The sequence below is a fragment of the Nyctereutes procyonoides genome, unplaced genomic scaffold (genome assembly GCF_905146905.1).
Source record: "Nyctereutes procyonoides isolate TBG_1078 unplaced genomic scaffold, NYPRO_anot_genome, whole genome shotgun sequence".
NCBI classification, from domain to species: domain Eukaryota; kingdom Metazoa; phylum Chordata; class Mammalia; order Carnivora; family Canidae; genus Nyctereutes; species Nyctereutes procyonoides.
Window position 1 is genome coordinate 396,157 of NW_026575024.1, and position 264,926 is coordinate 661,082.

Consider the following 264,926-nt stretch of genomic DNA (forward strand, 5'->3'; position numbering starts at 1 on the left):
CAGGCGTCGTGCAGGCAGGCTCGGCCCTGTGCCCGGGAACAGCCCCGATGACCAGGTTTAACACCAACTCGCAGGGGCAGCCGCACGCCCGGTCAGGGTCCCCTCCGCCACCACAGTGACACTGCGTGCAGGGGCCGGTGTGACGAGAGCGCTCACGTCCCGGAGTTCACGACAATGACGTAGGCAGGGCTCGGCCACCCTTGAGACGGGCCCGGAAGGCTTACCCGGCCCCCTCCAAGCTCCCTGGCGGCGACGGTCCGAACCGGCCGAGACCTTGCGCACCTTCCCTCTTTGCCTACAAACGTGCACGACGTGCAGTGGGACGAGGGCTTTTAGGAAAGCCGATGCGCTGAAGGACCCCGCCGCTTGTTTGCTCAGGGGTGCTGCCGCCAGCACTGGTGAGGGCGATCGCTCCGGGGAGCAGGCCCCGGGCCCCGTACACCTCCCCTCTCGGCGGCTCAGCGTTTCCAGGCCTTTCCCCTGGGCCGCGGTGGCCGCCCTGAGCACCGGGTGCTCCCTGCCCGGAGGTCCCTACGAGGCCTGCCTGGGTGAAGGGGTGCCAGCGTGCCCAGGCGGGGGTCTGGCCAGATCACTTTTCCAAAAGCCAGTGTGGGCCTGTGAGTCTTGCTGGGGTTTCCCGTGGGGACGGGCGGCGAGCTGAGCCGGCCCCGCGCCCAGGGCACCGGAGGCCATCCCGGCAGCGCCGCAGTCCCATTGGTGTTCTGCGTCTCGCTGCCCCCAGTGACTCCTCACCTGGGGGACCCGGTGCCATGGCCTCTGCGCCCCGGACGGAAACTGCGGCCTGGAGCTACGCGGCAAGGCCTGGCTCCAGGGGAGAGAGTGGAGCGGCCGGGCTTGATGGGGGGACGGGAAGACGGGGACCCCGCGCGACGGGCGAGGCCTGGGCCTTCGGCGGCTGCCGCACGTTGCCTGGCCGTCGTGGGACCCCGAAAACCGGCAGTGGGCGGGAAGGGGCCTCGCCGGAGGGTCCGGGGTGCCACCGACCAGCTCGCAGCCAGCTGCCCGGGGCGCCCCTCCTGGGCCGAGCGTGGGGGTGGCTCTGACTCCCGAGGGCGCCGCGGGTGCCCTTCCCGGCCCTTCCGGGTCGTGGCAACGTGGATTCTTCAAGCAGCGCCCCCGAGGGCCTGGGCGGCCGGGTCCCTGCCCAAGCTCTGGCGCCCCCCACCCCCCGCCCCCGGCTTCAGGCTCCGCGCTGAGGGGCTGTCCCTGGCGTCAGGCCGCCCGCAGTGCCCCCCACGGGAGGCCGAGGGCACGGTGGGTGTGGGCGGGGGGCACGGCCTGGGGAGGTCACCAGAGGTCGGGGCCGGGCGGGGAGCCCAGGGCTGGCGGCGCCAGAGGCCCCTTGGTCGGTCAGGCTTCCTGGAGCGCAGGCAGGGGGCTGCAGCTGGCTCCTGGGGGGCCCCAGGTCAGGGGCGGCACATTCTCAGGACCCCAGATGGAGGAGAACTCCACCCGCCTCCGCCCCAGACCTCCCGGGACTTGGGCACCCCCTGGAGGAGGAATGAAGCCCCCGGAGGATGGTGAGGGGAAGCCCGCCCAGTGGGGAGCAGGACCCCGCAAGGCCGCCGCGCACTTGGCGGGGGGAAGCCCGCAGGACAGGACCCGGATGGCCAGTGTCCCCGTGGCCTGTGGTGCGGGGCTGGGGGAGGGCTGTTCTCGGCCACACTGCACACCTCCGAGCTCCGAGCCGATCTAGGTTACAGCCCTCTGGGCTCCTGCTAAGTCTCTAGCGCAGATTAAAAACGGCAACTGTCCCGGAGCTGACCCCAGGGGACCCTGAAAGTTTCCTCCCTCCCACCCCCCTTGCTCAAGGCACTCTCTGTTCTCTGCATCTGCTGAACTCCGGGCGGCTGCTCCGAGGCCCTCACTCGCCCACCCCTCTTACCCCGCTGCTCCCTGGGGAGCTGGCGAGGAGTCAAGCCCACCTCTGTGGTGGGCCGGCCCGGACAGGCAGTCCTGTCTTCCCTCTGTCCCCTCCCTCCAGGCTGTCCCCCGGGCTTCAGCAGAGAAGTGGGGAGACAAGGGAGGACGTGAAGGGGCTGTTGGCCCCTGCTTGCCCGACCAGGTGCCTCCCACCTTGGCTGCTGTGGTTTCTCTAATGGGGGCTGCACTCCAGAGTGACCCCCAGACCCCACCCACGGTGCACAGACACGAAGGCATCAGCGCCCCCAGGCAGCCCCTGCTCCAGGACAGGCCCACCCAGGAAGGCAGGGGGGTGGGGAGGACCAAGAAGCAGAGAAAGCCCCGTTATCCCCTTTCCTGGCCCCCACCCTCCCCTGGGGATCAGCACTAACCGCAGGGCTGCCCACCCCAGCTGCTTTGAAGCTGCCGGGGGCAGGACCCAGCTGCCAGGGTTCGTGTGCCGGCCCGCCCCTCCGGCTGCGTGGGAGCCAGGGAGTGACCACAGGGCCGCCAGCGGCCTTTGAAGTGCTGAGGCACGGCCCCAGGAAGTGGGCAGTAGCCCACCCAGGCCCTGGGCCAGCCCTGCCCAAGGGCTCGAGCCCCTCCGCGCTGGGCTGGGAGCCGGGCCCCAGCTGTCTCCACGGGCTAGGCACCTTGGTTGCTCAGGTGCAAACCAGGCGAGGGGCTTGGTGGGCGGCAAGGAAGGAAGAGGCTGCCTCCCTGGCCTCCGGGGCCCAACCCCAGCCCCAGCGTCACCCAGGCTCCCATGGCGGGAGCCAGTGAGGCCAGGAATCAGTCCCTCTCCCTCAGCTAAAAATAGCAGGCCTCGGGCTTTGTGGAAAGCCCCTGGGGCGGGGGAGGAAGGAGCAGGGCTGCAGGGCTGGGCCCTGGGGAGCCAGGCTAGGCAGGAAATGCCCTGGTGCACTGCCCCCCACCCCCCACGCAAAGGCTCTCGTCAGCAGGCACAGACCCCTGGAAAGTCCCAAGTGGTGTCTTCACACCTACGTGGGGCAGGGATCTTCTGGGTCCCTCAGGCTAGGCCTCAGACGTCAGGGTGGGCTCCTCTAACCTCGCTGAAGACGTCCTCCTGGGCCTGGGCTGATGTCCTGCTCTGGGCACCAGAAGGCAGATGAAGGCAGTTCCTCCTCCCGGTCGGCCTCTGCACCTGGTGGTGGCCTGAACCATCCCACCCTCCCGCCTCCCGGTCACACTCCCTCCAGAGCCGGTCATTGCACAGATAATCCTCGAGGGCCTGCTTGCTGGTGGTGGGGACAGGGCTGAGCACGGCCCCTGAGGCATCCCTGCCCCAGGGTGCCTCCTGGGCCCAGGGCTTAACCCAAAGGAGGGCCTTCCAAGGAGCAAACACCACTGTCAATCTGGAAGGGGGAGAGCGGGAGAGGGGTCAGCAGCTGAGACCAGAAAGATGGGCAGGAACTGGCTCTTGAAGTGGATTGTTCAGTGGGGCCTGGCCCTGGGAGAGCCCTGGAGAGCCCTGGAAACCTGGCCGCTCGGGGGAACAAGGCAAGGCCCCCGTGGCTTGCACCTGGGGATGGTAGGGGCCGGGGAGGAATGGGGCTAGGGCTGAGGGCAGATCAGGGATAGTTTGTAAGCGAGGGCAAGGAATTTGTTTTGTTTTTTGAAAGATTTTATTTACTCACGAGAGACACACAGAGAGAGAGAGAGAGAGAGGCAGAGGCCCAGGCAGGGGGAGAGGCAGGCGCCTGCGGGGAGCCCGACGTGGGACTCGATCCCGGGACCCCAGGGTCACGCCCTGAGCCAGCCAGATGCTCAATTGCTGGTCACCCCCCCCCGCCCCCGGTCATCCCAAGGGCAAGGAATTTGAAAGGAAACCACTTCTCAGAAGCCACTGAAAGATTCTCAGCAAGAAGGTTCCAGAAATGACCTCACTGTGCGTTTCAGAGAGGTCAGCGCTTTGTGGAGGAGGGTGGGTGGGGGCAGGTGCGGAGGGCAGCGGGGCAGCGAGGGCCGTGGTGCCCGCGGCCTCTGCGGGGTGGGAGCACGCAGTGCACGGCGGGCCCTGGAGGGACACGGTGGGCCAGGAGCACGCGTGTCCGCCGGGCCTGGCTCGGCCGTGGCGCTCGCCTTCCGGCTGGGTTGTCCGAGCCATGAGCAGCGCTGGGGTGGCAACAAGCAGAGGGTGCCTGGGGGGCTCGCGGACGATGCCGGAGAGGATAGGGCTGCCGATGCTGCCGGTGCTTCTGAGAGAGAACAGAAGCCCCACGCCTGATGAGAAGGAATGGGGGGGCGGAGTCTGCAGGGGACGGGAGGGCCGTCCTTGCGTGAGGGGCGTAGTGGGGTGTCCCAGCCGAGTGGCCACGGAGAGACGAGGCTAGACGCGGTCACTTGCGAGTGGGCGTGGGTTTCGGTGACTGCTGGCTGCAAGGTGTGCCCCTGGGGGTGGCTTAGGGCAGGTGTTGGGAGGTGAGGAGGCGGAGGAGGCGTCTGAGAAGGGCCCCGGACATCCCTGCGGGTGTTTAGGGTGTCGGCACCTGACATCTCTGAGGAGGGACAAAGGAGACATTTCCAGTCCTCACTGGTGCAGAGGGCCACTGTCCCTGCCACGCGACCCGCCTTCACCCTGTTGCCCTGGCCCCGCCCTGGCTTCCCCCGCCACCCGCCCGCCCGCTCGCGCCCGGCGTCCGTGGAGAACAGACCCTGCGTAAGGCATGGCCGGCCAATCCCGAGGCACCGTGCCCACCCCCAGGAGCCCACGGTCTGGGGGGGCGGCCTGGAAACACGCCGTAGAACCTGCAGGAGACGAGCGGGGAAGGGCCACAGCCCGGCTCTCAGCTGCGTACCCACAGGAATGCAACACGCTCCCACAGCCGTCCTCGACCGTAGCGCCCCGACTCGTGATGTCCCCGACGAGAAACGCCCAAAAGGCCACCAGCGGGCGAACGGACGCGCAGGCTGTGGTCCGTCTGTTGGACAGAGGAAGCGGAGTGAACCCCTCACTCCCACAGGATGAAGCTCAGCGCGTTGCGCTGATGGGAGGAGGCCCCACGGCCAGCCCGGGACCGCGGCGTTAGGCGACCCCCGAAGAGAAGGACGTCCAGGGCCAGGAGGCTCGCGCGTGGGCGCTGAGAGGCGCAGGGGCCCCTTCGGACAGCGGGGTGTCCCCCGGCGTGCTCTCGGGTGGTCCCGTGACTCCCCATCTGTCAAAGCGCAGCAGGTCGTTCGCTCACGCTCGGCGAGTGTCTGTGTATAAATTAGACCTCGGAAGAGCTCAGCTTTGGAAAAGATGTAAAGACCGTGCGTGTGACATGAAAACATCAGGAGGGGGTGACGGGGACGAGGCGGAGGCGCTGGAAGGGGCTGCCTTCCGGAGGTTGGCTTCTTGGAGGAGGCGTCGCTTCTCCTGGGCGGGCCCTGGGGGGCAGGGGAGCAGGATCACCTGGTAACTCTCCGCTCCCCATCCCATTCGGTGGGGCGCCCGGGGCTCAGTTGGGTAAGTCTTGGGTTTGGCTCAGGCTTCAATCCCAGGTCGCGATGCCCCACGTCAGGCTCCACGCCCAGCGCTGTGTCCCCTGGAGGTTCTCTCCCTCTCCCTCTGCCCCTCCCGTCCATGTGCAGTCTGAATTAATAAATCTTTTATTTTTATTTTTTTTAAAGATTTTATTTATTTATTCATGAGAGACAGAGAGAGGCAGAGACACAGGCAGAGGGAGAAGCAGGCACCATGCAGGGAGCCTGATGTGGGACTCGATCCCGGATCTCAAGGATCACGCCCCGGGCCAAAGGCAGGCACTAAGCTGCTGAGCCACCCAGGGATTCCCCTGAATTAATAAATCTTTTTTAAAAAAATCCCATTTGGTGATTTTAACTCTTAAGTTAAAAGAGGCAAATCCAGACTCAAGTTGTGTGTTGAGATAATTCCCATTTTTTTTTAAGATTTATTTATTTATTTATTCATGAGAGACGTAGAGAGAGACAGAGACACAGGCAGAGACACAGGCAGAGGGAGAAGCAAGCTCCATGCACCGGGAGCCCGATGTGGGACTCGATCCTGGGACTCCAGGATTGCGCCCTGGGCCAAAGGCAGGTGCCGAACTGCTGAGCCACCCAGGGATCCCCGAGATAATTCACTTTTATAGGCTGTTTTTGTTTTTTATGATTTTTAAAAGATTTTTATGTATTTATTCATGAGAGACACAGAGAGAGAGAGAGAGAGAAAGGCAGAGACCCAGGCCGAGGGAGAAGCAGGCTCCACGCAGGGCAGGGAGCCTGACACGGGACTCAATCCCGGGACCCGGGGTCACGTCCTGAGCCAAAGGCAGACGCTCAACCCCCAGGTGCCCTATAGGCTGTTTTTAGATGAGAATCGTTTCCTGCTCGGGTCACTGGAATAGTCTGGCCAAAGCTGCCTGGAATGTCCAGCAGGCACTCACGTTGGGCATGGGGGGCATGAGGCTGAAGCCAGGAGACTGGTGTGGAAGGGCCGGTGAGGCCCCCAGGGCTCCCCGCCAGGCAGGGGTGTCCTGGTCTGGATTCACCACTGGCCAGTAGGCCGGGCCCAGACTGTCCTGGCAGCCGGGACGTGTCCTCCAGCACCTCCCGGGACCCTCGTCTCCCAGACCAGTGAGCAAACCGTCAGCCGGTCTCAGCTCAGGGTGCCAGCTCAGAGAAGCCCGGGCTCGGCTGCTGCCCCCAGAGGAGCGGGTGTGTGAGAGCAAGGGGTCCCCATGGCCTTCACCCTGGCCGGACCGTCCCTGGGGCTGCTGTCCTGGCAGGGGAGGGCCTCTCCTCTAGGGCACCGGGTCCCTGGGCAGGAGGTGAAGGCAAGCCTATAAAGGCGGAGTCCCCACATGGCAAGAGGCAGTGACCACCCGGGCCTGCTGGCGTCCCCCGTCATCTGTGGGGTTCTGTGAGGATGGATCCTGGGCCGGGCGCCACCATGGGTGGGTATGTGGGCTGTTCTGCATCCTGGCCGGCCGGCGGGGTCTGGGCAAGGGGACTGGGGTGTTCAACTGGCAAAGGCCTTGCTGTTCTCCTTGGAGTCACTGCTTGAAGTAGCTGGGACTGGCTGTCAGGACACTGGCCAATCTTGGAACTGGTGAGCCCAGGACCCAGTGACCTTTTCCCCCTGTGGCCTTGACTGGGGCTGGGAACCTCCGGCCTGGCGTCCTGTGTCCTGCCAAGAGGATGTCCTGTCCTCAGGCCAACTCCCCCGCCCTCCTCCATCCCTCTGGGGCCTCCTGGGGCAGAGGTGGGAGTGTGGGGGTGGAGGGGAGTTGGAAGTCAGCTGGCTGCCCCCACTGCCCGGTCCCTCCCCACCCCCAACTGGGCTGCAGGGACAGGGGCCCCCAGTGCCGCACCTGGGGTGTTCCTAGCACTTGAGTCCTATTCCCACAGCAAGGGGGGGGGTCGCTGCTCCAGGAACAAAGGCTAGGAGAGGAGAGGGGGAGCAGGGAGCAGGGAAGAGGAAGGGGAAGGGACTGAGCTGAGACGCTGAGGCCACCTCTCCAGGAGCTGCCTCCCCCAACCCTCTCCCGGGTTTCCTGCCCTGAGCCTGTGTGTGGGCGAGGATGTGAGCGAAGGAGGGTGTGAACCAGCTCAGCTCCAGCTCCTGCCACAAGCCTGCCCTCATCACGGGGAGAGGAGGCCCGGGGCGGGGGGTGGGGGGATATCAGGTGGAAAGATGCAGGAGGCTCCAGGAGCTCAGCCCCAGTGGGCCTCAGGGAGATGGGGGGCTGCCCTGGGAGCAGGGCCGAGCGGGTCGGCCGCTGACCGCCAGGCCCTCCTGTCTGTGCACGTGTGGCTGTGCCCCGAGGGCCCTCCCTGCACCCCCGGCTGGTGGCCGCTGGGCACCTGTCCTCGGGTCCGCTGGCCTTTGTGTGCGTCCCCAGGTGGTTGGGTTTCTGGGGAGAGTTCGGGGAAATCGTGCCCACATGCGCCCTGGGTCCCTGGGCGTCTTGTCCCGTACATTTGTGAGCAGGTCCCTGAGCCCTGCATGTGTGTACACGTATGTGCTCCTGCGTGTGAAGTGGCGTCCCGGCCTGTGTCTGAAGGCGGCCCCGTGGACACCGTGTCTGTGGACCTGGGGAGGGCGGGGGGCAGGAAGGCAGCTGTTGGGCTCTCTCCTGCCCCCCCACTACCCGACGGGGGGCTCGGTCCACCCTCTCAGAGGCGGCTCAGCGAGTTAAAAATAGCCCCAGGGCCTCTGGAAGCGGAAGGGGTAGAGGCACCCCTGGCCCAGCAGGCAGCGGGCGGGCCCAGGTTGCAGCAGCATTCCAAGGCCAGCTGGTCAGGCGCCAGCAGGGTGGGCCGCACATCCGCAGGAGGACCCGCACCCCGCGGCCCCTTGGGAAGGGCAGAGCTGGCTCCCCGTCCCCTGGGGGCTGCCCTCAGCCGTCTTCTCTGCTCCCTCCGTGGAGGGTCCCTGGAGGCCCAGAGGGAACCCAGGACAGGGTCCCCCGGGGAGGGGGGCAGCAGAGAGCTTGGGGGGTTTTGTATGACCTTTTATTGAAGTGTCACATCCACACAGAAAAGTGCACATACTTCGAAGTGTGTGGCTGAATAAATTATCGTAACCCAAGCGCATCTTGTCGCCAGCTCCCAAACCAGGAAAACAGGCCATTGCCAGCCCCGGGGGGCCCAAAGGCCACCCCCCACCCCCCGTGATCGTGTTGGCTCCGTGGTCCCACCAGTGCTGTGGACACCCCTCACTCCGCTCTCGAGGACGCTGGGGTGGTGCCGCGGCCGTGCCTGGGATCCAGGGTGGCTGCTTCTTGCGGCTGGTCCGGATCCCACGCTGGGACGGGCCGTATTTTAGTCACCTACTCGATGGCTCGGGGGCGTTTGGGTTTTTCCAGTTTGGAGTGTTACCAACAGGATGGCTTTGAACATCCTGGCACATGGTTTTTGGTGAACCCAAGGTACGGATGTTCACTGGGCACCCCCGGGAGTGGACGTGTACCTTGAACTGGCCACGGGGCCCTCTGGGGACCATGGGGGCGCTGCGGACACTCCCCTAGGAATGCTAGAAAGTGCTCAGGATTTCAGGGAGGACTGCTCCCGCCTCACCCTCGGTTCCGAGCCTCGAGCGCCCGCCTCTGCAGCCTTCAGGGTCTGTGTGTCCTCGGCCAGGCCAGGTCTTGGGCGAGGGCCCCCGGGGAGAAGCTGTCCTCCCCCCGGGAGGGATGGGCAGCGCCGGTGCGCCCTCCGCAGCCAGGCACGCCCAGAGGAGGCGCTCCATCCTGGAGGCCCACCCTTCCTTCCTCAGGAAAACCTGTGGTCTGATAAGGCCTCCAGTCTCTGGTTTTCAAAACCACCCCGGCACTAGGACCCCCCAGGGGAGGGGGACAGAGCCCCAGGCAGCCCGCTGCGGCTGGGGTGGGACTGGTTCCGGGCACTGTGCAAGCACCGGGCAGGTCCTGGCTGCCGGCTCTGGGGGCTGGGAGCCCGGGAGGGACATGCGGCCACCCCCAGGGGGCCTCCCCAGGCCTCGGCCAAGGCCCCAGGCCCTCTGCGGCCCGCCCGGGAGCCCGGGCTTCCTCTGACGCTCCCTGAGCCTGTGGGGGGCAGGCCGGGCCCCAAGGGGACACCCTGCGGCAGCCCAGGCAAGCCCCTTTCTTCCGACACGACCATCCCCCAGGTCTGCGGGCCCTCGTGGTGGCGTCCCAGGACGACTCGAGGCCGAGCCCAGCGGGGAGGGGGCCGCCGGCTTTCCTGGGACTGAGCCCGCAGCCGAGAGCCCAGAGCCCGGGAGCCCGGCCCTGCCCCCTGCCCGTCCCCACTGCTCGCTGGCAGACTCCCGTGTGACGGGGCTGCCAAGCTAGACGGCGCCTCCCAGGGCTGCTTCGGGGGCCCTGCTGTGGGGGGGCCGCTCGCTGCACAGTGAGCTCAGGGAAGTAAGCCGCTTGCCCCGAGCCGCACAGCTGCGCTGGTCCCCGTTCCAGCTGCGCCGGCCCCCGAGCCGAAGGGGCCAGCACAGCCCTGCCCTCGGGAGCCCGGGCGGGGTGAAGGCCAGACACACAGCGAGGGCAGACAGCGGCCAGGGGCAGGGGCCCGCGGGCTCCTCCAGCCGAGGGAGAGGACAGGGAGCAGCCGCGCTGGGCGGGCGGGAGGACGTGGCCTGACACCCGCGGGTGGGCGGTGGGCGGTGGGAGTGCGAGCGGGGGGCGCAGAGGCAGAGAGCGGGCGTGGGCGCCGGCTCCGTTAGTGCCTCAGCCGAGCAGGGTGTGTGGGCACGGGATCCACGTGTCATGAGACCAGCTGCAGGTACAGCTTGCAGGGTGCGTGGTGAGGGGGGCGGGCTGAGGCTGGCGAGCAGGCTGGCGGGCAGGGACGGAGGCCGTGGCCCGCAGGGGGCGAGGGGGGATTCTATTTCAGGGTTCCCTCCTCCCAGGCTGTGTGGCCCTGGAGGCTGACCTGCGTGGGGCCTCGCCAGCAGCCCGCATCCCCAGCGAGGGCTGTGCCGTGGGCCCGAGACCTGGCGTCCCAACCGTCCGCGGGGAGGGGGGGCGGCGAGAGGCACCCGGGATGGGCTCGCAGGTCTGAGGGGGAGGCGGGCAGCAGAGAGGAGCCCTGGGCCAAGTGCGGTCCCCACCGGGGGCCCTGGGAGTCACCCAGGCACCGGAGGAAGGGGCTCTGCGCTGGGCCCACCCAGGTGGCACCCGAAGCCCCCCGGGAGCAAGAGGGAGGACCGCCCATGGCCCCTCCTGACCCCGGTGGCACAGGGGCGGGGGAGCTGTGCCCCGGTGACTCCCGGGAGGGGTTGCCCCTTTGTCACAGGGGCCAAGCTTGCTCCGCCGCCCTGGAGGCCGCCCTCCCCGTGTCGAACCGTGGCCGGGGGCCCGTCTGCTCAAACCCGGGCCAGGACCACCTGGATGGCGCCCACTCCCAAGCACCGCCTGGCTTCCTGTCCCCTAACCGGCAGCCACCCCCTGCTGCCAAGTGGAGAGGCATCTCCTCCATGGGCCGCGCCCAGGGTCCTCAGCTCTACGTCCTCAGAATCTCTCTGAATCGTTATTAGACCAAGGCTGTCCTGTTCAAAAGTCTTGAGTGGCACGCTGTAGCTTGTGGAAAGCCCTAGAAGCCTCAGCCCGGTGGAGCCAGGCAGGCCTCCATGGCTCCCTCCCTTGGGAGCACCTGCGGGCGCGGCACTGACGACCACGGGTCCCTGACTTCCACCCACGGCCTCTTGTCCTCATTCCGGAGGCTCAGGCCGGACCGTGTCCTGCTCAGCGTCCAGAACTGGGCCTGGCTCACAAGCGCGTCGGCTGAGTCGGGAGCCACGGGAGCGGAAACCGACCAAAGCACACAGAGCAGCCGCTCGGACGCTCTTGCACACTCTCCACTTCCCAAGGTACACAAGTCCACACGCGGGCGCACACGAGGCCGGGTCACAGGCGTATACCTGGACCCCAAGGACACACATGCATGAGCACAACCCCCGGAAGTGCACACAAATACGTGTACAAAGACAGGGGTTCATGACACTGTCACCAGGAAATTAGCCCTGGATGCTCGTGAGAGGGGGACGCTTGGAGAGGGGGATGCTCAGGACAGGGGGCAGCTCAGCTCAGAAGAGGGGGATGCTCAGCTCAGGACAGGGGGATGGACACTCAGGACAGGGGGCTGCTCGGAACAGGGGGCAGCTCAGCAGAGGTGGCAAGGTGAATCTCGTTCAGACTCCCGCGGTGGGGGAGACACAGGTGCGAGCTGCCGCAACCTCAGCTGCGACAATGATGACCGAGGTTTTCATTTTTTAATTTTATTTATTTATTTATTTATTTATTTATTTATTTATTTATTTATTTAAAATTTTTAAAATTTGAGAGAAAAGAGAGCGTGGGAGCAGAGGGAGGGGCAGAGGCAGAGAGTCCTAAGCGGAGGCCACGCACGCTGAGCCCGGAGCCCAACAGGGGCCCACCTTGTGCCCTGAGATGCTGGAGTCGTGACCAAGAGTCAGAGGCTCACCGCCCGGCTCCCTCCAGAACCCCGAGTTCATCGGCTCTCTAGACTACAGCTGCCCTGGCCCGGGGGGGCATCCATACACCCCATGGACAGGAGGAGGAGGGAGATCGAGGCAGCAGGTGTCGCTGGGCGGGGTCGGGGCCTCTCCATGCCCACCGAGGGGCTTCGGGAGGATGCTTGTCCAGCGGAGGAGAGGGGTCTGAGCCTCGTCCAGGGGGACACGGCCCTAATCCGCGGGGCTCGGGGCCACAGCACCTATTTCCTCTGCCCACTGCCTCCCAGGAGGCCCAGGCCGCCCTGGCTCTGCTGCCCTCTGGGGAGACTCCCGGCACAGGGCGGGTGCTTGGGAGGGGGGCTCTGTCTTGTCCTTTCCTCCTAGTACAGGCCAGGGCGGGCCACGGTGACGTGGCCCCCGCGTCCCTCCAGGGTGGCGGCCTGGCAGCTCCCGGAGGGGCCGCCGGGGAGAGCCTATGGTGTCCTGCACCCTCGGCGGCTATCTGCAGATCGCGGCCTCTGCAACGTGAGCCTCGGCGGCTGCAGTCCTGGGGAGCAGCTGGCTCCTCCGGCGGAGACCGAGGCCCTGGCCCCGCACCCCACTCCGGTGCAGACTGGCCGGATCCCCGAGGATGGGTTTCCAGGGCCTGCCCGAGATGGAATTACAGCCCAGGCCGCACCTGCAGCACGGAGAGCTGCCTCCTGGCCCCGCCACGCAAAGACCCGTGCAGATGGCATGGTTGCTGTGCGCCCCGCAAGGGGACGCGGGGGCTGTGGAAACCCCACGTGGGGTGCGAGGGTCAGGGGAGCATCTCCAGAGCACAGGATGCCACTGCAGGGACCGCAGCATCAGTACGGAAAAGGAAGAGGGGACAGAGGAGTGAAGGATTGGACCTGGGGGTGGGTGATAAAGGGGCCGGGGCTGGTGCAGGGTGCCCGGCGGGGGGCGGGGGGAGGGGGCGGGACGGGACACAGCGGGGAGCCCAGACCAGGAACCGGGCCCACCTGGGTCTGCAGAGGCCAGAGCCCCCCCCCCATCAGAGGCCTGGAGAGCGAGAGGGGCTACGTGCCCCTGGCCATTGCCCGGAGGGGCCAGGACAAGGTCAGAGGTCGGGCTGAGCTGCTCCGGGAGGCTCCCTGCAGCCCCTGCAGCTGCCCAGGCCGGGCCCTGCCGCAGTCCCACCCCCGAGCTGGCCTGGCCGTGCAGCTGGCAGGGCGGACGGCGCCTCTGCTCGTCTTGCCTCCGACTTCTGCGCCTTTCTCTTCCCACCCTTTCCTCTCGGCTGGGCCCGTGGCCCCCAGATGCCCCTCCAGCTTCCTGCCTCTGCCCCCTGGCACCAGCCCCTCCGGGAGCACAGCAGGTGTGGCCCAGCCCCGGTCCTGGAGGGAAGGTCTGGAATGCACAGCCCTGGTGCGGGGCCTGAGGGTGGAGGTGGGAGGGGGCTCAGGAAGGAAGGGTGCTGGCAGTTGGTAGCAGCGTTTTGGAAGGACGGTTGGGGGTGAGCACTTGGAATGGAGATGGGGCGGCAGTTGGCGGTGGCAGCTGGAGTGGCAGTTGGGGCTTGGCAGGGGCGCGGGCCCGAGGACAGTCGGGGTGGGGCAGCCGTGGGGTTGGCAGGTAGCCCCCGGCCCTGAGCGGCTCTGGAGGGTGGTCTCGGGGCGGCCCCACAGGAGAGCGGGGCCAGCTGGCCGCAGACGCGGGCTGAGCCAGGCCCGGGAGTAGGCCTGGGTGGTGCTGGCGGCAGCCTGGAGCAGCTCAGTCCACCCGCGGGACCGGCTGACGCGCGGGGGGCGGGTCCCTCCAAGCCGCCCCAGCACCACCAGGCCCGCCCTGCCCTCTGCTTGGCTCCTGCGAGCTTCCAGCGGGGGCTTGCGGAGGGCAGGGGCAGCTTCTGGGCAGTTCCCTGGGAGGGGGCAGGACTCCCAGGGCTGTTGCCATGGGGACGCTGGAGCCACATCACTGGTTGGAGAATAAACAGACAAGTTCTCGGACTAGTGACCGCTACGAAGACAGCTCAGAAAGCTCAGCTGTGGGAGGACGGGCTGGGGGGCCGCCGGGGGGTCCCCGGGGCAGGGGCTGTGGCCGTGAGGGCCCTGGGGGGGCGGGGGGAGCCTGGGAAGGAAGACGCCGAAGAATATCTGCTGCGGGTCCTCTCTTCCCCGAGCCCCTGCTGGGCTCCCCTCGGGAGCAAACCTGCGGGAGGCAGGTCCCCGCACCCTCGGGGCATCGGAGCCCCTGGCGTGGGGCTGGGGCCCTTCCCGAAGCCACAGGGCGGCGTGGGGGGCGGGCACCGGGCTGCCTGAGCACTGCGCAGGGGGCAGCACCAGGGCCTCGGGGGACCCCAGCAGCCACATGCCTCACCCAACGGAGCCTGTCCCTGGGGGTGCCCTAGCCCGCACACTTGTGCACCTGCCCACTTGCCACACGTCGGCCCCCAGGCCCTGGCTGCCCCGGCTCGCTCCTTCCAGGCCCTGGACGCCTCATGCACACGGCTGGGGTGGTGGCGGGGTGACCGGCATGTGCTGACCGGGGCAGAGCCCTGGTTGCCCCTTTCTCCCCCGGCTCCGCCATGGTACCGAGGCACCTCATGCCCTGCGCCCCCTCAGACACGCACCGGCTGGACGTGGACCCCAGATGCAGGTGCCCTGGTCCAAGGATGCTGATGAGGCTGCTGCCTCGGTCCCCTCCTGGCCCCAGAGCTACCCCCAGGGCGGAGCTGCCCTCACAGAGGCCACCTGCTCCAGACGGTGAAGGACCAGTGGACGGCCAGGTAGCCCATACCTGCGAGGGTGTGCACAGCCTCGGGGCTCAGGTGCAGGGCGCGTCGCCCGCATGGACACCAGGGACCCATGAGAGGGAGGACGCCCTGCGGCCCAGGCTGGCACCTGCCTCCTGTAGCCCTTGGATAATGCTGGTCACTGAGGAGTGTGGGGTTCCCGTGTCCCTGCAGAGCACGTGCACCGGGTGGCTCCAGGGAGTCCAGCCGCACGATCTCCCTTTCGCTCCCTGCTCTGTTGAGAGGCCGCAGTCGCCGCTGTTGGTTCTCCTTTCTTTGTTTCTTTTTTAAAAAGTAAGGAGGGGGGATCCCTGGGTGGCTCAGTGCAGCACTGCCTTAGGCCCAGGGTGTGATCCTGGAGTCCTGGGATCGAGTCCCACATGGGGCTCCCTGCACGGAGCCTGCTTCTCCCTCTGCCGGTGTCTCTGCTTCTCTCTCTCTCTGTGTCTCTCATAAGTAAATGAATACATAAAATATTTTTTAAGAAAATAAGGAGGCTTATTCGCTCGTAGAACAATAACCATCCGGCAGTACGGTGGGCTTCAGGTATGGCTTGATCAGGGGTCTTGGGACTCTACTTGGTGCTGCTTTTTTGGTGTTCTCAGCCTCAGCCTCAGGCTGCTCGCCCTTCTGTCTGTTCTTGGGGCCGAGAGGCTGAGAGTACCAGTCCTCCAGCACCCGCATGGCTGCAGGGGTCACGTAGGGGAACAGGGGAGACAGTGCCAGAGCCCCGGGGACTTACTCCAGGGCTCAGCAAGTCCTTCTATCAAGGCCAAAGGCCCTCGACTGGGATGGGCTCTGGTACTGGTGAGACAGAGGCTTGGTTCTCGTGGGCAGGTCTGCCGAGCAATGACTGAGCACCACTGTGTGCAGAGGGAGGCAGCCTCTGGGGTCCTGCATTCCTGCGAGGATGGTGGGGGTGGCACCTCCGCGAGGCTGCTCCCTGGGGCGCCTGAGGGGACGGACGGACATCAAGGGACAGACGGGCGCTCTCCTCCGCGGGAGGGGAGGGTGGGCGCTGGGGGTCTGGCCCCACGCGCTGGCCGTGTGCCCGGCTCCCTGGGCCCTTTCCCACTAGGCTCAGGGTGCTCCGGGCAGGGGGCTCCCGTGGCCTCGGAGGGGGCAGGCGACGCAGTGGGCCCTCGGGGGGCCCGGAGGCAGCCAGGTGTGGGCTTCCCGGGCCTGCGGCTCCCGGGGCTGTACGTGGCCGAGGCCGAGGCCGGCTGGGGGGGCTGGGGAGCGGCGCGGGGGACGGTGTCTGCGCGGCCATCTCCAGGCGCCGGCTGGAGGCGAGGGAGTGTCCGAGCCTTTCATCGCGGCTGCCAGACCGCGGCTCGCCCTTGTTCGCTCGCGGAGACTTCCCCCGCCGCAGCCCCGTGAATGGCTCCTCACACGGCGGCGGGCAGGCATCCGTGGGGCCGCCCCCGCCCCCGCCCCCGCCCCCGAGGAATTCCGCGGCGCTGGGCCGGGGAGGCAGGGCGCGGAGGCTCCCCATTGGACGGGGCCGGCGCTCGGCTCCCCGCGCCCTCCGGCCGGCGGGGGGGGGGGCGGCCTTTGCCCCACGGGGCGGCGGGGATGTGGCGGCCCGAGCGCGGCGAGGGGGGCGCGGGGCCGGGCGGGAGGACCCCGCGCTCCTGCGCGCCCAGGTCAGGGCCCGGGGCGGGGCGGGGCGGCCTGAGCCCGGGCGCGCCAGGGGCCCCGACGGCGCCAGCGCGCAGCCCCCGCCCCCCGCGCCCCGCGCCCCGCCGAGCAGGTGGGAGCCCGGAACTTTGGAGACGCGCGCGGCGGGACCGCGCACCGCGCCGTGGGGACGACCTGGGGCCCCGGGACCCGCGCGCCCCCGACGAGCGGGCGCGTGGGCATGGCCGGGGCGCGCGGCCCGGGAAGGGGCCGGTGCGCCCCCGCCCTCCCCGCCCTCCCGCGGCCTCCCGCGGCCTCCCGCGGCCTCCGTCGCCCTCCGTCGCCCGGGCCGGGGGAAGGGGGGCGGCCCCGTGCCCGCAGCGCCCCGCCCCGCCCGCGCCGAGCCCCGCGCCGAGCCCCGCGCCGAGCCCCCGCCGAGCCCCGCGCCGAGCCCCGCGCCGCCCCGCCGCGCCAGGGGAGGGGGCTTCCCACAATGCCCAGCGAGCCGCGCCCGCACTTGCGCCGTCCGGCCGCCCGCGGGGCAGCGACCCCCGCCCCCCCCGACGCCGCGCCGGGGCCCGCGGGGGGCGGCAGGGGCGGGGCGGGCCGGCGGCCGGCGGGGGCGGGGCCGGGGCGGCGGCCGCGGCCGGGGCGCCGCGCGGGCCAATCAGCGGCGGCCGGGCGCGCGCCGGGGGGCGGGGTCAGGGTCCGCGGGCGGGGCGCGCGCGGGCGGCGGGGGCCGCGGGGTTGGAGCGGGCGCGGGGGCGCGCGCCGGCCTGACGGACGGACGGCCGGACAGACGGCGCAGCAGCCGAGGCGAGCGCGCAGCTCGGACCCGCCCGGACGCGGCGCTCCCGGCGGCGGCGGCGGCGGCGGCGGCGGCGGCGGCGGCGATCACCCGCGCGGGTCCGGGGCCGCGGCGCCCGCCCTCGCCCGCCCGCGCCCGCCCGCGCCCGCCCGCGCCCGCGCCCCATGGGGTCACAGGTAAGCGGCGCCGGCTCATTGTCCGCGCGGCCGGGCCGGCGCATCGCGGCGGGGCCGCCCGGGCCGCTCGCTCGGGGCCGCTCGCTCGGGGCCGGGCCGCGCCCCCGCCCCCGCCCCGCGCCCCCCGCGCCCGCCGCGCCCCGCCCCGCCCCGCGGGGGCGCCCTCCCGGCGGCGGTCGGCGCGGCCCGGCGGCGGCTCGGGGGCGGCGGGGGCCCGTGCGCGGCGCCAAGCGGCTCGGAGCCGGGCGGCCCGGGGCGGGGCGGGGCGGGGCGCGGCGGGGCGGGCGGGGGCGGCGCGGGGTCCCCGCGGGGCTGCGCGCGGAGGCGGCGGGGAGCCCGGCGCCCCGCGCCCCTCGCCCCGCGCCCCGCGCCCCGCGCCCCGCGCCGCGCGCCCCTTTCCGCCGCGGCCCCCCGCCGCCACCTCCGGGGGGAATCGTCTCCGGCCGTAATTTCTGCTGCGTCAACGCCCGGCCCGGGAGGCGGCCCCGGGGCGAGCCCGCGCCCCCCGCCCGCGCGCCCCGCGCCCCCCGCCCGCGCGCCCCGCCGCGCCCGACCCGCCCGCGCCGAGTTTGCCAAGAGTCGGACCCGCGGGCGGGGGCGCGGCGGGGCGCGGCGGGGCGCGGCGGGGCGCGGGGTCATTGTCTGCGCGGACGCGGGCGCCGGCCTCGTCCCCATCGTCCCCGCGGGGGCCTCCGGGGGCCGCGGCCTCGGGGCGCGCGGGGCGGCGCGGGGCGCGCGGGGGGCGCGGGGGGGCGCGGGTCCGCCGCCAGCCGCGTCTTTGTTTCTCCGTAAATAGACATGTCAGTTCCGCAGGGGAGCGCGAGCCGCTTCTGACAACTCAATCCGGCGGCGGATGCGGAGCCCTGCGCGCGGGAGGAGCGCTGCGGCCACCCGGGCCCGGCCCCGCCGACAGATGCGCCGTTGGCGGGGCTAGGGCCGCGCCAGGCCCGGGGCCCCGACCCAGCGCGGCGACCCCCAGGTACCCCCGGCACCGAGGGCGCAGGGACAAAAGAAAGTTTCCCCGAGATTTCCCCGGCGAATCCGCTCGCGCTCTCCGCGCCGCGCTGCCGCCCCGGGTCGCCATCAGCTTTGTTTCAAGGAACGCTCCGGGGAGGGCGCAGGGCGGGGAGGGCGCTTTGCAAACTGCGAGGCGCGCCGACACCTGTGCACCGAGCCCCGCGCGCGTCGTTAAGGGTGTCGCCTGCAGAGTCTCTCTTTTTGGGCTTTATCGTCAAAGCGAACTTTCCCGAGCGGGAGACGGACTTGCGGATCCGCTCCGTGGCCGCCCCGCGCGCCGCCTGTGCGAGGCTCTTTGCACCCCCGCGGGAGCGGCTCCTGCCTCCTGCCTCGCTCCCCGAAAGGAAATGTAGAGAAGGGGTTTTCCGCGAGGAGAGTGGAGGAAACCGGAGCGTCTCGCCGTCCTCGTCCTCGAGGTGCTCCCCTCGCCGCCGCCGTGTTTCATGGTAGTTTCTAGGTATTTTGAGCTGAAAACTTTGGGGCGCCTCGGCATTCCAGCAGGGAGGAAGTGAGTGGTAGGCGAGGCGAGGCGAGGCGAGGCGCGAGGGCGTCACACCGCAGCCCTGGGTCCCCTCTGCGGCAGGCCCTGGTCTCCGTGTCCTTCACTGCAGGGCGGGGGCTGTTGTGCGTTTTCTTTAGGGGGTGATGGTGGAGCGCACTCCCTTGAGGCTGTTCAGACGCCCCCAAATGCAGCCTTTCCCGGAGGCCAGCCTGGGAACGACACTCAAATAAGCCTCTCGTTGACATCATCCTGGGTGTAAGGGTGTCGTTCTGATGAGACAATTCCTGCCCAGGGGCCGAGGGTGGGCTGTGTTCTGTTCAACAACGCGTCGCTCCTGTGCTCCGGGCACCCTCCCCCCCTTCCCCGCCACGCACCCACCTTCGGGTGCTCAGGACCGGCCGGCCGACTGTCGCCCACGGGGCAGCCACCCTGGCTGATGCAGTGTGGGCACTCGGTCACGCCGGGCCCGGGGGGCCCCCCGCCCCCGTGGCACCTGCGGCCCTCCCTCGCACCCTGGCAGAAGGGGTGAGGCGGACTCCTGGAAAGGCAAGAGCACCTCGGGATGGGCGGACACCTGCAAGCCCAAAGTCCCGCCGCCGCCAGACGGGGTGTTGTTTACCAACACGTTACCCAAAATTAAGTTTTTAGCAGGACGAACTTTCCAACACTGTCCTTATGTGGGGCTTTTCAAATTAAGAGAAATTGGGCCACTCTGTCCCTGCGGTCTGTGTTTCTGGGACAGCTGTACAGCACTCCTGCTTTGTTCTCTATCAGAGGTCTTAGACCAGCCTCTGAGCGCCAAGGAGACCCATTTAGTGCTCGGTGTTTAGGAGCGCCACAGCCCAGGAACCTGAGCTAATTCCTCACCTTCCCATATGTCATGTGCCCAGGTGCCTTCTTGGCTGCTGGGTTAAAGCGAGGAGAGAGTTCTAGAAGCCAGTGCTGCTGCCCGCCCGCCCTCACGCCTGTGTCCCGGCACGTGCCACAGCACTGCCCTGTTCTGGGGGCTTCACATTGCCCCCGACTCACGTTCTCGTAAACCTACGGGCTCCTTCTTCTGACCTAACGTATTTTACCTTCACGTCTGTTGAGTGATGGCAGATGGTCAAGAATTCCCGTGTGTCTGCCCCTCCCCTCAAGAAAGAGATCCTCCCAGTTTGTTTTAATGGCCTCCCTGCCAAGAAGTGGATGATTAAAAATCTCTACTGAGGCCACAGGCCTAAGTGTTTGAGACCCTGCCTCGTCCCGATCGTGGTTCGCACGTCCCCGGCCCGCAGCTGCGGCTGTGGCACGGCCGGCGTGGCTGGGGCCTCACGCCGTGAGCTCGGCACAGGTTTTCCACCTTTTCTGCCGTTCCAGCCTAAATACTTTGTGTAGCTTATCTGTGCACACGCAGGCTTTGTGTCCCGGCCTGCTGGTGATGGCACAACGCGACCTGGGATGTTGTTTATCAATGAAAAAGTCATGGAAAAGAGAAAAAAACCTTTCTCGACAAACTAATAAGTTGTGTGTTGAAGGATAAAAGAAGCTAGGCCGGTCAAATCTGACGGAGTTTTCTGCTCAGTTTCTTTCTTTTTTTAAAGATCTTATTTTTATTTATTCACGAGAGGCACACGGAGAGAGAGAGAGAGAGAGAGAGGCAGAGACGCGGGCAGGGGGAGAAGCAGGCTCCCTGTGGGGAGCCCGACGCGGGACTCGATCCCGGGACCCCGGGGTCACAACCTGGGCCGGAGGCAGATGCTCAACCACTGAGCCACCCAGGTGCCCCTTTTCCTCATTTTTTTTCTCAGTAATGCTATTGACTCATATTCAGGTTGAATAGTTATTAAATATTTTTAACATAATTTGGACTCAAAAACCGCCAACGTAGGTATTTTAGTATAGAAATTGAGAAATAATGTTCACGTATCTTCCAACAGCATTTATAGAGATTTTGTGTCTCGACCGGAGTTTCTGAGCCACGTTAGAGGGACGTTCCCGGGGTTCTCATTCCTGGGGACCCCGGGCATTGACGAGGACCTGGGCCAGGCTGGGGGCGGCGTTTCCGCAGGGCTTGGTGATCTGTTGGGACAAGTCGAGCATCCCTCAGACACAGGACCAGTAATGGGACCCAGTGCAGGTGACAGATGCTAGTGAAACTGCCCCAGAGCCTGGAGGGGGGACAGCGTGCAGACCACCTGGTGGGGAAGGGGGCGTCTGAATCCCAAGGGCTGCAGAGGGAGAGGGGATCCGCGCAGACTCCTTCCTACCCCGTGGGGCGCTGACCCCCGGGCCCAGTATTGTGGGGCACACTCTGTCGGGAGCTCTGCTTTGCCGGGAGGACGGCTGGCGAGAGGGCAGGACTGCAGGGCCAGGCGCTGCTGGGGGTGACGGGCAGGGAGAGCAGTCGCGGATCCCGCCTCCCACGGGGCACGCTGGCCACTCGGTCTTTTGGAAAAGGCGCGGCGAGGTGGCCCCTTGCCCCTCACAGCGTGCGCGCCCCTTCCTCGGTGCGGTCGGCAGTTGGGGTTCCCATTTGCCAAGGAGAGTACGAAGACCCACGTGTGTGGGAATAATCTCCTTTCTCAACGGCCTTGTTTATAGAGAATTTGGGCGGCACGTGCGTGGGTGAGAGCTCCTTCCTCTCCGAGCCGCGCCCCCGTCTCACCTGCCGCGGAGCCCCCCCTTCACCGGTGCAGGTGCATCCGATGTCCCGCCTCGTCCTCTTCTCTGTAGGAAGGAAGGAGGCGTTTAGGACCCTCCGCGCCGAGAGCTGCCTCCGTGGAAGGTGGGCGCCACGGCTGCGGGGCTTTGGGCACGTCGCCTTGTCCGTCCGTGTGCGGTGGCCGGGCGGCCGGGCGGTCTGCCTGAGGCCCTCTGTCCACGCTCTGAGCGCCCGCAGTGGCGGAGGTCGTGCTTTCTGGGGCGACGAGGGGCCGGTGCGGACGTGGGCTTCCAGAACCACGCTCACGTGATGCGCTGAGCGGCCCGCCTGGCAGAGGCACAGCCTGTCACGGAGCAGCTGGCGCGCCAGCCCCCGGAGCCGTCCTTCGGAGCGGGAAGGCCCCGCGGGGGCTGGGCGGTGGGGGGCGGCGAGTGGGGGCCAGAGCCGCGCCAGGACCCCACGCGGGTGGCCCTGCAGAAGCAGGAGGAAGAGGAAGGTGAGAGCCTTGGGGTGCGTGTGGTTTTAGGTGGTGCCGTGGCCGCTGGACCGTGGTCTGTGGTCTTCTCTTGGCGTGGCCTTGTTTGAATCTTAAAATGGTTTATTTTCTTTTCTTACCCGGTTGCATTTAAGGTAGCGGAGCTTCTGAGCAGCAGCACCGTCTCAGGAGGCTCAGAGTGGGCTCGGGACCCTTTCGGAGCAGAAGTGGCCGGCTCGCGTTAGCGGGGGACGCGCTCCCCGCGGAGGACAGCCGACCGCCCAGGTGCTCTGCGGACCCGCTGCAGGCGTGGCGGTGCCCGTGGGCCGGTCGGATGCTCACGTGCCAAGTGGGTCCGGTGCTGGGCCCGCCGCTGTGCCGTCACGGCCTGTGAGGCGCCCTCTCTCTTGGTTACCCGTGTGGGTGGGGGCCGTGTCCCCAACAGCAGCGGGGGCTGAATGTCAGGTGCGCCTGTGGAGCCCTGCCGGTGGGTCACGGGGCCGGCCCGGGCCTTGCGGCCTGAAGGTCTCGTGCTCCTGCTGCCAGACCCGCGAGCTCCGTGGCTGCGTGGGCGGCTGTCGGCGGGAGCCCCGGGAGCTCCCCAGCCTGGGTGCCGGGCCCCGCGGGCGGGGGGTGGGCTTGCTGCGGGGGGCACCCTCGGAACCGCTGCCTGGGGCCTGCGCTCAGCTGTGTCCCCGCCCTTCGGGCCGCCGCCGCTGCTGGAAGTGCCTCGATTTACCACGTTTCGGTGTCTGGGTCCTGCCTAGTCCTCACTTCCTCCACCCGCTTCTCAGGCGTCACAGGTGGGGGACGGGGGGGGGTCTCTCCTGCACGAAGCCCTTAGGTGAGAGCAGGTCGTGTGGACACTGTCACAGACCCGGTCCTCGCAGCCGGTGAGCGCTGGGGCCACCTGCGGGACCTCCTTACATTCTGACGTTTTTAGTGACGATGCAAAGGTGCCTGACCTGTGATTTTTTTTTTTTTTGCAAGATTTTATTTATTTACTCATGAGATAGAGGCAGAGACACAGGCAGAGGGAGAAGCGGGCTCCTGCAGGGACCCTGATGCAGGACTCGATCTGGGACCCTGGGGTCATGACCTGAGCTGAAGGCAGATGCTCAACCCCTGAGCCCCCCGGGACCCCTATCCTGTGATTTGAAGTGACTCTGACTGGCTGTGTGAGCAGCTGTAATTCCTTGTTTCTGAAGACAAACTAAAGGACGTTTGTTTTTTAAATGACATTTATTTATTTGTTTGTTTGCTTATTTATTTATTTATTTATTTGAGAGAGAGACAGAGATCGGAGCAGGGTCGGGGGCAGAGGCTGGGGGCGTCTCCAGCACAGCCTCCCCCGCCCCCCCAAGCACACAGCTGGACGGCCGCCCCGTCTCACCGCCCCGGGGTCGTGGCCTCCGCTGAAGTCCAGAGTCAGCCCCAAACCCACTGAGCTGGGACCCTGGGCGCCGGGGGGCGGGGGCACCGGGAGGCTCCGGGACGAAAGCTGACGCTGGCACCCCGAGTGAGGGGAGCATCTTCCGGCCCTTTTCCGCGGGCGCTCTTGTCAGCCGTGCGGGGGCCCCCGCTGGTCTCGGGTCGCCCTCGTCTTTGCTGTTGCTGATCCTTGCACCTGTGCACGGGGACGCGGTGGCCGCCTTCACCTGTGCTGATACACAAACAGGTTTCTTTCTCTTTTTTAAAAAGATTGTATTTATTCACTTATTTATGAAAGAGAGAGGCAGAGACACAGGCAGAGGGAGAAGCAGGCTCAACGCAGGGAGCCCGATGTGAGACTCGATCCCGGGTCCCCAGGATCACGCCCCGGGCCGAAGGCGGCGCTAAACCGCTGAGCCCCCCGGGCTGCCCAACAAACGGGTTTCTATATTTTTTTGTTGCTTTTACTTCACTTTGTGTGCAGATTTCCCCCCTTTGACCAGAGAGTATCGCGAAGGACTTTCCAGAGCTCCTAGTAGGCTGCGTCCATGCGGGCGGGACCCACTCGTCGGCCGCCGGCCCACCGGGAGGCTGAACAAAGTGGTTTTTAATATTGGGCGAGCTTGACTCTCGTTTCCTCTTACGTTGGGGGAACGAGGCCGGAACAAGGAGTGGAAAGGTGACGGTGTCTTTGGACGTCCCTTTGGGTTCAGTTGGTTTAGCGCGGGGCGCCCGGCTGGCTCAGTTTGAAGAGCGTTCCACTCTGCATCTTGGGGTTGTGAGTTCGAGCACGGCGTCGGGTGTAGGGACTACTCAAATACATAAATAAATGAACTTTAAAAAATTTGAGGAAAGAGAGAAGTTGGTTTACACTCGCCCGCTGGCCCTGATTGGACACCGCGGGACACACCCAGGTCTCTGACCCCTTGGCTCCATGAGCACTGCCGCTGCTGAGAACGCGGCCCCACCAGCCCGGGGCGGGTGATGGGCCGGGGGGAGGTCGTCGTGGGACGAAGGAGTCGTCAAGCGCAGAGCCACGTGGCCAGGCGGGCAGGGAGGCCAGCCCCGAGCAGGGGGCCTTCACGGTGTCCTGCGGGTGCTCGGCGCAGGGGCGGCTCGCTGTTTCCCGGGAGACCAGGGGCCGTGCCGCCCCGGGAGAGGGCCCGACAGGCCGAGCGCCAGCAGCCCTCGAGCGTGTGACCCCAATTTGCTTGAGGTCATTCAGGATCGTCTTACTCTTTACTTAGGATCTTGCCTCGTCTTGAGCACGAATCTCCAGAGGATCGTGGCATTGATGTCAGTGACGTGGACATGTGACTCTGGGTACGGCTAGTGGTTTGTGCAGGACCTGCCAGGACTGTCCTTGGTGTTGCTGTGCTGCCCCCCCCGCCGCCGTGTCTGTGCCCGTGAGCGGCCTGCGCTCAGGTGGGCGCTCTCCCCGTGTCCCGCGGCAGCCCGTGGGGAAGGACCGGCACCCGGCCCTCACTCGTGGCCGCGCTGCGTCTGGCTTCCCACGAGGGCGGAGCGGGCCAGCGGTGCTCACCCGGGCCCTGTGAGCTCGTCCGCACACCCCGCCGCTGAGTTGTGCGGGGCGGACGCAGGTTGCCGCGCGCTGGGTGGGTGGCTGCAGGACGGAGCTGCCCGGGGTGTCCTAACAGACACCACAAGCCCGGGTGCAAGCGGCAGGGACCCACTCCCTCAGGGTCTGGAGGCCGGAGGTCCTGGGTCCGGGTGCGGCAGGGCCGCTGTCCCTGCAGAGGCTCGGGGACGCTCCCTCTTGCCTCTTCCAGCCTGCATCTGCCCGCAGTCCTGGGGTTCTTGGCCTTGGGCTTCATCACGCCGACGTCTCGCCGACGTCTCCGGCCACGGGCTCCTGCCCCCCCACCCCCCGCTGGGCCTAGATTCCCTTCTTCGTAGGACGTCAGTCGTGTTGAATCAGGATCCGCTGTCAGGACTCACCTTGACCTGATTACGTCTGCAAAGACCTGTTTCCGGAAAAGGTCGTGCTGGCAGGTGCGGCGTCAGCACTGGAGCGGGTCTCTGGCTGCGCCGTGATGTGTCCCACGGCTCCACCGCGGGGGGCGCCTGGCACGTGGGCACCTGGGTTTCCGGGTCTTGCGTCACGGAGGCTTCCCCCAGCTGCTGCTGTCGGTTCTCACGCCGCCGCTCTTGGGATGGCGACGCAGGCGACAGGGTGTCGGCGGGTGTGTGCGGCGGGCGGGGCCCTTGGCCATCGAGGTCCTTGCTGCGGAGACGTGCTGACCCTGGGATCCCGGGAGGGTCGGAGGTCGTTCACGGGGCCCAGGTGCTCCGCGCTCCTCGCTCCTCGCAGGCCGCGTGGGGGTGGTCGCCGCCGTCACCCCGCGGGTCACAGCCCTGCCGGGCCGGTGACAGGCACCCCACAGCCCCGGAGCCGCGGCACCAAGGCCCGCAGCTCCGACGCCCGACCCGCGCCTCAGCGTCTCCGGCTCAGTCACAGATTCTCCCGAGACCGTGGAAGCGGTGGCTCTCCCGTGGCCGAGTGCTTACATACTTGCCTTGGACGTTTTCGGACACACACGGGGTTGGAGACACTTCGGGTCACCCGCTGGCCCTGTTGCCTCCCTGCCCCCGGGGTTCGGGGCGCGTTCTCCAGTGCCTGGCGGGGCCGTGCCGGGCGTGCCGACCCACTTCTCAGCCCCACACCCACCGGGTTCTGTGTTCCAGTCTTGGGGTTTGCCCTCGGCGGCGGGGGGGGGGGCTCTGAAATCATGTTTATTCTGTTTTTGTGCTACTTATTGGTGAAGAAATTGGAGGTGCGGCTGCCGGGTGTTGGCCTGGCTGGTTGTGTCCTGAGCCCTGGAGAAGACCCCCCCCTCGTCCCCACCGAGGGTCTGTAAGTCGGGGGGGCGTGACGCCCACACCTGCAGGAACGACAAGTACATCAAGACTTTCAAGTTCCCGGGCGCCTGGGGGTTAAGCGTCCGACTCCTGGTCTAGGCTGAGGTCTCGATCCCAGGTTGTGGGAGCCGAGGTCGCTCCCCCTGCCCCGAGGTCAGGACCTGCGCTGGGGTCAAGTCGACGCGTGGCCGGCGGAGCCCCGGGTGCCCCGTGTGCTTTCTCTTGACGGGACGTACGTGGAATTTTCAAAACAATGATCACCTGTGGCAGTTTTGTTTTAAGATCTATTTATTTATTTAATATTTTATCTATTCGGGATACCTGGGTGGCGCAGCGGTTTGGCGCCTGCCTTTGGCCCAGGGCGCGATCCTGGAGACCCGGGATCGAATCCCACGTCGGGCTCCCGGTGCATGGAGCCTGCTTCTCCCTCTGCCTGTGTCTCTCTCTCTCTCTCTCTCTCTCTCTCTCTCTCTGTGACTATCATAAGTTAAAAAATAAATAAATAAAAATTAAAATAAAAAAAGATTTTATCTATTCATTCACGAGAGACACAGAGAGAGGCAGAGACCCAGGCAGAGGGAGAAGCAGGCTCCCTGTGGGGACCCCGACGCGGGACTCGATCCCAGGACCCGGGGGTCACGGCCTGGGCCCGAGGCAGACGCCCCACCGCTGAGCCCCCCGAGCGTCCTAGTTTTGTTTTAAGATTTAAAGCGTGTCAGCGGTTAATGAAACACAGGAACGTCGCGTAGGTTCGTTCAGTCTGTGGGAAAGGCCTCAATTGACTTTAAGTTGATTTTCATGGAGTTTTCGCTAAAGCACGAATCAGGCTCCCCTCTGCCTCTCTGACCTGCGGAGGCGGGTGTGGTTTTGCTGGGGTTTGGAACCTTCCCGTTGGCGAGAGCTGGTTGCGGAGGGGCCGCGGCCGGGGGTCGGTGCCGGCGCCTCGGGCTCAGGGTGCGGGTCTTGTCTTCGGAGCATCTCGGTGCCCGCCTCTTGCCTCGTGTGGGCGCGTGGGCTGCTCTCTTCGCCGTCGTTTCCCCGTGGACCCGTGTAGTGGAGCCAGCCCTGGGTGGGCGCACGCTGGGGGCAGCCGCATGGGGAGCGAAGCTTCCAGAACGCTGGCGCCCGGGTAGGGCTGGGGGACTCGGGTGTCATCGCCCATCACTGGTCGCGCCGTCTCCTGCGCCCCCGGAAGGGAACGGCCGTGCCGCGTGGCCGTGGTCTGTGCTGGGCGCCAATGAGCGCAGGGTCCCACCTGGGCCCGGGACGGCGACCGCTCACAGGCCAGCACGGTGACTGGCACGCACCATCCTGCCTCGGGGTCGTGGTGACGGGAGCCACTTGGCTGCCACCCGTGAGGGGACCCGCCGCCCGAGCCCGGTGCCCGCCGAGGACTCGCCTCGTGCCCCTTTGGAGTCGCAGCCGGGTCGGGGCCCTGGTAGCCACTGTGCGCCCGGAGGCCGTGCTCCTCTCGGGGGACCCGGCGGGTGGGCCAGGACAGGCGGGCGCAGGCCCCGGGGGACCCCACGGAGTGGACAGAGGCAAGTGGACGTCTCTCGTGTTCACGGCTCTGCCGCCGCCGCACACGCTTCCCGCCAGGGTCTTGCAGGTTCATCTTTGGTCTTTGGGTTTTATAAACAAGCGACTTGCTTTGGAGGGAAGCCGGCATCCTCGGCCGTGTGCTCGGCTGTCACTTCCTTCCACTTATTTGTCACAAACGTCTCAGCATCAACGTAAACGCCACCGATTGTTCGTCTAAGGCGGTCTCCTCGGTTGTCACCCGTGTGCCTCCGGGCCGGGTCTGACGGCTGCTGTCACCGATAGTGCCGCCGCCGCCTTCCGTGAGCACCTCCGCGTCTTGGGGGAAGAATGTCCCAAAGCAGATCGCTGCTCAGCGACGCGCAGTGTGGGCTCCCCGTGCTCCAGCAGGCCCGGGCCCCGGGGCCCCTGCGGCCGCCCCACCACTGTCCCCGGGCTCTGCAACCTCGTGTTCGTTTCTCCAGCCTCATCCACGCCGCCGTCCCCTTCACGGTCTTTCCTTAGGATCCAGGGGGTCTCAGCGGGTTCTCGCAGGCCTTGCCCTGAGTCCTTCACACCTGCGGTGGGAGGTGACAGGGTTGACCTTGACCCGGCTGTGGGGCTCGCCCGGCACCCCTGGCCAGACCAGCCTCGGTGTCCTCCCCGGGGGGGCGGGTGGCCAACACAGACGGTGCCTGGCCTGTGCGGCAGCGCCCCTTATCCCCGAGCCCCCCGCAGCCGTGTCCTGGAGCCAGCTTCCTGCCCAGGGCCTGAGGGCAGCGCGGCCCACGGAGCCGGCACTCTGGGCACCCGCTTCCTTCAGCGTGCCGTGGTCACTGCCAGCGGGCCGCCCCGTCCCCCACAGCACCCAGTGGCCCCGTCCCCCACAGCACCCAGTGGCCCCCGGTGAGTCCCCTCGAAACCCAGCTCTTTCCTTTTGAATCATGAGTTTTGTTTCTTCTTTTTTTTTTTTATTAAAGATTTTATTTATTTATTCATGAGACACAGAGACAGAGAGAGAGGCAGAGACCCAGGCAGAGGGAGAAGCAGGCTCCATGCAGGGAGCCCGATGTGGGACTCGATCCCGGGACCCGGGGTCACGCCCTGGACCGAAGGCAGCGCTAACCACTGAGCCCCCCAGGCTGCCCGGAATTTCGCTTCTTACAGGGCCCTGGGGCTGGTGGCAGCAGCACGTTAGCGCGCGGGGCTTTCCCCGGGAGAGGCCCGACCTCCCTTATGTGCCAACGAGGGGACGGTACCCTGAGGGCCCCACCCCCGCCCAGGGAGGGAGACCCAGCCCCCCCCCCAGGCATCCCCCCCATGGTAGGGCCCATGGCGCCTGCCGGGCTGGCACCTGCCTGACTCCCCAGGGCTCAGCCCCAGCTTGGCCATCCCCGGCCCCCCTCTCCCTGCGGCCTGGCTGTGCCCCGGGGGGGGGGGCTGCACGTGGGCAGGGGCTCAGCTGGCCGCCGTGGGGTGCCCTGCCCATCGCTGGGGCCTGGCCCATTCCGGGACACTCGGTGTCTGTGTGCATCCGGGAAGCTGCGGGGCCGCAGTGGCCGCGGGGCTTGTCTCCGGTCCCAGCTGTGGCCACGCACCTGGTCTGCTTCCCGCCCCGGCCGTGGCGTTGGCTCACTCAGCGGCGCCGTCCGTCCGTCTGTCATTTATTCAGTGTGATGGGCACTTGCCTCGGCAAGGCCTGTGCTGTTTGCGGAAATGATGGGGGGGACTTGGACACGTGTCAGAGCAGCCAGTGGACCTTCTGTCGGACACGAGAGCAGCGCAGGGCTGGGCCCTGCGGGGAGGGGCTCGGGCGGTCTGCTGCCACCAGAACCTTCCGCTCCTGCCTGCTCCAGGCGATCCAGGCCCGGAGGGGGGGGAGGGGGTTCGGCATTGAGGCCCCTGTGCACTGGGACCTGCAGCTTCTCTTGTTTCCAAGCATTCAACTTTTTTATTTTTATTTATGAAAGATTTTATTTACTCATGAGAGACACAGAGATAGAGAGAGAGGCAGAGACACAGGCGGAGGGGCAAGCAGGCTCCATGCGGGGACCCCGATGCAGGACTCGATCCCGGGACCCCGGAGTCACGCCCTGAGCTGAAGGCAGATGCTCACCCGCTGAGCCCCCGGGTGTCCCTCAGGTGCTCACCTCTTAAGAAAAGAACGTCAGGTTAGAGGTGCGGGTTAAAGGTGCAGCGTTACTGGATGGGAACAGATGTTGCAGAACGTTCGCGCAGGTGTGTCTGCTTCCGGGGTAGGTGGGAGTTCTCGGAATTATTCTTACAACTTTTCCAATAGTTGGAAAGTTTCAGCATAAACCGCAACTGCTTGTGCTGCTGGGGGGCAGGCGCTGCCTCCGGCCTCCTGTTTGGGGTCTGTTTCTGTCTTGGTGGCGGGGAGCCCGTGGTACAGGTGACATTTCCCGTCACAGCACATCTCAGGCTTAAAATTCACAGAAATGCGTTTCCTGGCTTGTGAAGCTGGTCAGCGTTCTTTTTAAGAAAAACAAAACAAAACTAAGTTGCCCTGTAGCTTATCCTGGGGGTTTTGTAACAAAGTCTCACAAGCGGGGGCCTTGGAACAACAGAGGAGCTGCGCTGGCTGTTCTGGGGCCAGAGTTGAAATCGGGTGTCCCCGGCCTGCTGCCCCGAGTCGTCCAGCTCCGGGAGCCGGGCCTGTGGCCCCGAGGCTCTGTCTCCGCCTGGTCTTCCCCCCGCGTCTCTCTGTCCAGATCCCCCTTATGCGACGACACCAGCACCGCTGGGTTTCGACCTCGTCCTACGTCGGTTAAATCTGCCAGGACCCTGTTTTCAAATTGGGTCACGTCGGCAGGTACTGGGGGCTGGACGTCAGCACGGGATTCTGGGGACACGACTGAGCCGTGGGGTGTCTGCGTCCTCCCCGGGCTTGCAGTGGGCACCGCACAGCCCACCCCAGATCACGAGCGCTGTCCCGCCTGAGCCGCGTCTCCTGGGCACCGATGCGGGGGCACCGGGACGGCGCCGGGTGTGGTGCTTGGTGCGGCCTCACCGTCCCCCTGCATTGCACTGCCCCAGATCGGGACGCGCCGTCTGCTTCTCCAGCACTTAGGGTGGGACGTTTAAAAAACACACCTTAGGTTCAACCTGTAGGACTTCAGTTCTGCAGGGTTCACATGAAAAAGGTCCTTGACTCACCCGAGAGTGTGCCGAGCCTGCCCAGCGGGGGATGCGGCTCCAGAGGCTCCTGACCCCACGGCAGCGACAGGCTGGCAGCCGTCCTGGGAGGAGTGCCCGGAGGCTTCCTGGAGGCGGCGGCCGCTTGCCCTCCCCCTCCCACTCAGCCGGAAATCGCCTTTGTGGTTGAGACCCGTGAGGGATTCGCGCTGCCCGACGCCTCGCACAAAACCAGGATGAGCAAAAAGGAGCTTGACGGCCGTGAAGACCAGGCGGAAGGAGGCTCGGCTCTGGCAGGGGCGTCTGGGAGGACGAGCCGAAGACCTGACCTCTTCCCCTTTTTCTCCCCGAACCCACAAGACGATGAAATTCCCCCGACCAGCTCCCCAGCCGCGGGAGCCGAGAAACCAGAAGTCCGCGGTACCGGCCATCAGGTGGGCGGGCGCTGGCCCGCGTCCCGGGTGTCCCTCGAGCCCGCCCGGCCGTGCCTGTCCCCGCCGACCCCGGGGCCCACTCCCACCTGCCAGGCCCTCAGGTGGGGCCTCGCCCCCTGAAGTGCCGGCCTCTGCGTCCCCGTTGTGGTTGCCGGGGCCCCTGCCCCCCACAGGGCCCTGCCGGGCTCTCACGCGGACCCCCCGGGGCGGTGCCCTCGCCGCCTCTGTCTCCGGGTCTCACGGGCACCAGAGCCGTCCTGCAACCCGCTCTCGGCTCTGGAGCTTCTGCGGACGCCGGGTTCTTGTCTGCAGGCGGCAGCTGGGCTGGCCAGGCCGGAGGCCCAGGGCTCTGGCACCTGCAGGTGCCGGGGCGAGGCCGGGAGGCCAGGGGCCTCCGCTCCCAGAGCGGCCTCCACATGCCCGCCCGGTCAGCTCCTGCAGCGGAGTCGCTGGGCCCAGGCTGGCGGTGCAGACATGTCCAGCTGCGGAGGCGGGTGCTCCTGGACGCCCGGGCCAGGACTTCCCAATCCCGGGCACGCTCAGCGAGGGGGGCCGCCCGCCCCCGGACCTCGGGGCCGTCTTGAGAGGCCAGCGGTGCCCTCTGGACGTGTGCTGCCCCCGGCGGCCCCCCAGTGGCTCGTACCCCCCCTGGGGGCTGCCCCTGCCCAGCAGCCCCCATGGCACCTTGTGCTGACCCGCCGTCGGCTGCTGGTGCTCGGGCCTTCTGGGGGCGCCCGTGTGGGAGGTGGGGCCGTGGCCTTCGCAGGTGCTCGCACCGGGTGACGCGGCGAGACCCCGGAGTTCTGCTCCCCTGCTGCAAGTTGCCGGGTGTGCAGCGCGGGGTGGGCAGGGGTCACCTGAGCGCACAGCCCCGCGGCCGGGGGGGCAGGGGCGCCCTCGAGAGAGGAAGTGAGTGACACAGAGGCAGGTAGGGAGGCCAGGCGAGGTCGGGGCGAGGAGGGGAACCGAGAGGGGCCGGGGAGGGGCTGGAAGTCGGCGCCCCCAGACCTGAGGCCCAGCCGCAGGAGGGTGCCCAGGGCTGCAGTTTCGGATCTGAGTGGCCGCAGCGTGTACGACGGAAGTGGGGCACCTCCCCATGCCCGCTGGCTGTCGCCGGGAGGAGTCTGGGTAGCATGGCCCCCGTGTCACCCGCTGAGGGGCCGTCGGACCCGCAGTGCTCCTCGTGGCTCCCCGGGCCGCTGTCTGCGAGCCCTGAACCCTCTACGGACCCCAGAGGCCGGAGCTGCGCCCGGGGCCGGGCCTCAGGCGCCTGACGTCGGCCCGCGGGATGCCCCGCACTGGGCACAGGGTGACGCCCCGGGATGAGGCGCTTCCCCCGCGGCCCGACGACCGTGGCCCCTGTGTTCCTTGGCAGTGGGAGCGGCGTGTGAGTGCGGGGCCGTCCGAGGAGCCGCGGCTGGAAGTCCCCCCGCAGATCTCTCCCAGTCCTCCCGGGACGCCTGTCCCCGTGCCTCTGCTCTGTATGGACGCCACCGGTCCCACTGGACGAGGGCCACCGAGGGACCGCATGCGAGCGGTTGCACCTGCCACGACCCTGTGCCCAAGGAAGGCCAAGGTCTCAGGAAGTGGGGCTGGAAACGCAACTAACGGATTTTGCGGGACAGACAGACGCCACCCCACAGATGGCGAGGCTGAGTCTGACCTGTCGGGCGTCGCACGGCGGGACCCGGCAGCTCGGCCGGTGCAGACAGGTGGAGGCTGGGGAACCAAGATCCCGCGGTTGACCCGAAGCTCCTTCGGGCTTGGATCGGTCGCCTGGGCCCTGAACGTCTTCACGGCAGACTCCTTCCCGCCCTGGAAGGTGGTACAAGTGACTCTCGCGTGCAAGTCCCTTCCCCCGACGGGAATCGGTGGTTTTCCCGCTGCAGACTGCAGACTGCTCACAATGTCGACTTTGTTGCGCGGAAACCGGGCGGTGAGGCGCACGGCTTCCTGATGGGAACGCGGGTACCTGGTCCTGGACGCCCCGTCCACGGGCTGGGATCCAGGGACGGTCACGCTCCTGACGCCGCCAGCACCTCGTGGCCTTGGGCGCCTCCGGGGACGGGGCCGATCGCGGATGGGCTTCCTGGACTTGAGGCAGGTGTTGGCCCCCCTCGGTGCCCCGGAAGCTGTGTGCGAGGAGCGACCCCCGTGGTGGGGCGGCCGTTCCCGTGGAGCCTCCTTCCACCACCGACCCTGGGTGGTGACCCCTCGGGGCCCGAGGTGCCAAGGCTGACAGCCGTCAGCCTCCCTTTGGCCCCGTGGACACGCGTGCAACCTGTGGCCGGTGCTCGGGGCAGTTCAGCGGTGGGGCCCCGGGGCCTGGACTGGGGGTGGCCCTGCCCCTCACGTTCCTGCGGCGGGAGGGGGGCAAGGAGGGGGGCGGAGCACAGGACCCGGACTCCGGGGGGGGGGGGTGAGAGCCTGTCCTCGCTCAGCCCGTCCTCCCCGCCCGTGACTGTGAAGCAGAATGACAGCTTTTGTTTTGTTGTTCTATTTATTTGAACCTTATTGCCACTAAAATACAAAAGTGGCTAAAAATGAGAGCTTATCAATTTTAACAGTTCCCGTGAAAGCAGCAGCTAAATAGTGGCTTTTAGATGAATATCAAAGGTCACCTGCTCACTGCTAAGGACACACACACAAAAAAACAATTAAAAAATAAGAATTCAAAGAAGAACAGTCAGAATACATCCGAGCGCCCGACGGCCAAAATCAGCCAATATCGTTGCATTTTAACGGAAACTACAGACCTTTACTCTTTTTTTTTTTTTAAGAAATTAAAGTATCACAGATAAAGTTGCGATCCCCTGGTTGTGTGCCCCTCCCGTTCTGCTCACCTTCCCTCCCAGACACGTGCACTTCGTGGTCTCGTGTGCATCACCGCGCGTGTTGATGCTTCCTCTACGAACAATAGTAACGACGGCAAACATAGCTGCTCGGTGTGTGCAGACGTTCTTATAGGGACCGTGTGCCTAGTATCTCATTTAATCTTCACAATAACCTGAAAGGTAAGTATGATTATTATTTTCATGTTGCAGATGAAAAACTTGAGGCCCAGAGACCTTGAGTGACTCCCCGAGGCCCCGAGGCCCGCGCTCCGGGCCGTGCCTGCGGCCTCAGGACTCTCCGATAGGAAATGACCCCTGAGCCTCAGGGTGGCGGGAGGGATGGTTCTGTGCAGGTCCTTCCTGTGATTTCAATAAGTGTTACCACTCGTAGCCCCTTTGCAACAGGACGTCCTCACGCAACATCTTTGGTATTTAGTCTTTCCGACGTGTGTAGACCTCGTGTGTGTGTTTTAACTGCTACGCAGTGTTCTTTGCTGTACCCGCGGCACGGTTGTCTAGTCCCCTATGTACTTCTAGTTAACGTCTCCCACCGTGCATGGGGACAAAACAGTTTTTTGTGATGAGAGTCTTAGTAACCAAAAAAAAAAAAAGAGAGAGAGAAAGAGAAAAAAAACCAGGCACCTTGGGGGCTCAGTCAGGTGAGCATCTGCCTTCAGCTCGGGTCACGACCCCAGGGTCCTGGGCTGCAGCCCCGTGTCGGGGTCTCTGCTGGGCAGAGGGCCTGCTTCTCCCTCTCTGCCTGCTGGTGTGCTCATGCGCCCTCTCTCTCTCTCTCTCTCTCTGTCAAATAAATAAATAAAATGTTTTTTAAAATTTATTTTTAATTTATTTTTAATTTTTATTATTTTATTTTATTTTATTTTTTTTAAATTTATTTTACTTTATTTATGATAGGCACACAGTGAGAGGGAGAGAGGCAGAGACACAGGCAGAGGGAGAAACAGGCTCCAGGATCGCGCCCTGGGCCAAAGGCAGGCGCTAAACCGAGCCACCCAGGGATCCCCTCTTATTTTATTTTATTTTATTTTTTTATTTTTTTAATTTTTTTTTTAATTTTTAATTTTTTTAAAAGAGAGTTTTGGTAACTTTTTTTTTTTAACCACTAAAAGAATGGAATCGGCTGTGGTTGACCTGCAGTGTTACACTAGTTGCAGGCGTACGACGCGGAGACTGGGCAGGCGTGTACAGTGTCCGGGGCTCATGGCGGCCAGCGGCCCTACACCCCCCGACCCAACCGTGGCCTTGAGCATGTTCTCTAGAGTTAAGAGTCTTGTTTCTTGGTTTGTCCCTTTCCCCCCTTTGTTCATTACTTTTGTTTCTTAGATTCCACACACGAGCGCGATCGTACGGTGTTTGTCTTCCTCGGACTTGTCCTGCTTAGCGTTACGCCCTCGCTCCGTCCACGTCGTTGCAAATGGCAAGATTTCATCGTTTTCGTGGTCGGGTTATTCCAGTGTCTGTGTGTGTGCGTGTGTGCGTGTGCGCCGCACCTTTACCCGGTCATCTGTTGGTGGACCCAGGCTGCTGCCATAGTTTGACTCCTGTAGCTGATGCTGCTGTGAACACAGGGGTGCACGTGTCCTTTCAAATTAGTGCTTTTGTATTGTTTGGGTTAATAGCCAGGAGTGGGATTACCGCATCCTACGGTGTTTCTATTGCTGATCTTTGGAGGACCCTCCACACTGATCTCCAGAGTGTCTGCACCAGCCTGCGTCCCCACCAGCAGGGTGACAGGGCTCCCCGCTCTCCACGTCCTCGCCAACGCCCGTGGTTTCCTGTGTTGCTGCCTTCAGCCGAGCTGACAGGTGTGACACATACTGGTGTGTCTCATCGTGGTTTTGATTTGTGTTTCCCTGACGATCAGTGGTGTTGAGCATCTTTTCGCGTGTCTGTTGGCCGTGCGTAGGTCTTCTTTGGAGAAACGTCTGTTCGCGTCTTCTGCACGTTTTTAAATTGGATTATTTGGTTTTTGGGTGTTGCGTTTTATAAGTTTTTTTTTTTTTTAAGATTTTATGTATTTAGGGGATCCCTGGGTGGCGCAGCGGTTTGGCGCCTGCCTTTGGCCCAGGGCGCGATCCTGGAGACCCGGGATCGAGTCCCACGTCGGGCTCCCTGCATGGAGCCTGCTTCTCCCTCTGCCTGTGTCTCTGCCTCTCTCTCTGTGTCTCTCACGAATAAATACATAAAATCTTTTTTTTTTAATTTTTATTTATTTATTTATGATAGTCACAGAGAGAAAGAGAGAGAGGCAGAGACACAGGCAGAGGGAGAAGCAGGCTCCATGCACCAGGAGCCCGATGTGGGACTCGATCACACCCTGAGCCCAAGACAGGCGCTCAACAGCTGAGCCCCCCAGGTGCCCCGAGTTGTATAAGTTCTTTCTGTACTTTGGGTACTAATCCTTTATCAGCTGTATTATGTGCAAACATCTTCTGTTCCGTTTGCCTTTTAGTGTATTGGTTGTTTCCTTCGCTGTGCAGAAGCTTTTTATTTTGATGAAGTCCCGGTAGCGTAGTTTGCTCTTGTTTCCTTCACCTCAGGAGACATATCTAGAAAAATGTCACTTCGGCCGACGTCAGAGGTACTACGGCCTGTGCGCTCTCCTAGGATTTTTATGCTTTTAGGTCTCACATTTAGGCCCCTACTCCGTTTTGAGTCTCTTTTTGTGTATGGTGTGAGAAAGTGGTCTTGTTTCATTCTTCCGCATGTGGCTGTGCAGTTTCCCCAACACTGTTTGTGGACGAGACTGTGTTCTTCCCGTTGGACACTCTTGTTCATTTGTTGAAGATTAATTGACCATATAATTGTGGATTTATCTCTGGGCCCTCTATTCTGTTTCATTGATCTGGTGTGTCTGTTTTTGTGCCAGCACCATACTGTTTTGATTACGAGAGCTTTGGGGTTTTTTTTAGGATTTTATTTATTTATTTGACAGAGAAAGAGAGAGCGAGAGACAGCGAGAGAGTGAGCGTGAACAGGGGGAGGAGAAGAGGGGGAGGGAGAAGCAGACGCCTGCTGAGCAGGAAGCCCGAGGTGGGACTCAATCCCCGAACCCTGGGGTCATGCCCTGAGCTGAAGGCAGATGCTTGACCACTGAGCCCCCAAGTGACCTGCAATGGATTTCTTATATTGATTTTTGTATCCTGTGAACCTACTGATGTCATTTATGAATTATGGTAGTTTTTTGGTGGCGTTGTTAGGGTTTCCTATGTATAGTATCACGTCATCTGCAAATAGTGAAAACTTCTTCCTTACTGATTTGGATGCCTTTTATTCCTTTTTCTTTCTTTTTTTAAATTTTTATTTATTTATGATAGTCACAGAGAGAGAGAGAGAGAGAGAGAGAGAGAGAGAGAGGCAGAGACACAGGCAGAGGGAGAAGCAGGCTCCATGCACCGGGAGCCCGATGTGGGATTTGATCCCGGGTCTCCAGGATCGCGCCCTGGGCCAAAGGCAGGCGCCAAACCGCTGCGCCACCCAGGGATCCCCTTATTCCTTTTTCTTATCTGATTGCTGTGGCTCGGACTCCCAGCACTAAGTCGAACAGTCATGAGAGTGGGCATCCTTGTCATGTTCCCGACCGTAGTAGGAAAGCGCTTGCTTTCCCCCATTGCCTATGTTGTTGACTGTGGGTTTTTCGTGAAAGGCCTTTACCATGTTGACATATGTTCCCTCTAAACCTACTGTTGAGAGTTTTTGTCATGATTACATGTTGTACTTTGTCAAATGCTTCTTCTGTATCAGTTGAAGTGATCCAGTGGTTCTAGTCCTTTCTCTTATTGATATGATGATATTTCACGTGGATTGATTTGTGGGTATTGAACCACCTTGCTACGGAGGAGTAAATCCCACTTGACTGTGGTGAATGAGTTTTTCAATGTGCCGTTGGATTCGGTTTCCTAATATTGGCGGGGGGGGGGTGGTTTACATCTCTGTTCATCAGGGTTATTGGGCCTGTAGTTCTCCCCCCGTAGCGTCTTTACCTGGTTTTGGTATTGGGATGATGCTGGCTTCAGAATGAGTTTGGAAGCGCTGCTTTTTCCCTTTCATCTCACGGGGGGCATTTTTAAGATGATTCCAGGTGGTGTTTGGAAACGTTATAGTGACCAAAGGAAGGTGTGTGTGTTGCAACAGCTTTGAGTGAGTGAAGGGGTGTGTGAGGTGGACCCAGCCACTTTATTCATGAGAGACACAGAGAGAGGCAGAGACACAGGCAGAGGGAGAAGCAGGCTCCATGCAGGGAGCCCGATGTGGGACTCGATCCCGGGACTCCAGGATCACACCCTGAGCCGAAGGCAGGTGCTCAACTGCTGAGCCCCCCAGGAGTCCCTTAATGTATTAAAAAGATGTATTTATTTTAAAGGGAGAGTGAGGAGGGGGAGGGGCAGAGGGAGAAGGGAGAGAGAGGCAGAGAAGGGGACCCCTCCTCGGAGCAGGGAGCCCGACTGGGGCTCGATCCCAGCACCTCGGGGTCATGACCCGAGCGGGAACCGAGAGTGGGACGCTTGAGTGACTTTCATGTGTGTCCTCGAGGGTGCGGGACGAGGTCCCTTTGGGTTATTTCACCTACAGTTCACATTTGGGTAAGAAAGTCACTCCAGCAACTAGTGGGACGATCTGGTGTCTGTGCCGGGAGGTGGCCGCGGAGTGAGGGTTCTGTTCAGGGCCCGGTGTGGTGGCGGTTGTGGCCGTCAGCCTCGCGCCCCGAAACCCGCCGCAGCCCGCCGCGCCCCCGCCCTGCCTGACTCCCCCGACACGTTTGTGTCCAGCACGTGGGTAACTCGCTTGTTCTTCCCCCACAGAGTCTGTAGAAGAGCAACGCCAGGACTTCCAGATGAACAACCGAAAGGAAGACATGGAAATCGCGTCCCACTACCGGCACCTGCTCCGCGAGCTCAACGAGCAGAGGCAGCACGGCGTCCTGTGTGACGTCTGTGTCGTGGTTGAGGGCAAGGTGTTCAAGGCACATAAGAACGTCCTGCTCGGCAGCAGCCGCTACTTTAAGACGCTGTACTGCCAGGTGCAGAAGACGTCCGACCAGGCCACCGTCACACACCTGGACATCGTCACGGCCCAGGGCTTCAAGGCCATCATCGACTTCATGTACTCGGCCCACCTGGCCCTGACCAGCAGGAATGTCATCGAGGTGATGTCCGCCGCCAGCTTCCTGCAGATGACGGACATTGTGCAGGCGTGCCACGACTTCATCAAGGCCGCACTGGACATCAGCATCAAGCCCGATGCCTCGGACGAGCTCTCAGAGTTTGAGATCAGCGCCCCGCCGGGCAGCAGCACGGACGCCCTGATCTCGGCTGTGATGGCCGGAAGGAGCATCTCCCCGTGGCTGGCCCGGCGCACCAGCCCCGCCAACTCTTCGGGAGACTCGGCCATCGCCAGCTGCCACGAGGGAGGAAGCAGCTACGGCAAAGAGGACCAGGAGCCCAAGGCCGACGGCCCCGACGACATTTCCTCGCAGCCGCTGTGGCCTGGCGACGTGGGCTACGGGTCTCTGCGTGTCAAGGAAGAGCAGGTTTCACCGTCTCATTACGGGGGGAGCGAGCTGCCTTCCGCCAGGGACGGGGTGATACAGAACTCCTTCTCAGAGCAGGCCGGAGGGGACGGCTGGCAGCCCACGGGTCGAAGGAAGAATCGGAAAAACAAGGAGACCGTCCGGCATATCACGCAGCAGGTGGAGGACGACAGCCGGGCCGGGTCCCCAGTGGCCTCTTTCCTGCCGACGTCGGGGTGGCCGTTCAGCAGCCGCGACTCAAGTAAGCCTTTTGTTCTTACGGGCGGGCGCTCCCACCCTGCCAGGCCCAGCGCCCTGCGTGGCTTCCGGGGAAGCAGCACGGCCCGCCCACGCTGGTGCCGCCCCGTGGCCATCGCCTCCCGCGGTCCCCTCTGTAGGCGCAGGGAGTGCCACCTCGGGACCCGCGTCCCCGGCACAGAGGTGGGGCTCCCAGTCGCGGGAAAGTGGGGTGACACGCGGTGTGTGGGGTCAGCTTGACGGGTCTGCTTCCCTTTTGTAGGAAACACTATGAGGGTAGCTTAATCTTAAAAAAATTTATTTAAAAAAATTTTTATTTGTTTATTTGAGAGTGAGCACGAGCAGGGGTGGGGGCGGCAGAGGGAAGAGCAGCCTCCCCACCGAGCAGGGAGCCCATGGACGCTGAGATCATGACCTGACGCTCAACCCACTGGGCCCCCCAGGCGCCCCTTTTTAAAAGACTTAAATGGGGGATCCCTGGGTGGCGCAGCGGTTTGGCGCTTGCCTTTGGCCCAGGGCGCGATCCTGGAGACCCGGGATCGAATCCCACGTCAGGCTCCCAGTGCATGGAGCCTGCTTCTCCCTCTGCCTGTGTCTCTGCCTCTCTCTCTCTCTCACTGTGTGACTATCATAAATAAATAAAAATTAAAAAAAAAATAAAAGACTTAAATGTTAAAATGTTAAAAGGTGGAAAGTGCGTCAGATGAGGTGAGATGAAGGTGGGACGGGAGCAGACCTCACACCTCGGGGCCTCGGTTCTGGGTGCTCTGCAGCCGGCGCGTGTTCTTGTCATCGGCGTGGCTGTTGGACAGCCGGGCGCGTGCGCGTGCTCCGTCCGCGGCAGAGCGCTCCCCCGACGGGCACGCGAGGGTCTGCTGCAGGGCAGCCTCGCAGCGCGGGGAGTCTCCTCGTGCCCCACACGCTCGGCTCCGGGGGGCAAACGACGGGCCGCACAGAGGCTCTCCGTGACCCCGCGTGTGGCCCCCGGGGCCCGGCGTGGCTCTGAGCCCGGTCCTCACGCTCTGGAGGGCAGCGTCGCGGGTGTCCCAGGCCAGCGGGTGGCAAACCTGACACTTCCCGAAGCAGCAGGTGCCCCTCCCGGTGCTGAGCGCGGAACAGGCACTGCCCACGGCCCCCATGCGCCGCAGCCCGGCTCCGGACGGGGCGAGATGGTCCAGGGCAGGCCGGAGGCTCTTGGCCAGTTCTTGTCCTGGGGCGGCCCCCCGGCAGGGTCCTAGATCCCTTGGAACACGGGAACGGGCAGAGGGGAGGCAGCAGACCGGCGTAACGGGCCTGAGAAGTGTCACAGATGCTGAGCGTCCCGTGCTCGCGGGGGCAGCTGCCCACTCCCCGCCCGGCCCTGCTCCCCACTCACGAGCTTTTATTGTCGTGCGAGGGTGCAGATGCCCTCGCTGGGTACGCGGCTCAGGGGCGGCAATTCCTCACGCTGTCACACGACCGGCGTTGCTGCTCATCTCGAGCTTCCGTCGTCCCGAACTGAGACCGTATCCAGTAAGTGGGGCCCCCGAGGTGCTCCGGGGCCTTGTCACTCTCTCCATCCTTCTGCGTCCCCAGCCCTGAGCACGACGCCAGATCCCGGCGTGCCCAGGATGCGATGGTTAATCGTGGTCTTTCAGCCTGGGGCTGGACGGCTCTGCCATGGGGACGGTCCCGGGTGCGCGTGTGGCACCATCCCCGGCCTCGGCCACTGGGTGCCAACAGCAGCCCATCCCCTCGCTTGGTGACAAGCAGGAGCGTGTCCAGGCACTTAAACGTCCCCGACGGGCAGACCGCGGAACTGTAGGACATTAGCTGAGCCAAGAGGACTGTGAGGTCTCTGAGCTGATGGGGAGCCACCTGTCCCCGCCAGCTGTGCTCGGCAGAGGTCCCCCGCGTGCCCCAGGCTCCCTTTATAGTCCGTCACCGGCCCTGAGCAGAATCTGAGAAGCCGCGGTCCCGGCGGACGCCCTGAGGGCGACGCTTCGTGTGGAACCTTCTGGGTGGTCAGTGCCGCAGCCCCGGACGCCGGCTTGAGGTCCTGAGCCCCCGGCGGCCGCGATGCTGGCGGCGTGAGGGCCCGTCAGCCTAGTAAGGAACGGACGCTCCTCCGGCCTGTGGGTTTGAGGTTTCAAATGCAGTCGTGAAGCAGAAGGTGTTTTTAGAATCCAACAAGTGATCTCGGCTGCGTACTTTTGTTAATGTCTTAAATCCCCCGGGTTACCAAGGCAACCGCGAGCCGCTTCTGTTAGATTATTCTGAGTCGCAGAGACAAGGGGGGGGGGCTGTCGGCTTGCACGCACGGTGCCTGCCCGCTGTGCTGGTCACTCCCTCCCCAGTGTGCGGGGCTGGCCGTGGAGGCTCGAGTTGCGGTTCCGCGGGGACGTCAGGTTGCGTCCATTGAGTATTCGTTACCCGTAGACAAGAGTATTTTTTTTTACCTTTTTTTTTTTAGCATTTTTTTTAAATAATAAATTAGACAAGAGTATTTTATTTTTTTATTTTATTTTATTATTTTATTTTATTTTATTTTACTTTATTTTATTTTATTTTTTTAGACAAGAGTATTTTAACGTCTCATCCTATTCGTGGGAGAAGGGGCCCTCTCCCAGGGGAACGTGTCGGGCGGAGGTTGCAGGTCACCTGGGGGCTCCGCACAGATGCTCAGAGGCGGCTCCGCAGCCAGGGCCGCCTGCCCGGCCCCGTCCCTGTGTCCCCCGCCCCACGACCGGTGCTGATGCTGAGCCCGCGAGCATTCAAGAGCCATTCTCCCGAGCAAAAGGCCAAGAGCATGTTTCCCTAGTGGCTTCCAAGGAAGTGACCGTTGACGTCTACTTCTGGGTGACAGCCGGTGCCTGCGCGGCAGCTGGCGGGGGCAGGTCGGCTGCGCGTCGGGCAGGGCCGCCCCACGTTGCTCCCACGCATCCTCCTGGGGCTCCGGCCCGTGTGACCCCGAGATGGCCCCGGACGCCGGATGAGGTCGGCTCAGAAGCCGCTGAGGGAGGGGCCCGGGTGCTTATCCTGACGTCCACACGTGTCCTTGAAAGGTTTTGCCAAAAGGGGCTTCCGTGGCTCGAATGAGGTGCGTGGCTTTTGCAAAGTAAATGTTCATACCTGAGCCCTTGTGACGTGGGCCTTGATGCAGTGGAAGCGTCGGAACCTCCGGGCGGTGGCAAAGGTGCTCTCTGTGCGCCCCCCGCCCCCGCTGGCTACTCCCACCCTCCGGCCTCTTCCCCCAGCGGGAGGGAGCACAGGCGCCACGCCTGGGGGTGCCCCACGCCGGCCCCCCGAGGGGTCACGTAGGAGCCGCCACGCAGGTCTGCGGAGGTGAGCAGGGCCGTGTGGAAGCCGCGGAGGGCACGGAGGATACGTCCGAGAGGTGGTGACCCTGGGCTTCTGGTTCACCGACACGTCGGGTCCTGATCCTCCTGGAGACCTGAAGGGTGGAGCGTGTGCCCGGCGCCCGGGCGTCATCGGCTGGGCGCCTCGAGGAGGCCGCCTTCCACGGCCCACGGTTGTCGTCTTGCTCCGTGTGGCACTTGTGCTTTGGGGTAAAAGAGCCTGAATGAGATGCGACACCTGCGTCCCGAGGGGCGGGGACGGGCCGCAGCCTCCACCCCGTCAGTCATGCCCTCGGCCCTAAGGCCTGTGCTCCGAGGCCCTCCCGGCGTTCCCCCCACGTGAGCAGAGCCCGTGCTGGACGCCCACGGTGCCGCCAGGTGGCAGCTGGGGACCCGCCGCAGGAGCGGCCCCTTTGTCAGCTTACGGGTTGACAGCAGGGGGACCGGGCCACCCTGGAGCACCCGCTGCCGGGATGAGGGCCGGCGAGGTCCTTGCCGCGTTCGGGAGGGCGGGCACCGGGTGCCGAGGAGCACACGAGCGTGGCCGCAGCCAGAGGCCGGCGTGGGCGCAGGAGTCCCACCTGTGCCCAAGGCCGTACTTTGGAATCACTGTCGCGCGTGACGGGCCCATGACCTGGGCTTTGCTGTGTCGCAGCAGCCGCTCCTCCCGCTGCAACAGAAGCGAAACCTTTGCGTCTGGATTTTCTGGAACATCGAATTCATGAAGGATGCGCCTTGGGGGGGCTCTCGCGGACGCAGGGTGCTGCTGGGTGCTTGTGGGGGGCAGGGGCTTCGCCGACTGGAGTGTCCGGCCCGCGCGAGGGCGTCCGCTGCGTGGGTGCCCCTCAGCCGGAGGCGCCGTCTCGCTGGATCCTGGTCTGACTTGAACTTGGGGGCTTCTGCTTCCTTCGCCCCCGGGCTTAGTTCCGTTGGGAGTGTGGGGGCAGGCGCGACGCCCCCGCGGGCTGTGACGAGGACCCCGGTGAGGACGGCCTGGGCCGTGCGGGGACCTTGAGGCTGAGGCTCTGCGAACGTGTGAACGCGCGGCTTGGGGACTTGCGCCGAAGTGGACGTGTTACGAGGAGTCGGGCGCGGTAAGGTCTTTGCAAACTTGGACGCCACCGCCTTTTGCGGACTTTAAGAAGCCTGAGGCGTGGGTGTAGCGAACGCGGCAGAGAGGTGCGCGGCGTCTCGCTCGTGCACACCTGCCTGGCCTGGGCCCCGGACACAGCGCCGTCCGTCTGTCCACGCTCTGTCGGCGCCGCTTGTGCGGGGCTCAGGCTTCTGTGAATGCGCGTGGGGTGGGCACAGGGCCGCGGTGGCCTGAGTGTAAGGAACCCGCCGGTCTCCCCGTGTCGCCCGCGTCGTCCACAGCTCGCAGGGGCGTTGCTGGCCTCGAGGCCCTGGAGGGTGAGCTGAGTCCGGCAGGTGCCTCTGTGGTCGGGAGCCGCCCGCACCGCCCGCCCGCCTGGTGCTGCTTGACCGCCGCGCTGCCAGCCAGAGACGCTTGTGCGCGAGGACGAGTCCCAAGGACTGCAGGGCCCGCGTCCCTTGAGGCCGTTGCCCCCAGGCCCACACCTTGCAGCCCCGCCGCCGCCAGCGTCCACTCATGGACATGGTCCTCGGACCTCAGCCCCTGCAGCTGCCCCCGAGGCGCCGAGGCCCCCCTCGCCCGAGTGTCTGGGGGTCCGACGGTGCTTCTGAGGCTCGTCTGCAAGCCCGTGCGCATCCCTCAGTCACGCCGTAGCACCGGCTCGGGCCGTGACACTCCTGCTGGTGGACGCCGGGCTTCCTGGGGGGTTCGGGGGCCAGCACCAGGCCGCGGGGACCACAGGGCGACGTCGTGCACCTGCGTGTTTACTCTCGCATGAGCTTCCTGCCGGGACTTGAGGCTCTTGCTGGCTTCGCGTGGCCTGTCCCCTGGGCTCCACATCCTCTGTGTTCACCGTTGCTCATCTTGGGATTTGTACGCGTCCCGGAGGCGCCGGCGTTTCTCTGCTGGGCCGTGTTGTTGGTCTTCTCCGTGTCTGCCTTCACACGCTCCCTTCGTGAGGTCCGGCCAGGGTGGCTTGTGCCGTGGGGTGAGCGGTGGGCCGCGTGCAGGCCTCGCCACGTGCCCCCCACGTGCCCCCCACGTGCCCCCATGCCCCCCCACCCCCCCGTGCTCTGCTTTGCAGAAGCGTCTGTTGCAGTCTTGAGCCCACTTCCGGCGCGGGGCCGAGGGTACATTCTGGTTCCGACCCTCACCAGGTGTGTGTTGTGGAGACATTTTCTGTCTGTGCCTCGTGCTTTCATGGGCCGTGGTTTGCGGAGAAGCACACGCTTTAAACTGGGATGAAGCCTGATTTGCAGACATTTTTCTTTCGTGGCCCCGTACGTCGCGAGTCCTATCACAGAAGTCTTTCCCGAAGGTCACAAACGTTCCCCACGTGTTTTTTCTTGGAAGTTTAACAGATTTAGGTGTGACGTGTAGGCCTGTGGCTCCCGACGATCTCCCTGGGCACGTCTAGTTGTTCAGCTCTGTTCGCCGGAACTCTGGCTTTTACTCACTGAATTGCTGTACAGTCAGGAAGGTGATTGATTCAGTCATGAATTCATTCAGTCGTATGTATTTCAACCAAGGAGGGTTCATCGAATGACGTGGAAACCTGATGATAGTTAAGAAAGTGAGGAAACTGGATTTGAACTTGGATAAAGACACGTGACGCGCTGGAAACCGCGTTCTGGACGCGGAGGTGAGAAGGACGCCAGATGACGAGGCAACTGATCCTCCCAACCGTGCTGTGCCCCCTGTGAGCCTGACCTGGGCTGTGACCCCCGGGCGGGGCAGGGCGGGGGCGGGCGCGGGCCTGCACCTGCCGCTGGGTCTCCCCACCCCCGACCTGCACACACTCTCCGGAAGCTTCCGTGTGCCGTGGGCAAGGCGCACCCTGGGTGCCCGGCTGGTGGACGGGGCGTCGGGCAGAGCGGGGCGGGGCCTTCCGTGCAGACGTCCTCCAAGGCTCCTTGTGAGCATTTTACAGAATGGTCGAGAGTGGAGATGTGGGGAGTCCTGAGCCGCGGGTGTGGACTGTCCAGCAGGCCGTGCCCCCCGACACCCTGCTGGTGAGGCCAGCGCCCTGCCCTGCCCCTTCCCCCTGCCGGCCACGACCCCCAGGCCCTGGAGCTCACCTGGCTGGAACCCTCTTTTCTGTTCCGACTCGGCTCATACCCCACTTTGCGACTGACCCCACCTGATGCAGTCTGATCTGATCAAAAATTCTGCTCATTTTAATTATAATCTTTTTTCTGCTTTTCAGCTAAAGAGTGTGAGCTAAATTCTCAAAGTGTCATGATGTATCGTTCATGGGAAGAAGGAGAAAGCACTGTGCTCCCCTCCACAATGAGACCTTGGCTCTTTTTTTTTTTTTTAAGATTTTATTTATTTATTTCTGACGGGGTTGGGGGGAGACAGAGAGAGAGAGAGGCAGAGACGCAGGCGGAGGGAGCAGCAGGCTCCACGCAGGGAGCCCGACCTGGGATTCGATCCCGGGTCTCCAGGAACAGGCCCTGGCTGAAGGCGGCGCTAACCGCTGCGCCACTGGGGCTGCCCCTGATGTTGGTATTTTTAATCCTGTTTGCGGGATTGAAAAGAGGTCAGCACCAGGAAATGGGCCTGGGTCTTTCCCGTCGCTCGTGCAGCTGCCTGCGGTCACCTCGCTGCCTCACGCGTGTGATGCGCCTGCAGAGGAGCCACGCTCGCGCCGTCCCTCCGTCTGGGGGCAGGGCCTTCCTGTCGGCCTGGGAGCCGTGCCAGACCCTCCAGAGGAAGCGGCGCTTGTGTGCAGGTGCACATGCGTGTGCACGTGAGCAAGCATGTGGGCACCTGTACACGCGTGTCCGTGGGTCCGGATGAAGGGAACACCCCACAAATGAGTGTTTGGAACTCAGCCCGTTTTCCAGATGTGAGATTGGACGCTTTTGGTAAACGAGGCAGCTTGAATCCCGGCAAGTCCGCGGGGCAGCGGCGTCCGGGCGAGGTCTCGACCCCAGAACCTCCCGCGCACACGAGGCTCGGCTGCGGTCACCGGGCTGCCCGACCGGCCCTCCAAGGCGTCCCCGGGGAGTTCCTCGGGACTCGGGGGTGTCAGCTGCCCGTGCATGAGCGGCTGTGGCCGCAGGCTCCGTCCCTGCTGGCACGTCCTGCCTCGTCACAGCCGAGCGCACGTCCCCTGCGAGGACGGACCCCTCCTGCTTGCCCGTCATCCGCTGATGGACGTGTTGCTGTGAGCTTGCACACGTGTGTGCCTTCACCTCCCCTGGGTACGAGCCTGCATGGCAACCGTGTGCCCTCCGAGGAGTTGTTACGCCGCCCGCGGCAGCGGCACCGGACGTTCTGACGGGTGGGGGGGGGGTTTCCAGTGTCCTTACGCCATCGGCCCTGGTGACCGTCGGACGGATTCGGGCCACGCTGCAGGCGTGAAGTGGCCTCCAGGGTTTCCAGGCGTGTCCCTGCCGACTGGTGGCCTCGGACTGTGCTCGCCGTCGCTTACGTGTCATCTCGGATGAGTATCTGCTCAGGTCCTTGGCCCATTTAAAACTTGGATTATTAAATTGAATTTGAACTTAAAAAATGTAAAAAACCACGACTGGGGTTATTTTTGTTTTGACTGAGTTGTGAGCCTTCTCTGCACTCGGAGTGGGCTCTCCTGTCCGGCGGCTGCTCTGTGGATGTTCCGCGTTCCCGCCTCCCTCCTCCTGGTTTCACGGAGGCGCCGCACCCGGCCGGGGGCTCGAGCGAGGCCGGTGTCCCATGCTCCAGGGACGGGCCCGCGGGCCTTCTCGCTTGCTGGATGGTGTCCTCTGCCCCTTTGGCCAAGCCCGGCCGTTCGTTGGCGGCGCCCTGGTGTCCGCCCCGCGAGCCCCGCGGCAAAGCGGAGGTCGCGGAGCTTCCCCAAGAGTTTCCACTCTCCCGCGCCGCCCTTCGTCCGTGTTGAGCGTCGCCTCCTCTGCGCGAGGTGGAAGTGCTGCGGCCACACGACAGCCAGGCTCCGGGCCGGGCAGAGTCTGGAGCGGGTCCCCGTGCTCTTGTCGTCCCCCCCCCCCCCCGCCGTGTTCTGAGCGCAGCGCCCACCCGAGGCCTCGGCCGCCCTCCTGGGGCAGAAGCGGGTCGGACTTGAGGACGAGCAGCTGGGCGCGGGGAGGCTCCTCCGTGTGCGCGGGTCCCCTGGGAGAGCCGAAGATGACCTGCGTGTCCTTGTGTTTCCTCTGCCAGGTGCGGACTTGACTGTCACCGAGGCCAGCAGCTCTGACGGCCGAGGGGAGAGGGCTGAGCTCTACGGCCACGTGGACGAGGGTCTCCTGGGAGGAGAAGGCAGCTACCTGGGCCCGCCCCTCACCCCCGAGAAGGACGAGGCTCTGCACCAGGCCACGGCCGTGGCCAACCTGCGGGCGGCACTCATGAGTAAGAACAGCCTGCTGTCTCTCAAGGCCGACGTGCTGGGGGACGACAGCTCCCTGCTGCTGGAGTACCTGCCCAAAGGCACCCACTCCCTGTCCCGTAAGTGCCGCCCCGTCGCGCCGCCTAGGAAGGAGCAGCGAGGTCGGTGGAGTCGTGTGGGCGCGGGGGCGCGGGAGGCTGTGCGGAGGCCCGTGGCCGTGGGGCGGGGGAGGCGCTCGCCGCGAGCTCTCGGGGCGACGGCGGTGCTTGCTCAGTGTCTGAGACGGAGATGGAGGCATCTGAGCCCAGAACCTCGTCCAGGTTGGCCGCGCGGCCGGAAGCGGAGCCCGGGGCTGGGGGTGGAGGCGCCGCGCGGAGGCACGGGCTCGGGCTCCCCCTGCCGGCCGCCGCCTTCCCGCCCGCGCGGGTGGGGAGGCAGCGCGGACCCTTTGTCTCCGCTGCTCACGCCGCTTACCCGCGCCGGCGGCACGCGCGTCTGCAGAGTCGGAGTCGTTGCCGCTGCAGTGTCCCCGGCGGCATTCCAGGCCCCGGGAGCACATGACACACCAACATGGGAAGCAGCCCAGGGGGCCCGAGCCGCGGGCGCCCCGGGACTTCTCGGGAGAGCCACGGTGCCCTGAAGATCCGGCCTGGGGACGCTGCGCGCCGGCGTCCCTGCCGTCCCGGGGAAGGGTGCTGGGCCTGGGTGGCGCACACCGTGCGTGCCCGATGGAGCGATGGAGCGGGCTGCGGGGCCACGGGGGGGAGGGGCCGCGGCCGGGGGTGGGGGAGGGGGGTGCGAGCGGGCGTGCGGGCCCTGAGTCGCCGCCACCCCCTCCCCATGTGGATGCTGTAGTTTCCCGAGCGCCACCGGAGGAAGTGAGGCCGTTTCACGTGTCGGGGGTTTGCAAACTGCTTGTTTCCATTTTTGCTCTAATTTAAAGAAAAACAACAGCGTCGTCGTACAAGTTCGGGTTCGTGAGCGCTGAGGTGCCCGAGCCCCGGTGCTACGCGACGGAAGCTGCGGCCAGTGAAGACTGCGGGGGAGCGAGGCTCTGTCGCCGCATTGCCCTGCGCTTCTCGATAGCCGGGCCAGTGTCCCCGCAGTGTGGGCGCCGTGGCCAGCTCACGGGACTTGGCCGGGAGGCCAGAGCCTAAGCTGAGCGCCCCGCGGCCGGGCTGGGTGACTCCAGGCGTGCTCTCCCGGCCTCGGGCCCTGTGGGAAGGTGCGTCACAGCCGTTGTGTGCGCGCCTGGGGCCTTGAGCGTCTGCAGAGCGAGCGCCATGTGCTCCCGCGTGTTGGTGCCGCCGGCAGAGGCTGCGGGGCCCTGTGACCAGGACGCCTGCAGGGCCCTGGGGGGCGGACGGGCAGGAGCACTGGAGGATGCCGGGAATTTGTGGCCGTGTGCACAGGTGGGGGCACACCCGTCCACCCCTGTAACCCCTAAGGCGCGTGTGAATGCCACGTGCAGCTGGAGCAGTGCCTCTGCCCCTTGGGAATCGGGGTGGGGTGGGGCGTTCAGTGCTTTTCTCTGTGTCCTGTGTGTCAGCCTCTGCCCGCAGCCTGGGCCTGACCCAAAGGCCATGGGCCCCGCGCGGGGGTCTGGATCCCACTCCTGGTGCGGCATCCGCGGCCTCCCCCCACCCTGGGACCCCAGGGGAAGTGGCTTATTTTAAAATCTCACCTTCTGACGTCCTCTAAAAACGAGGAATGAAAATACCCAGATGAAAACCTTGTTTCCCAAAACGTTGTGCTCGGCCGCGGCGGTAGCCTGCCCTCCGTCCCTGGTTGGGCGGCCCGAGCTGCCGCCCGGTGGCTGAGACGTGGTTGTGGCCACCTGTCCGGGCACCTGCTCTGGAGACATTTGTCACCATGGAGGGCGTCAGTGTCAGCCGCGCCCTGAGCCCCGGATCCCAGGGAGCCGAGGCCACTCCGCGTGCGGCCCGCCGGCCGGCTGCCCAGGGGCGGGCGTGGTTTCTCTCTGTGCTCGGGGCGCGGCATCGGGGCCGGGGGAAGCCACGGCGGTCACCTGTCCCCCACCACCGCTAGAGTCTGGACGTGCCCTCGTTGGCGGGAGCGAGTTTTCTGTTGAGTGGGACACGGGGCAGCGGGGCCTGGCTCCGGCGTGTTCCCGACCGAGGGCTCTCCTGCGTCGTCGGGACGGGGACCCCCTCCTGCAGCCCCCGCTGGCTCACCGGAGCCCCAGGCCCCCGAGCCTGGTGACTAGGGATGGTGTGTGTGTGTCAGGGACCCGCCAGCTCATCGCACACGGGTAGCGAAGCCGGGCAGGGGTGCGGTGCGTGTCCCAGGGCTGAGGCCCCCCAGGCTCCTGGGGCTCCGATAGCAAAGGGCCCTCAGCTCAGGCCGGTGGCTCGGGGTGGGGGGGCTGTGCGACCTGCTGGGCGTCCCCAGACCTTGGTGCAGTGAGGGCGGGGAGCACCTGGCGGCTGGACGTTGCGGAGGGACCGAGGCTGCTGTGATTTCTGGGGTGGCCCCGATTGGCTCCACGCCGCATCCCGGCACACGTGGGCTCGTGGCTGGAGAAAGGCGGCGAAGCTGTGACGTTTCCCGGGTAGCATGTCGGCGCTCGCTGCGCTGCCCGGGGGACTCGAGGCCCATCCCCGGTGTGTCCGGTCCTGATCAGGTCCAGAGGACCCTGGACGTGCAGGCGGCACCGAGCTGCCCGCGGTCGCCGGCCGGACGGTGTGGACCCTTCCGCGGGAGGTCTGACGGGTCCAAGCACATTGGCTCGGCCCTTAGATTCGTGGTCTCTCTGCAGATCCCTGGTCTTTAACTGGCTAAAGAACCTTCTGTACTTTTTGTGTGGACTCAGCTTTAATGTGACTTTTCACTTCTGTGTTCTCAGTGCTAGGCCAGCATCCGGCCCGTTCGTAGTCGCTGCTCCGCGAGTAGGAACGGTGAAGAGCACTGGCTGTGGCTTCACGCGTGGCTCTGGTGTACAGGTTGTTTGTGAGCGTGCACTGATCTGGGTGGGCCCTGGACCCGGCGTCACCTCCTCGGACCCTCACGAACACCGGCTGCCTGGAGTCACGGGAGGACACGGGAGGGAGAGCCGCCGCGCTGGTGGGGAGGACGGGGGAGGACGGGCGTGACACTGCCTCGTCCCTCCGGCGTCCAGGCTGGCTCCGGCCCGCAGGCCGTCGCCCCGAGCGCTGTCCGCGTTTGACCCGTAGATACTGCTTTGGAAAAGGGGCTGGGGCTGGGAAAAGGAACAGCTACCGGTGCTCGGTCCTGTCTGGGTAGGACGACGTGCCAGGTGCCCCCCTGCTCGTCGCAGGGAGACCTCAGGAGGCCCCGGGGAGCCGCGGCGGGGGCTGTGCGCTCGGGACCGGGGAGCCACCGGCTGTGCCCACCCGTCCTGGCCCCTGTGTTCGCGGGAGACTTTGCAGGAAACAGCTGAGCTGGCTTCTGTTCTGATTGTGGGTTACAGATTATTTCTTATTATGTGTGAAGAACGAATCAAGGACCTTTTCTTGATTCTGGATCGACACTGGAATTTTAAACAACTTCTGCAAAAGGGCACTGGGCGGTGTCACTACGCTCTTAGATCCGTAGCCAGCTCGACATCGCGAAGCGTTTCCCGGAAGAGCCTTTCTCCAGGCCACAGGTGCGTGGGCTCCGTGTTTGCACCACGGGCCCTGACGTTCTGTGCTGGAACTTTCCATCGTAATCACTTTGCTTCTGGGCGAGACACCCCGCCCCAGACAAGTCACGTGCGGAGACCCCTGCTGTTTGGGGGTGGCGAGCTGCCACAAATACCCGAACACCCACCTCCAGGAAGACCCAGGCTCCGTCACGCAGCAGAGCTCCGCTCACAGCAGCAAGACCACGCACGGCGCTCCTGGAACTCTCCGAAACAAGCCCACCAGCTGGTGTTCGTTCACGTGGGTGAGACTCGTTTCCTGTGTTCCTAGGCCCTGGCACCAGCCCGACTCACTCTTGGGGGGATGCTGATCGCAGAGCAGAAGCCCCTCCCTCTGGCCCCTGCACCTGCACCCAGAGCCCGGGATGCCCGCTCTGGGGAATGGCCAGACCAAGCCCAGGACGGCCCTGCCCCCCCGGCCCAGGTAAGACGCGAGGGGGGCCGCCTGGACCAGCTGCCCGCCCGGCACGCACGCGCCCCGAACTCCGCGTGCACTCAGGCGTGTCCCTGGCGGGTCCTCGGACGTGCCCCGGGGCTCAGAGGGAGCGTCCACGCCAGCAGCTGTGCGCGAACCACCTCCTGCAGGCTCAGCTCGGTCAGGGGAGGGGAGACCCCGCCCCCGCGGCAGCCACCGTCACACACTGGGTCCTGCAGAGTTAAGCTGCCGCTTGTATTACGTGGGTCCTACGCGGGGGCTCTTGAAGCAACACGGACGCGCAGGGTTAGGCCACTTCAGGCGCACAGCGTCGCGGTGGCAGCTCGCTCAGCACAGCGCACCTGCCGGCTGCCCCCGCTGGCGTCCCGCCCGCGCTGCTCCTTTCCGTGTTTATGTGACACAGACGTACGTTTAAGTAATTTTGAACCCGAGTACACTGTCCTGTAGAAGTTTAGAGATTCCCACGGGGAACGTCTCCCCCTGACGTGAGGACATCTCGTTCGTACACCAGCGCGGGCTGGTCCCGAGGCGGCTCCGCAGGCCGTGCTGGGCGGTGGCGTGAGCATCGCGGACCAGGGACCTCGGGAAGGTCACGGACGCAGCTCTCCTTCCTGTTCTCGGGGCAGGGGGCTTGTTGGTAGCAGAGAGGTCTGTTAGGTTGGCTGCCTCCCGGGAGACGAAGAAATCTTCAAGAAGAGCTTAACCACACGTTTTGGATTTTGAGATTAACGAACGGATTCCTGTGCGGGCTTTTCCAGCAGGATGGCTCTGGTGGGAGATGCGTTCTGTTAGCGTGGGGCCGTTCATCGAGAACTGATCGTAGCCTCGCCCTCCCAGATGTGGGGCACTTGTCCTCATGGTGGCCAGGCAGGGACCTGCTAAGAGGTGGTGTCACCACGTCCTCACCACCTGTAACTTGTCTGTCTCTTGTTCTAGATCGATGCCCCTTGACACCTGGAGCCCTGGGCTCGGCAGCGAGGCCCACTCTGGAGTCGGCCCCAGCCGGCCCCAGGGTGTGCCCGTGTGGGGGCCGCGGGCCTGCCCAGGGGGCCTGGGGCCAGCTGCCAGCACGCTGCGTGGCCAGCGCACCCCCCGGGCCTGGTGGGCTCACCCGTGAAGTCGGCAGAGGAGCCACGAGGGAGGCGCCCTATGGAATCCGATGCCTGTGCCGCGTATGACAGCTCCGAGGCTGGAGAGGCCTGCCCGGGCGCCGGTGTCTGCGCCCCAGCAGACGTGCCCGCGCGCCTCTGCCGCAGCCAGGCCTGCTGTTCAGGTTCGGCGGCCACCGGGTGACGGCAGACCCACGTCAGGACGGGGCCAGCTGCGGAGCCGGACTAGGCGTCGGTGTGAGACTTGAAAGCTTAGCTACGGGCTGCGTCCTCTGCCGGCAGCCGGTGGAGGCCTCTCAGGGCCCCGATGGGCAGGCGGGACGGGTGCGCTCCAGCCTCCTGGCGACGGGGCCTGCGTCCACCGGGATCCCGTAGGATCGCCGCCTGTGGGCGCAGAAGAGCACGCCGCCGTCCCCGGAGAAGGGAACCGAGTCGCTCCGACCCGTGTGATCCCCCGAAATCCAAGGACAGAGCCGGGCCACGATGTTCTTGGAACGACGTCGCCCGCGTTCCCCTCCGAGTGAGAGGGAGACGGCCCGTCCGCTCACTATGCGCAGCGGGTGGCCGTGGCCGTGGGGCGCTGTCCAGGCCACAGAGGCTCCCGTCGGCCCAGCCGCTCGTCGCTCCCGAGGACGGAAGCAGGCACCCCGGGGGCTCGGGAGTGGCCGGAGGCAGATGTGGGCCAGAGGTCTTCCCCTCCCATGCCCCGTGGTGGTCGGGGATCGTTCCCACTGCCCCTGCGCAGGCCTGGCGCTTGCTGAGCGAGCTCTGAAGACCCAGCAGGGCCAGGTGCCCCGAGAGGCTTAGGGGGTCGTGAAGAGGCCCCCTGACGCAGGTCACCCTCCAAGAGGTCCAGTCCTCGTGGCTTCATCTGGGTCCCGGTTTGCTTCTGAAGGGTCTGCGGGGTCTTTGAGCTGTGAGGTCTCGGATTTCTTGTCTACGTGTGGACGCACTGTGGCAGAAGCAGCCTGAGTGCCCGGGTGGGGACACGGAGGCCCAGTGGGTGCTGCTCCTTGACTTCTCCCGGGGTGGGTGGAGTGGGGGCCGGGGGCTCACAGGGACGCCTCACAGGCTGGGGCGAGTCTGTGCTATTAACTGAAAGGTTTTCGTTAAAACTTTAAAACAACTGCGGCACCTGGTTGGCTCAGTGGGAGGAGCGTGCGAGTCTTGATGTCGGGGTTGTAAGCTTGGGCCCCACCTTGGGTCGGGAGAGCTCAAAAATAAACAAAAAAATCTTTAAAATTTTAAAACAGTTGAAACGTCTCGGGCAGATTCCATAGCATCTGAAAGAACTAGGTTGTGGTAGGTGGTCCTACGGCAGGGGCGCAGGAGACAGTTTTAGAATAGACGCTGTTTGATTTTGTTCTTACGTCCAACGTAATTTCCCTTAAAACTGTACGGGCGTGTAACGTTGACATTTTCAGCACGTGGGTTCAGAAATTCCACATCTTCCATTTTGTGGAATTTCTCGTTGAAATGTCATAGCTCATGATGAATTCCAGAGGGTTTTTTTTTTTAATTTATTTATTTATGATAGTCACAGAGAGAGAGAGAGGCAGAGCCACAGGCAGAGGGAGAAGCAGGCTCCATGCACCGGGAGCCCGACGTGGGATTCGATCCCGGGTCTCCAGGATCGCGCCCCGGGCCAAAGGCAGGCGCCAAACCGCTGCGCCACCCAGGGATCCCCCAGAGGGTTTTTTTTAAAGAAACTTCTCATTGGATCACTAATCTCTCTCGAACACAGAGAATCTCAGTAATAAAAGGTTCTTACTTAGGTGTGTTTACTGGCACGTAACATGCTCCACATCTGTGTTCACGTCGGGCCTTTCAGTGTTTTTTACCGTGTTCGTATGGCAGGAAGTGAGAGACGCCACAGACTCGGCGTCACGTTGTGGATGCGTGTGCGTCTGCACGGACGTGCGCAGAAGTGAAGGCTGCTGCTCACTTAGGGATATTGATTTGCCATTTTAGATCGCATTTATTTTTTTTTTATTTTTATTTTTTTAGATCACATTTAGAATAAACGATCTAGGGGCCCGTGGCTGGCTCATTGATCTTGGGGTCGTGAGTTCAAGCCCTCACGTCAGGTGTAGTGTTTACCAAAAAAAAAAAAAAAAAAAGCAACCAAAAAACAAAACCCCAAACTTAAAAATGTATAATCTCGTCTTAAGTATCATTGGCTTTGCACTTGCACATAGCTCGGGTGTTGGGGAAAAGGCGTGGATTTTATTTAAAGAAAACACTTGAAAACTCTTTGAACTTCTACTTTCAGCCACAACTAGCACGTATTGGGCTCGCTCTCGAGGAAAAAGGTATTTGAAAATCTGGCAAACACACATGGAACCTGGGGACGGGCCAGCAAAGGGCTGGAGAGAAAAGGGGGAACACAGGGGAAGCTGTGCTTTCACCCCAGGTTTCGTTCCTGGCGTGTTTGCGGCACATCGGAGCAGGAAACAGGCTAAGTGCAGGGCGGCAGCGCTCCCGGCCTGGAGACGGGGGTGTCCTTCGGGCGGCCGAGGCAGCTGGGGCCGGGGGCAGATCTCTGAGGACAAGGAGCCCCAGGGCCCCCTCACCTCCCGAGCTGGCGCCGAGCGACACTCACTCCCGGGATCCCTGCGGAAGCCGCCCGGCCAGGTGGGGAAGGCGAGCAGAGGTGCCCGTGGAGGCGCGCTGCTGGGGCGGAGGGACGGGCGCTCAGGCCCGAGGGGCAGCGAGGCCAGGCAGGCAGCCCGGGCCGCCGCCGTCCCCGCGGTCTGAGGCGCGTGCGACGAGTCCCAGCCCCGGCCGCGCCCAGGCGAAGCTCCAGGGGCCGAAGGTGGTGCTCCCCTGTCCGCTCGGAAGTAACGGCCACGATGAAACAGCCGCCCTGAAAGCCCGGCGGCCTGGGAAGTGCCACCGCTGCCCTCGCCCTGCCCGGCGTCTCGGAAAGCAGCTGGACAGCCGAGCGCCGGGACAATCCCAGCCAGGGAGGCGGGCGGGGGACACCGGTGCTGACACAGTCAGGGAACCTTCTGGAAATGGAAATAGCACATCTGAAGGTAGGGATTCACTGCGTAGCTGAACAGCAGCCTGGATACGACCTCAGGGTGGCGAACTGGAGAATGTCCGTGCGGAAGCTCACGGGGAGAGCACACGAGAGTGCAGGAGAAGCAGACACGCGGACAGCCGAAGTGTGTGATGCGCGGGCGACTGGATCTCCAGAGAGGCAGAAACGGGGCGGAAGCGGCTCCCGGGGACAGCGGTTTAGTCTCCCGAAGCCAATGAGACACGTCAAGATTCCAGAAGCTCCGTGACCCCGAGCAGGACGCATTCCACACGCACGGGGGCCCGTGACGGTCCAAGCCCGGGAGGCCGGCGACAGAGGGGAGTCTTCGAGCAGCTGGCGAAGGAGGCCTGTGTTCCGCAGGGTCCCGGCGAAGGAGGGGCGCCCCGGACTCGCCGAGTGTCCTCGCACGCGTGGCCGTCCACACAGACGCGCGTGGCGCTGCCCTGGCCACGGGCTGGAGCCAGCCCTCGGGCCACCAGCCGAGCGGCCCCCGAGGAACAGGAGCCGTCCCCATCGCTGGAGGCACCACGGATAGGTTCTCATGGGGTTTCTGACAAATGGGAGTGTAACGTAGACGCTAACGGCGCCGGGGGTCCAGGCCGGGCTGGCGTTCGCGCAGCCCCTCTGGGCTCAGCTTCTGAGGAGAGGAGCCGCGGTGGCACTTGGCTCATTGGAAATAGGCACAAGGGACCGAGAGGAGACGGATGGCACATCTCACCTGGCTGTGCCATCGTCACACGTGCACCAAACGCTCCAACCCCAAGATGAAAAGGTCTGCTTTGGAGAAGCTCTACTCTTCGCAGGTGACATAGCTCATAGGTAAGGACAGTGTTAAAGCAAAAAGACGAATAAACCAACTCGGGGCGCCTGCGGGGTCCTGTCGGTGAAGCCTCGGTCCTCAGCTCAGGTCGTGGTCCCAAGGCCCTGGGGTCGGGTCCCAAGTCCAGCTGCCCCCTCAGCTCTGCTCCTCCGCCCCCCACCCCTCGCTCATGTTTGCTCTCTCAACTGAATACATTTTAAAGTCCTTAAAAAAGGAAAAAAAAAAAGATAAACCAAGGAAACACCTTTAATCGTAAAATCAAAGAAAACTGAATAAAAAAAAAAGGCACCGAGTTCCTATCCGAAGTGACGGACTCGCAGAGGACAGTGGTGGTTACAATAAAAGGTATGAAAAGGAGCGCTAAGCTCCTGTGGGTATCAGGACCGTAACACGGAGATCCCGTGAGCAACTGACGCCGCCGTGTTTGCCAGGTGTAGACACGAGCGGTTCCTTCCTGCGGGGCCAGGGCGGGGGCCGCGGGGTGCAGGGGCTCGGCCCCACGGCGGCTGCGAGGAGCAGGGCTCGGTAAGGCCGCGGGACCGTTGGCCGCGTGCGAAAGGCACAGTTGGGGGAAAGTTACTTCGGCCTGGAATCGGCCAACCCGGGAGGGGCTGAGGCTCGGGAACGGGCGAGCGGGTGCGGCCCGGGGGAGGCGGTGGACGGGCCAGCCCGGGCCCTGACAGGGCTGGGTGGTGGCGGCCGTGGGGGCTTCTGAGCCACGTGGGCGTCGAGGAGGAGAAGGGGCTTGTAAGCCACGCCAGGCACAAACACCGCTGTGGGCTGGAGCAAACGCCTAATCCTAGAAAGTAACAGGTTTTATAGAAGGAGGCCTGGGACGGCGGCTTCGCCATCAGGGCGGTCGTTTCCTCAGCAGCTCGTAAGAAGCACTTGATAAAATGGACATCATTAAAAATCACTGATTCCGGGGACCCTGGGTGGCTCAGGGATTGAGCGCCGCCTTCTGCCCAGGGCGTGACCCCGGGGGGGGTCCCGGGATCGAGTCCCCCGTCGGGCTCCCTGCATGGAGCCTGCTTCTCCCTCTGCCTGGGTCTCTGCCTCTCTCTGGGTCTCTCATGAATCAGTGAATAAAATCTTTTTTTAAAATTACTAACTTCTCCACTAAAGATATTTTTAAGGGAGCAAAAGGGCCCATCACAGGCTAGAGAAGACGTTTGCCATAAATCAGTGGCAGGTTTGTACCGAGATACGGGACCTATAAAAACCTCAAATGGGCAATGCAGTGAACCGGTGAGGAGCCCGGGCAGCCAGTCGACCTGTGGCTCCGCGTGTAGGGCGCGGCCGCCAGCAGGGCCGGGTGCGGGGGCTCCGACGGCGCGCGGGCTCGCGGGTGTCCACAAAGATGCAGCCGCTGGGACCCACGCGTGGCTGGTCGGCCGCGTGGAAAGCCGCTCCGCTCGGCCATAGCTCCCCGAGTGGAACCGGTACCCGCCGTCAGGCTGTGTCCAGTAGGAGGGAAAGGATGCACCCGGGAGCCGCGTGGGCACCACCACCCGTGGGGTCGTGGGGTCGTGCCGTGGGATCCAGCACACGGTGAAGGGGAACAGGCGCCGCGTGGGCAGCTGGGGGGGGGGACCTCTGCAGACTGCGTGGCCAGAGAAGCCAAAGCCCCTGCGTGTGCTCCAGAGTACAGAGCCCTGCAGCAGACGCGCGGGGTCGGAGGTGGGGGGGGGTGGGCAGCGACGTGGCCGGGCCTCGGGAGTATGCGGACACCCGCGCCCACCGGGCTCTGGGCCTGTGAGCCGCTCCGCGTCGGGTCAGGAAGCCCCCCGGAAACAGCTTGGGCTCCTCGGAGCGTCGCTCAATCCCAGCACAGAGCGGTCGGCAGCCTCGTGGGGCTGAGGAGCAGAACGTGGGGTCCGTGTTTGCATCCGTTTCTGAAACGTCCTCGAAGTAGTCTTCTGGAAATTACCATCAGAGGAAGAAGGGCGAGATCCGGCCAGTTCCATGAGGGAAGGCGCAAGTGCTCTTGGGCAGAGGGCCGCCCCCCCCGCCCCCCCCCCCCCCCCGGCACGTCTGGCCCCTGGGAGTCTGACGTGGTCGCGCCGCGCGGCGCATCTCCCCCCAGGGCCTGACCCCTGCACGCCGCGAGGCCGGGGCTCCAGGGCAGGCGGCCGTGCGTGCCAGTTCCTGCCAAACCAGAGGCGGGTGGGGACAACCCGGTGGCGGCCCCCGAGGCCCCGCTCTTCTCGGTCCCGTCCCAAGCCTCCCCTTGGCGCCGGGGCGCGACCCGGGTGTGGGCATGGGCTGGGACAGAGGCCCGAGCCTGGGTTCCAGTGGGTGCCTTCCCAGCGGCTCGAGCTCCGCCTCACACGGGCTCCCGGGGCTTCCCGTGGCCCCGAGGAGGAGCCGCCCGGCGTGGGGAGTCTTCCGAAGGCCCCAGGCTGCGAATCACAGGTTGTACGAGCCTTAGGTTCCCTCCAAGAGGAAGCTCTTTCAGTCACGACAGCCGCTGAAGTCCTCCTCCGTGCTCACGATGCCGTTCACGAAGTGAGGGGTCGACTGCTGCCCCCCACGCAAGAGCCGACCGGGTCCTAATCCCTGGAACCTGCGAGTGGGACCCTAAGTGGGAAAGAAGGGTCTTTGCAGGTGCAGCCAAGTCCGATCACCTTGGAAAACCCAAGCTGGACCTCAATCCAAGGACGTGTGTCCTTATAAGGGACGGCGAGGGGCCACACGAAGGAGGCACAGATGGGAGGGCGCCCGGCCCCCAGCGAGGACCCCCGCCCGCACCTCGCGGGGAGCACGGCCCTGCCACCCGCACCCCGACCCTGGCCTCCGGCTGCGCGGGGAACGTGTCCGGCCGTGAAGCCGCCCTCGCTGCTCTGGCAGAGGCAGCGAAGGAGCACAGGAAACGCCAGAACGTGTCCTCACGGCGTGGGCCCTGCTCCCGGTCGCCGCCCAGCCACCCCGGCCTGTGTGTTCTAGATTGTTTTTCTAGGGAAAAGAAAAAAAAACGCAGCACTTCACCACGGACACGGTTTTTTTTTTTTTCCACGTGGAAGTCTGCGTTGTTAAATACAGACGGCCAGAATGCATAATTCAGCACTTTAACTTTCGTGTTTATGGAAGCAGAATAGAAGCCATGAATAAATACGTTCTCAAAAAAAAAAGGTTGTTTTAAATAAAATAACATAAAAGTTCATTTCCTCTCTTCCCCCTCTCCATCCCGGAGTGGGTGGCGCCTTTGCTTTATTCGGTGATAGTGGAAAAGCGGGATCGCCGTGCCTCGGAAAGCTGCCACGGCGGCAAGTGTGTCGGGGCCGAGGGACGGCGGAGGGCGCGGGCCAGGTGTGCGGCTTTCCCTGTCCCCTGTCCTGCCGTAGGGACGCCGGACCCCCCCCCCCCCGCCCCGGGGACCACAGGCTGAGCTGCTCCCTCGGGAAGGGTGGCCACTCCCTGGCTCTGCACGCACAGCCCAGAGTCTCCCTCTTGTCCCCAGCCGTGGGCCGTGCGTGCCGGCGAGGACCGGCGTCGGTGTCCCGTCACACCCAGCGTGGCTCCGCAGGAAGCGTGGCAGCTGGGACAGCCACGCAGTGTTCGCTCCGGAGGCGATCGGACGCGTGCACACTCCTGTAGGGACCCCACCGAGTCGTGGTCCATAGGCCCGGCCCACGGAAGCCGCGTGGGTGTTCGACAGCAGCGTCTCCACGTGGCAGGAAGGGGTTGCACGGACAGATGGCCGCGTGCATCCACGTGTTAAGTGGAAGCTGTCCTCTGAAACTGTACGTTGTAGTCCCAATCCTGTGGTCTTTTATAAGGATTTTATTCATTCATTCCTGAGAGACGCAGGCCGAGGGAGAAGCAGGCTCCCTGTGGGGAGCCCGATGTGGGACCCGATCCCGGGACCCGGGGTCACGCCCGAGCTGAAGGCAGACCCTTGACCGCTGAGCCCCCAGGGGGTCCCGCCAATTCATGTTTTTAAAACGTGTTTGTGGAAAAGATTCTCCGCAGACGTTAGGCTGCTGACCAGGTCATGTTCGTGGGCGTGGGGGGCGTGCGGGGGTGTGCGTGGCTCCCACCTGCTGTCCTGGGCCTCCCGGGTGGTCCCGCCGAGCTCGGGTTTTACCATCTCCCCCAGGGCTGCACCCCCTCCCGCCCCCAGTCCCCGAACCGCACGCCCCGCACACACGCGACCAAACGTGTGAGAAGCTCCTAAGTGTAAGAAGATGCTTGACTTCTGTGGACAGGACGGGGACTTCTGTGCGATGCTGGCGGGGATGTGGCATCGGGTGGGCATCCACGGGGCGAGCAGGTGGCCGGGCTCCAGGCCGTGGCGTCGCTGGGAGCTGTGGCAAAGTGCACACGGCCGGCTGCTGGCGCCGTGATGGCCTGAGTAGGGGTGCACGTCCTGCGAGTGTCCCCGTAGGGACCGGGCCTTGGGGCCCAGAGCTCTCGGTGCGCACGGTGGGAGGACGGCGCTCGCAGCACGTCTTGTGGGTGGTCTTGCTGGAAAATAAATACGGGTCGCTTAAGTATGTAGATGCTCTTTAAGGGGTCTTGGGAGAAACGCTTAAAAAACCCCAAAAAAGAACAGAAACCCAGCAGAGATGGATTGAGGGCACCGGGCTGGCTCAGTCAGTGGAGTGTAGGACCTTGGGGCTCTTGGGGTGGTGAGTTCGAGCCCCATGATGGGCGAGGAGCCTACCTAAAGAAAAAGAGGGAAACACTTGCTGTTCCGCACGTTTACGGGGGTGTGAGGACCAGCTCCACCCAGGGGAGCCCGGGGGCTGCTGTGCTTGGGGTCATTTCCGTGGTGAGTTGTCCGTGGCTGGGGTCTGACCAGCAGAGTGGACTTGGGGGCCGTGGGGCACGGCTTGGGGCGACGGCGGTGAGGGTCCCTGCTTCTGGGTGGCTCAGTGGGCGGCGCAGAGCTGTGGGGACAGAGGTGGCCACCCCTCCCGCCCCGGGGCCCTGGGTGACCTCAGCTTTCCGGGGTCCTGCTCTTGTGGGCCGTGTCGCTCTGGGGCATTGGTTTTCCTCTCTGCGTCCTCTGGGCACCTGCAGGGGCGGGGCGAGGGTGTGCACCCCTCCTGGGCCTCGGCCTGGCCAGCGCTCTCGACGGCGGGGAGCCGCGGTCTGTGTTTGGGGCGCTGGTGCGGTGCGGCCGTGGTTGCAGGGCGGGCGGCCCGCAGCAGGCCCCTGGCCCGGCCCCCCAGGACCTGGGTGCGCCCCCCGGCCCCGGGGCGGTGACGGCTCAGGGCGTCCTCGGGCTAACGTGCTGCTGGCTGGGTGCTCGCTCGCGGGGCCAGCGCCGGGGGGGGGGGGGCGCCCTGCACGGTGGGGCTGCGCGGGGACCCCGACCCCGGACCCCGGACCGCGAAGTGCCAGCCCCGCGCCCCCCGCGCCCCGCGCCCCGGAGCCAGGACGGCCTGACGCCAGGCCCTGAGATGTGGGAGGGCGGGGCGGGGCGGGCCAACCCCAGGCGGAGGCCGCGCCCGCCCCGCCCCTCCCCCTCCCCCCTCCCCGCCCCTCCCCCCCCCCCCCCCGCGGTCCACCAGCCGCGCCAGCACCTCTGCGCCCGAGCTAAGCAGCGAGGCCGCGGCCGAGGCTTGGGGGCCTCCCTGGGCTGTCGGGCGGGTGTCCCGTCCCGGTCGTGCGCGGAGGCCCCGCGTTTGCTCCCGGCTGCGGCGGCGCCTCTCCTCCTGGGCAGGTGGAAGCGCCGGCGGGTGGGCGCGAGGCCGGGGCTCCGGCGGCTGCGGGGGGGCTGCGGGGGGACCGAGTGCGCGGCTGCGGGGGCGGGGCCCGGGGCGGAGCCTGCGTGGGGGCGGGGCCTGCGAGGGGGACGGTGTGCGGGGCGGGGCCTGCGGGGGCGGGGCCTGCGGGGCGGTGGGGGCGGGGCCTGCGGGGGGACGGTGTACGGGCCGCGGGGCGGGGCCGGCAGGGGGCGGGGCCTGCGTGGGGCGGACGGGGCGGGGCCTGCGGGCCGGTGGGGGCGGGGTGCGAGGGGGACGGTGTGCGGGGGCGGGGCCTGCGGGGGCGGGGCCTGCGGGGCGGTGGGGGGGGCCTGCGGGGGGACGGTGTACGGGCCGCGGGGCGGGGCCGGCAGGGGGCGGGGCCTGCGAGGGGGACAGTGTGCGGGGCGGGGCCGGCAGGGGGCGGGGCCTGCGAGGGGGACGGTGTGCGGGGCGGGGCCGGCAGGGGGCGGGGCCTGCGTGGGGCGGTGGGGGCGGGGCCTGCGGGGGGACGGTGTACGGGCCGCGGGGCGGGGCCGGCAGGGGGCGGGGCCGGCAGGGGGCGGGGCCTGCGGGGGCGGGGCCGCGGCTGACGCCCGTGCTCGTTGCAGTGAACGAGTTCACCGTGATTCGGAAGAAGTTCAAGTGCCCGTACTGCAGCTTCTCCGCCATGCACCAGTGCATCCTCAAGCGGCACATGCGCTCCCACACGGGCGAGCGGCCCTACCCCTGCGACATCTGCGGCAAGAAGTTCACGCGGCGGGAGCACATGAAGCGGCACACGCTGGTGAGCGCGGGGGCACGCGGGGGCACGCGGGGGCACGCGGGCCGCGGGGACCGGCCAGGCTCCCCCGCGCTGGGCCGACGGTCGGGGGGCGGCTGCCGCGCGGGGCCGAGAACGCGCGGGACCCCCGAGCGCCGCCGCCCGACGAGCTCCTGCCCTGGACCCGGGTGCGCCAGCGGGTGGGTGGCCCCCGCCCTGCCCAACCCCAGCCCGGCGCGGCCTTGGCAAGCGCTTCCCCCCCGCCCCCGCCCGGCCCCCGCCCTCGGCCCGGCCCGTGTCCCGCCGTGGGGTCACCCCTGCCCCGGCCCGAGCCGAGCCCCTCCCCCCCCCTGCAACCCCCTACGGCGAGGATTCCGTGTGCCGGGCACCGCGCAGGCCAAGCTGGACGGATCTGCTTGGCCAGGTGGCGACAGGGGAAGGTCGTCCGTCAAGTAGGCAGATTCGCCAAAATCCATGGGGCAGGGGCCCCCGGGGCGGGCGAGGTGAGCCACGGGCCGGGGCACAGCCTACACCGCGTCGTCTTCCCGAGACGCAGGCTCAAGGCGGGCCTGGGGCTGAGGTGCTGGAGGTGGTCCCAGGCGGGCAGCGGCCCGGAGCCCCCGGGGTGTGCCATGCGGCGGCCGTGATAGGGCACTGGGGCTCGTCGTGCGTCAGGAGCCGCCTGTGGGATACAGAGGCTTGGCGGGACCCCCACCACGTGCTGACCCGCTGCCCGTCAGGAGCAGAACCCCCAGGACGTGTGGGGGGCTGCGTCAGTGGTGACGAGGTGACCCGGGTGCCCCAGCTCAAGGGGGGTGGGCACTGGGGGAGGGCAGCTGGCTGCCGGCAGGGTGAGCCGTGGAGGAGGGGGGTCTGCTGTGCGCCCGTCTGTGGGGTGGGGGGGCTGTGGCTCCCAGATTCACTCCACATGGATCCTGCCGTTGGCCCTCAGCTCCGGGCAGGCTTACTAGCCTGTTGTTGTATCTTCCAAGGAGGACACTGAGGACGAGGACCAGGGAGGCTCCCTGGGGTCAGGCAGCAGAGCTGGGGGGCAGCCCCAGGACTGGGGGGAGCGCAGCCCCACTGACTGAGGGACATCCCGTGGCCCCAGCCTGCAGTGTCACCCCCGGCGGGGTCGAGCAGGGCAGCGGCAGCCCGGCCCCAGACAGCAGGTCTGTGGGGCCAGTGGCTGCGGTGCCTTGAGGCCTCCACCCACAGCTGCCCTGGGCCTAGCATCCCCATCTGCAGAACCCCGGGAGCCGCAGAGGTTAGAGGGATGTGTCCACCGGTGCCCACGTTGTTCCCACTCGGGAGAGGAGTGGCAGCTTGCTTGGTACACCCCGGGGCCGGACAGCCGTGTCTGGGGGTGATGACATCATTTCTTTAGCAAAACCGCATCACCGCTTCGGGAAACGTGGATCCCAACGATCCGCTCAGTGTGCTCATGGCCCGGTGCCGTGGACGGGGCCAGATTCCCATCCTGGGCTCCTGCGCGGGCCGCGGGGAGGATCACACATCCCCGAAAATGTACTTCAAATGTGTGCAGGTTCGCCTTTTTCTGAGAAGCGGCTCTGTATCTTCCCCTTTAATTAGTCGGGGGCCCCCGACTGCAAGGGACGCAGCTGAACCCCACGGGCAGCAGGTGGCAGTGGGGGCTCTCCATGTTAGCTCGTCCTGCAGGAGCCCTTCTGTGTGGACGTGGCGCTTGCGTGTGCTGCGCAGGGGCCGGGAGTCGTGTGGACAGCGGGGTCTCGGGAGCCGCGTCCCACCCAGGATGAGCCACAGGTTGCCATGGCGCCCGCATCCTCCCGCTCTCTTCCTCCCATTTGTTTGTTAGGACAGGTGCCCAGCCATCTGGTGCTGGCCGAGTGGCTCCCTGGGACACCTCTGTCGCTCCCGGGCGTCCTGGCACGGCCCCCAGCCCTCTGCAGGGGAGCCCAGGCCCGGAAGCACCCCAGGGGGCGCCGCCTGCTGCTGCCCAGCCAGGCCTGCTCTCAGATCAGTGCTCGGAAGGGGCCGAGGAAGCCCTGAGGAGGGAGGGTCCCGGGGCCACGTGGTCCGAGGCTCCGTTTCTAGAATCAGAACGTGTGGGGGCCCGGCCTGTCGGCGCTGCTCAGCAGTGAAGGTTCAAGCCGTGGTCTTGCCGTCGGGGCCTGTGGAAGGCGCGACCGGGAGGGCGGGCTGTGCCTGAGGGTCTGTGGAGACACCGGGCTGGAGGCAACGGGGTCCCTCCGACGGTGCAGCACCCAGGACAGGGACCCATCGGTCAGGGGCCGTTCCAGGTGCGGAGCAAGGACTCCGCTCAGCAGACCTTGTCCACTGTGACGCCACTGGCCCTGTTCCTCCCACTGTGATGGGGTTTCCCACGTTGCTCCAGGACTCTGGGGAATTCAGGGGGGGCCAGGAGCTGAGATCAACTCTGCTGCTCCCTCCTGCACCGACCGCCCCTGCCCTCCTCGGCCGCCCCCATCTACCGCCCCGTGTTCCCCCACCCCTCCACCCTGCACCGACTGCCCATCCCCCACACCGACTGCCCGTCCACCCCCTGCACACCGACTGCCTGTCCCTCTGCACCGACCACCCCGTCCCTGTCCCCGTCCCCCCACACTGACCGCCCCCGCCCCGCACTGACCTCCGGTCCCCCTGCACTAACCGCCCCGTCCCCCCGCAGGTCCACAGCAAGGACAAGAAGTACGTGTGCAAGTTGTGCAGTCGTGTGTTCATGTCGGCTGCCAGCGTGGGCATCAAGCACGGCTCGCGGCGCCACGGCGTGTGTGCCGACTGCGCGGGCCGAGGCGTGGCCGGACCCCTGGACGGCGGGGGCGCCGAGGGCTCTCCTGAGCTGTTCCCCGGTGACGGGCCTTACCTGGAGGACCCCGACGACCCGCGGGGGGACGGTGAGGAGGAGCTGTGCGAGGACGAGGATGAGGTGGGCCTGGCCCACGAGGACGCGCTGCTGGCGGCCGAGAAGGACGAGGACTCACCGCGGGGACCCGGCAGCCCCCCGGGGGCACCCGACAAGGACTTCTGGATCTCCTAGGCCCCGGGCTGGGCGTGCGCGTCTATGAGGATCAGCTCCCGCCCGGGCCCCGGCCCCCAGAGCCGAGCAGGGGACCCGGGGGGGCGGCAGACCAAGCGCCCGTTCCCACATGTCTGCGGGTCGTGGAGGGTCCCCAGCAGGTACGTGTGCGCAGGCACCCTGGGAGCCTTGAGGGCGGCCCGGCGGGCGCTGTGGTGGCGTCGCGGATGTCGAGGCAGGTTTTGCGTAGTCCGAGGTCCGGTGCTGGAGCCCCCGCCACCGCTCTGCGCCCCCTTCCTCGGCAGCCTGGTCGCGGCCCGTGTCGCGGTGGCCGCCGGGCTTTGGTGCTTCACTTCCAACAGCTGCAGACGCCCCGCGGCCGAGGACCCCCAGGTGCTATGTTCCCGCGGCGGCGGGAGCGCGCTGCTCTGCTGCGGGTCGGTGCTCCCACCCGGCCGCTCCGTCCCTCGGGGCCTGGGCGCCACGTCCTGCGTGCACTTCCTCGGGGCCCGGGGTCACGGCCCCAGCTCTGCCACCCTCCGTGCCCAGCCCCGCGGACCCTCCTGGGTGGCCTTGCCTTGTTGCTGCTAACCCCGGGCGGTGCCGCCCCGTGTGCTGCCCACACCTCCCCGCGTGGTGGCCGGCCTCGGGGGACGGGGGCCTCGGGGTGGCCACACACGCTCCCCGGCCGTCCTGCTGTCCCTCGGGGGCGCCTCTTGGCCAGACTCTCCAGGCGCACAGGCGCCCCCGCCCTCCCCGCCGCCCCCGCTGCACTTTGCCCACATTCCGGGCCGGCCGCGTGGGCGGCACCTGCGGGCCTGGTAGCGACCCGGGCCCGGCCAGGGCCTGCGGGCCCCTCCCCCTCTGCCCCCCCAGGCTGCGGCCGCGCCCCTCTCTTCCTTCCTGGTGGATAGGGGAGACATGCACGGCGGTAGGGGGAGGTGGCCTGCAGCCTCGTGGGGGTCGTGGGGGTCGGGACCAGGGGCAGGGCCGCCCCCCCCAGCCCTCCCTGGGGTCCTGCCCGCCCCACCCCTGCCCCCCTCCACGGGGCACCCTGCCCGCCCCCCTCCCCCCCTACACCCCCCCTCCCCCGGGGCGCCGGGAGCTCCCCTCGCTGCCTTTCTCAGAGCCGGCGCTACGCTCACGGGGCCTCAGAGCTGCGTCCCCCCCCACCCCCCCCGACCTTCGGACCCTTTTCTAAGCCGCCCCACTTTCTTACAAATGTATTTGGAAACCAGACCTTTGCTACCACCAGTGTCTCTGGGTTTTGTACCGGTCCCACCGCCCAGGCCGCGCCGGCCTCCGCCTCCGCTCTCAGGACACCTGCTCTCTGACCCGCTCCCCGCCGGGCGCTGCCGGTGCCACCGGGCGCCTCTTTCCTTCAAAGCAACACTGTCCCGGCCCGGGGCCCAGGCCCGCCCGCGCCCCACCGACCGCACCACCTTCCAGGAGGCGCCGAGGGAGAAGAGTGTAATGAAGGGGTTTTTTTTACGTGACTGGTTTTTTTTTTTTTTTTAAATCAATGTTTAAACGAATAAATATTTTTTTATGAAGAGGAAAAAATGTGTAGATTACATTTCACGTTTTGTACTTTTCTGTTCGTGTCTGTATTTTGGTGTTTGCAACACCAAAGTGGGAGATGCAGTCCGTGGAGTGGCGCGCTCTTTGGGGCTGGGGGGGGCACGGGGCCCTAGGACTTTTGTATCAAGCTCTGGATCCTGACCAGGTTGTACATTTGGACTCTGGGTTTTGGGAAACAGTCATAACACTGCCAGGACCGCACAGGGACCTCGACGCGAGAGACACAGCTACTGCTTCCAACTTTGCACATCTTCCTTTTTAAAAAAGAAACTCTGAGAAAATGCAAAAACTGGAACTTTTTGCAATATTATGAAAGATGATCTTATTTTCGCTCATTCTGTGACATGTGCAACGCTTAAGAAAGCCATACTTAATGGTTGTTTTTATTTTTTAGATTCTATATTGTGTTTTGTATGTGGCCCTTTCAGAACTACTTGTAGTGAGGGTGCTGTGTGTGTGCTTTTCTTAAATATTTATTTTTTCAACATGCTTTCAACCTGTCAACAAAAACAAAACAGACAAAAAAGGGCAGTGTTTGAAAATTGTTTTCTTTTCTTCCTTGGGGATAATCTATATTATATCAACTTTATATTAACGATCATAAACCTGTGTTTGTATTGGAGATGTGCGGAATATTTGGGAGAAGACTTTGGTGAGCGGTTGGCAGGAAATCACAGCTGTCGCCGTCTGTAGCCACAGGGCAGGTGGACGATATCCTCTGCTGGTCTCGCACCTGCCGCCTGCGGGGTGAGCTCTGGGCCTGCCTGGGGGTCTCCTCCCTGTGACGGGTTAGCCTAGACATTCTTGCAAAGCTTCCACTTTCAATAAACTGGGAAATTGCTGCTCAAGCCGACGCCTCGTGTTTCACAGCGTCCCCTCCCGCGGCGTCAGGGACGGAGCTCTGCGGCCCGCGGCCCGGCCTCCCCAGCACGCCCGCCTGTGCCAGGGTCTCAGTCCCGCGTCCTTCCCCCCAAGGAGGCAGACACGGCTTCTGGAAAAACCCCACATCTTTAATTTTTCTCCTTGCCTGGCGCGGCCCAGACCCGAGACACCTGAGCTTCGCGATACAAACGTCAGCCCCTGGAGCCCTGGAACCGGCAGGTTAAGTGCGGGCAGGGGAGGCCCCTCCCTGACGCCCCTCAAAGTGCATCACACACTGGCCCCGTGCGGCCCATCCCGTCCGCACCCTGACAGGGCCACCCTGGGGGCCTCGGGCCAAGGGGACAGCCCTGAGGTTTGGCTTTAGTGCAAAAGGCTGGTTTCTTCAGAGGCACTTTGAGTGGTGGGACGCCCCCGCCCTCTGGGGGGGCCAGCGGCTTCGGGAGACCCTGCCGCGGGGGAGGCCCGGGGGGGGGGGTAGCTTATGCCTCCCAGTCCTGGCGGCCGGCGGCCGGGGCGGCGCTCAGTCCAGGAAGCGCTGGCACGCCTTTTTCCAGCGGCAGGCCGTACACCACAGGTCCCGGTGCTCCATGCCGTACACCTTGCGGCACTTCTTGGCATCACCTCGGGGCTTCCTGCGGGCACACGGAGACGGCGGGGGCTGAGGCTGGCCCGGGCCCTTCCCCGCCTGATGCCTGCCCGGGCCCCTCAACGCATCACACACCTCGGGCTGGCGCCAAGCTTGGAGGGCAGGGTCGGCACGCAGGTCCTGAGGGCGGCGGGCTGCGGCTCCAGGCGGAGGGGGGCCAGGCAGCCCTGAGAGGAGACACAGCTGCGTCCTCTCCTGGGCCCGAGCACCCCGACCCTCCCCCAGCCGCTGCCCGGGGCTCGCCCCCCCGGAAGGTGGCGTCCCCGCGGCACACCTCTCGGGGTGCCGCCGAGCTCAGCAGCGGGACCCGGGGCAGGGCCAGCGGGCGCAGCAGGCTGGACAGGCTGGGTGGCTCGGGCAGCTCCAGGCGGGGGAAGGCGGGCGGCGCGGGGGCCGTGGGGCACACGGGGGACAGGCCGGACAGCCCGTCTGCCAGCACGTCCACGCCAACGTCCAGCTCTGTGTAGTAGAAGTCCTCCTCACCGTCGCTCTGCTCCGGCTCTGCCTGCCGCCTGCTGGGGACACCGCGGGCGGGAGCTGAGGCCCTGGTCCACCCGGCTTGCCCCCCCACCCCCACCTGCCGGCCCCACCGCACCCCAGGTGCACCAGGCGGATGTGTCTCTGCATCCCGGAGGCCGTGCTCAACACCTTCCCACACCGCTTCCATAGACACTGGAACAGGACCTGCACTGAGCTCTGGGTGACAAGGGCTGGTGGTCAGGCTTGGCCACCGCGTCCACCCCGCCCTGAGGGCTGCCTCAGGCTCACCTTCCTCTTCCTTGGGGCAGGTTCCCCAAACAGGAAATGGGCTGCCTCGGAGGGCAGTGGGGGTGACGGGGTGGATGGAGAGGACTGGTCACTGGCCAGGTCCCAGCCCCAGTCTCCGCTGCTGCTGCTGCTGCAGCTGCCCAGTGGCCGCGCCAGGGTTTCCTTCCAGGGCTCCAGGCCAGGCTCTGTGGGGACGCGCCGGCACCTGTGTCAGGGCTCCTGGCGGGCCCAGGCTGCCCAGCAGAAACTGCCGCCGCAAGCCCCTGCCCGCTGGGCCTGTTTGCAGGTGAGTGTGGGGGGCGCAGCGTTCTGGAGGAAGCAGCGGCCGGGAGCAACTGGGCCCCACTGCCTGAGATCCGGGCTCCCCAACACAGGGAACGACACACAGGGACACCCTGTGGGGGGCACGCCTGGCCAGCCAGGTGCAAGTGGGGGGGCACAGGCTCGCAGACCCTGGGCGCTGCGGCGCTGGCCTCGGAGGGGCACGGGGGCCCTCGTGTCTGTTTCCGGCCTCACGAGATATTCAGGTGGTGGCGTCCCAGGCAAAGGGCTTCCCCTTGCCCCAAGGGGTGGGCAAGTGCACGGCGAGCGAGCGACGGGTCCTGCCCTCTGTACCCAGGCCAGGTGTGTGTCTCACCTGGGCTGCGGGCTGCGGCTGGGGCTGGGGCCCCCAGCAGGAGGGGACTGGTTGACAGACTCGTGAGGGCGGCCGCAGCCATGACCTCATCCAGCCGGGACTTCCCTGGGGGGGCTCTGGAAGAGACGTGGGTGGCGTCCAGCAAGCACTTGAAGCCCCTCCCCTGGCCCAGCACACGTGCAGGCCCGGGCACTCGCGTGTGTGTGTGTGTGCGCGCGCGCGTGTGAGCGAGCCAGCTCCCTCGGTCCAGGCACAGGGCTGGAGGCCCGGCTCCTCGCCCGGCTCCTCCCCCGCCCCGCCCCGCCCCGCCCCGGCTCGGCTCGGCTCGGCTCGGCTCGGGTTACAGACCAAGTCCGCAGGAACCGCCAGGAAGCTCGCAGCGGGGTCTCCCCGCGGCCCGCGCCCCTGCAGCCCGCCCGGGCTCGCTCCGGTGGTTCCCTCAGGCCCGGGCGGGACCCGGCTGGGCCGGGGTCTCAGGCCCCAGCTCCGGGCCGGGCGCAGCCGCCCCGGGGCCACACGGTGACCAGGTTGTGCAACAGCAGCCGTGGGCCGCGGCCAGCCCGGGAGGGAGGGGCAGCGGCCGGCGGCGGCCGGGGCTCCGGTGCGAGCAGGGGGCCCGGCCCGCCTCCACCCGCGGACCCAGCGCGGGTGGGCGCCCGGGAGGGCTCGGGCAGGGCTGGGAGCCGCGGCCGAGGCCGGGCCTCCCGAGCGTCCTCCCCCGCCCGCAGGCCCGGGCCACGGGGGCCGCGCGCCCCGCGCTGCCCTCCGCTCCTCCGGGGCTGCAGGGCCGGGGCCGGACCCGCGCGTGGGGTCGGGAGGCACGTGCCCGCACCCCCCCGCCGCCCGCGCACCTGCGCACCTGCCGCGCGGGGCCCCGCTCACCTCTGCGCGGGCACCGGGACGTGCGCCGACGGCGTCCGGGGCCCCCCCGCCGCCCCCGCCCGCGCCCCCGGGGCCCCGAGGTGGGCGGCCCGCGGCTCCGGCTCCCGCGGCGGCGCGAACTCCGGGCCCGCGAAGCCGCCGCCCACGGCAGCGCCCTGCGGAAGGGGCAGGCTCAGCGGGCTCCCAGCCCCGCCCGCCCGCCCGCCCGCCCCGCCCGCCCCGCCCCGGGGCCCGCAGTCCGCGCAGCGCCGACGCCATCTTCGCGGCGCCCGAGTGCGGCCGGCGCCCCGCCCCCCGGTACCTGCGGCGGCGCGAGCACCGAGACGGGCGCGGCCGCGGGGTCCCGGCCGGCGGCGCGGGACGGGGGGCAGCAGCCCGGGGCGGGCGGCGGAGGGCGCTCGGCCTCCATGGCCGGCCGGGCCGAGGCTGCAGCGGCGAGGGCGGGCGCTCGGGACGCGGCCCCCAGGCCGGGCGGGGCTGCCCGGGCCCCGACCCCCGCCCGCGATCGGCCGCCGCCCGCGCCGCGCGGCCCGAAGCTGCCGGCCGGCCCCGCCCCCGCCCCTGCCGCGCGAGGCTCCGCCCCTGCCGCGCGAGGCTCCGCCCCCGCCGCGCGAGGCCCCGCCCCCGCCGCGCGCCCATTGGCTGGCGCGCCGTGTCCACATTCCGGGCCGGGCGGTGCCGGGGTCGGCCGCGCCCCCATTGGCTGGCGCCGCGAGGCCCGGCCCGCCCCCTGCCGGCCCTCGGCCCTGCGGAGCCCCGGCGCCCGCCGCCCCCGCCGCCCCCCCGCGGGGAGCCCGGGGCCCGGTGACTGGCGGGTGCCTGCGCGCAGGCTGCGGGCTCGGGGAGGGGCCGCGGCCGCTGGCGGGCGTCCCGGGGGCAGGTTGTCCTTTAACGCGCCGCTGCCCACCTGCCCCCAGAGCTTACGTAACGCCAGGGGCCGGGCGGCGGCGCGCTCCTCGGTGCCAGGGTGCAGGCCCCACCCCGGGCGGTCAGCTCGCGGGCGCCGCCCCGGAGCTGCCCCCCTGCGCAGGGTCCCGCGAGGCCTGAGCGGCGGCGCGGCTCCCGCGGCTCCCGCGGCTCCCGCGGCCCAGACGCCCGAGGCGGAGGGGCCCCACCGGACGGTCCCGGCCGGGCCCCCCGGGCGGCAAGGAAAGCAGGCTGCGAGGCAGGGCTGCGGGGGCCGCCCGCAAGGGATTTATTAAGGCCTCGGGAGAGGGCGGCGGCCAGGACCCCAGGGGCCTCGCAGGCGGGGAGCCTGGGGAGCCTGGGGATGGGGCGCGGGCGGCGCAGGGCGGCGCAGGGCGGCGCAGGAACGGGAGCTGGGCTCCACCCCGCCTACACGTGGCCGTTCAACAGGTGGGGACGTGGAGACTCCTCCGAGGCTGAGGCTGGGGAAGCCGGGAGCCCCCAAGCCCCGCGCAGGTGCCCTCGTGCCGGAGCAGCGGGTTCCAGGCGCCCTGGGCCCCCATGTCCTGGATGCTCTCGTACACGTTTTCCAGGAGGCCGTCATCCTTGCCCAGGCCCCCGAGTGGGAGGGTCTCGTGGGACTGGTCACTTCCCACAGCCAGAACCGCTTCGCTGCCCTTGGGGTCCAGCTGGTCTGCGGCAGTCCCTGGGTCCCTCTTTTTAGGTTTCCTGACCTTGGAGTACAGGATGTCCACCTGGGAGAGAGGAAGCCCAGGGCACGGTCGGCACCATCCTGCTCCTTCAGGGCACGCACAGCCCCACCCCGGCCCAGCCTCAGTTTACCTCAACAGATGGGGTCAGCTCGGCCGTTCCCCGCCCCAGGCCCTGGGGGCCCTGAGCTGCTCCCTTGAGCCTCCGGATACAAGCGTACTCAGCCACTTCGGGTCTGGGCTCAGGCCCAGGGCTGGCACAGCTGCTGGTGAGCCGTGCCCCTGCCCACACCACGGGGCTGGCTGCCAGGCTGGCCCTGGGGACTGCGGCCAGCCCCACGTTGGAATAGGTGGCCTCGGGGCCGATGGAAGGTGAGGCGGCAGCCGGCGAGAAGGGCGGTTCTCGGGGCGAGAAGGCCCCCAGAGGTCGGCTGGTGCCTCTGGACACCTCCAGCCACTGTGGGCGCTGGACATCCATGCTGACAGGCCTCGGGACTAGGGGTGGGGTCAAGACAGAGGTCACTGGGGGGACAGTGTGCTCGCTGGGGGTGCAAGCCCCGCCCCCCGCCCCGCCTCTCCCGCCTGGGCTCACCCCTGCAGCCGCCGGGGCCGCGGTGCAGCTCATGCAGTCTGGTGTCGGACTTGCTGAGGGTGCAGAGCGGGTGTCGTCTCAGCAGCGACTGGGGGCAAGGAAGGCTGGTGGGTCCTGTGCCGGCCCCGCCCTGGCCCCGGGGACAGCCTGGCACTCACCGCTTCCGCCTGCATCACCCGGCCTGGGGGCTGCTGCCTCTGCGCGCGCTTCCTGGGGGCGAGGGGGGTGTTAATGGGGGCCGAGGTGCCAGCCTCTGACCCGCGGCCCAGCGACCCCTCGGAGCCCCGCCCCCCACCGAACCCCCCACCCACCCTCCCCGCCCCCGGCCAGACATACCTGTGGCAGGCCGTGCACAGTGCCCACAGCCAGAGGAGCAGGGCAAGGCCCCCTAGGGCCCAGAGGACAGGCGGGGCTGGGGGCGCCTGTAGCCCCATCCTGCGAAGCCAAGGTAGGCCTGGGGGCAAGAAGACGGGGGTGCTGGGGGCGGCCCCCTCCCCTGGGCGGGCTGACTCCCACACAGGAAACCCCAAGGCTCAGGCCCCTCCTTCCTCCAGAAGCGCGGAGGAGCCCGGAGCCCTGGCACTCCCTTCCCGCCGCCGCCTCTGGAGGGGAGCTCTGCTTGGAGCAGGACCCGGAGGGTGACTGAGCACAGCCGGCGGGGCCGGGGGGGGGGGGGGGGGAAGAGCTGCGACCAGGCCCAGGGGCGCCGTGCCCACCGGAGCCTAAACCTGGGACCGAAGGACCCCGAGCCCCCGCCTTGGCCCTCTGAGGCCCAGGCCGCGGTCTCAGGTGATGCCCTCGGCCGCCCCGAGGGGCTGGGAAGGCAAGGAAAGGGGGGGGTCGCCTTGGCCCAGAGCGAGCACCCCCACCCCTTCCCCCAGGCTCTCACGCCGCTCCCCTCCCACTGCCCCTGCCATAGGCAGTCTTCCTGGGGCGTCACCCGACCTCCCGACCTGGGAGATGCCAGTCCACCCAGCCCCAGGGGGTGGGCTCACCTGGAAGGGGGCCCAGCGCTCAGCTGCTCCCAGGGGCCTGCGGACCCGGCCCCTCCTCAGCCCCGTGTGGGGCAGGCCCCGCGGCTCGGGCCCCCGAGAGGTGCCTGTGTGCAGCCCTCAGCCGAGCTCCCCACCTCACTTCCTGCTGTGCATCTATCTCCTGCATCTCCCGCAGCCACTCAGCCGTCGCCATCACAGCCTCACCCACTGGCTGCAGCCCGCGCGGGGTGCAGAACGCTGCCTGGTGGGGGTGTGCGGCGAGCCAGCGCTGCTCAGAGCCTACCTCCAGGCGTCTCCACCCACCATGAGCTGGGCTGGAGCGGGTCACGGCCTGGGGCGGCCTCAAGGCCACTAGAACCTGGGGCTTCCTCCAGCCTCAGCAGCAGGGCTTCCCACGGGCTCTTCACCGGCCACGACCCCTTCAGTCCCACACATTTGCGGGTCCGGGCAACATGGGTGCCCCCCGAAGCTCGACCCAGCTTGGAGCTGCTGGCAGAGCCCCATCAAGACAGCAGAGGACGCCTGCCTCCGGACAGGGGCCAACGGCCTCTCGCAGGGCCCTCCCGCCGGCGCCCACGGGCCTGCGCAGGGACCCCTCTCCCCGAGGTCCCACAAGCCAGCTAAGCCTCCAATGAAAGACACCACAACACAATCACTTTAATGTCCTCGCTGAGGAGACCCCCCGAGACACTGGCGGGTGGGCTCAGTGGGCAAGGAAGTGTCCAGAAGGGAGCCCTGCAGCCCCATGTCCACTCAGCAGTGTCCACTGGCCGTGGGGTATAGCCTGGGAGCAGGCCGCCCCCTCTTCCAGGGGCATCTAGTCGGGTGACAGCTGGTCTCCCCAAGGGTACCCGGGAGCTGGGGTCCCTGAGCCCCGTCCACGGCACACAGGGCTCTAGAACTCGGTCATCTTCTTGTGGGTGTCTGCTTTCCTCTGTTCCCGCTGCAGACCCGCCTCCTGGGCCTGGAGCTGCCCCAGCTCCCGCTGGGCTCCCGCCAGCCTCTCCTGCAGCTGGGCCGCCGTCACACTGTGCCTGAGGAGGAGCCTGCTGTTCAGCACGAGCTGCTGGGCCACTGGCACGAGGCCCCCACACCCGTGGCCACGGCCCTCCTCCTCCAAGCACCAGACCCTCCTCGGACAGCCACCACCCTGGGGTCAGCGCGTGCTCCAGCTTACGTAGAGGGGGGGAAGGCACAGCATGGAAAGTGGGCAGGAGGCCCACAGCAGGGCTGAGGCATTGACACCCAGGGGGCCGCCCCCTGCCCCGAGTCTCGCCCCACACGTACCGGCCGGTGTTTCGGGCGAGAGCCTTCTGGATGCCCCGGATGTCCCGCTGGGTCTGCTCGATCTTCTTCTCCGTCTGGAAGAGTCGCAGGCCCAGGGCCCGCTTGGCACTCCTGCTGGCATGGTACATCTCCTTCCCGCTCCTCCTCCCTGCGGGGGCCGCCGCACCCTCCAGCGCCGCCGGGGTCCGGCACTGCAGCTTTTCGTTCAGAAAGTCAAACACGCTACGAGGGGGAGGGCGTCCACCCCCACTGCCCTGGCCTTTCGGGGGCCTCCGGGCGCCAGCCTTGCCGCCCTTGGTCCTCTTCTGCAGGATCTCCGCGCACTGGTCTAGTGACTTCCCTCGAGGCAGCACCACAGCGTGGATGGGCTCCACCCGGCCCTCGGCATGCCGGCCCAGACCTGGGGGCACACGGGGCTGGCGCTACCGCTGCTGGACCCAAGCCCCGTTGTGTGGCCCCCTCCCCTCCCCAGGGCGGCACACACTCACCCTTGCCAAACTCGTAGCCCATCTTGGCAAGGAGTCTGGAGCCGATGCCCCGTGTGTGCACCTCCCAGCCAGCGAAAGCGGAGCTGCAGGTCCCGGGCTCGGCAGCACTGGGTTCCACCACTGTAGGAAACAGGGCAGTGGCTCCTCTCCGCTGGACGGGGAGCACCCTGGGCTGCGGCCAGTGTCAGCCCAAGAGCTCAGCTCCGGGCCAGGGTCGTGGTGCCCTGAGCCTCAGGCTCTCCGGTGATTGCCCAGACCTGTCACCGGCACGTGACTAAGGCGGGACTCACGGCAGAGTCTGGCGCAGTCTGCTCCAGCCCCCCCACCGCAGGGCCAACCTCCCCACCCGAGCCCTCCCCTGACCCACCTTCTCAGGTGGTGAGCTCCCCTCTCCTCCCCCCATAGAAAGTCCACAACTTCGCGGCTCCGTCCTCCCCTCCACCACTGTGGACATGGGGGTTCAGGAATTACCACCTCACCGGACAGATTCCACAGGAATGCCTCCCCTCTCCATCCTACCTGACCCCTTGGGAGGGCTGGACGCCCTCAGCCAGTTACCCTTCTTTTTTTTTTTTAATTTTTATTTATTTATGATAGTCACAGAGAGAGAGAGAGAGGTGGAGAAGCAGGCTCCACGCACCGGGAGCCCGACGTGGGACTCGATTCCGGGTCTCCAGGACCGCGCCCTGGGCCAAAGGCAGGCGCCAAACCACTGCGCCACCCAGGGATCCCCCAGTTACCCTTCCTGAACCGCTCCTGCCCCGGCTCTCTCGACACAGCCTCCCCTCTAGCTACTAGGTGTCCCCACGTGGAGACCACTGGAAGGAGCCGCTCCTTCCTGCCCCCCACGCCCCACCGGTCCCTCGCACGCTGACCGGCCAGCCCTGCCTCAGCGGACACGGCTTCGGCCTGCAGGGTGTCGAGCTGCGATCATCCCGTGTGCTCCCTGAAGACTAGGGCCGGGTCATTCCATCTGCAGGCCTCAGGGCCTGCCCCAGACTCCACACGCTTGCTCTCGTTTGCCCCCAACGCCTGTGGTGGGCTTCCACGTGTCCTCAGTCATGCGTGCCCCTTCTGAACACAGTCTGCCTCACTGCCCCCATACTCTCCAAGGATGTGGTGAGAGGGTCACAGGCCGTGCCAGCCGGAAGCCTCTCAGGGTGACTGCTACCGACGCTTCCCCTTACCCCACTTTCCTGGCTTCTGGGATCCTGAACTGCCGCCATACCTCTGGCATAGCTGGGGTCATCCGGGTCGCCACTGTCTGAGTCTGAGGATCCCGTGGGGTCTGTGCGCAGCGGGGGCAGGATGCTGTCCCCCTCTACCACGGCCTCTTTCAGCAGCAGTGAGTCAAACTTGACGGTGTAGTAGCCATTATCTACATCTAGAGGCAGGGAACAAAGACAGGCCAGCTCAGTGGCCTCAACAGGTGGTAGGAACCACACTGGGAGTTAGAAGGAAGGTAGGGCCCAGGTCAAGGGTGGTCTCGCTCCTCTTGGGCATGGAACAGGGCTCTCCAGGAGGGGCCCCGGCTGAGAGGCCCGTGGGCAGCCTCACCAGTTATCCGAGCGGGGTACCAGAGGCCATCCTGCTGCTTGGCCAGACATGCAGAGCCAGCCTGTAGGGAGCTCAGGTCCGGGTCCTGGAAGGGGCGCAGCTCATCCACAGAGACCACCTGCCCATGGGAGAACCTGCCAAGACAGCCGCAGGGAGCAGGGGCTCAGACACAGCGCACTGCGGCAAGTGAACCCAGAAGAACCCAGTCCACCTGCCTGGGCATCGGACCAAAGGGAGGGAGACACGGCAGACAAACGGACACATGCACATACATACCCACCCACGTATACACATACATGGGCATGCACACGTATACCCCTGCACACAAACAGGCACGTATATCCACGTGCGCACACTCTCTCATTCTTGGGATGGGCCTGGCTACCCTGGGGACGAGATGCCTCGCCATTACCCTCCAGCTCTCCGGGCTAGAGTAACAATGTGGTGGGCAGACAACCATGTGACGAAAGCTCCCCATCGCCTCTCCACCAGAAGGGAGCCCCCCGGCACAAACAGATCGTCGAGGCGGGTGTGTTTGTGCGTGTGCGCTTATGGGACCGAGTCCTTCCCAAATCAAGTAGGAGAACACAGCTGTAACAGTGATGTCTTGATCTTTAGATGTAGTGAACCAGTGAGATTAAAACCAAAACCGAGAGAGGAGGGGAGGGGAGAGGAGGAGGCAAAGAAAGAGGAAGAAATGTGGGGACAAAGGATGACGAGCTCAACTCTGCCAAATAAAGGCATAAAAGACTAACCACATATCCCCTCTACCGTGCCAGCCTTTCAAAGAGGAAACCGTTTTAACCCTACGAGAGCAACGAGGGACTGGCATTTCCTGGGTGACGCAGAGCCGATGCTGGCCCTGGCAAGCCCTTCCAGGTGGGAAGTGGTGGTGATAATGGGAACGCCAAGGAAGGGCTTCGGTCCTCTCCTATGGGTGGACAAAGATGGCCTCAGACACCTCCCCTGGCAAGATTCTGGGCAGTTCGTTCTCACACCTGATGGTCCTCAGGCCCTCAGGACACTGCCAACGACCAAGTAGCATCAGCAACTTCAAGACTGGGCTCCAAATGTGGTGGTGACTCTGGTTGAAAATCCTCGTTCAGCCAAGGAGGAAGACAATGGGTCCCAAAGGGGGGCGGGGGGCTACACCCAGGACTGAGTTCAACCAAATACCCACTTCAGCACATGCCCCCAGACACATGCCTCCAGAACCACCAACTAACATTTCTCTGCAGGAATATCATCCAGTGATAATAGAAGCCTGAAAATCTGGTATCCTTCTGAACCCAGGAAAACACATCTAAGAACTGATTCTAGAAAAATAATAATGAAAGTATGCAAAGATTTGCCTCAAAGGATGGTAACTAAATTCAAAAGACTTGGAAATAACCTAAGTTTCCAACCATGGGGAGTAGTTAAAGGCATATCCATAAAATGAACTTAAAACTAAGACGAACAGGCAAAGCGATCAATAGAATGAGCACGACCACCTGGGAAGAGTAACAAACACATGAAAAACCTCACATGTGATGGAGGAAATTCTACACACCGGTCAGGAAAGGATGGACTGCTGGTTCCATAAGGAAAAGATTAGAAACTGGTTTCCCGTATTGAAAAACCAACTCAGGGACGCCTGGGTGGCTCAGCGGTTGAGCATCTGCCTTCAGCCGGGGGCGTGATCCTGGAGTCCCAGGATCGAGTCCCACAGTGGGCTTCCTGCATGGAGCCTGTTTCTCCCTCTGCCTCTCTCTCTCTGTGTGTCTTTCATGAATAAATAACATCTTAAAAAAAAGAAAAAGAAAAAGGAAAACCAACTCACTGGATGCCTGGGTGGCTCAGGGGTTGAGCATCTGCCTTCAGCTCAGGGCATGACCCCGGGGTCCCAGGATCGAGTCCCACATCAGGCTCCCTGTAGGATCCTGCTTCTCCCTCTGCCTATGTCTCTGTGTCTCTCATGAATAAATAAATAAAATCTTCAAAAAAAAAAAAAAAAGGACAAAACCAACTCAGTCACCTACCTCACAACAGTCATGGATGGAAATACACTCTAGAATAAAACTAGAATGTGAAAACAAGCACTTAGAACTATGAAGAAGGTTCTGAGTTCCAGCTGTGGCCAAGTAGAGAAAAACAGAGAAAATACGCAAAATGGTCCAAACTCACAGCGTCAGAACTCTGGAAATGGAATGAAACAGACAACACACTGGTTAGTCATTATTTGTGAAAAACTAACTGTCCAACTTCAGCCCCAGTGGCCCAGCGGTTTAGCGCCACCTGCAGCCCAGGGCGTGATCCTGGAGACCCTAGATCAAGTCCCATGTCGGGCTCCTTGCATGGAGCCTGCTTCTCCCTCTGCCTGTGTCACTGCCTTGCTCTGTCTCTCATGAATAAATAAAATTTAAAAAAAAAAAAAAACTGCCCAACTTTGGGACAGAATGGAAGGTGGGAATGTCTGCGGCTTCACAGTGGGGGACATGCCCTGCGTGCCCACAAGGAGCAGTATGGCAGGGGTGAGATCAGGGATGACCCTGGGAAAACCATCAGCCCTGAGGCCGTGAGCCCAGCTCAGTGGACACTGACGATTCAAAGGGAGACCCAGAAAATGGAACGACCATAGAAGGGCTCCACCCCCCCAAACACCCTCGTTCTCCAGGAAACAAGGTGCACCAGTCAGGACTCCGGCCAGCGTCACGTGAACAGAGATGGGGGCTGCTGAACGTGGAATGTGTCCCCTGGCCCACACACACTGACTGATGGGGAGAAGCCTTGAGGGCAAGAGTGGCTGCAAATAACCTCTGCCTACATCACTGCCTGGCCACGAAGCCGCACGGACACAGAAGGGACCCCTAAAAAGCCAGGTCAAAAAGTAAATATAAATTTAAGGATCTAAGCAGATATATCAGAAGCTGCGCACTATGAGGGGGGACAGACTTTGTAATCCAGGTCCAGAAAACATATTAAAAGCAAACAAAATACTAAAGAAAGTGATTCAAAGCCCAGAGCTGCTACAAGACATTACCTGAAGGCAGCCCCGGTGGTGCAGCGGTTTGGTGCCGCCTGCGGCCTGGGGTGTGATTCTAGAGACCCGGGATCGAGTCCTGCATCGGGCTCCCTGCATGGAGCCTGCTTCTCCCTCTGCCTCTCTCTTTCTCTCTCTCTGTCTCTATGAATAAATAAATAAAATCTTTAAAAAAAAAAAAAAAGACATTACCTGAAATGTACCGTTTTCAATAAAAACTTACCAGGCACACAAACAGTAAAGTGGGACCCATATTTAGGGGAAAAAAGCAGTGGATGGAATCTGACTCAGTGGGTCCAAGTGCCAAAATCTGCCATGACCTCAAAGCAGACTGTGGTAAGTTCGAAGAACTAAATGAAAATGTGACAATGATTCAAGAAATAATAAATCTTAAAACATAAATAGAAAATATGTAAAAAGAAAAAAAAAAGAAAATACGTAAAAACAAGACGGCAGACTTGAAAAGTCAATAACTGAAATGAGAAACTCACTAGCTGGGACACTGCTGGTCTCCAGCCTGCTGTGTAGGAAGCTGGGAAGTTACCCCTTTGCTGTAACCAAAGGTAAAAAACGGAACAAAATGAAAAAAATCACTAACTCTTCTTAGATCCATGAGAGAAGAAAGGTCACAGGGCAAACTGCTATGCCAAACTTGGAGACACCAATAGGCAGATACCAAGAATCAGCACGGTAACCCGCCACCGCCTGGCAGGAACCACCGTAGGAGCCTGTGCTAGAAAGGCTCGGTGTGGACAAGTCTGAGAGTTCAAACCCCTGGGGCTCCACAGGGGCTCTCACACTTTTTTTTTTAAAGTTTCATTTATTTATTTGAGAGAGAGTGAGAGCACAGGTGGGGGCGGGGAGAGCTGGAAGCCCCACAAGGGACTCGATCCCAGGACCCCGGGGCCATGACCTGAGCCGCAGGCAGTGGCTCCAAGCACCCTGGGGCTCTCACACTTTCGTGAGTTGTACTCCAGCTCTACCAGCTTTTCACAGTGAGCACTGGAGAAAGATCCGCTCGTGCCCTGGCAGAGGGAGGGGAAAGGAAGCACCAGAGGGGCGCCTGGGGGGCTCCTTCGGAGGACTAGAGTGCCTCCCTCTCTCACATCTTACCACCACACCACTGAAGACTCGTTACGGGGACACTTCCTTAATCCAAAGACAAAGAGAAAATTCTGAATCATGTACAAGGATCCTCGGTAAGGTTACCTGCCAGTTTCTCGCTGGAAGCTATGGAGGCCAGGAGGCAGGCAGATGACATATTTAAAGGCTTAAAGAGAAAACAAAACCCTGCCAACTGAGAATTCTGTATCTGGCAAAACTATCCTTAGAATGACAAATGAAGACATTCTCATATAAATAAAAGCGGAGGGAGTTCATTTCTAGTAGACCTGCCCTACAAGCAATGCGAAAAGGCCAAAGGACATTAGACCATAAGTCATACTGACACTGATAAAGGCAACTACGCAAGTAAATATAAAACTGTTACTACCTTTTTTTTTTTTTTTTTTGGTTTGCAACTCATCTGTTTTTCCTCTATATGATTTAAGACAAATGCAGGGCAGCCCGGGTGGCGCAGCGGTTTAGCGCCACCTTCAGTCCACGGCCTGATCCTGGAGACCGGGGATGGAGTCCCACATCGGGCTCCTTGCATGGAGCCTGCTTCTCCCTCTGCCTCTCTCTCTCTCTCTTTCTCTTTCTGTGTCTCTTATGAATAAATAAATAAAAATCTTTAAAAGAAAGACAAATGCATGAAATAACACTCCTGAATCTCTATTCCAGGCACACAAGTACAAAGATGTAATTTGTAACAGTAACAGCATAACGGGGGATGGACTGTAGGTAGTTTCCCTACACTATTAAAGCTAAACTGGCATTATTCACACTAGATTGCTATGTTAATCATAACCCAGGGAGTGTCATTAAGAAAATAACATGGGGGGTACCTGGGGGGCCCAGTGGTTGAGCATCTGCCTTCGGCTCAGGTCATGATCCTGGAGTCCTGGGATCAAGCCCCATGTTGGGCTCCCTGCTCAACGGAGTCAGCTTCTCCCTCTCTCTCTGCCCCTCCCCACTGTTCGCTCGCTCTCTCTCAAATCAATAAAATCTTTTTTAAAAAGTGTACCCCAAAAAATCAAAGAGAATCAAAATGATATAGTAAAAAAAAAAAAACAAACACCAAAGAAAGCGATAATGAAGGGAATGAGAAACAAATAACCTAAAGGCCTATAGAAAACAAAGGGACACTCAGCTGGCTCAGTCGGGTGGAGCATGGGACTCTTGATCTCGGGGTGGTGAGTTCAAGCCCTACACTGGGTGTAGAGATTTGTTAAAAATGAAACCTTGAAAAAAAAAAAAAGAAAGGAGAGAAAATAATAAGACAACTGGGTGCGTCCTTATCCATAACTATCTTAGTTGCAAGCAGAGTACGTAAACTACAATTAAAAGACAGAACTGGTAGGATGGATGAAAAGAATGATCAAATTCTGTGCTACCCATGAGACTCATTTTGGGGTCCAAAAACAGCAAAAGGCCGACAAGTTTCTAATGCAGGCCTTTCATGAAAGTGTTAAAACATGAACTTTTGAAAAGTGGGTGATACCTGTATAGAAAATCAGAATCTCAAAACATGAGAGGCACCGAACTCTGGGAAACGAACAAGGGGTAGTGGAAAGGGAGGTGGGCAGGGGGTTGGGGTGATTGGGTGACGGGCACTGAGGGGGGCATTTGGCGGGATGAGCACTGGGTGTTCTGCTATATGTTGGCAAATTGAACTCCAATAAAAAAAAATTAGAATCTCATTAGGTTGAAATTTGTCAAATATATGGAAATCCTGAGTCCATAAAAATATTAGATACGTTTTTTTTTCCCCTAAGTTTTTATCTAATTACTCATAGAGACACACAGAGAGAGACAGAGACACAGGCAGAGGGAGAAGCAGGCTCCTCGCGGGGAGCCCGATGCGTGACTCGATCCCAGGACCCCAGGGTCACGCCCTGAGCCCAAGGCAGACGCTCAACCACTGAGCCACCCGGGTGCCCCCAGAAATATTTTTTTAAAGCTAATTCGCTACCTTCTCAGGATGAAAGAGAACCATTTATTAGCTTAGAAATGAAGCAAACAAAACAGGAAAGCCCAGCATTTATCCTGTATTTTCTCTATGTACCACTGGGAGCCAAGTCAGAGGTGCAGGAGAGCATCTCTTTACGGCTAACAAACGAAAATGAACAGAGAGAAAGACCTCTACTTTGCAGTCCCTGCTGAATCTGCCATCAGGCACCGATCACCAATGGCGTCCAAGGCTGCTAACATCACAACAGAAAAGCTAGACACCAAGTACGTCCCGATGAAGGAACAGCACCTAGAGTCTTGTCAAAGAGCGTGGACCTGCATGTGGTCAGCTCCCTCAATGCAGCTGCCAGCTTGCAGAGGACTGTGTCGGACCGCACCAGGGGTGTTCGACGATGGGGCCCAGGGCTCAGTCCTCCAAAAAGCTGTGAGGCCAGGAAAGGCTGGGAGGAGGGTGTGGACAGCCAGAGACAGCAGCTGAGCGAGCAAGATGGCACTGCAGTGTTTGCACCACGGCCACACTTGAGTGTGACCATAATAAAAGTCCAGAACAGCGGTCGTTTTTGGAGGAGGGAGCAGGCTGCATTTGGTTTGAGGTGCACGGAGGGGCTTGGGGGTGGCTGGCACATTTGCAGTTGTGAGCTGAGTGGTGACTGCTCGGGGTTACAGTAATCCCCACACTGTGTACTTACTTCCCACGCCTGATTTTACTTTACAGCAGCGTAAAAGTTAACATCGACCGTGAGCTTACAACCTGTGAGGTACTACTCTAAATTCTCTGCACGTGGTAACGCATTCCATTGTCCCAACAACTATGAAAGACAACTCTCGTTTGTTTTACGGATAAAGAAATTGAAATACAAACGTTAAGCTATAAAAAATGAGTGAAAAGATACCGTCTCTCACTAGGAACCAAGGAAACACAAATTCAACCATGATCCCATTTTCCCAGCGCTCAGCAGGCAGGAATCGGCAGTGATAGGATGAGGGACGAGGCACCGGCCTTCAAACGGAAGCGGGAACTCTGCACCCTCTCGCCACACCGGTCCCATACTAGGGAAATTCTCGGCAGGTACGGAAGACTACACTACTAAGATGTTCACAGCAAGCTGTTTGTAATAGACAAAAACTGGAAAACATCAGAAAGGAACATAATAAAATGTGGCACGTTTGTAAGAGAAAAGACCATAGCAGTTAAAGCCAATTAAACAGCTCTGGAGATACCAGCACAGATGCCCTCTCACATCCCTGCTTAGTGAAAAAAGCAAGTTGCAAAATAAACCATCCTGTGTGATACCATTTGTTTCAAAGTCGCACAAAAAGTTACTCTTCGCATATACGCTCACGTCTGGGAAGAGCTAACATCTGCTAGAGGTAAACACAAGGGAGTTGTGATCACAGCCTTGGAGGAGGAGAAGGGGCTGTGACACAGCGGGGACTCAAGGGCTGTTTCAGCGTCAGCTACTTTGTTTTTATTTTAAAAAATACAAAGCAGGGGCGCCTGGGTAGCTCAGTGGGTTAACTGAGCTAAGAGCGTCTGACTCTTGGTTTCAGCTCAGGTCCTGATCTCAGGGTCGGGCTCCGGGCTGAGCAGGGAGTTTCCTTGACGTTCTCTCCCTCTCTCCTTCTGGCTCTCCCTGCACGGAGGGTGCATACTCCCTCCCTCTCTCTCTCACACAAATAAATCTTTAAAAAATAAATAAAATAAAAATGCAAAGCAGCGCAAGAAAAGAGTTTATCTGTCCGGCAGTGGCAAGTGGCTGTCGTAGGCTGCGCCAGTCGGGCCTACAGCTAACACAGCAGAGCAAGGCACGGCAGTTGGGGGCCGAGGCAAAGCTGGCCTGTGCCTGCTGCAGGCTCGCACGCGCCGCGGTCTGTGCCAGGCGACCTTAGCCGTGGTGGGGCCCACCCCTGGGGCTTGCTGCACGGAGGGGTCAACACACGTGGAACTCCTGGCCCGGAGCCTGGCCTAGAGGAACAGCACACGGACATGTCAGCTCTCATCGTCACAAGGGGCATCACCCGGGCCTGTGGAGGCACCCAGAGGGTAACGGCAGAGAGGACGAGAGGGCTTGCTGCTCTGTTCTCTGACCTGTTTGTTCAGCAGCACACGGATGGGTCTGCTTTGTGAAAACTCGAGTACGTTTTATGATTCACGCGCCTTCCCGTACGTGTGCCACGCTGCAATCAGACTTACAAGGAAAGAAAGGGTTATGGAAAATTGTGTTAAATGACGCTCTGGACCTAGCAACGGTCCGTAAGCAAAGACGGAGACCAAAGGACTAGAGAGAGTTTCCCTGGATTATGGACTCAAAAAGAAAATCATCTGCGAGAGTTGTCGGCAAACATTCCTTCCAAAGATGGAAGCGATAAGGAGCAAAAGCTGAGTCGGGCATTTTAAGCGAAGAGTGACATCGTTGCCACAGTTGCGTGAACCTCATTATGAACAAGATCCCACTTAAGAATTTGTTAGGGATGCGACCTTGAGCGTCCATTGATGGGAAAAAGAAAAGCAAAACAAAAAACAGTGACTTCTACGATTTCCTTTACCCGGCGCAGGCAAACGAGAGGAAGACAAAGGAGAGGGCTAACACGAGCCTGGCAAGGAGGGGCTGATCCGCGGCGAAGGGGGCGAAGGGGGCAGCGGCCGGGCTGCGACACTGTATTTTGCAAGTTTCACCCGAAAGGGCCAGAGCGGCGATGGGCGGGGCACGGTGCCTCCAGGACGGGCCCTGCCGACCTGCCGGACCTGCCGACCTGCGCCCCTGCTCCGGACGACCCAGGGGGGCGCAGGCGCGCGCCGCCCGGACTCACCTGCAGCTGTCCTGGAAGCGGCACTTGCCCTCCAGGAAGAACGGGCAGGGCTTCAGGGACTTGTGCGTGGGGTAGAGGTAGAGCACCCGCACGCCCGCAGAGCCGTCGCGCGCCGCCTCGGTGCCCACGATCATGGCGTTGTGGTACTCCAGCGTGCCCCAGGGGCTGTGGTAGGGCGCGTTCACCTTGCGGCCGCTCAGCGCCTCCTCCTCGTCGCCGTCGCCGTCCCCGTCGCCGTCCCCGTCCTCGTCGCCGGCCCGCGCCTCCTCGCCCTGCCCGGGCCCGGGCCCGCTGGGTGCCGGCTCGCGCTCGGGAGCCGTGTCCGGCGCGGCCCCGGGGGCTGCGGGCGCTGCGGGCCCCGCCTGCTGGGAGCCGCGGCCGTCGGCGTCGCCCTGGGCCGCGCGCTCCCCGTCCAGCGCGGCCAGCAGCTTGCTCTTCCGGACGGACACCAGGCTGGCCTCGGTGAGCTCGATGAGCTCCTGGAGGTCGCCGCGCAGCTGCCGCAGGTCGGCCAGCTCCGAGGGCTCCAGGCCGGCGCCCAGCGCCAGCTCCACCTGCTGCAGCTGCGCGTCATAGGTGTGCAGCGCGGCCTGCAGGCTCTCCTCGTCCATCCTGCGGCCCGGCGGGCGGCGCGGCTGCAACGACCGGGAGCCCCTGAGCGCCGCGCCGCCCCCCGCCTCGCCTCGCCTCGCCCCGCCCCCGCCCCCGCCCCCGCCCCCGCCCCCGCCGCGGCCCGGCCCGGCCCGCTCCGCCCGCCCCGTCGCCTCGGGCCCCGGCCCCGTCGCCCCAGACCGCGCCCCCTCGCCCGGGCCGGGCCCCTCCTCCGCGCGGGCTCCCGGCCGCCGCCATAGAGCCCCGCCGGCCTCACCGGCTAGAGCGGCCGGCGCCCCCGCCTCCGCCCTCGCAGCCCACCGGCACTTCCTCCCGGGCGCCGCCGCCACCGGAAGTGCCTCGCGCGGGGGACGCCGGGACGCGGCGCGCGGGGAGCGTCGGGACGGCCCCGCCCCCCCGCGGCCTGCGTCCCGTCGGGCGCCGCGCGAGGTCAGCGCGGGGTCGGCGCGGGTCGGCGAGGTCAGGCGCGGGCGGCCCGCGGCCCCGCGGCCCCGACGGGCGCCAGGTAGCGCGGGCCGGTCGCCCCGGGGGCGGGGGCGGGGGCGGGGCGGGGCCTCGGGGGGCCTCGGGGCCTGCACCCGCCGTCGGGCCGCGACACCCGCCGGCCGCCGCCTCGCAGCCCGGCTCGGGGGGGGGGGGGGGGGCGCGGACGCCGCCAGGGGCCCCCGCTGCGCGGCCGCCGGGCACCTGCGGGGGCGGGGGCGGGGGCGGGGGCGTCGCGGCCCCGGGAGCCTGACGTCACGGCGGGCCTTCGGGGGCGGGCGGCGGGGGGGAGGGGACGGGAGGGGGCGGGGGAGGGGAGCGCCCCGGCTGCGCCCGCCCGCCGCGACCGCCGCCTCCGCCGCGCAGGCAGGATGTACACGCTGCTGTCCGGCCTCTACAAGTACATGTTCCAGAAGGACGAGTACTGCGTCCTGATCCTGGGGCTGGACAATGCGGGCAAGACGGTTGGTGCCCGCCCCCGGCCCTCCCCCTCCGGGCGGCCCCGCCCGCCCCCGCGTGCCCCCCGCGTGCCCCCCGCGTGCCCCCGCCCGCCCCCGCCCCGAGCCACCCCCAGCCCCCCGGGAACGGACACCGGGGAAGCCGCCCTCACCTCCCGCGCGCGCGCGCGTCCTCTTCGCAGACGTTCCTGGAACAGTCGAAAACCCGCTTTAACAAGAACTACAAGGGGATGAGTCTGTCCAAGATCACGACCACCGTGGGCCTCAACAGTAAGGGCGCCCCGGGCCGCGTCAGGGAGCCCGGAGCAGAGCGGCCCTGCCCTGGCCTGGCCGGGAGGTGGCGCGCGGGGCAGCGGGTCCCCGGCCTGAGCGTGTCCTCTCCCCTCTCCCCGCAGTCGGCACTGTGGACGTGGGAAAGGCTCGCCTCATGTTTTGGGACCTGGGGGGCCAGGAAGAGCTGCAGTCGCTGTGGGACAAGGTAAGCCGCTGTCCGCTGTGCCACGTAGGGCCCCGGCCATGCCCAGGCCGCCCCTCGCACCACTGCCTCCAGGGACAGCCCCGGCCGAGCCTCCCGTCAGCTCCCACCCCGCTGTGTCCCTGAGGCTTCCCCCAGCCCTGTCCCAGCCCCCCGGTGCCCCCACCCTCCAGAGTGAGGACCTGCCGGTTTCCTTTTGATTCAGAGATTTGCTTCCGATGGGTACAGGCCGGGACGAGAGGTGGCCCGGAAGCAGGTGCGGGCAGGCAGGAGGCCTGGGGTGCTGGGCTTCAGCGCCGGGGCCTCCTCCCGGGTTCTCCCGCAGGACCTGTCCTCTGCGGCGTCCTCCTCCCCGCCTGGCGACGGTGCCCCTGGAGGCCTAGAGCGGCTGCCTCCCTGACATCCGGGGTGTGTCTGGGACACCTGTGCGCTGTCCTTCCTCCCTCACGCCCCCAGCCCTGGCCGCCTTGCGCTGGGCGCGTGTAAGCAGAACACACCTAGCCCTGCCCTCGGCCGCCCCTCAGGAGGATCGCTGTGGCTCCGGTGCAGCCCCGCTTCTGGGAGCACAGGCGTGTGCCCTGACCCGTACCAGTCGTCCCTGTGTTTAGAACCGGGTGTCCAGGTCGGGGTTTCTGGTCTGACTGCGGCAGCAGGGACCTCGGTCATCCTCTAAAGTGTTTTTTTTTGTCCTGACTTGTATTGACGAGGCCATCTGTCCTGTGGCCAGACGGTCACCAGCAGATTCTCCAGCCAGTCAAGTTGGACCGAGGCGCAGGAGGCCAGGGCCTGCTCTTCTAAACCAAGACCCCCGGGGGCGTGAAACGGGTCCTCACGTCCCATCTCAGGCCAGGGTCTGAGGAGCAGACTGTGAGGCGGAGGCCGGGGCAGGATGTGTTAGACGACTAGCACCGGGCGGGGACCTGGGGGGATGTGGGGCTGGGCGGTGAGGAGGGTCAGCCCGGGTCCCGGCGGGCAGGGGGCCATGGGGGCGCTTGCTCCTCAGACCAGTCCCACACCAGGCCGAGCTGACCAGGACTCAGCTGCCGGCTGGGTCACCACCGTGGGCTACCTGGGGCGGCTGTGATTCGGGGAGGACGCATTTGGGTTAAAATAGGTGCTGCAGGACCAACGGGTTCATCCCCCGGGTGCACCGCCTGCCATGGGGTTCTGCACCGGTCACGCAGCCCATCGCACGTCTGACTGGGGCACGGCTCCTCCAGGACTGGCTCTCGGTCGGGCAGAGCTGTGGGGGCTTTGAAGCTGGCAGCGCCCCCCCCCCCCCCCGCCACCACTCCTGTCAGCGGTGTGGCTTGTCACGAGGGTCAGAGCCTAGGTCCCTCAGCCCCGCTTCTGCGGTTGACCTCTTGGTTCCTCGTGAGCTCCCGCCAAGGGGGCAGGTATCCCTGCCGGGCCGGGGTCTCTGCTGGCCTCTGAACCCACCTCGTGCACGTGCCGAGCAGGCCGTCGGGGGCTGTGACTCAGCAGGTCTCTTGCTGAGCCTTTGGTAAAGGGCTGCCCGGGAGGTGGCCACATGGGCCACCCCCTGGCCAGAGCTGTGAGGAGGGCAGTGGAGGCCTTGTGGGTCCCCAGGACGGTGGGAGTAGAGCTCCACGTGCCGCGCCCCGCAGCCTGGCCCCCGCGTGCTCGGTCTGGCGCTGGGACATGGTTGGGCTTGCTGGCCTTTTGTCCCTGGCAGGTGACCAGTAGCCCTTCCCCACGGTCCCTGCCTCCATCCAGGCTGAGCGCTGCTGCCTGCGGTGTGTCCACGTACCAGCCTAGGCCGCAGCTTCCCAGCAGATGAGACGTGGACTCCCTGCGCCTGCCCCGGGGGCACTTCTGGCCTCTGCCCCTCCAGGCCACACCAGCAAGACCGTCGTGTGGCCGTGGGGAATCAGCGGTGCCGTGGGGTCGAGGCAGCTTGCCATGTCCCTGGCCCTGGTCATGCTCAGCCCCAGATGTCCCAACTCCCGTCCGTCACGCGCTTCTGGGCCATCACCTGCCCGGGCCAGGCCGCACATTGCGGGGGGCTGCGGGGTGAGCCCCTTCCTGCCACAGACACCTGCTGTCGGGCCGGCCGGCCCCCAGTTGTCAACAGCAAGACAGCGTGCTGCTTAGAGCCCCTGCGGCCCTCTGCGCACCCAGGGCGTGGGCTGCAGGAGTGCTGGTGCGCCAGTGACTGACTCCGCCCCTCCACGAGCCCTGGCTGCACCCTGAGGGTTTCCCGGTTGTCAGGGTCTCGGCTCATTGGCCACTCACGCATCCCACCGGTGTCGTGTGTTGTGTGTGGATGTCCCAGGTTTCTGGGCTCTTGTGGCAGCTGTGGCAAAGTGGCAAAGATGCTGGTGCTTGCCGGATACGGAGACTTTCAGGCTCTCTTCTGATTGGGGTAGAAAGGGGGCTCCCCCAGTCTAGCCGTGTGCCTCGTGCCCCACATTCCAGGGGCCCGCTCCTCGCGTGCCCTACTTCATGCATCTGTCTTTCCGGCTTTGTCTGCAACAGAACTCTTCCCGGGCCCTGGGCCCTGGCGCTACTGCCGTGTGTGTGCCCGGGGCTGACCGCTCTGTCCTTAGTCCCGCCTGTCCGCTTGGTGGCTTTTCTGCGGCTCGTCAGTGGTATGGCCATCAGGCCTGCCGTCCGTGCGGGCACGTGACCTGACTGGTGCCCCTCCCTCCACTGCCCTAACTGCACGGGGACCCGCTTAGCTCGGGCTCCTCCAGCCGCTGTCAGGCCAGCAGTCATGGGCAGTTCCCAGGAACAGGTGCTAAAGTGGGATTTGGGGGTGTAGCACCCAGGAAGTGGACAGAGGGTGGTGGCCACGCCCTGCCCAAGGTCAGCAAGCCCTCCCTGAAGGAATCGAGGGCTGCATCGTCCTTTTGCCCCACCTTCCCACTCCCTAAAGGCGCCCCAGGAGGGTCTTCCAGTTGGGGGCTGGCCTTGGGGTGGCCAGGTGCCTGTGGCCCAGCACCCCACTTTCTGCCCTCCCCAGTACTATGCGGAGTGCCATGGTGTCATCTACGTCATCGACTCCACAGATGAGGAGAGGCTGTCGGAGTCCAAGCGGGCATTCGGTGGGTACGGGGGTTAGGGCTGGAAGGAGGCTGGGGACTGGTCAGGTCCAGCGCGCCCGCCTGTGCCCCTGGGGCTGCCCTTGGCCGGAGGCGGGGCCGCACCAGGCAGGTGGGGCTGTGGCCGCGTGCGTGAACGCGCTTGCGCAGAAGCCCTCACTGCCCACGTCTGCACCCGCTCCAGAGAAGATGGTGACGAGTGAGGCGCTGGATGGTGTCCCCATCCTCGTGCTGGCCAACAAGCAGGACGTGGAGGTGAGCTTCCCCGCGGGGCGGTCCCCCGCCGCCAGGGCAACGGGGGGCCTGCCCTGGACACCCCCGTAGCCACGTTTGTCCCGGTGCACATGACCTTCCCCAGGTGCGGGTGCCTTCTCCGCACAGGGGGGCAGGGGCGGCTGGAGGCGTGGCGGGGAGACCCTGTGCGCAGGGGGGTCCCGGGGCGGGGGTCTACTCCGGCCTTGCCCTGCCGCCCCGGGGACTTCCCCCGCTGGCCCGGCTGCGTCTGCCCCTGGCGTCCTGCGGCCCGCATGCCCCCGCTCCTCCCCTCCGGAGCCCAGCCCCTGCCAGCGGGACGGCGTCCTGCCCTCAAGGCTTCCCCCCCCAGACCTGCCTGTCGATCCCCGACATCAAGACGGCCTTCAGCGACTGCACCTCCAAGATCGGCAGGCGAGACTGTCTGACCCAGGCCTGCTCGGCCCTCACGGGGTGAGTGGGGCCCTCCTCCCCGGGCGGGGGCCCAGCCGGCCCCGCCTCACGCCCGCTGTCTCCACAGCAAAGGGGTGCGCGAGGGCATCGAGTGGATGGTCAAGTGCGTCGTGCGGAACGTGCACCGGCCGCCGCGGCAGAGGGACATCACGTAGGCGTGGCTGGTGTCGCGGGTGCCCACAGCTCGTCCTGAGTGCCAGAGGAGCGCTCCTGCCGGCTCCGTGCCTCGGTCCTGGGGCGCGGGCTTGCTTTGCTCTGGGGTTTTTTTCATTTGCTTTGTTTTTTCTTTAAGACAAATTTTTCTGTGTCCATAAAAGCGTAGGTATCGGGGGGCTTCTGCCGAGGGGAGTCGGGGCCCCCACACGACCCCTGCCGAGCTTCCCCGGGGCAGGGGTCCTCCGGGCAGCAGGGGAGGCTGCTGGGCTCCTGACCGTCCCATCTCCGTCCCTGCTGGGCCTGGAGGAGGCTGGTGTCCTCAGGCAGGGGGACTGCCGGTCGCGGCTGTAGGCCCCTGGGGGTTCTGAGGCCCCAGGAGTCGGCCTGGGAGGCTGTGTCCTCCCCACCCTGGCCTGACGTCACCTCCTTTTGCTCCCCAGCAGGAGGGGAAGGAGGAGTGTCCCCTTTGTGTCTGCTGCTGACCTGGGACCAGTGTGAGGCAGGGGCAGGCTGCGTTCCTGTGGGGCCAGGTGGCTGCTTGGCCTTTGTTCCCAGCGGGGGGAGGGGGCGTCCCTGTCCTGTCTGGGAATAAGCTGTCTCGAGACCCATGTCTGGGCCTGTGCCTGCTAACAGGCCCCCAGGTGAGGCTGGTTCGCGGGACGCACCCCCCCTTGTTCGAGACACCCCCCCCCCCGCCCCGGGACCTGCAGTGGCCTGGAGTCCTGGGGTCCTGGCTGCAGTCAGGAGTCCAATGGGCCGGCACTGGCTGGAGTGTGTCCAGAGCCACAGCAGTCTGGGCTACGCTCCGTCGCCCTCCTAACCCCACCCTGGGTTGTGGGCCCTGGCCGTCGGCATGGTGACCACAGCACAGGGGCCCCTGGGCTAGAGCTGAGACCCACCTGGGCACCGCCTTTCCGCTTCTGTGGGCGCGCCTGAGCCAGAGCCGGCGACCCAGGTTTGGGGGTGAGGTCCGACCCGCTAGCCTGGCAGCCCCTCCCGACCCCCCCGTGGGGACATGGGAGGGTTGCTGGGAGAGAGGAGTCAGGACTGGGGGTGGGGAGGCAGCTGCAGGTGAGGTGACTCAGGGGGAGTCATGGGCCACAGGGTGGTTCCCCCCCTCCCCCGGGGCCCCTCCTGGGATCGGTGCTGGGAGTCCCCCGGCTGCTCTGGAACCGTCCAGCCCTCTTCTGAGACCGTCTTGAGGGGAAAAGCTGTGTTTTCCAGAAAGTGCCCAGGAAGCACCGGGGGAGGTGCTTGGCTGCGCCTCTCCTGGGAAATCCCCAGCGGGCGCCGGGAGCGCCATCCAGCCGGCCCGCTCCCCCAAGAGCCCCTGCGCTTGGCGCCACCGCCCTCCACCGTCCTGGCCACAGCTGGAAGGGACATACCTGCTGCCCACTGGGCCTCTCCAGCCGCCCCAACTGTGGAGGGTCTGTCCGCCGGGGGCGGGCATGGGGAGCTTGAGCCCGCCCACCCGATGTGCCCGCCGCGCCCCCCGCAGACACGGTTTCACACGACCCCTTTCACAAAACAGCTTTATAAAAATAAACTTTGTTAGCGCAACAGGAGCCCGGTGGGTCAGCCAAGGTTCCTTCAGTGCCGGGGTGAGGCCCGCGTGGGGCGGGGTGCTCAGTGCGCCCAGAAGCGCGCGCGGACGCTGCGCTCCAGCCCCGGCAGCCGGGCCTCCCGCAGCGCCCGCAGCAGCCGCCCCGCCAGCGCCCCGGCCCGGGCCTCGCGGAGCTCCAAGAGCTGCCACCGCAGCTTCAGCTGCAGCTCCGCGCGGCCCTCCCTCGGTGGTACCGGCCCTGGGGCCTCGGGGCCCGCCAGCGCGTGCCACAGTCGCAGGAACTTCTTGAAGGACAAGTCCTGGAACGCCACGAAGTCGATGAGGGCGCGCTCACACTCCTCGGCCCCTGCAGGAGGTCGGGACCCAGTAGGAGGGGCCCCGGGGGGCAGGGCTGGGGCCCACTTGGCCGGCGTGTGGCCTCTGGGGAGCAGTGGGATCCCAGATGGGGCGTAGGGCGTTCACCAGCCCCTCCCCCCCCAGGCTGCTCACCTGGCGCCCCTGGCTCCGCGGTGCTGAGCGGGAAGCCCACGCAGGTGGTGCACAGGGCGTCGTGGGAGGGGGAGCCGGGCACGTTGAGGGTGAGGCCCAGGGCCGAGCAGTTGCGGTGCGGCTGGCAGCGCTCCGAGCTGGAGCTGCGGGCCGAGAACGTGCCAGGGCCGCAAGGCTGGCACTGCGTGTTCTGGCTCGGGGTGCCTGGGGCGAGATGCGGGCCGGGGTCAGGGGGACCGCTCCCTCGCTGCAGCCGCCGCTGTCCCCCAGGGCCCCGCCGCCCGCCCGCCCGCCCACCCACCGGGGACAGCGACGCCACTGCCAGGCGGGCAGGGCTCGTGCTCCAGGCAGAAGCCGGCGTGCGCGAAGAAGCCGGGGCGGCAGCGGCAGGCCCGGTTGTGGGTGGGCTCGCAGGGCCGCGCCTCCTCCTCGCGCTCCCCGCAGATGACGTTGCAGTAGCGGCAGCGCTCCAGGTAGTTCCAGAACTGCGTGTAGTGGCGCGGGGGGCACGCGCCGCACGTCGTGGGGCTGTCCCGGCGGCACGGCTGCTGCACGAAGGTGCCGGGGGGACACTGGCTGCACACCAGCCACTCCCGCGTCTCCACGTCCCGCCACGGGTAGGTGAGCGCGCCTGTGCCCGCCGCCCAGGGCGCCGCCAGAGCCAGCAGCAGGGCGGACAGTGCCCACGGCGGGGTCAGGGGCGGCGGGGCCCGCCTCTCCCGTGCACACATGGCTGTGACTGGCGGCGGGGACACCAGGACACGCACCGGCCCCAGCCGCCCCGGCAGCCCCTCCCCGGGCCACCCGCTCCCACAAGCGCCAGGCCGGTGGCCTTTATGGGGTGGCCGGGCCACGCCCCCCGGGGGAGGGCTCGCGACGTCCAGGCCCTGCTGGCGGGTTGTCGGCAGCGTCACCACGGCCCCTCCCCCACCAGGAAGCCCCTCGCCCCGCCTGGCGCCAGGCTGCCTGGGGGTGGAGGCAGGGCCCCAGGGGTGAGCACGCCCACCACCAGCCCGGGCAGCGGGGGGGGGGGGGGGGGGACGGGACACGACAACGGCTGGACGTGGGGCTGTCCCCGTCCCTCTCCGGCCGGCCCTGAGGACGCAGGCTGAGCCCCGCAGGACGTGTGTGCATCTGGCAGGAGGGCCCCCCTCCCAGCACCTCACAGCCCTCCGCAAGCCGCAAGCCGCGACAGTGTCAGCAACTTTATTACGCGGCCGGTCACCTGATTAAAAGCAGGTCCAGGGCCCACACAGGGTCCAGAGGGCAGGGCACAGGGGTGCCCCACCTTCCAGTCCTGGTCTCGGGGCTCCACCCACAGTCAGCAGCCAAGAGGACTTCCCAACCTGCACCTCTCTGCTGACAGCCACCCCGACCTCGAGGTGGCTTGGGCCTTCCGGGCAGGCCCACACCCCGTGAAGAGCACGTGTCCGGCTGCGTGTCCTGGGAGCGTCCGCCTGCCCCGGGGTCTGCGCGCTCACCGGGGCTCCGGCCAGAACACCTGCGCGATGCTCTGCTTCCTGGCGGGGGCGCGGCAGGCCGGGCAGGTCCTAGAGGCCTGTGGACACAGGACAGTGCTGCCCGGCGCCGCCGGCCGCCCCCCAGCCCACCGGGTGCCGCAGGGCCCCCGCTGCCAACCTGGAGGAGCCGGCGCCAGCAGGCCCAGCAGCGGTGGAAGTCGCAGGCAGGGCACTGGAAAGGGACCGTGTCCTCCAGCCCGCAGCCCGGGCACGCCAAGCCTGCTGCAAGGGGCGTCCGTGAACGGGCACCGTGGCGGCTGGTCCCCCCACCGCCAGCACGCCCTGCACCCCCAACACCTACCCCACTCGGGCTGTGCATGCCTGCGGGGGGCGCTGGGGGGCTGCCTGGGAGCCCCCGCATCCCCGACGGGCCTCGGTGGGAAGAAGGCAGAGATCTTGCTCTGGGTGGTCCCCGGCTTCTCTTGCTGGGGGGCGCCTGGAGACAGCGGCCAGTGAGCGCGGGGCGGGGCGGGGCGGGGCTGCTCTGCGGTCCACCCTGCGGGCGGGCCCCAGCCTACCTGGAGGGGCGAGGTCCGGCGGCGCGGTGGGGGCCCCCTCCTGGGGGCCTGGCCCGGGCCCCGTGCTTGGGGCAGCCTCCGTGCTTGGGGCAGCCGGGCCCATCAGGTCCGCGCACGTCTGCCGGAAACGCCGCTTGTGGTGAGGTCTCAAGAACATGCTGAACCCTGCGGGGAGCGGGTGGGGCTCAGCCCTGCCTGCCCCCCCACCCCCCCACCCCCGCCACGGCTCCTGCCCCGCGGGCCCCTCGGCGCCACACACTCTGCAGCAGCGGGAAGTCCTCAGGCCTCGACGTGGTGAGCGCGGCCACCACAGGCACCACCTTCTCCAAGTCATCGTCCCGCTTGTAGGCGGTGAGCGCGGCCAGGAGCTGGCTGCAGCCCGTGGACCCCAGGGCCCTGCGGACGTCGGCCAAGTAGGCCCTGGCGGCAGGCGGGCCTTGCCTCTGTGCAGCGGCGGCGGCTCTGGGCTCCTCCCCGGGCCGGCTGCTGGGGTCTCCTGGAGGGGAGGGACATCCCAGGGCCTCCGTCACCTGGCGCCTCCCTCACCTTGGGATGCAGAACTGGAGCAGCCCCCACCCGCGAGATCCTCCCCGCCAGGCGCCGTGGGCTGTTCCCGGCCTGGCCTGAAGCTCCAGGGGCTGCTACCTGCAGGTGCCCGCCCGGAGAGCAGGTGCGGTCCGCCCTGGTTCAGGTGCTGCCCGGGGTCCAGCTGCCTGGCCACCCCCTGGGACAGGGTCAGCTTTAGGTCACACTCCCCGCTTCCTGGAGGGACATGGACACATGTGGAGCCACCCAGCTGGTCCCGAGGCCTGGCATGCTCCCCGGGGAGGAGGCAGGTCCAGGGGACACGGACGGACCCACAAGGCCCATGAGACCACAGCAGGGGCACCCAGACCCGCAGGGGCCAGTTCAGAGAGGCCCCAGTGGACCTCAAGCCCAGAGAGGACAGGGGCGACTCAGGCTGGAGGGTCCCCGCCTGGGAGGTCGAGCATCCTCCTAAGCCAGGTCCCCGTGACACCAGGCCGCGGAGTCCGTGCTCAGGGCCGGCTGTCTGCTAACCACGGGGACAGGGGCTCCGAAGTGTGGAGGCGCAGGGCGCACTCTGGGTGGATGCAGGAGGGGCCTCCTGGACCCCTGCACGTGGGCCACCCCAGGGGCCCCGGGGGCACGCGCCTCCCCCCCCCAGCGGAGCTCCACCCAGCTGCCCTGCAGGGCCGACCCCGCACCCCCGCACCCAGGGCCCAGCGCTGGCCTGCTCACCCCTGGGGGCCGGGGCCGCCGCCCGCTGCCGCGGAAGGCTGTGCTCGGGCTGGTAGCCGCAGCCGCGGCCTGTCCGCTGCACGCAGGCCTCCTCGAACCGCTGCTTGTGGTGCGGCCGCACAAACTGGTAGAAGCCTGTTGGGAGGGCGTCTGGCCTGCAGGTGTGCCCTGTGCCGAGCACCCCACCTCCCCAGGGGCCGGGACAGGCGTGGAGCCTGGTGCCCCCCGGGATGGGCGACCCCCCGGGCCAGCGCACCTTGGAGCAGGCCGTGCTTCTTGGGGTCCTCGGCAAAGAGAGGGCCGAGGCGGGCCAGCAGCGCCTCGAAGTCGTCGGAGCTCTTGTAGTCCTGCAGGGCCCTGGTGAAGGTGTCAAAGCTGGCCTGGCTCAGCGCCTGCTTCACGGCCACCATGTACAGCTTGGCCCTGCCCGCCTGCGTCTCGGCTGCCGGCCCCTCCTGCCGGGCACAGGGCCAGGCCGTTCAGGTGGGGCTGCTGCTGCTACCGCGGGCCCGGGGCCGGGGGTGGCTCCAGCTGGGGACGGCCATGCCCCTCGGGAACAGCAGAGGCGGCCCGGGCTCAGAGGACAGGCGGCCCAGAAGGGGGACGTCTGGATGGAGGGGGACGTCAAGCCCGCAGGCCTCCCCCTGGACTGCCGGCCAGGAAGCCCGGGAAGCACACAGGACGGCTGCAGCCTCCCACGTCCCCGTCCAGTGCGGCCCGATGCCAAGGCCCCTGGCACCCTGCCCACCTCCAGACGGCACCAGCCCCCCTGCCCTGGGCACCGCCTGCTTCTTCCCAGAAGCCCAGGATGATGGACAAAGGCAAGTGGTACATGGGGCTTTCCAGGGCTTTCCTGGCCCGGGCCCTCCGTGCCCTTAAACGCTTTCATCTGAGGGAAGGCAGACCCTCCCCACGCTTGGCACGTCCCCACGCGGCAGCGGGAGCCCAGCGCAGCCCGATGCAGGCCCCACATCCAAGCAGCCTCCGGCCGGGGCCTGCCTTCAGTCGGCTGGACCGTCGTGCCATCTGCGAAGCGCGGTCCCATTAAAGCACGACAAAGTGGAAGGCCCAGGGCTGGGCCCACGCGTGCGGGACTGCAAGCACGGGGCACGCAGGTGGGAGGCGCCGTGGGGCCGGGTCAGGCACGCACGCTGCAGGGGCGCCGAGCTGCTGAAATGCCCTCCAGGTCGTCGGGCCCTGTGTGGCCCGGGCCCGGACAGAAGCGGTGGGCGCTCGGCGGCAGCCCGAGCCCCGGTCGGAGGGGCCTGGAGCTCACGACAGCCTGAAACGACGCTCCTTTAAACACTGAGGCCCACGCAGGTGGGGGGGCGCAGGCGTCGGACAGCCCAGGGCGTGGGGCCACACTGTGCCCCTGGGAGGGCAGCGAGGAGGCCCTGCCACACACCCCGCGCACTGGGGGCCGCACGCCTGTACCTCCTGCCCCCGCCGGGCGTGCGTGCGGGCGGTTCACGTACCTGACGGTCACCCAGCACCCTGATCTTCCTCCGCCCCGCTCTCTGCTCCTGGGCCGCCCTCTTCTCACGCAGGACGGACGAGGTGGGGAGGTCTAGTGCCTGAGGGGGACACGCTGTGGTCCGGCCAGGCCCTCAGCGCCCCCAGAGCCCGTGATGCACCACTGGGCCCACAGGCAGGGGGGAGCTCCCTCGTGGCTCGCAGGCTCGGGGACCCTGTGTTCATGGCCAGGGTGGGGGTCGCTGTGGCAGCGGGGCTCCCCAGGGCCCAGGGAGCGGGACAGGCAGGGGTGGGCATGTGCCCAGGGCTGTGCAGGGTATGGGGTGCGGGGTGCAGGGCCCGGGGCGCAGGGAGCCCTCCCGCCGCACAGCTTGGGCTCCCACAGGCCTGGCCTCTGGCGCCGCGGCAGCTCCCAAAGGGCGCCAAGGGGTGCGCGGGGGCAGCGGCCGCCTGGGGGTTTCCAGGAGGGAGCACGGATGGGTCCCAGGCCACGTGCCAGAGTCTGGGGGTGTGTGTCTGGGCCCCGCACCTGCTCCTCCTCGGGGGGCGCCTTGTCCCCAGGCCCCCCGGCCTGCTGCTCACTGTGTTCTAGGGCGGCCAGCAGTCCCACAGGCCTCCGCGGGGCGAGGCCCAGCTCCTGCTCATACTCCACACACAGGCTGCTCTCGGCGTCCCTGGCGGCCGGCGACCCTGCAGGAGCACGGGCATCACCCGCAGAGCCCATGGGGGCGCAGGAGGCGGGAGGCAGGAGGGGAAGGGGCGGGCCAGGCCCCCAGCAGCACGCAGCCCCGCCCAGCTGTGTCACCCGGGGAACACGTACCCGGGGGTGTCCGCCTCAGGCTGGGGACGTGCACATCCAGACTCTTGGCCTTCCTGGTGGAGAGGGGCCCAGGCGACGCGGCCACCACGGCAGCACCAGCTCCCTCACCCAAACTTGGGGCAGCAAGCAGGGGGGCGGGCACAGGCATCTGGACAGTCACAGGGAGGTTGGGTCCTGCACAGACCCTTCCCCGGCAGGGCGGCGGGCACAGGGCACAGCCAGCTGGGCTCGAAGGACTCACAGTTTTCTGAGCCACGCGGAAGAACTGGGCCACGTCGCGGATGACAGGCCCGAAGCTGTCGTACACCCTGACGTGGGGGCGCACCCAGGAGGGCAGCTGGGCCCTGGCGTCCATGTGGGCAAACCTGGAGGGTGCCAGCTGTCAGCTCGGGGCCCGACACCCCCCAGCTCCGGCTCCCACTCGCTGAGTGAAGGACCAGCGCCCGGCTGGCGCCCGCCAGGCTAAGCACAAGGGTCTCAGGTGAGCAGAGGGGAGCCGCACCTGTGGTCACAGAGGAAGATGGCCCCGTAGTCATGGCGATGACGGATCACCCGCCCGATGGCCTGGTTCACAGCTCTGGACGCCTGCTGCCGGTACCACTCGTGCCCGGAGAGGAGCTACGGGAGGCTCGGTCACGGGGGGCTCCAGCGCTTCCTACCCTCCACACACAAGCCTGTGCCCCCGCCTGGCCCCCCACCCAGCCCCCCACCTGGCGCCCTGGCCCCCACCCGATCCCCAGCCCCACCCTGGCCCTCACCTGGCCCCCTGGGCCCCTGTGGCTCTTTATCTCGTCTAGGAACTGCATCTTGAGGACAACCCGGGGGTCCATGCGTGGGGGGTACGGCAGGCCCGTGATGATCACACCTCGGCCGTTCATGTCTGCGAAGTCCAGCCCCTCGCTGGCCTGGGGGACAGTGGGCACCCTTGTCCCCGTCCGCCCATGCCGAGACCCTCCCGGGCACGGGTGTCCATGTGCAGGCGGGGAGGGCTGCCTCCCACCCGGGAGCTCTGGTTCCCAGGAGCCCAGAGCAGCGCCCACTCCCAGGGCCCAGAGCCAGCGCCTCCGGGAGGGCTGCCAGGGAAGGCCGTGGATCAGGGGCCTGGGGGCCGCACCGCCCCTCCCACCACGTCGCAGCCCCCAAGTCAGAGCTGCGAGCTTCCTCCCACAAAGGTCCAGCCGGGGAAGATGGGAGCGTGGGCCCCCGCGGGGCAGCCTCACCTTCCCCCTGCACACGGCCAGGAAAGTGGCCCCACTGGAGCCGGGACAGGCGACTCGTGCGTAGTAGGCGTCCACCACCTGGCGGGAGACGGCGCTCAGCCCCTCCGGCTGGGGGAGCGACACCCCGGGTCTCGTCCCGAGTGAGGGGCCGTCCGGCTGGGGGAGCCAGCAGGCCGAGCCTCCTCACGGCGCGGGTGCCCAGGCCGACCCAGGGCCTGCTCAGAAAGCTCCGGGGCTCTGCCCGCCCACCCCCGAGGGACGGCTCAGCACCCTCCCGGGGCCGGCTGGCGCCCCACGCAGCCCCAAGCCAGACCTCGGAGAAAGCCGCCCTTGTTCCGTGGCTCCACAAACACGGGCTTCAGCGCCTCCAGCTTCCCGGCCGAGTCGTGGGCCTGTGACGAGACACCGGCAAGGGGGCGCCCGGCCCGCGGTCAGGCCTGTGCGTGTGGCCCCGCCGGCCCTACTGCGCGCCCCGGCCCAGGACGCACCCGCCAGAACTGCAGGCTCCTCTCCAGGACGGGGTAGGACGGGAAGAAGACCAGGAGCCCGTGGGGCACCACGCGGGCGATGTTGCCTGCAGGCCGCGGCTTCGTCAGCAAGAGGGCCTCACGGGGGCTGCAGGCAGGGGCCCGCCCCGGGGATGGGGCGCCCGCCGGGAGGAGCCAGGGCCCCCCCGCGCACTCACCTAGCGCCTTACCCAGGGAGGACAGGCAGGCCTCGGAAAACCTGCGCGAAGCCGGACCCCGCGTCACCAGGGTCCTCACCAGGGTCCCGGCAGAGGCAGAGGCACGCCGCCCGCCCCCCGCCCGCCCCCCGCCCCCCCAGGCCCCTACCGCTTGTCAAAGGCAGAGCTCAGCTGGGCTCCGTCGGGGCCTCTGGAGACGATGCCCACCCAGATCTGCTGCTGGTGGATGACGTGTGGGTTCTCCAGGCAGACTGGGAAAGGGCTGGGGGCAGGGCGGCCCCGTGAGGTCCTGAGCCCAGCACCCTCAAGCCAGGGCTGGCCTGGGCCCCGCACCCGCAGCCGCCCGGGGCCGCCCTTACATCTGCATCTCCAGGGCAAAGGAGGACACGGGGGCCAGCGTGCCGCTGGTGAGGATGACGGTGCGGACGCCCTGCTGCACCAGCTGCCGCATGCTGTGGCCGGGGCTGAAGCACCAGTAGCTCAGCACCTTCCCTAGGGGAGGAGGGGGAGGCCGGGGCTCGGGGTCTGGGGGGCCCTGCTCCCTCCCTCCCTCCCTCCCTCCCTCCCTCCCTCCCTCCCTCGGGCGTGCTGGGAGTGCAGGGGGACCCAGAGTGGGGGGGCCAGGGGCAGAGAGCACCGCCGACCCCAACCCAGACTTGGGCTGAGGCGGACACGTGGCCCGGGGCACCACGGCTGCGTCACAGGCCCTGGCCCCCGCTCGCAAACCACCCAGCAGGAGCCCACGCGCCCGGCAGGCAGGACCGGTGGCGGCGTCACCGGCAATGAGGCTGGGGGGGCCTCCTGCTGAGGACGCTCCCACAGCACGGGAGTCACGGGCCAGACGTGTTTCCCGTAAAGAACAAACCACTTTCTGGGGCCAGAGAAGCCTTTTCCACCCACGCGTCGGGATCGGCCCTGTGACAGGCGGGGGCGTAGGGGCCGGGAGCTGCCCCCCTCCGTGCGGAGGCCCGGGGCCAGGGCCGGCCCTCCCGTCGCTCACGCACATCCTAGCTTCTCGGTAAGCTCAGCCACGAACCAACTTCCTACAAACGCCCAACCCCGGCAGTGGTGATTTCTGAGAACTCACGCTGTGGGCATGGGAACTCGGGACGCTGCGTCCCTGGCGCCCTGGCTGTGTCCGTGTCCCCCGGGGACAGCACCGCAGTGGGGCGAGGCCTCGGGCACTGGCGCAAATTGCTTCCCGCGACCTCACAAACACCACGGAGGGGTGCGTGGGTCTCCCCGCCTCCCCCAGAAGCTGCTTCCTGCTGACAGGCCAGGTGACCTGCCCTAGCCCCGTTCCCGGCCCTGCTTTTCCTGGGGAAGCGTGTGGTCCCAAGTGACCTGCAGCCAGCAGCTGTGGAAGGGCCGGGCCCGGAACACAGGAGGCGGGGGCAGGCCATGGGGCCGCCTGAGGAGTGGCCCCCTGGCCTCACACCCAGCGCCCCGGGGGCGTCCTACAAACCCCACTCTAAAGGCCAGGCTGCAAGGGGTGCTCAACCCTGTGTGCGGTGGCCAGGACACTCGCCAGGGCTGGATGCCACGGACACACAGCTCGGCCAGGGCAGGCCAGCTTCACACCAAAAGCCACAGGGGGCCCGGCACAGACCCGTCCTCGTGTCACGAGCAGCCTCAGCTCTAGGACACAGGGAAGCAGGTGAGCCCAGGGACGAAGGGCTAGGCCTGACCCCACAGGGGGGTCGGGGCAACAGAGCCAGCACCTGAGGAACCGGGTGGGCCCGGACAGTGGCCTCGCTGAAGCCCGCCCCGCCCGTGTCCACCCGGTGGGATGGCGGGAAAGCAGCACCCCTGCGCTGACGAGCATGCACCCCAGCCTTCCTGTGGGCTGACCACTCATGGATCGGTCCCCGGAGGCGTGAGGAGCTGGGCTGTACCCGGGCTCAGTGGACGCCCAGCAGGTGCTCGGAGGTCTGTCTCCAACGGCCGCGTGGGGGGTGAGCTGTGAGGTTCCCCGAGCAGGCCGCGCTCAGAAACCCACCACTGGACACGGCGCCGTGCGGGGGCGAGCAGGGCTGTGTTCCAGGCCCCGACCCCCGGCCCCCTGGCCCCCGGGCCCCCCGCATGCCTGGCTTTCTGGCAGCCGTGCTGCTCCAGGCATCTGACCGGGGACCCTTCCTCTGGTGACCAGCATCAGAGTGGATGTGAACCTGGATGGACAGAATGGACAGTGTCCAGACCCAGCCCAGGAGTCCCTCGCCCTGGAGAGAGCCCCCACCTCGTAGGACGGGAGGCCCCCACCCACACCCCCACCTCGTAGGACAGGAGGCCCCCACCCACACCCCCACCTCGTAGGACGGGAGGCCCCCACCCACACCCCCACCTCGTAGGACAGGAGGCCCCCACCCACACCCCCACCTTGTAGGACTGACAGGCCCCAGGCCCCCCCAAGGAGCCGGGCGTGCCCTCGGCAGGGTCTGCACTGAACACGATCTGGAGAGCAGACATGAAGACATGGTGAGCAGGACACAGCCCCCCAGGACACATGCCCATCCCCTTGCCCAGTGCTGAGCGGTCGGCATCCCGGGTGGGGACCTCCATGCTGAGGGTGGGGGCGCACGCCACCTGGCCTCCCGGCAGTCCCCCCTGCCGCCATCCTGCAGGCCCCTCCTGGTCCGCACGCTTCCCCCAGGGGCAAGCCCGCGGCAGGCGGGGACCCGGGAAGGACCTGGTTCAGCCCCCAAGTAAAAGGACAAAAATCATCCCTGATCCAAGTACAGGGAACTACACTCTAGCCAAGGCGACCAGCCGAGGAGAAGCAGCAAGCGGGTAAATCGTGGACGGAGCACGAAGGCAGAGACGCCAGACACCAGACTGCCCGACTCCGGAGCCAGCAAAGCCAGGTGACAGGCGGTTAGGGCCGAGGAGGAGACGGCACCGAAGCAGACGCATCAACAAGTGAAGAGGGGGCGCCCGTGCTGCCTGGTGCCTGGGCCTGCGGTGCCCGGGGATCAGGGGCCAGCCCAGTGGCTGAGCCCGTCTCACGCCCCCTCGGCGCCCCCCGTCCCTCCAAGGCCCGCCTCCTGCGGTCCCCGGGCTGGGTCAGCAGCAGACCCCTGCTCACATGACCTCGCGGGGATCTGGATTTGGGGAGGTGCAAGGCTCTCCCACTGGCGGGGGACCCCCGGGCAGCCCTTCGGGTATTCACCACAGGCTGCCCCGCTGAGGTCCCAGGGCTGGCCCAGCGCGACCCCTGCCCACGGGAGCCAGCTGTGGGATGAGGGATGAGCCACCGCCCAGTCCCACTCCATCCAGCTGGAACGGACACAGCAGAGCGAGCAGCAGGCCCGCAGGCAGCACCGGACAGGCGGGGACACGGAGTCATCTGCTAGGCCCTCTTAGGGCAGCTGCCACAGGAATCCCCAAACCCTCGGGGTGACGGGTGCTTGGGCTCAGTGAGGCTGTGGGGGAGAATCCTGTGCCATGGACAGGTCCCCTGGGGAGGAGGGGGCGCTGCCCGGGACGGGGGTGAGGGCCGGGGCCGCAGGGCTGGCCTGGAGCAGGGCATGGCAGGAGGGGGCAGCAGAGCACAGGGCCCGCTCCTCTGCAGGGGCCGAGAACAGGCGCTGGGAACGGGAAGCACAAACGCAGGGCCCGGCGGGGGCCGTGGCTGCAGCGCGGTGGCAGTCTGGGCGCCTGCTGTCCCCTGGCAGAAGTGCTGGGATGACGCCTGCCCACACCTCACACTCGAGGACACGCCCCCGCCTCTGCCCCCACCCCCGGCCGGCAGGGTGCCTCGGGGAAGAGGAAGTGCACTCCAGGGGCCGCTGGCTCGAAGCACCTTGGTGATGCCCCAAGTCTGGAGCCGGTAGAAGCTCCAGGCCCCCCTCCGCGGCCCTCGGGAAGGGAGACGCCGCACCTTCGCCGCAGGCCCGTCCCTACCTGGATGATGTCCGACAGCTTCTGCAAGCCTGCTGTGTTGCTGAACAGCCCCGTGCCTGTGGGAGCAGCAGACGCTGGCCGTCCACGCCCCACCACGGGAGGCTCCGAACCCCCGCCCCTGGGAGCCACGAGCAAGCTCAGCCTCAACCTGGCGTTGCTGTGGGGCGTGCCCCCGGGGTGCAGCTCCCACGCTGCCCCCAGAACATCTCCGGAGTCAGCGGGAGGAGAAAAGAGGCCCTGTGCTCCAGTACGGCTGGGCCTGCCTGCCCACCCCCAGGGCCCGGGAGCCCAGGAACGCCGGTCACCCAAGAGAACGAGACCCCACCCAGAAGAGGTGGGCCCGCAGGGCAGCCTCGGGGTGCAAACAGGATGTGGGGGCTCAGCACCAAGGCTCACTGACCCACCAGGTCCCTCAGCACTCTTCCTTTAAAGGCCCGACCAAGAAACGGAAAGCTGGGCTGTGCTTTACAAAACAGACGCCCGTCCAACAGCGCTGATGCCCCAATGTCACCGCCAGAGAGGGAGGTCTGGGGGGGACGCTCCTCTCGGGGATGCAGGAGGCTCTGGCCCTGAGTCAAGGCCTAGCGCCCCGCAGGCTGCAGGGCAGGCTGGGGACTCACGTCCTGCCAGGTGCTGGATGATCTGGTCCAGGGAGTCGAGGATGCAGCCTTTGGTCTGAAACGTTATCTGGGCCTCGGCGAACAGCTCGAAGATGTAGCTGTGGGAGAATGAGCCTCATGCGGGGCGCCAGGCAGCGGCCTTATATTCCCCGCAGTCGGACACGAGCGCCAAGGGCTCCAGAGTTGGCCGAACCCAGAGGTGAGAGAGACATGAGCACTGAGGAGAAGGCCAGGCCCCCAGGGGCAGCGTGGGAGGCAGTGAAGCCTGCCGTCTGGGCCGTGGAGGGGTGGGTGGGGCGGGCCAAGCAGCGTGGCTCCTCTGGGAAGCAAGTGGAGCCCTGCGAGGCTCCGGGCACAGCAGCCGGGCTCGGGGAGGAGGCAGGCAGCGGTGCTCCAGCACATTATAGAATTCCCCAGACCCCCAGAACCGGAGCCTGGATCCCAGCACGGCTGCCAGCTGCACCCGGAGGAGGGCCACAACCAGCCCCAGACCATGACCTTTGGGAAAGAACCCCAGCTGCCCCGGGCTGCTGAGACCGCAGCCCCGCGCCCTGGTCAGAGCCACCGGGGCTCCCGAGGCCAGCAGGGGCAGCTGGGGGGAAGAGGCGTCTCACCGTAAAGGGCCGGCCCAGAGGGGGCGGCGGGGGCAGGGGCCCTGCCTGCACGCGCACTGGCCCTAGGCCCCAACACCCTAGTACAAAGCCTCTCATGGGCCACTGAAACCAAATCAGACCTCACAGGTGTGCGGGCGGGGCCGGGGGCAGGGGGCCCACCGCAGGGAGCGCCGCGCACGCCCTGCCCCTTACCTCCCTGGCTTGGTGACGCCGCTGTGGTCCCCAGGCAGCTCGACAGCATCGATGGCCGCCTCTAGGCGCAGCAGGATCACTGTGGGGAGGGGGTCATGAGGGGCGGCCCGCCCAGCCACGGGCACTGGGGGAGGCCAGCACTCACTCTTGAGCTTTGCGAGGTCTTCCAGCTCCATGTGCAGCCCTGGGAAAGCAGCAAATGCGTCGTCACGTCCCACTTCTGCCAACCGCGTCCCCAAGAGCCAGGACTCTAGCTGGATTCCCGCCTGTGTCCCCAAGTAGGCGAGACACAGAGATAACCACGGACATGAGGCTCTGACATCCCCGCAGCCCGACTGTGGACCGGAGGCAGCAGGGTGAGCTCAGGGGCTGTCTCAGCGCGAGGCACACGCGGTGGCACGCTCACGCACGTGGGTGCGCTCCCCAGCCCTGCTCACCGGAGACCCAGGACGACCGACCCGGCCACAAGGGGCCCCCCCCTGCCCTGTGGGTCCTGAGAGACCATCTCCTGTGACAAGGAACCAGGGCTCCTGGGAAACACGGCTGATGGCGGGTCTGGGGCAGGACGTGCAAGCGAGTGAGCCACGTCCCGATTCCCCGTCAGCCTGGCAGGGCCCTGGAACATCTGCAGAGGGGCCCGAGCTCAGCAACGGGACCGAGGCTGTCGTCTGTGTTTAGACACAAGTACCACCGATGACATTAAACGCTCTCCTCCTCAGGGGACAAGGGACCAATCACACAAGTCAGGGAAAAATTCAAACTCCCAAATCCGAAAACAGGCAAAATGTCAAGCATCTATCCGGCTTTTCCTGTGAGAACGGTGTCACCGAGTAACAGCCGAGGTGAGAGCACCTCCACGAGGTCACCCCCCCAATAAACCGAGCGGCGCAGGGGGCACACGACCCTCCGTCAATGCCCCGGTGACCAACGGGTCTCGGCACCGAGCGCAACAGTGTTCCCGTCGCCACGGCAAGAACCTGCCGCCCGGAGACGCCTCCGGAGACAAGTGCGGTGACTGAAGCCACCCCGTCTGCGGCTCCACCAGGTCGGAGGCTGGAGCAAAGCAGGGTGCATGGTCGCGGCAGGTCTCTCCTTCCTGGGACCCGCCTGCCGCCTGCAGCAGCTAAGGGACGGTGGCCACACCCTTGCCGACACTGGTCACTGCCCATCAGCCTGGCAGCAGCCGTGCCGCTGGGCCTGCAGGGCGTCGCTCGGCGCTCAGACCTGCGCCTCCACGTGCGCGCTGACCCCTCGCGTCTACTCTGAAGCGTCTGTTCCTACTTTCTGTCCATTTTTAACGGGACTGTCTTTTCTTTGAGTCGTAAGAGTTTCCTGTGTGTTTGGATAAAAATTCCTTATCAGATACGTGATCCACAAAAAAGCCCTGCCGTCCTCTGGCCGGTCCTTCCGCTGTCCTGGCGGGATCTCCGAAGCCGAACAGTTGGACTGTGATGACGTCGGCGTCTCTCTTTCCTTTGTGCTTCTCAGCCAGCAGCACTTGTTCCTTCCTTAAAGGTGTTTCCGTATTTATTTGTCACCTCCACCCCCACCTGGGGGTCACCCCAGAGAGCACGCGTCACACGCTCCGCTGACCGAGCTGGCCAGGCGTCCCCACAGCATCACTTCTGAGGCCACAGCCTGGAGAGCGACACTGGGGTAAGCGAGCCCCAGGCGGGGGGTGCCGAGTGCAAGCCGCCGGGGCCATGCTGAGCAGCCCCTTCCGGGGGACGGGGTGGGAAGGAGGCGAACCGTGACCGGGGAAGAACCCGACACAAACAGCCCCCGTGCAGGGCCCACGCCGACAGCGACAGTCCTCAGCCACACACGGGGAGCGTAGGGCGCGACAAGAACCGTGCTGGACACGTGCTTCTCCCAAATCCCAGAGCCCGGGCAACCCACGAGGAAACAGTTGCCTCCCAACGAAGGCACATGCCACCAAAGGCCCTGGCGACCCTCCAACTGTGGCCTTTAGCAAGAGCTCACGGACCAGAGCAGGCCGAGGGGACGTGCCTGGTGCGGGCTCTCCTGGCGCAGAACAAGGACGTCACTGGAAAACCAAGCACCGGCAGCCACTGTGCGCCCGCCAGGACGGCCATTTCCGACACAAAATGCGTGAAAGCAGTGCTCACGCCACTTCGGAGAGGAGCAAGTCGAAAGCATCCCGGGACCGTGTCACTCTAGGGCCTGGCGCATCCAAGAGCCCGGCTGCTCCCGCCGGCAGGCGCCACGCGGGGCCCAGGCTTTGGGAACCCGCCCCCCGCCCCCCACCGGCCCGGACTCCGGACTCCGGAGCCGACCCCGAGATGCAGCTGGGACCAGCCGACGGGGCGGGCGCCCGGGCCCCGGCCGAGCTGCCGGCATCGCCAGCCAAATGCTGCGGCAGCGGACCCAGACGCAGGCCGTCGCCTGGAGGGAGGCAGGCGACCCTGGGGGGCGCTCTCCGGGGGGCAGGCCCGTGTGCAGCGCAGAAGCAAGAGTGAACAAAATATGCGCGTGTCTGCTCCTGCGTGGGACAAACGCAGCCAAGCAAGAATAAGCTGGAAACCAGGAAGATACTTCGCAGCCTCCAGAACCACACGGAGGTTTCCAGCGCCCAAGAAAACCAAAGCAACAGAATCAATGAGGACAAACACCGAATAAGAAATGACCCTAAAAGGACAGCGCAGCCACGGGGCGGGGGGGCAACGGGGACTTGTGAGCCTGGTCTCCCGACCAGCACTCGGACGCATGCGCTCTGGGGAGCAGCTTGCCTGGTCACGGCCGGGGAGTTGCTGTCACACAGCTGCCTGCATGTCCCAGGGCGGACGGAGCACGAGAGACGCCGAGGAAAGCGGGGACCATGGTTCTCCCAGCAGGGGAAGCACGGAATCGCCACCATGAGGGAGCGAGCGCGGCGCTGGACGGGACGGCAGGGTGTGCAGGGCACCCCGTGCTGCGCGGGAGAGCTAGCCGCTCCCACAGGCCCAGAGGCGAGGGGCGTGGGGGGTGAGACTCAGCACTTCATAAACATCACAGCAGTCCTTAATTCCGGGGGGAGGGGTCGCCCACAGATGCCACAGATTGCTTAGGACTTACTGATGGAGGAACAGTAACCTCACAGCGGACAATGGTGGCAGTTGTCACCTAAGGGAATAATCCAAGTCGGCATCCCCAACCATGCGGCAGACGGGCTGCGCCTCCGGGGACACCTGCCAAAGGTGCACAACCTGAACAGAATTGTACAACACCTCACACACGCCCACAGCGCAGGACACTCAGCACAGTAACTAAGCTTCATCCTCAAAAGCACATCCCAGAGCACATCCTCTGCGGGTGCCTCCGGCTATGACGAGGACAGCCAGAGACACTCTAGGGTGCCCGGCCAGTCACGCAGGGGCTTCCCATCAGACCAGGGCACTGTGGCCACACAGCACGTCCTTGCTCTTGGGACACACACGCCAGGACACAGTCAAAGGAAGGGTGCAGGGCAGCCCTGGTGGCGCAGAGGTTTAGCGCCGCCTGCAGCCCGGGGTGTGATCCTGGAGACCCGGGATCGAGTCCTGTATCAGGCTCCCTGCATGGAGCCTGCTTCTCCCACTGCCTGTGTCTCTGCCTCTAAATAAATAAATAAATAAATAAATAAATAAATAAATAGATAGATAATAATAAATAAATAAATAAATAAATAAATAAATGAATGAATAATTAAAAAAAAAAACAAAGGAAGGGTACAGAGAAAGAGATTATCTGTCCATGGAGAAAGGAGACTACCAAGTGAGAGTCTGGGTGGACAAGTCACACCTTCAAGTTAGCTGTAAGCTGGAAATTATTTTATTCTACTTATTTTTAAAATGTTTGTTTATTTACTTATTTATGTATGTCAGAGAAAAAGCCAGATGCACATGCTCACGCACAAGAGCTCACTGTGGGCTCCATCCCACAACCAGGAGGTCACGACTCGAGCAGGAATCAAGAGCTGGATGCCTCACCGACTGAGCCACCCAGATTGTAGTTTTAAAATAAAAGTCATTTAAAAAAAACTTCAGAATAAGATACAAGACATGAAACAACATAAATGAGATTTTCAAAAACTCAGAAATGAAGTGACAACTCAAACAGAATTAGGAGAAAATTGAAAACTTATTTTACAAACGAAGGTCAAATTAGGGGGAAGAGAAAAGCCAGAGCAGCGGGAGGGGAAGGAGGACCTCTGTCAGAAGTCGGGGAAGAGTAGAAAAAGGACTTGGAACGGTCAAGTTCTGCAGCCAGGGGCGGAGACCGCGCGTGCGGCCCCGCGAGGGTCACCGCAGCCTGGAGCCGGCGCTGTGCCCGCGGCCTGGATCGCCCCAGACTGAAGGCACACTGGAGACCACATGGTCAAAGAGCGCGCCATGGGCTGGACATAGGCCCGGAAACGTCAACTCTGAAACATTCTACGCAATGACTGGGCTTCAGAGAAAAGAAAATTCCTAAAAGAACATATGGCTTTTATGAGGAGTTTTTCAAGACACAGGGTTTAAGAAAAGCGTCCCACCGCGCATCCAGATGACCCGCTCCGGGATGACCGCACAGGCCCTCGGCGATTTACCCAAGAGGCTCCCACTCGGAGATCCTGCCCCAGGGGGACAGCGGCACACGCAGGGCCCCACGGGCGACGGGCGAGCTCGAGGCCGGGGCCTGCGTCAGTTCAGGGCGGAGCGAGGCCAGAGCGGCCCCCACGGTACGACCACTGGAAACCACACCCGGTTCGCCTCTTCCCTCCGGTGCTCTCAGGAACACGCTGCAGTTCCCCAGGGGGCTACACGGCGGAGGCCGCCGACAGCCCCCAAACACGTCCGCGTCCTGATCCCCGGACGCGGTGACATCACTCTTCTCGGCCCAAGGAGCTCTGCAGACGGGACTACGGAGAGGCCGTGGGACGGGGCGAGGAGCCTGGGTACCAGCGGCCCGTACCGGAGGGGAGGCAGGAGGCCAAGGCAGAGGAGGCGGAGGCCCGAGCGGCGGGCCCGGGAGCCACGGCCGGCAGCGCCTCCGGAAGGGGAGTGCGGCTCGTCCACCGCACCCTGAGACCTGGAGACAACAAACCCGAGTAGCTTCAAGCTACCAAGTCCGCGGCGACTCTCAGAGCGGCCCCAGCAAAGGTGTACGGCACGCGCCGAGCGGTACCACGTTAGACCGAGAGCAGAAAGCTGTGAGGCCCAACCACCTCCGACGGAGCCAGATTACTACGCATGCTTTGAGACTGTTAGACGGGGGCACCGGGGGGCTCGGTGGTTGAGGGTCTGCCTTCAGCTCAGGGCGTGATCCTGGGGTCCCGGGATCGAGTCCCACGTCGGGCTCCTTGCATGGAGCCAGCTTCTCCCTCTGCCCGTGTCTCTGCCTCTCTCTCTGTGTCTCTCGGGAATAAATAAATAAAATCTTTCAAAATAAATAAATAAATAATAAAATAAATAAAAGGACCTATTCGGGTTCTGGTTCCTGTGACCATGACCTTGGAGATACGGTCTCTACAGACACGACTAAGTTAGGACGGGATCGCTACGGATGGGGTAGGCCCTACTGCGGTAACTAGTGTCCTTACGAGAGAGGAAATTTGGACACAGACGCACAGGGAGTCAGCCAGGTGCAGGCGGAGCAGCGTGCCCGCAGGAGCCTGGGAGCAGGGAGCCGGGTGTGGGGTGGAGCCGACGCGAGGACCTCAGTCCTGCCCACCAGTGCCGTAGGGGGACTGCTCTGTTGTTCCAAGCCTCCCGGCTCCGGCGCTGAGTGACAGCAGCCCCAGGAACCTCACGTAACATGTGATGGCTTGTGACAAGCGAATAAACAAATCTTTGTAACTTCTTTAGTTGTTTCCGATATAGAAGTTACCAGGAGACATAATTCACAAGAAGCCAGTTCAGTGAGTTTTAAGAACATAAAGGGTAGGGGTGCCTGGGTGCATCAGTGCGTGCGCATCTGCCTGCGGCTCAGGTCGTGATCCCAGGGTCCTGGGATCGAGTCTCGCATCAGGCTCCCTGCTCAGCGGGGAGTCTGCATCTCCCTGTCTCTCCCCAGCTCATTCTCTCTCTCTCCCTCCCTCCCAAATAAATAAACTCTTAAAAAACTAAAAAAAAAAGAACATAAAGGGTCTTAAAACCCAAACTTTTGAGAACTGTGCTGACCAGACAAAGGCCGCTTACAAGCCCCCCACCAGCACAGGCACCGAGCAAGTCAGACGAGTCCTGGAAAAGACCCAGGCCGGAAGGGCAAGAAGGGTGTGGACGGAGCCTCTGCCCCCCTGGGGTCCATCCGTGTGTGTGTGTGTGTGTGTGTGTGTGTGTGTGTGTGTCTGTGTGGTCATGCAGGGAAGGAGGAAGCTCCAGCTGCTCACGCCGGGGCCCACGCCCAAGCGCAGGGCACAGCAAGCGTCTGGAGACGCCAACAGCGCGACGCCCAAACCCATGACCTCCGGCAAGTAAGTAGCGGAGACGCCTACTGCAGAGCGGCCTGCTCAAACCCATCCAGGGTCCCCATCAGCCCCTCACGGACTGGGGAGGACACCTGGGCAAACCGTGTCCATCAAAGACGTCCACGCACACCCTGCTCACCCTCGCATTAGGGAAGACACCGGAGGGGAACCTGTGAGAAGAGGAGGTCATACCCGAATAATGCTCACAGGCCACTCAAAAGCAGCACACTTCACGGTTAGTACGTTTGGTTTTCTTTTCTTTTAAAGATTTGTATTTATTTGAGAAAGAAAGAGGGAGAGAAAGAGAGCATGAGCCAGGGGGTGTGGGTGGGGGGCACAGGGAGAGGGACAAGCAGACCCCCCACCCCCGAGCAGGGAGCCCGCCGCGGGACTCGGTCCCAGGGCATCATGGGATCCTGCCCCAAGCAGACGCTCCGCCGACCGAGCCACCCAGGTGGCCCTGGTTTTCAATTTTATCCAGTGCAGTAAAGTCTATACTGGCTGTGAAAGTACAGAGAGGTCCTTAGAAAATGCTGGAATGGTTGGGTGGTACCTACTTCCTGGCCTGTGAGGTCCTTAGAAACCTCTTACAGAAGTTTGCACTGTGCCCGGACAAGGACTGGACTGAAAGGAGGGCCTGGGAAGGCTCTGGCCTCCGACCTGAGACCACCTCGCAGCCGCTCTTTCATTTCCCACCTGTGAGCTCACCTGAGTTGACAGAGTCAGCACTGAACTCCAAGCGGAGCTCGTCCTGCTGTGCCGCCTTGGTCTGCTCCTCCAAAACCTGGTCTAGGACGTCCAGCCCAGACGCCACGTCATGCGGGGTCAGGTCGAAGGATGCCGTCTCCTCGCACATCTTCTCCTGAGGGCCCAAGCACACCATGCTACAGCCGGTGCGGGCGGGGACTCGGGGATCCAGGAGGGTGGGTGGGGTAGGGGTGCGGGGCTACAGGAAGCAGAGGGCCCCCAAGCCCCACCCCGGTCTCTAAGGCCACGTTGGCCACATCACAAACTGGTCCAACGTCAGCCATACGACCACGCCAACATTTGAAATTTCGTTATGGGAAAATTTCCCATTAGAATATAGATTTCTGGGGCGCCTGGCTGGCTCAGTCTAAGAGCGTGCAACTCTCGACCTCAAGGTCATGAGTTCGAGCCCCAAGCTGGGTGTAGAAGTTACTTCAAAAAAAAAAAAAAAACAAAAACAAAACTTAAAAAGTATATGTAGATTTCCGGCTTTTCTCAAAAGCCAGACCCGGCCTACTGGGCCTATGGTCCTCCAGGACAACCACCTGGAACCAAGTGGGAGCTTGAGGGTGGCCGCTGCTGACCTAGGGCACTAGGCTCTGGAGCACCCAAGTGGCCTTCCTTCCGTGCCCTGGTCAAGGCCAGTCATTCCTGGAAAAACAGGGCCCTGAGCAGATGCCCCAGGAGTGGGTGGAGCAGGCTAGAGGTGACAGCGAGGGGCTGGGAGGTGGCCTCTTTGAACCAAGGCGGTGGTGTCAAGGGGCAAGCAGCAGGCCAGGCGGCCACCAGGAAGGCCCGTGGGGGTTTTGCGTGGACAGGGCCACGGGCCGGCCAGCGTGTCTTACTCAGGGCTGGGGCAGAAAGGTCTGCGTGCTCCCTGCAGGGAAGTGGGGGAGGGCAGGGCAGGTGTGGCGGAGAGACCACCTGGACACTCACCACATTGTGAGCTTCGTCGAAAATCACAACCGTCCCCTTCAGGTCGATGCTGTGTGCCCGGCGACTCTGCAGCAAGAGGGGAAGGAAGCAGGGCTGGAGCCAAGAGGCACGAGGCAGGCAGGGGAAGGCCCTCGCGCCACGGCCACCTGGCTCTACCCGCCACCACGCAGCTGGACGTCAGGGCCCGACCCACACCATGCCTGCCACACAGCCACGGGGTGGAGGACGCCCAAAGCAGGGGCGAGGCGAGCGGGCTGGGGGCCAGCACTAGTACTTCTGGGCTTCGACTGCACACGACGTTCAATTTTCATAAAATAAAGTGCCTGTTCTCAGTACGCAGCAGGGTGTCGAGGTGAGCACTGAGCCGGGCCAGGAGACCCACTCCCTCCCCACCCGACCTCTGGCCCGCTCCGCGCCAGCAGGCGTGCACGGCCTTTCCCGCTGTCCTGGAAGCAGCACAGCCCTTCGAGACCCAGACAGACCAGGCGTACGCTCTCCCTTTACGACTTGCTGTAATTTTCTGAATTTTCCGCTCTTTTTAAGAGTCAAGGCTTTAAATTACGGTGAAGTCGAACGTACGGGTTTGTCTGTGGCCAGGACGCTGTGCGTCTGAGCTCAGAAAGCTCGGCCTGCCCTCCCTGCTCTGTCCTAGAGGAGCGTCACGTTTCTGGCTTTTATGTTTGAGGCTGTACCGTGTGAAGTAACGGCTGAGGTTCACTCTTCTCCAAACGGGGATCCAACTACTGCAACACCAATTTTTAGGGGGAAAAAGTGCCAACCTTACCTTTTCCTGCTGAAATACCTACGCAAGCTTGCTGAAAACCAAGGGCCACACACATGGGTGTGCCCTAGCGGCGCCACCGTGCAAGCGGCCAGCAGCCTGGAGCCCCGACCTCCTGTCAGACCGCCCCGCTCCTCCCATCTCTCCACTTCCCGAGGGTCAGAAAGAACCACCTTTTCAGGGGTGACAGCTGTTCTGGGGCAGGCCCGGTCTTCGAGACCACACACAAGCCCTGCACAAACCCCCAGCTCTGCGCCACGGCGGCCTGCTCCCGCCCCCCCCCCTGGCACCCCTGCGGCTGCTGGCTCCGTGGCCCCCAAGGCTGCGCTCCTGACACCTCCCGGCCCTGCGGCACCCGCTCCACCCACCGACGCCCACAACTGCCCTCTGACGGTCTCCCCTGCAGCGGTGCTGAGGGGATGAAGGAACAGGGGCCCTGGGCCACTCCAGGGAGGACAAGCCGCTGCACACGTGGAGAGTGAGCCCCGCGTTAGAACAAGAGGGGTGTGCAGAGATGGGTGGACACGTGCATCCCGAGAGTGACTGAGGGAGGGCAAGAGCATGCAAGAGCACACTCGGCCTGCCTCACGGAGCCCAACTGGAAAGAGAAAAGCTGAGCCACCAGGGACTGGCCCTGGGGGCAGCCACGGCTCTCCCCAGTCCACCAGCCTGCCCACACCCAGAGAGCCCAGAATGACAGACCCACAGCCCCCGCCGGCACCACTGACCAGGCAGACCAGGTAGCGGGCCGCGTCCTCCCACACGCCCACCACTCTGACGGTCTCATCTCAGAAACGGAACCAACAAAGACTCTGACGGCCCCTCACAAGCCCAGGGACACCCCGACATCAGGAATCACCCGCCACGTGGGCGGAGACCTCACCTTGGTGTCCAACAAGTAGTTGTAAGGCATGAAGATGATGTCAGCCTGCTGCTTCAGGTTCCGAGAAAGGTAGTAGGGGCACAGCCTGGAGAAAGAGGGGACGCTGTGAGCACCACGCACCGGAGCCGGGAGGGAGGCCCAGGCCACGGAGCACTCCCGCCGGCCGAGGTGCCCCCTGATGGGCAAGCAGGCGGAAGGAGCCTCGTGCTGCATGGGGGGCTCAGACCGGAGCCGGGCCTGCGGACCCTGGGAGGGCTCACCGCACCGCGCTTCACGCCATCTGCTGTTAACGTGAGCGGATCAGCCGTCTAAAAATCTACATAAGCAAGAAACCCCAGTCCCGTTCCTGGGTAGAGGAACGAGGCAATCGGAAAGCAGATGCTGTCCTGTCTCAGCACCACTCGAAGCCCTAAAGCAAACGTCAGAAAGGCAAACATGTTCAGTGGAACCAGCCGAGGAGAGAAGCGTAAATGCTCAACCCACGGGCTGCTGGGAACCGGGGCTGCCCATCAGCACGGGGGCCACCGGGAGGCAGGGGGAGCTTCCCTGCTGACCCCGTCATGCTCAAAACCATTTATGTTTCTCCCACCTGACAACGGTTAGTTTTACGCTCGGTCAAGGCAGCAGAGGGCAGGAAGCAGCGTGCCCGCGTTCACCGCGGCAGAGCCTGTCCTAAAGGGACGCAGCCGCCACTGCCTGGCCGGGGCTCTTACTTGTGCTTGTTCCCGCTTTTGACCAGGTCCTCGATGTCCAGGATGGGGGTAGCCAGCTCCTGCTCCAGGCTCTTCTCTGGAGACACAGGTAACAGTGAAGACGTGTCCTCAGCCCCCGTGAGTCACCACAGACCCCAGAGGGAAGCCCAGGCAGCGGCAGCGCCCCCCCAGGACTCTCCCTCAGGGCAGCCCAGGCACCCAACCACCTGGGGACTCACGAGAGGCCACTCCTGCCTGTGAGTCTCAGAGCGACCTTGGAGGGACCCCAAACCTGCAGTAATCCTCAGGAAGCTCTGCTCTATACCTCAGACGCTAGCTGCCAGCCTGAGATTGAGCGTAAACAGGGCAGGGGACCCGTGGGGACCGGAGGGGGAGCACAGCCCCCTGCCTAACTCCGCCATCCCAGAGGCCCTCAGGCCGTGCCCTGGAAGCATCCGTCAGACAACCAGGCTTCAGTCTGGCAGCAAGTCACTTCCTCTCTCTGCTCCCCCCTCCCCCGACGTCAACAGGGCAGGAGCACGGATCTGAGGCAGGGCAGATGGGGGGCCCTGAGGCAAAACCCATCTGACGCCTGACACTCAGGGCCCCTGCCCAGGATGGCAGCCCAGGATAAGCACCGTTCCCTGCTAGCTGCCCAGGTGGCCCAAGGCAGGGAGGTGCTCAAGAAGGGGCCCCAGGAGCCTTCCGAGGACCTGCCTGAACCCAGCCACCCAGGAGCGGAGGCTGGCAGGACCAGGGATCTTCTCAAACACACACCCCAGAGCCCCGGGGCAGCCTCCTGTGAACACGCGCTCCTGGCCCCGGCTCCACTGTGCCAGGTCCCAGGCCCAGCCCTTTGCTATACAGGCCAGGACACACCTCAGCAGTGACCGAACCCCAAGGCGCCCCAGAGACAGCAGGGAGAGGAGGAGAAAGAACTGTGTGCTCAGCAGCACCACAGCAACAGAGCAGCCAAGGCACAGGCTCTGTAGCAGGACAGCCCGGAGCTCAACAACCTTCGGGGGGGGGTGGGCGGTGAAGGGACCCCAGGGCGGCCGCCGGCATGTGGATGCTGCAGGTGGTCAGCAGGGCCTGCTCCCCCAGACAGAGGCAGGCAGGACTCTGGCCCTAGCACCTCTCGCCTTCCTCCCACACATGCCTCTCCTCCTCTTGGACTCCTCCCAGAGGCTCCGCTCACTCTCCCCAAGGGCTGGGTGGCTGCCAGCGACGCCCCCACACACCCCGTGCCAGGAGGGCAGCGGAGGCTGAGGCACAGCAAGGACGTGCCATGGACATCCGACAGGACACGCGGCAAGAACCAGGGCAAAGCAGGGAGGCTGGGGGCCAGGGGAAGGCCAATGAAGCCTGGAGCCAGCAGGACAGCTGAGGCACCCTCACGTCGCCATACAGGGCCGGGGACAGTGGGGGCAGGGGGGGGTCACTTCCACTTCCATTGGCTCCCACCCCTCCGCTCACCTCCCAGCCACTTCCTGCTCTGGGACCCACCAGGTAAGGTAAAGGATGCTGCAGATGAGCGCACTGCAGCTGGTGGGCTGTGCAGGTGAGGACAGTGCTGGTGAGGGCCGGAGCAGGTGAGGGGCTACGTAGGTGAGGACAGTGCGAGTGAGGGGCACTGCAGGTGAGCGGCTACGTAGGTGAGGGGTGGAGCAGGTGAGGGGGTATGTAGGTGAGGGGTGGAGTAGGTGAGGGGCAGTGCAGGTGAGGACAGTGCAGGTGAGGAGCTACGTAGGTGAGGGGCAGAGCAGGTGAGAGGCTGTGCAGGTGAGGACAGTGCATGTGAGGACAGTGCAGGTGAGGGGCTCTGTAGGTGAGGACATGCAGGTGAGGGGCTGTGCAGGTGAGGACAGTGCAGGTGAGGAGCTACGTAGGTGAGGGGCGGAGCAGGTGAGGGGCTGTGCAGGTGAGGACAGTGCATGTGAGGACAGTGCAGGTGAGGGGCTCTGTAGGTGAGGACATGCAGGTGAGGAGCTGTGCAGGTGAGGACAGTGCAGGTGAGGAGCTACGTAGGTGAGGGGCGGAGCAGGTGAGGGGCTGTGCAGGTGAGGACAGTGCATGTGAGGACAGTGTAGGTGAGGGGCTCTGTAGATGAGGACATGCAGGTGAGGGGCTGTGCAGGTGAGGACAGTGCAGGTGAGGAGCTATGTAGGTGAGGGGCAGAGCAGGTGAGGGGCTGTGCAGGTGAGGACAGTGCACGTGACAACAGACAGTGCAGGGCGGGCGGTGCAGGCGAGGGCTGCAGAGTGGAGAGCTGAACCACAAACCGCTGTGGAAAGGTGGCTGCAGCAGGTCCCACTGGTTCTGCCCAAAGGCTCTGGTACGTGGTAAGCAGAACACCTGCAACCCCACCTTTGCCAGGAACGTGGACAAGGGAGGCGGCCACAACGGGGCACAAGAGGACTCCATGAGCGCCGTAGGGGACCCCAAGGCCCATGGGAAAGCTGCACTGAGGCGGGAGGGCTGTGAGTAGAAGGTGGACCCAGCCAAGGAGAAAAGCCACCCAGGCCCCCAGGCCACACGGGCTGCCAGCTGCCCCACCCCACCCCACCCCCGTCCAGGCCCCCTACGACCAGGCTACAGCTCAACCTCCCACACACCCTCCCCTGCTGTTCCGAGGGTCCCCGGTGCCGCCAGAGCAGACACCATAGCAAGCGCGGTGGCGAGGAGTGAGTTCCCGGGACAGCGTGCAGGGATGCCTCTCCCTGGGGGGTGAGGACCCCCCCCCCCCCCGCCAGCTCAGGCCTCCGGGAGCAAGCACTGCCCTGGATGCTGGGCACGCCAAACCCCAGCACTATCACCTGTGCGTGCCTGAGGGCCTGTCACCTCTGAGCCCGGGTCTGAGTCCCCACCTTGAAGCAGGAAACAGGGGACCCCAACCCCACTCCAATGAAACCACCCGAAGCCACCGAGTCCTGACTGCAGGCAGGAAACTACAGAGGCCACCCCCAGGGAAGCGCCTCTGCCATTGCTCGCTCCTGGACAGATGTGAGGGACACCCGCCCGGGGAAAGCAAAGACCAGGGCCAGCCGTCCACCCAGGGCCTAAGGAAAGTAGCAGCAGGCACCAAGGGCTGTGGGCACCTAAGGTCACACACGTGAAGCCACAGCAGGGCCAGCTGTTGTCACGCCCCTGTGCCGTCACCTCAGCCACCTCTGGGAGCCGCGGAGCACTCGGGGGGCCCCGGGGCAGCCACACCCACACGGGGCCCTACCGCAGCCCAGGGACACACAGCAGAATCAGTGACGGGAAACAAGCCCGCAGAGGCGTCCTGGGGACCAGGCCCGGCTTCCAGAACCCCCTCCTCAGGCCAAATGCCCCGAACGAGCCGAGGCCACGTGTGAAACGCTGTCGGCTGGGCAGCTGGCCAGAAGCCCGGGGCTCCTGCTGGGGCCGGTCACGTAGATGCCGCGGCTGCCGCGTGCCCCAGCCCCAGACTCCCGGGAGGAAGCAGCTGCTCTGCGTAGGACGCTCTAGGCCCCGGGAGCCCCTCCTCGCAGGGGGTGGCGACCCCGGACATCCAAGCTCCCAGACCCCGGTGCGAGAGGCCAGCCTTGCCAGGACGCCCTTCTGACACGACAGCCTTTCCTGCCCTGGCGTACGAGCCCTTCTGCACACAACCCAATGGGTGCACGGTCGGGACACAGTGCGCGGCACCACCTCATCCGGCGGCACCGACGTGGCCGCTCTGGAGCCCCAAACGGGACAGCCAGCAGGCCACGCGGCCTGAGGAGCACATGCTCCAAGCCCACCTGGCTGGGTGCCGCCAACCAGCAAGAGTGGCTTCCACGAATCCTCTTACCTTCTACGTTGTTGTAGAAATGACACGAACGACTTGCTACCTTCTTTCGGCACAGGTGGATCTGGGAGGAAAAGGCAGCAGGCCCGGCTAGCGTGATGGTGAAGACAGGGTGGGGCGCCGGCCGGCCAGGGGACTCGCTACCGGCGGTGCTGCCCGGCACCGTGCCAGCCCTGGCCCACCGGCTCCTCCCTGGGCCGTCCCCTGGGGGCACAGCCGAGAGCTCCAAGGGAACCACAGAGGCCGAGCGCGCACCCCAGAAACCCACCTGCATGTGGTTACTCTCCTGCTTCTTCACCTCGGGGTGGATACACAGCTGCTCCCGAGAGCCCAGCACACACACCCTTGGCCTGGCAGGAGGGAGAGCCGTGGGCCCAGGAACCAGAGCACCAGCCCTGGTGCCATCCAGCAGCACAAGCGTGAGCTGTGGAGCCACCGCGGAGCACCTCAACACGTGACCCGCGTGTGCACCTGGGAAGCCAAGGGAGCGGCCGTGGCCAGAACGTGCCCTGGGCTCGGGAGGTGCTTCCTCCGCCACACGGCCCAGAGTGAGCAAGGAGGCAGGGCAGGGGACACACGGGAGGACACCCGCCGACCAGGCCCCCGGCCCCACAAGGCTGGTGTGAGACCCTGGAACGGCCCCCGCCCTGCAGCGGAGGCGTCCTCCTTCCTTTCACACGACCGGCACGCCGCCCCCCACCACAGCTGACGGCAGCGCCCCCCGGGAGCGCAGGGTGCTAACTCCAGGGCGGCACGTACTCTGGGAGCTGCTGTCGCGTCAGCAGTGGGCGGCAGGGACAGCGTGGCCCTGGCTGCAGCCCAGTGCATGGCGGGCGCTGGAGCGCAGCGAAGCCTCAGAGCGGGGTCCAGGCACGGTGCACCGTGAGCCACCTTGCCAAGGCCACCCCCACCCCCCCATACCTCAGAGGCAGGGTGAGCGCACGACCTACCGGTAGGAGGTGTTCCGCAGCTCGCGGATGACCTGAGTGAGCTGTGAGTGGGTCCTGGAGGCATAAATGATCTTTGGGATGTCCGCGTAGCAAGCTGCCCGGGGACAAGGAAGCAGAACAGGTCACAGCTCCATGACACAAAGTTCTGGTGTGCTGTTAACCCAGGGGCACTTGGCTACCTCAGCCCTGCGCCCCTAGTCCCAGGAATGACCTAGGGGGCGGGATCCCTGGGTGGCGCAGCGGTTTGGCGCCTGCCTTTGGCCCAGGGCATGATCCTGGAGACCCGGGATCGAATCCCACGTCGGGCTCCCGGTGCATGGAGCCTGCTTCTCCCTCTGCCTGTGTCTCTGCTCTCTCTCTCTCTCTCTCTCTCTCTCTCTCTGTCTCTCTGTGACTATCGTAAATAAATAAATTAAAAAAAAAAATAAAGGAATGACCTATGACCTAGGAGGACATGTGTGGCCTTCTCATTTGGCCACACGGTCATGACCTCAGGCCTATGGTGAGAGAGGACGTAGCAGCTGCACCGGGACCTCACCAGCCCGCTCTACCCCGTGGCCACCTCTTTGCAGAGGCCCCAGAGGAGCTGAAAGGAGCCTCACCTGCGCCGTCTCCATCTGCAGCGGCATCTCCCCAGGATGACAAGGTGCGATCAAGGAAAAGCTCCCCTTGCACCCTCTCAGCAATCTTGCGGGCAGAGATGGCGTCGCGGAGGTGCTCCCGCCAGGCCAGCGTGCTGCAGAGGAGGCACAACGTCTTCCCCGTGCCGGTGGGGCTCTCCAGGATGCCATTTACTCTCTGAATGGGGCCAGGAGCAAGGTCACGGGAAGCAGGGGAGAGGCACTGCAGACCACAGCCCACCTGAGGCGGAGGCGGAGGCCACCCCGCAGGTAGCAGAAGGCCTGGCGACAGTGAGAACTTGACAGAGCTTCCGCTCAGGCCACCAGCCAAAAGCTATGAGCTAATTCGGCCCTCGTTAGCAAACAACTTGCAGAGCATCACTCAAACCTCGACGGTATTTTTCAACTTGATATAAATAGTAAAGTGACTAATCAGGTGCCAAATCTCAACACAGAACATCGCTCCGCGACTTTAGCCGCAGGTGGTCCGTGCTGAACAGAACCTGATGACCCACATACACCTCAGACGGGAGCCCGACCAGCAGGCTGGGGAGACACGGAGGCAAATGGCCACCACCGTGCTCCTCGTGCCCGGGCACGGGAGTCCGTGCCCACAACAGCGGCCAGGAGCCCGGCTGCAGAAGGCCGGGGGCTGCAGGGCCGGGGGCCCGAGCCGGGTGCACGAGAGCATGCCAAGAGTCAGCCAGCGACCTGCACCCCTCTGCCTTCCAGCACCCCCCGAGCTCAAACCCCTTCCCAAGCGAGGACGAGACGCTGAGAATCCAGCCCCGTGGGAATACTTCCTTCCCCCAGACCCTCAAACTGCTGGCTGCTCCTCCATATGTGGCCTTGGCTCAAATGCCACCTCCTCAGAAGGGCCCTCAAGGTGCTCCCAAGCCTGTGACCTCATGACCTTCCCTCTGAGCAACAACGGTCTTTCTGTCCTCGTGTCTCCCGTGTCTCCTAGAACACCAGCCCCGTTTAGGCCTGAGCCCTGCACCCGGGAGGAGGCCTGGTACCCGGCAGGGCTCAGCACCGGTGACCGGCGAGCGGAGCTACGCTGCGCTGCGTCAGGACTTGGCTGAAGCTCTGCCCGTGCCGACCCACCCGCAGCTGTACCTTCTGCAGACACTCCAGCACCTTGCTCATGTACTCCTCCTGGCATTTGTAGGGCTCGAATGGGAAATCCACGGCCACGCCGTTCAGGGTTATCTTGGGCATGCTGGCCCGTTCTCAGGACACAGGCTGGCTGGCACCCGGGCTGTGGGAGAGACACGACCCCTCTGACATGGGGTCTCAGCCACTGCAGATGAGCGACGCCAGCCCGCGGCTGGGACCCCAGGCTGTGCTCCAGGGAGGCCCGACGGCACAGAGGGGCACCAGGAGCCTGCAGCCAGCCTTCCTGGGGCGCCAGGCCACTTGGGCAACGACGCAGCCGCCCCGCGCGGTGGGACGGCCGGCCTGGGACACCGGGGAGGGGAGGCGCAGCCCCTGGGCCTGCCCTGCGCCCCGGTCCCAAACCGGTCCCTCGAGCTCGGGGAGGGGCGGCCGGGCCCACAGGACGGGCAAGAGCCAGGGCCGAGCAGGGCGGCACACGCCGCGCCTGCAGTCCCGCAGCTGCGCGGAGCTCGGAGGCCCGAGCACCGGAGCCACTTGGCGCCAACCCTGCGCGCCCGCCCCGCGCGCAGCCGCCCCGGAGGCCCCGCCCCGCCCCGGAGGCCCCGCCCCCGAGCGCAGGAAAACCACCGGCCCCAGAATGCAGCGCGGCACAGACCCGCGCGGGCCGGGCGGCGCGGGGCCTGCTGGGAGCTGCAGTTCCCGGAGGCGCGTGCGGCTCGGGGCGCCGGTGCCGGGGTCTCTGCGGCTGGCCACTCACTCGTCTCCGCGGACAGCCTTCCGCGGCCGGGGGCACCCCAGGATCGGCCCCAGGTCAGCCGGGGCCCCGCCACCGCGTCGCGGCCGCCGTCGGCCGGTCCGGACCCCGCGGGCTAAGGCGCTCGGTCGCCTCCGGACGCTCGGCACTTCCGCTCCCAGTTCCGGTCCGCAGGGCGTCGCTCCGGGCGGAAACCGTCCCGCGGTGGAGGGTCCGCGCGCTGGGTTCCGGCCCCGCCCTGAGCCTGGGGCCGCGCGCGTCCACCGGGGTGGGGCGCTTCCGGCCTCCCCCCGCCCCGCCGTCCGCCGGCGCCCGCCTTCCGGCGCCCTCCGCGGTCGCGCCCCTGCGTTGCCCGGGCTCGTGGGACTGCCCCGCCCCTATCCTGGGGCGCCTCGGGGCTCTTCCCCGCCTGCCCGGCGGTGTCCGGCACCCACGTCCGCGGGGGGTCAGGGTGGGCCCGGGGCCTCCCTGGGGGTGTCCCGCACCCACGTCCGCGGCGGGTCAGGGTGGGCCCGGGGCCTCCCTGGGGGTGTCCCGCACCCACGTCCGCGGGGCCTCCCTGGGGGTGTCCCGCACCCACGTCCGCGGGGCCTCCCTGGGGGTGTCCCGCACCCACGTCCGCGGGGCCTCCCTGGGGGTGTCCCGCACCCACGTCCGCGGGGGGTCAGGGTGGGCCCGGGGCCTCCCTGGGGGTGTCCCGCACCCACGTCCGCGGGGGGTCAGGGTGGGCCCGGGGCCTCCCTGGGGGTGTCCCGCACCCACGTCCGCGGCGGGTCAGGGTGGGCCCGGGGCCTCCCTGGGGTGTCCAGCACCCACGTCCAGGGAGGTCAGGGTGGGACCCAGGCCTGCCCACCCCTTAGGCGTAGCTGTTTGGACGCCCCAGCATGTTCCAAAGGGCGCCAGGAAGAAGCCACCTCTGGGGAGCTGCCAGCCCACAGCCCAGCCGGCTGGCAACGCCGCCCCCAAAGCTGCGAGTGGGCCCCCGTGACGTCCCTGCCTGTGAGACCTCGTGCTTGGGGAGGGCTGGGGGCCGCTGGCCACACGCGGGCAGAGGGCTCCGTCCCACCCACTCCAGTCCAGCTCAGGCATGGACAGGTTTGTCCTCCCAAGGCCTCTCAGATAAATCCTCTCCTTATGGGATCCCTGGGTGGCGCAGCGGTTTGGCGCCTGCCTTTGGCCCAGGGCCTGATCCTGGAGACCCGGGATCGAATCCCACGTCGGGCTCCCGGTGCATGGAGCCTGCTTCTCCCTCTGCCTGTGTCTCTGCCTCTCTCTCTCTCTCTCTCTCTCTCTCTCTCTCTCTCTCTCTCTCTCTCACTATCATAAATAAATAAAATAAAAAAAATCCTCTCCTTATCGGGTCCAGGGCCGGTGGGGAGCAGACCGCCTAAAGCCAGCAGCCCCGGGGCTCAGAGCCCTGAGTCCTGCTCTTCATTTCCACCCCCCGCGTCCTCTAAGAGCAGAGGCCTTGGTGCTCCCAGAGGCCCAGGGAAAGCAAGGCAGGACCCAGAGGCTCGGGGCCCCTGGGGCCCAAACCGCAGCCAGTGCACACGCTGTCCGGTCGCACGTCCTCTGTGGGACTGCCCAGCCCGCTACAAACGATAACTGGCGATGCCACATCTGAACCTAATCGCAAAAGATGAGAGGAAACGGGCCCCAAGGCGGGCGGTGACCAGCCCCGCCCAGCAGGCACAGAGATCTTGGCCAAGTCAACAAAGCTGAATGGAGAGCCTGCTCTTGCGGGCCCTGTGGGGACACTGTGGACCACAGGACACGTTAACCCGTCCCACCCTTGCCATGTGTGCACCTGGAGGTGTGCCTGTCTTCACGTCTGCCGGGCCTGCGGGCTGCCCCTGACCCTTCGGTCTGTCCCGGCCCGTCCCCTTTCTGAGCCTGCCTCACCTCTCCACAGGCTCCCGAGGCTTTCCACGGTCTGATTCCTGGCCTTAGGACCTACTTGGTCGCGGAGCAAGTGCTTCTCTTGACCTCCGTGGCTTCACCCCTAAAATGGGAGTGACACTCCATCCATATGGCTTCCCGGGCCCAAAGGGAGAGAGATGGCCCTTGCAGCAAGGGGCCCACCGCCTCTGCCAGGCTCTCCCTTTGCGGGTATCAACCAGAACCCTACGCCCAGAGAGGAGGGGAGGCGTGACCCCACACGTGACCAAGTGCACCCCTCTTCTCCATCATCTGGACACCGGCATTGTTGTCGCCTCTTACACTTGAGAAACAGACGTACGGAGAAGTCAGAAACTGGGTCCCAGCCGCACAGCAAGTGGGGTGTCAGCTGGGGTTGTCCTCCTCTCCAGCTGGCTCCCAGGGCTTTGTTCTAGGCCTCGCCACCCCTCCCGTTGACCCTCTTTTCTGCCTCGGAACCGACTTCGCCCTCCGGGATGCTCCTCGGAGGCCTTCCCGACCCACCCCGACCCCCACTGTCTGTGACGCGCTCTCAGCACGGGCCTGGGCACACGGGAGGCGCCTCCCGGCCGGGCGGGCTCCCCAGCCCCACCCTGATGTGGGGACCCCCTCCTCTCCCGCCACGCCCACCCTGCCCCCAAGCCCGCACAAAGCCCGGTTGGGGCAGCAGGGGGGTGTAAGGGGTAAGCAGTGGGTGGATGGGCCCCGGCCGCAGCACCCCGCCCCGCGGGCCCAGCTGGGCGCTCCCCTCCCACCGTCCCCTCCCTCTGACGGCTGCGCCCCTGCCACAGCCAGCCAGGCGCTCGCTCTCCTCGCTCTGCGCCCGCCTCCCGCCCTCCCTCCCCTCCCTCCCCTCCCCTCCCCTCCCCGGCACTGCAGCATTCGCCGACTGCAGCTCCAGCCGCCGCCCGCGCCTCCCGGCCTCCGCAGCCCGCGCCGCCAGCACCATGGCCAGCACCCTGTCCGGTAGGCGCGGGGCGCGACTCCCCGGGCGGCTCCCCCCGCCCCCGGCCCGCGCTCCGCCGGGGCTGCGAGCACCGGGCGCCCCAGGGCGGGGGCCGCGCCTAAGAGCCCCGGGCGAGGGGCGGGTTTGGGGGCGCGCGGCTGGGTGGGCGGTGGGGAGGCGCGGACCCCGGCGGGCCCTGGCCCCGAGGGAGGCGGCGGCAGGGGGCCCCGGCGGGAGCCCCCGCCCTGGGTGGCTGCCGGCCTCCGCGGCCCCGGGGGCGGGAGGGCGCTGCGGGCAGGCGGGGGAGGAGAGCCCAGCCGAGCCCAGCCGAGCCCAGCCGAGCCCGCCGGCGCCCTCCCCTGCCGCCGCCGCCGCCGCCGCCGCCGGGTCCAGGCAGCCGCCGCCCTTGGCGCAGCGGGGCTCGGGGGAGGAGCGGCCGCGGCCGCCTCCAAGCCTCCCCGGTCCGCCCCGCCTCCCCGCGCCGCCCCCCCTCCCGGCCTGCGCCGCCGCCACCGCGGGGCCGAGCAGTTCCTGGCGCCTGCGGGGCTGCCGCCACCCCGGCCGGAGGGCTCGCTCCCCGGGGGCACCCTGCCCCGTCTGGCCGCCCCAGGACCCACTTCATCTCTGCGCCCTCCGCCTCGGGGACGTCGGGGGAGCAGCTCCCCCAGCAACGCCCCTTCTCCCCCTGGACCCGAAGCTCCACTCCCAACCCACCCTCCCCTCCCTCTTGGGGGTCCCCTCTCCCCAGCCAGCCTGGTTCCCTCCAGGGGCGACACACGCTTTGGCCGGGCTCCACTCTCACGTGTGCCGTGTCCAGCCTCTCAGGCCCCAGGTGGCACCTGACCACGTGTGTCACTGAGCACACCCCGCCTGCACCCGGGCCTTCACCTGCCCCCTGCTCTCTCCTGTTGATCTCCTCGGAGATATTCAGCTCAGCTTTGGGCAGGGACAGGGGGTGGTCTGGCCTTCTCACGGCCAGAGTGCCACCCCAGTGCCCCCGTCAAGGCAGGGCTGGGGGCCCTGGCTCAGGATCCTGTCCCAGTGGGAGACAACGAGCACGGGTGGGAGATGCTCTCAGCCTTTTCTCTTACTTCGCCTCTTCCGTAAAAAGCCTCCTCAATAGGCTTTATTCCTGCCTGACAGACAGGCAGACGGGGTAGGTGGCGAAGGGACAGAGCCAAAGCTGCCCTGGCGATGGCCCCCGGGGTGGGCGCGCAGGCTCCGACCTCCCGGCCCCCTGGCGCCAGCCCTGTCTCCATCGCCAGGCTCTGGAGCACTGCCGACCCACGCTTCGTCCCAGGGTTTTTCTGGGTGTCCACGTTGCTGCTGGCGTGAAGAGGGAAAGCAAAGCGCCATCAGTTTTGTCCAGCACGGCCACCGCCTCATAGATGCGCGACGTGCCAGCTGGAGAAGTGCCCCTGGCCAGAGTCACAGGGCTGGGCCTCCCGTGTCGTCATCAGTGCAGCCCACACGTGTACACGGCTGTGCTCACCTCCGTCGAGGTTTGACAGGCGGGGGGGCCTGGCCCGGAACTGGCTGCGTGGGCACGTCAGTTGTGGCCAAAATCAGCTGGAGTGAATCCCAGGGGCTTGTCTGTTAAAAGGCCTCCCCGGTTGGAGCAGCCACTGACCTTCCCTGGCTCGTGGCCTGTCTGCCCCAGCTCGCTGGCGGGCTTCATTTCGTCTTGGTGACTGAGGTGAAGAGTCTTGTCTGATGACCTTGTCGTCAGCACGAGGTGGACCTCAGCGTTCTCTTCCTCTGTTGGCTGAAGAGCTGTCGCTCCACCTTTCCCTTGAGCGCCTGCTGACGGCTGCGCTGATGGGACGCCTGGGAGGTGGCCGTGTCTGGTAGCCTTCCCCCTCGGCTCTTCACACACTTTTGTAGACTCGTGCTCATGTTTCTCTCCTTCTGCGACTCTGTGGAGCTGAGAGGGCTCGCACACACACGACCTAAACCCTCAGGGCCTCATCCGGATGGGGGTGATAGTGACAGCGCCTCTCCTGGGCTTGTTCTGGGGGATGAACAGGGTATTTCAGGAAAGGTGCTTGGCCTAGTGCCTGGCAAGAGGCGGGAGCCCAGTCCATGCCAGGCCGTATGACTCTTGCAGCCTCATTTCCCAGAGTTTCCTGCCCAGAGAAAGGTGAATCTGCTGGAGAGTCCTGCTTCTGACTTTGACTGGTGAGAGGGCGGCCCGAGTAGCAATCAGCTCCATCTGTCAGGAAGCAATTAGCAGCAGCCTTCGGGACCCTTTTAGGGGTGTGGGCATCTGTGGGCACTCTGCCCTCCCAGGTCTGGATAGGCACCGCCTCCCCACCGCCGTGAGGCTCCCACCAGGAAGGTGCAGTCGGAGGCTGGGAGTCCTGACCGGGCTCCCATGCTGTCGTGCTGTGACTCTGGGTGGGCTCCTTGCTGTCTGGGACTCACTCTCCCTCCCCCTCTCTCTCTTCCCTTGGTAGAAATGAATCCGACAAGGGTTTCTGTCGGCTGGTCTTAAGGGTTACTTGGGACTCACCTCATGAGTGCTGCCATTATGGTTTCTGTGCCGCCGTAGGCTGACCTGGTGCCTTCTAACTCTTGCTCATCTAGGACCTAAACATCCAAAGGCCTTCGTGCATTTTTTTTTTTGCATACTTCACATTTACTATGAAAAGGACGAAGGAGATGAAAGCAGTGCAGCTCATGGCAGAGACTTGTTTTTAGTGACTCCCTGAAGTGAGTGATGGGAAGGAAGAGACGAGTCCTGGCTGGTGATGTGGAGAAACACATCCCAGCTGTCTATGGTGAGGTGCCTAGAAGGGTCTGGGCCTCGACCTCTCCCCTCTGCAGGGAGACATGGCCTTCAAGCCCCTCCAGCTCTGAGGACACAGGTGTCACTGCTGTTCTGAGCTGCTGGGCCCAGCCCTGCTCTCCAGCCCCAGCTCTACAAATTGGCCAGTTTCCCCACCTGCTGCCCAGTCCCTTCCAACTCGCAGCCAGACCACAGAGCAAACCTCCCTCCCAAGCCCCCTTCTGGGGGTGCCCCTTCCCACATGGCTCCTTCAGATGAGTCTTCTGGGAAGGAAGCACCTCGTGGGCCATCAGCCTGGGAGAAACAAAGCTGGAGAATCTCTGTGACCATCAGGCACTAAGCTGCATCCCTATTACCAGCCGCGGGACACAGTCCCCCCTTTCCTGGTTGGACACTGGCCCCCAGGGCTCCGAGAGCTCTGACTTCAGTCTCCAGCACACCCCCCCCATCCTTCTCCCCTCTATCCTAGCAGTGCGGTGCTCTCAGCTGCCCAGCCTCCCTTCCTGCTGAGGGGTGACAGTTATTCAGAAGGGAGCTGCCCCAATATTTGTAAACGTGTTCTTCCTCTGTAATAAATGCTCGTCTTCCTGGGAACACTTCCTCTCAAGGCCGAGAGGAGCTTGAGCAGCTGTGAGGCCCCAAGCTCCCCGCCTATGGGCTAAACTCATTTGGGGGTTCCCGCATGTGGTGAGGAGAGACTACCTGGAGGGTGGGAGAGGCAGTGCCTGTTGCCAGGAGGCGGGTGGTGGCAGGGTTAGACCAGCCCCTTCCTTCGTGGCCTCTCCCAGGATCCAAGTACGTTCCCCTCCTGACCCTCCCTCTGAGCAGGGGCCCGGCTATTTCCCCAGCCTTCCCAATGCCCAAATGTCTCCCGGTCCCCTGCTTCTGAAGAGCTGGCCTTGCCTCGTCTTATTCGCTCTAACTCCCCAGCCATGCAGTGTGACGTACTCCTCTGCCTACTTTTTAAAGTTAACTTTTAATAGCACAAGTAATGCACAAATAGATTATGCCTGTGAAAAAATAAAACTGACAAGTCAAGCCAAAATCCCCTTTGAGGCCTGTGTCCATGGCCCCCCTGCTTCCCAGCCTCCTGAAGCCAATGACCAAGACGCACGTCCTAGCCCTGCTTCCCCTCCACACCCCTTAAAGGCTCTCCTTGCTGCCTGCCCGGGATTCCTTCGTGCTCCCTGTAGAGTCTCTGGGGCTCTCTCTAGGAGGACCCGGGTCATCAGGACATTTAGATCAAATGACAAAGTTCTCTGCGGTGGTTGTGGGAAAACCCGGCTCACCACAAGCTGTTCCCTCAGACAAGAGCCTGATAATTTCTGTCCCGTGTCCTGTTTCTATACCAACACTTTTCCCGACCTCACATTAACTCAATTTTAAAACACTGTCCGGTGTGAAATTTGATCAGGAAGTTTCTTGTTGATCTAAACCCTTGTAGATCCAAATTCATCTGTGCTCCTTGGAAGATCATTTCATGGAAGCCAGACCCCGTCTCTGGAGACCTGCACCAGCTTCTCCAGCTAGGGAGGGGGGAGGATGGGTCTCTGAGCCTCCTAGTCTTTGGGACCTGCTAGAGTGGTGGAAAGGACACGGACCACCTGGGATTGCACTTGAGGAGCTCTGGGCAAGTCACCCTAGCCACCAGGGCCCACTATCATCTCAGTGGAGCAGGAGGACGGTCCTGGGCTCGAAGATTGTTAAGCACTAGTGAGACACCGGGCCAGCATGTCTACCGTGGGGCCTGGCTTGTCACGAATAGGTCACAAAGAGCTCAATTATTTCCATCTGGCACTGGGCTCCTCCCCTTCACCTGCCGGGGTGCGGGGCCTCAGTGGGCGAGCTCACCTCCTCTTCTGGGTGGGCACGGGCTCTGCAAGGCTAGAGGGCGGGCTCTGGTGCTGAGCAGACAGCTCCCTGCATCTGGCTGGAGCCCGATGGGGAGCCCCGGCCTGGTGATCTCGGGGTCTCAGCTGGGTCATGGGGTAAACGGGGGGGGGGGGCACACACAGGAGGAAGTCTGAGGGCTCCACCCACATGTACAGGCCAAGAAGGTGCTGCCTGCAGAAGCTCCACGTCTGTGCTGGCCCAGGCAGGAGTATGGTGGTTAATACCTGGGAGAGGGAAAGGGGAGGAAGGAGGGCCAGGGAGGGTGACTCCGGGAAATACACAGTGACAGAGACTCACGGAGACAGGGAAAGAGAGAGACAGAAGGAGTCAGGAAGGAGGATGAACGGAGACGGACAAAACACAGCCACAGAGAGGAAAGAGGCAGAAATGGCAAGAAAGAAAAGGAGGAAGAAGGCGGATACTAAGCGAAGAACGCAGGACAGCCCACGGGGGTGCGCCCCGGGACAGACCAGGCCCCCTTCTGGTCAGCTTTGGGCGGGAAGAGGAGAGGTGTAGGGGGCAAGAGAATAGGCTTCCAGAGAGACGCAGCGTCGGGGGTGCCGGGGAGGAAGGACGGCGGGTGCCCAGCGCCCTCACTGCTGGCCTCACGCCCACAGCCTACAAGGAGAAGATGAAGGAGCTGTCGGTGCTGTCGCTCATCTGCTCCTGCTTCTACTCACAGCCACACCCCAACACCATCTACCAGTACGGGGGTGAGTGCCCCGCTTGGTGGGCGCCCTCCTCCTCCTCCCCTTGCTCCCTGCTCCCGCGGCCTCTCCGGCCGACCTCCCCGCACCTCGGCTCAGCTGGCGTCTGGAGAGTGGCCTCGGGTGGGAGGCGGCCCTGGGGGCTCAGGCCAGGGAGTCCCACGTGAGCAGCCGCGTCCCCTCCTGCAGCCCTGGATTTGGGCAGGAGCTGGGAACGTGTCCCCTCAGAGCCTGAGCCCCCGTGTGGTCTTGCAGACATGGAGGTGAAGCAGCTGGACAAGAGGGCCTCTGGCCAGAGCTTCGAGGTCATCCTCAAGTCCCCTTCTGACCTGTCCCCCGAGAGCCCAGTGCTCTCCTCTCCCCCCAAGAGGAAGGACACCTCCCTGGAGGAGCTGCAGAAGCGGCTGGAGGCTGCTGAGGAGCGAAGGAAGGTGAGGAGCCCTCCTCTGCCCCCAGGTCCTGATGAGGGTGGACACATGGGTCCCCGAAGCACAGAGTGTTCCAAGCCGCCGCTTGGCTGTTGGCTGGGTGGGGGGGGGGGCTGCAGGGGGACGGAGAGGGTCTCGTGGTTCCCTGCTCTCCTCTTGGGAGATGAGAATGGGACAGGGAGGTGAAAGGGGTGTCCTTGGGCATGGCCAGCAGGGGGCCCTGGGATGTGAGCCTGGGCTGGCATCCCTGTCCAGGGAAGGGAAGAGGGAAGAAGGGGACTCCCCCATGTGTTGGGGACCGCAAGCCCAGGCCTGCTGGGAGCTCCGGGCCCTGGGAGAAGTGCCTCTTCCCCTCACACCAACCCCACAGAGGTGGAAACACACACACACACACACACACACACACACACAGACCAGTGCAGTCTGGCTCCAAGTCCCTTAGAGCATGTCCCCGTGACCCCTTGGGACCTGGGCCTGCGGGGGGTGGCCAGCAGTGACCTCACGTGGGTGGGCTCGGCGGCCCGCCCCCCTCAGCTCTCTGCGGGCCACCAGGCGGTCCCCGCCCCAGAAGGGCTGGACGGTGGGGACCAGCAGCCCGGGTGTCCGCAGCCAGAGCCCGGGCCTACCAAGCACCTACTTGGCGCTCGGGGCGCAGCCGTCGGAGGACACGGTGCGGGCTCCACGACAGCCCGGAGGTTTTGAATCAGTGGAGCTGCCCCCACGGCCCCTGAGGGTGCCTCGGCCTGGGAGGCGGCGGGAGCCAAGGCCCGTGTTGCTGGGGGGCCCCCGTGGCTCTGGGCCTGTCTGGGGCTGAGCTCCCAGTACCAGGTACCAGGTCACGGCGGTGCCCAAGCCCTCGGGCCCCCCGGAGCTCGGCCCGGGCGGGGGGCCGGTGGGGGGGGCGCTCACCTGCCACCCCCCCACCCCCCCACCCCCCGCCCAGACGCAGGAGGCGCAGGTGCTGAAGCAGCTGGCGGAGCGGCGCGAGCACGAGCGCGAGGTGCTGCACAAAGCCCTGGAGGACAACAACAACTTCAGCCGCCTGGCGGAGGAGAAGCTCAACCACAAGATGGAGCTCAGCAAGGAGATCCGCGAGGCGCACCTGGCGGCGCTGCGCGAGCGGCTGCGGGAGAAGGTGCGCGGGGCGGGGCGGGCGGGGGACCCCGGGAACCCCAGCAGCCGGGCGCGCGGCGGTGCGCAGGGGACTCCGCGCCCACAGCCCAGGCCCGGGCCCAGGGACCCGGCCGGGGCCATCGTTCCGTCTGAAGCCCCCAAGGACGCGCATGGGGTCGGAGCCACAGGAGGGAGGAGCTGCGTTAGGGTCGGGGCCAGGGAAGCCCCAGGAGCCCCCCCCCCCCCGCGGCCCCTTCCCAGCGCACCCGCAGCCCCGCTGCTCCCCGCCCTGCCCAGACCAGAGACAGCCCAGAGTGAGGCGGGACCCCCTAGGAGTGGCCCCTGCTTCTGCCCCCGGGGGGGGGGTTACCCTGGAGCCTGCAAACCCCAGGACGTCCCGAGTCCCAGCTCTCTCTGGTTGGGGAGCAACCCGTGTGGCAGCGAGGGCCAGCGCCACACTCAGGGCACACTTGGGGCGGGGGTGCTGCGGGCCTCGTCTTGGGCAAGGTGTCCTCCTCGGTGGCTTCTCCTGCACCTCGGAGGGTCCCTGAGGCCTGCTGTGGGGGCTCCCCCCCCCCGTGCCCGCAGGAGCTGCACGCCGCCGAAGTGCGCAGGAACAAGGGGCAGCGGGAGGAGATGTCCGGCTAAGGGGCTGCGGGCCGCAGGCGCCTGGATCCTGAGAGGAGCCGTCCACACACGCGGGCTCTGGTTTCGTCTTGTCCCACTTTGTCTAGATGCAACTCTTGTTCCTGCTCCCTCCTCCCCAGCACTCCCAGCTCCTGCTTCTCTTTCCGCTCTGAGCTGCCCAGTCCTCGTGGCATGTCGCTCTCCACAGGCGCGCCCTCCAGGAGCCACCAGGGCGTGGCACGGTCCCTCAGTTCAGGCACAGGCCAGGCACTGGCCAGGCCCCCTCTTGGGGGCCCTCTTAGCAGATGTGGTGACAGCCTCAATAAATCCAGTGGTGGTAGCAGGAACACCTGGGTCCTTATGCTGGCTTGTCCTGCGAACACCTTGTCACTTGGGGCACATCCCCTGAGCCAGCCCCCTGCCCACAGGCAGAGGCCACACCACCTGCAAGCCCTTCTGGGGGAGGGACTGAGCACACGGGTGGGGGTGGAGAAAGAAGGGTGACTGGGCGGTGTGTGGCCAGGTCAGCCTGTCACTTTGGCCAGCCATGGGAGCCACCTGTGCAGTGGAATGTTTGGAATTGGTGGGTGGGGGTCCTCTGAGACCACCGGGCTTGCAGTCGGAGGCTTGGGCTGGCCTGGGAGGCTGCAGTCATTGCCTGTGGCTGGAGTGGGCTGGGGGGGATGTGGCCTGGCCTAGTCTTCAGGGGAGTGGGCATTCCCCACCAGGGACCCATGAGCAAGCTACCCTGCTCTTATGGGTTGGGGGTGCCCTGACACTCCCAGGGGCACCCTCCTCCATCACCGCTCCTCCCCACCCACCGCCGGGGCAATACACACCCTTGGAGTACCCCACCTTCAGAGCCCTTTGGAGTCTTTGCCCTTTCCCGGGCCCTCACCCTGGTAAAAAGATGCTCCCGTGATGCTCCGGGCCACGCGGGTTTCAGGCTCACCTCTGGACAGGTGTAGCTAGGTGTGAGTGGCAGTCACCAGTGCCCCCGGGAGCAAACAGCAGGGGGAGTCAGCGACCAGCTGCCTGCAGATTCAGATGTTGGGGGGCGGGGTTCCCCGAGCACCTTCCTGCCTAGTCCATCCTTGACATTCTTGACCCATGGCCCCCTCTGGCTCCAGGCCTCTCCTGCCAAGCCTTCCTGGACTGGGTTCCATCTCCTCCCTCAGCCTAGGGGGAATCTCCAGATTCCTAGCACCAGCTTTTGAGGACTGTCGCCTGCTAGACATGGGGGGTATCCAGCCCTAGCGGAGTACTGAAGGCAGGGTCCTTGCTGACCATCCTCTGGGTAGAAAGCATGAGGGGACAGAGCCAGCACTGCAGAAACCAGGTGGCTTGCAGCCCCCCCCCCCTCCACCAGCTTCTATCCTGCAGAAACCTATAGGGACACCGCCAGTGGACTCCCAGGGCAAGCCAGAGAGCGCAGTGGATACTGATCCCCCACAATAGGGAAGTAGTGACCCATGCCACTATCCTCGTCCCCACCCACACAGCCTCCAGGGGAGTGACAAGCCAGGATTGGAACCCAGTTGTCCCACGTGTCGTGCTTGTGGGACTCAGAAATGGAAGCGGAAAGAGAACAGAGGGCTGGATTCCTTTCCGCAGCGGCAGCTCTCTCGCAGTGGAAGCCTAGTGTGATATGTACCCATCTCATCCACGTAGTGAAAGTGAACTTAAAATTAAATTGAATGATTAAAGACACAAAAACCCCAAAACCTGTGTGTTTAAGTGGCTGTACTGTCCCCATGTGCATCCTACATCTGTGGGATCAGACAGGTCACGGGGTACTCCTTGTGAGCATGTAGCCCCAGACTCAAACGGGTGGTGGTCCTGTCCTCTAGGACCCAAATAGGCTGTGGGGGTGCCCAGCAGGGACCCCTCTGCTAGGGAGGAGGCTATGCTCAGGCCCTGGGTAAGTGCCGGCTCCCCAGGATCCCGAGAGTCTGCTCCCCCCACTCCTGGGCCGCTCCTGGGGCAGTCCTGGCCACTTCCCCAGGCTCCAAGGACCTCTCACCACCTCCCCTCCTCCCCCTGCCCCAGGATAGGTGGGAAATCAGGATCTGGGACACGCAGCCCCCCAAGACACAGGCGTCAGAAACCTGCGAGAGCAAAATTTGGGAGAGCGGTAGGAGAGGACGGGAGTGGCCGAAGATACTTTTATGAGGCGTGAGCTCTGCATGCTGGGACTCTGGGCACACAGACACGTACATGCCATGTACAGGCACATCCCAAGAGGACCAGGTGACCAGGGGCCAGGGCGCCCCATCCCTCAGGGGGCCCTAGTCAGCCGTTAGGGGCAGACAGCATTTGACACACTTACCGCGTGGAGCCTCTGCATGGGGCACGGATGGGGACCCCTCCACAGACCCCCGCCTTCCCTGCAGGTGGGGTCCTACTGGGAGCCAAGCCTGCCTCGGTTACCTCCTCCCGTGTAACTAGTGACCTCAAGCACCGTGTCTCACGCGGCCGGCCGCGTCCCTAAGCCAGGAATCCGGGAGCTGGGCGGCCTGCGCAGGGACCCCCTGAGGTTGCAGTCGCAATGCCGGCTGAGGCCCCGCTCGCTGGAGGCTGGGCCGGGCAGGGGGGGTGCTCCCACAGGGCCCCAGGTGGCCTCGGGTCCTCGCCGCGTGGACGTCCTCGGCTGGGCGACCGGCCCCATGGGACTCCACCCGCGACGATGGACGGCGAGACTCCGCGCAGAGTTTAAATTTTTTTTTTTTTTAATTTATGATAGTCACACAGAGAGAGAGAGAGAGAGAGGCAGAGACACAGGCAGCGGGAGAAGCAGGCTCCATGCACCGGGAGCCCGACGTGGGATTCGATCCCGGGTCTCTAGGATCGCGCCCTGGGCCAAAGGCAGGCGCCAAACCGCTGCGCCACCCAGGGATCCCCCGCGCAGAGTTTAAAAGCAGGTCCGTGGTGCTGCCCGAGGGACCTGCGGCCTGGACACGCGCGTTCGCTCCGGCGGCCCCAGGAGACGGTGTCTGGTGGCAGGGACAGTCTCGCGGCAGGGCCGCCTGGTGCCGGGCAAGCCCAGCGGAGGCCACAGAGGCCCGAGGGTGGGAGCGTCAGCACGGCCGCCGGCCTTACTCTTGGGCCGAGGCGCCAGTGGGGTCCCAGGGCTGCCGTGACCAGCACCACGGCTGGCGACCTGACCTTCAGACACGTACTCTGTCACGGTTCTGGGGCCAGAAGCCCCACATCAAGGTGTCCCAAGGTCCTGCTTCCTCTGAAGCCTGTGCTGAGGTCCCCCCGGCCCCTCCTAAGCTCTGCTGTCGGGAAAGGTCATCTTGGGGCCGCGCACAAAGCCGCCTAAGAATGGGCTTTGGGCCTGGAAGTCTTTCCAACGGGTAGGGACCCACGGACCTGAGCGGGCCAGGCCTCCCGGTGGGAGCTCAGTGAGCCACCCGCCGCCCCGGGGCAGTGCCCTCGGCCTTGCCCTCCTGCAGACCCGGGGCTTGGCTCTTCTCACTGCGGCCCAGGAGGCCTGTGCCCGCCACCTGCCGCCCCAGCACACCTTGTGTCTCTTGCGTGAGCACAGCTGCCGTGTCAGCGCCCGACTGCTCACGTTCGCCTGGGCACCCGCAATGCCAGGGTACGGGGGGTGGCAGTGTTGGCACTCCTACCCCGGGGGCTGGTGCTGTCGTGAGCTTTGCCCTCCTCCACGTAGCCGGGGTCCTCCCCCGGGACTGGGAAGCTCAGTGGCTCTGCTGCTGGACACTCACAGTCTTTGGCTTGCACACGCATCACACCAATGTCTGTGGTCACGTGGCCACCTCCCCTACGTGCGTCTCTGTGGGACACCAGTCATTGGATTGGGGCCCATCCTAATCCAACATGACCTCCTTTTAGCTAATTACGCCTGCAATAACCCCATTGCCAAATAAGGTCACATTCTGAGTTACTGAGAATTGAGATGTCAATGTAGCTTTGGGGGACGTGATTCAGCTAAAAACAGAAGTTGTAGAAACACACACATAGTACACGTAGCTTTACTTATTTTTTTTAAAGATTTTGTTCTTTTTAAAGTAATCTCTACACCCAACGGGGGCTCGAACTTACAACTCTAAGTCCAAGAGTCACACGCTCCACCGATGGAGCCAGCCAGGCGCTCCAGGATAGTTAACTTAAAACATTCACACATTTATTCACATATTCAGCATTTTAGCCAGTGCTTGCTACTTAGTACAAGTGTGTGCCTCACTCTAGGGAATGCCCTTGAGAGCACAGCCCTTGCCCCGTGAGAACTTTAATGCTAGTCACTGAGACTTTCTGCACTCACCGTAATTTATGATTTTTCAAAGGCACTTTAACATGTTTTTAATCTCCAGAATGCCCAGAGTAGGCATTATTTTTATGACATTCACATTTTTTCTGGTTATATGAGTAATATATGTTCACTGCATCACTGCAAAGCACAAAGAAAAAAAACTTGATCCACCCAAACGTCTTTCCTGCACAGCGGATTCGCTCCATCAGGGGCATCGAGGGAAGCCAGTGCTCAAACCTCTGAGAACTACACACAGTAACGTTAGCACTTCTCTCACGTCATAACCTGCTTCAGCGGCCGCGTGGCCATCTAGTTTATGGATGTACTGGGGCGTTTGAGAAAACTTTGCCCATTTTTTGGTCTCATAAACTTTTTGTTTATCTGGATGATACAGATTGACAGTGACCACATTAGGAATTAAAACTCAGAGATTGATTGATTATTTATTATAAAGATTTTATTTATTTGTAAGAGACACAGAGAGAAAGAGAGGCAGAGACACAGGCAGAGGGAGAAGCAGGCTCCATGCGGGGAGCCTGACACGGGACTTGATCTCAGGTCCCCAGGATCACACCCTGGGCCGAAGGCAGTGCTAAGCCGCTGAGCCACCGGGGCTGCCCTCAGAAATTTTTTTTTAAAGATTTTATTTATTTATTCATGAGACACACACACACACACACAGAGTCAGACAGAGAGAGAGAGACACAGGCAGAGGGAGAGTCAGTCTCCATGCAAGGAGCCCGATGTGGGACTCCATCCCAGGACTCCAGGATCATGCCCTGGGCCAAAGGCAGGCGCTAAACTGTTGAGCCACCCAGGGATCTCCCCAGAAAATGTAAAAAAAAAAAAAAAAAAAAAAAAATCATTTAAATGATACACCCATTACATGTTAACATAACATTCTGAAATGAAAAACAGTATTGTGTCAACTATACTTACGTTAAAAAAAAAAAATCAGGGGCATCCCTGGTGGTTCAGAGGTTTAGCGCCACCTTCGGCCCAGGGTGTGACCCTGGAAGCCCAGGATCGAGTCCCATGTCAGGCTCCCTGCATGGAGCCTGCTTCTCCCTCTGCCTGTGTCTCTGCGTCTCTCATGAATAAATAAAATCTTTAAAAAAAAAAAAACAACAAAAACAAAATGAGCAACATTTTCCTAGGGAAAAAAGTTAGAATGGATGAAGCAGATGAATAAGTCTGGTATCAATCCATGATAGAAGGAACGTGTGTATTAATAGATTGTTTTTTTTTGTTTTTTTTTAAAGATTTTATTTATTCATGAGACAGAGAGAGAGAGAGAGAGAGAGAGAGAGAGAGAGAGGCAGAGACACAGGCAGAGGGAGAAGCAGGCTCCATGCAGGGAGCCCGACGTGGGACTCGATCCCAGATCTCCAGGATCACGCCCTGGGCTGAAGGTGGCGCTAAACCGCTGAGCCCCCGGGGCTGCCCAATAGATTGTTTTTTTAAATACCAAGCCAAAGCTTGCTGTGGGGCAGTTCCTTTGAAGCTGGCTGCAATGTGAGTCTGAAATCACGCCAGTGAACTTTTCATATGCTTCCATCAGTTCACTGGTCTGTGCTGAACTTATTTATGTCCACCTCATACCCACGTGTGGCCCTGCAGCTCCCAGGGCAGGTAGCTACGGCAGCAGGCAGCTGTGTAGGCACAGTCTCATGCCATGTGGGCCTGGTGTCCGTCACCACTGCCCTTCTGGGGCCTTCTCCTTTTAACTGTATCGGCATCATCTCAAGAACATGAGCACCGAGAAACTCAAGGAAATAACAGACACGGATTGTGCACAACCATTCTTATATTTACCAAATAATAAAATAACAGCATGAACACAAGCTCGATAGTTTAATCTTTTTTTTTTTTTTTTTTTTTTAAGATTTTAGAGGCGCCTGGATGGCTCAGTGGTTGGGTGCCTGCCTTCGGCTCAGGTTGTGATCCTGGGGTCCTGGGATCGAGTCCCACGTTGGGCTCCCTGCATGGAGCCTACTTCTCCCTCTGCCTCTGTGTGTGTTTCATGAATAAATAAATAAAATCTTAAAAAAAAAAAAGATTTTATTTGTTGGGATGCCTGGGTGGCTTAACGCTTGGGCATCTGCCTTTGGCTCAGGTCATGATCCTGGAGTCCCAGGAAGAGTCCCACATCGGGCTCCCTGCGGGGAGCCTGCTTCTTCCTCTGTCTGATTTTATTTATTTATTCATGAGAGACACACAGAGGGAGAGGTAGGGACACAGGCAGAGGGAGAAGCAGGCTCTATGCAGGGAGCCTGATGCAGGACTTGATCCCGGATCCTGGGATCACACCCTGAGCCACCCAGGTGTCCCAGGTTAATGTTTTTTAAAAAAATATCTTATATATTTCAAAGAGAGACAAAGTACACAAGTGGAGGAGGGCAAAAGGGCGAGAGAGAAGCAGGCTGCTCCATCCCAGGACCCCAGGATCATGACCTGAGCCACCCAGGCACCCTGATAGCTTAATCTTAAAAAAAAAAAAAAAAAAGTTTAATTTTTTTCCATCACTGGCTTAAAGACACTCTGAATTATGAAAACAGTGAATTACAACATTATTGAAATGAAGTTTGCTTGAATTTTCCCATTTGGGAAATGGTCTTCAGTGATGATCGTGCACTTGAGGGTGAACGCGGGCTCATGGCTTGGCCCTAACAAGGCATTTATTTCCTGCCTTCTCTGTGCGCTCACACTCGGGGCAGGGGTGAGCAGGGAGAGCAATCACACCCGGATCCGGAGGGCTTGGGCAAGCATGCCCGGTTCTGAGAGCCGAGCCGGAGCCGCCGTCGCTCCCGGGGCCCTCGGACCGACAGCGGGAAGCCTCACCACCGCACCTGCTGTGGACAGGGCGGAGGACTGTGGGTAAGCGGCCCCGTGGGGTCGAGAGGCACAAGGATGCTAGTGCCCAGCTTCCAGGTCAAGGTGCTCCGCGAGGTCAAGGCGCTCCACAAGATGAAGATGCTCTGCAAGGTAAAGATGCTCCGCGAGGTCAAGGTGCTCCGCGAGGTCAAGGTGCTCCGCAAAATGAAGATGCTCTGCAAGGTCAAGATGCTCCGCGAGGTCAAGGTGCTCCACAAGATGAAGATGCTCTGCGAGGTCAAGATGCTCCGCAAGATGAAGATGCTCCGCAAGATGAAGATGCTCCGCGAGGTCAAGATGCTCCGCGAGGTCAAGGTGCTCCGCAAGATGAAGATGCTCCGCAAGGTCAAGATGCTCCGCGAGGTCAAGATGCTCTGCGAGGTCAAGGTGCTCCGCAAGATGAAGATGCTCCCCGAGGTCAAGGCGCTCCGCGAGAACTGGCGAACACGTACGTCCCTTCCTGCGTTCTGGAAATGCACGGGCTTTACCTGTAATTAAGTAAAAAGAGCGCGCGGGCGACGCTCGGCGCTCCCTCCCCTGGGTGTGTCGGGCGCCTCTGCGGCGCGGGGAAGCTGCGGAGCACGCGGGCCGCCGCCACGGCGGGACAGTGCGGCCGCGGGGCAACAGACTCCGGCTCGGCCCAGCCCTCGCCAGGGACTAAACTAGGCAGGTGCTCCCGCGGAGCCGGCGTCGGGGGGCCGCGACCCGCCCGTGAGGGCGGAACCCGCAGGTGCGCCGGTGGGCGGGGCCCGGGGAAGGTGCCGCCGCTTCCGCCCCCGCCCCCGCGCACGCGCGCCGGGCCCCACCGGGCCTTATTTCTTGGCGCGGCACGCCTTCCCCTCGAGCGCCAAATAAGTCTCCGGGCCCGCCCCCGCCCTGCGTGCGCGGCCCCGCCGCCTGCGTCACTAGGAAGCGCGCGCCCGAGCTGCCGCCGCCGCCGCCGCCGCCGCCGCCGAATCCCCAACAAGGAGCGGAGCCCGCGGCCGCCGCCGCCGCCGCCGCCCGCCTGACGCCGTCGCCGCCGCCCGCCCGCCGGCGCCCGCGCAGGCCCGGCCGCGGCCCAGGTAAGAGCCCGCGGCCCCCCCGCGGCGAGGCCTCTCGCTCCGCCGCGCGCCGCCGTCCAGTCAGGGGTCCCTGCGGAGCGTCAGGACGTTACGGCGGGGGGAGGGGAGCGGGGGAGGGGCGGCGGCGCGCGGCGGGCGTCACGGGCGTCACGGGCGTCACGGGCGTCACGGGCCCGCGTCAGGCGGCGTCGGCGGCGGCGTCCGCCTCCATCTTGCCGGAAGGCGGCGGCCGGGCGGCGGGCATGGCCCTCGGGCTGGGCGCGGACCCCGGCCCCGGGGGGGCCGTGCGACCGCCCCGCTTCCGCCGGCCGGCGGGGGCCGCGTCCACGCGGGGGCCCCCCTCCCCCACGGCGGGGGCCGCGTCCACGCGGGGGCTCCCCTCCCCCACGGCGGGGGCCGCGTCCACGCGGGGGCTCCCCTCCCCCACGGCGGGACCCACACCCACGTGCCCCCTCCCCCACGGCGGCAGCCGCATCCACGCGGGCCCCCTCCCCCACGGCGCGGGCCGCGTCCGCGCGGCCCCTCCGGCGGGCCGTGGGTGGGGGTCCCCGGCAGGAACCGCGTGGCTCGGCGGGCGGGCGGCGGGCTGCTAGGTGGGTGGCCTCCCCGGGAGCCCCCTGCCCCGGGGCGGGCGCGTGTGCGAGGAGCACCGCGGGGACCCCAGCCCTGCCCTCCGCCTCGGCGCCCCGACCCTCGTCTCGTGCGAGGAGCACGCGGTGCACCTTCCAGCACCTTCTATGGGGCCGTGGCCGCGTCCTGAGGCTCCGCAGGACTCAGCTGCCCCCCACCCCCGCCCCGCTTGAGCCCGCCCTTGGGCCATCGTGCACCTGCCGCGCGCTCCCCGGCGCGGCCGCCGCCAGCCCGAGGGTGCAGGGCTCCGGTGGGACGCGGACCCCGTCTCCCTGGGTGTGCGCCCACCCTGGGCGCTGGGTCACCGGGAGCTGCGCCCGCGGTGTGCGAGGCGCGAGTCAGCCAGGCGGACGGCCCGGACGGCCCGGACGGCCCGGAGCCCAGAGCGGGCGCCCTGCCCTCGGTCCGGAGCGGGAGGACCTGCTGGGGGCGCGGGGTGCAAGCGGCGCTTCCCTGCGCGCGGGCCCTGGAGCCCTGCTCGGGTCAGGCTCGGGTCAGGCGCCCGAAGTAACTAACCGGGTTGGTGCCTGAGCTGAGAAGGGAGGCCGCTTGCCTGGGCGCCCCCACCCCCCCCCCGCCGCGGGCCGACCCCCCGGAACCGGGACTTCCTGTGCGACAAAGTCGGCAACTAGTTAAAAGCGTTTGAAACCCTGCGAGGATCTGAGAACTGGTGCCCGTGGGCGGCGGCTGCGGCCTCCGCTGTGTTCCCTGCGTTTTTACCGGGAAACACGTTCCTGATCTTGCCCCGTGGGAAGCCAGAGCCGAGCCCCCGAGCCCCCGCGCCCACCGCGCACTAGCGCTTCTGTCTAGTATTTACGCATCATCGCCCAGGAGGGCCCCCGGGAAAGTAACAGCATCGCCTTCGCGCGAACGTTACATGGAGCCTGGGTGGGCTCGCAGGACCCCGAGCTCCGGGCGGACCCCGGGGGCGGGGAGCCCGCGCGCCTCCCTGCGGGCCTCGCTCCGCCTCCGAGCATCATTGTATCATCATTGTATCACGGCCTTGAGTTCTGTGAAGTAACCTTCCTCCGGGTTGTTTCGAAAACTTAATACAGTTGCCACCGGAGAGGCAGGAGCGGCAGGAGCTCGCTTGAGTGCATTTTCGCCCCGTCTTGCTCTGGGTGGGCGCAGCTGCTGTAGGGAGGATCCCGCCTTCTGCGGCGTGGAGGGGGCGTTCGTGGCCCCACGGAGCTCACCCAGTGGAAGCAGGGCTCCCTGCTGGCGAGAGCTAAACCGGTTCAATGTTATTTTGAGTACAATAAAGATCAACAAATGTATTGTTTTTAAAAGTTCTTTTTTTTAAATTAGTAATCTCTACATCCTCCGTGGGGCTCAGACTCAAAATCCTGAGACCGGGAGACGGGGCCAGCGGGGTGCCCCAGAAGTACGATTTTACGGTAGACTTTGACTCATGTTTGTTTAGAGGTTTTGGTTTTACCGCTTAGACCTAGGACACAGCAGCTCTACTTTAGGAACGGGCAGTGCGTCCGTCAGCGCCAGTGACTTCATCGTGCAGCTTTCCTGGTTTAAGGCGTCTGAGCACAGGCTTAAGGTCCCTGGAGGCCCTGCCGTGGGACCTCATGACAGAGGACCCGGTCTCTCGCCATCAGCATCTCCCGCCCAATGGTGCGTGTTTGACCGAGGCAGAGTCTGCAGGCGTCGTAACTACCCGAAATCTGGGGTTTGCGTCACATTCTTCTCGGTGCTTATGTTCTGTGATGTCACATGGGCACCATCACGGCGTCCTGCGGCGGCTGTCACTGCCTCTCGCCCTCAGAGTTCCTGCAGCCGCTCATCTGACCGTGTCCCTCGTGTCGCCTCCCCAGACTGGCTCCTCTTACTTAGTGGTGTGCAGTTAAGCTTCCTCCGTGTCTTTTTCTGTCTTTGTAGCCCGTTTGTCACTGTCCCTGGATGATGTTCCATCGTGTGGAGCATAAACACCCATTTATCTCCTCACCTGTTGAAGGACTCGGTTCCCGGTCTGCTTAGAGCTGCTCCGCCAGCCGAGCCGCCAGCCGAGCCCCGCCCCGGCCCTGGCACGCGGCACACCTGGCTGGCCTGGGCGCCTTGGAAGCCCTAGCAGACCACGAGTGCTTTTGCTTTCGAGCCGTCGAATGCTCATAAGAGGAAAACGGTTCAGTGTGTACTGGCCCAGATCTGACTGTCCCAGGTACTCTGTCTCCGTCCCTGATGGGACAGGTTTCCTCTCCCTTCTGGCGGAAGAACGTCCCCTCGTGCCTCCTTTGGAGCAGGTCTCCGTGTGACCAGTTCTACTTTTCCTTCCCCTGAGAACGTCTTTATTTCTGTAGGACGTCTTCCCTCTCGAATCCTGGGCGGACAGCTCTGTTCCCCCAGCACCTTCTGGATGCTCCTGCCCCCTGGCCCGCTGGTTTCTGGCCAGGGCTCTGGGCCCCTTGGCTTCTTGTTGGGAATGTGGTGTGTTCCGTTTGGCGGCTGCCTTTGAAATGTTCTTACTTTCTCTTTGATTTTCAGCAATTTGTTAGGATATCTGGGCACGGAGCTGTTTGAGGTTTGCTGAGCGGCTTGAGTGTGTAAGTTTGTACCTTTCATTAGATTTGGGAAGTGCTCAGCTATCATTTCTTCGAAACACGCTTTTTTGTCTTCACACTGTCTTCGTCCCTCCTGGGACCCCAGGGACACAACCGTCCGCCTCTCTACCACGTTCACGCAGCCCTGCTCATTTTGTTTGTGCACCTTTGTCTGTTGTTCAGTTTGGATGACGCACTGGGCTGTGTTCATTTCGTTGTTCTCCGTTCATCTTCTCCCATCTCTTTTCTGTTATTGAGTCCTTTCAGTGAATTTTTTATTTTCATACACACACATTCTCAGATTTCCATTTGGCTGTAGGTCCTGTTCCTGTGCTGAGACTTTTTATCTTTCCACTTGTTTCAAGACGTCTGGCTTTGTCCCTGAAGCATGGTACACCAGCTGCTTTAAAGTCTCTGACGATTCATTTCAGAGTGGGCTTTTCTTGATTTTTTTTTTTTTTCTTGAGAATTGGCCAGACTTTCCTGCTTCTTTTTATGTCAGAAAAGTTTGGATTATATTCTGGGTGCTTTGAATATCGTATTGTGAAGCTCTGGGTCTTGTTTAAATCTCAGAGTGTAGACATTTCTGTCCTAGCAGGAAGGCAGCCTGGTTAGGCTCAGGCCGCAGGTTTGGAGCTCCTGCCATGGGCATGGTCATTACGTCAACTCCGTCTTCAGAGCCCGTGTGGTGCTCTTTGGAACTGACCAGTAGGGTGAGTTCTCCAAACCTTTGGTTTGCCATTTAGGGTCTGGACCCCCACAGACAGTTCTGGGGTGACCCAGGCACCCTTTCCATACCTCCCTGCTCTGCACAGTCTCCGCCATATTCTCTGACCCCGGGGCCCCCTTTCTCTGGCTAGAAACCTTGGTGTTCGTGTGTCCTCTGTGCCGTGACACCTCAGCACAAGGTCTGCCTCGGGTGAGTGTCAACTGGAGGGCAATGGGATCCGCCAGTCGGTGGACCTGTGTGCCTCTAGTCCCTCAGAGTTCTAGGTGCCTGCTGGGCCCCTGCCGTCACAGGGATTTAGCAGGGACCGAGGCTTGCTAGAAGGCAGAGCCAGTAAAAGCAAAAATAATAATAAAAGGGTGTTTCCTCCTCTTCTGTCTGGTGTGGGTTTCCCTTCCAGCTCTGCAGACCGGAGCCTGTACTCGTCTCCATATGCTTACTGTGCACGGTCCTGCAATGCGGGCTGCCTCTGCGTGGAGGCCAGGGGACTCGCCTCCGGAGGAGTCTGCTTGGGTCCTGGGGTCCTGCTCTGTCCCTGCTACGTGACCACTGAGTTTTGGGCCCACGTGCAGCAGCTCTGTGTTTCACTTGGGGGTTTTAGCTCTTCTAGTGGCAAAGATGTGTGGGCTGTACTTATTCCATCTTCACCAGAACCAGCAGCCCCGGGATAGTCCTCTGTCATTTGTGTCAGGAGGGAGCAGGCTCGGACTGAAGGGCGGGCCTGGGAGGTACAGAGTCGCAGGTGCCGGGAGCTCTGTTGTGCCTACCAGAGGCTCGCTGAGACTCTGCGCCCTGCCTTGTGGTCTCTCTAGGGCTTGGGACCCTGGCGGAGTGACACTCCTGGTTCCGGTGTCGTCTTTGCTGAGCCATGGCAACCCCGGATGTGAGTGTCCACATGGAGGAGGTGGTGGTGGTGACCACGCCAGACACTGCAGTGGACGGGAGCGGCGTGGAGGAGGTGAAGACTGTGCTGGTGACGACCAACCTGGCTCCTCACGGGTGAGATGGGGCCTCTGTCCTGTGAGGGTGTCCTGGGCATGGCATAAGGGGACGCGGCAGGAGTTTCCCTTACTTAAATGTTCTAAACTGGAGTCAAATGTCCATGTCAGTAGAGAGTGTGAAGGAAAAATAGGAACATCACATCATCCAGGAAGCAAAGCTAACACTTCATCTTTGCCTTTTTCTCCCACATGAAATGTGGTCACATCGTTTATATTTCTAAAGACACATGGTAATTTCTTTTTTCGTAAGAGGGACAGCGGGAACAATTGGGGACTGTTTTTTCAAAATGAAGTTGAAAAGTCAGTGATTTTCTTGACATTCTTCACAAAAACTGAATTTTTTTCTTCCTCATCCCTTGTAATAGAGGTGCACGTGGAATATTAGCTGAAGGGGCGCTTGGATGGCTCAGTCAGTTGAGGACTTGTTTGACCCTTGATTGCGGCTCAGGTCGTGGCCTCAGGGTCATCATATTGAGCCCTGAGTCGAGCTCCATGCTGGGCGTGGACCCTGCTTGGGGTTACCCCCCCATATTCCCTCTCTCCCTCTCTCTCTCTTTCTCGCTCTCTCAAAGAAAAAAAATATATATATACACACACACGTCAGTTGGCTAAAATGTCCACATTTGACCTCATGAATCTGCCAGCCCGTGGGGGCAGAATGGTTCCTGCCTATGCAGCGCCCACCGCCTCTGCCCTCTCTGGAAGGGCTGACCTAAGAGGTGACCCTGCGCAGGGGGCCTGTGTCCCCTCGTGCTTACTGTGCGGAGGGATTTAGGCTGGGGCGGTGTTCTTGTCTCGTCTTTCTGCATGGGGCATGTTCACACTGATCTCAGCATATCCCTGCAGGGCAAGGAGCTTTTGCTTTTTCTCCGTCTGACAGAACTTCCCAAGGAAGGTACTAGACCAGGACCCGCCCTCAGCACTGGTCCCTGTCGCTGGCCTAGAGGGCGCTTGGGTTTTCTTTTTCTCCTTGTGTAGCTAACTTGGAGTTAGCCGTGTGGCTCCAGGCGCCTGGACTCTTCCTGCCTCATTTCCGCACTTTGGAGCTGTGCCCTCCCGTGGAGGCCTTTTATTTTCTTTTTTTTAACTTTTTAAAAAAATATTTTCTTTATTCATGAGAGACACAGAGAGAGGCAGAGGGAGAAGCAGACTCCACGCAGGGAGCCCAATGTGGGACTCGATCCTGGGACTCCAGGATCACGCCCTGGGCTGAAGGCAGGCTCTAAACCACTGAGCACCCCCGAGCTGTCCCCCTCCGAGGCCTTTTAACCGCCTTCCTGCAGGCAGCATGGAGGAGGGCTTGGCTCCTGCTAGGCCCCTGGGTTTGACCGGATGCTCAGCTGCGTCACCGTGGCAGGAAACGCAGGGCCTTCCAATTGGATTTCCCACCGAAGTTGTCTTGCATTCATTGTCTATGCCCCTGCTGTGGGCAGCTATCCAGGTTGCAACCTCAACATGTCCCTCCCCGCCAGGGGGCGGCACCCAAGCGCCCTCCCTTGGATTTGGGAAGGCCTGTGGGGAGTGATTCACCATGTCTGGAGTAAGTGACCCACCTGCCCCCTCCCCCTGCCTGCCTGGCGCCCTGGATGCTGTGAGGAGCCCTGATCCGCAGCCATTCTCCTGGAGGTACTCTGGTCCTGGTCAAGCCCAGCTTTGCGACCCCCCATCAGGCGCCTGACCCAGCAGGGAGGAGTCCTGGGTGGATCTAGCCTCACATTAGAGTCTCCTGAGTGGCCCCGATATTGTGGCTGCTGCTGTGGGGTGACACCATTCTGCCCTTTTGTCCGCGGCTGCCAGTGTAAGCGCGTGTGGGTCTGTCTCCTTGGGCTGCTCAGACTCCCCAGACAAGGCGTTTCACCAGCTCTGGCTGCCATAACAAAGTACCACAGACGGGACGGTCTGCACTAAAGAAACTTACCTGCTTGTGGTTCGGGAGGCCGGGAAGTCAAAGATCAGCCGCTGGCAGGGTTTGGGTTCTGGCAAGGACTCTCCCTGGCTTTCAGGGACAGCTTCTCACCATGTCCCCATATGGTGGAGAGAGAGCTTCCTCCCTTCCCCTTCTTACAAGGTCACAGTCCTGTTGCATTAGGGCCCACCCTTAGGACGTCATTTAACCTGAATTACTTGCTAATGGCCCTTTCTCCACATTGGGGAGTCATCCTGGGGATCGGGCATCAGCAGAGGAATTTGGGGGAGGACACAGTTCAGTCGCTGGCAACACACTTTCACCCTTTTCCTGGGTGGTGACTGTCGACTGCTCTTGGTGTTTTAGGGACTGGGCTGGGGGCAGGCAGGGTCTCACTGTCCAGGATGCTTGGATTTTCCCCGTGCCCCTCCCCACCCCTGGTGCTTGAGACCTCCTTTCTCCTTCTAGGGTCTTGTGCAGGTGAGGCTGGGACTGGGATAGAGCTGCTCTGTCGTCCCTTACTCTTGCTGCCAAAGGCAGCCGGTGCCCAAGCCTCCGGATGTGGAATGTCTGTCTCGTGTTTATTTCCCATTTAACTGGGAAATTTGCAATAGGTTCTTTTTTTTTATTTTTTATTTATTTATGATAGAGAGAGAGAGAGAGAGAGAGAGAGAGGCAGAGACACAGGCAGAGGGAGAAGCAGGCTCCATGCACCGGGAGCCCGACACGGGACTCAATCCCGGGTCTCCAGGATCGCGCCCTGGGCCAAAGGCAGGCGCTAAACCGCTGCACCACCCAGGGATCCCCCTGCAATAGGTTCTTAAAAATTAATAACAAATTATTATTGTGGAATATGTGGTAGAAAATTAGGAAATATTGTTGAGCAAAGACTAAAGCAGGTTGTGTTGCCACCACCTGGAGATTGCTGCCGCCAGCACCCTGGAGCAGGCCCTCCAGGTGTCCTGCTTGGAAGCGAAGGCACAAGTCTTTCTTTCTCTAAGCCTTTTTGTTACTCGGTATAGTAGTGCACATGGAGAAAGCAGAGGCGAAGGCAATGTTTCCAGCACCCCTGAGCCCCCGCAGGCTCCCTTCCAGTCCTGCAGATGAGCTCGATCAAGCTGTATTGTGCTTTGTGTTCTGGTTTTATGTTAATCAGTGGTCTCCACTTTTCCACGTTGACATGTTTTCATCTCTTCTCCATTTCTGCTCATCGTGGGTTCTTTGAGGTCGACCCTCAAAGGCTGGGAGGCAGGCTGCTGTGGACAGTGCCCTAAAAATTCTCGAAGCCCTTTGACCATCAAGCGAATCCTTGACATGGTCTTTATCCTGAGGCCATTTCTCACTTTGAAGTCTTTTGCCAGGTGGGAAGCTGGAGACGTGAAGCAGCTGGACTCCCGTGTTCCCGGTAAATTCTGCACCCCACAGGATCACTGTCTCCCTTTTTCACACATGATTGTTTCTGCTCCGAGAAGCTCCTTGTTCCTTTCTGCCTTCTGCCCAAGATCTTCCTTGAGAGAGCCACACACAAGTCCATTAGGATCTTTTCCACCTTCTCTGTGACTGTGGCTTACGTTTTGCCAGTTTTTCCTCTACTGTATGGTGCAGGATCCTTTTCCAAGCCTGCCGCAGCCGCTCCCATCCCCAGCCTACCTCTGCTCACCATCTCTGTGCTTCCTCCCAGGATTTTGTGACAGCAGTACCATTTCTGGTACAGTTTCTTTGTTAGGTTTGCTGCATGGCCTCCCCATGCTCAGGGGCTTAATTGGAAACGGTGGCCGGCCAGGCAGTGGTGCTGGCCGAGGCTGGTGCTGCTGGGCCCAGCCAGATGGTCTAGTGTCCCCGCCCTCACTAACTGGAAGGGCAGAAGCGCTCTGCTCGTGGCTCTCACCCTCCAGCACCACTTCCTGGCTGCCTTCATAGTGGAAGGTTCCAGTAGCAGGCATGGGAGCTGCAAGACCTACTGGGGCCTGGCTGTATCCCATGGTCCTGGAGCCAGGGTACTGAGGCACTGCCCACGTTGGTCGGTCATTTATGGAGGAAAGGAGAGGCTGTGTGTGCCTTCTTCCTGGGAAACAAAACCCCATGCCGGGGTGGGGGCAAGATTATCTTAAAGGACCCAAGGATATTTCTCTTGTCTATGAGAAATCTTGCTTACTGTCCCAGTATTTGGAAGCAGAGGTTTCCTCTTGCTGTGTGTTTAACAAAAAGGGTGGAGTGAAGAAGCCAGTTAACCTCGTTGTGGGTGCTGATTTCTTTTCTGGCTGGGTATTTGGGGGAGAGCTTGGGAGTGTTCCTCATTCGTGAAAGCCGGCTAGGCCTGCCTCCCACCCACTGCTTTGCCATGGCGATGGGCATGCGTGGCCCAGGCTGGGAAGAAGAGAGTAGCATTTTGTAGATAGCCAGCAGTTTCTACAAACATTTGATTTAAGTGGACATTTTTCAAATAAAATTTGAATAACAAATGCCAGTTAATTGGCTTGTCCTAAGAGCAGTGGGGGGTTTGATCTTTGGTGTGTGTGGTGGGCAGGCACAGAGGGAGGTGCAGTTGGGGGTCTGCCCCTCGTGTCTGCCTTCCTGGATGGCCCTTTCGTCAAGGGGGGGGCCTGAGGGCTGGGTGTCCCCAGGGTGGTCCCCGTGGATGGCTTACTGCCTCTGTGCACACGACCCATGGTGAGGCCAGGCTCTGGCTCTTGGTTGGCGCTTCCCTGTGTCCCACTTCTGACTCACTTTTCTTTTGGGCTCTCCTGTGTAAAGGGGCGTGCCCCAGCTTCGTCATTACCCTTTTCACTTCCACGTTATGGCTGGGAAAGACACTTTCCCTCTGAGTCCGTGCACCATTGTTGGAGTTCCGATGTTCGCCCTTGGTAGTATTCTTCATGGAGGAGTCGCTCCTGGAAGGCCCCGAAGACCAGATTCCAAGTTTGCCTTTCTTGTCAGCTCTCACTTCTGACCTGGCTGGAGGTGGAGACTGGGAAAGTGGGCCTGGCCTGGGCAGCCATCCTTGGTGCTGCAGGGTTGTGGAGCTACTGCCGCAGGAGCAGTCGTCAGCGGGCAGGGGAGGGGATGTTGCCGTCAGAGGCCACACTGAGCTGTGCGTCTGCTAGGTGTGCAGGAGGAGCGCCTGTGAAGGATCAAAGGAGGGTGCGGGGAGGTGGTCTGACCCTGGGGGAGGAAGGAGGGATGGGAGGATTTGGGTGGGAAGAGCCTCAGACCCAGCGTGCTCTGAGAGGTCTGGCCGGGTCCTGGACGCTGACAGAGACCGTGAGAGGAGCCACGGCTCGGGCAGTTTGCTGGGGAAGTGAATGGCTGCCCGTGAGCCATTCACTGACTGGGCCTTTGTGTGTGACCACACCTCTTCCCACAGAGAAGTGCACGGATGCCCTCAGTGGTCACGAGGGGATACACCTGGTGAACCTCGTCCAGGCCCCAGACCAGTTTTCCCCATGGGGCTTGGCAGGTGTGAGGGCACCTTATCTGTTGGGTTAGTCCCTACAAGTGCGTGTCTGGGTCAGAGGGGTGTAGCATCTTGCTGCCTGCCTGCCAGGCCCCACCGTCTCCGGCCTGAGTGTGCTGGACATGGCTCAGGGGCTCTGCCCTAGGTCTTGGGCCGTTGTCCTCAAGGGTTGTCATGTCAATCCCAGGGCTCCTTAGGTAACATCGGAAACAAGCTGTCTTTCTTGTGCTACCATATGCCTGTCTCTCAATTCTCTCTTTTAAAAAGAAATTGTTCATGGTGTTTTTCCTCCATACAGAAAATTCTTATTTTTATTTTATTATTTTACTTTGTTTTGTTTTTGCTTGGGCACAGTATGCTTTATTGGTGGTACATGACAAGAGGACTCCCTACTCGCCTCCCCTTCTTCAGGGGGTCTGGGATGGAAACCGTTTGGCAGTCAGGAGATTCTCTGTGTGTTGGGAGGAGTCGGGCAAGGACATCCTAGCAGCTGAGGGCCTCTCTCTTCTTGGTCTCGCTGGGGCTCATGGTCAAGGGGGCTCTGACTCCTTGGCCATGTGGACCATAACATCAACCAGCCAGTTGCTGTAGCCAAATTCACGGTCATACCTGGAAATGAGCTTAACAAAGTGGTCATTGAGGGCATCGCCCACCCCAGCGTCGAAGGTGGAAGAGTGGATGTCACTGTACAGTGGCAGGAAACAACCTGGTCCTCATGTAGCCCAAGATGCCCTCGAGGAGGTCCTCTAGTGCCTGCTTCAGCATCCTTGTTTTTTTTTTTTTAATTTTTATTTATTTATGATAGTCACACACAGAGAGAGAGAGAGAGAGAGACACAGGCAGAGGGAGAAGCAGGCTCCATGCACCGGGAGCCCGACGTGGGATTCGATCCCGGGTCTCCAGGATCGCGCCCTGGGCCAAAGGCAGGCGCTAAACCGCTGCGCCACCCAGGGATCCCCCAGCATCCTTGTTGATGTCATCATATTTGGCAGGTGGCGGGTCAGACACGTTGGGGGTGGGGACATGGAAGGCCAGGCCAGTGAGCTTCCCATTCAGCTCAGGGATGACCTTGCCTGCACCCTTGGCAGCACCAGTAGAAGCAGGGATGATGGGTCTGGACAGCCTCTGGATCACCATGCCACACCTTCCCGGAGGGGCCGTCCACAGGCTTCTGGGTGGCAGTGATGGCAAGGACTGTGGCCATGAGTCCCTCCACGATGCTGAAGTTGTTACGGATGACCTTGGCCAGAGGGGCCAAGCAGCTGGTGGTGCAGGAGGCATGGCTCACAGCCTTGAGGGAGCTCTCCTACTTCTCATGGTTCAAGCCCATCACAAACATGGGGGCTTTAGCAAAAGAGGTAGAGATGATGACCCTCTCAGCACCACCCTTCAGCTGAGTGCCAGCTTTCTCCATGGTGGTGAAGACCCCAGTGGACTCCACAACATACTCAGCACCAGCATCACCCTGTTTGATGTTGGCGGGATCTTGCTCCTGGAAGAAGGAGATGGGGGATCCCTGGGTGGCGCAGCAGTTTAGCGCCTGCCTTTGGCCCAGGGCGTGATCCTGGAGACCCAGGATCGAATCCCACGTTGGGCTCCCGGTGCATGGAGCCTGCCTCTCCCTCTGCCTATGTCTCTGCCTCTCTCTCTCTCTCTCTCTCTCTCTCTCTCTCTGTGTGACTATCATAAATAAATAAAAATTTAAAAAAAAAAAGGAAGAAGGAGATGGGCTTCCCATTGATGACACGTTTCCCATTCTCGGCCTTATCTGTGCCATGGAATTTGCCGTGAGTGGAGTCCTACTGGAACATGTGGGCCATGTGGTTGAGACCAATGAAGGGGTCATTGATGGCAACAGTGTCCGCTTTGTCGGAGTTAAAAGCAGCCCTGGTGACCAGGTGTCCAGTATGACCAAATCTGTTTACTGTGACCTTCACCATCGTGTCTCAGGGACATGGCTGGCACTGCACCAGAAGATGCGGCTATCTGTCAAACAGAGGAGCAGAGAGCCTTATTTTTACTTTTTTTTTTTTTAAGATTTTATTTATTTATTCATGAGAGAGAGAGGCAGACACAGGCAGAGGGAGAAGCAGGTTCCATGCAGGGAGCCCGATGTGGGACTTGATCCCAGGACTCCAGGGTCACGCCCTGGACCAAAGGCAGGCACTAAACTGCTGAACTACCCAGGTGTCCCTATTTTTACTTTTTAAGGAAAACTTACGTCTCTTATTTCTGGGTTTTGTATTATTACTATTATTTTTTTGAGAGAGCACACACTGCCCTCATGAACAGGTGGGGAGGGAAGGGCAGTGGGGGAGAATCTCCAGCAGACCCCCCACTGAGCACAGAGCCCTGAGATCATGACCTGAGCCAAAATCAAGAGTTGGATATTAACCTGCTGCACCACCCAAGTGCCCTGGGTTTTTGTATTAAGAAAACTTTTTACCACTGTTAATTTTTTTTTTCCTTTTGACACTGTTGTGGTTTAGTTTTTACCTTTATTTTTGACTCCTATGTAATTTGTTTTGGTACAACATGAGGTTAGGCCTTGGGTATTTTTTTCCCTTTTCTAATATTTTATATTTTTTGTTAGTTTCTGTAACCATTTGAAATCATAATAGCAGGTGAAGGGAGGGGCAGGGGGAGGAGGAGAGTCCCAAGCAGATGCCACGCTCAGCACAGAGCCTGACTCTGGGCTCCATCTCCTGACCCTGAGGTCATGACCTGAGCTGAACTCAAGAGTCAGACACTTAACTGAGCCCCTCAGGCACCTCGAAATAAAAAACTTTGTTAAAGAAAGAGGAGGGGGTTTTAAATTGCCATGTAAGTGCCATTGTCTCCACAGACGTGCCGTGGGCACTGGAGACCCTCAGGGAGACGCCGGGTGGACGGCAGCACCGGGAGTGTCCCCGCAAGGTCTCCGACCTGCACAGCCAGTGCTGGCCCCCGGGCCGCATCAGGAGGGGGCTGCATGTGGGAAGAAGGGCGCGCCAGGCAGGCGCTGGTCGGAGTGAGCTGATATGTCCCTCCCTCCTAGGGGCGAGCTGGCGGAGGACAGCATGGAGACTGAAAATGCGGCTGCGGCAGCGGCGGCCGCGTTCACGGCGTCCTCGCAGCTCAAGGAGGCTGTGTTAGGTAGGGAGCCTGCCTTCCCGCGCGGTGCCTCTGCGGGCGGCTCAGACGCGCTCTCCCCTGGACTCTCCCCTGGACGGTCCCCAGGGCTTGGGGTGTGGGGGGCCTCCTGCTGGCTCTTGCGCCGGGTGCAGCGAGGGTGGTGTGGGCTCAGGCCCCAGGGTCCTCCCAGGTGTGGCCTGCTGGCATCTGCAGGGGCCTCCCCGTGGCGGGCCGACCCCCCCCCCCCCCCCCGCCGTGGTTGTAAAACCACAGTGAATGCTTACGGCCTCGGAACTCCTCAGAATAGAAACGACAAGCTTCTCTAGAATTATTCAAAACAAAGCTTGATTTTATTTCCTTAAGTGGTTCTTCCATTGAACTGTATTTTAATTATGCTAACACTATTATCATAAGATTGATTTTTGTAGTTTTATCTGAAACTCTAACTTGGGACTAAGGAGTAATGTTCCTGCTCACCTGCGCCCTATCTTAGTCCCTCCTGGATCTTAATTTCTGGTGTCTGGTTGGCAGCTATGTCAGTGCTTTTGCTGAAGGAAGTACTTGGGAAAGGTTGTAACTGGTTTTGTTTTTACCCTTTCCCTGTCACCACACCTTGTGAGAAGTGAAGGTGGCTGAAGAAGAGGAGAGCCTGGAGGCTGAAATCGTGTATCCCATTACCTGCGGAGACAGCAGAGCCAACCTGATTTGGAGGAAGTTTGTGTGCCCGGGCATCAATGTGAAGTGTGTTCAGGTGAGGCTTACGTACAACCAGAGTGCAGACCTGTGTGCCAGGACTACAGGGGAGGGAGGGCCTCGTGGTGCCACACCCTTGAGGCCAGCAATGTCAGACTTTGGTCCAAGGGGGGGCATGACCTGTGCAGGGGAGTGCAGAAGGCAGGGGTCAGCTGTGTTTGGGAGAACAGAGGAGCCAGGGGTAAGCCTTCAGGGATGGACACTGTTGCTGAGGGCCGCAGGGGAAAGCGTCAGATGTTGATTCCTTTTTCTGGAATGCAGCTGTGGGAAGAGGCTAGGGAGGTAGCCCTGGTCATGTGGTCATGTGGGGGACTGTGGTGGCCACAGTCACCAAGTGGGGAGCTACTTGTTTTGGTAGATTGAATGAGGTGTATGCTTTGGAAAGACTCATTTAGTAGCCATGAGTAAGGTGAATGCGAGAGGTATTCTCTTTCTGCCATGTTAGATTGAGTGCCCAGACTGGCCTTATACTAAAAACAGCCCAAAAAGCTGGTTAAGATACTTTACTAAAGCATCTTTTAGATGCTTCCATGAGCTGGCAAAAATGGATGAAATACTCAAGCCAGGGGCCCGAGTAACGGGGTTTGGAGAAGGCCGAGTGCCACCTCCAGCTTTGGCCTGCAGAGCCTTCATCGGCCCCCCACTTTCTCAGCCTCGCAGGGCTGGAGTTGAGAAGGTGAAGCCCAGGGCTTCCCTGAACTGTGTGGTTGTAAGGCTCTTACTTGATGTCAGGTGGACCCCTAACCTCAGATTGTCAGCCCCAGCCCCACCCTGTCCCCTGGGACAGGGAACCAACTGCCTGCCACCCATCTTAGCACTGAGGGAAAGAGGCACCCTCTTGAGGATTTGCATGGGAGCCTGATGGTCTGAAAATCCTAAGTGTTTAGTTGTAAGCAGTTCCTGGCAGACAGTTCCTGCAGGAGCCTGACAAGCATATGAAAAGACCTTTTGGAGGATCTCATCTTTGTCACAGGTTTTCAGTAATGTCAGCAGACAGAATTTCAAGGAAGAACCAGCTCACTGTGTAAAACAAGCAGAACATTGAGCATGTGAGGAGACCAAACACCCAAATGCACACAAACCACAAGATAGACTCATAATGCTGCAGACATTGGGATTTTGAGACAGGAAACATAAAATAATTATGTGTTTAATTTATCTCAAGATTAAAGTTTGACAGAAAAGCATAAGCGTATTTAGAAGAACAAACTAGGAATGAAAAATAGAGCACTTAGTGGATAGGTGCAGATTAGACACGGTTGAAGGGAGAGTTCACGAACTGGAAGGTAAGAGTAAAGAAGTCTATGTTTATTACTGTGTATTTCCTGCTGTTTCTATCAAATAGAAGCAAAGCTTCTTACATTGGAAAGTCAAGTCCTGTAGAGGTGGAAGAGGTGAAGCTGACTGGTGAGAGCTGGTTGGGGAGCACGATGTTCTCTAGCCTCAAAATATCCCCCATCAATTAGGTATTAACCATAGAGGAAAGGGGCACCTGGGGGCTCAGTGTGAGCATCTGCCTTCAGCTCAGGGCGTGACCCCGGGGTCCTGGGATCGAGTCCCACATAGGGCTCCCCACAAAGACCCTGCTTCTCCCTCTGCCTGTCTCTGTCTCTCTCTGTGTCTCTCATGAATAAATAAGCAAAATATTTTTAAGAAATTATAGAGGAGGGGCAGCCTGGGAGACGCAGCAGTTTAGCGCCACCTTCAGCCCAGGGCCTGATCCTGGAGACCCGGGATCGAGTCCCACATCGGGCTCCCTGCATGGAGCCTGCTTCTCCCTCTGCCTGTGTCTTTGCCTCTTCCTCTCTCTCTCCCTCCCTCCCTCTCTCTCTCTGTCTCTCATGAATAAATAAATAAGTAAAATATTTTTTAAAAAAAATTGTAGAGGAAAAACAGCAGCTCTGCAGGGGAAGCCTGGCAGGCAGCTCCTCAACCAAGTGATGACAGTGGTGTCAGGGCAGACCTCCGTCACGGCTCTCCTGATTGAATAGGCGGGAATTCTGTAGCATTCCCACAAGGAAAGCACAGCCTGACTCTTCTCATGAGAAGACTTGAGGGACAGTCAAGAAATTCACTTGGCATGCTTCAGAAATGTCCAGGTCAGGAAGATGAAGGTGGAGTCTTCGGGGAGCAGGTGTGGCGTGCAGGCTGGGCTGAGTCCTGCTTCAGAGACCCATTGCTCCAAAGGCTGTTGTCGGGGCAGCTTACAGGTTCTGCATGTGGCCTGTTGATGAGATAATACAGATTAATGGTGATTTCCTGAGTTTGAGCGCTGTGGTTCCACAGCTGAACCTTTTCCTCAGGAAGCAGACAGTGGCAGAGTTCCCGAACGTGTCCTAGCAGCTGGAGCACAATGGAGCTGTGTCCTGTGCTGACAGAGGAGAGCTGCACGTGGCAGAATCATCTTTAGACCTGGGGGGATGCAGACATTTCAGACAGAACTGTGGTGGCCACTAGCAGGTCCTCACTGCAGGGTGTTCCAGGAAGTGTTCTTGCGGCAGATAGGAGTGTTAGGTACTGAAGGCGTGCAGAGCAAAGGAAGTGGAAATGTGTGGGTGAGCCAAAGTGTGAGTGAGTCTATAGCTCTGACAACATGTCTTAGGAAGACTCCAGACCAGATAAAACATGTGGCACCTGGCAATGGGGTCAGTTAGCTCTGGACGCTGATGGTCCACGTAGGCCCTGCACCCGCCCTGAGAGTCGATCGAGCATGACATGCCAACTACTGGAGAAAACTCTGGAACTCCAAGAGTGGTGCTCAGCCCAGATGGTGGCAGAAGAGGAGAGGAGGCAGCGTGTGGACGCAGGGAAGTGGATGGAAGCACGAGACTCCAGACAGATGGAGCAGTTGGGTGCAGCTGTGGCAGGCCAGGGACCGAGGCACAGATGGTGTCACGTGGGGTGGGGGAGGGACAGACACTATCACACTAGCTGGGGGGGGACAGACTGGTGTCGTGTCTGGTGGGGGGGGAGCACTGATTGTGTCACGTCTAGGGAGTGGGGTGTGGGAGGTGTCGGCAGAGGCTGGGCCCAGGGTGAGTGTCCTGCTGGTTGCGCAGGGGCCAGAGGAGTGTCCACACAGCCCATCTCCTCGACCAGCTAAGTGAGGGGTCGAGTGGCTTCCTGGACTCCGTGAGAGGGCGTGTGTAGGTGGTCAGGATGTTAGGAAAATGACTCCCATCTGCAGGGGTCCCCAGGCTGCTTGCACTTGCTCTGACCTCAGTCTGCTGTAGGTACCAGTGCTTGGTGCTCCGTGCTCCCAGCAGGGTACGCTACACCATCCCACACCACCCAGGGCCCCGGAGGAGGCCTCCTGGGAAGGGGAGGCCCAGCGGCACTTGTGTTGCTGCTTCTGCTGAGTCCCAGTGACTCATCTCTCTCCTGTCTATAGTGTTATTTTGATTAAGTTCCAGTAATTGCTTGTTTTACATGATCGAGTGGGTTTCCCCAAAGCCCTGACATTGAAATGGATGTGTGTGCGTCAGAGTCAGAGATGCCTGCTGTGAAAGGGTGCTGGGGTGGGTCGGGTGGGGTGAAGGGGACAAATCACAGCTTATCCTGTGCACCGTCCTGTGTTAGATGTTACATACGTGAGTATTTAATGGAATAAGTGGGTTTGCCGAGTTCCAGCTGAAGGGAGAGAGCGTCTTGCTGTTCTGAGCGGTGTCACCTCAGCTCTCCCTGGCTCAGACGTACCATCTGTTTCTCGAGGCAGCACCAGGTGCTGGGCTCCCTCCCCAGGCTTGGGGGCAGTGCTGGCCACAGGTCCCCAGGCCAGCCCCCGTGCGGAGGGCCAGATCTTATTTTGCCTGAAGTGTTCTTTTCCCACGGTCAGGGTTGCCACTGGTTGAACCCGAAACATCAGAGAGGAGAAGCCTGCTGCTCTTGGAGCCAGGCTGTGGCACTCTGCCCTGCCACCCTGCACTGCTCTCCCGGGCTGGGCAAGCGGGAGAGGTGGGTCGCATGTGCGTCCTGACCCAGCTGTGCTTCCCTCCTCAGTATGACGAGCATGTGATCAGCCCAAAGGAGTTTGTGCACCTGGCTGGCAAGTCCACCCTGAAGGACTGGAAGAGGGCCATCCGGATGAACGGCATCATGCTCAGGTGGGCGTCTGCAAGAGCGAGCCCTCCGCGGTGGAGTGCAAGTGACCGCGCCAGGTGTCCTTCTATGGCTTTTTTGTTGGTTTTTAAGTTTCTTAAGATGAGGCACATTCTGAACAGGAGAACTGACCGTGTCCCCTGCAGCGCAGCTGACCCAGCTGACCGCACCTGCCATGGCCCTGCAGGCATGTGGTCTCATTCTGATGTCCTCGCACGGCCTCCCTTTCCATCCTGCATCTCCCACCGCAGCCACCAAACCCAGGGGTGCCTGGGCAGGGGCCTAGGTCTCTCACCTGGGGTGGGGTGGTGTGTCCGGCCACTTGTCCCTTCCTGGCACAGCCGATCTGCCTGCTGAGGGTCTCACCCAGACTACATCTAGTTTGCTGGCCACACATCCGTCTTCTGGACATTCTCCACCTTTTGTGGCAATACTGCTTTCAGGGTACAGGCCAGTGGGTCCCAGAGGGCCTTAGTCTAGATCCCTGACCTTTCCTGTCATCAGGTCAGTGGTGCTGGGTTGGTGCCCTGTCTCTGGCTGCTACTGATGGTATCCTCTTGGTCAGGTGCCCACTTACTCCTCATAGATCTCGTTTTCCCTTTGAGATTAATCAGGAATGTGTAGAAAGGTTGGGGCTGGCTCTCCGCTCCCTTGCCAACACGAAATCCCAGAATAGAGACGGTTGGATTTGTGCCTCTGTCTCTCCACGGGCAGCGTCCATCCCAAGGGTCCTGTCGCTTGTTTTCCTGGGCTGATTCTCAAGCTGATGTGAAGGCCATGTCTGCTCTGCTAGCCCTCCCTGGGTGTGTGTGACCTTGGCCTTCTGTCCCCAATGGCCTTCTGTCCCTTTCCCGTCACCTGTGAAACAGGAATGGTGATGCCCCTTCTGAGAAGCCTGAGGACAGACTAGGCTTTTAAGTTCACACGCCCAGAATGTCAGTCCCAGTTTTCATATTTCCTGCTTTGGTGGTAACAACTCACCCCTCCTGGTGAAGCAGAGGGCACCTCTCTCTGGTGGTCCCCACCCAACCCCTGTGTTCACTTCGTGGCCCCCCCTGCCGGCCAGTCCAGAGATGGCTGCTGTTTCTGATGGTGTCTGGCAAGGCTGGACCGGGTCACTTTGCTGCTAAAGGGGCTGCTCTCGTCTATGCGGTTATTCCCGGGAGATGTGGCTTTGTGCTGTCCTTGGGTGTGGGTTTGCTGCCCAGAGGAGTGCCTGCGGCCCTCTGGTGAGGCCTGGGTCTCGGTCCTGTTCACTGTCACCATGAACCACAGCCTGGGCTTGAAGTGGCCAGATGCCCACAGCCAGAGACCCAGCCGGCCTGCTGATACCTGTGCTTCTGGAGCGTGCTTGGCGCCCTTGCAGTTGGCTGGGTCCCATCCTGCCGTGCTCATGGCTCCTAAGTCCCACCCATTAAACGTGCTCCTGACTTTCTAGAAAGTGTTTTGGTGGCTTAGCTGTGAGAAGGCAACTGGCTGTTTCCTTGGAAGAGCACCGCAGGGGAGGTGCACTGTGGGTCAGCTGCTCACCTGGAGGTCAGTGCAGGCACGCCGTGCAGAGGCCCCGTCAAGCCCCCCGACCCTGTCACAGGGTGAGGGGGGTGAGTTGAGGTGTTCCCAGGGTTAAACTCAGGCCCTCCAGGGATCCCTGGGTGGCGCAGCGGTTTGGTGCCTGCCTTTGGCCCAGGGCGCGATCCTGGAGATCCGGGATCGAGTCCCACGTCGGGCTCCCGGTGCATGGAGCCTGCTTCTCCCTCTGCCTGTGTCTCTGCCTCTCTCTCTCTCTCTCTCTCTCTCTCTCTCTCTTTCTCTGATTTATTTAATCATAAATTTAAAAAAACAAAACAAAACAAAACCCAGGCCCTCCAGAGAGGCTGTAATAAAGGGCCTCCCTGGGAGGGCGATCCTGGCAGGTGGGGGACGTGCCGTGCCCCCTGCTACAGTCGAGGATGGGAAACGAGCCACCTTGAGTGTGTAGCCAGAAGCCAGAGGCACCAGCACCGTCCTGTGTTGCTGTACACACAGGGCCGGGCTGCTCCGGAGGGTTTCTCGTCCCCCTCTGCCTCACGGTCACCTTGTGGGTGTGCCGTCAGGCTCTTCTGTTAGCCGGGGGTCTGCTCCCCTGCAGCTGGCAGGCGGCGGAACATCCCCGGAGAGCTCAGGGCGTGACCAGCATCCCTGGGACGACTGCCTGCCAGGGCCCTCCTTTGTCCTGGCCACCAGCCATGTGATCGCGGTCCCCATGGACTTCTGACTTGTGCTGGCAGCTGGAGGTCCTACACTGGCCTAGGGAGCCCTGGCTGGCGCTGTCACAGGGCCTGTCTGGAGCCCGAGGGGCACCCAGCTCCCGGCCCGTGGTTGGCCACTTTGTAGCCGCCGCCTCCCCAGGGACCTGCCACCAGGCCAGCCCTTCCTTGCCCTGCCATCAGGACCTGAAGATGCTGGAGTGGGGGGAAGGGAGGGGAGCGAGGTACCTTGAGGTCCACCCGCACCCACTGGTTCTCTGGACGTGTCCTCCGTCCCTGGTCTCCTTTGCCACAGGAAGATCATGGACTCTGGGGAGCTGGACTTCTATCAGCACGACAAGGTCTGCTCCAACACCTGCCGCAGCACCAAGATCGATCTCTCAGGCGCCCGCGTGTCTCTGAGCAGCCCCACCTCGGCCGAGTACATTCCCCTCACACCTGCCACGGCTGATGGTACGTGCTGGCTTGGAGCCTTTGCTCTCACCGGGGCTTGAGCCTTCCCACTCCAGCTACAGCCAAGGGGTGGGCCTTTGCACACCACTCGTGGAGCCTGGCCTCCCGCCCTGGGCCTGTGGTGTCCATCACCGCCGCCGCCTTTGTGGAGAGTCTAGCTCGATTGCTATTGTCGTTGACAGGGAAGATTCCGGTGTTTTTTCTTAGTCATTTTTAACGTAAACCGTTATGATCTGTGAGTAGAGAAGTGTAGAAGGAAGGTTAGTGCAGACGTCCAGTGACCATCACCAGCTCCGACTCACCCAGGGACGCCACCCATGTGGCGGACGCGGGCTCCTCTCAGCCCTGCGGCTGAGCCGTGTCACAGGCCCGCGCTGCCTGTAGCACCCGGTGCTCGGCCCACGTGCTGGTACCTCCTGGCTTTCGGCTCACCTACCCTCCATATCCTTCCACGATGACGCCTGTGGCTGTGGCTGGTAGATGCGCATGTTCCCAGGAAGCCTCCCAGCTTTTAGAAGGAAATTCTTTTTAAAACTGCAGTTAGAGGGACGCTTGGGTGGCTCAGCGGTTTAGCACCTGCTTTTGGCCCAGGGCGTGGTTCCGGGGTCCTGGGATCGAGTCCCACGTTGGGCTCCCTGCGTGGAGCCTGCTTCTCCCTCTGCCTTCTCTGCCTCTCTCTGTGTGTCTCTCTCTCTCTCTCTCTCTCTGTCTCTCATAAATAAATAAAACCTTAAAAAAAATTTAAAAAAACCTGCAATTAGAGCAAATTCGGTCCTTGGTCCTGCTGGTAACTTGGAGGTGGTGCATTTCCAGTGATGTCACCTGCACTATCCCTAGTGTTAGTCCATGGGGCCAGGGACTGTCCTTGTCACTGGCCAGACGGTGGCCAGTGGAGGGGTCCTGGGAGGCTGGGGGGAGAGACTCAGGCACAACAGCGAGGTTCCACCGTAGCCTCCAGCTCCGCTCCTGCACTCCGCCGGCACGGGCTGGCTGGCCGAACTTCAGAGCCCCTCCTAGAAACTCCAGGAACACAGTTGCCGGTAGTCAGAGGAGCCGGCTGCTCTTTCGTCAGCTCTCCTCATCCGTTGGTTACAGTTTGCAGTGATGTGGGGCCTTGGGGCCTGGGCTTCTTTCTGGGCCAAAGCCCCAGGCTGGGGCCTGGTCTGGCTCCTTGGAAGGCACAGCGCAGTGTGGGGAGGGCCTGGGTCACCCCAAAGCCCTCTCTGCACCCCCAGTGGGCCATAGCTTTCGTGAGAATAGGGCTGATACCGGGTTATGGGTCCAGGCCCCCTGCTCCGCCATGAGAGTCCGCCCGGGACGACGGGTCTCCAGTCTCCAAGAAGGGACCAGGCTTTGAGCGCTCCAGTCAGCACTCACTGCGTCCGGTCAAGGCCACATCAGGTTTGGGTTTAGCTCTTTGAACGCTGTCACGTCTCGACGGTCTGGATGAGGCTGTGAGTTCCTTTACTTAGCTACGTGCGGTCTGCTCAGCCAGAGTTCTCAGAGAACATCTTGCCAGTTGTGTAGTTAGTGAAAGATTTTGTGTCACCTAGACTGTGGAGAAGATGTGTTTTTGCCCCGAATTATTCTAAGCACATAGCGTTTTTCAGCACGACGTCGTCGTTGGTCGTAGGAGGCCTGTGTGAGGCTGGGGAGCTTACGCAGACGTTAGGCAGTCGAGGGTTGTGCCTCAGCTGGGTCTGTGTGGGGCCAGGCCTCCATCAGAAGCAGCCTCAGCGGCCAGGTGCCCGCTGTGTCCGCGGCTGTGCGGGCGCCAGAGCGGAACCGGGGCGTGAGCCTGAGTGGATGGCGTAGGTCCCTGATCTCGGGAGGCGGCGCTGGCACACGCGAGGTCAGGGCGCTGTGGACCTAGCGGAGGTGGCGGGGAAGGGGCGGTCCGGGTGCTGGCCTTGTGGTCCGAGGAGCGTGCGGGCAGGTCGGAAGCGCCTGGAGACGAGTGCAGTGGTGGGAATTTGTCGAGGCTGGTGGTGGCGTCAGGGAGACTCCGTTCTTTCTCCTTCGTGTGTGTTTGACGATGGGTGCGATTCAGAAGCTTAAGAATAGGTGTACCTCAGAGATATAAACCCGTTGACTGCCCTGGTACACGTATGTTTGTGGATTTTATAAAAATTGGTGCAAAGGGACAGCCCTGGTGGCCCAGGGGTTTAGCACCGCCTTCAGCCGAGGGCGTGATCCTGGGGATCCGGGATCGGTCCCATCGGGCTCCCTGCATGGAGCCTGCTTCTCCCTCCTCCTTCTGCCTGTGTCTCTGCCTCTCTCTCTGTGTCTCTCGTGAATAAATAAAATCTTAAAAAATAAAAAAAATTGGTGCAAAGGAGAGCTTTAGAGCCCGTGTTGGGATGGTGGGTTGGGAGGGTTGCTCGCTGGCTGGCGAGGCTCACGGGGGCCATGTCTGGGTTGCAGTGAACGGGTCTCCCGCCACCATCACCATAGAGACCTGTGAGGATCCTGGCGACTGGACCACGGCCATCGGAGGTACCGGTCCTTCTGGTTGAGCTGCTTGGGGGTGAGGGGCGGGATGTGCTGGGTGGCCCTGGGCAGGCTGCAGGCAGGCCTGGGGGGCTTCCCGGAGGAAGTGCCACTGCGGCGGGTGGAGCTCCACCCATGCAGACCTGTGCACGCTGGCCCCCAGCCCCAGGCCTCCTGGCAGCTCTGCTCCGGCCTGCAGCGAGAAGCCCGCCGTGGCTGCTTCTTCCTGCCCTCTGAGCCCCCCTGCCCCTCACAGATGACACGTTCTCCTTCTGGCGAGGCCTCAAGGACGCAGGCCTGCTGGACGAGGTCATACAGGAGTTCCACCAGGAGCTGATGGAGACCATGAAAGGCCTGCAGCAGCGGGTCCAGGACCCCCCGCTGCAGCTCCGAGGTGAGAGGCTCCGTGTGCCCGGCACCGCCCTCCCCCCGCTCCCCAGCCGCCCCTCCCGCCCTGCCGTGCCCCTATAGACTCAGGACCCGGCTGGGCCTGGTTCAGCTCTGGTGGCGGAAGGGGGCGGAGCAGAGGCCGGCTGCCCCCCTAGGTCACTGTGTCCGCGGGACGTCTCTGTGGGGGCCGTTCTCACTGTGTGCTCGCGCCTTCAAGATGCCGTCCTCCTCAACAACATCGTGCAGAACTTCGGCATGCTGGACTTGGTGAAGAAGGTGCTGGCCAGCCACAAGTGCCAGATGGACCGCTCTCGGGAGCAGTACGCCCGAGACCTGGCAGGTACGTCGGGTGGCCAGGGCCTCCCTGGGCCCAGTGCTCCCGTGGCCGTCCCTGGTCACTGCCTGGTGGGACAGCTGCTCCTGAGAGAGCACAGGAGGCACAGTCTGGAGGGGGGAGGACCAGGCGAGCCTAGCGCCGTCTCACGGGGAAGCCAGCACGCAGGGCCTAGGTGGCCCGCCCTCGGCTCCCCTGCGACTGTTTACAGGAGAAAAGTGGGAGAGGTGAGGCCGCACCACTGGGGCCCCCAGAGTCACTCTCTGACGTGTTTGCTTCTCCTTCCTGGCGCTCCCAGGGTGCTCGTGTGCAGCAGGTGGCTCACGTGTGTGGTTTTGACCTATTTTGTATCTTCATGTTTCACAAAAGCAACTTTCTGTGTAGATGCTAGAAAGATCAGAAAGTTAGAATGGGGAAGGTCTGTTCTCATCTGGCAGGTCAGAGGCCGCCTTTGAGATGACATTTGTGTTTTCTCGGAGGGGCAGTCAGCACAGGCACCCCAGAGAGTGTCACTGGGGGAGACGGGGTGGGACAGGGACAGAGCATCACTGGTCAGGGTACATGTGTTTCTCTCCCTGTGTCGCACTGGCCTCTGCCCCCCCCCCCCCACCTGACTCCTCCTTTCCATAGTGTGCTCTGTCCCCTGTGTCCCCGTCCCCACAGTGACGCTGTGTGTCCCTCCCGCAGTGATGCTCTGTCCCCCATGTCCCCCTGTCCCCACACTGACGCTCTGTCCCATGTCCCCCATCCGCCCATGCAGTGACGCTTTGTCCCCCATGTCCCCCTGTCCTTGCAGTGACGCTCTGTCCCCCATGTCCCCCTGTCCCCGCAGTGATGCTCTGTCCCCCATGTCCCCCTGTCCCCACCGTGACGCTCTGTCCCATGTCCCCGTAGCCGCAGTGATGCTCTGTCCCGTGTCCCCGTCCCTGCAGTAACACTCTGTCCTGTGTCCCCCTGTCCTCGCAGTGATGCTTTGTCCCCCATGTCCCCCTGTTGCTGCAGTAACACTCTGTCCCATGTCCCTCTCTCCCCACAGTGACACACTGTCCCGTGTCCCCCTGTCCCCACAGTGACGCTCTGTCCCCCATGTCCCCCTGTTGCCGCAGTGACGCTCTGTCCCGTGTCCCCTCCACAATGAAACTCTGTCCCCCCGCCCCTCCCAGTGACACTCTGCCCCTGTCCGCCCACAGCCCTAGAGCAGCAGTGTGACGAGCACCGCCGTCGGGCCAAGGAACTCAAGCACAAATCTCAGCACCTCAGCAACGTGCTCATGACGCTGACCCCCGTCTCCCTGCCACCCCCCACGAAGCGGCCCCGGCTGGCAAGGGCCACGTCAGGGCCGGCTGCCATCGCTTCGCAGGTGCTCACCCAGTCTGCCCAGATCGCCCTCAGCCCCGGCGTGCCTGTCTCCCAGCTGACTGGCGTGCCGCTCGGCAAAGTGGTGTCCACCCTGCCATCCCCCGTGCTGGGCAAGGGACCCCCCCAGGCTGCTTCCGCCAGCTCTCCGGCCTCGCCCCTGCTCGGGGGCTACACAGTGTTGGCCTCATCGGGCACCACCTTCCCTAGCACCGTGGAGATCCACCCGGACGCGTCCAGCCTCACGGTCCTGAGCACAGCCGCCATGCAGGACGGCAGCACTGTGGTCAAGGTGGTGAGCCCCCTGCAGCTGCTCACCTTGCCGGGCCTGGGCCCCACCCTGCAGAACGTGGCCCAGGTGTCACCTGGGGGTAGCACCATCGTGACAGTGCCCACGGGGGCCGTCGAGAGCGCCGTGGCCGCCTCGGGGCCCGAGGAGCACACAGCCACCATTGAGGTGGCCGCCATGGCGGAGGGCCACGAGCACAAGTAGACGCTGGTGGAGGGCGAGGCCCCTCATGGGCACAGGGCTGGCCGCCTCTCCTCAAGCCCCGGCCGGCCGGGAGCACGGCACCGCCGCCCCGCGGGTCACGTCGGGCTGAACCAAAGAGAGGGAACACCAAACAGACGGAAGAGAAAGGGATCGCCAGCGACAGGCCTGTGCGGTCAGCCTCCCCCTCGAACTTCCTCCCCCTTTTCTTAGGAAATACATTCTTCCATCTGTGCTTATTGATACTGTTTACACGTTGGGCCTGATGAGGAGCCAGGCAGCGAGGACGAGGAGGCACCGCCGGGGAGCAGGGCGCGGACCCCGTGGATGCGAGGGGCCCCCGGGGGAGGGGGTATCACGAACACAAGTCTTGGGAACCGTCCCCAAGTGTGGAAACCCATGGATCCTATGGATTTGGTTTCTTCCCACAGTTTTCTGTAGGTTTAGCGGGTCCCGGCACCCTGATCTCCCGTCTCTGGAGCGGGCGCCGTGCTGCTGCAGGTCCACACGCGGCCCTGGGCAGGGGCGCCTGGGCACCCAGGGCTGGAGTGCCACTCCCAGGGCACCCGCCTGAGCAGAGGGCCCAGAGGCCCCAGCAGCTGAGTTTGCCGTCTGCCCACCTCCCTCCGCCCTGCAGGCGCTCGGGCCCCCGGGGGGGCCCCTGCACACGCGCAGTGGGTGTTTTTAAGTGAATTATTAGTAGGCTTCTAGGAAGAGTCAGATTTCTAGCATTTTCATCCTAAGCAATGCTGAGTGCCTAGGCTACCTGCATCGCTCTGGGCTCCAGAGTGCTCAGTACGAGGCAGCTGTGGGTGTGCGGCCCCGGGGCGACTGCGCTGGTGGTTCCTGCTGCTCCGGCGGTGAGCACTCGCCTGGCGGGCCGCCCGGAGGAGGGTGGCGGTGACGGTGGTGTGCCCCTGCGGCTTTTGTTCCGGGGGTGCGGGTGCGAACACAGCAAGACAGGAACCGAGGAGGGTCCGCGTGGGGCGAGGTGCTCCCACCTTTGGGGAGCTCGTCATCCACCCCGTGCTCAGCCTGCTGGCGGGGCCGCCGTGACAGCTCTAGCCCCTGGCCCTCCGGGACCCCCACCCAGGAGTGGAGGTGCACCCTGCTGGCTGGCACTGGTGCCCGAGGGCGTGTGGGGTGGCAGTCGGGTGGTCTGGACCAGGGTCTGTCACTGCGGGGCCACCCGGGGGCCGTGCTCAGGTCTGCTTGTGGACCCAGGAGGAAGAGCAGCAGGGGTCCCAGGGCCCGCCCGAGCCCTTGAGTGGACGTCCCCGCGGCCACGCTTCCCCCGGCGGCCAGTTCAGTTGCCTGCGGAAGACCCTTCTCTGCCGGAAGGGGACGGGGCTCCAGCGCAGCCACTGCCCTACTTTGTGCTTCGAAGGGAACTGGTCGTCTGTCTGTCCTTCCTTCCCAGGTGCCCCACACCTCCCCGAGTCTCCCAGGCGCTCCTTCCTGTTTTCTTTCTGTCACATACTTGTTTGCTGTGGTCACGGGTCAGCTGGTTTCAGCACGGTGTTTACCTGCTGCTTACGGAGTCCCGATGCCTGTGGCAGTGTGACCGCGGGGTGGGCGCGTCCTGTCCTGTCCTGTGCGTCTGCACCAGCTCGGGCAGTGCGAGAAAGCACATCTTGCCCTTGGGGCCTTTGTCAAAGTCAGACAAGCGGCCCCTTTGAAGCCGCCGCCCCCGCCGGCAGTCAGACCGCAGGGCTGGAGGGAAGTGCACATCCGAGCCATAGCACGGAAGCCCGCAGCTTCAGAAATAACTGCAGCCCCTCCCTCCACCTGGGCGGGGGGCGGGGGGACACCTGTGCCTGGCAGGGCCCCGAGCCCCGGCTGTCGGGGGGCCGCGGGGGCCGCCTGCACCCCTCCAGTCCCCGGGCGGGACCGCGGGCTGCTTCTGGGGAGCAGGACTGGACTTGGTTTCTCTCACGGCTGCCGGCCCAGAGGCAGCCTGGGGAAGGGAAGCATCCGGGTTCTACTTTGTATGTTTTGCAAGTATCTGCTTGGTACTTTGATTTACAGTAAAAACATTTTTCGTAACGTGTGTCCGAGTCTTGTGATGAGAGCTCGTGGAGGGGGCCATGGTGGTGCAGGTGCGTGTCCCACGCACACGGCGCTCAGGCCCTGCCACCTGCCCTGGGAGACTGTGGTCGGGGCCCAGGCCCTCCCTGTGTCCCTGAGGTCACCAGTGTTGTCGTGTCGGCACCATCCCCAGCCCCAGGAGGCCAGCAGAGTGTGTGCACGTCTTCACCCCAGAGGTGGTGCGTGTTTACCACAGGCTGCAGGTGACGCGAGGGGGTGACGCGAGGGATTCCCGCGGGGGGCATGCAGTGGACGGCCTGACCCCCTTCTCACACAGGGGAGGAGGTTGAGCTACTTGGCATGAGAGGGTGCACAGCCTGGCAGTGAGCGGGCTGCCTACCCCTGGTGGGGAGCTGCCGCCAGGACCGAGAAGCAGCAGGGGTGACCCCCACGGGCAGCCAGGGGGCCTGTGTGGGCCCCGGGAGCAGGGTATCGTCTGCAGGGGGTCTGCAGGCTCTGTTGTACCCTCCACCTCTTGCCCGCTGCAGCCCCTTCTGGGGCTCCCTTGACCACCAGACGCCTGCTGCAGTGCTCTGAAGACTCCCCACTCCTCTCAGGCCCCGCACCCAGGGGTCCCCTCGCCCTTGTTGGTGAAGCGTGTGGGGAGTCCCTGCCGCTGCCCTCCCTGTGTGGAGACCCCCCCCCCCAGCCACCGCCGGCTCAGGAGCACCGCAAGCCCCGACGGCGGCCGCTCCCCACCCCTGCATCCTCGTCCTCGGCTGTGGAGCAGTGGGTAGTGGGGCCTGCCCTGGGGACGTCCGGGAGCTGGGCCTGTGAAGCTGGTGGGTCTGTGTCCTGTGGCCTAGGGGGCCACCCAACAGGAAGGGTCGGGAGGGAAAGCGGTCAGGGAGGTACTAACGAGCACAGCCCTCTCCTGGGGCGGAGGGGACGAGAGGGAGTCCAGGCAGTGTCCGTGCTCCGGTGACCTGGAGAGGCCATCGCTGGAAGGTGGGCAGCAGGGTCACTGCTGGTGTCACAGCTCCTGCGGATTTGGACAAACATACGAAGACGTGTTTCACCCCATCATCCGGCCCTGAGGCCCTCTGAGCCACAGAGGGGCCGCTCGTAGTAAAAGCAGCACTTAGGAAACTCTGGTTGTGATGCTGGTCCAAAAAGCTTGAAGACCACTCTGTGCTGGATCCCCTCTTGCATTAAGCCGTGTTCCTATATCTATTTATTTTGTGGATGGTTTTTTTTTTCTCCTAAATTCTAGATCATCTGAAGTTGATACTGCTGTGCCAGTGTTGACTTACTTATGCTTGGTTGGTAGATGCCTGGCGTATCTTTTTCCTTTTTTATTTTTGACTGTATTAGGCTTTTGCGTTTTGGTGCATCTCTGGCACCCCTGACTTCCCTTCTTTGAAAATCCTCTCTCAGATTCTCAATCTCTTGATAGGATGTAGTCCTTTTACGTCTATTGTACTGATGTGTTTGGGTCCAGGTCTCTTACCAAGTTGACTAGGGGCCGAAGTGTTTGTGACGAGTTGCCTCGTGCTCTTCTGCTTTCCTCCCTTTTTCCCTAGCGTGTGGGTCGCTCAGCTCTCTTCTGCCTGATGGCTTTACACCATGTCCGCAGATTCTAGGACACCCGTCCCACAGAAGGTGGAGGTGGACCTTCCTCCCTTTGCTGTGAGTTGGGCTTAGTGACTCACGTTTCAAGACCGGGACGAGGCAAAGGTCTTCCAGGGCCGTGACTTCTGGGGCTGGGCCTGGGATGGGCAACGGTAGATCCACCTGCCGTTTTCCGTGTCTCAGAACGCGGCTGGTCCGCAGCATGGGGGGCCAGGCTGGAGAGACCACGTAAGACAGAGACAGCCTCAAGGAGCCCCCGCGCTCCCAGCCGTGGCCCACGTGCCAGACGTGGAGTGAGGGGTCTCGGATGACCCCAACCATGGAACAGGAGTCTTCGGGCCGACGCTCTGGACACTGGAGCTGGCCCCGTGCTGGTTCCAACCCACAGACCTCAGGAGCATAATACATGGTGGGTTGATTTCAGTGAGTTTTGGGGTCCCTTGTCAGGCACCCATATAACATCGTGGGACATACTTGTGTACATCAGCTTCTCCATCTGAGCCACGTCTGGGTCCTACTCTCCGTTTGGTGGCCTGGGGAGGGGGCTGTCCCGTGGTTTCCTGTCTGCTGGAACAGCTCAGCTGGACACTCATCTGCAAGACAGTTTTGCTGTAGCCTCAGCCAGGCCCTGTGGTTTCCAGATGAGACTCTACGTGACCGTTCTGTGCTTAGGGAGCCTGCACCACGAGGGCGGGATGAGTCCGTAATCCTCTGACCTTGTGATCATTTCTCTTTCTGGAGCTTCATCTACATGGAGTCATGCACTAAGTATTCTCTCAGGCCGGGATGCTTTTGCTCAACAGAACATCCCTCGGATCCATCCACACTCTCGTGAGCGTCGGCGGCAATGCTGTGGCTTCCTGAGTGGAGTGTCATTGTACACACGCCAGAATTTGTTTACCCAGTGGCCTGATTGTGAATGTTTGCGTTGTCTCCAGATTTTGGCTACAATGAACCCACAGGCCCAAGGACCAGGACAGCCACCAGCCCCTGCAACCGCAGGAGGAGCTCCGCTGACCAGGCCTCGCCAGGAATGATGATGCAGGGCGCCCGCAGGGCAGGTGGTGGAGCATCCAGCTGCTGGTTTTAGCTTAGGTCCTGATCTCAGGGTCATGAGATGGAGCCCCGGGTCAGGCTACGTGCTGGGCGTGGAGTCTGCTTGAGATTTTCTCCCTCAGCCTGTCCTCACTTGTCCGCTCTCTGTCTGTCTCTGAAAGAAGAAGGAGCAGGGGAAGGAGCAGGAGCAGCATGTTGCTCTCTCTTGGGTAGACACCTGGGAGCTCATCTAACCTTATCAGAAACCACCAAACTGGGATCCCTGGGTGGCTCAGCGGTTTAGTGCCTTCCTTTGGCCCAGGGCATGATCCTGGGGTCCCGGGATCGAGTCCCGCATCGGGCTCCCTGCATGGAGCCTGCCTCTCCCTCTGCCTGTGTCTCTGCCTCTCTCTCTCTCTGTCTGTCTCTCATGGGTAAATGAATAAAATCTTAAAAAAAAAAAAAAAAAAGAAGAAGAAACCACCAAACTGTTTTCCAAGTCTTCTCAGAGTCAGCCGCTCTTCTGTAGTCTGAGTGGCATCTCACTTGATCTGCATTTCCCTGGTGACCAGTGATGTCGGGCACTTTTTAAAAAAGAATTTATTAATTTATTGGAGAGAGATTAAGAGCACAGCAGGGAGAGGGTCAGAGGCAGAGGGAGAAGCAGGCTCCCCACTGAGCAGGGAGCCCGACCAGGACTCGACCCCAGGACCCTGGGACCATGACCTGAGCTGAAGGCATGTTGGGCCCCTTTTTAACGGGCTTGTGGTCATTTGCATATTTTCCTGTATGAAGCATGTGTTCAAATATTTGTTCATTTTTTAAAAGAATGCTTTAAAAATACTGAGTTTTTAAGATTAAGAAAAATAATCTGCATAGAGCTCTTCATCAGGTATGTGTATTTTGAATATTTTCCTTCAGCCCGTGTCTTGCTTTTTCATGTTTCTCACTGGTGTCTTTGAAGAACAGAGATTTTTGATTATTCATGAAATGCAGTTTATCAACTTTTTTTTTTGAAAGGGAATTTTTTTTTTATGGATTTTATATATTCATGTGAGACACACAGAGAGAGAGAGAGAGAGAGAGAGAGAGAGAGAGAGAGAGAGAGAGAAAGAAGCAGGCTCCATGCAGGGAGCCCGATGCGGGACTCGATCCCAGGACCAGGATCACGCCCTGGGCTGAAGACGGCCCTAAACCACTGAGCCACCAGGCCTGCCCCAACTTTTTCTTTTATGTGAGCACCTCTCCTGTTCTTTTAAAGAGTATTTGCCTACCCGGAGGCTGTGGTGATTTCTTCTGTTCTCTTGTAGAACCCTTAGCCTCGGGCCCTGACACTGAGGTGGTCCACGCGGAGTGAGTGTGGTGTGAGGGAGGGCTGGGGTCCACTCCGTCCTCGTCCTCGGCAGAGCCGTCCCTGCCCTGGTGCCGTTGGAGAAGACGGGCTGCGGGTCAGGCCTGGGCGCTCTCCTGACCTTTGCAGCTGGGCCGGGCCAGCATCCCACGGTTCTGGATGGTTCTGGATGGCGGGCGACTTCCCGCGGCTCCGCAGCCTGCCCAGCGCCTGCCATGCAATCAGCCTTCCTTGTCCTGAACTTTCTCTTTACAAGAACAAGCCAGGTCCTGGAGGCAACGGGTGGCTGGGGACTGGACTTTGCCTGGGAGGGGACAGGGCGAGCTGGCTGTGAGCTGAGGAGGGAGGCCCAGGGCCTCTGCCCCCCCTTCCCCCCCCACGCTGGCCTCCCACCCTCCAGCCCGCATCCTGAGCCGGGGCTTCTGCTCTGCCCCCAGTGGGTAGGAGGTGGAGGCAGGTACAGCCCGAGGGAGCACACCGCGTGTCCAGCCGAGGGGAGGGGTCCGGTGCCGGGATCTAGGGCAGGTGTGTGACGTCCCCAGAGGCCAGTCCTCCAACAGGAGCGGCTCCTCCCTTGCAGGGCTTGCCGGCACGCCCTCCACCTGCGGGGAGGCGCCCTGCCCCCAACGGGTGACCCTAGAGGACCCAGTGGGGAGGAGTCTGACTTGTGCGCTCTGTGCCAGGCTGGCCAGCTCCTCCCCCACATGGGGGCTCGGGGGCTGTCCTCAGTCTTCACCACGGCCCTCCTCGTCACTCTGCACAGCTCACTCTCAGGGGCTCCAGGAAGGGTTCCAGGCTCGAGGTGCGGGTGCAGGGGGGGAGGGGGCGGCGCAGGGCAGCCACGCGGTCGGGTGGGGGCGGGGAGAGCAGCTGGGACAACGAGCTGTGTAGACCTTTCCTGGGATGAGACCTCCCCCTCCCCTGCCCCCAGGTCAGGTGGGATGAGGGCCCCTCCACAGACCCTCCAGGCTGTGCCCTGGGAGCCTCCCACTCCTAGACTCAAAGGCCAGGGTGTGACCTCCTGGCTGGGTGGGTCCCTGGGAGTTCCCTGGGGGCCGCACCTGGGTATTCAAGTTCTCTTTAGGTGGGTCTGAAGGATTACCTGAGACCAGACGGGGTAACGTGAAGCCCGGGCCGGACCACGGCCCCGCAGTGGGACCTCCACAAGCCCAAGTGGTGTCTGTAGGGGCACCCGGGGCTTTCCCGAAGTTCTGGCAACAGCAGAGGGGCCGCGGACGGCGAGGGCCGAGCTTTATCCACTAGGAGATCCTCTGCGTGGGGAAGGCCTGGTTAGCTGGGGGAGGTGTTGGGTGACGCCTTATTTATTTTTAACGTGATGTGATTTCAAACAAACTTAGGCTAAAGTGGTAAACATAGTGCAAAGCACTTCTGTGTCCTCCATCTAGATTCACCAATTTCTAACATCTGTCCCGCTTGGTTTATTATATAAATACACTTATGTCTGAGCCCTCTGGGAGCACGTTGCAGACGTCAGGCCCTTTACCCTTGACCCCTGACTTCGTAGTGTCTGCTTCCTAAGAAGGTGTACTTTGTCACTCATTAAACCAGGAGACTTGGGCGGTTGCTCACATCCACGTTCCCCTTTAAGGATGCCTCCTGGGGATCCCCGGGTGGCGCAGCGGTTTAGCGCCTGCCTTTGGCCCAGGGCGCGATCCTGGAGACCCGGGATCGAATCCCACATCAGGCTCCCGGTGCATGGAGCCTGCTTCTCTCTCTGCCTCTCTCTCTCTCTCTCTCTCTCTCTCTCTCTCTGTGTGTGCCTATCATAAATAAATAAAATAAAAATTAAAAAAAAAAAAAAAAAGGATGCCTCCTAATTCGATGTATACGCACGTGCGGTTTTTAGTGTGAGAATCTGCGGTGCCCCGGCCTCTCCTGGTCTTTGATGACCCGGACGGTTTTGCAGAGGGGGTCATTTAGTAGAGTCTCTGATGGTTCCTTGTGAATTTTTTTTTAAAGATTTTATTCATTCATTCCTGAGAGAGACAGAGGCAGAGACCCAGGCAGAGGGAGAAGCAGGCTCCATCCCGGGACCCCAGGGTCACGCCCTGAGCCCAAGGCAGACGCTCAACCGCTGAGTCGCCCAGGCGCCCTCTTCCTTGTGATCGATAAGAGGTTTTGCATTTTGGGCTGGAAATACAGGGAGGGGCTGTGTCCTCCAGGCGCCGTGGCGGGTGCGAGATGCGTCTGCCTTGTGGGGGTGATGAGCCCTGATCCCAAGGCCGGGAGACGTCTGACCGCTTGTCCGTGGCAAGCACGAGGGGTCCAGGACACCTGGACCCCCGGGAGGATGGGCTGCCCATCTGTCCATCTGGGGGCGGCAAGAGGAGACGGTCTGGGCCCAGCATCGAGGGACGTGCCTGCCTGACGTTCCGGGAAGAAGCCGAAGAAGCCAGGACGGCGTGAGGGCGCGCGTCCGGGAGGAGCCCTGCGCAAGATGACCGCGTGGGCACCATCAGCGCCGGGAGGAGCTGCAGAGCCAGAAGGTGAGGGCCGGGCGGGCGGAGGACCGCGGAGGACCGCGGAGGACCGCGCTCTGCACGCGTTCACCATCCAGTACCCGCGCCTTTTACCCTCCGCCTTCCCCTTCCTATTTCAGTGAGGATCGCGAGCCCTTAGTATAATAAACTCAGGCCTTCGAGAAAGGAGAGGGAAAAAGCGTCCCTCCCGCCCCGGCCACGCAGTTGGCTTGTGGTTCTTCTGATTCTGTAGCTGAAGTTTGAGCTCGTGCGCGCTCGCTCGCTCGTTTTCTGTCTTTCTTTCTTTCTTCTTCTTTTTTTTTTAAGTGAGAGAGAGGGAGAGAGGGTGGGGGAGGCAGAGGGAGAGTCTTAAGCAGGGCAGGGCTCCATCCCTTGACCCTGAGACCATGAGCTGAACTGAAATCAACGGTCAGCTACTCGCCCAACTCAGGTGCCCCTGAACTTTATATACTTTTCCATTTCTTTTTTAAACCCAAGGTGCAGGGGCGCCTGGGGGGCTCAGTGGTTGAGCATCTGCCTTCAGCCCAGGGCGTGACCCCGGGATCCCGGATTGAGTCCCGCATAGGGCTCCCTGCATGGAGCCCGCTTCTCCCTCTGCCTGTGTCTCTGCCTCTCTCTCTGGGTCTCTCAGGAATAAATAAATCAAATCTTTAAAAAAAAAAGAATTGTTTTATTTTCGCGTGGTTGAATGTGTTCGTGGCGTGCTGGTAGATGGCCACCGGCGCTCTGAGGGGGAAAGAGAGAGCCGCGATTCACGATTCAGCGTCCGCCACTCTCCGCGGCGGATTTCAAACCAGCACCTGAACGTCAGTGAACCGAGTCCGAGGAGCTGGGTACGTGGCGGCCGCCGCACCTGCTGCCCGAGAGCGCCCCCGACCAGGGCCTTGCCCCCGCACCTTCCCGCACAAACGGCTCCTTCTCTGCCTTCCCGGCTGGCGGTTTTTTCCTGTTTATTTTTTTTTTATTTTTATGGTTTTATTAACACAAATATGACACGCACATAAGCTGTCTATTCATTTTCTTCGCTACGCAGCCTGGCATTGGGACTGGTGACTGATGGCCAGCTGGGCTGCTCTTTCCACAGTGGCTTTGCCGTTCTTGGAGGATACATTGTGAGCAATCTCTGCACAGTAAGACTTGTTGCACATCAGCAGCCCTTGCAGCTCCTTGACGTCGTGGCCTAGGAACTTCCGGAAGCCACTGGGCAGCACGCGGCAGCACGCGCTTTGTTTCCTTGTTGCTCCCGTAACCAATGTTGGGCATCGAGATCTGGCCCTTGAGTCTTCTGCTACCCTATTGTCCATGCCTCTGGGTTTCCGCCAGTGGCGCTTAATTTTGACATATCGGTCTGACTGGTGTCGGATGAACTTCTTGGTCCTCTTTTTAACGATCTTGGGCTTCACCAGCGGTCTGAGGGTGGCCGTGATGCCCGGCGGTCGACGGCTGCCACCTCCGCAGGCGGCGCCGAGGAGGAGCGTTCTCTCCTGTTTAAATCTTTGATCCCTCTGCTATTTTATTGAGGTGCGAGGTCCTGTGTAGAGGATCCCCCGCCCTATTTTTGTTTCCAGGTGCTAGCCCCTTGTCCTAGCGGAATCGTAGAGCTGCAGCCGTCCTAACAGAGCTCGTGGGAGGCAGCAGCTTTTCCCGGCGGCGGCGGCACGGTCTCCCGCTGCGCAGGGAGCTCTGCAAGTCCGCCCGTTTCTGGACTTTCTGTTCTGCCCACGGCTTGTCCCCTTGTGCTCCAGAACCACACTCTTAGCAGCTTCACAGGGTGTTTTCATATTTGGCAGAACTCCTCTCCTGTTACTCTTTTCAAACTAACTCACCCATGTCCTCTTTACCTGTTGATCGGGTGACAGACGCGTGGGTTTCCGTGTCCTGGCCGTGGGGGTGCAGGCGGCCTCCGAGGCTCATTTCATTTCCTCCAGATACAAACCCAGCGGTGCCATTGCCGGTCCTAGGGCAGCTCTGTGTCTAACTTCTTGGGGACCCTCCACGCTGATCTCCAGGCGTCTGCACCAGCCTGCATCCCCACCAGCGGTGCAAGAGGGCTCCCCCCTCTCCACGTCCTCGCCAACATCTGTCGTTTCCTGACGTCTCTTGGTGGTTTTGATTTGCGTTTCCCTGATGCCAACAGGTGTGGAGCATCTTTTCACGTGTCTGTTGGCCACTTGGATGTCTTCTTTTTCGAAGGGTGTCTATTCAGGTCCTTTGCTCATTTTTTATTTTTTTTTAAAGATTTTATTTATTTATTCATGAGAGACACAGAGAGAGAAGCAGAGACAGGCAGAGGGAGAAGCAGGCTCCCTGCAGGGGGCCCGATGTGGGACTCGATCCTGAGACCCCGGGGTCACGGCCTGGGCTGAAGGCAGGCGCCGAAGCGCTGAACCCCCCACGTGCCCATGGGCTCTCTATTCTATTCCTCTGGTCTATGTGCCTGTATTTATGCCAGGACCACAGTGTGTTGGTTACTATAGCTTTGTATTACAACCTAGAATCAGAAAGTGTGACACCTCCAGCTTTGTTCTTTTTTCTCAGCATTACTTTGGCTATTTGGGGTCTTTTGTGGTTCCAAATGAATTTTAGGATAGTTTTTTTCTATTTCTGTGGAAAATGTCATTGGAATTTTTATCGGGGGGATCCCTGGGTGGCGCAGCGGTTTGGCGCCTGCCTTTGGCCCAGGGCGCGATCCTGGAGACCCGGGATCGAATCCCACGTCGGGCTCCCGGTGCATGGAGCCTGCTTCTCCCTCTGCCTGTGTCTCTGCCTCTCTCTCTTTCTCTCTGTGACTATCATAAATAAATAAAAATTAAAGAAATGAATTTTTATTGGGATTGCATTGAATCTGTAGATTCTTTAGTGACAATTTTTGCATCTATATTCAGCAGGGTTATTGGTCTTTAATTTTCTTTTATTGTGGTGTCCTTATCTGGCTTTGGGATCAGGGTAATGCTGGGCTTGTACGAGGAGTTTGGGAATGATCTCTCTTCTTCCGTTTTCTGTTACTCTTCCTCGTAATAATTTTCCTGCCCACTCTTGCTGGCTTGGGTAATGCTTTTCCCAGTGAATTTTAGTATATGTCCTGCCGAAGTGAGCACCCCAGTGAATTTTAAAATCAGCTTGTCTATCCCCCAATTCTCCTTAGTAATTTTATTGGGATTGTATTAAATTCATGGATGAGTTTAGGAAGAGTTAATATATTTATGTTAAATGTCCTTATCCATGAATGTAGTACTCCACTCCATTTTCGGTGGTATTATGTTGTGTCTCGGGAACATTCCAGGGTTCTTGCATGTTTCTTGTTAAGGTGACTCCTAGGTCTTGTGTTGCTGCCCTTATTTATGGAATACTTTCTTCTGTTATGTTCTCTAACTTAATGCTTGTGTATTTTTTTTTAAGATTTTTATTTATTTACTCATGAGAGACACAGAGATAGGAAGAGAAGCAGAGACACAAGCAGAGGGAGAAGCAGGCCCCATGCAAGGAGTCTGATGTGGGACTTGATCCCGGGACTTCAGGATAGCACCCTGGGCCAAAGGCAGGCGCTAAACCGCTGAGTCACACAGGGATTCCCCAATGCTTGTGTATCTTGAGGCTCCTAGTATGACTACTAAGGATGCACCCAGACAATTTCCTGAATTAGCTGGGGAGCTCCCATCATTGCCCCTTAGAGTGTGATGCTTGTCTCCATACAGGTGCATGTCACCGAGGTGCAGTTTTGGTGTGTTGACCATCTATTGCTGTGTGAGAAATCACCCCAAGACTTGTTGGCCTAAAACAATATTAAACATTTATTATCTCATAGTTGGAAGTGGCTTAGCTGGTGACTCAGGCTTGTGGTCTCTCTCGAGGTTGCAGTCAAGCTGGAACTTGAGGGTCCTCTTGCAGAATGACCCACATACATTCCAGACAATTGGTGCTGGGGTTTGGCAGGAGGCTGCTGTCCCTTCTGGCATGGGACTGTCAGCGGGGCTGCTGGAGCGCCCTCACACGGAGGCGGCTGGCTTCCCGCCACGGTCAGCCTGGGAGCCGGGAGCAAGCACTGTCCTCTGGCCCAGCCTTGGTCGACAGACATCTGCCATATGTTAGCTCTCTCCATGGTTCAAGGGGACGCTACAAGGTTATGAATCTAGGAAGCAGGGACCCTTTGGGGTACATCAAGTCCCAGTGGGGGCACTGGCTGCTCTGCTAGGTAGCTGCCTGCTGAGTCTCAGCCAGTGAGCACAGCGCCTCAGTTTCCTCAAAGGTGACCACGGATGACACCTGTGCAGGAAAGCTGGGAATCAAATACTATTAAGCTGCAGAATGCCCCTGACCCCTCCAGCTGTCCAGAGAGGGGTGTGTGTGGCCCCTCCGGCTCGCCTGTTCAGGGTTCACCGATAGCTTTGGTGTATTTTACGGGGTTGGATGTGGCTGCAGAGCATCCTCAGGTGAGAGCCTCCCCAGGTAAGAGGGCGGGTCCCCTCTGACCTAGACTGGACGGAGCCGGTCGGCACAGCCCCGCCCCCCGCGCTCAGCCTCTCCCCTTCCCGGTCCTCCGGCGGGGTCCCCGGTGCCCCTCCCCGCGCGCCCTCCGCGGCCTGAGCGGCTCCGCAGCATCGGGGCGCCCGCCCAGCACCGGCCCTTTGCTCGGCTCGCGGCTCCCGCGCCCCCGCCCCCGCCCCCGCCCCCCGCGGGCCGGGCCCGTCTGCAAACCGCCGAGGCTCGTCCTCCCGGGGCCGAGCGCGCGGGCACCTGGGGCAGCTCGGGGCGCCTCCGGGCCGGGGCCGGGGTGGGGGTCGGGGCGCGGGGGGGCGGGGCGGGGCGGCGCCGGGCGGGAGGCGGGCCGGGGGCGGGGCGGGGGGCGGTGAGGTAATTTCCCGCGCTCGGGCGTCAGCGCCTTGAGTCACCGGGGGCAGAATCGAAAGTGATCGCAGGCGCGGGGCGGGAGCCGGGGCGCCGGCGGCGGGGGCTCGGGGCGCGGGTAAGCGCGGGCGGGCGGGCGGGCGGGCGGGGGGGGGGGGGTCGCCCCTGGGGGGGAGGGCGCCGGGTGCTCGGAAGCCACCTGCACCCTGGGCCCCAAGCCCCCGGCCTGCCCCCATCCTGCCCTCCCCTGTCCTGCCCCCCTGGTCCTGTCCCCATCCTGTTCCCATCCTGCTCCCCATCCTGCCCTCCCCGTCCTGCCCCCCTGGTCCTGTCCCCATCCTGCCCTCCCCTGTCCTGCCCCCCTGGTCCTGTCCCCATCCTGCTCCCCCGGTCCTGCCCCCCTGGTCCTGTCCCCATCCTGTTCCCATCCTGCCCCCATCCTGCCCTCCCCGTCCTGCCCCCCTGGTCCTGTCCCCGTCCTGTTCCCATCCTGCTCCCCATCCTGCCCTCCCCTGTCCTGCCCCCCTGGTCCTGTCCCCATCCTGCTCCCCCGGTCCTGCCCCCCTGGTCCTGTCCCCATCCTGCCCTCCCCGTCCTGCCCCCTTGGTCCTGTCCCCGTCCTGTTCCCATCCTGCTCCCCATCCTGCCCTCCCCGTCCTGCCCCCGTCCTGCCCCCCATCCTGCCCCCCGTCCTGCCCCCCATCCTGCCCCCATCCTGCTCCCCATCCTGCCCTCCCGGTCCTGTCCCCGTCCTGCCCCCATCCTGTTCCCATCCTGCTCCCCATCCTGTCCCCATCCTGCCCTCCCCGTCCTGCCCCCCGTCCTGCCCTCCCGGTCCTGTCCCTGTCCTGCCCCCCATCCTGCCCCCCCGTCCTGCCCCCATCCTGCTCCCCATCCTGCCCTCCCCGTCCTGCCCCCCGTCCTGCCCCCCATCCTGCCCTCCCCATCCTGTCCCCATCCCACCCCCATCCTGCTGCCATCCTGCCCTCACCCCGGGGGTGGGAGGGGGCCGCGGTCTCCACACCTCAGGTCCAGAACCCTTCGCATTGCCCTGTTTACCAATATCCAGCCGGCTGGAGGTCCCCCCGGCCCCCCTGCAGGTGGACTCATGATTCTCTGTGGAGCGGGGTGGGCTTTCCCACTCGGGGCTGAGGCTGCGGCTGCAGCTGTTTCCTCCAAAACATCTCTCGGTGCCCTCAAAGTTTTCCCCGAGAGTTCCCCTGAGACCCAGGGCATCCCCATTTCCTTCCTTCTGCAGCTCTGAGGCTCACAGTCCTGGCTGCCCCCCCCCCCCACCAACCCTCCAGCTGCCCCGGGGTTCTTAGGAGCCATCACTTTGCAGAGCCAGGGAGGGGGTCAGGGGTGCACTGCAGGGCGCGTGCTGTGTGTTTAGAGGAGTCCGTGCTTGAGGGGCCTTCAGTACAAGGACCCAGGAGGGAGGCTCCCGGGAACCCAGAGAGTCCCTGGGCCCCCAGGGCATCTGCCAGTCTGCAGGCTCCTGTTGCCAGGGCAAACCACTCCCCCTCCACCCCCCCCCCGCCCCCCCCCGCAGGCTCCTCTCCAGCAGGCTCCTCTCCAGCAGGCTCCTCCCCAGCAGGTCCCAGAAACCCTTCAGAAGAGGGAGGGTCTCGGCTGGGTTGGGGTAGGTGGGGCCCAGCTCCTCGGACCTAGCACCTCTCCTCCTGTCTGGCGGACGGAATGCTCCCTGCTTCTGCTTCCACCTCTGCCACCCCCGGCCTGATGGGGACGCCCCGTGTGTCCGAGCCCCCACCCCGGGGTACACGTGGGCCTCTTGGCCTCAGGGTCTGACCTTGCTCCTTCCCTTCCAGACTTCTCACATGGCTGAACGGCCCCAGAGGACCAGCTGAACCGGGAGCCTGGGATGCCGCTCCGCAGAGCCAGGCCAGAGATGGTGTCCCGAGGGTCCAGCTCATCGCCCAGCAGCCCCATGGCCACCAAGGAGCTACCTCTGGCCAGACTGTGTGCCCAGCTGGACCTGCGACTAGGCTGCTCCCGCTGTACTCAGCGCCTCAATGAGAGCACCTACCTACTGCGCCAGGTAGAGCACAGCTGTCCCCAAGCCATCCTGCTGGCCCGCTTCAAAGGAGCCACCAAGAGCAGGGTCTGGCGCAAGGTGGACCGCCGGCCCAGCTTCCCACGGCCTGCCCGCTATGAGGTCTGCTGGTACTACAGCCCGGGGCTCGGCTGCCAGCGCCACCGCAACCAGTGCACCTTTGCCCGAAGCCGGGAGGAGGCCCTGGTCTGGACCTTCGAGCGTGAGCACAACGTCAGGCGCATGTGGCTGAAGTCCGAGCTGCAGGGCGGTGGGGCCCAGGGCGAGCTGCGCGGCCCAGCCGAGGCCATCCGTGCCGAGTACGGCGGCCACTTCCAGCTGCTGTGCTCCCACTGCTTCCGCTGCTGTCCTCCCCGCGTCTGCCCGGTGGACGCCCAGGGCCGCTGCCCCGAGCATGGAGCCTGCCCCTCGCTCCTGACCCACGTGAGCACCGAGGGCCGCCGCAAGCAGCAGGTTGTGGAAGTGCGGCCGCAGCCCCAGTACGGCCAGCCACTGGCCTACTGCATGTTCGTGGGGCGCGGGCGGCCCTGCCGGCACGGGGCATCCCGCTGCCAGTACGCGCACAGCGCGGTGGAGATGGCCGTGTGGGAGGCTGAGCAGCTGGACGGCCTCAAGCGGTGCGACCTGCTCTCGCCCGCTGCCCCCAGCGGGGAGGAGCGCACAGCCCCCCGTGGCCAGGCCCCCAGGGTCAAGCTGTACTGCCGTGCCTGCCTGGTCACCTGCCACTCCCAGGAGGCCTTTGAGAACCACTGCTCGTCCCTGGAGCACGCACAGATGGTGGTCTTGGACCAGGCCGAGTGCTGGGAGCACCGCAGCCCACCCACGGGGCTCTCCACCTTTGAGCTCTGCCCAAAGTAAGGACTGTGGGGTGGGGGAGCGGGGTGGGGGGGTGAGCCAGGGGTTCCCTGTCCCCTCCGTGGTATGGGCGGGCCCCCACGTTGGCCTCTGGGGCTGGTCAAGGGAGGTTCATTGAGGCCATTGTTGCGGGCACCCCCTGCCCCCCCCCCTCCCCCGGGCCTGGAATGTGCCCCGCCTCCCCCACAAGCCAGCTTGGGGCTGAGAGGGCTAAGCCCTGCTCTGCTTGCTCGCCTCCCCTTTCCCAGTCCCAGCCTCTGTGAGTATGGGGACATCTGCACCAAGGCGCATTCAGAGCAGGAGCTGCAAGAGTGGACCCGACGGGTGCAGGCCGTGAAGCTGCGGGAGCGGGCCGCCTGGCAGGAGGGGCTGGCGTCTTACCAGACGCGGCTGCTGGCTGAGTACCAGCGGAGTAGCAGTGAGGTTCTGGTGGTAAGCGGGGACCAAGTGAGTGGGAGGGCATCGCTGGGGCCAGAGCCACCCCGCTGACCGCCAGGCTTCCCTGCGCAGCTGGCTGAGACCGTCGAAGGCGTGTCCATCACATGCAAGCAGCCCCTGGTGCATGAGGCCCATGAGAAGAAGACTCAGCACAGCTGGATATTTGACGTCAACTCGAAGGTGAGGAGCCAGCAGGCCCCGGGTTGGCTGGGGTTTGGGGTCTGCAGCCGCTGCCTTGTGCCTCCCCTTGGCCATGCCCGTGTGACCCGGAGCACGTCAAACGCTGTGGGGTTATTCCGTGCAGTGTCTGACAGAGGGTGGGGACCGGGCTAGTGACCGCGTGTGCCCGGAGCTTCCCTACACCGTGGCCTCACTCAGCATCCACAGGGGCTGCCTCAGCCAGCCTGTGGCCCCCTTTGCAGAGGGGACCCCAAGGTTCAGACTGGCCGAGCGCCCTTCGGGGGTGACAGCAGGGTGGGGAGGGCCGGGTGTGTCGCCTGGACTCTGACGGGCGGGCCGGGGCTGGGCGCCCTGACTGTGTAGTCTCTCTCCCAGGAGCCCCTGCTCCACGTGGCCCTGCTGAAGCAGGAGCTGGGCGCAGACTTCTGGCTGGCGGCCCCTGGCCTCCCGTCGGGCCAGCTCTATGCGAAGGGCGAGCGCTTCCAGGCGCGGGCCTCGCCAGCCACGTTCCAGGTGGAGGTGCGCGTGCGGACTGCCTCCTTCGGCTGCTTCGAGCAATGGCTGGTCTTGGACTTCGGCCGCAGGCCAGTGCTGCTGCGGAAGCTGAGGCTGCAGGCGGGCCAGGTGCCCTGCCCGGGGCTGCGGGGGATGCCGGGGGACAGCTGCCCCAAGGAGCTGGAGCGCTGGCACACCGGCAACCGCCACGTGGTGCCTGGTGTGGTGCGGACGGCCGAGCAGGAGGCCCTGGTGGCGATGTACAAGGTGCCCGCCCTGGCCCTGGACTTCAGTCCCGGCGGCCTGGCCTCCGGCCCCATCTCCTGCACCAACTACCGGCAGAGGATGCATCAGTTTCTCTACGAGGAGGAAGCCGTGCAGCAGCAGCTGGTGGCCAAGTGAGTGAGGGCGGGTGGGCAGGGGACGGCCGCTGCTGGGGTGTCGACGGCCGAGCGCCGGCCCCGTCCGCTGACCCTCGTCCTCCCCGCAGGCTGAATTTCCGGGGCGCCGTGGCCCTGAGAACGTCACTGCAGACGCCGGCCCTGGGCATGCTCTTCCCGCCGTCAGGAGCCCTGTACGCCGAGGTCCCCAGTCCCTCGTCTCTCTTGCCAGACACGGACCAGGGCTTCCTGCTGGGCCGGGCGGTCAGCACAGCGCTGGTGGCCCCCGTCCCTGCGCCTGACCACACCGTGTACGAGGTGCGGCTGGAGACCCGGGCCAGCTCCGAGCAGGCACTGTGGCTGCTGCTGCCCAACCACTGCTGCTCGGCCCTGGGGCTGCAGCCCGAAACCAGCCCCACCTTGGAGGTGCAGTTCCAGGTCGACCCGCTGACCTTCCGCTTCTGGCACCAGGCGGTGGACGCGCTGCCTGAGGAGCGCCTGGTGGTGCCTGACCTGCCGACTTGCGACCTGCCCCGCCCTCTGCCCATCCCGCCCGCAATGCACGGCAACCGCAAGCAGAAGCTGGCAGTGGCCTTCATTGCGGGCAGCAGCCCCGGGGGCGGGCGGCCCATTGCCCCGCTGCTCATCTATGGCCCTTTTGGCACAGGCAAGACCTACACGCTGGCTATGGCCTCCCTGGAGGTCATCCGGCAGCCGTACACCAAGGTGCTCATCTGCACACACACCAACAGGTGAGCAGAGCCACCACCCGACCTGCCCGGAGCCTGCTTCCCTAGGATCTAGGGCTGGGAGCGTGTGCCCCTGGCTTGGGGGGTCACCACCAGAGAGGAAGGGGAGGCCGCTGGAGGCCCGGGCATGACCGCCTGTGTTGCCTGGCCATCGGCCCAGTGGGGCTGGGCTCGGCTCGCATCCTCTGGCCGCCCTGTGGACGCTGGGGGGCGGGGAGCAGCGCGGCCCCTGGGGTGAGTCTGGTCACTCTGATCCTAGGGACCCTCTGTCCTAGCTGACTGGTCCTGGGCTAAGAGACACAGGGGTCACCTGTGCTTCAGGCCCAGTGCAGGGCGCCCCGGGGTCAGGGTGTGCTGCTTGGGGAGGGGCCCGGGGCGAGGTCCTGGCGTTGTCTCTGAGACGAACACAGACTCTTCCCTCAACCTGTCAACCGATCCCGTCGGTCAGTGTGGTTTTCTTAGCGCCCAGCACTTGCTGCTCAGGAGGGGTCTCTCCCGCGGGGGGCCCGGCTTGTGCCCCAGAATGCGCTGGCCCTGGGTGTGTGAGGGGCTGGCCTCAGTGCTCCTGAGAGCCGGCGCCAGGTCTCCCGGCCCCTGGCCCCCCTGTGGCTTCCCCGACCTGCGCTGTTGCCAGTTCTCATCTGGCTCTGACCTCCCGTGTTTCTCTGTCTGTGTGTCCGTCCTCTGTGCTGGTGTTTAAGCTCTGTGGGGGCAGGACAGGCCTCGCTGCAGGCCAGGCCGGGCTCACAGTCGGGTCTGAATGGACAGCCGCTGAGGCCCCGTGTGCCCTTCTGCCCTCAGTGCGGCCGACATCTACATCGAGGAGCACTTCCATGGCTACGTCAGCAGCGGCCACCCCGAGGCCGCCCCGCTCCGGGTGATGTACACGGACCGCCCGCCCAGCCAGACGGACGCCACGGTGCTGCAGTACTGCTGCCTGACGCAGGACCGCCGGGCCTTCCGCGCGCCGACGCGGGCCGAGCTGGAGCAGCACCGCATCGTGGTCACCACCACGTCGCAGGCCCGCGAGCTCAGGGTGCCCGCCGGCTTCTTCTCACACGTCCTCATCGACGAGGCCGCGCAGATGCTGGAGTGCGAGGCGCTCACCCCGCTGCGCTACGCCGCGCCCGGCACCCGCGTGGTGCTGGCGGGGGACCACATGCAGGTCACGCCCCGGCTCTTCAGCGTGCCCAGGGCCCAGGCGGCGGGGCACACGCTGCTGTACCGCCTGTTCCAGCACTACCAGCGGGAGGCGCACGAGGTGGCCCAGCGGAGCCGCCTCATCTTCCACCAGAACTACCGCTCCACGGAGGCCATCCTCAGCTTCGTCTCGCGCCACTTCTACGTGGCCAAGGGCAGCCCCATCCACGCCAGCGGCCGCGTGCCCCCGCACCCCAGGCTGCACCCGCTCATGTTCTGTCACGTGGCGGGCAACCCCGAGCGCGACCTGTCCAGCACGTCCTGGCTGAACGCGGCGGAGGTGGCCCAGGTCGTGGAGCAGGTGCGGGACCTCCACGACGGCTGGCCCTCCTGCTGGGGCGCCCAGGAGCAGAGGCACATCTGTGTCGTGTCGCACGGCGCCCAGGTAAGCGCACCCACCTGCGCTTGAGCCCCGTGACTGCAGCCGGGGCGGGGGCTCCGGGGCACTGGGCGGGGGGCCAGGGTCCCACCCTTGGGGGGCCCACACCGCACGCCCAGCGCTCACCCAGGCCCGCTGCGCCGGCCGCGTGTCTCCAGGTGACTGCACTGAGGCAGGAGCTGAGGAGGAGGAACCTGGGACAGGTGTCCGTGGGCAGCTTTGAGATCTTGCCAGGTGGGCGCCGGGGGCGGGGGCGGGGGGGCCTCCCCTCCTGGCCTGGCCTGGCCTGACGGTGCCCCCTTGCAGGCCGGGAGTTCCGGGTGGTGGTGCTGAGCACCGTGCACAACCACCACAGCCTGCTGAGCTCAGGGACAGCCTCCCTCGGGTTCTTCACGGACGCCCGCGTGCTCAACACCATCATGACCCGCGCCCAGTCCCAGGTGGTGGTCGTGGGGAACGCTCTGGCCCTCTGCTCCTCCGGGGCCTGCAGCAAGCTCTGGAAGAGCTTCATCCGCGAGTGTGTGAAGCATCACAGCGTCTGCCCCGAGAGCCTGTCCCTGGAGCACATCGAGCAGGGCGTGCTTCAGCAGCAGCGCTGGGCCCTCCAGGCGGGGAGGTCTGCGGCAGCGGCGGCCCTGGACGCTGTCCCAGAGGAAGGGGCAGCAGGGGAGCCGGCCCCGGAGCGTGTGGCCATGGGGGCCACGGCTCGGGGGAGGACCTTCCCGTCTAAGACCTCAGCAGCAGGAGACAAGGCCACGCCGCGGGCAGAGGCAGGGGACGCGGCCTCAAGGTCCGTGGCCAGGGGCTGCTCCGTGGCGGGGGGCCCTGCCACGGTGCCCACGGAGGTGGAAGGCGCAACATCGGCACCATCGGGGACCTCGTCGCTGGGGGACGGGACCTCCAGGAATGCGGTGGCAGGGCTGACGGCCACGGAGAACAGGGACCCCGAGGACCCTGAGGACACTGAGTCCGACTTCTGGCCTTCTGACACGGAGCTCAACGCAGACGACTCCATCCTGCAGGAGCTTCTGGATGAAGGCCGGAACGTGACGGTCACCGTCCGGGAAGATGGGCTCCTGGACACCATTGCCAGGCCCGAGTCCCCGCACCAGGCCCGGCAGTACACACACCTGCCACGGGCCACCCTGCAGAAACTACTCTGCTCGGAGCCCGAGCTGTACCGCCACTGTGCCTTCGTGCAGGAGACCTTCGAGCAGGCGACAGCCCTCCCGCTGGATGACGTGGCTTCCAGCCCCATCCAGATCAGGGGCCGCCTGCACTGTGGGATGGCTTTCAGCGGGGACGAGGTGCTCGTGAAGGTCCTGGGCCAGGACACGGGCTGCCCCGGGAGGCGGCAGGGCTGCGTGGTGGGCGTGCTCAAGAGGAAGCGCCGGGAGCTGGTGTTCGTGTGCCGCATGGATGAGTGGGACTCTCGCATCATGACCCCCGTCGATGGCTCTGTGACAAAGATCTTCGTGGCCGAGCTGAAGGACCCGCTGCAGGTGCCCATCCACCGCGTCCAGCAGGGCCGCGTGCAGCGGGTGGGGTATGAGCAGCTCACGGCCGAGGCCCGGGGCAGCCGGCTCTTCTGGGTGCGCATCGTCCTGTGGCGGCAGCGCTTCTACTACCCGCTGGGCATCGTCCTGGAGGTGCTGCCCGAGGCCACCACGTGGGAGCAGGGCCTCCGCATCCTGGACCTGGAGCACGGCTTGAGGAAGCCCTCACCAGAGCCCGCAGCCCTCTGCAAGGTGCTGCAGAAGTACCGGGCGGAGCTTGGCCGGGCCCCCGACCACCGGGAGGACTGTCGCGGCTTCCCAACCTTCACCGTGGACCCCCAGGGCGCCCAGTACCTGGATGATGCCCTCAGCGTCCGCGATCTGGGCCCCAGGTACCAAGTGGCTGTGCACATTGCTGACGTGGCCAGCTCCCTCCCCAGGGACGGGGCCGTGGACCTGGAGGCGCGCAGGCAGGGCATCACGTTCTATGCCCCTGACCGGGAGCCGGTGCCCATGCTGCCAGCCGGCCTCTGCCGTGACGCGCTCAGCCTCCTGCCCGGCCAGGACCGCTTGGCCATCTCCCTCTTCCTCACCGTGGAGAAGGGCAGCAACCAGCTCAAAGGCCTGCACTTCGCGCCCTCTGTGATCTGCTCCGACCGCCAGCTGTCCTACGAGGAAGCTGAGGCCATGATCCGGAGGCACCCGGGTGCTGGCCGCGAGCTGCCCGCCCAGCTGGACTCTGTGGACGCCTGTGTCGTGGCCGCGTGCCACTTCTCCCGGGTGCTGCGCCGGCTCCGCCTGCAGACCGACTCCCACTACGAGCAGCCCAGCGAGGACTGTGTGCTGGGCTTCCGTGCGGCCCACGTCATGATCAAGGAGTACATGATCCAGTTCAACAGCCTGGTGGCCGAGCTCCTGGTGAGCAGCGAGCCCACGCGGACCGTCACGCCGCTGCGGTGGCAGCCCACACCCAGTGAACGGCAGCTGGGGGCCCTGTGTGACAAGCACCGAGAGCTGGTGGCCCTGTCGCTGCACCTCCGCCACCACCTGCCCAGCCGCGGGTCTCCCGGCAGCCACATCTACCTCCTGGCCTCCCTGTGGGAGCACGTCCAGCTCGCAGCACGCGCCGGGGACTGGAACCGCGTGGAGGACCTCATCACCACGGACGACTTGCACCCTTCTCTGGCTCCCGTGGGCCTGGACCTCCGCAAGGCTCTGGGCCGCTCTGCGTTTGGCCGCTCCTGCCAAGGTGAGCGGCAGGCGGCTGGCCACTACTCGCTGCAGGTGGACTGGTACACGTGGGCGACCTCCCCCATCCGCAGGTACCTGGACGTGGTGCTGCAGCGGCAGATCCTGCAGGCGCTGGGCCGCGGCGGCCCCGCCTACTCCGCCCGCGACATCGACGGGCTGTGCCAGGAATTCAGCTACCAGCACGGGCGCGCCCAGAGCTACCAGCGCCAGGCCCGAAGCCTGCATCTAGCGGCGCAGCTCAAGGTCCAGCCGCGGAGCAAGCTGGGCTTCGTGGTGGGCGTGGAGACCGGCTCCCGCTGCTTCAGGCTGCTCTTCCCCGCCGACCCCGAGGCCCTGCCGGACCTCTGCCCCGTGCACTACCGCTCCTTGCAACTGGCCGAGCACCCCGGCAACCTGGAGGGGCGGCCGGGCCTGCGGCTTGTGTGGCGGCGCCGCATCTACTCCGTGTGGGCAGACGGGCCGCGCTCCCCGCTGCCGGGCGCCCTGCTCGACCCACACACTAGGCCCGTGGACGCCAGCCTATGGCAGCAGCTGCTGGAGCTGGTGCAGGAGCAGCGGTGGCCGGAGCTGGCTGCCCTCGTGCGGGAGCAGGGCGCGGCGAAGCCCCAGCAGCGCAAGCTGGGCCGGGTGTGGCAGAGCCCCTGCGGCCACTTTGTGGAGGTGGCCCGGGAGCTGGGCGGGGGGGACACGCTGCAGGTGCAGCTCAGTGCCACCCTGCAGCGTGGCTTCCTGGCACCGAGTCTGCAGCTGTGCACGGTGGCACCCGGCTTCACCCTCTGCCTGGAGCACGTGGAGCGGCTGAGCAGCTGCTTCCTGGACCAGATGCCCCAGGCCGTGCGAGACCGCTGTCCCGACGTGGCGGAGTACTCCCGCGTGTGGGGGCCGTTCTGCTCCTTGGAGTCGGCCACCAGCGCCGTCTTGGAGAGTGACTCCATCACGCTGCAGCACGTGAGCATATCCTGGGATGCGAAGCAGATGCCGCAGCGGCGGCTCCGGGGCTCCTTCTGCCTGGAATCCTCCTTCCTCAGCGAGCACTGCATCGACCTCAGCTTTGGCCACTGCTACCTCTGCCTCCGGCTCGAGGGGCTGCTGGCCGTGCCCGCCGCAGAGAAGCTGCTCCCCCCTGCTGGCCCCGGCCAGCCTCCCCCGGCCACCCCGGCCTGCGGCCCCAGCGGCCCCGGCCCCTTCCTGAGCATCGACCCCGACACGTACACATGGGTGGCCCACGGGCTGACAGAAGAGTGGGACCCGAAGGAGGGCCGGGTCGACCGGCAGGAGACCCCCAAGCAGGTGCACTTCTTCATCCAGCACATGGCCATGGAGAAGGTTCCAGAAGAGGTGCTGAGGCCCGGCGCCCGATTCACCATTGAGGTGCTGCCCAAGCAGCTTCCGGACATGTGAGTGGCCTCCACGGGGGGACGCCAGGGAGAGGCTGGCGGGCGGGGTGGGGTGACAGCTCCCTGGGTTCCCTCCCCGGGCCAGTCCTGCGGGTGCCCAGTGTCCCCCTCACCACCACCTGCCCCCAGTCGCAAGGAAGAAGCCGTGCGCGGGCTGAAGTGCGCATCCCCGCTGGTCATCAACATTGCCCTGGGCCGGCCCATCCCGCTGCCCCGCCAGCTTCTTTCCCAGCAGACCCGCGGCCGAGGTAGGTGGAGGTCCGGCCAGCCCCCGCCCCGCCGCCGAGTCCCTTCATCTGGCCTGGGCCCTGCCCTGCACCCCTGCTCAGCCAGGCCTCACCCTCCCTTAGGGACATACAGCAGGTTCCTGGAGAAGCAGGCGTTCGACCTCCCTGGCGGCCCCCACACGCTGAACCGCAGCCAGAACAGGGCTGTCAGGGCGGCTCTCAAGAAGCAGTTCACCGTGATCCAGGGCCCTCCAGGTGGGGCCCCTGCCGGGGCTGTGGGTGCTTGGGGCCGCCCGTGGGGGGGGCGGCTCTGCTCATCGCGTTCTCTGCCCACAGGGACCGGGAAGACGGTGGTGGCCTTCCACATCGTGTTCTGGTTTCACAAGTCAAATGAGGAGCAGACGGGGGCCTGTGACGCCCCCAGGGAGAAGCAGCTGGGGGGTCCCTGCATCCTGTACTGTGGCCCCTCTAACAAGTCGGTGGACGTCCTGGCAGGTGCGCGGGGTTGGCTGTGGGGGCTTCGCCCAGGGGTGCTGGCCCAGGGACCGTCCCTGACGCCCCGTGGCCACCAGGGCTGCTCCTGAGCAGGAGAACGGAGCTGAAGCCGCTGCGAGTGTACAGTGAGCAGGCCGAGGCCACAGAATTTCCGATGCCGGGTGTGGGCAGCCGGGGCCTGCCCAAGAAGAGCCCCCGGGAGGGGAGGCCCAACCAGACCCTCAGGTGCGGTCACTCAGCTGTGTGTGTGTGAGTGGAGGCCCCAATCCCATCTTGGGCGAGAACTAACGCAGCTTCACGGATGTCCCCCACCCCAGGAGCATCACCCTGCACCACAGGGTCCGGCAGTCCTCCAACCCCTACGCACCGGACATCAGGGACTTTGATGCCCGGCTGCAGAAAGGGGAGATCCTTTCCAAGGAGGACCTCAGGTGGTAAGCAGCCGGGGCCATGGGGTTGTCTCCGGCCTCGGGCCGTGGGCTCGCTGTAGGACCAGATGGCATCCCGGTGCAGGTACAAGACCGTCCTGGGGAAAGCACGGAAGTTCGAGCTGGACCAGCACAGGGTCATCCTGTGCACGTGCTCCTGTGCGGCCTCAGCCAGCCTCAGGAAGCTGGACGTCCGGCAGATCCTCATCGATGAAGCTGGCATGGCCACGGAGCCGGAGACCCTCATCCCTCTGGTGGCCTTCTCCAAGGCCGAGAAGGTGAGTGCCGGGAGCCCCATGCGGGGGTCACGGGCTGTGGGCTTCAACCCGGAGGGTGGCATCGCGGTCATGGTGCGGTGGCAATGGCCACGGAGCTGCGTCCCTCTAGGCCTGTGCCCGCCTGCCCCCAGGTGGTTCTTCTCGGGGACCACAAGCAGCTGCGGCCAGTGGTCAAGAACGAACAGCTGCAAAATCTGGGGCTGGATCGGTCTCTGTTCGAGAGGTACCACATGGACGCGCACATGCTGGACACGCAGTACCGCATGGTAAGCCGGTCCCAGCGTCTAGGCCTCCGGCCCGAGGTGTCACCGCCCGGGTCCTGACCTCCGGTGTCCACCTGGCCTTTTCTGGGGCCACAGGAGGCCCGCAGGCCCCCCAGCTCTGGACCCTAAGACAGGTAGACAATGACGTGCCCCTGGCGCATGCCCTGCCTTGCAGCACGAGGGCATCTGTGCCTTCCCCTCCATGGAGTTCTACGAGAAGAAGCTGAAGACCTGGCAGGGCCTGAGGCGGCCGCCCAGCATCCTCGGCCACGTTGGCAAGGAGAGCTGCTCTGTCATCTTCGGCCATGTGCAGGGCCATGAGCAGAGCCTACTGGTGTCCACAGATGAAGGGAATGAAAACTCCAAGGCCAACCCGGAGGAGGTGGCCGCGGTGGTGAGTGCCAGTGAGACCTTCCTAGTGCCCCAGGGTCAGGGAGGGCTTCCTGGGGGAGGAGGCAGAGGAACTGAGGGAACGGCGAGGCCCTGGTGTCCAGGGCAGGAGAGGCGCCTGGGCCAGCTTCAACAGCACCCCCTTGGCCCCTCAGGTCCGCATTGCCAAGCAGCTGACTCTGGGCAGGACGGTGGAGCCCAAGGACGTTGCCATCCTCACTCCCTACAATGCTCAGGCTGCGGAGATCAGCAAGAGGCTGGTGCGAGAGGGCGTCTCCGGAGTGACCGTGTGCTCCATCACCAAGAGCCAGGGTGAGGGTGGCCCTGGGGCAGGGAGCGCGTGCCACGCGGGTCCCAGGGTGGGCGAAGCGCCGGGCGGGGCCTCATGGTGCCGGCCCAACTGCAGGAAGCGAGTGGCGCTATGTGCTGGTGAGCACGGTCCGCACGTGCCAGGAGAGTGACCTGGACCAGCGGCCAACGAAGAGCTGGCTCAAGAGGTTCCTGGGCTTCGTCGTGGACCCCAACCAAGTGAACGTGGCCATCACCCGGGCCAGAGAGGGGCTCTGCGTGGTCGGTAAGGTTGCCTGCCCGGGGTGGGGCGGGGCGGGGCTCCCTGGGGTGGGCGGGGCTTCTCCTGGGGGCGGGGCTCCACGGGTGGGCGGGGCTTCTCCCCGGGTGGGCGGGTGGTGGGGCTTCCCCGGGGGGTTGGTTCCCTGGCAGGGGGGTACTGGGTGTGGCTCCTCCTGGGGGTGTGGCTCCCTGGCTGGGCGGGGCTCCTCGGGTGGGTGGGGCGGGGCGGGGCTCCCCTGGGGGTGTGGCTCCCTGGCTGGGCGGGGCTCCTCCCCAGGTGGGTGGGACGGGGCTCCCCTGGGGGGGTTGGTTCCCTGGCTGAGGGGTACTGGGCGGGGCTCCTCCCTGGGGGCGGGGCTCCTCCCGGGGGGGGGGGGGGCACCCTGATTGGGCAGGACTCCCTGGGGGTGTGGCTTCCGGTGGGCGGGGCTCCTCCTGGGGGCGGGGCTCCCCGGGGTGCGGCTCCCTGGTTGGACAGGACCTCCTGGGGCGGGGCTCCTCTGGGGGCGGGGCTCCCGGGGTGTGGCTCCCGGTGGGCGGGGCTCCCGGGGTGCGGCTCCGGTGGGCGGGGCTCCTCCTGGGGTGCTCCCTGGGGGGGCACTGGGCGGGGCTGGGCCCCCCACGGAGCCCTCCGCCTTCCCTCGCCCCGCAGGAGACCACCGCCTCCTGAGCTGCTGCCCCCTGTGGCGGCGGTTCGTGGACTTCTGTGAGGCGCAGCGCAGCCTGGTGCCCGCCGGCCAGGTGCGGGTTCGCAGGAGGCCCGCCGTGGCTCCCGGGAGCGGCCGCTCCACCTGCCCGGGCCTGGGGCTGCCCGGCGGCGAGGCCAAGCCCTGAGCCCTGCCCCGGCCTGGCTGGCCACCCACTGCGCAGAAGCCCGGGCCCTCCGCGGGCCCTCTGGCCGCCTACCTGGCGGCTTGTGAGCAATAGCAACCCCCTTCTGGAGTCTTGGCCTCCCCCGGGCAGGGAGCCCGCCAGGCCGCGCAGCCGGCAGGTGCGGACAAGGGGGAAGAACGCGGCCTCCTGGGGAGCTGCTTCCCTTGGGACATTTGGAGACAGGGAACGTCTCGGGGGCCAGGGAGGGGGCCTCTGGGCCTTCTGGTGTTGCCCGGAAGGAGGTCCCAGCCGGGCTGCTCTTCGGTCCTTGGATGCCATCCCTGACCCCACTGGGTGCTGCTGGCTGGGGAGCTCAGTCTACTTTCTTCTTTCTTTTACTTTTTTTTTTTTTTCAAGTAGGCTCCATGCCCAACGTGGGGCTTGAACTCCTGGCCCTAAGATTAGGAGTTGCATGTTGTACCGACGGAGCCAGCCAGGCCCCCCTGTTTTTAATTTTTAAATAAGCCAAAAGCCAGTGGCTTTTTTTTACTGGAGCAAGTTCCTTCGCCCAAACAGGCAGAGAGGCCCCCCCGGAAGAGAGGGCCTGTTCTGTGTCTGCACCACCCTAAGTGGGACCCCAGCCCTGTGTCCTTCGGGAGCCACCTGCCCTTGCAGGAGGAAGGGGGGACCAGAACCAGGTGCCCACACCTGGACCGTGGGTGTGCGGGGTGGCCTGGGATTGGGGTGCCCCTGGATGGGCAGCCTTCTTGTGCCTTCAGCCTGACCTCTGCCTCCCCTTTGCAACCTCAAGCCTGCTGCCAGGTCAGGACTTTTGGGACAACCTGTCCTGTGTTTGCAAGGTTGAGGACCTTCAGTGTCACTCAGGGTGCATTCATGTCCTTCCTGCTCTGGAAACTTCTGCCTTGATATCCGCCCTCACCTCAGGCCACCCCAGCCCACCCCCAGGCAGCTCGGGCCCAGAGTCTCTGCACTTCCACCGTCCCCACGGCCTGAGGGATGCTGCCAACAAGCTGCTTATACTAGGAGGGGCCTGCCCTCCCCGTGGCCTTGCTGCAGAGCCCTCTGCCAGCGGTGGGGCAGGGGGCCGGGGGGGGGGCGGGGACAATAATGATGATGTTCTGATATTTGCTACAAATCAAATGTCTACATTCCAATTTTTATATATTTTCTTGTTTCTGTGTTATACGATTCAATAATAATTTTATCATAAAGAACACTCTGAATGTTTTTCTCACTTCTGGGTGTTTGGGGTTTACTGGGTCAAGAAAGGGTGGCCTGTCCTCTTGTTTTGGGTTGCAGGGTGGCTATGGCATCTGTCAAGAACCAAGACCCATTATAGCCAGATACTGGACAAGCAAGGGCTCAGGGGCTGGTGTCCCCACGTCACAGCTGACAGCAGCCGGCAGGCTGAGGAGTGTCTGCCCCACAACACGGGAAGCTGGGTGGTGGTGACCAAGGGCCACGGGGGTGAGCTGCGTCCAGGACCGCGTGCCCAGCCTACTGAACTCTGACCCCAGGCAGGGCTGGTTGCAGAGTCCAAGTCCAGAGTCCCCAAGGCCGCCAGCCCTGACAGCGTCCTGCGAGGTCCAGGGTCTGAATACTCCCCAAGGACGCCTGAACACTGCGTACCTCCTCCAGGCCAGCTCGGGCCACTCAGGGTTTGGCTCGTTTGCGCTGAGTGCCCGGGGCCTCCAGCAGCACCAGCTGTGCCGAGGCCAGCGCCGCAGGCCCTGGCCTCCCTGATTGCCAGTGTGGGTATCAGACGGGTGTGGAGGGTCAAGGAGCCTCCAAGGCCTGTGAGCCCCCTGTGAGGCTGCAGAGGGGGCCAGACCAGCCCGACCCGGAGGGGGTTTCGGACAGCCCTACAGGCACGGAGAAGTCCTGCTACCTGGGGAGTACTGAAGGGAGGACCACCAGGTGCCCTGCGGCAGGAAGTCGTGCCCTCATCAGCCCGGAGTCCGGCGAGGCTCGAAGAGGCGGGTGTGCCAGGCTTGGTGGCGAGGGGCTCTCACCGCAGGGACCCTCCCCCTTCTTGGTGCGATCTGTGACCTGTGACCTGGCACAAACCGGGATCCCTGGGCTGTGGCTCTGCTCTCTCCCCCCCGCCCCCCCACCTCCCCTCCCCAGGGTGCCTTGGGGTGACTGGGCCTTGAGGAACATCCAGGAGTGTCCACCCCACAGCCACTTAATGCCACAGTGAGGCCTGGCCTCCTGAATGGCATGCAGCAGCGCCCGGTGGGTCAGCCCTTGGCGAGGCCTAGGGGGAGCCTACCCCACGTCGAGAGCTGGGGGGCAGGTCCCGGGGCATTTCTGACAGTTGGGGACCTGCGCGCTCTCCAAACCACTCCTTTGCCAGTGGGGGAGACTGTCCCTGTTCCTGGTCATCTCTTTTCCTGCCACACCTGCTCTCAGGGGCCCTTGCGACCCCCGTGACGGGCACGGCGGTGGAGGGACGGTCAGCGGACGGCGGCTCCCCGCCGCCCTGGCACACAGGGCCGTCCTCCTGGACCTGGACGCAGGCAAGCCGCGGCAGCAGGACGTGTGCGCGGAGCCGAGCGGGCTGAGCACCCCGAGGTCGCGGGACCGAGCCGGAGGGCGAGGACAGGCTGTAGCGGCATCAGCGCGGGGCTGGCCGGTCGCCCGGGGCGTGGCAGCTGGCGCCGAGGGCCGCCACACGGCAGCTGCACTGGCCTGCGTCTCGTCTCGTCTCGGGAGGCCCCGGCCAGGCTGCCTTGCCCGGCCCTCACCGCCCCGGGGCAGGCGTGCGGATGAGCGTTAGCTCCTTGTGGGGAAAGACTTCACTTAACCCGGACTGTCCCCGTGAAGCTACAGGTCCCCGTGGGGAACCCTGGCCTGGGGCAGGCGGGAGGGGCTGGGCCGCGGGGCTGAGGCCCCTGGAGGATCCCTCATGCTTGCTCGTGGCCGCAGGTCGCCGGGACTGCGGTTTCTTTCTCCCGGGACCGGCTACCCTGGAAGGTCCAGCCTGGGCCCGCACCGGGAAGAGAGGGCGGGAGCCGGGGCGCCGGGGGCGGAGTCCGAAGAAAACACTCGCGTGGCTGCTGCTGCCTTTAAAACGTAAGTAGGTTTGTTTCTTTAATTGTGTGTGTGTGTTTATAGTCTTTATTAGTGGATAAATATCAGAAAATCATCTCTCAGAAAGTGCGGGCAGGGGCAGGCCCGGCTTGCCTAGCCGACTGGGGGCGCGCCCTTCGGGGGGCCCCGGCCTGGTGTGCAGGGTGAGGCTGTCCCGCCAGGGCTCGTACACCAGTGTGTAGCTCTCTGCTCTCTTGACGGTGAACTTGTAGGAGCGGTTGGGCAGCAGGTTGTGGATGTCGAAGGTGCAGGCGGCCACGGGGATGATGCCGCGCTGCGTGCACTCCTGCTGTGTCCGTGGGTCCAGCAGCTTGAAGCGAAGCTCAAACTGCTCTGGTGCCGCTGGCTGGATGGTGACGAACCAGCGCAGGCTGACCCAGTCCTGGTGGGCCACCGACTCCTTTCGATCGAACACGACGGGCATCTTGGTGCTCAGCATGAGCCTGATGTGCGGGATCTTGGTGGCGCCGATGTCAGACACCAGGCGGTGCTTGATGTGCAGACGCCCGGGCACCATCAGGGCCAGGAAGCTGTCCATGACCGCCGACAGGTCGGCCAGCCGCTGCTCCACCAGGCCCCAGCCGGCCACAAAGGGCCGCGGGTCAGGCGACTCCAGCAGAGCGTCGAGCTCGGCGCGGCCGCGGTCCAGCTGCTCCAGCAGGTCCCCGAGCAGCAGGAGCTGGATCTTGGTCTGGGCGGTGCCCACCTTCTTCATGCGCTGGAACTTCCAGGGGTCGATGAGCTGGAACATGGTGCTGGGCAGCACCAGGGGGTTCTGGTCACCCAGGGCCAGGTGCTTGGGCAGGATCTCGATGTAGTAGGAACACTTCCCGAGCAGCTCCATGCGGGCGTGGTGGCGCTTGAGCAGCTGCGGGCTCAGCTCCGCCGTCAGGAACTCGCGCAGCGCCGCGCGGTGCTCCATGTAGGTCCGCCAGGCCGCCGGCGCCAGCAGCTGCTGCTCCTCCGCCTCCTCCGCCTCCTCCTGGTCCAGGAAGGACTGAGGACTGTCCAGCTTCATCTTGTCCAGGCCCAGGCCTGTCACCTGCAAGTTCATTGTCTGGGGGGGAGGGGCGGGGGCTGTGAGCGGAAACAGCCCGCGGCCTCCGCCACCCGCCGGGGCTCACTCGGGTCAGTGTTTGTGTGCGGAGGGGGCGGCTCCGGGCCCGCTGCCCTCCATCCTGGGCCCCGGGGCCCGCCCCGCAGGAGCAGCTTATGGGGGAGCACGTCTCTCTGGGAAGGCGCTGCCGGAGGCAGGTGGCCAGGCTGCAGATCCCGGGAACACCGCCCGCTGGGGGGCAACCACCCCGCTGGGGAGTCATTGTGATGACACAGGGAGGGGCGAGGACAATGGGCTCTGGGCAGCGCCCAGCAGCTCTGGGGCCTGGCTGAGGCCTCAGGGTGCGCCCTGGGGACTGTTGAGAGGATTCAGTGTGATCCTGTCCGGGCAGCAGCAGACTCCCCTTGGGGCCACCACCACCCTGCGGGCCTGCTACCCCTCCCTGTCACTGCAGGCCGGGGCAGGGGGCCAGGGCTCACCCAAACACAAGGCCAGCTGGTGCCTGGAGCCAGTGGAGGCAGCGGGGTGGCCCCTGGCCTCAGCTCCTGGTTACTGAGCCCCCACTCTGTGCCTCGATGCCCCTCAGGGCGGGAAGATCCTGGTGCCCCATCTCATAATCGGGGTACCAGCTAAAATGCCTTGTAGCTCCTCCTCAGTTCAGGATCTGGGGCCAGCCGTCAACTCCAGGGCCTGACCTTCTTCCCGTGCCACCCTTGCCCGGCTCCCAGCTCTAGGGGGCGGTGGGAGGGAGCTGGCTGGGGCAGGCCCCAGGGGTGCCAGGACCGCCCCATAGGCTGCGCTCCTGGGAGAAGGGCCAGCAGTCTGACGGCTGCCCTGGGCCCCAGCCGCCCCTCAGACGGGAAGACAGCCCCAGGTCCGGGCCAGCCGCAGCCCCCCAAGGCTTCGATTAATCACAAAGAAAGTTGGCAGGAGCCCGGGGGGGTCAGCGGTTTGGCGCCTGCCTCTGGCCCAGGGCCTGATCCTGGAGCCCCGGGGTCGAGTCCCGCATGGGGCTCCCTGCATGGGGCCTGCTTCTCCCTTCGCTCTGCCTCTCTCTCTGTGTGTCTCTCATGAATGAATGAATAAAATCTTAAAAAAAAAAAAAAAAAGAGTTGGCAGGTTGAGTGACTTGCTGAGCGCACCCCGCCGAGTGGCAGGGAGATGCGGACCCCAGTCTGGGCCCTCCCCAGGGGCCTGCCCTTCACCTTCCCCGGGGGAAGCCAGAGCAGGCCCTGGGCACCAGAGAGGGGGTCTGCGAGGACGGCGCCGGGCCGGGGGTGCCCGCTGCTGGGCCGCCCTGGGTCCCACTGTGCCCCCCCAGGTCACCCCGCCGCCCCGCCCGCGCCCACTTGCCCTGCATCCGGGAGCGAGAGCCGCCCGGGACCTGCTCCGCGCCCGCGCCGCGTCCTGCGCGTTGCCATGGCGACCGCGGCCTCTGTGACGCTCCGCCCGCGGGGCCGGGGCGGGGGCGGGGCGGGGCGGGCGCCGCCGGGGTATGGGGGGGGGCGGCCCCGACTGGGCGACCGGCCGAGGTGTTCCGCAAGCCAAGCCCCAAGTAGGCTCCTGCGGAGAGGAGTAAACTGAGGCTGGTCGCCCGTCCGCCTGGCCCTGTCCTGGCGCCGGGTGAGAGGGGAGAGCTGGGGCGGCGCTGGCGGTGGGTGACAACTGCCTGGGCGGGTGCTCCCCATCCGGCTGGACACATGGGGCCGCCAGGGGTCCAGGGAGCCCCTTCCCTGAGCTGTGTCAGCGGCCTGGGGCCTCCCCACAGAGGTGCCTCTCGGACACCCAGGCGCTATTGGCCTCCTAGGGGAGAATGGGGGTGGGCGTGTCCCCCGGGTACCCTGGCGGCCCCCCAGGATAGGGCACCTGTCTCTGAGCTCCCTGCCAGCCTGTTCTGCATGCAGGGCCTCCCCCCAGCTGCACTGTCCCCTCGGGGTGACGCCCGGCGAGCGGTGGCGGGGCAGTCCAGGCCTGGCACGGAGGCCGCGGAGGTCAGCCCTGGGGGGGACGCAGATGCCATTTCCGCCCCGCTCAGTAGATGCTCGCCCTTGGTGTTTGGAAAGGGGGTGCTGTGTGAGGGCTGGGGGGAGGCGGCACTGGAAAGCGGGGAGCACGAGGAGGAAGCCGCCCCAGGCTGCAGCCCACCCCAGAGAGCCGGAGGCCCCTGCCCTCCTGGGCCAGGTCTTGGGCCTCTGCCCTCTCCTTGGCCCCACCCCCTTTTTTTTACTTAACTATAAAAACTTAAATTCTTGGTTTTGAGAGAATCATAGATTCTCAGGCAGTTCTAAGAGAATGATGCTGGCCCAGTTCCCGGAGCGCAAACATCTTTGACGACACCTGGTCGTGCATGGGAGGAGACGCAGGACTGGCCCATCCCGCAGCCCCCCCCCCACCTTTGGGGCCCTGGCAGAGGGGGCAGTACCCGACTCCCCTTAGGCTGGGGAGCCGTGAGGGTGGGGGCCTGGGGGTGGTGGGACCCCAGGGGGACAGACCCCACAGCATGTCTTCCAGAGAGTGACCCCCCTCCTCCTCCCAGCAGAGCTGCTCGGAGCCCTCACCTGGGCCCTGCACGCACCTTCCCCGACGTCCTGGGCTAGTGGGTGCCACAGCAGCACTGTCCTCTGGGGCGCCGGGGGCTCCGTCAGTGAAGCCGAGCCCCGCCGCCACCTTCAGCTCAGGTCATGGTCCTGGGGTCCAGCCCCCTGCTCAGTGGGGAGTCCGCTTCTCCCTCTGCCCCCCTCCCCACTTGTGCTCTCTCTCCCTCAAATAAAATCTTAAAAGAAGCTTTTGCTCTGACCCCTTCCTGAGTCGGTGGGGGGGTCCTCCCGTCGCCCCCACGGAGCACCATTCCTGTGGTTAGGGCCAGCGAGGAGGGGAGGCTCGCAGGCCAGCGGCAGAGTCAAGGCTGTGCCCGGTGGCTGCCCCGGAGCCCGGGCATTGGAGGGCAGCAGCTAGGCCAGCGGGTGCCAGGGAACTCCGAGAGCTGCCGACGACAAGGTGGACATAGTGGCTCCTGCTGCCAGGCCCCCTCCCTGGCCCCGGGTGTGTGTGTGTGTGTGTGTGTGTGTGTGTGTGTGAGCGCAGGAGGTGGCCTGGAGGGGAGGGGCTGCCGAAGAGAGTTGGTCTGGGGGTTTGTGGGTGGAGCGACGGGGGAGGGCCCGGCAGAGAGGTTGTGGAGTGGGGTGCTCCCTGTGAGCCCACTGCCCTCTCTCCGTCTGGGGGACGGGGCCTTCTTCAGCCCCCCTCCCCGGTCCTCGTCACCTGGAGGTGGGCCAGGCATTCTTGGCGAGCCAGGTCCCCACTGCCCAGCACACTGTCCTGCTCAGAAGTGTCCCCACTGGAGCCCCATGGAGGCCAGGCCAGAGGACCGAGGGGGGCCCCTCCCTGCCTGCTCTGACCCCTGGACGGAATGTGCTGAGTCCCAGCAGCTGGGACTCTGGGGCTTGGAGCCACTGGGAGTGTCCAGGAGGCATCCGTCCAGTGCTCAGTGCTTGACCCCAAGCGTGGGCGTGGGCAGCACACGGAGGGCTGTCCCAGGACCTGGCGAGGCCTCCCTGCGTCCCAGGGGGTCAGAGGCTCCGAGCCTGGGTTCCCAGGGGCGGGGCGGGCAGAGTCACCGAGAGGCGGTGGTGCCCAAGCTTCAGGTGTTCCAGGCCCTTCCCTCCGGCTGCCGGCCCACAGGATGAGGGTCGAGCCCGCCCTCCCCAGGCTGCCTGAACCCCAGAGAGCTGCCTTGGGGCTCCTCTGCAGGGTGCCGGGGAGGGCCAGACTGGAGGTGCCGGGGTGGCCAGACGTGGGGCCTCACAGGCGGCTGGGGCGGTCGCGGGTCGCGTGCCCCGGGGAGCCCCAGGCTGTGCCCTGCTGCAGCTCCAACAGCCGTGGCGTGGGGCCGGGGGTCCAGCCGTGATGCGGGGCGGGAGTGGAAGGCGTCAGAGGCTCCCGCTGCCGGGGTGTGGCCATCGGGGCCCCAAGGGGCTGAGCTGCCTGGGGCTGGAGCCCCTCGCAAGGACCCTGCCCCAGGGCCCCCGGGCCGCCCTCCCATCCCGCCCAGAACCGGAGTCTGACCTGGCACCGACCCCCCCGGGAGCACAGCGGGAGGGTGGCGGCGCCCCGGCCCAGGCTTCCCCGCCACCCTCCGTGCCGCGGCACCCCGCTCCTCCCCAGCTGGCTGTCGGGGTGTCCGGGCCGCGGGGTCGGGTGCACGGCCCAGCACCGGGCGGCCCCCGGGGAGCGCTCCTGCTGCTCCCGAGCCCCCCGGGGACGCCGATGCCCCCTGCACAACGTGCAGCCCAGCCGGGGCGCGGGGCGCGGGGCGCGGGGCGCGGGGCGCGGGGCGCGGGGCGCGGGGCGCTGACCGCACTTGCCAGGGCCCGGGCTCCCCCGCCGGCTCCGGGCGGGCAGGGAAGGTCTGCACAGGCCTCACGCCGAGGCGCGGCCCACGCCCACAGAACACGCCGCCGGCGCCACGCGCGCAGCCGCCCGTCCTCGTCGGGGAGCGCGGTCTCTGAGGGCAAGGCTCGGGTCAGGGCGGGCGCCCGCGTGCGCTTGCGCGGCCCCGCCCCTTTCACCCATAGCCCCGCCCTCCCGCGGACCCTTGCGCCCATAGCCCCGCCCCTCCCGCGGCCCCTTGCGCCTATAGCCCCGCCCCCTCCCGCGGCCCTTTCGCCCATAGCCCCGCCCCATTCACCCATAGCCCCGCCCCTCCCGCGGCCCCGCCCCTCCCGCGGCCCCGCCCCCCGTGGTTCCCTTGCGCCCATAGCCCCGCCCCTCCCGCGGCACCCTTGGGCCCGTAGCCCCGCCCCGTCCCGCGGTCCCGCCCCTTTCACCCATAGCCCCTCCCCTCCGCGGCCCGCCCCTTTCCCCATAGCCCCGCCCTCCCGCGGACCCTTGCGCCCATAGCCCCGCCCCTCCCGCGGCCCTTTCGCCCATAGCCCCGCCCCATCCACCCATAGCCCCGCCCCTCCCGCGGCCCCGCCCCTCCCGCGGTTCCCTTGCGCCCATAGCCCCGCCCCTCCCGCGGCCCTTTCGCCCATAGCCTCGCCCCATTCACCCATAGCCCCCCTCCGCCCCCCCTCCCGCGGTTCCCTTGCGCCCATAGCCCCGCCCCTCCGCGGCTCCGCCCCTCCGCGGCCCCGCCCGCACCTGCTCCGGCCCCAAAGACGTCCCGGCCGTCGGGGCGCGCGGCTGGGCTGTCGCGTGCGGGCGCTGCAGGGCCGCCCTGGGTGCATCTGGCCCGAAGCCCGGCCGCGGCGACGCCGGGGGCATGGAGCCCTTCCTCAGGAAGCGGCTGACCTTCCTGTCCTTCTTCTGGGACAAGATCTGGCCGGTGGCGGCGCCCGACGACGGCCTCCCCGGGCTCCCCGAGCCCACGGCGGGGGCTGAGCCCGAGCCCCCCGGCGCCGAGCCCCGCGGCCGCCCGCGCGCGCAGCTGTTCCGGGCGCTGTCGGGCTTCAGCGCGCGGGGCGCGGGGGAGCTGAGCGTCCTCCGCGGGGACCGGCTGCGCGCCCTCAGGGAGGACGGCGACTGCATCTCGGCGCGCAGGCTCTCGGGCCCGCCCAGCACCGGGCTGGCACCGCTCAGCCACCTGGCCAGGGCCGCCGCGGAGACGGAGACGGAGCCGGAGCCGGAGCCGCTCCCGGACCGCCCGTGAGTAGCACCGCGCCCTGGGGGCAGGGGAGGCACAGGCTTGAGGCCAGCATCGCTCCTTCCTTCCTCCCTCCACCCGACCCTCCCCCGTGTGCCGGGACCCTGCGGCCTTGCCACCTGGCGGAGCAAGCACGCGGTTGTCCTGGTTCCTGGACACCGGGAGGGAACGCGCGATGGCCCCAGCAGGAGCGGTCGGGCCGGCAGGGCCGGGGCCAGACACCGGGGCGGGCGGTCACCCTGGGTCGCGGGCCAGCCAGGCCCTCCTGCTGTCACATGGGGATTCAGCGCTGGCCCTGAGCACACCCTGGGGGCCTCTCATGCCGCCTTGGCCAAGGGTCGCTGCCGGCAGGGCAGGGGCTAGGGTCCTGGGCACAGCTGCGGGTGAGATGCCGGTGACACGCCGGCTCTGTGGTCCTGGAGCTCCCAATGAGGACCTAGGTGAGCAGGAGCCCATCCGCAGGCCGTGAGGGCGTGGGGGTGACCTGCTGAGCTGAGAGGTGCGCTCACCTGCCCCCTCCCTGGACTGTAGGTGCCAGGACTCTCCCTGCTGTGCTGGGCCAGGTATGGAGTGGACAGGGCCCTCCCAGAGGGGGGCACGCAGGGGGGCGAGCCCCCACCCCCAGCACGCCCAGGAGCCCTAGGGCCGGCGAAGTCTGCAGGCGGGGGCGTGCTGGCGGACACCCGGCTGTTGGCTCGCTAGTCTGCGATCGTGGAGGGAATCGTGCAGGGCGGGGGCTCTCCCACGGGCTTGGGGAGGACGTGACCTTCAGCCCAGGCTTAGGGTCTGCAGCTCGGGGAGCTCCTGGCACAACCGTGTGCCAGCTCCAGCTGGGTGGACGTCGTGCCCCTCCCTGCCTCTCCCCTGGGTGCAGAGGGTCTGCCTGGATGTCGTGGCCACGGCGAGACCTGCTGTCTAGACAGATGAGGCCCCGCTGGGGGGCACCAGGGAGCGGGCCGGCGATGCCCGGGTGAGAAAAGACCAGAAGCTGGTGAACAGCCAGCAGGGCCAGGCCCGGCTGCCCGGACTTCCCCCCACCATTGGCCTCTTATCCGTGTCCACCTGGGCTGCCCTGGGCCCCTCACGTCCTCTGCAGACCAGCGTTGGGGTTCAGCCTCGCTCAGGTCACATCCAGTTTCCCGGGGGCCCTGGGCCTCCCCACCATGTCCTGAGGGATTTGCACGTGCCACGGCGAGGCCTGGGTCACAGGGAGGCGCCTTCTGAGGGGGCTCCGGGTGTCCCTACACCGCACCCACCTGCTGGGAGCCTCCGATGGGGAGGGGCGCACAGACCCTCTGCTTGCGGAGCTGCTCTTAGCGGAGGCCGCGGGGCTGGGGGGGGGGCACCGGGGCTGGGAGGCGGGTGCCGGGGGGAAGCCGTAATGACTCTTTGCCTGGGCCCAGGATGAAAGGGCTGCCCACACTCGTGGTGTCATTCGCTGCAGACACCTGGTCGTCCGTCCTCAGGGCCAGGCAGGCTGGGCGGGGGGAGGACCCTCAACCAGTCTCCTGTCAGCCACTGTCCCACCCCAGAGACTCCCAGAGGACTTGGCTCCAGGGGCGAGCTGGGGATGGGGACACCCGTGCCTCTGCTCCCTGGCCCTGCTGTCCCGGGCAGTCCCTGCAGCCCTTCCTAGGCGGGAAGCCGTCCTGGCCGGTGGGCCCCACGGGGCTGGGCGTGCCCATGACTGACCACCTGGTCCCTTCACAGGGGACACCCTGCTTGTGTCAACTTACTAGGCATCAGGCTCTGGGTCCTGCACCCCCAAGGAGGGGTCAGAGCCACCCCCTGGCCCCTAGAACCCTGTGTCTCCCTTTAGGGTGGAAGAAGGCCATACTCACGGCTGTCCCTGAGGACGGGGTCCCCAGAATCCCTGGGAAGCAGGAGGTCCCAGGATGGGAAGCTGGGCAGGCGATGGGGGGGGGGGGGGCAGGAGCATTTCCATTTTCCTTCCCAGAACGAGGACCCAGGGATCCGCACCTGCTGTGACTCAGGTGGACTGCAGCCCAGATGGGGTGTCCGATGGGGAAGCCCCGGGCACCCTCAGCGTGCTCGGCTTCACGGGGGCAGCATGTCCGCGTGGGTGGAGGGCAGGGGCTGGCCTGCATCAGGGGACCCTCAGGGGCGGATCTGGGGTGGCTCCCGCCCGACCTCCAGCTCCGGAGGGAGCTTCTGTGGGCCCCACCTGTCGGCCGCGCGGGGCAGGCAGGCCATGCCCGTCCAGGGGCGTTGGAGCCCCGTGCCGCAGTCGGGCCCCGGCGGACCCCGGCCCCAGTAGGGCTCGGCAGTCGGGGCTCGGCAGGGCAGCCCCCGGCCGGGGCCGCCGTCATTCTGTGAGCCCCGCTAACGGGGAATCTGTCGGGCCGCACTGTCCTCCCGTCCCCTCCCCGGTGACTCCAGAGGCGGGCACTGCGGGGAGGGCGATGCAGACCCTGCCCCGGGACCCCCGGCCCGTCCCCGAGAGCCAGCGGCAGTCGGGCTCCTAGGGGCGTGGGGGCAGGGGCCGCGGGGGCCGGGCCTGGCGCTGACGCCTTCTGCCCCGGCAGCTGGTACTTCAGCGGCATCAGCCGCGCCCGCGCACAGCAGCTGCTCCTGTCTCCCGCCAACGCGCCCGGGGCCTTCCTCGTGCGGCCCAGCGAGAGCAGCCACGGGGACTACTCGCTCTCAGGTACGCGGCGGGCCCCCGGGGTCCCCAGGCCGGGCTGCCCCCCACGGCAGGCCAGGCCCGCTCGCCCCACCCCGCCTGCCTCCATCCACGTGCTGTCGGGGGGGGGGCACCCTGGGCTCGCGGCCCCCTGCGGCCCCCACGCGCAGCTGCCCACGCCCCCTCCTTTTCCGCGAGGCTCCGGGCGTCTGCGGGGCGCAGGGAAGGCTGGGCCGCTACCCGGCCGGGGTGGAGGGAGTGGGGCGGCCCGCACACGGCCTTCACCTGTGCCCACTGCAGTCCGGGCCCAGGCCAAGGTTCGCCACTACCGCATCTCCACGGCCGCCGACGGTCTCTACCTGCAGAAGGGCCGGCTCTTCCCCAGCCTGGAGGAGCTGCTCGCATACTACGCGGCCAACTGGAAGCTGATCCGGAACCCGCTGCTGCAGCCCTGTGTGGCCCAGGTGGGCCGGTGCCCCGCACCTCCTGCCCCGGCGCCCGGCCCACGTCAGGGCAGCGAGCAAGGCCACAGGCCCAGGCCTGTCCGCGAGCAGGACCGGGAGCCGGAAAGGCCTGGGAGCCCCGGGGGCCCAGCTGCGCCTCCACCTCCGGCCAGGCCCTGCCTGGGCTGGCTCTGCCCCACGTGCGTGGCGTCGCCATCTCTGGGGACTCCTGGGGCTGCGGCGCAGGAGCCCTGGAGGCCCCACTCCCACACCCAGCTGTGCAGGGGGCGCGAGGGCTGGGGCAAGTCTGGGGAGGGGGCGCGGCCGTGGCCCGGGCGGAAGCCGTAGGAGGGACGCCGGGGGCCCTGCGCTGGAGCAGCTGCGCGCCGGCGGCGCCGGACGAGCCATCGTGCCCGGACCAGGCGGCAATCCCGTTCCTCTGGTTTCTAATGACAGGCCTGGCAGGGCGGTAACGAGTGTCCGTGGGTGGGTGTCCACCTCCAGCGGGTGCCACTGCAGGTCAGGGCCCGGCGCTCCGGGAGAAACCGTCCCTTGTTTCCAGGGATCGGCAGGCGGAGGCTCGGGGTGCCCCCCGCCCCCTCAGAAGCTCCCCCAGCAGGACGAATGGGAGCGGCCTCGCTCAGAGTTTGCCCTGCGGAGGAAGCTGGGAGAAGGCCACTTCGGGGAGGTGTGGGAAGGCCTGTGGCTTGGCTCCACGCCGGTGGCCGTCAAGGTCATTAAATCAGGTGGGTGAGGCCCTCTGCCCCGGCGAGCCCCGGGGCGGCCACAGGCTGCTGTGGGCGGGTGCGGCAGCGGTGCCCCTTCCGCAGCCTACATGAAGCTGGCCGACCTCGCCAAGGAGATCCAGACACTCAAGAGCCTGAGGCACGAGCGTCTCATCCGGCTGCACGCCGTGTGCTCGGCCGGCGAGCCCGTGTACATCGTCACCGAGCTCATGCGCAAGGGCAACCTGCAGGCCTTCCTGGGCGGTGAGTGGCTGCCCCGGCCCACCCGCCAGCAGCCTCGGGGGACCCGGGCGTCCACGCGCAGCCCTGACCGCCAGGCCCCTTCCCGGCACGGCCTTGGGCGGTGCACCAGGTGCGGCCGTCCGAGGCCCAGAGGGGTGGCGGGCTCCGGCCAGTGGTGGGTTCGGGCCCCGGGCCAGTCCTGTGCCTGGTGGGGGCGCCGTCAGAGCACGGCGGGCCCAGGCTGAGCTGAGCGCAGCCCCGTGCGGCTCCCTGGTGTCTGGCTGCTCCTGGGGGTGCAGGCCAGGTCGCCAGGGAGCAGCCCCCCGGGGGTCACCGTGCAGCACGGTGCCTGCTGTCCCCCCTTAGGGGCGGGGACCCGAGGCACAGAGAGAGGCATGGTGTGCACACCCGGCCCGACGGCGGCCTTGCTTGCAGGCCCTGAGGGACGGGCCCTGGGCCTGCCCGTCCTGCTGAGCTTTGCGTGCCAGGTGGCTGAGGGCATGAGCTACCTGGAGGAGCGGCGCATCGTGCACCGGGACCTGGCGGCCAGGAACGTGCTTGTGGGCAATGACCTGGCCTGCAAGGTGGCCGACTTCGGCTTGGCCCGGCTGCTCAAGGTCAGTCCAGGTGGGGACCACCGACCCCGCCGTGGCTGGGGGGAGGGTGTTGCTCCGCCGCCCGCCCACCGCTCGTGTCCCCTCACCCAGGAGGACATCTACTCCCCAAGCAGTGGCTGCAAGATCCCTGTCAAGTGGACGGCGCCCGAGGCAGCCAACTATCGCGTCTACTCCCCGAAGTCGGACGTCTGGTCCTTCGGGGTCCTGCTCTACGAGGTCTTCACCCACGGCCAGTGTCCCTACGAAGGTGGGCTGCGAGGGGTCTGAGGGAGGAGGCGCCCCTGCCCTGGCGGCCACTGGCGCGGAAGGGCGCCAAGCCTCCGGGGCGGGATCTGGAGAGCCGGGCGGCGTCCTCGGTGACCCCGGGGGAGGAGAGGCCGCCCGCCAGCCCCTCTCACCGCCTCCGCAGGGCTGAGCAACCACGAGGCCCTGCAGCAGGTGACTCGAGGCTACCGGCTGCCGCGGCCCGCCGCCTGCCCGGCCGAGGTCTACACGCTCATGCTGGAGTGCTGGAAGGGCAGCCCCGCGCAGCGGCCGGCCTTCGCCACGCTGCAGGACAGGCTGAGCGCGGCCCACGGGCGCCTCCGCCCTGCTCACACGTGACCCGCGGCGCTGGGCACGGGGCTGGGGCCGGGCCTCCCTGCGTGGCCTGTGCCATGGACAGTATTGGCTGAAGGCATCCGGGGTGCCGGCGGCCTGAAACCGCCCCTGGCCGTGGGCCTCGCACCCTGACACGCCCTGGCGTGCACGCGTGTGCACGAGGAAGGCAGACGCCCACTCACACAGGAGGGGCCGAGGTCCTCGGCCGGCGTGACCTGGTGCCCCTGGGGAGGGAAGGTCCCCGCGTGGGCGTCCAGGGGCTGCCGGGCTGGTTCTGGTCCACAGAGGAGCCCTGCTCCTGGACCCTTCGCGCCCTCTTCCCGACTTTCTGTAGAGTCCCCCTGTGGCCCATGCTGGGCTCCCAGGCAGACCCCGGGCACAGGGCACACTGGCCCCCCTGGGCACAGACCGGTGCTCAAGGCAGCACTCTGTAAACATAGGTGGACTCAGACACACACACAGACACGCATTCCACGTGGCCCGCGGCCCCCAAAACCACAGCGGGAGTGGGAGCTGGTTGGTCACAGCAGGACCCGGGGATCAGGGGACCCGGTTCCCAGGGGGCTGGCCCCCCGGCAGGCCCGAGACTCCCTGAGGCTGCGACCCAAGTGGGGGACGTCAGGCCGGGTGGCTGCCCCGTGTGGGAGACCCTTGGATGGGGCAAAGGTCAGGCAGGCAGGGTGTCCGCCTCGGTGCTGGGGGCGATGGGAGCCGGCCTGGCTGTGCAGGGTCGGGCGGGGGCGCGGCTGGATGCCGTGGGGTTCAGACAGCTGGCAACAACCGGCTCCTGGGAAGGCAGCAGTGGGCGTCCGGGGCGGGCCTGCCCCACCTGGGCTGATCGCCCGCCGGTGTGGACGTCCGGGTGACACACGCGGTGCTGCTTCTACTCCCCCACCCACTCCAGTCACCATGAGATGGTGTCCAGGTCCTCGCCCCCCACAACCCCCGTGATGGCAGCTGCGCCCGCAGAGGGCCCGGGGGACGGAAGGGGAGAGGCAGGGAAAGCCGCCCCTGCTTCTTGGGCCTCCGTGCAGTTCGGGCCAGCTCTGTACCCTCCCCCCATCACAGGCCCTGCCCGAGGGCGGGCACAGGGTCACCGAGACCCCAGAGCTGGCACAGATGCCTCGCAGGGCTGGGGAGGGTGCCGAGGTCACCACTGGCCAGGGCAGCACGGAGGGAGGGTGCAGGCACTGGCCGGCCAGGCTGGGGTCAGCAACCCCCACCTCGGGAGGGTTTGGCCTGCAGCCCCGGGACCCCTGGGTCCTGCCCTGGAGGGTGGGGGGCCCCCGGGTGAGACAAAGGAGTTGATGCAGGTGGAGCCGGCCGGGCAGTGGCCTCTGAGGGAAGGAACGTGCTGGGCTCGGAGCTGTGCGTGGGGGTCGCGGCGCACTCCTGGCGTGTCACCAGCCACAAGCCTAATGGGTTTGGTGCTCCGGGGCCTCCTGCTGGCCTGGGCGGGGGGGGGGTGGGCCCTCCGTCCTCAGTACCCTCCTGCTTCCCGGGTCGCCCACGGAGATCCCGGGAGGTGTGCGCTGAGCAACTCACCGAGGTGCCGGGACGGGTCCCCAGGGCACAGGGGACCGGAGCAGAGTGCCCAGGTTGGGGGTGGACGTGCAGAGGGGGCGCCTTGCCCCCCCCCCACGCCGCCTGCTGCTGAACTTCCCGAGCAATACACGTTCCTCTTGATGCGCAACTGGACTGAGCCGTGGTGACTCCGCTCCCAGGACCGCGTCGGGCGGGCATCACCTTCCGCGCCTCCCCGGCCCTGGGCCTCAGCCATCTTCTGCGCCGGACCCCGGCCGCCCCAGCACCCTCGGTGGGTGGTGGGTGGTGATGGCCGGGAGCCCCCAGGGCAGTGAGCGGACGGCAGCGCCCACCTGGGCCTCAGGCAGCAGAGAGCTCGCCGTCCCTCCGGCCCCGCTGGTCCCGAGCCCCCGCAGGTTGGGCCAGGGTGACCTCCCACAGGCCCTGTCCTTCCCCCCACCCCCGCCTCACTCCCACCTGAGCCCCCACGGCTAGCCAGGACCCCAGGGAGGGCCCAAGCGGCTCAGGCCCGGCTGCGTGGCCACGTGGTGGACACGCTTCCCGGAGCAGGTGGGCATGACGGTTGCCCAGGCGGACCGGCCTCAGTGGGGGAGGGGTGGAGGCGGGAGCTGCTGGGCCGGCAGGGGGCAACCCTGGGTGCCGGGGAGCCCAGGGAGAGGCCACCTGGTGGCTGCAGGTGTGGCCGCCTCTGCACAGGGGAGCAGGCCGGCTCCCGGGCTGGGAGGGGACGGCCGCGGCCCAGGCACGGCGGCGAGGCCAGGAGGCCAGTCCTGCTGCACCGGCCATGGGATCCCGGGCCAGGCCCACCCGGGGCCCCAGTACGTGGGCCTCTAGGACTTCCAGGCCCCGCACGGACGAGGAGCTGAGTTTCCGGGCGGGGGACCTGCTCCGCGTGGAAGGAGGAGGACTGTGGGGGGCCGTGCTGCTGGATGCGGCCGGTGGGGCCCTGGGCCAGGGCTACGTGCCCCACAGCTACCTGGCCGAGAAGGAGACGGTAGAGTCTGAGCTGTGGTGTCCCCGTGGCCCTGCTGGGTCACCCCAAGGGGCCCCCCTCCCGCAGCCCTCAGGACAGTGTGCGTTGCCCCGTGGCTGGGTCCTGGGGAGGGTCGAGGTGCGGGGCTGCTCCTGGGGGACACGCGACTCCACCTCCTGTGTCCCCAGTTGGGCTGGACGCCCCTGTCTGGTCCCGGGAGGGCTGAGTACATTTGGCCATGTGACATCTGGGGACAGGGGGCTGCAGGGGCACGCGGCCCCTCCTCTGGGCTCCCCCACAGTCACTTCATGGTGGCAGGACCCAGAGAGGACACAGGGGGTCCACCATGGGCTCCCGGATGGCCAGCTGAGGGCTGGGGTCTGTGTAGGGGTCCGGGGCAGGGACTAGGCCTTTTGGGGAGTGAAGCTTCACTCACCTTCCAAACAGCCAAAACCAGACGTGTGACCTACTGGGAGCAGGACGGCCGATGCGACAGGCCCGTCTGGGTGCAGGGGCTCTCGGACCTGGTGGTTGCCCCACGGCCCGTGGGAGCACAGGGAGCGCAGGCCACCCCGGGCAGCCTGGCAGGGCCGTGTGCACGGCGCCCCACACTGCTCCCCTGAGCTTGGGGCCGAGAGCTGGCCTGAGGGGCTCTGTGCCTGCCTCCTGTGACCCGGGAGCTGCTGGGGCCTGGGTGGGGGGTCCTCCTCCTGCAGGGAGACCGGCAGTGCCATCAGACACAGCACGCTCTCACAAGGCAGGGTCCCATGACAGCGACAGGGCAGAGCTGGCCACGGCTGGTGCAAAGGCCCTGAGGCCCCCACAACCTAGTGCATTTGAAAAGCAGGAAGTGAGGAGGGTGGTCGGAGGGGCGAGCAAATGAGATTCAGGGTGTGCTAACGATCAGGGCGGGTGTGGGGCCCGGGACCCTGGGTGGGGGCTCCTGTTCATGACGCCTGAAGGAACAGGGACCAAGGGCAGAGCTGGGCAGCCACACCCCGTGGTCCAGGGCTGGTCCTGCCCCGTGCCGGCGCGTGTGGGCACCCGTAGGCCCGTGTGCGTGTGAGCACCCGCTGAGCCTGGCCACGCGGCTGCCGAAGCCCAGACCCCGGGGTCCCACTCATGTCCATGGGATGGGAGTGGCTCTGACCCCACAGGTGGCACACCCTGGGCCCTGGGCAGGGGGCAGCGGTGCCTACAGCCCTTCTGGGTCACTGTGGCCTTTCCTGGGGTCCAGCCTGGCCCCACGGCACATCCAGGGTCTCCTAAGGGCAGAGAAGTGGCCGTTTGGCAGGGACAGGATCATGGGGGCTGTGGGTCAGGGAGTCGGGGCGCAGCTGGGAGGACATGGGGTCAGCGGCCCCAGACCGCCCCGCCCCAGGTGGCTCGGCCGCATCTCGTGCTCCGAAGCGCCGCACCGGCTGCAGGCCGAGGACACCCTGGGCACCTCCCTGGCCGGGGCGAGTGAAAAGCCGGGCGCCAACTACGTCCTCTCGGGTACGGCCTCTGTGACCCTTGGCGCCAGCCCATGGCCCCCCACGGGACTCAGGGTCCCCCCCACCCGGCCCGCCCCCTCGGTCTGTGTGTCCGCCCAGACTCCCCCAGGGCGGCTACTTCTTGGGGCCCCGGACGCAAGCGCCTCCGTCCCTGCAGTGCGGGACAGGCGGGCCGTGCGGCCACGTCCTCCCGCAGGCTGCCCGAGCTCCTGGAGCATCACCAGACCAGGAGTCTGTCCCACGGCCCGCGGCTGACCGTGCCCTGCCGGAAGGTAGGCCGCCCGCTGCCCCCCCACCCCCGTGCACGGCCCTCGGCGTCACCCAGGCGGGGGTCGGTGTGTCCTGGAGGCCGTGGTCCCCCAGAGCTGGGTGCGGGGGCAGGCGGCGGGGGTGGGATGTGCCTTCCCCCGGGCCAGGGGGGGCCGGCTGTGCTCCCGCCCCGACCCGCGTCCCCCATCCTGCGTCCCTCCAAGCCGGGCAGCCTGGGGACAGGGCGGCTAGCTGAGTCTTGTGTGAGTGGCCGCGGCCGAGGTCACTGGCCTGCAGGGGCCCTGAGGGTGTCTGCGGCGCCCGGGAAGCCTGGCCACAGGCCGGACCCTGTGTTGCCCTACATTTGAGGGCAGAGCGGGGCCCCCGTCCTGGGGTCAGAGGGGGGCATCCCTGAGGGTGGACTGGGGGGAGCACCCCTGGCCTGTGTCCCTGCTGTCCCTCCAGCTCGAGCCCAAGCCCCTGCCCCACGTGAAGGCTGGGAGAGGCCGCGGGGGGAGTTCACGCTCTGCAGGAAGCTGGGGTCCGGCTACCCCAGGGAGGTCTTCGAGGGGCTCTGGAAAGACCAGGTCCGCGTGGCTATCAAGGTGATTGCTCGAGGCGAGTGGGGCCTCGCGGAGGGGGCGGGCGGCCCAGCCAGCCCGGGTGTCACGGCCTGCATGCAGCACCCACGGCAGGGTCCTCTGGCGTCATTTCGATGTATGTGCTATCGCCTGAATGCACTTATTTAAAAAGCAATTTTAAATTCTTAATGTAAATGGAAAGCCATTAAAGTAAGTAGAGCCCTAGGAACTTGCAGAGTCCCCTAAAATTTCCTTTCAACTCACGAGGTCCGGATCCCCTTCAGGAGCCAGGGGCTCGCGGGAACACACGTGGGAGATGTTCTGCTTTGCATGTGGCCTGGGCGGGTGTGGGCCACGTGGAGCAGCCGTGACGCCTGGGGCGGGGAGTGGGGGGATGGCAGGGCCGGGGCCGCAGCCACCCAGGCCTCCTGCCCCCACAGGTGACCTCCTACACCAGCACACGTTCCAGGCGGAGGTCCAGGCCACGAAGAAGCTCCGACACAAGCACGTCCTGGCCCCGTACGCCGTGGCATCCGTGGGGGACCCCGTGTACGTCGTCACGGAGCTCATGCCCAAGGGGAGCCTTCTGGAGCTGCTGTGGGGTGAGCGGGCTGGCAGGCGGCACCCGGGCTTCCTCTCTGGGGTCCTAGTGACCCGTGCTCGCTGGAGGGCGTGGGAGACGTGCAGAGAAACCCCTCGTGGCCCCGTGCCAGGCACAGGCCTCCAGCACGCCCTTCTGGCTTCCAGACACGCAGCCTGGGTCCTCACTGCTGTTCTGGAAGGCGCTGGCCCTTCCTCTGGGGTGTGTGCACAGGCACTCGCCCACGTGCACACGAGTCACAGCCCTCGCCCTCTGGGACCTCATTTAGCACCCACAGCACACACGGCCGCTGCCCGTTAGAGACGCGAGACGACGCGGGTGCGCTGCAGGACGGGCGGCGTCCACACGCGCATGTGCCTGCCCAGACTGTAGCACCGGGGACGCTGGGTGTCAGGCACGCAGGGTTCCCACGGGCCCACGACCACGTGCACCAGCAGAGCCGCCTTGCGCGTTCGCCGGCACTGAGCCTCCGCGAGGTCCTCAGCCGTCAGCGCTGCTGTGACGGTCCTTACGCCGCTCAGTTCCTATCACTTTAGTGTCCATTCCCGGAAAGGAAACGGGGGACGGCGACGGGGTGTGTATGGTCCGCGCCTGTGCCCGGACCCGGCTTCCAGGAGGGCTGCGACGGGTCCACTGGTCCCATTTTTGCATCAGGCCGCTGCCTCTGCAGCCGGGTCCCCGAGCCCCTGACCGCGGCTCCTGCCCCTGCAGACGCCCACGAGGAAGCCCTGCCCTCTCGGAGCTGGTGGGCCTCGCGTCACAGGTGGCCGAGGGCACGTGCTGCTGCAGTCGCAGCACTACACCCACCGGGACCTGGCCGCCGGAGCACCCTCGTGGGGCCACACATCTGCAAGCCGGGGACTTCGGGCGCCAGGCTCACCAAGGTAGGGCGGGCCGCGGCGGGCGTCCTGTGCCTGCAGCCGGGGTGTCGCCCACCCTCGGGAAGGCCGCGGGCGCAGGAAGCTGCGAGGGGAAAGGCAGGCTGCCTGGGCCCGGGGGGGGGGGGGCGGGGGGGCGCGGGCAGCCCGGCCTCCCAGGCCCATCCGCAGACCCGCTCCACGCGGTTTAGACCTGAGCCCCGCGCACACTCAGCAGCTCTACAAACAGCCGCGACACCGGGCGCCTGACAGGGACTCCGGCCCACGCTGCTCGGAGCCAAGTTCCCGAGCCCTTGAAAGCCACGAACGCGCGCGCCCGCTCCGAGCGGTCACCACGGCCTCCCGCGCTGGCCGCGCTCCCGGCTCCGATGTCCCCGCTGACGGCCGCGGCTCCGTGCTCGGCGCGAGCGGGTGCTGCTGGGAAGGCCGTCTCCTCGCCCACCCGGGGGCCGGCAGCAGGCAGGACAGGCGGTCGCACGGCCTTCCCGGTGCCCCGCCCGCCGGGGGCAGCCCTGTGAGCCCGCGGTGTGAACACCTCGCCCGCCTCCCGGCGCCCCCAGGGCCCGTGTCCAAGCGCGTCCCTCTGGGGCACCTGCGCCCGGTCCGCCGTCAGCGCTGCGCAGGCCCGGCACGTGCCGGTTGCAGGAGGACGTCTGCCTCCCCTAGGACCGCAACATCCCTCACAGGAGGACCGCCCCCGACGCCCTCTCCCCAGGGCTTTACTCCATCAGATCTGACATGCGGTCCTTCGGGATTCTCCTCCACGAGATTTTGAGCAGGGCGCAGGTGCCCTATCCGGGTACTGGGCCCCCAACAGGGTCCCTGGCGGGGGTGGGGGGTGGGGCAGGAGGGTGCCATCACCTGGACCCAGCGCGTGCACCAGCCAGCCCTCCGGGGGTGTTAGGACTGTGTGCAGGGGTGCAGCGGGCGGGAGCTTGGCCCAGGGTTTCCCACCAAGGCGGCAGATGGCAGTGTGGCTTCCTAGGGGGGAGGGGAGGGTAGGTGGGCGCCAGCTGCCGACCCCCGCAGCCCCTCTCGCCGTCCCCCCACAGGCATGTCCAACCACGAGGCCTTCCTGAGGGTGGACTCGGGCTACCGCGTGCCCTGCCCCCCCCCGAGTGCCCACCCACCGCACACAAGCGGATGCTCTCGTGCTGGCACAGGGACCCCGAGGAGAGGCCCTGCTTCAAAGCCCTGCGGGAGAGGCTCTCCAGTGTCACCAGGTACGAGGACCCGCTCTGAACGACCCCCTCCTGCCGCGGCCGTGGAGGCAGCTGGCCCAGGATCCGGGGAGAGGGGCCGGGTGCCACCCTGGGCCTCAAACCAGGAGTACGGGCAGAGGAAGGTGCTAACACGCCCCTTGGGCCACGGGCCCGCCCTGTCCGGGTGCAGCGGAGGCGTGGCCCCTGCTGTCCTCCTGAGACTCCTGGACGGTGCCGCAGCCCTCTACAGCCAACGCCAACTCCAGAACCCTCCGGCGCCTGGTTACCCTCCCTTCCTAAAGGGCCCAGGGCTCACCCTGTGCCATGTGGCCCAAGCCTCCTCCTGACTGGGTGGGGGACAGAGACTTCCCAGGACGGACTGTTGGCTCATGGGGCTCTGCTGTCTGCCAGCCGGGGCTGGGCGCCGTCCCTGCCTTCCTGCCACGGCAATCAGCAGCTGGAGGGCCTCGTCTGGACACAGCCCGAGCAGCTCTCAGGCGACCCTCTGGGTCCCCCCTGAGACCCCTACCCCACCCTGGGTCCATCTGATGAGGTGGGGATGGCCTCCCTAGCCAGCCTCCTGCCTGGACAGAGCAGACAGGACGGGGCTGCAGCCCCAGGGAACCGCAAGCTCTGGCCACACCTGGGACTGCTGGTGCGCAGCTATTTATTGCCCACTGCGGGGAAGAGGGGCAGGAGCGCAGCCAGCAGAGCCCCTGACCTCCCTCCCGAGGCTGCCCTCTCCTGACCAGCACAGCCGGGCCAATCTGTGCTGGCCGCTGTGGTGTGTGGGCACCGCTCGTGCACTGGCACGGCCGCCCAGGAGGACACGAGCTCGGGCTCCCCAGGTCCCTGGTTGGAGCTGGTCCACAGCTGGGTCACCTGTGAGGAATGGGGCACCCCCTTACCCCCTTGCCACTCAGCGTCCGTTTTGGCTCCCTGTACCCAGGACGTGTCCCACAACGGCCTAGAAGAGGCACCAGCGTTATAGGAAGGCTCCTGGAGACAGTCTGGCCCTGATCCCTCCCTGCAGTCACGAGTGGGGGGCAGGGGCCCCAGCTCCCTCTAGCCCAGGGCCCTGAGGGGAGGCTCCCTGTCCAACTCCTGAGCCTGCTCTCCCAGGCTCCCACCCCCTCTCAGCTGCCAAGGCCCCACACTTGTGGAAGCAGCTTGTCTGCCTGAGCCTGGGCCGGACCCGGCAGGGGGCTCCCCAGCGAGGGGCCCCGGGAAGGCCCAGGGAGTAAGGCCAGCTCCTCGCCCCGCCAGGAAGTGAGGCTGACAAGGGTCCGCGACTTCAACCCCAGGCCCGGGGGGGCACAGGGCTCCCGGCTCCCGGCTCCCGGCTCCCGCACACCACCAAGGCCACCGGCTGCTTGGAGTTTATTTTCCACTTGGTGCGAGGCACACAGTTCCAGGGGGTCGGGAAGGCTTGCGTGTGGCTTGGACAGTGAAGAGCGGGATTCTCTCAACTTCCTTTTTGGTGTTGTGCTATTTTGATACAAAAGAACCCAACAGCTTGTGCCGGCTGCAGCCTGCCTAGAGGAAGGGGAGGGAGGGAGGGGCGGGGAGGGGAGGGGCGGGGAGGGGAGGGGAGGGGCGGGGAGGGAGGGAGGGAGGGAGGGGGGGAGCCGGGCGCCCCGGGAGCCGGTGCGGGCGCTCAGGACCTCGGCCCGGGGTCGGCTGGGCCAGGCTGGCGGCCGGGCTGCTTCCTCACGGCTTCCAGGGCCGAGTCACCGGTGCCGGCGCCGCCGGAGGCCTGGGAAGGCTGCGGGCTGGGGGGGAGCCTGCGCTCAGAGGCGCCCGCCGCCGCCCGCCCGCCCCCCGCCGCCCCCCGCCGGCCCCGGCCGAGCACTCACCGCCCCGGAGACTCCAGCGCGGGGGCCGTGGACGCGAGCGCGGGCCGCCCGAAGAGGCCTGCCCACCAGGGGCCCGGCTCGGCCGCGGGGTGTCGGCGCCTGCTCTCGCCGGGGCGCTGCGGGGCGGCCCCCCCCGCGCAGTCCGCGCCGCCGCACGCGCTGCTACCGGACGCGGAGCCCAGGCGGCCTGCGGGGGGGGCCGGGTCAGCCTGCGCCGCGCCGCGCCGCGCCGGGCCGCGCCGGGCCGCGCCGGGCCGGGCCGCAGGGCGGGGCGGGGCCGTACTCACGCCGGTAGTAGTCGTGCGTGGCCACGAGCGAGCCGCCGGCCGGGATGGCCGCCATGGGCCCCGGAGCTCCCGGCCGCCGGCCCCAGCGAAGCCGCCCCGCCGCGCCCCCGCCCCCGCCCCCGCCCCGCCCGGGCCCCCACCTCGGCGGCCACCCCTCGCGGACCTCGGCGCGCGGGCACCGGAGACCGCGAGGGCCGCGCCGCCACCGACGCGCCGCCTGCGCATGCGCGGGCGCACCCACCGGGCTCGCGCCCGGGACGGAGGGGCGCCCCGCCCCCGCCCCGCGAGGCCCCGCCCCTCTCCGAAGCCCCGCCCCGTCCCGCGAGGCCCCGTCCCTCTCTGAGGCCCCGTTCGTCTCTGAGGCCCCGCCTCCGTCCGTGAGCCCCGCCCCGTCCCGCGAGGCCCCGCCCCTCTCCGAAGCCCCGCCCCGTCCCGAGAGGCCACGCCCCTCTCTGAGGCCCCGCCCCCGTCCGTGAGCCCCGCCCCGTCCCGCGAGGCCCCGCCCCCGCCCGTGAGCCCCGCCCCGTCCCGCGAGGCCCCGTCCCTCTCTGAGGCCCCGCCTCCGTCCGTGAGCCCCGCCCCCGCCCCGCGAGGCCCCGCCCCTCTCCGAAGCCCCGCCCCGTCCCGAGAGGCCACGCCCCTCTCTGAGGCCCCGCCTCCGTCCGTGAGCCCCGCCCCCCGCCCCTCTCCGAGGCCCCGCCCCCGTCCGTGAGCCCCGCCCCGTCCCGCGAGGCCCCGTCCCTCGCTGAGGCCCCGCCTCCGTCCGTGAGCCCCGCCCCGTCCCGCGAGGCCCCGCCCCTCTCCGAGGCCCCGCCCCCTCCCCGAGGCCCCGCCCCGACTCCGGTCCAGCCTCGCCGTGGCCGAGCCCCTCCCTGCGAGGCCTGGGTCCCAGCCCGCTGGCTCTGGGGGAAGTCCAGCCCCAAGGCTCCGTCCCTGGGGACGCCTGGCCTGGGATTAGGGTGGTTAAATGACCCTCCTACCCGGTCCTGGAGCGGAGCTCTCCTGCCCTAAGGGAGGCCTCTCCCCCATCCCACCGCAGGGCTTGTCCAGCTTCCTGAACCCTAGCAGTCCCCTGGGATCCAGGACCCCAGGTGGTCCAACCTGTCTCCACCTCTCCCACCCTTTGGAGGTGGTGGGGGCGCAGGACCGTGGCCTCCTCTCATCGGGCCTTCTCTGGGGATGGGGCCCATCCCACTCTCCCACTCTGAGCAGGCCCCAGCAGCATAGCCTCCCCGCAGCCGTGGGCACCGGGTGCTCCCCAGGGGTACTGTGTGTGTCGGGCCCTGCAGCTGGAACTGTGGTGGGCACAACCCTTCAAGACATCAAAGTAGGTGCCTGACCCCATGCAGGTGTCTTGGGAGCTGACCCCCCGGCAGCCAGCACAGCGTCAGCCTTCCCACAAGGCACGGGGTGCAGGAGAGGGTGGGAGTGGAGGGCCGCAGGGGCAGGGAGGCTCGTGTGCACGGTGGCCATGTGGGGATGCCTCCCCTAGCTGGAAGCACAGGCCCCCTGCTTGGGGCAAGCCCAGAATGTTCCCCTGCAGTGAGGGGGCCTCAGCACACCCTGCTGTGTCAGGAGGACGACTGCCTCTTCTGTTGTGGACATTCAGCCCTCCCCAGCCCCCGCCCTGGCCTCCCTCTGTGCAGGGGGCCAAGGTCTGCGCTCAGTAATCCTGGCCCTGGCCGGGCAGGCTCTGGAGGAGTGCGTGGGGCTTCAGGGAACAGCCCCGAGGAAGATCTCATGAGCCTTTCTGCTGGGCCCGCCACATCTTCAACCCCCCCCAGGACCCCTCCAGGATTCCTGGGCCTCACTCAGCAGACAGGAAGTCCGGCCTCAGGAGGGGAGGGGCCTGGCAGCCGCTGGAGAGGATCCCCTGTCTGGCTGGGAGGGGGTCACGGCTGCAGACTTTCCGACCGACCGTGCCCCGGCTTGGGCAGCAGTGTGGCCCAGGGCACCGTGAGGGGAGCTGCAGGCTGGGCAAGGCTCACTGCTTCTCCACCCCCTTCATCTCCTCCCCGTGGACCAGTCCCCTGCTGCCAGTCCCCTGCTTGCCCACGGGGAAGAGGACAGGTCCAGGGGCTGTCACGCAGGGGGTCAGCCGGCTCGCACACGCAAGGGGCACAACACTGCCAGGCCTGTGTGTCGGGGCGGGTGAGGAAGCTCCTGCCCGCCGCGGGCTGTGCCAGAGGGTGAAGATGCTGTGGCAGCCCCAGGGCGGGAGGCTCACAGGCCCAGGCCCCAGGAGCCCTGGGGAGCAGCAGCCGAGATGGGCCCACCGGCAGGGTACCTGCTCCGCTGGCCCTGCAGCCTGGGCCCTGCCCCCGGGAGGCCCTGACGCCGCCGCAGCCCACACCTGCTCCCCTCGGTACCCGGGCCCAGGGCTCCCGGGGGCTCCTTGCGCCAGGCCTAGGCCTGGGCTCCTGCGGGCAGAGGCTTCTGGGAGGAGGGCAGAGGGGCCAGGCTGGGGGCCTGACACCCCCGCTCCAGAACCTCCATCAGAGGGGCAGGAGCTTTGGGCACTCACGGGAGACATGAGGCGAGTTCTCAGGCCAGGCCTCTCCCTAGGCTGGAGCTGGGACGTCCCGTGTTCTTTTCCACGTCCCAGAGCCTGTCACACAGCCACGTGGCAATGCTCCGTCTGCTTTGATGAGATCTGGTGGCTCTTGCGTGGTCTTTTTAGCTGCAGCCGCCAGGCCCTTCCTCATCCTGTTGAGGCCACGGGACACCCCGCCCTGCCCGGGTGCAGGCGCATGCTGGTGGGGACTCTGGGCTGAGCACCCTCCAGGGCTGAGGGCCAGGCCAGCCGTGCCCGGGGTCACCCTTGCGGTAGGCCGGGTCGGGGAGCCTGGGCAGGCAGGGCACGTGGCCTTGACCTGGCTGCGGCCACCTCCCCGTGGGGCCGCCTCCCGTCGAGGTGTCACAGGCCAGGTCCTCGCGAGTGGGGGCTGGAGTTGCGGGGTGCGCGCTGGGGCGGGGGCTGGGGGGCGGAGCAGTGGGGCCTGCGAGGCGCTGGAGTGAGAGGTTCCGTGAGGGGTGGCTGGTTGGCAGGGCCTTTGCCCCCAGTGCGCTCGGCCAGCACGGCTGCCGGGGGACCGGGTCCCGAGGCCCGGGGGCTGGCGGCGGGGGCTGTGCGCTGACCACCCCCAGGCAGGGCCTTCCCTGGAGGACTCCGATGCCCGTCCCCGCAGGCCACCCTCCGGCTGCCTGCCACAACCCATGGCTTCCTCAACCTCACTGGTGTCCTCAGGAACAGAAAATCCGAAAGGGGGAGGTTTTCCTTGAAACTGTAAACAAGGGAGCCCCCGGGTGTCTCAGTGGCTGCACATCTGCCTTCGGCCCAGACCATGACCCCGGGGTCCTAGGATGGAGTCCCATGTCGGGCTCCCTGCAGGGAGCCTGCTTCTGCCTCTGCCTGTGTCTCTGCCTCTCTGTGTCTCTCATAAATAAATAAATAAATAAAATATTTTTAAAAAATTAAAAATAAATAAAGGTTGCTGCTAGAGGGCCTGGCTTATCACTCCGGCCGCAGGTGTTTGGGGTAAGGGAAGAGCAGGGCTGGGGCTCTCAGGGCTCAGGCTACTCCCAGAGGAGGCCCCCCCCCCCCCGGGACCACAGCAGCCCAGCCCTGCCCCCCACCTTTGGGTCAGAGGTCTCCTTCCCCAGACCGCAGCTCTGCAGGCTTCCCTAGCAGGAGCTGGTGCCTCCGTACAAGAGGTTAATGCTCCGGACTATGGGGGGCACTTCCTGCGGCCGGATGATGCCCTGGGGGCGGGACCGCAGCCGGTGTTCCCATCATCTTACCTGTGGAATGGAAAGAGCCCGACTCACAGGCTACTTTGAGGTTAAAGATGCTTCACGTAAATGCTTAGACCGGTACCGAGCACGTAGCAGGTGCTCAGCGAAAGGCATGAGCTTTATTAATTGCGCTTTTCACTGCTGGAAATTAACCTAATTTGCTTACTAGGTGGTTAAGTAAAATCTGCAGGAAGGCGGTGCCCGGGGGGGGGGGGGGGGGCTTAGTGGTTGAGCGTCTGCCTTTGGCTCAGGGTGTCACCCCGGGGTCCCAGGATCGAGTCCCACGTCGGACTCCCTGTGTGGAGCCTGCTTCTCCCTCTGCCTGGGTCTCTGCCTCTCTCTCTCTCTCTCTGTGTCTCTCATGAATAAATAAATAAAATCTTTAAAACATTTAATAAATATATTTGATGAAAGGGTGAATTGAGTAATAAAAGATATTACAGATGAAGGAGTGAGGAGGTCAACAAACATTCTCCCCAAAACGCAAATGTAAACCTGGAAAAAAAAAATGTCAGAAACAACCATTTTAGCGTTCTGAAATTCAACCCAAGGCACACAACAAACTGGAAAGGGTTCATTCACCAGAAATACCGAACTTTAGGATAAAATCCAAAATTACTCAGCATAAAAGCACCAGGAAAAGCGCAGTTGGTGCGGGAAACCACAGCGAACCCCGAGACGCCGAGACGCCGAGATGCTGGACGATGTGACAAAGGCCGTAGGGCAGCTGTCGCAGGATCGGACCCACAGGCACTCGTGAGCACCCGTATCGAGTGATGGGGAACGAGCTTTGGCAAAACCCAGCTCACGGCAACTACCCAGCAGATGGGGAATAGAGGAGAGGGTGTGCGATGGATCCTGGAGCAGCGATGGAGAACTTAGGGCCGGCGCGGCCAGCCTTGTGCGCGACGGAGAAGGACCGCGTCTTTGCCCCGGGACCGGGGACTGTCCACTGCCGCCGCCGCCAGTATCCTGCACCTCCTGGACGCGTCAGCCGGCACAAGGCCAGAAAGAGAAACAAAAGACACACGGACCGGCCACGAGGAGTGAGAGCATCCCTGTCCGCTGGTGGCACACGACGGCCTGTCATCAAGGACCCCACAAAAAAGCTGAGTGAACAAGCATGGTGAGCAGGAGGCGGCGTTAGTCCCCTTCCACGGGCCGCTGACGACTGGAAGCAGACGCGTAGACACCGCCGTCTATAAGGTGCGTCCCGGCCGTGAGACACTTAGGTTTAAACCCGGCAAAACTTAGGTGCCAAACATAAAATGCCAATGACAGAAGCCAAGGAAGATGAGGGAAACAGAGGCTGAGCCCAGCACACACGTCCAGCCCTGCGGCCCGACGCGCGGGCCCGGCGCAGGCCAGCGACGATGGCAGCAGGTTTCAGAGGGGAGACGAGCAGTCCCCGAGCTATGTGACAGACACACGAGCCATCAGCACTAGGAGGTTTTTGGAAAAGAAGAATGTGCAGAAATCACAGCCCCCAAATTGGGGTGACATGCCCGTAACAGAGGAGCCGGCGTCGTGCCACCGTGGCCCCAGGTCCACCGCGTTGGCCGCCGCCCCCAGGAGGCCCTGTGCCCGCGCAGCGGTGCCTCCCTGGGCGCCTCCTCGCCCCGCGGCCGGGAGTCTGCCTTCTGCGTCTGTGGGCTCGGCCTGCGTGGGGGCTCCTGGGTCTGGCTTCCTTCCCTCTGCCGGGCGATGGGGCTCACGCACACTGCAGTGTGGCTCCCTACGTCCTCTTTTCCAGAGAGATCGCCGTTGGGGTAAAGGACACGCCACAGAAGCGGCGCCCCCGACCGTTGCTCAGCGTGCGGCCCGGCGGCGTTGGGAGAGCCCTCACTGCCACCTGCTCCCGGCGCTTTCATCCCGTGGAACTGGGACTCTGTCCCCATTAACAGCCCCGGCGCCCCTGTGTCCCCCGACGTTGTCCCCGCCACCTCCTGCGGGTGCAGCACCGCCGCCCGTCTTTGGCTCCACTCTCGCCCTCGGGGTTGAGCTCGTCCTCGTCTGAAGCTCACGTTGTTGACAGGAGACCTTTCTTGTGCTTTCACGGACGTTTGTCGCGATAAACATCCTCCTCGGCCCCATTTTTGGTGCGTGGCCTACGCCGCGGACTCCGTCCTCCTTCCCCGCCTTCCGCCAGGTCTTCTGAGATCGCCGCCGTCCCCTCTCCGCCGTGTGGTTCGGTTTCCGCAGACCCGCAGGTGCTCCAGCGTGACCTGTTTCGGGCGCCCACCTTCAGCCTCTTGTGAGTCCAGAGGTGACTTCACGCGAATAGCTTTCAACACCCTCCGAGACCCGGTCTGTGCCCGACATCCGGTCCGTGCAGGAGGCCCACGCGGGTGTCCGGCGGGTGCTGCTGGGTGGCAGGTCCCACATGCGCCTTCCACCTGCCTGGTCCGCGGCGTGAAGTCCTTGGCTTCCCTCCTTCGCTTCCGTCCGTCCAGGCGGCCCGCTCGTCGTCAGGGCGGGACTGACGTCTCCGACTGTCGCTGCAGAAACGTCTGTGGGTTTGCGTCCTGCATCTCGCTGACCCGTCACCACGCACAGCGAGAATGACGTTGACTATCTTTTCCCGCGCCTCTCGACCATCTGCAGGTCTTCTTTTGGATAAGTGTTTATTCAGATCCTTTGCCCGTTTTTATTTTATTTATTTTATTTTATTTTTTTAAAAATTTTTTTGATTTTTATTTTTTTGCCCGTTTTTTTTTAATTTTTTTAATTAATTGATTTATTTATTTATGATAGTCACAGAGAGAGAGAGAGAGAGGCAGAGACACAGGCAGAGGGAGAAGCAGGCTCCATGCACCGGGAGCCCGACGTGGGATTCGATCCCGGGTCTCCAGGATCGCGCCCTGGGCCAAAGGCAGGTCCCAAACCGCTGCGCCACCCAGGGATCCCTTTGCCCGTTTTTAAATTGACTTGTGGCCCGTGCGTCATGGCGTCCTGATAGTTCCTCATACATTCGGGATACTAGACCCCGGTCCAACGTGGTTTGTAAATGTTCCCTCCCATCCTGTAGGCTGTGTCTCCGCTTTCTTGACTGTGTCCTTTTTAGTGCAAGACTTTAAAATGTTGATGAAGTCCCATTCGCTTACGTTTTATTCTGTTGTTCACGGACTTGGTGCCACATCTAAGAAACCGCTGCCAAATCCAAGGTCATGAAGATTTGCACCCATGTTTCCTTCTAACAGTTTTATAGTTTTATTGGGCCTTTGATCCATTTTGAATTAATTTTTGCACTTGGCAGAAGGCAGGGGCCTGGATTCAGTCTCCCTCACGTGTCTACCAGCTATTGCCGCACCATCGCTCCAGAGGCTGTTCTTTCCACACTGTCTACGTTTAGCAATTGTTATAAAACTACAATAATCAGGTCAGGTTGGTCTTGGTAAAGAGATGCAGACATAAATCAATGTGACAGAGCAGTGTCCAGAAGCCCTCCCAGCATATGTCCAACTGCGTTTTGAGGAGATGCAAGAGCAATTCAACAAAGTAGAATCTTTTCGATAAGCGGCGCTGGGAGAATTGGACGTCCTTATGCAAGGAAAGTAAAACTTGACCTAAATCTCACATCTTATACAAAAACTAATTCAAAATGGGTTATGCATCACATCAACAAGAGAAAAACAAGGTCCATATGATGCTCTCAATAGATGCGGAGAAAGCATTTGACAAAATACAGCATCCGTTCCTGATCAACACTCTTCAGCGTGTAGGGATAGAAGGAACAGTCCTAAGCATCTTAGAAGCCGTCTACGAAAACCCCACAGCGAATATTCTTTTTTTTTTTTTTTAAGATTTTATTTACTCATGAGAGACAGAGAGAGGCAGAGACACAGGCAGAGGGAGAAGCAGGCTCCCTGCAGGGAGCCCGATGCGGGACTCGATCCCAGGACTCCGGGGTCACACCCTGGGCCAAAGGAAGATGCTCAACTGCTGAGCCACCCGGGGATCCCCGCACATATCACTCTCAATGGGGAAGCACTGGGAACCTTTCCCCTAAGATCAGGACCACGACAGGGATGTCCACTCTCACCACTGCTATTCAACATAGTCCTAGAAGTCCTGGCCTCAGCAGTCAGACAACAAAAAGAAATAAAAGGCATTCAAATTGGCAAAGAAGTCGTCAAACTCTCCGTCTTCGCAGATGACATGATACTGTACATAGAAAATCGAAGAGAGGGATCCCTGGGTGATGCAGCAGTTTGGCGCCTGCCTTTGGCCCAGGGCGCGATCCTGGAGACCCGGGATCGAATCCCACGTCAGGCTCCCGGTGCATGGAGCCTGCTTCTCCCTCTGCCTGTGTCTCTGCCTCTCTCTCTCTCTCTCTCTCTCTCTCTCTCTGTGACTATCATAAATAAATAAATTAAAAAAAAATAAAAAAAAAAAAGAAAATCAAAGAGACTCCACCCCAAGATTGCTAGAAGTCATCCAGCAATTTGGCAGCGTGGCAGGAGACAAACAATGCCCCGAAATCAGTGGCCTTTCTACGCACTGACAATGAGACTGAAGAAAGAGAAATTGAGGAGTCAACCCCATTTACAATCACACCCAAAAGTATACGATTCCTAGGAATAAGCCTAACCCAAGAGGTAGAGGATCTGCACCCTAAACACTACAGAACACTTCTGAAGGACACTGAGGAAGACACAAAGAGATGGAAAAGTATTCCATGCTCATGGATTGGAAGAATCGATATTGTGAAAAGGTCTGTGCTACCGTGGGCGGGACCGGGCTGGTGCAGCCGCCCTGGAGAACAGTGCGGAGGCTCCCCAGGGAGTTACGAAGAGAGCTGCCCTACGACCAGCAAGTGCACTGCTGGGGATTTACCCCAAAGATACAGATGCAGTGAAACAGGACCCCTGCACCCCAGTGTTCACAGCAGCAGTGTCCACAATAGCCACACTGTGGGAGGAGCCTCGGTGTCCGTCGACAGACGATGGGTGAAGAAGCTGTGGTCTCTGTACGCAGTGGGATATCCCTCGGCCCTCAGAAGGGACGAACACCCACCATTTGCTTCGACGTGGATGGACCTGGAGGGTACGATGCTCAGTGGAGTAAGTCAATCTGGGGACAATCATCACATGGTCTCACTCATACGGGGAATGTAAGAAATAGTGAAAGGGATTACAAGGGAAAAGAGGGGAACTGAGTGGGAAATATCAGAGAGGGAGACAAACCACGAGAGACTCCTAACTTTGGGAAACAAACAAGTGGAAGCAGAGGTGGGTGGGGGGTTGGGGTGACTGGGTGACAGACACTGAGGGGGGCACTTGACGGGATGAACACTAGGTGTGATACTATATGTTGGCAAATCAAACTCTAATAAAAGCAAATGAAAAAAAAAAACCAAAAATGGGTTATGCATCTAAAAGTGGATTGGAAGGGGGACGTGGGGGGCTCCATCGGTGAAGTGTCTGTCTTTGGCTCAGGTCACGATCTCGGGGTCCTGGGATCGAGCCCCATATCGGGGTCTCTGCTCAGCAAGGAGTCTGATTGAGACTCTTTCCCAAAAAAATCTTTAAAAAAGAAAAATAGTAACCAGTGTTGGTGAGGATGAGGAGAAGCTGGAGCCCTCCCGTGTTGCTGGCGGGGATGCAAAATGGTGCAGCTGCTGTGGGAGACAGGCTGGCAGTTCCTTGAAAGGCTAATGCTCGCCCAGCACAGCGGTTTTACTCCCAGATATCTACCCCAGAGAGCTGGAAACACGCATCCACGGCGAAAACTCGGACCCGGGTGTTCACAGCAGCTCCCAAATGTCCATCGGCTGATGAATGATGAACAAGACGTGGTGTAAGGAACCAGCAAGGTATTGTATTTTATTTATTTATTTATTTATTTATTTATTTATTTATTTATTTATTTATTTATTTATTTATTTTTGAACCAGCAAGGTATTATCCGGTGATTGAGAAAGGGAAGGGGAAAAAAAAAAGAGAGAGAGAGAAAGGGGAGGAGGTCACGATATGACCGCAACCAGCATGAGCCTTGAAAACACACAAAGAATGGGATCCCTGGGTGGCGCAGCGGTTTAGCGCCGGTCTTTGGCCCGGGGCGCGATCCTGGAGACCCGGGATCGAATCCCACGTCGGGCTCCCGGTGCATGGAGCCTGCTTCTCCCTCTGCCTATGTCTCTGCCTCTCTCTCTCTCTCTCTCTCTCTGTGACTATCATAAATAAATAAAAAAAAATTAAAAAAAAAAAAACAAAAACAGCTGGCCTGGGCTTAAAACATCCCAGGGTCATGAGGACACACGGCAGGGAACTGTTTCTAACACGTGTGGTCCTGGAACGGGGGAACGGGGTGCCAGGCAGCCCCAGGGGATGGGCAGCCTTGGGGGGATGGGGCGCCGGGCAGCCCGGGGAATACCCGTTTGGATACTGGGGAGTAGAGGTCGTGACTCATGAAGCCCTTTCACACGTGGATCAGCATAGACACGGAGAGAACGATCACGGACGGGTGGACGCTGACCACCGGTGGGTGTGGACGAAGGCCACAGGCAATGCCTGGGACACTGACTCTGGCAACTTTTCTCCAAGTGTGAAATTTTTTCAAGATAAAAAAATGGATGTGTGTGGATCCTACGTCCACTTCCGAGCCCAGAGAAGCGGCAGGTCGCAGGCCAGCCCCGCTTCCACGAGCGACTGGAGCTCCACGCGAGGCGGGCAGCGGCTGGAGGGACGTGAGCTCCGCCGACCCACACTCGCTGGGCCGCCCACGGGGGCTCCGGGCAGGTGCGCAGGCCGCTGACGTGTGGGGAAGCTCGGGTGTGAGGCTCCCGCCTGTGACCGGGGCCGGGGAGGCCAGCGGAGGCGTCCCAGGGCGGGCGGTACCGTGCCCCGAGTACTGGTACCGACTGCTGCACAACAGCCTCCCACAGATTCAGCGACTTTAAAAATCAGGCGTTTAGGGGCACGTGGGCGGCTCAGTCGGTGATGTGCCTGCCTTTGGCTCAGGTCACGATCTTGGGGTTCTGGGATCGAGCTGCGAATCAGGCTCCTTGCTCAGCGGAGGGTCTGCTTCTCCCTCTCATCCCTGCTCATTCTCTCGGTCACTATCTCTGTCTCTCTCTCTCTCTCAAATGAATAAATAAAGATCTTTAAAAAAATTGGGATCCCTGGTGGTGCAGCGGTTTAGCGCCTGCCTTTGGCCCAGGGCGCGATCCTGGAGACCCGGATCGAATCCCACGTCGGGGTCCCGGTGCATGGAGCCTGCTTCTCCCTCTGCCTGTGTCTCTGCCTCTCTCTCTCTCTCTCTGTGTGACTATCAGAAATAAATAAAAATTAAAAAAAAGATAATATTAAAAAAATTAAAAACATGCGTTTATTGTACATACCTGGCTCTGTGGTCAGGTCCAGGCACTGCTGATCTGCGTCCTCTGCTCAGGGTTTCAAAAGTGGGCAGTCAGACCCGAGGCTTGGAGTCGTCTTCTAAGGTCACGGGGCTGTAGGACTGAGGCCCCCTTTGTCTGATGCACAGCTGGAGGCCCGCTCTGCGCGGAGGAGCTGCCCACGGTCTCCTGCCCTCGGCCCTCACCGGCCTTCTCACCTCCTGGGAGCTCACCTCTTCAAGGCTGGTAGGAGAATCCCTCGCTCAGGTCTGTCTGCCGAGACAGAGTCTTTTTTTTTTTTTAATACTTTATTTATTCATGAGAGAGAGAGATTGAGAGGCAGAGACACAGGCAGAGGGAGAAGCAGGCTCCATGCAAGGAGCCCGATGCAGGACTCGATCCCGGGACCCTGGGGTCATGCCCTGGGCTGAAGTCAACACTCAACCACTGAGCCCCCAGGTGCCCCCAGACTTATTTTTTTTTTAACACAAAAGTCGCCCATCAAGTGTGCAGCTCTTGATCTCGGGGTCTTGAGTTCAAGCCCCACGTTGAGTGTAGAGATGACTCAAATAAATAAACACTTAAATACCAGAGAGGAAAGACAACAACCCACGGTCATGTCTACTCTAGGACCATCTAAGAAGAGTTAGAGCCCAGCCCCGTGGAGAGCGGGGGACCAAGACTGAAAGTCGAATCTAACCAGCCCCGCGGCTCGGAAGACGCTGCCGGTTTTACGCGTAGACCGGCCGCAAGGAGCCCCGCAGGCTTGCAGCCGAGATCAAATGGCTGCAAGACAAGAACCAGCAGGCGTCACGCGAAGACCACGGAACCCAGTGCTCTTCCCAGAGCGTTCAACTTCCAGCCCCAAACTACTAGATGTGCAAAGCAATAGGGAAATGTCCTCATCGCCGGAGGGCAAAGGCCGCGTAGCCCCTCATCCGCTCTCAGCTGTAAGTCCGTCCTTCACCGCCTGCCCTACAGGATGGATCTGCTCACCCGAAGCGGAAACGCTCAGCTCTGCCCATCGTCACAGAGCAGGTGCTGAAGTGTGACCTGAGAGCCGAGGGGCAGTCTGTGGGCAGAGTGGCACACGGCGCCCACAGGTCGCGCGGGCGGCTTGGCGGTCGTTCCAATTCGGAAACGGACTGTCGCGGGGCAGTGAGGAGGACCAACCACCAAACACAACAGCTCGGACGCATGACAACAGGTGGCGGTGCCAGGAGCCACACAGAAGACCGCGCAGGGCAAGTTTGCCAGCAGACAGTGCGATCTGGGGTCTGCAGTCGGGACCGCGGTGACCTTCGAGGGCAGGAGGGGGTGTTCTCTTTCTTGGGGCAGGTCAGGGACATGGGGACCCTTACACTCCTAAGTATTTTCAAGGGCAGCGCCCGTCCCCGCCTCCTCCCCAGGTGAGGGCTGGCCTCCTCAGCCCTGCCGCCGTGCAGGGGGTCTTTCCTGGGCCCCCACCACCCACGGGCACAGTGACGTCACTGCAGCCACCGCAGCCTCCGCAGCCTCCGCAGCAGTCAGCCCAAGGCCCCCGGGGCCGCTGCTCTGGAGGCGGCGATTCCCCAGGTGAACACCTGGGCTCCGTTGCTAAGGAGCTTGGCTCCGCCAGGGCCTCCGAGCTGGAGCCGCTCCTCCCTGAGCCCGTGCCCTCTCCCTTCACCCGCAGGTGGGCAGTGGGCCCGCAGACCGTCCCACCCTCCCCCGTCCTCCCCCGGGGCTCTCCGGTGGCCCCCAGCCGCACGGACCTGCCGGGAGGGCGCCGCAGCCCTGGCCTCTCGGGGAGCTGGGGGGCCAAGCCCGCCACGCCCCTTCCCTGGAAGCAGGGGGACCCGGGCAGGGGTGGAGCTCCGGTGTTGGCAGACCGCCCCCCAGCCCAGGTGACCGTCACCAGGCTCCTCCCGGCAGTGCGGCTCCGTCACCATGGCAACAGCCGGGTCGCAGGTACCGCAGCTCCTGGGCGGGCCCAGGCCAGTGCCCCTCCTCCCGGCCCCTACCCCCCAGGCACGCTGGCTTCCCGCGGCGGCCTGGACTGTCCAGGGTCACCAGCGCCCCGGGGCGAGCAGAGGGCTGGCCGCTGGGGGGTCCGGGTGCCGGCCGTGCCCCTCCAGCCCCGCCCCGCCCCCTGGGAGCGCCAACTTCTCGGATCTGGGGCCTCGGGGCCTCGATCTTGCTTCTCTGGCAGAAGCTCCTGGCCGTGGAGGCCACTCGATTTGCGGCCCCAGGGGCTGCTCGGTTCCTCGGGGAGCTGGGGGCGGGAGCGAGTGTCCCCGAGGCCATCCAGGGTCGTGCTGCCCAGGACGGCTGGACACTGGATGTCACTGGCCCTGCAGGGAGGCTGAGCACTGACGTCCTGTCACCCCAGGCTGTGAGCTGAGGTCATTCAGAGACTCCCCAAGGCGGCGGAGCGCCCGAGCCCTGCCCCCACCCTGCCCCCACGCCTGGGCAGCAGCTAGCAGGGTGACCGGTGGCCCTGGCCCCCACAGGGCAGCACATGCACAGGTGGTCAGTGTGCATTCGCGGTTATTATTAACCGGGCGGTGACATCACCGGCAGCCAATCGGAGCAGCGTTTATTTCCAGGCTGACAGCTTGATAACGGTTAATTTTAGCTGGATCTTCTTTCTCCAGGCTCATGAAGCCTCAGCCAGCCAAAGAGGGGGCTGCCTGCGTCTCCCCAGGCCGCTCATGGCTGGGGGCACCTGCGGCCAGAGGGGCCTGAGGGGGCGGACCTGCACCCCCCTCCTGCCCGCCCCCCTGCACCAGGCTGGCCGGCCCCTTCCTGGCTCGTGCCCCCCACCCTACCCGTGGTTGCTATGGGGGCCATCGTGACAGGTGGCTCAGATTTGGGAGAAGGAGAAGGAGGGGAGGGGGAGGTGTGGCGAGCCCGCCCCGGGGAGGAGAGGAGTGCAGGTGGGACCCAGTTGGCGTCTGTCCTGATGTAACACGGGCCTGGCTCGGCTGCCGCCTGCACGCTCTGCCCTCCTTGCTGTGTGACCTTGGGCACTGTGGTCCGCGGTCCGCGCCCAGTGGGTGCTCGGTGGCCGGTGGCCCCGCCCAGCACTTGGTGAGCCGCGGGGCTTGGCGACGGGCTGGGCTGCGTAGTATTTGGTATTCAGCAGACCTCCCCGGCCAGGAGTCACCGGGCGCAGGCGGCAGGCGGCAGCACTGCGTGCGTGTCATTATTCAGCACGTACCTTGTTTACGCGCGGTCCAGTGAGCTTGCGGGTCTGCTGGCCGCCCTGGGGTCCAGGCTCCCCGGCAGGCAGCCCACCCCGGGCGGATGGGGCACAGCCCGGGGACACAGGCACTCGGGAGAACCCACCGAGACCCCTTGGGGGAGCTGCGTGCAGCACCTTCGGGGAGGCTGCTGCATTCCACCAGCAGTGGCCGCCGCCCCGGGCAGCGTGGCCTCCTGGCACAGGCCAGCCCCGGTGTGATTTGGTCGCCACTAGGCTGACCGCAGTGGGTGAGCCAGGAGTGGAGGGGCGCAGCTCAGACCTGTTAGGGGGCTGGTCTGCAGGCAGCCCAGGGTCCTGGGTGCTGGTGGTCCTTCTGGGGCAGTTGGGGTGCACATCCCCAGGGACTGGGCCTCTGCAGTCATGGTTTGGCCCATCCCAGCTTCAGCCAATCCCAGCGTCTTCCAAATCCCTGCTAACCTTCAGGCAGGAGGGACACGTCAAATATAGAGGGCAGCTGGGCGGGGGTGGGGTGGGTCTCCACTGCTTGCCAGTTTATTTTTACTCCTGGCTCCTGTTTGATGGTATCAGCAGCACTTGGAAGTGCCCCGAGTCATCTGAGGGCCCCTCCCTGCCCGGAAGGGTTAGGAGTGCGTCTGTGGCTGCAGATGTGGGTCCTGTGGGGCAGGGCCTGGTGGGAGGGCCTGTCCCCTCCCCAAGAGGCCCCCCATGGGCTGGGGAGACCTGCTTGGCCCCCAACCACTGCCCTGGGCCCCTTTACTTCCTGCCGTGCTGCGGGGGCTCTGTGAGGCATTGCCCCAGGGGAGGGTGCTAGGCACTGGGCCTCTGCCGTCACCCACTCACCTTGCTTGACCTTCTCCCAGACCTCGCAATTACAAAGATGAATAAGACAGGAGTGGGATTATTCCCACTCAAGACAGGTCTCAGATTGATGGACCCGCAGGGAGAGGTGCGGGGGGCCAAGGGGCCTGCGCCCCGGGCTTTCACACAGCACAGGCCTGCCCGGTTCCCTCCTTAGAACCCACGTTGGCCATTGCCCTGGGCTGCCCTGGACCCTCCAAGACCCCCCGCCCCCAACACACTTTCTACAGAACTGGCCCATCCGTGGCTTCGCACTCTGGTCACACGGGGGCCAGGAGTGAGGCCAGAGCCTGGACTCTGCCTGCCAGGGACCCCTCCCCGCTCGCATGCACCAGGGCAGCCTGGAGGGTGTCGGTGGGCTCTGGGAACAGACTTGCGTGGACAGAGGCCCAGGGTGGACAGCAGGGGCGGGAGGTTGAGGTGGATCTCCCACAGAGCCTCGAGCCACTCCGCCAGCTGAGGGGACCCTGGAGACACCGTTCTCGGGCCGTGCCGTGGGGCCGGGCTGGGGCATGCCAGGGTGACTCATGTGGCCAACGCACGGGGACAGGGGGCCCTGAAAACAAGCAATTGCAGGGTCCCAAGGGAGGAAGGCCCCAGGGCTCCGGGGCCTCGCTGGGAGGCACAGCTGGGAGGCACAACGGTGCTTCATTTGTTCACCAGGCACCAAGCGCATGGAGGGCGGGGGCAAGCCCCCAGGCCCACGGCCCAGAGCCCAGGCTCAGCCCCCGCTCCTGGCGCAGGCCTGACCTGCTCCTACCACGTCCCCACCTCGGTTTCCTGTCCCCGAGGACCCCCTTTCAGGTTTGCACTGCCTTTGGCCTTGCCGTCCCCACGCCTTCTGCGTCCAGGAGGGCCTGAGCCTGGCGCCCGCCGGCCTCCATCTCTTGCGTTGCTCTCCCCCGGGCCCCCTCGCTCCCCCCTGCACCCCCTGCCCCGCCCGGCGAGCCCCGACCCGCTTTCTCTCCCTGCCTGCACTCCCTCCGGGTCTGGCGCCGCGCCGGGCGCTCGCTCCCTCGCCGCATCCTGTCGCCCGCCGTGTCCCCGCATCCCTCGGCTCCGGCCGCCCCGCCCGCCCCGCCCCCGCCGGTACCGCATTGCCGTACTGCAGGGGCGCAGTGCATTGCGCCCGCTCCGTCAATAGGTGGACCCCCTCCTGGAGAGATAAAACCGCCGGCGCCGCGCCGCCTGTCCCTCTGGCTGAGACCTCGGCTTGGTAAGGACGCTCGGCCTCGGGCTCCGCCTCCGCCCCCAGCGCTCCCGGGGCTTCCTCTGTCCCCGCGGCCGGGCCCAGGGAGGCGGCGGGCACCTGGCGACGCTGCGCTGCTTGCTCCGGCTTCGGCCAGCGGCTCCCCGCACCGGGCACAGGCACCGAGCACCGGGCACAGGCACCGAGCACCAGGCACCAGGCACCGGGTCGGCCCCGCGGGCGGTCGGGGTGGGGTGGGGGCACCGCGGCGGCGCTTGTTTATGCGCTGGCGGCAGGACTGTCTTCTGGGTGGCGGCGAGCGCCCTACCGCCGTGACCTTGGGACCGGCCAGGGCCCGCGGGCTGGGGCAGGTTGGTCAGTGCTGGGAGCAGCTGGGGATCCCGAGGCCGGGGAGGTGACGAGACCTGGGGGGCAGTGGCACCGGCCCCACCCCGGCGGGCCCAGGAGCCCGGGCTCGGTGTCGGCTCCCCACGGTGTGCTGTGGGCACCTGCTTCCCCTCGCCCAGCCACCTGTCCCCTCGTGGGCTGCCCAGGTTTCTGCCCTGAGCTCCAGGACGGGGCAGGGGCTGTGACCCTGGGCTGAGACCAGAGGGAAAAGCGGAGGGCGCCCCCTCCCCCAGCGGGCTGCAGGCATCTCCGTCTGGCGCTCCCTGAGCTTGGCTGCTGGGGCCACATTCCTCCCCGCTCTCAGGAGCAGGGACCCCACCTCCCTGCCCCTGGCCGCCCCCGGCCCATCCCATCCGGAGCGCCTGAGCTGTGCAAGCCGCCCTGCGGGAGCTGGGGCCCAGCCTGTCCCCGGGGCCACCGCAGGGGTGAGGGGACGGACGACGGAGGGGCAGGGGGGCACTGGCCACCTGCTGGCGGGGCGGGGGGCAGCGCAGGGCCCGGGACTCCTGGTGGGGCAGCAGGCGGCAGGGCCGAGCGCTGGAGAGCAGGGCAGGGTGACTCATCACCAGGCTCCTGACTGGTCATGGGGTTCGCCCAGCCTGGTGTCTCTCCATCTCTCCAGAGGGGGGCTAACCTGCTTCGGGGGGCCCTGTGGGCACGACACCCAGATATTTGGAGGACACTGGACCTTGGGGGCTTGCCGGCTGACCCAAACGGGCGAGGCCCAGGCTGAGGGGGGCTTAGGATGCTTCCCGCCCCGCCAGATGTGGGAACGTTGCCCCTTCTGCAGGCAGGGGTGTGCCAGGCAGCGTCTGTGGGTTCTCTCTGAGGCCCCCATCACCTGTCCCCCGCCCCACCCCACAGAATCCCAGAATCCCAGCCACAGCGCTCCAGGCCGTCCCAGCCCCTCCCCACCCCCCCGGGCAGCATGGGCAAGGAGAAGACCCACATCAACATCGTGGTCATTGGCCACGTGGACTCGGGCAAGTCCACCACCACGGGCCACCTCATCTACAAGTGCGGAGGCATCGACAAGAGGACCATTGAGAAGTTCGAGAAGGAAGCCGCCGAGGTGAGCCTGTCCCCTCCCCCGCCCACTAAGAGGTCGGCCCCACGTGGTGGCCGGGCTGGCGCTAAGTGACTCTGGGGCATGAGGCTCCGCTGACCTCCCCCAGGGCGAGGGGGCACGAGGGGGCATGAGCCCTAAAGGACCTGCCTGGGGGCCAGTACCTGAGGGATGGGGGCCCTGGGGACAGCCTCCCCGGGGATGTGCTTGGAGTGGGGCAGGGCCAGCCGGCTGGAGGGGCCCCCGGGTCAGGGAGGTGCCCTGGGGGCAGCCTTTCTGGCTCAGGAAACCTCTGGCGAGTTGGGGTGGAGCACCCTGGAACCCGCGTGGGGTTCCTGTGTCTCGGGGCTGAGGGGGTGATGCCCTCACTTGTCCCAGGGCTGGGCCAGGACTCAGGGCGGCTATTAATAGCTGATTGATGGGCACCCAGCCCATCAGCTCCATTTTCTCAGGCTGGGCTGGGGAGGGCTGCTCGTCCAGGGTGGAGCTCTTTTGGGGGGGTCCTGGTTGCCTCGTGTGCCTCGTGACGATGATGGGGGCCCCGTTGACTGACCTCCTTTCTCTTAAGTGGCCGAGCCCGTGGGTGGGAAGTGACCACGGAGTGGGTGTCCGCCCTTTGCAGCCTCTACCCCCACCCCCGGGCTCCGGGAGAGGCCCCGTCTGGGTGGCTGTGAGGGTGCTTTCCTGGATGACAGGGGCTGGGGCCTGGGCCCAGGAGGCCTCAGTTGCCGGCCTGGGCTGACCCTGCTCAGAGTGAGTGTGTGGGTGTTGCGCTGGGCGGCCTCCCTCGGCGCCTGAGCCCAAAAGCTGCGTCACTCCCTCCTTCCATGTGGGGCTGGCGCTGTGGGAGGCTGTGGGGGTTTGCAGGATGCCTGGTTCAGGTCTCGCTGGGTCCCCTCTGGGCCCTGTCTGGGTGGCCCTCCTGGCTGGGCAGCCTCCCTGGAGGCCAGAGCCCTGTCCATGCACAGCCCTGCCGGGGGTTTTGTCCAGCTGGGCAGCAGCCTCAGCTCTGGCCCAGGGCTTGGGGGTCTCCACCGGGCTGGGCACAGGTGTCTGCAGGTGGAGCCTTAGAGCTACTTGGAAGCCTTGGCTGTCTGTAGAAAGAGCTGGAAAGCCAGGCCCTTCCATGCAACCTCATCCAATTTCCTTTTTTTCCCTTAAAAAAAATCGTCATAGAGGGTTTTGTTTTGTGTTTTGGGCTTGACACCTTGACGGTGGCGTTGTGGGCCTCCGGTTGATGCAGGGATCTCCGGGGCTGGGGGTGGCCAGCGCGGAAAAAGGGGAGCCCTCAGCCAGGGGAGGGGTTTAAAGGCCTGGTGGCTTCTCTCCAAGCCTGGCTCCCAGGCCCTTGCGCCACCTCCTGGAGGACGTCCGAATGGCAACCATCTAGGGCAGGAGCCGGGACACGGGGTGGCAGGGTCCGGGCAGGGCAGGGCTGAGGTCTGGGTGCCCCTCAGGGTCCTTGCTCCTGGCTCCCTCATTCCACAGACGATCAGAGCCCTAGGGCCCCGTGGGGAGTGAGGGAGCCTGGCACCCAGGCCTCTCTGCTGCGAATGCCCCCGTGGCCCAGGGGGACCCGTGGCCAGCGGGCTGAGTCCCGGTCCCTCCTTGAGCCATGCCCCACCTGTGCAGATGGGGAAGGGCTCCTTCAAGTATGCCTGGGTGCTGGACAAACTGAAGGCGGAGCGGGAGCGTGGCATCACCATCGACATCTCCCTCTGGAAGTTCGAGACCACCAAGTACTACATCACCATCATCGACGCCCCCGGCCACCGTGACTTCATCAAGAACATGATCACCGGCACATCCCAGGTGGGCGGGGCTGTGGGGGGCCAAGGGGACCCGAGGGGCCAGGGCCCTGGGGTCCTGGAGGGGTGGTTGGGCTCCCTCCGTTCCTTGCCAGGGCAGGCACCCCCCGCCCCACCTGCTACAGAGCCGCCCCCAGAGAATGATTAGGTGCCCGTCACCTCAGCCAGGCAGAGGGGCCGGGAGGGACCGTGGGTCAGGGCCGCCGTTGCAGACAGACACACGGACCCAGATAGACGGCCGTCCACACGGATGGACAAGGCCCTGCTGCTGCCCCTGGTCGAGACCCCTGGGGCCCACCCCTGGGCGACCGCCTGGAGGGGCCCGGGGCTCACGGCGACCTGCGGGCAGGCGGACTGCGCGGTGCTGATCGTGGCGGCGGGCGTGGGCGAGTTCGAGGCGGGCATCTCCAAGAACGGACAGACCCGCGAGCACGCGCTGCTGGCCTACACGCTGGGCGTGAAGCAGCTCATCGTGGGGGTCAACAAGATGGACTCCACGGAGCCGGCCTACAGCGAGAAGCGCTACGACGAGATAGTCAAGGAGGTCAGCGCCTACATCAAGAAGATCGGCTACAACCCGGCCACCGTGCCGTTCGTGCCCATCTCGGGCTGGCACGGGGACAACATGCTGGAGCCCTCGCCCAACGTGAGTGCCCGCGGGCGGGCGGGCGGGCGGGCGGGCGCGGGGCTGCTGGGAGCCCTCCCCGAGAGCCGGGGCCCGGGCGCGGATCAGGCGCGGGCAGGGCACGGGCTCCCCCGGGCATCCACGCCCCGCCCTGCTGCGCTCGCTTCCGCGTGGGGCTCGTGCTCGGGGCGCGGGCCATGTGGCCCCGCGAGGCCGGCACAGGCCCCTTCCCTGGCCAGGGGGGCTCCCTCCGGCGGGCAGCGCGGGAGCAGTGCCGCCGGCTCCGAGGCCCGGTGCTCGGTGTCTGGGGGCTCTGCCCGGCCCGTCCTCACCTTGCCAGGAGCCTCCCTGCGGGCGCGGGCAGCTTAGGCTCTGGGAGGGGCCGAGGGCTCGCTCTCCACCGGCCGGGTGGGAAGCCTGTGGCTCGGGCAGCTGCGGCGCGGGGACTCGGGGAGGTGAGGAATTCTCAGAGCCTGAGACCAGGTGCCTGGACAGTGGGGCCAGAGGATGCCCCTGGCCCAGGAGGGCGACCGTCTGCTCTGGCCGGTGCTGCGGGCGGGGAGGGGCCCTTGAAGAGCCAGGGGGACTGTCCTGGAGCCCTGTGGTCAGGGGACGAGGCTGGGGACCCCACCCCCGGCTCACTGGGCTGCGTGTTTGCCTGGTGTGGGTCCCACACGGCTGTCGTGTGGCGACGGGTGAGTGGACTGCACTCCCCACCCCCCCGGGAGGCGGATAGGGCGCCCTACCCTAGAGTGTCCCATTCCTGACCTGCTGCTCGGGGAGCTGGCTGCTGATCTGTGCCCTCCACAGGACCCAGTCCCACGGGGTGGACTGGGCGGCGCTGCCGGCCCCTTGCCTCTGCCTGCCCGTGGCCAGCGGGCCGGGGGGCTCCATGCCAGGAGGATGCTGGGTCTGCTGCCGGGAAGCCCTGGGCAGGGAAGGGCCAGCCAGGCCCGGAGACGGTTGGCACAGTGGCTGGGGGCCGCGTGGACTCTCTGCCTCTGGCCTGGCCGCTGGCCAGCCTCCAGCCCTTCCCGTGCCGGTGCCAGCCCTGCCCGGGGGGTCCGAGGGCTGCAGGAAAGGGGGACTAAGCAGGGCTGGGCTCCACATCTTTTCCCCGACCTCTTCCAAGGCTTCCGTGATGTTGGGAGTGTGAACTGGGGGTGAGGAGGGTGCAGGGGCCAGCCGTGCAGCATCGTGATGGACGTGGGTAAACAGCTGGCCATCGGGCAGTGGAGAGGGCGGGTCTGTGCTCCCCTGCTCCCCAGGCCCCCCTCAGGTCAGGTACCTCCACCGGGATTCCCGGAGGGTCCCGGGAGGCCGTGGGCTATGGCGTAGGGCAGCGAGGGTACAGGAGGTCTCTCCCTCCAATGGATACCTTCTTCTTCCCATCCAGATGCCGTGGTTCAAGGGCTGGAAAGTGGAGCGTAAGGAGGGGAACGCCAGCGGCGTGTCCCTGCTGGAGGCCCTGGACACAATCCTGCCCCCTACACGCCCCACAGATAAGCCCCTGCGTCTGCCGCTGCAGGACGTGTACAAGATTGGTGGTGAGTGAGGGTTCAGTGTTGGACACCTGCTGCTCCACTGTGGGCGCCTGGCCCGCCCACCCCGCTCCTGAGCCCAGGGCCCCGACAGGAGCTTCTGAGGCCAAGTTATCTGCCTCTTCCCCAGTGCTGTACACTCTGGGGACCATCCATCCATCCGTCCATCTCCCATCCATGCTCCATCCCTTCATCCAACCATCCACATATGCATGTACCCCCATCCATCCCTCCATCCCTCCCTCCCTCCCTCCATCCCTCCATCCCTCCATCCATCCCTCCCTCCCTCCATCCATCCATCCATCCATCCATCCCCCATCCATCCATCCCTCCATCCATCCATCCATCCATCCCTCCATCCCTCCCTCCCTCCATCCATCCATCCCTCCATCCCTCCCTCCCTCCATCCATCCCCCATCCATCCATCCTCCATCCATCCATCCACCATCCATCCATCCCCCATCCATCCATCCATCCTCCATCCATCTCTCCGTTCAGATAGCTATTTACTCCCACACATTCATCTGTCCATTCATCTACCTGTCCATGCATCCATCCAAACATCCATCCACCTGTGGATTCACACAGCTGTCTACCCTCACAATCCATCTGTCCATCCACCCGCCCACCCACTAATCCACCTGCGTATCATCCATTCACACATCCATCCACCCCCACCCATCCACCCATCATCTGTTCAGGGTCTTCTCCCCTTCAGATAAGCACTCAGCCCTGTGGCAGGAGTGGGTGGCACAAGGGAAACTCACATGTCCCCTCCCCCCCATGACAGTCCAAGGCTTGTGGGAGTCACGATCTAGTCCAGCTCCAGGCATGAGAAAGTCTATTCATTAGATGACAGGACAAGCATAAACAAGCACGAGGCCCTGAGGGGCACTGCTGGAGACTCCCAGTCCGGGGGCTACGGGCAGGGCAGGGCAGGCGTGACGCACTCACCCGCACACAGAACAGCCACTAGCCTCAGTCTCTGTCGCATCACAGCCAGGGATGTGGGGGTGGAGCCTCCCCCCCACACATGCGGGGGTGGGGGAACCAGACACCCACTGGGCAGCCACGTGAGTGCAGCAGGTCCATGACTAGGGGTGGAGCACCCGCCCCTTTGGGGGTGGCCCCCGACACCAGCAACAGCAAAGCCAGGCCCGGAGTCCCGGGTGGGCTGTTCATCCGCCCACTCTGCTGCTGCCGCCTCCCCAGGAGGGGAGTCCCAGGAGGGAGGGGTCCCTACAGTGCCCCTCCGGGGGACAGCTGCCGCCTGGGGCAGGGGTAGGACTCCAGGTCCAGAGGGGCCTCTCTTTGCCCATGTCGCCCTCCTGTTGCTCCCCGCCCAGGCATTCCTGGGCATTCTCTCTTGTTCAGTGTCTTCTGTTCCTGACAGGGCCAGGGGAGCCTCCACTTGTGTCTGAACCCGAGTCTGCCTTGCGGGGTCTCCCCATCCCCTCCCTCCATCTCTGGGGCTACACCCCACCGGCCCCTCACCGCCCCCTTCCTCCCCAGGCATTGGCACCGTGCCCGTGGGCCGGGTGGAGACGGGCATCCTTCGGCCAGGCATGGTGGTGACCTTCGCTCCTGTAAACATCACCACGGAGGTGAAGTCGGTGGAGATGCACCACGAGGCTCTGAGCGAGGCCCTGCCTGGTGACAACGTCGGCTTCAATGTGAAGAACGTGTCAGTCAAGGACATCCGTCGAGGCAACGTGTGTGGGGACAGCAAGTCCGACCCACCCCAGGAGGCTGCCCAGTTTACCTCCCAGGTGGGCAGCCCTTCCCTCAAGGGCGGGAGCAGGGCTGTCCCCGGTGACGTGGCTGCCTGGCATTAGCAGAGTCCTTGACAGACCCTTGGCCTGGCGCTTGGGAGGACCCAGACCCTGGCCTTCCAACCAGGCCACCGAGGCCCGGGCGCTTGCGTCACGGCCGGGGGCCCAGGCCTCCTGAGAGTGGTTTTATGTAAGGCCAGAGACATCTCTGTAAACTGGATTCTCTACGTTTTCACTGCACCCCGTGTGACCTCCGAGGTGTAGTGCTCGAGGTCCAGTCTCTCCTCCCCCGTCGCAGCTCCGGCCTCTGCAGACCGCGCAAGCCCGGGCCCCTGGCCCTTCACGGCACCCCTGTCTCCTTGGCTTGCCAAAGGCTTCATGAGGACCCTGGCGCCTATGTCAGGGGTGGGGGTCCCCCGTGGCCTGTCCGGCCCTGCCCTCATGGCCAGCACCCAGGCCCGGGCAGTAAAGCCTCCCTCGGCCTGAAGCCCTCCTCGCCCCTGCTCTCCCAGGTCATCATCCTGAACCACCCAGGGCAGATCAGCGCCGGGTACTCCCCGGTCATCGACTGCCACACGGCGCACATCGCCTGCAAGTTTGCCGAGCTGAAGGAGAAAATCGACCGGCGCTCGGGCAAGAAGCTGGAGGACAACCCCAAAGCCCTGAAGTCCGGCGATGCGGCCATTGTGGAGATGGTGCCTGGGAAGCCCATGTGTGTGGAGAGCTTCTCTCAGTACCCGCCTCTCGGTGAGCTGGGCGGGCGTCCAGGGAGGTGCGGCCGGGTGGCCCGGTCGGGGCGCGGCCCAGGGAGTCCTGCCCTTGGCTGTGCTTAGGGTTTAGCGGGAGACAGGCGGCCTCCCTGCCGTGGAGCGCAGGTGGCCCTGCTGGCCAGGCCTGGGTGGTGTCCCCTGCAGGCAAGGCCCCAGGCGCGCACGGTCTGCGGAGGTCAGACGCGCCTAGGACGACAGCCACAGCCGAAGGGTCACCGGGCGCCCGCCACGCCTGGGCCGCGTCCCAGGGTCCTCCCCGCCACCTCGCTTTAGCGGGTCACACTCCTCGGGCGGGCGGGGGAGCCCAGCCGCGCCCGGGAAGCGCGGGCGGTGGAGGGCGGGGGGAAGGATGCTCGACGCGAGTGCGCCTGCGCTCTGCATCCCGGCCGGGGGCGGGGCCCGGGCCGCTCGCCCTCACGCCCCCTCCCCGCAGGCCGCTTCGCGGTGCGCGACATGCGGCAGACGGTGGCCGTGGGCGTCATCAAGAACGTGGAGAAGAAGAGCGGCGGCGCGGGCAAGGTCACCAAGTCGGCGCAGAAGGCGCAGAAGGCGGGCAAGTGAAGCGCGGGCGCCCGCGGCGCGACCCTCCCCGGCGGCGCCGCGCCCCGCCCCGCCCCGCCCCGCCCCCGGCCCCGCCCCCGGCCCCGCCCCCGGCCCGGCGCCCCGCCCCCCCGCCAGGCGCATGTCTGCACCTCCGCTTGTAAGAAGCTCTCGGTCAGCGACTGGATGCTCGCCATCAAGGTCCAGTGGAAGTTCTTTAAGAGGAAAAGCGCCCCCGCCGCCCCCGCTTCCGCGCCCCGCCTCCGCGCGCTCAGTGCCCGTTTTACCAATAAACTGAGCGACCCCAGACCCGTGTGCGCCTGCATCTGGGGGGGCCCGCCCTGCGCTCCCCAAGCCCCACACCTGCCCGGGGGCCCACCTGCGTCTGCCCCCCCCCCCCCCGCCCGCGGGCCTGGCCCGGCGCGCATCCCAGTCCAGCTGGTCTGGCTTGCAGGGGGTGGGGTGGGGGGTTGGAAATGCCGCCCTGGGGGCGTCTGGGACCAAGAAGCGGTCACATGGGTCACTCCGAGTCCGCAGAGGGGCTGAGGGCTCTCTGTCTCTCCTCCCCACCCCTGGCGGTCACTCCCGTCCTGGGTCTCGCCCTCCCGGCTCCGGCTCCGTTCCGGACACCCTGCTCCCCAGCGGGGCCCTGGGCACCCCATTCCCCGAACCCCGGAGAGAGCCCTGGCCTGGTCGGCAAGGACCACCCCCTGCCCGCCACCGCTGCTCCAGGAAAGCAGCCCCCAGCCTGGGGCGGGCGGGGCGGGGGCTTCCCCGCAGGCGCGGGGGGGGGGGGGGGACCACCGCCTCGGTGTCCCTGGGCTGCCGCAACAAATGGCCTCCAACCGGTGGCTTAAAACCACAGCAGCGGCCTCTCTCCTTGGCCAAAGTCACCACTAGGGGGACAAAATGCAGGCTTTGGTTAGGGCCGCGCTCCCCCCAGAGGCTCTAAGGAGGGTCCATTCAGCGCCTCCTGCAGCTTCTGGTGGCTGCCCCCGGGTCACATGGCTTCTCCGTGTGTCACCCTCCCTGGCATGTGACGGCCTCCGTGATAACCCAGGGTAATCTCATCTTGAGATCCACGTTGGAGTTGCTTCTGCAGAGCCCGGCCCACCACACAGGACACATCCCGGGGTTCCAGGGATTGGGGCCCGAACTCCGTAGGGGCACATCCAGGCCACTGGCTGAGGCTGCCGGCGTCCCCCCACCTGTCCCAAGGTGGGCCTGGCTCCCAGGAGGGTGCGGGAAGAGTGGGACAAGAAGGAAGAGCCACACCGACCCACACGGAAGGGTCTGGATGGACCCACAGGGGCCTCCAGGGAGGGGGCGGCAAGCAGGCGAACACAGACACGGGAAGCTCCGGCAAACTGGGATTTCAGACAAACAGTCGATAGTTTTTTAATATAAACACGCCGCACACAGTATTCACACTGAGAAATATTTGTTCTTTGAGATTTGAACTTGACCATACACCTTGTCTGCAACCCTACCTTAGGGGACCAGGTGCTTCGTGCACCCCCCTTCCCCCGCTACTGTCACTGCCGGGGGGGACCTGGCGTCCCTACTGTCTGCCCCAGGAAGTTGTCCTTACAGGCTTGGCCCAGTTAGGATTGGGCCCCCATAGGAGAAAACTCTCAGCCTGGGCAGCGTAGGAGTGAGATAAGCCCCCACTGGGGAGGAAGGTCCACAGTGAGCCCCTCACCCTCCGTCCCCGTTCTTGGCAGCTCTGGCTCCCCACCCAGACGCAGGGCCCTGCTGCGGACCCTCCAGGGGGCTGTGTTCCTGGGATGGGGTCACAGATCCCGCCAGGGGCACGGACTCCTCCAGGGCACACGGGAGGGTGTGCAGGCAGAGGTGGGAGCACTCGGTCGTTCCCACCGAGTCTGAGGCAGACGAGGGTCCTGCCCGTGGTGCAGCGTGGGGTTTCTGGGGAGGGTCTCAGCGCTTTGGGCCTCCTTTCGGGGTGAAGGTGAGGAGGGCATGCCCAGGAACGTCCAGGCGCTCGGATCTGAAGCCCAGCAGGGTTCTGGGCCTTGCGCCCCCCCCCATGCCAACCTCAGAGTGGGGCCCATGAGAAGGCCAGGGGACCCGGGGCCTCAGCCTGGTGGGGGTGCAGCAGCTCTGGGCCCCCGTGGGGGCAGCACTCCTCCCCAGGCTGTTCCCCCTGCATCCAGCACTGGGCCGGGTGGGGGGGTGAACCTGGGCTGTTCACGGAGCTGCCCACACCCACAGGGTGGACGGGACGGGGGGGGCACCTACCCCAGGGGGGGCTGCGGGGAACCAGCACAGCCCCTCATGTGACCTTGGTATTACTGTGGAAACAGCTTTGACCTCCAGGGCCTTCTAGAAGGTTCTTAGGACCCGAGGTTCCTGGACTGAACTCTCAGAGCCGCGGATCTCAGCAGCAGTGCAGGGGGCAAGGCGTCAAGGACAGGCAGGTGGTGAAAGGAGCCGCACCAAACAGCACTCACAGTGCAGCCCGCTGACCCCCCTCCTACCTCTGCCGCTGCCCAGCTCTGAGTGGCCGCAGGGGTAAGACGGAGGTGCAAGCTTGGGGCACGGGAGGACCTGGGGGGTGGCCCTTGGTCCAGTGGGGGGTGGCCCTTTCCCACTCAGGCAGGGGCTGCCGTGCAGGGTAGGAGGCAGGGTCCACTGGGCTTGGGGGGCAGTGTGTCACCTTGGGGAGCCCTGTGGGAGCCGGACAGGGCTGTGGTGGGTGACGGTGGCACAGCTCGACGGTGCCCCTGGGTGCGGAGGCCCAACCTCGGGGCTGCAGGCCCACGCTGGGGACACAGGTGGGCGCTCCCAAAGGGTTCGCGTGCCTGGGCCGTGGAGGAGAACGTGGGGGCCCAGAGAGGTGCCCTGCCTGGCGGCCACAGGGTCGGCTCAGGCCCAGGCTCGGGGAGCTGGCACCCGAAGGGCCTCCAGCCGGGGGCTACCACTCTGCTGGGCTGTGAATAACTTAGGGCAGGACCCACCAGGACCTGACGGGCAGCTCCAGTCTTCGCTTCGGGTGCTTCTGAAAAGTTCATGAGTCCTCGAGCCTGTGGGGTCCTGCCGCGTGGGCCAGATCTGCTCCGTCTCCTGCCCTTGTCTGCCCAGGGCTCCCGGCGCCCTCCCCGCAGAGAGGAAGACATCTTGTCACCCTCCCCCGGGGCCCAGGGTGGCCCTGGAAGTGACGGTTCTGTGTCTGGCCGGTGGCTTCGGAGCCTCCACAACGGGATTTTGGGGTTTCCCACAAGGGAGCGTCGGTTGTTGTGAGTAGCCGTGGGGGCTCAGTGGGACCACGAGTGACGTGCCACGAAGCGTGTGCCCCTGGTGTGCACCCAGTATAGACCCGCGTGCCTGCGTGAGTGTATCTGGGTGGTTCCCGGGGCGTGGGAGCCGGTGCGGTGAATGCCTGCATGTGCCCGTGTGTATACGAGGGCCTGTAGGTGTGTGCACGCGTGTGCACCTGCCCAGTGGACCCGAGGAGGGCCCCCGGCTCAGGAGAGAGCACATGCGCACGCATATATGTGCAGGAGTGTGAGTGCGTGGACACAATCACCCGCCCTGCCGCCGGCTGCCTAGCGCCAGAGCCCAGCCCCTGAGAGGCACCTGTCACGGGCTGGGTCCAGGCTGCGCTGGGCACTTTCTCGGTCCCGGGGCAGCTGGAGGGTCAGGGGTATGGTCTCCGGGTCGCTCCCGACCCTGCCGGGTGAGTCAGTGGGGGGCAGAGAATGGTGTCAGTAAGAGATGCGGGTGCTGGTTCCTTTGTTGGCTTGGCCTGCGGCTCCTGGTCATCCTTGTCGCTGTGGGGTCATCGGGGAGGCCGTGCAGGAGGGTCAGGGTCGGGGCTGACCGCGAGTCAAGAGGAACTGAGACTGGGAGTCCTGCGCGGTGACTGCCCACGGAGGCCCAGTCGGCCTCATCGCGGCACGCTGGGCCCGGACTGGGGGCTGAGTGGGGCCCGAGGCAGGGGTGGGCAGAGTGGGTGGGCCTGGAGAGGTCAGTGGGGCCGTCCTCTCTGGGCTGTCTCCCCGAGGGTCCTGGGTGAAGTGGAGGTGGGCGCCCTGGGCGGGAAGGGAGCTCGGCGCCTGCCGGGGTCTGGTGACCGCCAGCTGCCCTGGAGGCCATGCGGGGGGGGGGGGGGGGGGGGGGGTCGAGCGGGCGGGGCCCTGGCTTCCAGGGCTCAGCCGGAAAGGGGCAGCGAAAGGGGAGCGCCTGAACCAGCGGGGAGTGGAGGACACGGGGAGGGCGGGGGTGAAGGGGCCCAGGGCGGGGAGTGGAAGCGTTTCCGCTTTCACCTCCAGGTCTGTGAGTGGGCAGGGCCGGGCGGCTCCCCTGCGGGGCCGGGGCGCTCCTGGGCGCTGGCGGCCGCGTGCTCCCCCCGCCCCTGCCCTAGCCGGCTCCCAGGGCTCCCAGCGCGCAGGCTCCTCATCACGGTTGAGGACGCAGCCAGCCCCGCCGCGGAGTCTCGGGTGTTGCTGTGCTGCTCATATAAGGGCTTCCTGCTCGGCGTCGGCTCACGGCTCCAGGGTTCGCAGGGCCCCCTGCGCTGTCCCAGCGGCCCTGGGGTGTCCGCGCTATTATTCCCCCACTTCCAGGCTCGGCAGGGGGACGGAGCCTGCCCAGAGCCGCGCGTCAACGAAGCCCGTAAACCGTGAAACACAGCCAAGACTCCGTTGTTCTAGAACGGGGTGGAAGTGGTTGTCAGCAAGCCAGAGCCTGAGCGTGGAAGGGGCAGGGCCGGCGGGTCAGCTCTGGTCACGTGCTGCTGACGCCCTGACCTGGGCCGCTGGGGGAGCGTGGCCCTTCACGCCGATGCTGGTGGGCCCAAGGCGCTCGGCAGGGGCCCGGTTGCCCTCCTTCCCACTATCCGAGGTTCCTGCTTCCTTTCCCATGGGAATGCTCACCCCTTGGCTTGGGTATTGTTAGGAGCTTCAGGGAGGAAAGTCCCTGTATTTGCACTGTCTCACACGAAAGTGCGGAGGGCTGACTTACCAGGAACATTTGCATTTTAGGAGAAGACCTTGTCAACCTAAGTCCCGGTGTGACCGCACCACCACTGACGTGCGGGGACCCGTACTTCTCTGCCGTGGGAGTGGGAGGGCTTTCCTCCCCACTACAGGGCCTGCCCTCAGGGATGCTGGCGGGTGGTTCAGCGGGGCCATCCCAGCACAGCCCGTGGTGCTGGCCGAGGACCCCAGCTCTGGGCAGGCCGGTGGGCCCCGGGCCTGCTGGCCAGAGAGTCCAGCCTTTCTATCCCGGCCCCCAGCTTAGCAGGTGGTGACCTTGTCCTGGGTGAGGGGGTGCGTGGGGGACTCTGACAGCCGCTGGGCCCTCCCCAGGTCGGACAACTCCGTCCAAAGCCTCCTGGACATCTGGCTGAGCAAGCAGGGACTCAGATGGGCCTGGGCCGGCCGTGGGCGGGCAGCCAGGGCCCAGACGCTGACAGCCTGTGAGTGGGCAGGCAGCTGACCGCTCTGCTGGCAGGGAGCCGGTCTCCATGGCGCTGAGCTCCAGCTGCCCGCGTCCCCCGTGGACTACCCTGCAGCCCCCGAGCCACGCGAGCCCAGGCGGTCAGCGAGGGCACGTCCTGCCCGGAGGCTGAAGCGGCGTCTAGTCCTAGAACAAAGTGGCTGGCATTCAAGGAATGCTGAAGAGCAGCCCTGTGGGCCGGGCCGGGCTGTGCGTGCACCAGGGTGTGCGTGTGTGCGTGGGGCTGGGAGTGTGTGCACCGCCTGTGTCCAGTGGGAAGATGAACAGGAGGCAAGCAAATGCAAGCAAATCAGTAACAACTTCAGATTATGATGAGGAGCTGGGACTGAGGAGGGCAGTGTGGACTTTGGGGAGACCTGTAAGCAGCCCCCCCCAGGAGATGGGGGAGCAGAATTCCTGGCCCAGGACATGGGGATCCCATACAGAGGATCCTGCACGGGCCTGAGGGTCAGTGCTGTGTGCCTGGGACGGGGTGGGGCGGAAGGGAGGGGAGCGCTGGGGGGGGCGGGGGGCGCAGGGGGTGGTCTGAGAGCTGCAGGGCAGGGCTGGATTCCAGGGCTGAGGAACCCATAGGACCTTGTCGACGTGCCGTGGGAGCCATGGGAGCCTGCCGGGTAGCGATGCTCGAGGGGCCTGGTCACGCTGCCGTCACCGTGGAGCGTGGGCCTGGTATTTTAGCCGCTACACACCTGGACGGTTGTCGTAGGTTTTTCATTTGCCCGGAGGTGTGGGAAGGGCGGTCGGGGTGCCGTCTACGTGGAGCCCAGACGACAACGGGCACGACCTCGCAAACACCAGCCTGTTTGTGGACGCAGGGCAGCGGAGGGCAGGGGCCCCGGGGGCGGTGGTGGCGGCCGAGCAGGGGGCTCCCTTGAGGGAAGGCCCCGACCGTGGGTGGTGGTTTCCGCTGCGTGTCGGGATGTGTCCAGGAGCACCTTCGCTGCCCGGCCGTCTCCACGGTCATGGGCAACCTGGATTCCTGGTGCCAAGCAGTATCTGTGGCTGATAAATCTGAATCAGCTCCCTCATGTGATTAGCTGGTTTGCCAGGGGCCGGGGAAGCTTGTTGAGAGCTCTGATCCCTGGAAAAAAAAAAAAAACCTATAAATTAAGTTTTTATTGACGTTGGTATAAGATGTTTTTTTAAAAAATCAATGCTTTCATATTAAATCTTGTCCTTACTGCCCTGCTCCCCCATGAACTGGATAAATTCAGGCTTCCTCCTCCTAATAATGGAAAATTCTCTGGAGGGGAGGCTGGGGCTCTCTGTCTGGGTAGGCGCTTCCTGTTGTCCAAATGACAAAATTAACAAGAACAGCCCTGACCCAGGTTAGGGGATTGAGAGCCTGTCTCTTCTCATTTCCCCAAATTAAGTCTTGTTCCCGGCCTGGTGCGGTGCCGCCGCCTCTGGGCCTCTGCCAGGATCATCTGTTTTCCTGAGGGCTCCGCGCTTGGGGAAGGAGCTGGCTCCCTTGCTACAGGGAGGAGGTGGGTGGTGGTAAAGCGGGAAAGTTTGCTTTTCGGCATCTGTCCCCGGTGTCCCCCTGGTCACTGGCCCAGGAGCTCGCCTGTGGCTGGAGCCCCGGACGGACGTACACATCTGTGTGACCACAGGATGTCAACAGAGCATCAGCAGAGCATCAGCCCGCACCAGGGGCTCCGGCTCCCACTCCCCGAGCAGGGTGTCGGGAATGCCCCCGCCCTACCTGGAACCTCCGGCCAACTTCACGGTGACCCCCCCTCCCCAGGACGGGCAGCCGCTCAGCTCCTCCTGAGCATCGTGACCCGCAGGGCTGCTTTCCGGGAGGTGCCCGGCCCACTCGCTGTGGGAAGCATCACCATGTGGTTTCCCCAAAGAGGGACTCAATTTGCCCCCCCCCAGCAGCTGTGACACTTCGGACCACATGCTGTGGACCTCCTGCCAGGCTCTAGGGGACACAACACGGCGGGGGAGCCAGGCGGGAAGTGGGCTCCGGCCCTGTGTGCTGGGCTCCTGATGGGGAGGCATCAGGCAGGAGCACTTTGGGGGCAGGAGGGGGGCTGAGGGCTCTGAGTTGGCCTCCGTGAATGGGCAGCAGCGCCCCGCTGGTTTCTCAGCTCAATGGTTGCTGCCAGCACGTGGGCGGGGAGGAGCTGGGACTGCTCCTGGGTCGGCGCGGGGGCGCGGGCGCGGGCCTGCAGCTTCTGGGGACGGGAGCGCGCGGAGGCCCGGGTGCTGAAGGGACAGCACCCAGCCGCGGCCTCGCGCAGGTTCTCTCCAGGCTGGAGCTGGGTGTTGTGTGCATCTGGATTTTTCCACTCTCCTCTTCCGGATCCCATCAGTGCAGTCTTGGCAAAGATGGCTTGAGCCTGAAAGCTTTCCCATCTATTTTTAAATAAATGAAATTCCTGTCTCTTGCATGGAATTCACCCCAACGGAGCATTTGCAAGGAACTGCGGCTTCCTTGGCTTGCAGGGGTGGAGGGCCCTGTTGACCACGTTGCTGACACCCTGACGAGGTGTGCGCGGCACAAAATGGAAAGCGTTCGTGTTCAAAGAGGCAGCTGCTGAGAGGACACCCTAAACAGAGGCAACAAAGATTTCCGAGCCTCGGTAGGGGATTCGTCTGCCAAAGCCTCTGGGAGACGTGACACAGCTGCCGGGGCAAGTGCTCCAGACAAGGGAGCAGGGGCTCGGGGAGGCACAGGGGTGCCTGCATCCGACCAGGCCCCCCTCCGGCCCGGCGGGCGGTGCTCCCGCTGGAGGGGCCTCCTCCAGGACACCGCGAGGGCAACAGGTCTCCCCTAATGTCCCGGGACGCCGGGGAGCTTGGGCTCTGCTCCCATCTCTGTGCTCATATGTTTGCAAACATGAGACCTGGGAATCGGTCCTCCTTCCTCTGTGAACCCACCCTCCCCGCGAGCCCACTGCACAATCACGTGGAGCCCCGAGAAGAGGCTCCCTCGGGAGGAGCCATGCCCAGCTTAGGTGGCACCGCAGAGTCTGGGGCTCCCTCCTGACAGGATGAGGGGGTGCGAGGGCTGCTCAGAGGCCGGGGAGCAGAGGCAGCCAGCCAGCATGGGCAGCCTCTCTCTTTTTGCAACGTGGGAGGTCATTCCCGCCCATTGACCTGACGGGCTTCCCCCTCCTCAGCCCGGGCTCAGCAGGGGTGCACACGCTCAGGGGAACTGCAGCCACTGGGGGGCACACTGGCTGAATGCTGGTGGTCGCAGCTCACGACCGAGGCGGGCACAGAAGCAGGGAGGTGGGGGTCAAGAGTGTGGCCCCGGGACGCACCTGTGTGCACAGGGGCACGGGCGCACGCCATCCCCAGCATTCCAGATGACTTACAAACGATCGCTGTGCCTGCATCCACCATTCTGTTTCCTGCTGAATGTGGAAAAAAGGCCACCGGCCTCTAGCTTTGGAACTGAAAGGGCAAGCGGCACGGCTGATCCGGTGCCACGCACAGTCATGTTTTATGAGCCACGTTACTGCTGAGGGCGGTGCCAGCTGCTGGCCAGGGCCTGCCTCAGTGGACCCCGTAGTACTGGGCAGATGCGGGAAGGTGCCGGATGTAGTCAGGGCGGCACCTGCAGCTGGCATCATCCCAGGTGTGCAGAGGGAGGCTTCTGCGAGTGGGGGAGGAGGGTCGGTGGTGTGCACAGGGGCCTCTCAGGGGTTGAGGAAGGGGTTTGGCTTCCTAGAAGCAGGTGCCCGAATGACCCCTCCCCTGCCCCCCAACCACGGCTCCCGGGCTGGGGGAGGCAACCTCTGTCCACTGCCCCTCAAGAGGACACCCCGCCACCTGTGTCCAGAGCCTGCCCTCCTTTGTCCTGGACGACGGCACCGGTGTCCCCACTGGCCTCAGGCCTCTGTCTCGTCCTGCAGCCCACCTCCAATCCCCTGCCACAGGTCCTTTCTGGGGTCTGCAGAAGGAAGTCCAGGCCCCTTGGGGTCAGCCTCCCAGGTCTCACCTCTCTGACCACCTGTGCCCTCTCCCTGCTGCAGGGGCCACTGCAAACCCTCCCTTTCCAGGCCTCCCTCTCCAAGGTCCAGCTCTGGCCACCTCTTAGGAAGTCTCCCCAGATGCCTCCCTCTGCACTCACGGGGACCTGGGTCTAGGCCGCCAGAGGCCAATAGAGCGCTGGGTCCAGTGGGCTGGGGCCCTCAAGGAGGGGTCTTAGAAGGGCCAAAGGGCCCGGCCGCCCTCGTCTGCTCACCTAGGTGTCCACCCCAGGGGGCACTGCTGGCTGTGGTCCTGAGACGCGGGGGACTTGGGCGTGCCGGCCAAGCACGCGGTGAGGCCACGACTAAAACAAAGCCGCAATAAAAGCAAGAAGCCGGAAGAACGGAAAGCACGTGACGCAGCAGCAACGCATAACAAACGGTAAGACGACAAGGGGGGAAAAGAAAAGCCAAGTGGAAAGAAGAAGGGCAAGAAAAGAAAAGCACTAGAAGAGAAGAAAAAGGCAACAACGATACAGAAGAGGAGAAGGAAAGAGAAGCACACGGAAGAACACTGAGCAGAGAAAGGAAAGCGAGAATCCGCCAAAAGCAACGAACGATCAAGAAACACACAGAGCCGGTAATGCACGAACCACAGCTCCAGGCCAGCAATCGAAGCGACAGATCCACGAACATCACATCATCGCCACTCCGCTCACCCCCCCTCGACCATCCCTGCCCTACCTCCCAGCCTGCGTCCAACTATCCACCCTGTCATAGCCCTCCCCTCCCATCTCCCCCCTCCCTCCTCCCTCCTTCCCCTCCTCCACTCCACCCCCCCCTCCTCCCCCTCCCCCCTCCCCTCCTTCCCATCCTTCTCCTTCCCCCCACCGGCCTCCCTCCCTCACCTCCCGTCCTCCCCTCCTCCCCCTCCCCTCCCCTCCCCTCCTCTCCTCCCCTCCGCTCCCGCCCGCGCGGCGTCGCAGGGGTTAACGGGGGCGGGCCCAGCCGGCGGGCGGAGCCAGGTGGCCGCAGCGTCCCCGCGCGCGGCCCGGGCCGGCAGGAGCGCGGAGCCGCCGCCGCCGCCGCCGCCGCCGCCGCCGCCGCCGCCGCTGGGCCATGCGGCTCCCGGGCCGGGGGCCTGGGCTCGGGCCCGCGCCGCCCCCCGCGCGCCTCCTGCGCTGAGCCCGCGCCCCGCGGCGCCGCCGGCACGATGGTGCAGAAGTCGCGCAACGGCGGCGTGTACCCCGGCCCGAGCGGGGAGAAGAAGCTCAAGGTGGGCTTCGTGGGCTTGGACCCCGGCGCGCCCGACTCCACCCGCGACGGCGCGCTGCTCATCGCCGGCTCCGAGGCCCCGAAGCGCGGCAGCATCCTGAGCAAGCCGCGGGCGGGCGGCGCGGGCGCGGGGAAGCCCCCGAAGCGCAACGCCTTCTACCGCAAGCTGCAGAATTTCCTGTACAACGTGCTGGAGCGGCCGCGCGGCTGGGCGTTCATCTACCACGCCTACGTGTGAGAGCGCGGCCGGGCCCGGGCGGGGTGGAGGGGTGCGGGGGTGGAGGGGTGCGGGGGTGCGGGGGTGGAGGGGTGCGGGGGTGGGGGGTGCGGGGGTGCGGGGGTGCGGGGGCGCCCCGGCCTGAGCCCCGCCGCCGCGCTCCCCGCTCCGGCCCCGAGCCCGGGGATGGCGCGCCCCGAGGGCGAGGGCGAGGGCGAGGCGAGGGCGTCGGGTCGCCGGGGTGGGGGGTGGGGGCGCCGCCTCCCCGCCGCGGCCTGCTCTGCTCGGGTGGCGTCGGCCCCTCCCCCGCGGGACCGGGAACCGCGCGGCGCCCCGGCCTCCCCCCTCGGCCCAGGCCCCTCCCCACGGCCGCCGCGCGGAACAAAGGGCCGGACCGAGGGCGGGTGGCGCTGCCAGTCCTGCCGCTGGATCTGGGCTCCCCGGGCCCCCCCCCCCTGCGCTGGGCTCCCCCAGGGAAGGGGCCGGGCGGGGCGGGCGGGGGAAGCGCTGGGCCCGGCCTCCGGCAACCCCCAGGCCGCGGGCTCGGCCCTCCCCGGCGAGCTGCCGCCGGCTGAACGGGGGCGGGGGGTGTCCTGATACCACCTGCGTCCCCGGCCCCGGGCTCCCCCTCGGCCCAGCCTGCGCCCCCCCACCCCCGGCCGTCACCCTGACCTCTCTGCTGGGCCGAGCTGCAGGAGCAGGTGTATGCCCGAGGCTCGCCGCTCGCTCCGGGCTCCGGGACCCCTCCTTGGTCGCTGGACACCCCGAGGAGGACGTGTGCTGAGCCCTGAGCCCGCAGCCCACACCCCGCACCCCGCACCCGGGAAGGGGTTGTTGGTCCCCCCGGCCCCGTCCAGGGAACGCCTGGCTCCCTCCCGGGGCAGGTCCAGTGACCTCAGGCCGGCGCGTGTGCGCACGAGTGCTCCCGTGTGCCCCGCTCCTCCAGGGGCTGCTGGTGGGTGGCCTGTGCCGCTGGGAGCACCCCCTCCCCTCCCAGCTCCACTGGGACCGGGACTCGGCCATTTTGTGTGAAAGAGGCATTTTGGGATGGGAGCGAGGAGCGGATTCCGGGAAACCGTCTCCGACCATGTGCCCCCTGGGATGAGGGGTGTGGGCCCATGAGTGTGTCCATATACCGGAGCGTGTGCTCTGGACGGACCTCCATGGGGGGAAGGGGGAGACCCCAGGAGGAAATGCCAGGGGACAGGAGGGTGTCCCTGGGGAGACCACGGCCCTGGCAGGTGCCTTGGGCACTGTCCCCAGCCCCAGCGCTGAGGCACCCGGGGAGTCCTGGGGGGGCAGGGGCTTTCTCGGCACCGTGAGTGTCACCCCCCACCCCAGGGAGGCGACTCTGGCCCTCCCGTGTAGGCGTGCTCGGCCGTGCTGTTCATCCTTGGAAGGTGTCTCCTAACCGGGGTCCTCCCGTCAGCACGTCCCTCCCCACCTGGTGGGACCAGCTCCGTGTCCAGGTCCTGCCCCAACCGCCGCGCGTGCTCAGAGCCCACCCCACCGCCCAGCAGCCAGGTGCCCCGCTCTGGCCTGTGGCTGCCAGGGTGAGGGGGGGTTGCTGTGCTTTGGCCCACACGGCCCTGGCTGGCAGGACACGCTGGGGGGGGGGTCTCCAGGCCTCGGGGGCTTCTCCCTGCCTGGGCCCCAGGTGCCCGGCCGCCTGCCTCCTGCCTCCTCAAAGCTGCAGCGCCCACAAAGGGACGCAGAGCAGGAGGGGAGGCCGGGTCAGGTTGCTGCTTGTGTGTGTGTGTGTGTGCATGAGCCAGGACACGCCTGTGGCCACGGCCCCCACGGCCCCCATGGCCCAGGCAGTCTGCCCTTGGGCCTGCGCAGCCCTTCATGGCCTCCCCACCGAGGGCACGGGCTGCCTGAGCCCCCATGCCCCCAGCTCCCTGGCTCGGGGAGGGCAGCCCCGCTGGCAGGGGGCTTTTTCTGGGGAGTGGGGGAGGCGGGGGGAGCAGCAGCTGTCGGGTGAGGCAGCCGAGTGTCGTCACAGCATCTGCGGCCTCGGCGTCGGTCAGGAGGGTGGGCACCACGGCTCCTTGCCCCCAGGGCCCGTGCAGAGAGGCTGCGGGGGGCGGTTGACTCCCAGGAGGCCCCGTGGGCTGGCCCCAGAGGGTGACACATGTCCCGCCTACTTGTCACCCTTCCCAGGCCCCCAGGCCTGCAGCCCTGCACTGACACCCCCCCACGCAGCCCCACCCACATCAGACATCTCTCCTGCTGGGTGCTGGTCGCCTGCCTGAGGCCCGAGGTGCTGCGGGTGTGGCAGCCCCAGGGTCCCCTTGCCCAGCGTGGACTGGCCCGTGTGCGCGTCCTTTGGTTTGTCGATTCATTAATTAAAGGAAGTTCAAGCCCATCTTCCCGGCCTGGCGCTGGGGCCTGCGGAGGCCGGAGGAGGGGGTGGCCAGGCCTCGTTAACCGGCGCTCCTGGCTGGAAAGAGTCCCCGGGGCCGGGGCAGTGCTGGGCCCTCCTGGGCCACCTTTGCCACCAGAGCCTGGCTTCTGGAAGGTGGCCGTGTGCCAGCCCGTCTGTGGTCCTGGTGGACCCCGGAGACAGTGGCTGTCGGGGCGGGAGGGAGGTGGCTGCCCTCTGGCCCCTGGGCTTGGGGCCGGGGGCCACTTCCCCGTCTACCCTGTGGAGGGGGCTCTCTCTGAAGACAGGCCCCTGGGAGCGGGGCCATGGCCACCAGCCCTCCTGGCGGGAGCTTTGCCAGACGTGCTTCCGGAGCCAGGAGCTGCCCTGAGTCAGGAGGGAGCCCGCGGCCGCCCGAGCTGTCGGCCTGCCCGGCCAGAGCCAGCCTGGGTCCGGCCCTCCCAGCTCGGAGGCCGCTGGGACGTCCCTTCCTCTGCCTGTGGCCGGACGCAGAGGGACGCAGAGGGACGGAGAGCAGGAGAGCAGGAGAGCAGGGCCTGGGAGGACAGACTCCCGCACAGACTGGGCCGTGGGGGGCGGGGGCGACGCAGCTGCGGGCACCCCGCAGATGCTCCTCCGCCGCCGGCCCCTCCTGCCCCGGGCTTGCCGGGCGTGCGCCTGAGAGCCAGGGCGCCTCTGTGTGCGGGGACCTCCTGGGTGCGGGGCCTGGAGTTTCTCCAGGGGGATGCGAGCTGCAGAAAAGCCTGGACTGCGGGTCAGGGGCGTGCGTCTGGGCACATGGGGCCTGCAGGGCAGCTCACCTGCTCCAGGCCGGTCCACAGGGGATCCCTTGGGGGCCTGGGTGCGGTGTGACCCCCGCGCTCACTGGGAGCCCGGCAGGTAGTCCTTCGAGGGGGAACTTTCCACGTGGTTTCTCTGTGGCTGAAGATGGGAGTGGAAGGGGGAGCTGCACGCGTGAGGTGCCCACTGTGTGCAGGCCTCAGGTGTACCTCCAGGAGCCTCAGAGAGGCCTGTTCTCACGGTGGGGAAACTGAGGCCAAGCAAGGCTGATGCGCTCCAGAGTTGTCCCACTTAAGCTGAACGGCGTCTCTGCCTTGGAGATGAGGGTTTTCGGGTGCAGATCGCTGACCTTCCCCACATCTGGAAGCCACTTGGAGTGGCCAGGGTGGAACTGTTTAGGCCGGGTGGCATGTGCCGGTGACAGCGTGGGCCCGGGCGTGTGAGGCTGGGCCAGCAGCCCCCTCTGTCCGCAGGCGGCATCTGCTTTGGGGTCCGTGCTGGGGGCCGCTGGGCCCAGCGTGGTCTCCTGCCACACGGCAGCAGGCGGGGTGCGGGGCCGCCGTGAGCCCCTGGGTGGGAGGGGGGCCTCGGGCCTGAGTGCCGGCCGGTTCTGTTCCTGCGTCCGACAGCGTTTGAGGGTCGGCGTGGCCCCGGAGGCGGCTAGGGCCCCTCTTTGCTGATGAGCATTCTGTTTCCCGAAGGAGCCTGGGTCTGAGTGGCCGTGTCCTCCCCTGCTTTCAAGTCACAGACCTCTCTGCATCCTTGGGGAGGGAGCGTCCCTGAAGAGTTGGAGAATCTTATGGAAATTTCCCCAAAGGTGGAACCGGTTGTGGTTTCCAGGGCGACCGGGGCTGACCAGCCTGGGGACCTCCCCAGGCGGCTCAGAGTGAGATCACGCCCCCCCCTACTCACCGTGTCCCCCGTTTCCCCGGGGGGTCAGGTCCCACACGTCCCGTGTCGCAGGGCCATAGGGAAGGGGGGCTGCTCGGTGCTCGTCAGCCTCACGGATCGGAGCGGAGAACCTCGGTTTCCCTGGAGGTCTGCACGGGTCGGGACACTCTGAAGGAGGCACGGCCGGGCTGACGGGTGGCCACCCGCGGGCCCCGCATGCCCACCCGCAGCTCTGGTGCTGACAAACCTGCGCCCCAGCGTGTCCTGGAGGAAGCTCAGCTCCAGGAGGCCAGGCCGAGTCGGGTGGGGGACGCAGTGCTTTAGGGTTGTTTTACTTGGTAGGTCAACGCACAGGCCGTGTGAGCGTCTGGGTGCAGGCCCGTGGAGGTGGATCCCTGCTAGTGAGAGCCACGGGCTGGCCTCTAGGACTTGGGTTTCGGACCGTCCTGGGGAAGGAGTAGGGTGGGAGGAGTGAGCTCTTCGGGGCATTTCATGGACGATGCTGGCAGCAGGGTCTCGGGGGGGGGGGGCCGGGGAGGCCCCTCGAGGCTGCAGCCTCTAGAGGACTCGGGGCCATGCAGTGCGTGCTCTGTGCCCCCTGAGCATCCGCTAGAGGTTGGACAGTGCAGGTGGGGCCGGGCCAGGCCTGGGGTTCAGGCCGTGTCCTGTTAAAAGGCTTGGGGTGGTGGGTGGGCCCTGGGCTGCAGGCTGCTGCCCTCGCACACACAAGCCTACGAGGGACACGGGTCTGTGCCCGGTTTCTGGTCATTGGAGACGGTGCCGGGATGCCCTGCACGTGGCTCACCTTAAACACCCTCGAGGACAGATGTAGGACCGTTCCCGGATGGACATTGCTGGGTCCCTGTGTCGGGAACAGATAGCCCACATCCCCCCGGTCATGCCGGCCAGTCCCCGCTCCGCGTCACACGTGTACTTCGTGGCTTGCAGTCCATGCGGCGGCCTCATCTGGCGGGGGTGGTTCCGCGGGCACGTCCAGGTGAAGACGCTGAGTGGTGGGGACGGCCGGCTCCGGGCTAGCCGGACGGGGGTCCTGCCCGCTACGTTTCCTCGTCTGTGGTGGGTAATGATTCTATTTTCTGCGAGTCGTCGACCCGACGCCACGTGTGTGTGACGCTCACGAGGCTTGCGGCCTCCGTTGTCAGGTCGGCGTGGTTGTGGTTTAGCAGAATGAAAAGCCTCGTCGCGCACAGAGGCCGGACGCCGGGTGGACGGGGGTGGGCCTGTCCTGGGTGGCGCCCCCGGCCCCGGCCCTCCGCCCAGCCGTGGCCACTCCGCGGTCTCCCCAGTGG

General features: G+C 64.5%; 16 protein-coding genes, 2 long non-coding RNA genes and 1 pseudogene across 41 annotated transcripts in view; 9 read left to right on the forward strand and 10 right to left on the reverse strand.

Moving 5' to 3' along the window:
* Positions 1-17,179: 17,179 nt before the first annotated feature.
* On the forward strand, positions 17,180-69,653 carry ZBTB46 (zinc finger and BTB domain containing 46). 3 transcript variants are annotated; one of them, XR_008661439.1, is made up of 6 exons: positions 17,180-17,237; positions 38,952-39,920; positions 48,509-48,793; positions 64,054-64,229; positions 66,877-67,385; positions 67,475-69,653. XR_008661439.1 is itself a non-coding variant. In XM_055302255.1 (5 exons), exons 2-5 carry the CDS (start codon positions 38,984-38,986, stop codon positions 67,243-67,245), a joined length of 1,767 nt encoding a protein of 588 aa, XP_055158230.1. In that variant the 5' UTR covers positions 17,180-17,237; positions 38,952-38,983; the 3' UTR covers positions 67,246-69,653. The 3 variants fall into 3 exon arrangements, 2 of the variants coding, with proteins under 2 accessions (XP_055158230.1, XP_055158241.1); XM_055302255.1 differs by having other exon boundaries at positions 66,877-69,653; XM_055302266.1 differs by lacking the exons at positions 64,054-64,229; positions 66,877-67,385; positions 67,475-69,653 and adding exons at positions 52,610-52,762; positions 53,711-54,887.
* On the reverse strand, positions 60,809-62,989 carry LOC129495011 (uncharacterized). The gene is made up of 2 exons (XR_008661447.1): positions 62,416-62,989; positions 60,809-62,216 (listed from the first exon to the last, which is right to left on the reverse strand). It is a non-coding gene; the product is annotated as an uncharacterized LOC129495011 (long non-coding RNA).
* Positions 69,654-69,794: 141 nt separating the features above from the next.
* SLC2A4RG (SLC2A4 regulator) lies at positions 69,795-73,084 on the reverse strand. 2 transcript variants are annotated; one of them, XM_055302271.1, is made up of 8 exons: positions 72,922-73,084; positions 72,621-72,775; positions 71,739-71,854; positions 71,102-71,286; positions 70,929-71,029; positions 70,608-70,848; positions 70,409-70,500; positions 69,795-70,319 (listed from the first exon to the last, which is right to left on the reverse strand). In XM_055302271.1, exons 1-8 carry the CDS (start codon positions 73,027-73,029, stop codon positions 70,208-70,210), a joined length of 1,110 nt encoding a protein of 369 aa, XP_055158246.1. In that variant the 5' UTR covers positions 73,030-73,084; the 3' UTR covers positions 69,795-70,207. The 2 variants fall into 2 exon arrangements, with proteins under 2 accessions (XP_055158246.1, XP_055158255.1); XM_055302280.1 differs by having other exon boundaries at positions 70,608-70,845; positions 72,922-73,081.
* Positions 73,085-73,785: 701 nt separating this feature from the next.
* On the reverse strand, positions 73,786-75,954 carry LIME1 (Lck interacting transmembrane adaptor 1). Its single transcript, XM_055343927.1, has 6 exons — positions 75,824-75,954; positions 75,165-75,282; positions 74,987-75,038; positions 74,829-74,916; positions 74,370-74,731; positions 73,786-74,281 (listed from the first exon to the last, which is right to left on the reverse strand). Exons 2-6 carry the CDS (start codon positions 75,260-75,262, stop codon positions 73,970-73,972), a joined length of 912 nt encoding a protein of 303 aa, XP_055199902.1. The 5' UTR covers positions 75,263-75,282; positions 75,824-75,954; the 3' UTR covers positions 73,786-73,969.
* A 501-nt stretch (positions 75,955-76,455) lies between these two features.
* ZGPAT (zinc finger CCCH-type and G-patch domain containing) lies at positions 76,456-89,003 on the reverse strand. The gene is made up of 7 exons (XM_055343901.1): positions 88,929-89,003; positions 88,061-88,695; positions 79,156-79,289; positions 78,827-78,982; positions 77,599-77,718; positions 77,111-77,510; positions 76,456-76,857 (listed from the first exon to the last, which is right to left on the reverse strand). The coding sequence occupies exons 2-7, from the start codon at positions 88,669-88,671 to the stop codon at positions 76,719-76,721; spliced, it is 1,560 nt and encodes a 519-aa protein (XP_055199876.1). The 5' UTR covers positions 88,672-88,695; positions 88,929-89,003; the 3' UTR covers positions 76,456-76,718.
* Positions 89,004-89,066: 63 nt separating this feature from the next.
* On the forward strand, positions 89,067-95,579 carry ARFRP1 (ADP ribosylation factor related protein 1). Of its 2 annotated transcripts, none has more exons than XM_055343940.1 (8): positions 89,067-89,177; positions 89,522-89,619; positions 89,796-89,883; positions 90,009-90,091; positions 93,075-93,156; positions 93,338-93,408; positions 93,758-93,858; positions 93,926-95,579. In XM_055343940.1, exons 2-8 carry the CDS (start codon positions 89,527-89,529, stop codon positions 94,011-94,013), a joined length of 606 nt encoding a protein of 201 aa, XP_055199915.1. In that variant the 5' UTR covers positions 89,067-89,177; positions 89,522-89,526; the 3' UTR covers positions 94,014-95,579. The 2 variants fall into 2 exon arrangements, with proteins under 2 accessions (XP_055199915.1, XP_055199923.1); XM_055343948.1 differs by having other exon boundaries at positions 89,124-89,177; positions 89,526-89,619.
* Positions 95,533-97,127, reverse strand: TNFRSF6B (TNF receptor superfamily member 6b). Its single transcript, XM_055343914.1, has 3 exons — positions 96,369-97,127; positions 96,068-96,271; positions 95,533-95,924 (listed from the first exon to the last, which is right to left on the reverse strand). Exons 1-3 carry the CDS (start codon positions 96,796-96,798, stop codon positions 95,641-95,643), a joined length of 918 nt encoding a protein of 305 aa, XP_055199889.1. The 5' UTR covers positions 96,799-97,127; the 3' UTR covers positions 95,533-95,640.
* A 130-nt stretch (positions 97,128-97,257) lies between these two features.
* On the reverse strand, positions 97,258-126,416 carry RTEL1 (regulator of telomere elongation helicase 1). The gene is made up of 35 exons (XM_055343961.1): positions 125,859-126,416; positions 124,722-124,917; positions 124,120-124,213; positions 123,438-123,519; positions 123,173-123,233; positions 119,377-119,452; positions 118,664-118,748; positions 117,000-117,065; positions 116,025-116,178; positions 109,035-109,073; positions 108,890-108,968; positions 108,084-108,181; positions 107,464-107,519; positions 105,940-106,014; positions 105,650-105,731; positions 103,923-104,055; positions 103,712-103,825; positions 103,564-103,604; positions 103,367-103,452; positions 103,175-103,270; positions 102,879-102,956; positions 102,417-102,563; positions 102,161-102,276; positions 101,900-102,023; positions 101,659-101,806; positions 101,368-101,528; positions 100,841-100,939; positions 99,622-99,820; positions 99,366-99,500; positions 98,751-98,867; positions 98,365-98,601; positions 98,106-98,270; positions 97,889-98,023; positions 97,706-97,809; positions 97,258-97,625 (listed from the first exon to the last, which is right to left on the reverse strand). Exons 1-35 carry the CDS (start codon positions 125,958-125,960, stop codon positions 97,545-97,547), a joined length of 3,861 nt encoding a protein of 1,286 aa, XP_055199936.1. The 5' UTR covers positions 125,961-126,416; the 3' UTR covers positions 97,258-97,544.
* Positions 126,417-129,382: 2,966 nt separating this feature from the next.
* On the forward strand, positions 129,383-137,378 carry STMN3 (stathmin 3). Its single transcript, XM_055343973.1, has 5 exons — positions 129,383-129,495; positions 134,774-134,869; positions 135,119-135,294; positions 136,235-136,426; positions 136,993-137,378. Exons 1-5 carry the CDS (start codon positions 129,477-129,479, stop codon positions 137,050-137,052), a joined length of 543 nt encoding a protein of 180 aa, XP_055199948.1. The 5' UTR covers positions 129,383-129,476; the 3' UTR covers positions 137,053-137,378.
* Positions 137,379-145,177: 7,799 nt separating this feature from the next.
* On the forward strand, positions 145,178-173,285 carry GMEB2 (glucocorticoid modulatory element binding protein 2). Of its 4 annotated transcripts, none has more exons than XM_055343997.1 (10): positions 145,178-145,248; positions 149,967-150,153; positions 158,553-158,650; positions 159,250-159,380; positions 163,382-163,485; positions 166,022-166,179; positions 168,604-168,675; positions 168,926-169,063; positions 169,277-169,399; positions 170,584-173,285. In XM_055343997.1, the coding sequence occupies exons 2-10, from the start codon at positions 150,023-150,025 to the stop codon at positions 171,240-171,242; spliced, it is 1,614 nt and encodes a 537-aa protein (XP_055199972.1). In that variant the 5' UTR covers positions 145,178-145,248; positions 149,967-150,022; the 3' UTR covers positions 171,243-173,285. The 4 variants fall into 4 exon arrangements, with proteins under 4 accessions (XP_055199972.1, XP_055199963.1, XP_055199980.1 ...); XM_055343988.1 differs by lacking the exon at positions 145,178-145,248 and adding an exon at positions 145,853-149,346; XM_055344005.1 differs by lacking the exon at positions 145,178-145,248 and adding an exon at positions 145,853-149,140.
* A 7,526-nt stretch (positions 173,286-180,811) lies between these two features.
* On the reverse strand, positions 180,812-181,616 carry LOC129496258 (60S ribosomal protein L32-like; annotated as a pseudogene).
* A 3,048-nt stretch (positions 181,617-184,664) lies between these two features.
* HELZ2 (helicase with zinc finger 2) lies at positions 184,665-200,091 on the forward strand. 3 transcript variants are annotated; one of them, XM_055306094.1, is made up of 20 exons: positions 184,665-184,749; positions 186,461-187,559; positions 187,809-187,992; positions 188,071-188,178; positions 188,554-189,071; positions 189,164-189,805; positions 190,604-191,387; positions 191,540-191,615; positions 191,688-195,525; positions 195,655-195,773; positions 195,876-196,007; positions 196,089-196,247; positions 196,325-196,472; positions 196,565-196,681; positions 196,761-196,953; positions 197,085-197,219; positions 197,392-197,610; positions 197,762-197,918; positions 198,013-198,180; positions 198,829-200,091. In XM_055306094.1, the coding sequence occupies exons 2-20, from the start codon at positions 186,514-186,516 to the stop codon at positions 199,008-199,010; spliced, it is 8,925 nt and encodes a 2,974-aa protein (XP_055162069.1). In that variant the 5' UTR covers positions 184,665-184,749; positions 186,461-186,513; the 3' UTR covers positions 199,011-200,091. The 3 variants fall into 3 exon arrangements, 2 of the variants coding, with proteins under 2 accessions (XP_055162069.1, XP_055162060.1); XM_055306085.1 differs by having other exon boundaries at positions 195,655-196,007; XR_008661912.1 differs by lacking the exons at positions 198,013-198,180; positions 198,829-200,091 and having other exon boundaries at positions 197,063-197,219; positions 197,762-197,896.
* A 1,982-nt stretch (positions 200,092-202,073) lies between these two features.
* Positions 202,074-206,898, reverse strand: FNDC11 (fibronectin type III domain containing 11). 4 transcript variants are annotated; one of them, XM_055345220.1, is made up of 3 exons: positions 205,736-206,898; positions 204,514-204,723; positions 202,074-203,160 (listed from the first exon to the last, which is right to left on the reverse strand). In XM_055345220.1, exon 3 carries the CDS (start codon positions 203,155-203,157, stop codon positions 202,156-202,158), a length of 1,002 nt encoding a protein of 333 aa, XP_055201195.1. In that variant the 5' UTR covers positions 203,158-203,160; positions 204,514-204,723; positions 205,736-206,898; the 3' UTR covers positions 202,074-202,155. The 4 variants fall into 4 exon arrangements, with proteins under 4 accessions (XP_055201195.1, XP_055201185.1, XP_055201205.1 ...); XM_055345210.1 differs by having other exon boundaries at positions 205,719-206,898; XM_055345230.1 differs by lacking the exon at positions 204,514-204,723.
* A 1,525-nt stretch (positions 206,899-208,423) lies between these two features.
* On the forward strand, positions 208,424-215,769 carry SRMS (src-related kinase lacking C-terminal regulatory tyrosine and N-terminal myristylation sites). 6 transcript variants are annotated; one of them, XM_055345201.1, is made up of 8 exons: positions 208,424-208,806; positions 211,351-211,472; positions 211,749-211,912; positions 212,499-212,637; positions 212,722-212,880; positions 213,295-213,476; positions 213,567-213,723; positions 213,886-215,769. In XM_055345201.1, exons 1-8 carry the CDS (start codon positions 208,424-208,426, stop codon positions 214,077-214,079), a joined length of 1,500 nt encoding a protein of 499 aa, XP_055201176.1. In that variant the 3' UTR covers positions 214,080-215,769. The 6 variants fall into 6 exon arrangements, with proteins under 6 accessions (XP_055201176.1, XP_055201156.1, XP_055201146.1 ...); XM_055345181.1 differs by having other exon boundaries at positions 211,351-211,912; positions 212,454-212,637; XM_055345171.1 differs by having other exon boundaries at positions 211,351-211,912; positions 212,454-212,637; positions 213,590-213,723.
* On the reverse strand, positions 209,019-211,321 carry LOC129522815 (uncharacterized). The gene is made up of 2 exons (XR_008666994.1): positions 210,061-211,321; positions 209,019-209,972 (listed from the first exon to the last, which is right to left on the reverse strand). It is a non-coding gene; the product is annotated as an uncharacterized LOC129522815 (long non-coding RNA).
* Positions 215,770-215,876: 107 nt separating the features above from the next.
* On the forward strand, positions 215,877-221,897 carry PTK6 (protein tyrosine kinase 6). The gene is given in 14 exon segments (XM_055345284.1): positions 215,877-216,467; positions 216,469-216,632; positions 217,976-218,091; positions 218,248-218,268; positions 218,271-218,362; positions 218,805-218,826; positions 218,829-218,957; positions 219,361-219,517; positions 220,233-220,300; positions 220,303-220,338; positions 220,341-220,405; positions 221,045-221,198; positions 221,452-221,507; positions 221,510-221,897. Coding segments are annotated over 14 exon segments (1,503 nt in total). The 5' UTR covers positions 215,877-216,176; the 3' UTR covers positions 221,642-221,897.
* Positions 221,898-222,251: 354 nt separating this feature from the next.
* Positions 222,252-223,905, reverse strand: PPDPF (pancreatic progenitor cell differentiation and proliferation factor). Of its 2 annotated transcripts, XM_055345259.1 has the most exons (4): positions 223,745-223,903; positions 223,458-223,644; positions 223,266-223,373; positions 222,252-223,089 (listed from the first exon to the last, which is right to left on the reverse strand). In XM_055345259.1, exons 1-4 carry the CDS (start codon positions 223,797-223,799, stop codon positions 222,738-222,740), a joined length of 702 nt encoding a protein of 233 aa, XP_055201234.1. In that variant the 5' UTR covers positions 223,800-223,903; the 3' UTR covers positions 222,252-222,737. The 2 variants fall into 2 exon arrangements, with proteins under 2 accessions (XP_055201234.1, XP_055201243.1); XM_055345268.1 differs by lacking the exon at positions 223,266-223,373 and having other exon boundaries at positions 223,745-223,905.
* A 16,232-nt stretch (positions 223,906-240,137) lies between these two features.
* EEF1A2 (eukaryotic translation elongation factor 1 alpha 2) lies at positions 240,138-248,746 on the forward strand. 2 transcript variants are annotated; one of them, XM_055302604.1, is made up of 8 exons: positions 240,138-240,157; positions 241,403-241,610; positions 243,237-243,416; positions 243,762-244,058; positions 245,434-245,584; positions 247,091-247,347; positions 247,863-248,097; positions 248,554-248,746. In XM_055302604.1, the coding sequence occupies exons 2-8, from the start codon at positions 241,467-241,469 to the stop codon at positions 248,679-248,681; spliced, it is 1,392 nt and encodes a 463-aa protein (XP_055158579.1). In that variant the 5' UTR covers positions 240,138-240,157; positions 241,403-241,466; the 3' UTR covers positions 248,682-248,746. The 2 variants fall into 2 exon arrangements, with proteins under 2 accessions (XP_055158579.1, XP_055158587.1); XM_055302612.1 differs by lacking the exon at positions 240,138-240,157 and adding an exon at positions 240,231-240,357.
* Positions 248,747-259,280: 10,534 nt separating this feature from the next.
* Positions 259,281-264,926, forward strand: part of KCNQ2 (potassium voltage-gated channel subfamily Q member 2) — a 41,749-nt gene continuing 36,103 nt past the window's right edge. For all 5 annotated transcript variants that reach the window (XM_055343073.1, XM_055343109.1, XM_055343083.1 and 2 more), the window contains exon 1: positions 259,281-259,576. In XM_055343073.1, coding sequence (XP_055199048.1) covers positions 259,281-259,576 — 296 coding nt within the window. The remainder of the gene's footprint in view (positions 259,577-264,926) is intronic.

Bases quoted from the DNA above. Each gene is read 5' to 3' on its own strand.
- ZBTB46 (XM_055302255.1), top strand. From the start codon at position 38,984: ATGAACAACCGAAAGGAAGACATGGAAATCGCGTCCCACTACCGGCAC. The intron at 39,921-48,508 runs GTAAGCCTTTTG...TTCCTCTGCCAG, and splicing joins GTTCAGCAGCCGCGACTCAA to GTGCGGACTTGACTGTCACC. The intron at 64,230-66,876 runs GTGAGCGCGGGG...GTCCCCCCGCAG, and splicing joins ACATGAAGCGGCACACGCTG to GTCCACAGCAAGGACAAGAA.
- SLC2A4RG (XM_055302271.1), bottom strand. From the start codon at position 73,029: ATGGAGGCCGAGCGCCCTCCGCCGCCCGCCCCGGGCTGCTGCCCCCCG. The intron at 70,501-70,607 runs GTGTGCCGCGGG...GTCTCCTCTCAG, and splicing joins GCTCGGCGGCACCCCGAGAG to GGCTGCCTGGCCCCCCTCCG. The intron at 70,320-70,408 runs GTGTGTGATGCG...GTGTGCCCGCAG, and splicing joins AAGCTTGGCGCCAGCCCGAG to GAAGCCCCGAGGTGATGCCA.
- LIME1 (XM_055343927.1), bottom strand. From the start codon at position 75,262: ATGGGGCTACAGGCGCCCCCAGCCCCGCCTGTCCTCTGGGCCCTAGGG. The intron at 74,917-74,986 runs GTGAGTGCCAGG...CCTTGCCCCCAG, and splicing joins GGGTGATGCAGGCGGAAGCG to TCGCTGCTGAGACGACACCC. The intron at 74,732-74,828 runs GTGAGCCCAGGC...CCCCACCCCTAG, and splicing joins CGGCCCCGGCGGCTGCAGGG to TCCCGAGGCCTGTCAGCATG.
- ZGPAT (XM_055343901.1), bottom strand. From the start codon at position 88,671: ATGGACGAGGAGAGCCTGCAGGCCGCGCTGCACACCTATGACGCGCAG. The intron at 77,719-78,826 runs GTATGGCGGCAG...TGTTTCCTACAG, and splicing joins TGACCCCAGCTATGCCAGAG to TGGTGGAACCCAGTGCTGCC. The intron at 76,858-77,110 runs GTACGTGTGGGG...GCTCCTCCTCAG, and splicing joins CTCGCCCGAAACACCGGCCG to GCACAGTGTGACGGCGGCCC.
- ARFRP1 (XM_055343940.1), top strand. From the start codon at position 89,527: ATGTACACGCTGCTGTCCGGCCTCTACAAGTACATGTTCCAGAAGGAC. The intron at 89,884-90,008 runs GTAAGGGCGCCC...CTCTCCCCGCAG, and splicing joins GACCACCGTGGGCCTCAACA to TCGGCACTGTGGACGTGGGA. The intron at 93,859-93,925 runs GTGAGTGGGGCC...CTGTCTCCACAG, and splicing joins GCCTGCTCGGCCCTCACGGG to CAAAGGGGTGCGCGAGGGCA.
- TNFRSF6B (XM_055343914.1), bottom strand. From the start codon at position 96,798: ATGTGTGCACGGGAGAGGCGGGCCCCGCCGCCCCTGACCCCGCCGTGG. The intron at 96,272-96,368 runs GTGGGTGGGCGG...ATCTCGCCCCAG, and splicing joins CAGTGGCGTCGCTGTCCCCG to GCACCCCGAGCCAGAACACG. The intron at 95,925-96,067 runs GTGAGCAGCCTG...GACCTCCTGCAG, and splicing joins CGCGGAGCCAGGGGCGCCAG to GGGCCGAGGAGTGTGAGCGC.
- RTEL1 (XM_055343961.1), bottom strand. From the start codon at position 125,960: ATGCCCAAGATAACCCTGAACGGCGTGGCCGTGGATTTCCCATTCGAG. The intron at 108,969-109,034 runs GTGAGTGCTGGC...CCCTCCCCACAG, and splicing joins AGACCTCGCAAAGCTCAAGA to TGATCCTGCTGCGCCTAGAG. The intron at 98,868-99,365 runs GTGAGCAGGCCA...ATGTCCCTCCAG, and splicing joins GGCGGCCCCGGCCCCCAGGG to GAAGCGGGGAGTGTGACCTA.
- STMN3 (XM_055343973.1), top strand. The intron at 134,870-135,118 runs GTGAGTGCCCCG...GTGGTCTTGCAG, and splicing joins CACCATCTACCAGTACGGGG to ACATGGAGGTGAAGCAGCTG. The intron at 135,295-136,234 runs GTGAGGAGCCCT...CCCCCCGCCCAG, and splicing joins CTGCTGAGGAGCGAAGGAAG to ACGCAGGAGGCGCAGGTGCT.
- GMEB2 (XM_055343997.1), top strand. From the start codon at position 150,023: ATGGCAACCCCGGATGTGAGTGTCCACATGGAGGAGGTGGTGGTGGTG. The intron at 158,651-159,249 runs GTAGGGAGCCTG...ACACCTTGTGAG, and splicing joins GCTCAAGGAGGCTGTGTTAG to AAGTGAAGGTGGCTGAAGAA. The intron at 168,676-168,925 runs GTACCGGTCCTT...TGCCCCTCACAG, and splicing joins CTGGACCACGGCCATCGGAG to ATGACACGTTCTCCTTCTGG.
- HELZ2 (XM_055306085.1), top strand. From the start codon at position 186,514: ATGCCGCTCCGCAGAGCCAGGCCAGAGATGGTGTCCCGAGGGTCCAGC. The intron at 187,560-187,808 runs GTAAGGACTGTG...CCCCTTTCCCAG, and splicing joins ACCTTTGAGCTCTGCCCAAA to TCCCAGCCTCTGTGAGTATG. The intron at 191,616-191,687 runs GTGGGCGCCGGG...GCCCCCTTGCAG, and splicing joins CAGCTTTGAGATCTTGCCAG to GCCGGGAGTTCCGGGTGGTG.
- FNDC11 (XM_055345230.1), bottom strand. From the start codon at position 203,157: ATGAACTTGCAGGTGACAGGCCTGGGCCTGGACAAGATGAAGCTGGAC.
- SRMS (XM_055345163.1), top strand. From the start codon at position 208,424: ATGGAGCCCTTCCTCAGGAAGCGGCTGACCTTCCTGTCCTTCTTCTGG. The intron at 208,807-211,350 runs GTGAGTAGCACC...CTGCCCCGGCAG, and splicing joins GAGCCGCTCCCGGACCGCCC to CTGGTACTTCAGCGGCATCA. The intron at 213,477-213,589 runs GTCAGTCCAGGT...CTCCCCAAGCAG, and splicing joins GCTTGGCCCGGCTGCTCAAG to TGGCTGCAAGATCCCTGTCA.
- PPDPF (XM_055345259.1), bottom strand. From the start codon at position 223,799: ATGGCGGCCATCCCGGCCGGCGGCTCGCTCGTGGCCACGCACGACTAC. The intron at 223,645-223,744 runs GTGAGTACGGCC...CCCCCCCCGCAG, and splicing joins CACGCACGACTACTACCGGC to GCCGCCTGGGCTCCGCGTCC. The intron at 223,374-223,457 runs GTGAGTGCTCGG...GCTCCCCCCCAG, and splicing joins GCGCTGGAGTCTCCGGGGCG to CCCGCAGCCTTCCCAGGCCT.
- EEF1A2 (XM_055302604.1), top strand. From the start codon at position 241,467: ATGGGCAAGGAGAAGACCCACATCAACATCGTGGTCATTGGCCACGTG. The intron at 241,611-243,236 runs GTGAGCCTGTCC...CCACCTGTGCAG, and splicing joins TCGAGAAGGAAGCCGCCGAG to ATGGGGAAGGGCTCCTTCAA. The intron at 245,585-247,090 runs GTGAGTGAGGGT...CTTCCTCCCCAG, and splicing joins GGACGTGTACAAGATTGGTG to GCATTGGCACCGTGCCCGTG.